The following is a 288358-nucleotide window of genomic DNA, read 5'->3' on the forward strand; positions in this document are numbered from 1 at the left end:
AAGGAGGTCAAATGACATGATTAAACCAGAGTAAAACCACAAGGCTAAATATTCTGGTATGGGGGCTTTTTAAAAAACATTCTGAAAAGAGTTGCAGTCTCCATTCCCTGCAGAACAAACAAACGTCAAAACAGTTCCTTCATACACCATGATTTCAGTACATCCACTGTCAAATCACATTGCACCAAACAAATTATTTCAGAATACAGAAAATATTCAACTGTTTCTTGAAACTGGTGTTACATTATGTTACTACATTTCAGAATTTTTTTCTTGACGCTTTTTTTACCTGTCTGCAATATCTGACAGAAGGTAAAGGACCTCTAACTTAATTCCCATTTTATTTTTTCCAAAGATAGTCATTTTCAAAATTTCTAACAGCATTCAAAATGCTTCTTTCCAATTTATTTATTATCAAATATAAGGCCCACTTGATTGTATCTCAATACAGTAATACATATTCCACAGTACTGAAGTCATACTACTTACCCCAAAATTATACATGAAGATCCAGTGTGGTTAACAATTAGAAACATGGAGAAAACCTAACTATAACTGACTTACAATGAAAAAAACAAAGAATAAAGTGTTCTTCCTGCAGAACTTCTAATGATTCTCTATTCTTCCAGGAAAATAGAATAACGATGCATACTGTAGGATTTCTATAAAAATACTGAAGAATAACTGCAGGCTAGTTAGCATTACTATTAAAAAAAAAAAAAAAAAAAAAAAAAAAAGTTAAACCTGGAATCATTAAGTTAGTCTGGTCTGGTCTAAAACTTCGATTTTGTTTAAAATGTCCTCTTCAGGCATTACAGCTGCAAAATCTTTTCTGAAAGCAACACTAGCATAAACAGTGTAGTCAGTGTAGTAAAACCTGCTTCTGAAAGCAGAGGGTACAAGAATATACCAGTACCAATATACTCTATTGAGATGAATTAACCCATCTGTTACAGTGGTACAATCCCAATTTATCTCTGACAAATTTGTGGGTGCAAAAAAACATTGTTGTTTCCAGTTGCAGAACTCCAATGCAAAATTCACAGCAACTTCTACAATGCATTAATATTTTCTTGTCAAAAGCCTGTGGCACATTAAAATTCTGTATTTGTCCATCCAATATTATACTCTTAGACTTTTAACAGACAGCATTTATTCCCAGTTAAAATACTTCCATCTTTTTAAAGTGTATCTCAGCAATGTAGAATTAGACGTCAATGATTCAAACACGTCACAGAACTAGGATTCCTGTGGATATACAGATTTATCAGGAGAAGAAAGAATAGAGTACTGCACAACTAAGATTCCTGACAAAAATACATTAGACTGCAGGATTGTTTACCTCTAGTGCCCTAGTGCACTGACCAGTCTTGAAAATAATGAAGAGTTCACTGTTTTTTTCTAGGACAATTATTTCCACAATGACAGGAAAACAAGTTTTTCCGCCTCGCTGCTTTATGTATTTTAAACAAGTCATGTGATTCTAAAAAGCTAACTTTGATCCTCAGGAAGACTCTCTTTATCAAGGTGTGTAACACCTTGATAGGTAGGCATGAGCAAAGAACACCACAAAAACTAACAGTGCTACAAAATAAGGATAATCTTGAGAATAGGCATAGTCTAATAGTTAAAGGATAAAAAACTAGAACCACACAACAGTTAAAATATGGATAAGCCCATGCTGGCAAAAACGTTCTGGTTTGGGAGATTTTGGATTTTAACGTCACTTCTAAGGAGAAAGGCCATAAAACTCTTGCTGGAGATGAAAGAAAAGGAGTTAACTGCACTAGACATGATTTTAAGACAAGGAGAGTTTCAAATAAAATTGACTACCTAGACAGCCTACGCACACATTTCTCAAATGTTCAGATAATTGGAGCCATAATTCATGAGTTTACATAATTAACCTCAGCCTCAGCCTAGAACACCTATCCTAGGAGATAACAGAAGTCAGAGTTCAAACAACACTCAGTCTACCCAAGAATGACTGAGTTCCTATCACCTTTTATTGTTTTGTGTCTGAGCTGGTGTTTATTTTTCCTCAAGAATCTAGCACACTCTTAATAGCTGAAGAACAAAATCTAAAAATATACTGGTTTTTTGTTTGATATGTGTTTTTTCTGGATCATTTAGCAAGACAGAAAAATGCACCTATTAACAGCTGAGTGGTCAGAGACCTGAAACTCAGGTTTGTGCAGAATTATTTCTGATGTACATGAACAGAAAATAATACTTTGAGGAAAAATTATAGACAAGTAGCTGTACATACATAGTATCCCTTGCTCTTGCTGTTCATCCTGTTGCAGAAAACCAACATATATCAATTACAACAAGTATACTGTTAATATCTATTGTTTAAGAAATATTCTATCATGCCACGAGCTAACTTTATGTTCTTATCTGGAATGGGTAATAGTAATCTTTAAAATTATTTTTCTAACGTTGCGTGTTCTATGCTATTCTAAACTTTGCCAAACCATTAAAATGGAATTGCAGCTAACAAGGAAAACTGCACAGAGAACAACAGGAGAGTACTTTGACCTGTTCAGTCCATGGAAAAGCTGGCAAAATGCTCTTCCCACTCCAAGAAGCAGTAAGTGTTACTGGCAAGACAGCAAGCATACAACACAATGAACACAGTTTCTTATTGCCTAATCTTTCAGATGCTTCTTCTGTGATACTTTTACCTACAAACCCATGGGAACTAGTTCAATGAAATTCATCCCATTCAATGTATTAAAATATGTCACTAACTTATAATCAGAAAGTTAGTTATCATACATAATACAGCAAAAAGACAACTGAAATTAACATTTAAAATGGTGAGTAATGGATGACTCTATCTTCCTATACCTGGTATTCACAGGTGTCCTACAGAGCTCCCTCCAAAGTTTGGCATCTACCCTATGAAAATGCTAGCTGGTAGGAATTAAAACTAACATCATAGTACTTCCAAATCAGTCTTTCTTTGGACTGGACTACAGACAACAGGTGTTCATCTTTCATACGTATGTAATATTAGCTTCAATTATCTCTTCAGTGATAAGGCAGAAAAGGAAAAAAAAGAACAAAATGGGAGGCACCTTCCCTGAAGCAGAGAAAAAGGCACAGAAAAAAAATCCAAAGTATTCGGGAGAGGGAGAGGGATTCCACCAGTAAGTGATATTAGGAAGTCAACAGGAAGGGGAAATTGCTGAAGAAGAAATATAAAAGATAGTTTCAAGAGAGATTCATTCTCTTGACTCCTTACCTATGATGACATGACTTTACTCTGCATCTGCCAAAACTACGTACTTCCCCCTCCGCAAAACCCATTACACACATCTGCATCACAATAAAAAAAAATTATAACTTGCCTCCCAAAGAGCTAACTCTAATTTCTTTGCACAGAAAAAAACAGTTGACAGGGACAAAGATGAACACTCTTGTTATAGCTGGGTTCAGACATGAGAGTAGGACAAGAGGAATATCACAGGGACAGCTACACTACTCAAAGCCTGGAGTATCACTCCCAGAAAAATTAAAGTAATTCCCCATGAATTTTCTACTAGAAAAACACCCAGGTCTGATCCTGCATTTGTAATCCATGTGGTCAGTCTGTCAATATTTTACAGATCACTGGTGTTTACATCTGAAGTGAAACAAGCACTGCCCCTCCTGAGATCAATGACTATGTGCCAAGCTGCCCTACTCACTACAAGAACCACCAGAAGTCTTCAGGTAGGACACATTCACAACTGCAAGGGGCACTCGTGTGCACATTGCTAGATGAATCCTAGATAAGAACAGACCAGAAAGTGTCAAGTTCTGACAAAAAGAAATCATAAAATTTTATGCATAGCGCAATAACAAGCTGCATCAATTCTGTTACTTTACTCAGCAATCCTCAAAATAATCAAGCTTTGAATCTTGCAAAGAAAATATTTTTATTTATATTTATTTTTTACTAATTTCAAGACTGAAACAGCTTTAAATAGGTGTTTTGTATTGGAAATACACTTGTGTTGCAAATCCCACCCATTAGCTTCCACCACTGGAAAGGGTTTGACAGCTTTATTTCAAAAGCAAAATTACATTAAATATTGCAAATCCCAATTTTAATGCATTTCTAAATCTTATTAAGAAATAATGGGCCCAAGAGAAGCCTTACCTTAGGTGTTCTGTGGTATGTTAAATGCTATGGTCAAAATTTTTAATACTGCGTATGTACACGTGACAAGTTATAAAAATGTATAAAATTATCAAATTTTAAGCTTCTGCATTTCCTTTGTCAGATTAAAAGAGAATTAGTGTATTTAAACCCTGCATTCTGAGAAGAAAACAATGCTATGCAGTACAGATATTCAAAATTAATTTTCATGACCTCAGCAAGTTCTAAGCTACAGCAATATATAGAATCCAACTACTCACGACATGCACACAAGAAAGATGTGAATTAGCCTACACAAGAAAGATGTGAATTAGCCTACACAAGAAAGATGTGAATTAGCCTTTTCACTCCAGCCTTCCCTTGCCCACATCATTTAAATCCAACCATTCCTGACAGATGTGTACACATGCAACTTTTTACAATTCAGCTGCATAAACAGTATCTAAAACCTGCACTGTTTACTTTGCTTTTGATGGAGTACAAAATAAACCAAAAATGTCATGGTACTGTGTCCAAAGCATTTCAGGAGCGATTTCTGAATACTGAACATTTCCTTTCTCAGGTGGCTATCAGGAATTGGGCTTTAATGTGGTAACAAGATGCACGAACAGACATCCTGTACCTGTGCAGAGCCCTTTCGTACCCTTTTGATCTGCCAGCAGGATTAAAGGTTTTATGTCAGCTTTCTCCTAATACTCATTAATCAGTGTATCGTTTAATCAACTGAGAACTTCATTTGTAGAAACATTCCCTGAAATGGTACTCTTTGATTTAGAAAGTTGTTTTGAATGTTTAAGTTTGTGAAAGGAGAGTAATGAAAGTAATTAGTCTGAAATCTTCTCATACATGTGACAGCTGCATCCAAGAAAACCTTATTATCCTAAGATCATATTTTTACTATCTGCTCTGTAACAAAGAAAAACTACAGACAGTTACACAATTAAAATCCATGCTTTTAAGTAGAAAGCTTACCATTCAGGGGGCACCATACTTCCATCAACTTCCCAAAATGTATTTTTGCCGTTCATTTCGTCAGTATATATGACCCATCGGTGTCGACCTTAATTAGATAAACCAAAACATTGTATTAGCTTAAGAAAATAAAGAATATTCATATAAAAGAGTAAAATCATGAAAGTACAAGGAAAACTATTTTGACTAAAAAGATCTGCCTCTATGGGCATATATTTCAAGCTCAGTACAGCCATGACTATTGAGCAGATCAAGTTTTTATTTTTCTGATTTTCTGCATTTCTGCTGTTATTTTTATAGGGAAGAATCTATAAAGCTCTCACAAGGAGCAAATAGTAGCTGTTGTATGAGTAACTGCAGATATGAACTTACGAAACTCTTCACTTCTTATTAGGATATGCCTTTATTTTAGTTACAGCTTCCTTTCTCAAAACAGATACTGCCATTAGTAACCTAAGATTAAAATGAATTTCTGCCCTTAGCAGTTTCACATTTAAAACCATGAAGTAATGTTTACCAGCAACTCTGTTTTCTCCAGTTACCCTACAAATTCACCAACACTAAGCAGTACTTATGCTAACTAATCTGTCAATTGATTATGTCGCACGTTGTTTCAGGTGCTACCTTTTGAAACAAAGGTTCACAAACCCCACAAACTTAAGACAAGGTAAAACATTTAAACTACTTTGTGTTTCTTCGCCCTGAGGTAATCATATGAAGTCCATCCGTAAGGCAGTTCTAAAGGCAATTCTCTTCCTTCCCTCACCTGTTAAGCTACCAGCTTTTAGGATCAAATACTAAATTCAACTCTCAGCCACACTGTCATATAGACACAAACATGGAAGGCACCTGACTTGTTTAGATTTATCCCATATTTATTATGTCAGATGGAATCTGTTTGCAAATGGATTGACGGAAGCAGTAGAGAGCTAACGGATGCTGAAGCACTTCTTTTGGATCCCTAACACTTGCACAAGTCAAGTGCATGGGATTTGGGTGGCCAATAAATTCCATTTCAGTAGCAGAAACTGTTTAATCCATACAAAGTCAGGAAATGTTCACATTAGCACACATACCAAAGAAGTTTCTTTTGTCTTCATAGTATTTGTTTCCATATTTGTCAACTCCTATCAGCGTACCAGTCTTCAAATCATTGACCCTGTGAATTCACAAGACAACAGTTTCAACTGACATCATCTTAGAATGAAGCTGCAATAGCAGTTTAGTAGAGGTTGGTAAAACTAGTAATTAAAACTCTTAAACACAGGTACATAAAGCAAATGCAAGCTTAAGGATTCAAAAACACATTGTTAATTCCTGCAGCTAACTGACAGCATGTCTTTATTGCATGCCCCACTGACATGATAATGAAAGTCATACAAAAAGGCTTTTGGGGCTCTTATTTATTCAAAAGCTCTTTACAGTGGAAGATGAAGCAAATCTGTAATATACCACAATTTAATACGACAGAGCAATACTCACAACATCTTAATTACTGTGGAAGAGAGTCCCACAGAAAAGGAAATTCATTTAGTTACAGGAACAGAGTATGTTACCATCAAGTGTACAGAAGCAAATTCAGTCTTCTAAGTAACTTTCCAACTGTTTCCATGGTCCATGTCTTTAGAAATCTTACAGTTCAGAGATAGTTAAATTCTATGATAATGATTTGAGTTTTATTCTTTTCTAATCTAGCTATTAAGATTGAAAAATACAGTACCGGATCCAAATAAATACAGGTAGGCTTTAAGTATACTGAGAAAACAAAGTGGACACTTCATTAAAAAACTTACGATGCAATATCAGTGTTCAAAAGGTAGGCTGATTGCAGGACTCTGCTTTCCAAAGCAACAGTCATTAAATGAATTCATTCCTGAAATAAAGCACCACTGCTTTCCATAAAGCTCAAGAACACCTGCTGTAACTAACACTAGTTAAGGCTCTAGCAAGTGCTAAAATTAAAGCATTTGCTCTTAATGACCTTGCCAGAATTCTGACAGTCACCAACCTTCAAAAGTGTCAAATACTTCTGAAATTATCAAACCATCTGCAATTAACAAGTATCCAAGGACCCACTGCAATGCTTTTTTCCTGCCTTCTAGGGCATCTCAAGGATAGACCCTGGCCTGACAGCCACAGGTCAACAAAGAACAACAAATAAAAGTTATTTTGGATAATTTACTTCATTGAGTTCTGCACTGCTGACATTTTTTTAGGTGGTGTTTTCTATCAATTTGTATTTCATATAACTTAGGAAAGCAGATCTGAATTAGCTAAGAGATCACCATTTAGAAGACATGCTTAACCTTCAAAAAGATGATGAATATTACTACTGATTGGACTACGATGCATAACTGGAGAAGGAATTAATTAAATGTAATGAATAAATGCAATTACATTAATGAAGACTACTTATCTGAATCAAAAGTATAGGTCCAGGTAGCATTATAGGGAGCAGAGAGGGTTCTGAAGACTGCTCCCAGTATGCAGTATTAGAATTTGTATAGATCACCTACTGAGCATGCTGCTGTGATTTTAGAGAAATATGACCTTAATTTGCTTTAATGATTTTGATAAACTCCCAGTTCAGTTCCAGATGACAGAACATATCTGCTTAGGCGTACTTCCTTAGTTGGGAGTTTAACTATACAACCCACAGAACAAGCTGTTTGTTGTCTTCTCTCCCTGGGTGCTTGAAAGCAATGATCCCAGTACTCGTTTAAAACTTCTGAGGTCCTAGACAGAATTATCCTTGACACACCAGAGAGCTGTGTGAGAAGAGACGTTCAAAGATATCAGGCTGTTATTCAAGCCTGAGCCCCTAGCTTCTAGCTTCAGAAAAAAAAAATGCAGACATTTCATTGCTAATCTTGCTTCCATCTTGCTCTCCCTCTCTTGTAAAGGTTGTCATTTACTACTTTACTCCCTGAATCAAACAGTAACAGGTACTGTATTTACTGCTTTCAAAGGCAAAGAGATAAAGATGCTTTTTCAGGAGAGCACTGATGCATGTGCCTGCAGATCTGTGTGCTTTAAGAACAGACTGTCTTCAAAAGACAAAGTTTAGTGTCTTGAAAATATTCATTTACAACTACTGTTTTTTTCCCCATTGGCTTCTTAGGTGAGCCTCAGGTCACTAAACTTTCTCTCTTGCCCTCTCACCTAGCAAGGAAGGAGAACATTTGCAGGCAAACAAGTCATTAAGAATTTGATTTCTACTGTATAAAACTCATTCACATCTCCTCAGTGGGAAGCATACAGAGAAAAGCAGGGAAAGTTAGAATAAAGCCCTTGCACAGAAAGATTCTCCTGACTTGGACAAATCATTTTGTCCAGTTATTGCTAGAACCACCTCTTACATACACTGACAGATGCAAGAAAGATGTATCTTGATCACTTCTCCTGCAAGTATGGAGTCTATTTACCTTTCAAGCTTGAATGGTAAAGGTGAGGCAGCAATTATGTTTGTAGCTGGCATCGGTATCAATGCCAGCTATATTCTTCACCTGGCACACTGCTCTTCTAAATTCACTCTTCTCAAAGAAGAGCGTTGCCTCCAACCTCACCTACTCCCCTGCTCTCTGAGTAGAAGGGTGTCAACATAACCTTTGACCACAGGTTCACAAAAGCTCCATGACAAGACAGTAAACAAGATGTGTTTAGGAAGATACATCCAGGTGAAAATTAATTTGCAAATTCTCTCTTTATATTTTACTTTCCTCAGCTATATATAATAGTTACAGCCTCAGAAAGTAAACAAAACAGGGAAAACAACTGGGAAGAGACAGGGAACAATAACAATAAAACACTAATTGGGGAGATTTTGCCAGATATTGCCTCAACATATGCTGTGAAAATGTTTGAAATCTCCCTCTAAAATTTCTGTAAGAAGATCTACCTGAGCTGTTTTCAACAGCAGAGACAGGAAAAGCAAAAGTTGCCCATCACCACAGCTAGGAGTAATACAAAGACAAAGTTGAAAACTTCTGAAAGGCTGGTTGACTTTAGGAAAGCATGAGATACTGTGTCACAAAAGAAATGAGAAAATGCTAGCAAAATAGGGTAAGAACTGTATAGGGATAAATGACCTCAGAGAAAGAAAACACATTCAGCTGAAGGGGAAAATACTGAGCTGACTGAAGGTTGCTAGGTTGCATCCTCAAAGGATGCTCATGGTACTAAGCTTATTTAACATTTTACAGAGTTCCTGACCAAAGCAGAAACAAAACAAAAACACCTCCAAAAGCACAGGAGTCTGGTAGATGGTGATATTACCATACAGAGGAAGACTGCAGAGATACTCAGGGAGTGCTGTATGGTCTCGAGGGCTGGAGTAACGCAAGTGCGATGAAATGCAATGGTATGAAGTACAAGGTCTCATGCATTTGGATATGAGCAAGACTGGAAGTGCCATGTTTGTAACTATGAGGAAAACACCTGGATGTCACAGGGCAACAATAAGCTGTGCGTGTAGGGGAGAAACAAGCTGATCCTAGGATATATCACGAGGCATCTTCAGTGAACAACGCAAGCACTAAAGCCATTGCACAAAAATACTCAAGAGGCCAAATCAGAAATAGCGTGTAAAATGCGACATTTTACTGGTCAAAATTGATCGGTTTTAACTAAATAATGGAGGACAGTTGTTATGACGACAGGAAAAGTCTCAAAGAAGACTCGAGCAGCTTGGCTCGATTATCCTGACATAAGACAGGCCTTGATACATAGCGGGGAACTTCACCTTTGAGAATCCTTCCTATTCCGTACTGCCAACTATGGATAAGAAAGCGGGGGGGGGGGGGGGGGGGGAAGAAAGAAGCCGACCCCGGAGCGAGGGGAGACGAAACCACGACATCCCGCTGGGGGCGAAAAACCGCAGCGACGGGGCCGACAGGGGGGCACCAGGGCAACCTCCCCGGCCAAGGTGACCCGGCGAGACGGCAGCCGAGGCGGTCCGGCCATTGCCCCCCGCTTCCCCGCACACGCACACGCACACGCACTCCGCACGGAGCCGCGTTACCTCAGCAGCTGCCACAGGGCGCCGCGGACACCGCCGTGGCCGCCGAGATGCTTCAGCGCCCGCTTCACCAGCTGCACGTACTCCGCCATCTTGGGGCGGCGCCGCCCACCGGCCGCTTCCGGCCGCCGCCGCTTCTCGTGGTAGCGGTCAAAATGGAGGAGCTCGGCGTCGCCTGCGTGGTCTGCTCGGCACTGGGGCTCCTACGGTCGGTATAAGTCTTAACGGTATTAAGGTTTTACTTCTGTTCCCGGGAAGTTTACTGTGCTGAGCATTACTGCGTCAGGAACTCCTGCCCTCCTCGTCCTTTCCTGTGGTCCGAGTAAACGGCCAGGACTTACTAGCAGACCTCGGGCGGCGTTCTTAGCAGTTATTCCAGAGGATTTTTTTTTTTTTTTTTTTTTGAAATTTTACCACCCTTCTAACTCGTATTGGAGAAGGACTTGGGTGACACAGTGAGTGAACAGGGCGATGCTGGGACCACAAGGGAGAAGGGAATCAGTATTTAGATGCACAGAGGTCTGTATGGTAGGAATGGATAGTGAAGTTCTGTTTCTTAGGCATTATTTGGCACTTGTCCAGTCTAGACTGTTATAATGCTTTGTAATTTTCAAGAGCCTACCTGAAATTTGAACATTTAGAGAAGAGTGACAAAAATACTTCAATCACTTGGATAATATAGTGAAACACTAAGAAGTTAAATCTATTTTATTGAAGAGAAGGCTGAGAGATGACTTGATCTCCCTCTTTTGGTTCCTATATAGAGAAAAAAAATTTAATGCAATCTTTCAATTTACCAAGGCTAAAATAGATGAAACCCAAAGCAAGATAAATTGCGAGTAGAAAATGCAAATTTTAACAAGCCTTTTAACCACTTGAACAATATTCCAAGGGTTATGAACTCCATGTCATTGGAAATATAAAAATTAAAACTGTGTGATTTTCTTGTAAAAACAAGCATTGATATGGAATTTGAATAGCCTATGATCCGCATGAGGTTGGACTAAGCTACTGTAGAGATCCCTTTTGGCTTTGACTCCCTAACCTCCCGCCCCAATCTGAACACTTTAGTTGCTTTGTTTCTAATACGGAACAAGAGAATAGTAAGTAAGAACATATTTTTCAAAGGTACAGCCATCTCCTATGGCATGCAACTTCTTGATGACTTGGACAGCACAGAGCAGTCTCACTGAATCCTACAAGTTTTAGTTTTTATTTAAAGAACTTTATTCTGTGGTACAGTTGATCTTGAAACACCTATATTCGTTTATTCTCACAAAGTGCAAAAATCAGTTGAGCTACAGAGTAATTCAGTTTTATCTTTTACCTTAGAAGAAATGTTTTTATTGTGCTTTTCTATTCCACTGCTATTTCCTTCTATTCTTAGTAAAGTCACATAAATTTATGCTGCAATGATTCACAACCACAGAATTAAAGTAAGAAACAAATTCAACACATTAAAGGCAAGCAAGACCAAATTGTAAAGATTTTGAAAATTCTAGTGACAGAATTCCTGTCTCCTCCTGAAACGTGAAAGTTCTAGAGGCAAAATCCATTACACAGTTCTCCACAATTCACTATCCCCTACTTCCGGTCCAATCTCTAAATATAGTCTCTCTTAGTCTAGTCAAAGCAAGGCAAATTCTAATGCTTTCACCATCAGATTTCTAGCCAGTCCTGTAATCCACATTGTTTCCCAGAGGCACAGCAAAAAAGTCTTTGTCACTTGGGTTCAGCTACTCTAAAAGATTAAAAGGCTAATTCATAGACTGAAATTAAAGTATAATATGACTAAAGAACTTACAAATATGTGTTTTGTAATTTTCAAAACCCATTCAAATATGTGTATACTAAAGTGACAACAGTAAAACACTTAACCCAAAATGATAATTTACTGCCATTTTTTGAAAATGCATGTCACTACTTAAGGATTGTTCAGGTTATGCCACAAGCAGTAACTCTGCTTTCATATTTCACTTTGCAGTGGCCAAATTCCACTGGTTATAGTATGAAAGAAAACCTTATATCATTCCTTAGCTCTCCTCTGTTAACCAAAACGTGCAGCTATTTGGTACGCTCCTGAATAAGCTCCTAAGGAGCTTAGACACATCACTAGGCTCAGAGCGTCCTCCATGTCAGCAATGAACAGCTTCTTAGCAGCTCCTCAGGCACTGGACTCTTGGTGTGTAGAGCACTCAGAAATCTGCAGGACCAAAACCACTGAGTTAGCTCCTTACAAGTCTATTGTCAACTAAGCTGCTTGTTTGGGAAGCTAGTAGACAGCTTCAAAGCATAGCACTTTGTTTCTCTGGATGTCCAGTGAACAGTTCTGCTGTGTGAGATGTGCTGTCTTAACTCAGAAGAACCCATGGTGGAGCAGGTCAATCCAGTTTCTCTGCAATCACAGGCAACTCCACCACAGGTTAGTTAAAAGAGTCCCCAAAACATCGCACCTATGCTCTTCCTTTTTTCCACCACCACACAAAAGCTAAAAATACTCTTCTCTCCTCCAGCACCAGGACTCAGAGGACACATTCCATTTCCGTACTCAAGCTGAAATGCATAACCCTCACTTCAGAAAAACATTAATGTAGTAGAAAATTGTATTATGTATTAGTGTATGAATCAGAGCAAGGGTTGGGCTTTATGCTTGAGAATTCAGAGGGTTCAGGAGGCCTGAGGTGGCTAAATAGAGCTGTTCAGAGGCATGTATTAACACAAAAGGATGATATATGATGATGTACAGATGTTCTTTGGGGTTATTTCACAGGGAGGTCTGAAGAAGAAACAGAGAACTGGTGTTGGGAATGTTTCTTGAGTAGAAAGAGAAAAGGGGATGCTGTGGGTAAATGAAGTTTCTGTACAACTGTTTACTATTCACCAGAAGAGCACTTTTTCTATAGAGCTCTTCCCTTCAGAGGTAAACATAAGGCTACAAAAAAGAAAATGCAATGAGAAGGAGAGAGTGCTTGATTAGCAGCCTGACTAAGGGGACCAGGGCTCTGCTAAATTACTGAGAAAGGTAAGTTTTTTAAAAAGAGCCAAGAGAGTTAATTCTGGTGGAGAAGAGGGTCTAAATCCTTATTTCCAGGACTCATATTCAACTCAGTGAATTACCCAAACTTTATCTGTTGCCACTGCACCTTTTATCTTCAGTGTATTAGAGAGTAATACTATTTACTTCATGATAAATATATTTCAGAATTTAAACATGGAAAGAATGGTAGCTCACTTCTCAGTGAAGCTTCTTTGGATTGTGTTTAAGTTTACCTGCACCTTCATGCAAACACTGCATTCGTTTATAATTATAAGAGTGAAAAAAAAAAAAAAACAACCCACACTTCTTAAAATTATCATTGAAAAGTCAGATTCTGGAATGGATTGAATCCTGTGATAAGATTCACAATAATAAACATGGATAAATTGTTTGTTTGTCCAAGTAATGTTTAAAACAGAGGTGATTATAATTAAACCCTAACAGATGAAGTCCATATTTTTTTAAAAGAAAAAGTATCTGACCCTCCTCTAAACTCCAACTTTAAACTGATCAATAATGAATTGAATGACAGATTATTGCATTATATGAAGACCTGTGATCAGAGTTCAGTGTAGTACATTTCTATGTAGTGTTTTAAAAGCCAAAGTGCTGGTAAGTTAAATTTTACAATAAATTATTGAACTTTCAAATATGCAGATTCATAGGCCTGAAAGTAGTAAGCACAAAACCAAAAGGTTAATAGCAACAAAAGGTAGAAAACAGTAAAATATTGCAACTATCACAAATCCCAGAGTCTCAGTATAATTGACAACACTACATTGTGTAATAGAAGTGTGAAATATCCACAAACTCTTTGTAATCACATATACTCTTAGGTAAGTCAATTCATATAAAACACTAACAAGCAAATAGGTTATTACAATTGTTTTCTATAAAGAAAGTTACAATTTATTTTAAAAAATACAGCCAAAATAGAATTTACAATTTTAGTCAGGTTTCAAGACATCTACAGTGACTTTTATACAACAGCAAGACAATTACAGTGATATTCCGATGCTTACATTAAAGCTGATGTACTAGCAAACTGGAAGCCAAACAAAATGAACAGACCAATGACTGACTTTTCACTGACGCTGAAAATCACAGACAAGAAATGTATTGACAGGGTAAATTTGTGACTGCAGATGGTATTGCAATGAAAGTACTTTTGAAAAACTTTAAATACAACAACTGTTTTTACCAGTATGAAACAAGCAACCTCGTCACATGTATATATTTACAACATACAGTTTTAAGAAAAATGTTTCAAACTAGTGAGTTCATTATGTATAACATTGCTCCCCTCTTTAATGATAGGATTCAAAAATGTATAAATTTACTCATTTTTTTCATTCATGCAGTTTATACTAAAAATCATTTTTCTTGCTCTCAAGATTGAAAATTTTAAAGCTGTTGAAAATAAACTTGCCCTTTCATTTTTATTAGGCTAGTAAATGCCATAGTTTGGTTAAGTCCTGGGTGTGAAAACTCTAAGACTGCTGAAAATAAAAAAGCAGAAAAATAAATTAAGGGTAAAGAAAAATGTCACAAAATTATTGAAATATGCTCATGTCCATAGTGGAATGAATTTCAGTATTTATATTTTTATTAGTAGATCACCAGTGTTGCTGAACAGCATGAAAAGAGTAATATTAGCCAGCCTTTCATTCAGTAGCAAAGATTTATTCGTATGAAGAAAAGGACAGTAAGTCACAGAGGTGGTAATGTGAGATCATGTCATCAGAACAAATGGCCATTAGAAACACAAGGGGCCTGAGTTGAAGGTAATTTAGTATGGTCATTTAATTGAGCAGCAGTTATCTTAAAAACGACAGAAATTGAAACATGCATATTCATCCCTGTATTAATTTACCTGCTTTAAAGTTCCCATTCCTGAGAAAACCCACATTATGCCTTGTTCCTTATCAAAAGCATGACATTTATAGCTTAAGAACTCAAAATGATTCCTGAAGAATCTTGATGAGCAAGGTGAATAACATAAAAGCAACAGCCTGCACTATGGGATCATCATGAAGACAAGACAGATTACTTGCCAGGCAGCATAGGGCAACCCGCACCCTACCTTATGCCAATACTGACCTGAATAGTGAAAGTTTTCTTAAAATTTCCATAAGAATAATCTTTGGAAAAAAAGGTTACTTACCCGTAGCCAGAACTCTTTGAAATGTGTTGCTTACATGCACATTCGCTCTACAGATGTCCAAACAGAGGTATTCAAGACCAGAAACTGGGGGTATTTTGGCCCTCAGCTTATACTCACATCTTTTTCTTTTCTTGCACTTGACAGCAAGTATAGAGGGTGTAATATCCCGACAAATCAAGGGAGAAGGGTATACAGTTAATGTATATATGGACAACACACAAGTAACTGGAATCTCTATTCTCTAGAGAACTAGAAAGTAGGAATCTAGCTCCCTATTCTCTAGGGAACTAGGCCCATACTCTCTGAAAAAGGTGACTGTGGGAGACTTTTTCGTTCTTTGGTTGAAGATTTCTTGAATTTGTTAAATCAAGTTCACTAGATGAATGAAGCTCCAACTGTCTAGTTTGTAAAGATAAGGAATAGCTATTACTGAACAAAGTCTCAAATGCAGTCGGAGATCTATTAAGATTACTGATGGTGACTTAACTGTATTGTTTTCAAAATGTAATACTTTGTTATCTAGTCCAGAGATTTCCTGATTGATTTCTTACCTGTCAAGATAGCCAGATTCAAGGATGTCTGAAAGTCTCTATCCTGTGTAAATAAAATGACAATACTCTTTATTTTTCCCTCATGACCCAACCTTTGAATCATAGAGTCATAGAATGGTAAGGTTGGAAGAGACCTCTGGAGATCATCTAGTTTAACCCTCAGCATAGCCCATACGGGGACTGAGCCCGCAACCTTGGCATTTGCAGCACCACGGTCTAACCAGCTGAGCTAAACCTGCCCACAAAAGGGAAGTCTCAGGCCTGGAAATCAAGGATATGAACAGAAGAACATGAATGAGTTAATTCCCTGGGCAAAAATTCCAGATGAAGTCCAAGGGATTTCCAGGAAAAGAACAGAAGTGTGGGAGTGGGAAAAAAGTAGCCATTGGGGTTTGAATCTCCTGCTGTCCTACAAAGATGACAGGCATCAAAAAACCAGCAGGACTATGTTTCAGATACCTGAAATTAAACAGTGTAATGTGAAACACAAGACCAAAGTTCTTATGCTCTTCAGTTAACACAACCTAAGAAAGAGACAACTCTTCTCTTGACCCAGCAATCCATAGTGATGGTAGTACATGCATTACCGAAGAAGGCTAACTTGTCTTCCAAGAGGCTAGGGGACAAAGAGGAAGCAAGAACAGAAGTAGTCCAGAGAAAATAAAGTTCTGTGGCCTTCTTCTCCAGAACACTTCTCTGATAAAGATGGATGAGCTGATAAATTGTTCAATTAGCTCAATTTAGCTCAATTGCTAAAGATTTCCATCTGTAGAAACACTGGTATTTCCTCAACTGTTTCTGTGGCTTGAAGGTACCATGCAAAGGCCAGATCAACTGAACTTTTTGCCCGCTATAAACAAAGAACTGCATATCACATCAGCAATTTAAACGCAGGAGTCAAAAATTTCTGCAAGGACCTGTAAGGTATTTACAGAATCTACTAATTTTAGATGGAAAACAAACATTACCATCTTACTATTATCTAGGCTACATGAATCTGAACACTGGTGTAAAGAGGTCCAATAGCCTGGAAAATTCTTTCAAGAGTATATTAAATGTCTGGGGAACCAACTTCAAACTGTTCAGGAGTAAACTGTTGTCAGCTTCCTTTAAAAGTTTAATCACAGAGGACAGTAAGTGTCCTTTGCCTGTTATATCCTGAAATACAAATGGGGCCAGAAATGGGTTAGGAATATCACAGGACTAGAAAACAGTGCCAGAATTTCTAAGCAGAGCTGAACTGAAGGATGATACACCTCCCATCTGCACCTGGGTATTAGAGATAGCAAGATGGGCAGGCATACTCTTTAACCACTGGGGAGGAAACATGCACAACGTATTGGCAGAAACTATTTCATATTTTCATAAAACTTGCTTATGAGATGCATGCCTCCTGCAGCTCACATGGCGCAAGCACTGAAGAAAAGTTGTCCTCATACTGCATGAACTCCAAGGAATGTGAAGGAAGAGCTGAAATCCTGTGAGAGATGGGATGTAGGAAGGGAAGGGCTCAGCTGCCACGGCCAGCTCCAGCACCTGGGGTCGCCATCCAGGAAGTCATCAAATGCCGAGGCACACTGAGAGATGATTCAGTCCTGTCAAGGGTCCTCAGCAGCAAATGCTTTGGTCTGCAGTATTGGGTATGACTGCTCCTAAAGTACAGCCACAGAATATGGAACTTGGGCCGAGGAAGAAAGACTGAGCAGCTCACTTAGTGGGTGGAATTAAGAGAACAGAGAAATTCACTGTCAGAGGCAGTGAATTTTTGGCTGGTTAAGATTCTCAGGTGCTGAGAAAAACAACAGAACACACCCAAACCTCACCTAGTAGTCCCTCAGTGTTGCTTTGGCCTTGGAGTTGCTGTTGTAGAGTGGGCTCAGGCCTCCCTTAGAGTTGATCTTCTGGCTAAACAATTTTGGTGCAACCATGTGTTTCTTGATCAAAGGCTCTTCCCAAAGTTGCCAGAGAAACAGACAACTCAGGATGAACAGACCTGGGCCTCAATCCAACATTTTGACAATCTTAAATGCTAGTGTTACTATCACTTTTACTAGGATACTTCTCTCATTTTAGGCCACAGATATTAAATTTTGTAGGGATTTATAGCTTCCTGTTGCAACAGGAAGCAAAAAGAGCCCACATCAGTGTTATATGATAGTGAGGTACATGCCACAAGACAGAAAAAAGACCTTTAGATAGAGCCATAGAGTATGATCAGGCAAGGTATATGAAGTGTTTAGACCCATTTCTGATAAGGAAAGGAAAAGCAGGGAAGACTGTGAAAGATAGGGAGAAAGAGCAGATTCCACAAATTCAAATTTATGAAATAATCATATGAGACTCACTGGAAAGGAGAACTACATAGTCAAAGGGTAACCATAATAAACCATTCCTCAAATCTTTATGTAAGAATAAAGTGGTGAACAGATGCACAAAATTCCAGAACACCATGCTTTGTTTCTTACAGCGGTGGTTAAAAGGTGTTAGAGGCAGCTAGAATGCCTCTTTGTGCATTGAGTGTGAAGGAGGGAGGGGTAGTGCGAACAAGCTTTAACTTTTGAGACCAAAAAAAATAGGAGGCTGCTCTCTTTGAATGCTTGCAGTACACACTTTTCTATTAGTTTTCCATAGGTCTACCAACACATAGCACTAGAACACAGTATTCCTTTGCATCCACAAAACAATTAATACTGACCGTTTGCAGTTTCATTTCTAATCAACTGCACCAACATACAAAGAGAGAATTTTTAAAAAGTGAACTTTCTCTAACTTCTCTGCACTTGAAATGGTATCCACTGTTTCATTCAGTAGAAGAAATGAATCTCTCTTCAAAACAACAGAAAAACTGAGCTTGATTATAAAGGTCTTATTTCCACAGAGGCTGACCTTTTCAAGATGTCTGATCATGTATATTCCATTTAATCAGTGACAAAGAACTAGCAGCAAAACACTGAAAACACAACTCAGAGAGGAAAGTTAATTTATTTATCTAAAACATCAAACTAAGTTGTGATACCTTAGTTCAGTCAAAGCTTCTTCAGTTTCTTCACAAGTCTGGATTTCATAAACAAATATTCCAAGTTCATCTATCTACAAAAATAGGACGGACAATTCTTGATTCTCTTCAGATACCAAGTTAATTTACAAGTCCTTGAAGATCAGATGAAAAATAGGAAGTGATCTTTAAGACACTCCACCACATTTCCCAAGTGTACGGGAAAGGAGGAATTTTAGCCTTCTTTTGAAAGGTGCTTGGGAAGGCTTATTGCCATCTCTTGGAGACAGGGTATGCATTTACATCACCATGACTGCCATGGTACATAATCCTTGATTTCTACTTTTATGTGGCATGACCAATTATTTGAGAGTTGTAGTCCGCTGTCTCCATTCGCAGAATATATGGGATGATGCTGTCGATCTGAACATTTCCAATTAGTCCTGCAAAGAATAACTCTTCGGTAATAGCAGCACTCATCAGTCTAAGAGCTGGCAATCGGAGAAGAAGTCTAGACAGTCTGAAAAAAAAGTTTGGTAAAAAGTGTTATGCAATTCTGGTCGCACATTTTGATGTGATTCACAATTACGTTATCAGTAAGAGAATATAAAACAGTAAAAAGGGACAACGTCAGTTAAAATTTGATATAAAAACTTCATGAAAAGCATAGATAATTAAACCAATAGATTATATAATTTATGCCAGTCATATCTGTGACAGTACAAACAAAAAAGTGAATGTGCAAGTCAAAGTACATGGATTCTATAGTATGTTTGGACTTAGACAAATGATCAAATATCCCAGGAGGGTGCAAATCAAAATGAAAACATTTACAGTATTTCCTTTTTAAATGCGAAGTATACTCGGGCCTTGATTTTGGAAGGCAACAGTGAGTGAGTACATATATTTTATAAGTTCACTACATGTAATTTCTTAACGAAGTTTACATATTATAAGAAATATTGCACAAATCAAGATCACAGATGCTCTGAAAAGAGAATCAAATGAGATAACCGTGCAAGTTTACACACCTGTAAGTATCATCAGGATATGCTTTTGTTACGTAGTCTTGGAACTCCATGTAGGCCTTTTCCTGAAATTTTTCAATCTGTGCTACATTTTCAAGTCCAGGGTGATCTGAAAGACACTCTACATTGTTATATTTGTTCTATATAAAATGTGCTAAAATCCATACAGATTATCTAATTGTAACCATGCTCAAATTATTATCTAGTAGCTGTTTCCAACAATTTTACTAGGACACCTCTTTAGCTCCTTTTTGACATTGATGTTTTACTTTATTTTTTATGAATACAACCAGACAGTCTAATGAGTTCAAATACATGCAGTGCTTGCAGTATTTACAACAATCTTGATGATACAGTTTTGTTCTTGGTGTTGAAGTAGAACAGCATTATTCCAGTGTATTCATATCTATTGGAATATTGTATGCATAAATAGCATTTGGATCAGAGGTGAAGAATAAAATTAGGATCAATTGAGAAAGCAAAATAAAAGGCTATGAGCCATTTATTGCCTAACAACTCCAAAAGAAACGTTTTTCAGCTGTCTGGTGCAAAGTTTTCCAAGGTGCTAAATAATTTCAGCAATGACTTAAAAACTTGAAATTTAACTCTTGGTAAAAAGAAATGGTATTAATCCAAGTGCCAATTCACATTTGGAAATTACTCTCTCCAACTTCTGAACATTTTACGTGGTCTATCATTTATTATGTATCTGGTTTAATGCAAGTATATTATTGTCATAATATCCTGACAAATCACAATCACTCCTCCTCTCCAAATATTTATCTTGCCTTCACCAAACCCAGGAATTTTTGGTCTAGCTCTACAGCTATGGAAGTGTTCCAAGCAGTTTAGCAGTTACGTGATACATTCGATTCCCCATAACCCACCATTTCACAGATAAGTATCTTCTCTTGTCTAATAATTCAGTCATTCCTTATCTCCAGAAACCTGACAGAAAGCATGACTTCAAATTAATGCAGAGAACAAGAGGTTAGCAAGGTTGTAAAGAAGCAACATATTTTGAAGAGTTTCTACATACATGCAATGTATGTTGCTTCACGACATTGCTTTTGGAGCAACGTCAGAAACAACTTCCCAAAACAGTAGTTTGAAGAACACTACTGGTTTGCTCATAGCCATTTATGACGATGCAAAGCCTTCTAGGAACTCCTTTGCACTCACCGCTTTGTGTAAGGCTGTCTTATGACTATCAAACAGCTGGCTTGGCACAGCAGATTTTCATTAATCTTCCAGTATCCAGCAACAGAATACAAATCAGCAGGGACCACTAAAGCTGACATTCTTACTTTGGGACTCTGCTGCATGTGCAGCCCAGCCCCATCCCGCAGGGGAGCATTAAAATCCCCAATATTGTAATATTTGGCCTGTGAATCATTGCCAGAACATCTCTTCTGCTCAAGGTACTGGCATATGTTATCATGACTTTGAGAGATACGAAGATTTTTTAATGCACCTTACAGAATCAAAAATATTGGCTATGAGACAGTACATGAGTATTAAAGCAACTACACATACTTAGGTATGTGATCTGAGGCCACGTAAGCTGAAGAAAACTCAGCTCAGTGATGTGGCCTGATAGTCTTTCCTGAGATCTTTTTCCCTCATATCTTTTGTATTGTTAAATGTAATTGGAAGGAGACAAATTAATTTCAGACTAAACAAATAAGTAAATATTGTTTTGCAAATATAAGCTTTCTAGGAAAATGTTTTCTAACAGGACTGATTTCTTCAAATATGCCAATAGATTCTGCCACAAAACCTAGCAGACATGGTGCTAGAAGAACAGGCTTGAGGTATTCTTCCATCATTTCCTTTCTTTTCTGGAGCAGCCTTCAGAGCTCCAGGAATGGTTTGAAAGGACTGTTTTGGGATAACCAACATCTAAAGTAGAAGTCAATCTACTGAAAGCATGATTTACTACAATTAAGCATTCACTCTCTCCTCCTTCCCCCTTAAAGAAAGCCCTAGCTCTTCAAGTAATAGTGAAAGTTCAGACAAATGTGAAGTCTTTAGCAGGAAAGGACTCTAATATTGCAATTAGATCCATCCTAGCTACTGGTTATCAAAAAAAAAAAAAAAAAAAAGTTCCTGTGCTTTAGCACACTGTAAAAGCAAGCACATAAAAACATGCAAGATTCTCCCAGTCATGATGACTGAGATGAAGGATTAGGTTCTATAGCGAAAACACTCAGACTGATTTTCCTTTAGAGATCCAGAATAAGAAGGAAGTCTCTCTAGAATACCTTCTGGGAATTTCTTGTCTTTACTGTAGGGTTCTGGCATTACTTATACTGCTTCTTATTTGCAAGAAGTCCTTTCACCTCAAAAGTCTTCCATTAATGCAATATTAAAAGAGGAAATGGAAGATAGGCAAAGTTTTGCTATGCACTTAGGTGATTTCCATGGATTTCTGCTGATGCTGCCACTTTCACTGGGAGATGTGGATCCTCTTTGGAGAAAGAGAAATTACCATATATGAAAAGACTCATGTAAATATGAGGGAAATTGCAAAGCAAGAACTCCACAATTCTTATATACATATATTGTTTACATATATGTGTGTGTATGCACGTATGTAAGAAAATCTGCTTGAAATTTACATTTTGGAAGCGTCCCAGATCCAGAAGTTTTTCCTGCCTCAACTTATCTCTCTCTGAAAGAATGAGCTGCCACAGACTAGAAGAAAGTTCTTCTGAAATCTAATAAATCTAATAAAACTGACAAGAACCAAGTACCCACTTTATGCCAGATTTATGCTGAATTCTCCTGCCAGAGCCCTTTCTCTCATGGGATAGATTTTTAGAAAAACTGGTACTTTAAGAAATACTTGTTCTCTTTGAAGAACTTTTATTTAGTATTTTAGTAATCTCCATCAATTTGATGTTGCACTATGGCCAGCATGACTGCTATACCATGGAGTAGATGGAGTGCCTCTGAAGTCAAGCCATACTTTGTAACCCTTCCCTATGCACCTAGAGAAAATTTTAGTTAAAAGAATGAGCCATTACAAACCCTATGGTTTTTGAAGAAATTGTCATTTTCCAGTCTTCATAACCTATACCGATTAACGTTACATACAACAGCAGTCTTCACTGTCAATGAAAAAAACATTCAAATATCCTTATTTGGTATTCTAATTTGAAGAACCTACACTACAGACAGAAGGTAGTCACTAAGATTAAGACAGCATTTTAAAATTCACTCTGATCTTTTCTTTGGGACATCAGTGTCTAAAGAAAGTAGAGTAATGAGGAATAAGCTGTTCATGCTTTTAAAAATTTCTAATGCAAAATGGAGTGACTGAAGATTTACTTTCTAAATGTGAAAGTGAAAAATTCCTGGAGATACAAAAGTATTTTAAGTTTATATAGCTTCCTTTTATCCAAAGGTGTTTTCTTGTTCTTATTTTAAATCTAAGCTCTGAATTATGACTCTAAGACCTGGAATATATTGGAGATTTTTTAAAATTAATTTTACAGTTTTCTACAGTCTGCCCAGGCATATGTGTTATGTAATCTAACTGATCAATTATTAACTATTTTAACTAGAGGACCCTTCCTTCTCCATATTGTGGACTTCTCTCTCAGAAGGAGAAAATAATTACTTTATTGTCTAAAGTGTGCCCATAATCCTTGTTTACAGTATATTATTTAAATACTAGTCAAAAAACAGAAATAGCAATGTAAAGGAATTTTTGTAGCGTCAATCACCATATTCAGAAAGGTTTTATACACTTATTTTCATAATATCCAGGTAAAATGAGGTGATATATTACTATAATTTTACATGTGGGGAAGCAAGACTCGGAGAGATTGTGTTTCATACATTAAAAACTCAAATTCACCTCTGTGTGTGTGGGGGGGGGATATCAAAGGCAGAGGCAAGGTTAAAACTTAAAAGTTCCAAAGCAGCTTTCATCATCAAGCTCTCTCCATTAAAAGATTAACCTTCCTCTTTCTACAATCCTCTGCTTCATTCATTATACACCTTCCAGGATTCCTCAACAAGTGAAGCAGGGATCCTACAGTAATTGTAGCTGCATATAATGAAATGGGTAGAAGTTATATGGCAAAAAATAGCATACAGATAAATAATTCATGACTATCATCATACTGTTTTTGTACAGTGCTTAGCAGAGCTAGAATCTGATTCTGAAAAAACAAAGATTTTAGGTATTACAAGTGAGCTAATCTCAGTTCCCACTCAGCCTACTTATCTGATGTTACCGCCTCAATTTCAAAAAATTTGTTTTCAACTCTTCACCTTTTTGTCACCCCTTAAAAAATATTTAAAAAAATGTATTTAAAAATATGTCTTTGTGGAAAACATAGCAAATTTTCAGTAGAGAGTTTTAAACAGACTTTAAATACACCACTGAAGACTTTGTAGTCATAGTAAAAGTATAAAGTTCTTAAAATTCTTAAAGTTTTCCATTAAGAATAATTACATACCGGGACTGAAGAGGACGATTGCTTTCAAATAAGCATATTCATATCCATCCAGGCAAAGCTTAACCATACTGTTACAGAACTCTTGCAGTTTGAAGATATGCTCCATTACTAGTTTTCCTCTGTCTGTTGGCAGCTTATCTAACTCAACACACACAAAATATAGAAATCCCGAAGTCAATACATATGCAAAAATGTAGTCATGCTGGATTTTTTTAAAAAAATAAATGCGTTCATCAGTTGTATCAGATTCAAACAGCAAGAAGTCTAAGCCATGTTTAGACTCGTATAGTAGGACTGAATAATCTAGAAACTAATTGTGATTAGGAGTATCACCATTTTTTTTTAAAAAAAAACATTGCTGCTGCAGATCTGTGCGCTACATCAATGAGGAAGATCGGTGTACAGTTTCATGGGTTACTTTAGTCAAAGATTACGTTATTGCTGAAAAAGATGATGTCCCAAATGAGTTCTTTAGTTCCTTCATTATAAAAGAGGAAAAAAATATAGTTTAGTTTTTCTACCAGCCTGTTTTTGCATAGCATTGAAGACAGTGAATTTTCATACATTTAACAACTCTAAAAACCAGTTAGCCTGAAAAACTATATTTACCTTATTAAAAATGTGTTAAGCTATGAACAGATGAAGACTACATTATTTTTGACTGATTAGCTTTTAGAGTTGAGAGGCTTGTGGGCATTAACAAGCACACAAAGAATATTAAGTAGAAGACTCCATGTATTTCAGTTTGAATACCCTGCAAAGGAGTATTTCCTTCACTATACAGTAAATTAAAGAGTAGGTCAGCTGGCATCTTTCATTTGAATGAAAAACATGCAAAGGATCTGTATCTGCAGAATATACAATTAGTAAGGAAGGAAGTATGTTTAGTGTAAATCTGCCAAGAAGACTTTTATTTCCCCAATTAGCCACAGTGATGTAACACCAATTAAATAGGTGATTTTGATGAGAGATACATTTAAGAAATCAAGAATGCCTCCAAATGAAATTCCAGAGTTTTGCCCCCCCAGGAGTACAAAGATTTCTTATAGACTGCTTCTTAAAAATATTGTGTGGGAAACCAAAGGTTCAGTTACTTGTGATTAGACTAAAACATGGACATAATCTAACTGGTAATAAGCCCTCTTGATCTCAGAAGCAGACAGCAGAAATCGATACCTATGGATAGACAATGTTGAATATGTAGCCATGTGTTTTTGCTGCATGTTGGGGTAATTCTGATGATCTCTGTGAATTAAGGCATCTGACATTGGCATCTAATGTGAAAAGTACATACTCTTTCCATTTTTCTTCTATGAATGAAGCTCAAGGAACCAGACTTGGGAAGCCTTCACAATTGTAGAAGACATTATCAGTTTTTAAGAACTGGCCCTTAAAAGACAAGTCTTCTGTGTTTTAAATAGGCATGTAAATCTGAACTACAAACAGAATATCTTCAAAAATACGGGAAGAGCACAGCTTACAGGATGTTGCAGCAGAGACAGGATTGGGCAGATAAGTCAGAACAAGTTTTGAACCTCGATCAGATTCTAATAAAAGACTTTAGAAATATTTCCTTTGGCTTTAAAGTCTTTTTAAAGAAGGAGTTGAGACCTGCGGTACTGCCAAAGATAGTATAGAGCATTCCTGTCATCTACAAGCAGTAGAGGCAAATTTCAAAAGACAAACAAACCTCAAAGTCATTTTAAAAACCAAGACCATCACATGCAATGAAAGATACAATATCCATGAAATACAGATAGTAAATATCTATGAAATACAGATAGTAACGAGCAGCTAAACTTGAGCTTAGCTAACTGTAGTCTAAAACTAGTATACAGAAGTGAACAATCCCAGTTATGTAAAGAAAGTACATGAAGAAGGCAGCATTTGGTTGCTTTGTCTCACAGCTATGAACAGCAAGGAAGGGTTAAGTCAGTCTCTACTCTGCACACTTGGTACAAAGGATGCATATTCACAGTTTCATTTATGTTCTTAAAAATAATGTTGTGCTGAAATATTCCTATTTTGAGCGGAGGTACACTAAGCAGAATTCTATCAGCTACTACAAAGACGTGATTTAAAAAAGCAGTAAATATCAACTTATGTTAGGCTAGTAAACATTAGTCTAGAGTAGTTAAATATAGTTCTAGAGGAAGTATTAGCATAGCTTTCAGAAAATTGCTAAGAATTTTCATCTTGTGGACTATATTTTCTATTATTATTTTTTCTCAGTACTACTCACTAAGCTCTACAAAGAATAAATTTACAATAAATTGAAAGATAGTAATCAACTTCAGCACAGTTCAGAACGTAAAAACTATGAAGTTACTTTGCAGATCTGGGAATACAGACAATATGTACCTTACCTTGCTGTAAACTGCCATGAAGGTGATTAACAAATGCAGTTAATATAGTGGCCACATTCATCACTTGTGAACATTGTGCAAGACCAAGGGTAAAAAGTTCATTCCAGCAGGCTTTTACTAAAGATATGCTGTTATCCTGTCTATTAAAAAATACAATAATTTCACTTAATAGGACCAGCCATTTGTATTTATATAGTTTTTCTAATTTAAAGAACACTTAATGAAATATTCACCTCATTCAATCATTGCAACCAGTTCCAAAATAAAGCCCCAAACCAAAAGTATTATTTTTATGCTAGAATTAACATACTTGTTTTAAAGTAACATTTGTATAGAAAACATTTTGTTTGAATGATCTAAAAGGCAATAAATCTCTATCCCAAAAGCAAGTTAAGTTACCAAATGACAACTATCAAGGCATATTCCATCATACTAGTCTTAATGGGATTTACACTAATTTTTATATACCATTTACATGGAAGAATGAAAAAGTTTACATTCTTCCTGCATTGTTGAGTGTAGAATAACTACACAAAGGTCTATTTTTTTACTTGAAATACGGCAGGGGAACTTTTTTCTTGGTGGACTTTTTAATTAAAAATAAGAATGTACATGTGAAATGGAATACATGAGATCAAGTTCCTAAACTTCTAGACTGCTATCTTCTGTAGCCCTTCCATGTTTGGTATCAGGTTTGAAATTGGGACCTCAAGGAACAAACAGAGGTTGTGAGGATTGGTTTGTTGTATGAATTAGTCCTTAAATTAAGCTTCATGTGTAGTGAATTTTCTTTCACCAGCTGAAGCCTAAAATTAGGTATGTCAATCCATATAGTAACCTAATGTTCAGTAATGCCGAGCATCTCTAACTCATGGAGCTCAACAGGAGCTCAGTACCTGAAAAAAACTATCAGTGAGAAGTCCAATTCAGGTTCCAAGTTCCACAGTTTTAGCCAGTAAATATAAAAAAACGAAAGTTATAAGAAGCAAAGACCTATTGAAGATCAAAAGCATATTAAAGCTAGGATTTCAACTACAAAAATATGATAGAATGGATTTTTGCAAGAATGTTAGTGCAATCTTAAGTGATTTATTGTAATATTATTTATATGCCAAATGACTGATTAGAGTTTCCTACAGTGGACACAGAGAGCTCATCTAGGTCAGTATTTTTAGTGTGATACAATTCTTGTTATGCTGTGATACTACATGTGCATCTCCTATGCATATTTGTTGTGCCCCCTTTCACCTCTTGTCAAAGAGACTGTGCTGAGGTACAGTGAAAATATGGTGTACTGGCTACTCTGCTTATATGTGCTCACACAGACAACCATATCATCTAGAACTACTTTATAGGCTCATCAACCTTAGACCAGAACTAGCTGATCAAACTTACACAGCCTCAAAGCACTATGGGGCGTAACCAGCTTGATTTAGGTTTCAGTAGGGCTCCCTCTTGCCCTACACAGGTTCTTGTGCAGAAGATGAGCTAAGCAGTAACCCAATATCATTAACTAAATCAGCGTGACAAAGATAACTATCTTGCTGAGATTAAGGAATCACTGCCTGAGGAAGGAACCACTTGGATAAAATCATCTGTCTTCCTTATAAAACTATTACTGTGATTTTGCTCTGGCTCATCAACTCCTCTCAATTACTAGTACCAAGAATTTCTTTTCCTTTGAAAATTGAAATGAGTCACCCTGCTAGAAGTTAAAATTACAGTATACAATGTGCTCAAGTTTAAAAAGCTGCATTAATTCTTTTTAAAAAAAAAAAATCCACTTGAAAATATGGTTAAGATTTTAAGCTTTTCAAAACGCAAATTGTATATTCATGTTAAACGGAGTTTAAATATACTGTTGCCCATGATCTTGATTGGGGCTGGAAATGCTAGCAGAGGCAAGTATTTTAATACAGCCTTCTCCTCCAAATATCTTGGGAAGTAACGTACTCAAAAAAAAAAAAAAAAAAAAAAAAAAAAAGCAGATTTTCTAAAAGTATTTCTATTTCACTTGCTAAGAATTTTTTCTCTGAAAAGACTTACGTGCAACTTTTTTTAAAAAAAGTCATTCTTTTACACAGTTTTGTAGCATCTCTGTGTTACAAAAGTCTTTGTAAAATGAACAACGATGTAATTCACTGTGTTTGTTTGCTACGTACTTCAAAACACAGGACAACAGCTTACATTAAAAACTGAACATTATGTTTATGCTTTTACCTGACCTTTTCCCTATGTTGTTTTATTTTATAGAATTTTACTGTTTCTTTCCCCAAAACATAGGCTTCAATTACACACAATACAGTATTTCTCCTTAAACAACGTACAATCATTTCGCTTAAACATCCAAGTAAATACAAATGGTAATCTTGAGTCATCCTGACTTTGACTAGCTTTCTTGAAAAGGGGACAAACGCTTCATTTAAAAAGGAATTCTCTTTGTTACCACAGAGTCATAATCTATTTTGATACTGAATTCAAGAAAAACACTTTAGATGAGAACAGAGAAGGACAGGAAGAGATTTCTGATGAAGACTAACTGGATTTGTACTCCATTTGTGTCACAGCTGATATACTATCTTTACTGATAAGTAAAGTTTGATAAGTCTTCATAAAATGACTTCTGAAAGTAACAGAAATTACTTTTCCCTAGTCAGCAATGTACTACTACGCAGCTTAAGAATTTTAGGTGACACACTAAATTCTGCTGGGAAAAAATGGACGTTAATTGCAGACAGAATGATAAAAATTCCTTTCAGCTTACAGCGACAATTTGTTTTTGGAAATTCCCTGGCAATTAAACAATTCTGAAGGCTTACTGAACCTAGCTAACATTTTTCCCATATAGTTAAGTAAAGGCAAAATTACTACAACTAATTCACCTACAACAATAGCAATATTTGGGGCTCCAGAGAGCTGCCTGATAAGCACCTTAGTCCAGGACGTATTCACACATGACAGGAAGTCTGATTTACTGAAAAATTATTTAAAAAATTGCAGCATGCAGACATTTGATCTTTACAAATCTATCCCTTTTTTCTTCAAAACCCAATCAAAGTAACTAAATTTGGACTGAAGTTGGGAGTAATTTTGAATCAGTAGATTTACCTTCATGATGAAGATCTATAAGACATTTTAAATAAATGGTTTTATATTTTAAAATGACCCTGAAAAAGACAGTAAAAATAGCCAATTAAAAAGTGGATATTCACAATACAAGAGAATAAAAAAAACTGAACACTTACCCTAAAGCTTGGAAAGATGGAATGGAACGTGCCCAGTGCATGGACAAGAAAAGCAATCTGGAGGCAGATTCGCAGATGTAGTGAACGTTCAGATATTCAGGCATAGGAGAAGGCATGGTGAGCTGTTTTTTTTTTTTTTAAAAAAAAGGCATATATCAGTTATTTTACTTTCTTCATGTAAAAATGTAATTAGGAAAATCAGTCTTCATGTTTCTTTTAGAGGAAAAAAAGGTAAAATTGTTTTAAAAATAAACACAGGATAATCCTGAAACATAATCAAATGGCTGCCTTTGTTCCACATTAGCCACACTGTTATATCTAATGCAATTACAAAGCAATAAAGAAAGGGCAAAAATTTTGAATCTTAAATAAGCATTAATGTCTGGAACACCTGGAGATGGAAAATTCCCAGTAAATCTCAAATTTTGAGGTATTCACAAAAGACTAAAAGTTTTAGAAGAATTACTGTAATTAGAATCATTTACGAAGTTTCTTATGTTTATAAATAGATAGATAAATATATTAAAAAACATACAAATATTGAGGCACCATACCTTTTCATATCTAGCCTGAGAGTAAGTGGCCTGAAAAATTAGGGGAACTGCCACAATTACTACTTGGAGTTTTTTGGGAGCAGAGAGGGGATCCTATCTCACAAAAGACCTTTGGTTTGTAGTTTTAATTATTAGTTTACGAAGTTATGTTTTGGTATGCGAATAAAATACCTATATAGGGAGCTGCCCAAGTCCTAAAACAGTAATCAAGATGCACCAGAAATGACCCTTCTGAACTTACGTGAGTAAAATCAGTGTTTTTTCCTGCACATGCTTTCTTCATCCATATAGAGAAACCAGTATTTGACCTCAAATTGCTAATTACGGTGCTGTAGTTTTATTCTCAGAAGTTAATTCTTCGTAACATAATGGTTCAGCGAAGATTATTAATAAAACCTGTCATTTCGTTCTAAAATTAACATTAGAGGTATGTTTGTTTGAGGGATCAAAACATGCACTGATGAGAGGGGCAAAGCTGAACGCGGTGGCTGATGCTGAAGAAACTTGTGGCTAAGTGAGCTTTTCGATTTGTCCATGAGTAACAGGAAGATGAAAAAAAGATGAAAGAATTTCTGCAGGCTTATGAAATGAGAAAAAGTTAGAAAATATTTGTTTTGCTAATAAAGAAACCAGATTTTCCCTAATGACTTAAGTCTATTAATGCCATACTAATATAGAATATATACACAAAGGAGAAACTGCAACAAATGCATTTAGGAACCTCAATATCCAGTTACAGAACACATTACATTCGTCTGTTAATGAGTAAGAATGTGGATGCTGATTCTGCTTTGCAAGACACTTGTCCATTTAAATCCCTTTGCAATGATTGCTATTGTTTTTAAGGTGCAAGACTACAGAATAAACACTGTAGCTAAAGCTCTGAAGAAGGCTGTTAATTTTCTCAAACAACTAGCTAATCATTGAACAAAAGCAATGCATTCATCAGAACTCCATGCCAATACTTTAAAGAAATGTCTTCAAAGAAATTTTAAAAAAAGACTTAATCAAATCATGAATTATTTTGTATCACTAACTTAAAATGGTCATAAATAATATATAATAATTCAAAAGTATCAAGTACCCTGAATGCCACGTGTGCATCACTGAGTAGTGGCCCCTCTATTTCAACGATATTCATGCTTGTTTCTCCACCAATCAGCTGTACACTGGCTTCAATACTTTCAGAGTTTTGGCATGCTGCACTCTCTCCTGGATTTAATGCTTTTGCAAGAGTATCAAATGCCCTGTAAGATTTAAAAAAAAAGGGGGGGGGGGAGGGAGGGAGGAAGAGGGAGCAAAGTCATTTTAGAGAATGTTTCAATTTAGAAGGAACCTTCACATCTGCAAGCAGTATTCAGATGTCTGTTTCAAACAACCAGAAATGGAAAATAAGATACAATAACATACTTTTCCTACATTCTACCTCATAGAATCCTGAAGAACACCAATTACAATGTCTCCAAAAACAAACTGGCAGCAGTTCCTGTTCACACTAGTTGCCAACAAATTCACAGTTTTGACATATTGACTGAGCTGGTGAATCACAGTTTGCCTTTCAGGATCTCTTTAGTGGTGTTTACTGAGAATGTTGGCATGACTGTTTTGAGCTCACGATCATCAGACTGTTGTTAAAGCAACTTAATGCACATGTAAATTGTACAGATTTTTGCCACTATGAAGCACAAACAGGAAGAGTAATTTTTTTCTGGCTTTTTCATATCATGAACTGTTGTTATGTTATTCAACTTAATTTGAAAAAATTGCTTCTAAATATATAGGAGAAAGTACTTTCATACTTTCAATACCACCCTTAGTATCCTCTAATCCAGGGCACTGACTCCTGCAAAGACATGCACAAACATTACTCGTGAGACTCCAGGATAAGCAGAGATATGTTACCCATCATTTTGCTGCCTGATAATAATAAATAAAAAGGAACACCTGTATATATATCATCATTTCATTGTTCTTCTATGTGCAAACACACCTGAGAAACAAAACCAACATATCCACTCATCACAGATAGACGGTCAATCAGTGCCTGCAGACAGATGATTTATCCTGAGAGTAGTATCACTTGCATACAAAGTATCATACAAAGTATGAAAAAAATCATGCACAGACATTTACAAACTTTATGAAAGCTGATTATCAGCCTGTATGTAGAGCTGATTCTCAATTTGTGCAGATACATTTATTACCACAGAATCTAAAATCACTTTCTACTACCTAATTTACCCTTAAAGTAAGTAGCTGAACTCTGCCCACCTCCTCTTCCTCCACATTCTCTTGCCACCTGAATGTACTAATGTGCTAAAAACCTAAATAGTTACTATTTTTACCATAATTGTTTACAATCAAAAGAAACAACACAATAAACCAGCTGCTGACAATGCTTCAGGCTTGAGGTGGCAAATGAACTGAAATAGGTTTTGGTCCTACACTTGCCTGTACACCTTTATTTTACCGCATGAAGGTGACTGCGGCATGCACAAGTGGATTAAGTGGATATAGCCGGGAAATCTTGTCTCAGCTATATGGAAAGCAGGCATAAAGGGAAGGCACTCATGTACAAGCATTAAAAGTTACACTGTCTGTCTTCTGCTAAGGAATCTCAGTTTAAGGTCCTGTGACTCACACTTGGCAGCATCATGTAGAGCGGGCAAAATCAGCAGCTCAGTGGCAGCTGCTCAGGAAAGACAGAGTATCTTCAGAGCTCCTTGCACTTAGCAGGATAATTTTATATTTCTTTCATAGCAGGGACAGAAATGTAAGATAGGAAAAAGATTTCTCTTTTCCCCCAAAAAACTGCTTCCCTGAGTCTGCTGCTGCCAGAGTGACTATTGGTAGAATAAGCCAAAGCAGCCACCACAAATGTCACCGCCAATCCTTTATTTGTTCTAGTTTAAGCTAAAGTATTTTTTTTTTTTAAGTACTCTGGACAGGTACAGCTATTAACCTGGTATGTTCACCATACTCTGTTTCCAATTTATTCTTTGAATGGTTGCTTTTAAGGAAATTTACTCCTTTCTATATCATAATTTTGCAGCAATAAGCCCGTTGTTTTTATTAGTCACTGTTTCCTGAGAGCTCACCTTTCGGGTTATAATTAACTTTAAAACACATAGTATTAATATTTTTTGTTAGAAACAAGTTTGATTCCCTTTTCATCCACCTCATTCACTAACGGATATAAAGGACTATTGATAAGCTGTAAAAAATAAACACAGATAATGAAGCAATTAGAGGACAAAGGCATATAACATTACAACATAAAAGCAGCTGAATGCTAGCAACGAAGTTGTAGACTAAATTTTTCACAGCAAAGTGAAAGCTTTGCTATTGTAGCTGCAAGCAATGGAATATAATAAAATACATGAAAAACAATGATAAAATCTGCTTCTTGAATCCCCTCATTTTCTTCAGCAAACACCTGTGTATGTTAGATGAAACTGAGGTAATCCAGGCAAGGAAATCAATGATTTGGACCAAAATTTTAGCTTCTCTTTGGGTAACAATTTTGCTTCCACAGGAGCATTTGACTTGAAACTCCCTATTGGAAATGTATTAGTTAACCTATTAGAAATGTGTAGGCATTATGCTGTGTCAGAGCTCTTTTGAGCTCTCTGGCTGAGAGAACTTTATAGCTTTTCACAGACAAATTTTTAAAACTGAACAGGAAAATGGAAGCTGGCAAAAGCAAGTGCCTGGAAGTGCCTGGAGATAAAGACATGAAAGATTACTGTGCAACCTAGTATTTGCGTCTTCCTGAACACCCGTAACATTAAAGTTTATCAGCGTATACTACGATATTCCTTACACAGCACGTTCTTTACCTAGGAGAACACAGCAAAGGTCCAATCAGTAACTTGCACTGACTTTCTAAGCAGCATATAAACAAAAAGGAGCAGAACAAATGTATTCTACTTGCCATACAGAGTACTAGAGCCTACAGTGGGAAACCATGTGCCTCAGTCAGAACAAGCTACTCCACTATAATACCAGTATTTTTCCCTTGACTGCACAGGCATGTTTTCAACTAAGAATGCATAATACGGATGTTATGCACAAATTAATATTGTTGGAACAGTTGTCAGGATCCTGCACAAGACGACAGCCAAGGAAGAACGTGGCTGTAATTGGAAGGATAACTGAATAAGCAGTATGCACAGTATCTTACATACACACTCACCAAAATGGCTCAGTCTAAGAAACAAATTCATAAGATATACAGTGAATGCACTTGTATTGACAGTGGGCATTAATTTGAGTTCTTCTGTACAGAAAGAAAATAGTTTGCAAACTTTTAAGGGGACTAACACTTACAGTATTAAACTAATTATACAGACAACACCTCTAAGAAACATTTTTCCAGGATGATACAAAGTACTAACAGGGCTGCACAAGATCTAATAAGACCCATTAATAAGGACAATCAAAAGGTAAGATTTACATTAAAATTAAATCCAATTAACAACTAGAAGTATTTATTCTCAAACTTAACTTCTTCATGATTTTACTGTGAAGAATTTTCACAGAATCACAGAATGATTGAGGTTGGAAGGGACCTCTGGAGATCATCTAGTCCAACCCCCCGATCAAGCAGGGTGACCTACAGCATGGTAGACAGGGCTGCATCCAGGCAGGCCTTGAATGTCTCCAGAGAAGGAGACTGCCTCTCTGGGCAACCTGCTCCAGTGCTCTGTCACTCTCACAGTGAAGAAGTTCTTCCTTATATTCAGGTGGAGCTTCCTATGTTTCAGTTTGTGCCCGCTGCCTCTTGTCCTGTCACTTGGCAGCACTGAAAAGAGTTTGTCCCCGTCCCCTTGACACCCTCCCTTAAGGTGTTTATAGACATTGGTAACATCCTCTCCGTGTCTTCTCTTCTCCAGGCTAAACAGGCTAATTAATCTGCAACACAAGTTCAGTCTGCTGTTGCTACTATTTTGATGTAGACAAATGATTCGATGATTTAATTAATGATCTTAACTGACAGAGAAATTCTCAAAAAGAGTAGTATTTTCAAGGGTAACATGCCTTACCTTGTAACGTCACTACTAACTTGCTCTTCTTGCTGGAGTTCAGATAATGATGCATCTCCGTTACTTAAACTCTCAATCATAGACAGCTCAGTACTGCTTTGAGACATGTCTTTGGATTTACTTAGATTTGCTAATGATGTCACCACATTTGCCAGTGTGCTTAAATCTCCTTGACATGCTTCAACCTGAGAGAAAGGTACAGTGGTTTACATACTGGCAACAGTTAACTTGCATTAGAAGAATCTAACTTTCACACTAAGTAGTGAAGAACTGAGCTTGTGAATAGACCTCTAAGAAAACTGTTGTTTCCAATAAATGGGTAATCATACTGCAGCAATTAGACACTGTACTGTTTCTAAATGCGAAAGACACATATATTTACTTTTAGAAGTAACGGATACCATATCTTTCAGAAAGAATGCTACAGAAAACAAGCAACTGTAGAGACATTTCAGCATCTCCACTCCTTAGTTAAGTACTCAACTGGACTATAAGACTACCCTAGGCTATATATTTTGCTTCTTCTTTCCATTCTGTCCATTGTGCAGGGCATAAAACAGACTGTAGTAAAGGAGTGCAAGAATGTTTGAAAATAATGAATGGATAAAAAGTCACCTTTAGGCAAGCAGGGCAGGAAAAGAATTCTACTGTAGCTTTTTTGATTCTTATGCCTTTACTTAATTGCAAGGGAAGAGTGATTCATTAATGACCAGTAACTCAGATAGGCAGCAAGTCATGTTCTCCTCACTCTCTCAATTACTTTAATAAAGATGGTGCACAAGTACATGCTGCTGCTAATATCAACATGCTATGTGTCATTTAGCTTCATACTCCACAGATAGAATTGGAAAAATTAAACAGAAGAGACAAGTTTTGATGGTGCCCCTTGCAGACAGAACAAGCAGGGCAAAATACAGGAAAACAGCACAGGATAGATTAATATCAACTGCAAAAATACAAAAGCTTGTGTGCACACAAGCTGTGTCTGTGTGTGTGCACATGTGTGTGTGTTTGTGCACGCTTCCATGTAAGAAAGTTATTACATGGTTTTAGTGGACTACCGAGTGTAGCAAAATGGAAGAAAAAGGAAAACCTGCTCAGAAATACATTATAAATAAAAATGATGCCGAGAAAGCTCATATAAGCTCTGCAAAAGATTAGCGATTCAGGGAAAAAAAAAAAAGTTAACGACATTTATGAAATGCACTGTGATAATGCCCTATCTGCAAAGGGTAAGGAATCTTAGGTCACACAATCTTAGTTATATTTTTACAGTTAGAGCAATACAGGTAAGCCTAGATGAATAGCCACTCGTGAATGTCTTTTGAGTAAGAGTCTGAATGAAGCAATTCAAGTCCAGTTGGAATTTGGATAGCCTATGCCCATCAATGCAGTGAAAAAGAAGCTTCCTGCTCTCCGAGTATAATGTGAAAGCCAGGCAGTGATTTTTAAATGAAAAGGAACTGTGCTTTTATGTCATGGCTTTAAAAAAAAACAACCAACCAAACAAGTATTACAAACAACTGAAGATCAGGTTTTTAAATCCTTAAGAAAAAGCTTCTTAAACCTGAAATTTTATTCATATCTGTATACTTGCACAGAAATTATTCCTTTTTCCTTGACTGAAAAGCTGTCCCTATACAAACCTAGCTATATCCTCCCACTAATTATTTGATTTATTCTGCAGTCTCTGCAGTGAAATTGAAAGGCAAAAGACATTTTTTTCAATTCATTTTTCCACTCAAAACCTGTATTTTAACCCTCTTTTCAACAAACTGTGAATAGGTCTTCACATTCTAATAAACTCAAGATTTTAATTCTACAAAACACATCCATCACTCTTTTCTACATGTGGGCCATTGCAACCTCACTGTTTTGATACAAAAAAAATCCCCCAAACAAAAAAAGGTTCAAGTGTCAAGATTGCCAAATAAAAACAAAAATAAGGTGGCCTTTAAAGCTCTCTCTAAAAAAGGGAAAGAAGGCACCTTTGGAGAAGACTCCTTTTCATGGATTTTTTAGCATTTTTACTACACAGGGCTAAAAGCAGTCTTCTGAAGAGAAGGCATCTGCAATACTGGGTAATCTTGTCAAGGAATGTCAGTGTTTCAAAAATTAATTTTATCAAAACAGAAACACAACAAAACAAAACAACCTTCCTTCCCTGTATGCACAATTATAGCAGTCAACTCTAATATATTAGTCATGTCATCATATACCTTATCTGGAGTCATCAGCACAGTAGGCTCACTTTTTATTCCAGACTGATGAATATTAACAAACATTCCTGATTCCAGCAGACCTGTTGATCTGACACAAACAGCACATAGTTTAATTTTCTGGGGATTTCAGAAAACAGAGGTACCTCCTTCTGATTAGAATTCACACACCTTGCTGTTTCATTGTCCGTTACAAAAGTTGGAGTAGCAGCTAATGGACTGCGAAGATCTTTCCGAATGTAGATCTTTTCTGTAGAAGCTGCACAGTTTGAAGATTTTTCTCTTGACACTTCAATAGGTTTCCTCTCACACTGGACAGCTAACAGAACAGTATGCAATTAAGTCACACTACAAATTAGTCTAAGAAATAATACTTGTTTTTTCTCTTTACTTATTCTGCAATTTTAATGATTCTGAGAATTTCCAGAGAAGCTGAAACTTAAAAAATAACCCCAAACTACCCAATAAGCTAACAATTTGGGCAAAAAAACCAATTTGTGTGTCCCCCCCCCAGCTTGATTTGTTCTTTATGGAATGACACAACAGTCAAAGTCTGAGGCCAAACACATAAACTTAATAATTTTTCAAGTTACAATTAAGTGAGAAACTCCTTTATACCTGATTTCAAATTTGGATCCTTAACAGATGGCTTACTGCTTCCCTCTCTCAATTTCAGTAGCTCACACAGTTCATTTATAAAGGACTCTCAGTACCCTCTCCCATACATTTTGGGTCTGGTTTATAACTTTATGCACTTCATGAGATTGCTGAGAAAGAGTCAAGATTCCTTCAAGGGAACAATCACCCCACTGAGGAAGCTACATTACAAGACAGTGCTGAGATTGCTTTCCTCTCCCCACTCCTCTGAGGTACAAGATTTCTTACCTCAAACAATGCTTTCCTCCACTCACTCTTCCAGCATGGCCCAGAGATCTTCCTCCCCCATTTGCCCCCCTCCCACCTCCAGCAATTTTACTCTACTTGAATGGTCTTCTGTGGAGCGGCAAAGCATTGCCAGGGGAACTAAGAGGAGGAGGAGAGAACCACTTTCACCCCCTCAGCTTTTCCTCCTTTAAATGCATTTGTTTCCTCTGCGCTGGAAAACCATTCTTGTTTCCTCTGTAAGGACTGTAAGGAGGAGCATGTCTACAGAGGCTAAAAGGGGGCAGCAAAACAGAGCAGGAGAGCACAGAGAAGAGCTGAAAATTAAGTGGGAATGCAGCAACTACATGGCAGTATCAGAATTCTGAAGAATTCTTGTATTGTTTGGCTTTCTGCATATTTAGTATATACAGAATGGTGTGTATATATATACTAATCTATAGTATGTAGGAGTTGATACTACTGTGGTATTAAAATAACACTACATCCAATATATGGAATTTTAAAAAGGAACTTTAAGTCTCTAGCAATCTGTAAGGATTCCACTCTAGATCACTGTGGATGTCTGCCTTGTGAGTAACTGTCTCTGCTCAGCTTTGCCAAGAGCGAACAGGAACTGTGAGCAACCTCAGCTGTAGAAAAAAAATGATGAGAAGATCGACGGATTCAAAAATTTCAGTAGCTTGATTTACACACAGAAAATTTGAACTGCATATATAAAAACAGAAAATGGAGTCATGCTTGACACTTGCTGCCTAGGAACAACAGTTCCTATTTATCTCTTTTACCCCATGCAATGTGCTTATTAAGTTTGCATTGTATGTATGACTGAAAGCATTCCAGACTTTTGATTTAAAAGGTTATAACCAATATAACTGTGTGTGTATATATATATCTATATATATACACATATAACAATATAACAAATTCTTTTAACATAAAGCATATCTTTTGTAGCACATACTTTAACATAGCTGCTAGCAAAAATGATTTCCTTGTACCAAATTTACACTTCTTATTCAGACTTACAGTCTTGTTTCATTCCAAACGCGATGCATCTCTGCAGCCTACAGTACTGACATCGATTCCGGTGGTGTTTGTTAATGACACAGTCTTTTGTTCCTCGACATGAGTAAACTAAATTCTTCCGTATACTCCTTTTAAAGAATCCTTTGCATCCCTCACAAGTTACTGCTCCATAGTGACGCCCTTGTTATAGAACAACATAAATCAAGGTATTAGTTTTACACTACTACTATCTTTTCTTTCCTTTCCTTGTTTTCAGTTTATATTTATTCAAAATAATGCATTTATGATTTTAGCCAGAAAAGGAACAATCTTATTTTTCAACCAGTCACAAATTTTAAAATATATCTTGTGGCTATAAAACTACATAAAAGAATAAGCAAGTCATGTTTCTAGTTTAAAATACTTACACAGGATAAATTTTACAAAAAGGTAAATAACCAAGCTGCTTATTAATTTCTTGCTGGATTTGTTGACAGTAATGTTAAAAAAGCTCATGAAACAGGTACTTAAGACATAGGAGAAACTCTTAATGTATACATCTTTAGCAATTTTTAGAATTTTTTCAGAATATCCCTACAGTCAAGTCTGATTATTGCTCATTACAAATTTAGCTGTAGAAATATACCCATTGAATACAATGTAAACATGGAACTGCATACCTAGCATTTGATAGCAGTAGGCAATCACTTCAAAGCTCTACTTTTGCCTTTCATTTTCCTAATGGGATAATGGTGCATCCTTAACTCTTTTAGTAAAACTTCTCATTGAGACAAGTAAACCAAACAGCTAGATTATTTTTTTTTCCAAAAATCAGTTCTTCTGTGAATTTTCTGGTATATAATATGACCATACAAAAAGTACCACAGAAAAAAAGTTAAGTTTAAACACTACTTTTCATTAGTAAATTATTCTGATCCTGCTATACTGCAAAATACACAAGTATTACTTAAAAACACCAGTTTTAAGACATACTTGACAATTCCAACAGTTTTAATCCTCTGAACTTAAAAGTCTAAAAAGAAAAATCACTGATAAACATTCAAAATACATACTGAAGAGGCATCAAGGCTTGTCTTTGAACTAAGTAGGGCATACTGCAGAAATAAATCTGAAATATGAACCAATTTAAGGAAAAACTTATTTATAGATTCTTTCCTCACAAACTTCCTTATAAGATACCTCAATCACATCTGCTATAATTTTCAAGAGATTGTAACAGGTTTCCCAGATTCCTGTATCACATATATGCATACAAACTGTTATATAAATTAAAGACCCTTAAACTGCTTTTATGTTGTTGCACCACTAAAAAAAATAAAATAAAAAGAAAAAAGAAAAGTGAATACCTGATGCCTTATCTCCACATACAACACACAGATCAAACACTTTATTTAGGGCCTGTTCTGTGGAAGAGTTGTCTGTTAGGATCTGAAAAAAAAGTACAGAATGATTTCATTTTTCTTTGTCTTGACATCAAGAAAGATTAAAATAAATTTAATGCTTATGGTTTGCTTCTAAGATAAGGGTGCAGATCTACAAAGTATGAGGTTTTCTCAACTACATTTTACAGTCTTCATAGAAACAAAGGAGCTATGTGCCACTGTGTTCCTATTCAGGATGGAATCAAAGTTTTATGTGTAATACTTTTCAAGATTTCTTCTATCTAAATGCTACTTCTGCAGAACAGACTGATATTTTGAAATACATTTAGTATATGCATATTCTTACCTTTTGTTCAGTTTTGTGTTTAGAGAAAATTCATATATCCTAAAGACCTGGTCATAGTAAAAACGAGACTGAAGCACTAAATAAAACAAAAGAATCCTTTGTGGAAGACATTATTTCTACATTCAGATTTGTTAACTCATCATAACATACAAATAGTGGACCGATAGAAAATACATTCTGAAAACAGTATCATTAACTATCAGCAGTACATAGTTTGCATATTTAGGTGCCCAGTAACTGCTTGATGTTATTACAGTATTCTTGTCTTTCCTTATTAATTAATCTCTTGTACCTGTAAGCTTTGTTAGCACATCACCTTTGATCCACAGCACCTCAGGGTAGGCGCAATAGCCTTCTCTTTGACCTAAAAAATTCTATCAGGCCAAGACATAAATAAAGCACAGCTAAAACTAAATTTAAAAAAGGAGCACACACACAATCAAGTAAGTCAAACGTCATCCCGACAATAATGTACAACAGAAGACAGCAAATTTTCGATTAAGAAGTGATATAAATATATAGTTTTAAGAGTTTCTAATGTCTACTGTGTCTTAATGGGAAGGCTGACTCTTTCATTCCTGTTTTGCATATTCAAAGTAGGATCTCTGATAAAAAGAAAGGTATCTCTGACTGAATATACACATATCCTCTGTAGAGAAAATTTAAAATTATCTTTTTTGGAACATTTTAAAAATCATACAGACTATACATATAGAAATGTTTAACAAACCTATTTCTGGTTAACCTTTATTAACAAGACTATCTCACAAATTCATATTTTTTTTCAATATTAACATCTTTTTAAAAATATATTTGATGAGTTAATAGAAAATTAAGCTTTCATTCCTTCCTAATTTGCATTACTGCTGATATGTATGTTCAAGACACTATGTAAAATAAACACATTTCTAAGTCCTTCCATAGATCAAACCTGTGCTGAAACTGGAAGTTTCACGTAAGTAAGGACTACAGAATGTGGCCCATGAGGAGATGATACTCTCAGACTCAGAGAACTCAACAGCTGACTTGAATACGTAGAATAAGAATTGCTGATAAAGATGATGAAGAGCCACTGGAGGTGAAAAAGACAATGGGAGGAAGGGCCTTGCAAAATAAGTGAATGAAAGATAGGATGCAATGAAAGAGAAGTTTTCTGCATAGCAAATGGAAGGGATTTTCAAGTGAAGGCTACAGAATTAAAAAATGCAAAACTGAAGATGAGAAGATTATTCAGGACAGAAAAATATGAAAAAGCCCAAGGGGCATGCAGTTGAATACAAACATTACGCTATTTCACCAACATTAAGTGGAAAAAAAATCCCTACCAATATATCTGAATTGACAAAAGAACAAACTACCTTAGTAACCGAATACTCTGATTGCATCTCATGCTATCCTATTTTGCCCACATTGTACAACTAGAACTGGAGCTTTGAACTGATCAACCAGATTTTCCCTACATCAAAATCTTACTTTTTTAAATCAGTGTGATACACTTCTCATCTCTCATCTTTTAGGGTGCCTTTGAAAATAATTTTCTACAAGGATTACTAGAAACTACATCCCACTGCTTTATGCTTTTGTTGAGGTTTGCATAAGATACAAATGTATGACACTACAACGCATGCTGAAATTCCTCTCAATCAGATTGACTTTTGCTACCTCTTCCATAGTAACAGCAATCAGAAATTCAGATCAGAGTTCTTTGGAGCAAAGATCTTGTATATCCATTTGCAAAGATTTATTAGTTTCAAAAAATATGTAATACACAATACAAAATTATGCTTCAAGCTTGCACATATGGGTAGTTAATCAGAAATGTGGACTAGCTCCCAGACAAGTACAAACTAAAACGATCAGGAGAGTTCAGTTTTGAAAAAGATTACTTGACACAGGATAAAAGAGAGATTTACAAGAACAGCAGAATCCTTTATTGTTTTTTCTCACAGTGCAAGAGACACCTAATGAAATATTTCTCAGAAGATAAGTACTCTTTGCATAACACACAATTATACCATAGAATTTATGGCGACAGGATATTGTGCAGACCAAAGCATAAATGGTCTATATAAATAACAAAAAAAGTTATTAAACTAATTAATGGAGAGTTAGCTCCAGAGTTAGCTATCAAATGTGACAGTCTCACTATAAACTCCAAATCAGGAGCTCTCTGGAAGCCACTGACTACTGCAAGCGAAAGAATATGCTCAGAAAGACTACTATTCACTTGTCTCATTTTTAATACCTTTCCCTATGCACATGTTTGATAACGGACTAAATGGACTGTTAGTTTAACAGTCCTTATGGTGTCTGGCCTACCACACTGATCTATTTAACAGCAGCATAAATGTACATGGATAAATCAGTATGCAATAATGCTACGCTTCAGCTGATGTGCAGTCGTGTCCTACTTTATTCAAAAGGAGCTCACATCTCCCAAGCCTTCTGTGCATGCTTTCACACTCTTCAAATCACGGCCACCGTGTGCTCTTTAGGGGAGGATGTGGGCCAGAAAATTCAAAAGTCAGAGGGTGAGGGCTAAGGAAGCAGCGCACACAATTTGTGTTGGACTAAAGAGCACCAGGGGCCTGTCTAGGCAGCTTCAACCCTGACAATCCCACATCAATAACCCCAGAATCTTTAATATTGCTTTCCCACCCTCACTGTGTAATGTACTTGCCTACTGTACAGTCTCCCTCAGAACCTACTTTTGGAAAACAATTCACACAGTTCAATAGTAGTTTCAACAGTATGTGAAAAGGAAAACAAAAACAAAAAAATGTTAAGTGATAAAGACAAAGGAGAAGAGAGCAAGTTTTCAATGGTATTCAAAAATAGATGGAGATTCAATGAAGCAGAAATAAGAAGGACTGTCAGTATGGCAGGAGCTGGAAATGACAAAAATAACAACGGTCTTTCTAACCTCATGAGCCAGAGTATAAATTTAAAAAGCAACAGATTTACAAAAACCAAATTGTTTTCTTCATAATTTCTAAGTATTTGTGCCATGTCCTAATGCAAGGAAAAGCATACAGTTGAAAAAACAAAACTCAAAAAAGGAGAACTCAGACAGACATATTTGGAAATAAAACATCTCCTCTTATCCCATTTGAACCAATATTATGAAATAAAGTGCATTATCTACCTGGATATGTTGTGCAGATATATCAGGGGATGCAAAAAACAGTTGGTTGACACCTGCGGCATCTGGAGTTGCTAGGAAAACTTTTCCTGGAGAGGAATCTTGTCTGGCAAGGATCACCTTGCTTGGGGTAGAGCCATCATGATTTGTTAGGATGAACTGCTTGCCTGCTGAGCTCTGATCAAGTGCTGTAACAATCTGAATCTTCTGGCCCGTCTGCTGATCTGTGACAATCTAACAATACATTTATCTCAAATTGTTATGGTAATTTAAGTTCAGTCTTAGGACCCAATCTGGGCACTGAAGATAATGGGATTTTTGCCCTTGGCGTTTGTGAAGCAGGATCGTTTCCCCCTCTGTCACACAAGAGTCACATAAACTCAGGCAAAACCATGGATTTTCACTTTATTTTAAACACGCTTCAGTCAAGGGTGTCTGAAGTCAAAACCCGAATTCAGGTTAGTTTTACATGGCCCATGCTTCTACAACACTGCTGAGACCTCTGCCAAGTTGTCTGCAACGCAGCCCTAGAACCTGCAAAGTTCTGAGAAACCTGAACTTCCCCCAGATTCACGGTGTACCGCAAGAGGTGCTCGGCACCTCCCACATTTGGATGCTTAACAAGGAACTTTCTAACATCACAACTCTACATCTACTTCCAAGTGAAAAAAAAAGAAGCATTAAACAACAAGAAAAGCAATAATCTTCTTTCACCTGTATACAGATTTTAGGCTTTAGATTTTTTTTTAATAAAATAATTCAAACGGTAGCGCTCTCTCTGCCATTTTCTCTTCTATTAATGGAAAACTTAATTATGAAATGAAACATTAAGAAATTAAGAACAGGTCTACATTATCTTTTTCATTTCATCTCTATTTTCAAGTACAAATATAGCTGATTTTTATTAAACTTTTGCCCTCTGCCCTTCATTGAACTCTGTTTTTTGCTAACTTTGTCAGAAGTTCATAATGCTCAAAGACAATAGTTAAGATTACACCTCTCTTGCATTACAAATCTCACTTTTAATCACTTCCTGTCTTTCTCCATACAGAAGTCTGTACCAAAAACTGCCTGGCTGATTTTGAGGACTAAGGAGAACCATTCTACAAACACTATTTTCTGCCAATTATTTTTGAATTACAAATCAGTAAAACAAGTCCAATTTAAAAGTTTTAATAACCAAACATTAATACACATCCACCCATCCTTAACACACACATGGTCCTTATCACTGATGAAATCATTTATAATGTCTTCATTAACTTCACTTAAGTAGGGCAGCAATATTATATATATTTGCTAGGTGGAAAATGAGGGCACGCAGAAATTCAGTGAGGTATAATTTCACACAAGTCTTGATTTTTATCAGCATTGCTACTGCACCTTCACAATTAGCACATTAGTTTCTCCAAATGTTCAATGTTTTCAATTTGTTTAATTCAATGTATTTGTTTCTCCAAATGTTCAATGTTCTCCAAATGATCAATGTATGTTTCCAAAACTTTGCTTAGCTTACATTTGAAAAAGATACGCAGCAAGAGAAGTATTAATTATTGAGTATCTAATTTCAGCAGAGATAAATCAATACCACCAAATTTCAAATAGTCAGCAATTATAAGAGTCAAAATATACAAAAGGAATGTATTTCTTCCTAGTGGCCTTTTGTTATTTGTATTTTTAGGGAACATATTTCCAAATATTTCTTTGCAAAAAACAGAATTAAAACCTTACTTAGCCTAGAAGTACAGGTAAGATTATAAAACTCCAGAGGCTAAAGATGTAAGGGATGTTAACTACTCCGAGACTTGGAGAGTAGGGTGAGAAGATGGAACAAAACCCCCATATCAGTTACCAACCTCATTAATATGGGGTTTTTCATTCTGTTTTCTGAGCTAGCCACACGTCCAGCACTGTGAATGACTGTGGCAGTCCACTGTTTCTCCTTCCATTTCCTTTCTGTTGGTCTACACTCTTTAGAAGGGAAGCATTTTAATTCTCCTTTTAATTTTCTCCTCTCATTCCATTTTTCTTCATTTTACAAACTTCATTTCTTGTGTCATTTCTAACTATTTCTAAGTAGCTCCCCTTCCCCCTTCCTTACAAACACCTCTACTTTATTGGGATTAGGAGAAATCTGCTGCATAACATCTTTAAATAGGTGCATACAGGTACAAAAGCAGAACACAGAATATTGTGCTGTTTCTTGAATTTCCACACCTGTTCTTTAAAAGATAAATTTACCTAAAGTCAGCCTCACTACTAAAATTTGAAACTGCAATTGTATACATAAAAACATTTAAAAAATATACCATATTCTTTATCTGGGTAGTTTTATATTATACCTAACTCAAAAAAAATCTATGTCGAAAATAACCAACACACAAATTTCAGCTAAAGGTGAAGGTATTTTTTGACAATATATAATGTTAAATTCTGAACACAGCTGAACATTTATACCATCTCTGAACTAATATGCTTTCCTATAGTAATCCAGTTCCATATTTCACTTGTGGATAAATACAACAGGATGGTAGGCAGAAAAATTATTGCTAATTCATAAAATTCATTTCATAAAGAATGTCCCAATTCTTCAAGTGGCTTCCTGGCAATCTAGGGGGCTGCCCAAGCAGATCTTGATGCGTAAGATAGAAATCTAGCGAACAGTGTTACTTTAAGTATTATTTTGTTATTTTATCCATACAAAGGTATCTAATCTACACAAACGCCTTCTGCTAGCTCTAAAACATTTGGCAGCTGACAGAGGCACAACAGAAAGCAGTTTAAGCAATTAAGAGCAGTCTGTCTGCAGCTGGCCTCTTACAGTCATATACCGGCACAAATTCCACTGAAATCACAAAGAGAGTAGCTGTTCATCTAAGTATAACAACTTGCAAGACCTAAATGTTCAATAATCAGAGGAAAAAAAAAACCACTCATCTTCTCAAGGGAATCCACTGGGGTTTGGTGACAAGGTGACAACACATTATGTTTCCTAATAATCTGAAACTTAATGTTGCCATAGGGATCATGTTACAAAACAAAAATTTAGTAATTCAGGATTGCCTTCTTAAAAATACATTTTCCCCACATCTTTCATTTAAGCATCTTGATGGTAGTAGGACAGTTTGTTTTCTTTTACAGCTTTTTAAGTCTTTTTTTTAAACAAGTCTTGACTTCTATTTGAACATCATTTCAATAAATTAATTACCTAAATAAGTCAGAATTCATGTTTTAGAAAAAAAAAGTCTGTAAACATATGTAGAATACACTAGTTTGTAACAGAGCTGGTTTCGAACAGAAATGTCCATTTAGGATCAAATGACCGTTAACTTCTATCCTCAAGAGCAGAATGTTAACATTCTCTAAAAAGGAGACTAGTAAAACATATTTTGAAGAACATTTTACTACGCATTTTATATTTCAAGATGCCAGATAAAGCAAAAAAAAATTAATTGAAATATACACTTAAAATGAACCAATTCAACATATTCCTTTTGACTATCTTACTGAACTATATATATTTCTCCTACAAGCAGTTTATTTTTGATTACAAATTCTTTCTGCAAAATTTTCGTTACTAAATTCTACCTCTTACCTAATTTATTAGCATTTATAGTGTTGCCATGTTTGTAGAGCCTGTTGCAGGAAGCATCCCATTCTACTAAGTGTTGTTCCACACATAGCAAGAGACAATTCCTGTCCCAAAGAGCTCACTGTCCATTTTGGAGCAAGTAAGTGTAGTGAAAAACGACAGAGGACAAAGTAGCTGTGAAACACAGGATCTTCCAGCTACCTGAGATGATGAAAAACTATACAAAGGCCCCTGAAAAATAACAACCTTTAGAAACACAATTCTTCCACGTTCATCCGATCTGCAGTAGCTGCAGTCCCTACCCAAAAGCAGTCCTCTCTTCTCCCCCTCAGTGGCTGACACACAAGGGTTTAGAAGTCTGCAACTGGCTTTGAACGGACAGAGCTGTCTTGCTGTTCAAAAATAAAGGCTCACGGTTTTAGACACTGTCCCACATTCAGACCCTGATGCTGAGATTACATTAAATGGCTTACATTACAAATTACAAGGGGCATTATAGCACACACAGGTTTTGATGGGAAAACAGAAAAAGAGACAGCAACTGATTAACATAAACTAGTCATTGAAAGGTACAGCTATATCCAAAGTAAAGGCTAACATAGAAAAGTCATAGAGATACCTGAAAGAATAAAGATCTGCTGAATAGGTAAGACTGGCATCATGAATAAGAGTACAGGCAGAGAGGTGATAAAACAAAAGATCATGGGTGGGGCAGGGGCAGCTGTGAAGAGTCTTGGAAGGTAGGAAAAAGCTTGAATGCAATGCACTGAAACAGGAAATACCAGTGAAAAATACTGAAGAGTGAAGCAGCAAAAGAAAAAGCAGCCAACATTATGCTAGCAGCTAGCTCACCTGGTGTGTCTCTCTGTGCAACAACATGTATCTGACAACAATCTAAAATTTGTTCTGCAGTTGTATTTTTCTCTAAGAGGAAATTTAAAAACAATGTGCTTGCAGGGACTCACATTGACTTTTAACGGATGAAAAGTAAAAATCTATTCCCCAAATTCTCCTCATCTCCATATACATACACATCTGTGCTGATTATGGTTTCACTACCCACCGTGCCAAAAAACTTCCAACCTTCAACTAAATGCAGGAGATTATTACCTCACTAGTCTACAAAGTAGTATAGTGGGATGCATAACATTGGCTGAGACAGCCAACTACCAACATCCTTTAAAGCACTCTCAGCCTTTAGCTTGCCAGTACTTCTTATGACTTGTATCAATAATACCAAAAATATAGCTTACTATGATCCCTGCAGCATTCCCTCCCCTGCAAAGTATAGAAATGTTCCAAGAACTCAGCTGAATTACCAAATCTAAAAGCTATTCAGCTTTTAAAGAGCAATGGTATTGGAAAAAGTCCTTTTCTGTTCCATGTTTCTAATTTTTGTAAATCTTAAAATTCTTAAGACAGGAAAGTAGGAAAAGTCTTTCATTAGCTGGTTTTGGACCCAATTAACATAATTTTTAACTAATGTAGGCAACAGATCCCAAACAGGAGGGAATTCTCCAGATCTGAAAAGTAGAAACAGTGTCGGAATGTTTTCTAGACCTTTCACTCCTGTTTATATAGAAAAGATCTCTGCCATCCAGGACTGAATAGTTACATCTCAGTAAATAACATGAAGCAAATAAAAAAGAATCATACATAAAAACTAGCAGAAAAAAAAATACTTCAGCACTGCTTGTAAAATATACTGGACAAAGCATACCTGTATGCGCTGTGGTAAAGAGAGGCCTGAATCTGCAGGGACAATCTGTATTCGTTGTGCTGTCCCATCCATTAGTGTCTGTGTAACAGCTCCTTGGGAATGGGTAATCTAAAAAGAAGAAACAAATACAGTGGATTGACAAGGGATGTACTGCAGTACTACCATATGGTTTCACCACTTCTGATTGCTCTGCAGAAGGCTTGAGGAGTGTGACATTTTTACTGTAAAAGGAATCTAATTAATAGCTTAATTCTGCAGGTCAGAAAATTCTACTATTTTCAATGTTTTAAAGACATTTTATAACACCTTCCAACACAAAATATAGAAGCATTTCTGGTAAAGCTATTAATTGCTGACAAATCCGCATAATCAGACTGACTATTTTCTGAGTTATAACTGCTGATATGTATGGGAGACATACCTAACAGGATACCTTTTATCATAGCTGTGCCACATTTTGCCACATATGTTTGAGTGCACTAACATATTTTTACCTCAATGCTTTACCGAAAGTGATAAAAGAATTTTTGGTGTGGAAACACAGCAGTTGTCCTTTCCTGTTCTGCTAAGCTTTGAACCAGTAAAAACAGAGTAACAGCATTCTATACTGGAGAACTGTCAAGAAAGTCAGAGTAAATTAATGAAATGTGTGAGGTCAGTAAGCAAAGCATCTTAAAACAAACTTAAACTTCCATGTGAATGCTCTGAGACAGTTTGTGGAAGTGCTTTAACTATTATGAATATTTTTTATTTCTTAACATGCCATAATGCAAAGGTATGCAGTGGAAAGTGTTACCCATTACATTATCTGTCAATAAATACTAAGAAGTCCAACTGCTATTTACACAGGCTTCAGTAAAGCTGGACTCACTGTAGTACAAATGAGGTATTTGTCTTCACAGGGTATTCATATACCTTCAGACTGGCATTTTTGACTTAACTTAAAATCCCTAGCAACTCACTCAAACTCTTTGCACCAGAACTAGTTACACAGTTCAAAAATTCTGTAACATCCTGCAATTCTGTATTAATAATATTTCCCAACATTTACACTATTACAAAAACATTCCTATTCCACTGTACTTTTTTTTTCTGGGATTAATGTAAAGAATATATATCTGTATCTGCAGTAAGGGTACAATTTAGTGGCTGGTTGAAAGCTTTGTTGTTCCTGCTGGATTAGTTTCCTGATTTTGCTGACCAAACTGCCACGTACGTGCATAGTACCAGCATAAGGAAGGAGGCAAGAATGCAGCCGGAGGCGAGCATGAGAAGGGGAAGGGGTGGTGCGTAAGCCTTCCCCTTACGGCAGAACTGCCATCAGCCTAAGCTAGTTTCAAAACGCCAACCAAAAAGGCATTACTTTCGGTACTCGTCTCAGCTCCTGTGAGTTATCTGCTGCTAACCCTTTAGCTTGGTACGTAAAACAGGTTGTTTAGTCAGTCAGTGCTCTGGACTAGGACACTGCAGGGTCAAAAACTACTCAGCAAGAGACAGACAGACAGAGGCTATTCTTAACCCAGATCAAACCTTCAATTCAGGTGTCCACAATGCTGAGATGCATCCAAACCAGTGCATGGGTGGAATGAAGCTGCTGAGGGAGTACTTAAACTGCCAGCAGAATCAAAAGAAATCCTTGTTAAACTACTGCCCGAGCAGTTTTTGAACACTGCTTTTGAAAAATATAGTATTTTTCATAACTACAAATACTGTCAGTATTCAAACACTTCATCCAACTCTCTGCTTAAATAAAGGACAAAGAAGAGTCCATTATATAGCAAAATTTAGAGCTTGCAAGAGATACACACAAGCACAAAAATTTTGCATCAGCCTTTCATGTACATGTACATGTGGTGATTTAAAGGCAGCCGGGGTATTATGTGAATTTGTCTTTGCTGTACAAAATTAGCTACATATTCCAGGACTGGTTTACACTTGGTCTTTTAAAGTACCATCATCTATGTGCTGCAGAAGGTAAAACTGGTTATCATTCACACAAACTGTCAGTTTGCATTTTTACTTCTATAAGGAATAAAAGTTTTTATTGCAGTTAAAAAAAAATACTATTGACCAGAAAAATTACAGTATTTGTTAAAAAAATGTTAAAAAATGTATTTTGCATGTATGTGACAGATTCTGTTTAGACAAATATGCAACTTTCTTCTGTTACTCTAACCTGGTAGGACTGCAGAAACAAATGGCCACACACAGTGTACAGAACCACAGATTAAAGAAGGATGATTTGGAGGAGCTTTTGATAGACAGCCTCCCAACTTGAATTAAGGAATGTGATCTTGATGTAGACATACTAATTATCAAACACTCAATGAAATACGATTAATAGTTGGCAGATTCATGGCCAGGCTATAAATTATGTCTTTTTTTTTTTTTTTTTTTTTTGCATAAAAGCAAGATTTATTAAAAAGAAAAAGGGGAAAAAAAGAAAAAAAAGTCTGACAAAAGAACACCATTGTGAACATCATCATAAAAATATTCACAATAATTTTATATTTTAAAATGCTTCATGAACAAGAACTAACATTATAAAGAAATCAGAACTACATTATAGAACACTTCTGATGATTATTTTAATGAGACACAGGAGCATCTCCCATTTTTTTAAGAATGGGAAAAACTTTTTTCCTTCATATTCCACTTACATAAATTCTACGTAAGATACTCTGTGAAGGCCCCTGTTAAGATCACTTCCCTTGCTGGCTCCCCCTTTCAGGCAGTGCACTCAGGAGCACTCCGTTAACAGCAGTTTTGGCTTGGCGAGTGCTGCCTTGCACTGCCCTCTTTTCAGTCCTAACTGTGTCTGCTTTGTGCCAGGACGGGCTCCACTTTGTCTCAGATAAGGGAACTGATCCAGCTGGAAGGGAAATGAGCTTCCTCTGCTATCCTGTGTTTTTCTTTTCCGTTCTGTCCACCACACAGTGATGCAGAAAGCTAAACCACTGCATTGTGAGCACTGGCACAGTGTGAAAGTAAGTGGCTAAGCAAGGACTGGGGAATGCTTGAGCTGCAGCCCTGCCAAAAAAGAAAGACCAGTCTTGGGCATGGCAGGACCTTCTTAAAGGACAAATCCTAATCTATGCTGCTGACAGAATGATTTCCATGCAAACTGTAAGGCTGCAGTGCCAGAATGATCAGAGACAATCCTGCAACTCCCTACCTACAAACACATCAAACTGCTCCCCTGCTCCTTGGTCTTCTTCTCCCCTGCTTCCCTTCTCTGGGCTGCAGTGGAAAACCTTCCACTTGTTTTGCCTGGGCTAGTTTTCTGCTGGCGTCGGAAACTGAATCAGCTCCCAGAACAATTTAACAACTACCGGCACAAGGCAAGTAACAAGAAGAGGACCTTCCCTTCGCAGCGGCACTGAAACACTGCATCAGCTCACTGGCTCATGGAATCGCATTTATAATTGGAAAAACAACTCTCATAGAGACTAAAAAGCATCATAAAACTCACCATCCTTTTTTGCAAGTGAAACGTATACTTCAACTAGCTTTGGCTAATGTGTTCTTCTGCACAAAACAGAACATGAAATACAGTCATACACTGACCTCCCCAAAGAATTATGTTACTAAAATAAAACCACACTAGACACCCTGCTGTCCTATAAAGAGGATGAAGTAGACAATAAATGTACCACATGTGACATACAACAGTTATGTCCTTTGAGGTAGCTGCAGCAACTCAGATGCTACAATAATGAAAGGCATAAGAATTTATATAAAGGAGGATTAACATCCCTCTACATCTTTCTATTTGAAATCAAGAATGAAAGGAAGCAAAATTACTTGAAAAATAACTCTATGTACTACACCAGACAGGAAACTAAGAGTGGATATTTCAAGCCAATAAATACCATTTTTCTAGTTCTACCTAATGTAAAGCAGTACTAATTTTAAATAGACTACACTACGATTAAATTTTCTAAAGAGGTATTTATATACTTATCCAGACTTCCAATCTAATTGTGCACCCCTAGATGTACTCAGACTGCAGTACATATATTCTGTACACAGGTTACAGAAAATAAAAACATAAGCTGGCAAAAACAAGAACTGAATCTTCCCCCTGACTTATAACATCACCAAATACTTTACAATGAGGACCACTGCAAAGTTTTACTTTTGAGAACAACAACAACAACAAAAAAAGACAATTGAAGTGATTGCTCAACTGGAAAGCTGAAAGTACATACAAATTCGTAACTAAGAGCGAGCAAAGCAATCATTATACAACTGAAGCACTCTCTAGAGACTACCACAGGCCTCAAAAGCATAGCTGGAGAACTAGCCACTTAACTAGAAACACTGCTAGATTTTCTTTAGCTTCATTTCTGTGGATAAACTTTGGCAAGAAAGAATTTGCAGCATAACTTTAAAATGGGCATAAGAAGTTCTTCTAATCTTCCATGGGAGGGTCTTCTGCAGCTTCAGGTATACTTGTGGCTTTGTTTATCAGCCTGTACATTTTATTACTCAAAGTCTTTTAGATAGGACTCAAAGTTTATGTACCTCTCCCATTTGCTGTTCAATAATTTGATGGGCCAGTTCCTCTATGGTTGCCATGATCTTTAATCACCAGAATTTCCTGTCAAAGAAAGGAAAGAAGATGCTTAACATCTATAGCCTCAACAGTAAAAATATCTTGGGAAAAATATAGTTCACCTAAGTAAAGAATCTTCACAGTTATTTGAAGGTGACATTCCTGTAGAATTTAAAGTTCAATTAATCATTTAGTTTCTATTCGCAAACTTATCATTTTACACAGCTAACTCATATGGAGATTTCCTGTTCTTCCCGAAGAGCAACAATATAATAAACTCCAATTTGATAGCAGATGGGTATTACTGGCCAGGACATCAGCAGGGTGTAATTAACATCTTAAAAATTGGAACCTTGCCAACAGTTCTGTTGCTACGTATCAAGAAAAAAAATCCAACTTTTCCTGAACTCGCACTGATTTTATAGGCTTAACAGGAGTGCTTAAAGGTCAAATTTGTAATTATTATAAGGCACTACTGGAAGGCAAAACCCAGATGTGTTAACAAAAGAAACAAATAAAAAAACAAAGTTGACTGTTCTACCATCAACACTGTAGCTATAGCCTAAAGTGTCCAAATTTTCCCAAGAATTTTGCAGGATTTAACAGACACTTATATAATGCAATATTAGGTATTCAGATCTAAGCCTTGTTTGTTTGGATATCTATCTACAAATATACTTTAGGTAGTATATAAAAGGAACAGAAATTAAGCTGTGAAGCACCATAAATACTTAATTTTCTGTTAAAACTGTATTAAAAACACTGTAATATCTATTTTTTATATGAGCCAAATATTAAAAGATTTGTCTATATACTAAATTTACTTTGCTTCAAATACAGTATACTTAGGCTATACAGGCTTCTCATCGCAGACAAAGTCATAAAGATGTTTAATCCTGACATACATATTCCTGTTTGAACCTAACAATAAACAGTGTCAGTCTAAAAGATTTTTTTACATAGCATGACAGCTTTTTAAATTATTTACAGGCATCACGTAACCATATGAAGAGTCAGAATATTAATGAATGGAGCTACATATGCAAAAAAGCAGTTAGCTGTGCAACAAATGCATCGAGTTGCTTTTTCACGCTTTAATTTGGCCGGACTTTCTGTGAACTGTCTCCTACCGCAGTGATAACTAAACTTGCACAATCAATTGTGCGAATAGTGAAGTAGCTCATTGGAAGCCCACTCTGCTCTTAGAAAGAGAAATCTCGTTTGACTAAGCCGAGAACTGCAGCCTTTGAGGTGTGCCTAAACTCTGAGTGATGTGCAAAGAAAGACTACAGATACTGCAGATGTGCATATAAAACATGAGACTGAGGCTTGGATTTAAAACCATTTACTCCTTGGAAGACCTAATAAACGTCAGCAAACTTGCAGAAGCACTTAATTAGTTCACGGCTGCATACAGTGAGGTGGGACACAACCACTACTCACAGATTACTTAAAACATGTCATCTATCCCGAAAATCTCTCTCGTTTTAAATAAAATACTAGCAACAAAATAACACATAGTCTGTACACCCAGTGCCAGAAATCTGTACTAGTTCATTCACAAAAAAGCTCAACTCCCTAAGCGAATTAGAGAACTATTCAGTAATAAAGACACACTCTTAGGTAAGACCAACTTCAGCACTGACAGACATGCACTTCTTGCAAAAAGTTGTTTTACAAGAAGATGTTACTGCTTTGTGACATTTTGCTATAGCAGAAATATTGCACATACAACAGTACTTTACCAAAAACGAAGAGTATAAAACTAAAATTCTGAAAATGGGGTCTGATCTCATAGGATGGCCTTACCTCTGACTCTACTTTGAGAAGGCATTTGGACTAGAGACCCTCTGAGGTCTCTTCCGACCTGAAATGCTCTGTGATTCTTACTTTTTTCAGTTAGGGGAATGCCATGAGTTCCTTGAAATTACAAAAATAACAGTATTTTTAAAGCAGTTTGATTTGCAAATTATTCTTCTTTAAATAGCTGAAGAATCCTTTCAATGCTTCGACATAGACCTACTGTGTTGATATTTTCAAGAATACAATAAAAGATTATCTCATTTCAAACACAATTTTTGCTTCACTAAGGGTCTAGTTTGAATGGCTATGCACAAGAATATGCATTTTGGATAGCTTAATCTGATTTTATCCAGCAATAATGATTACAAGCTCAGTACAAGGGAAGAATACATTTTTCCCTACGTCAGCCTGGTCAGATACTACATTCTGAAATCCTTTCTCCATTCTATAATCACTATCTCTAGCATCTTCTGTTTTCCAGAAAAAAAAAATCATCAATACCATTATTTTTCCATCAGAAAAGCCATATCTATAACCTTTCCCATAACAAAGTATGATTTATGGCAGTCATTCCAGTCCCTGTCTTCCTTGGTGGAGCACCCTGCTCCATTTGCTTCATGACATCTTAAAGCTTTTAGGAAGAAAAACATTTTCTCCTGAAGCTACAACCACAGTATCCTTCTCTTTCCAAATTCTCTGAAATAACTGATGATGCTACATTTACTGTGTACTCACTTTCACAGAGCTATTTGAATTTAATCGGTTTCTTGCCTTGCCCTGCTTGTTACGCTTCAGTTGCAGCTGCTTCCTTCATTGGCTTCCCCCACAGCCCAGCTCTTCCCTACGGTGCTGATGAAACAGTTGGTCTCCCAGCTCGGGTCTGATAGGCAAGCGAGCAAGGTTTCTTTGATGGTATTTTCCTCAGCCTTTCCTCAGGCAGAATTCTGGTCCCTGTCTTCCATTAGCTAAATAACAATAATGAGCTATTTATGTTAACTGTAAATCTTCCAAGACAGAGAACTCTCAGTCCATTTATTTGCGAAGTGCAGTGTTATACAAAACATTTAACGATATACCAAAACTGGATTACAGCTATAACCCACACTTCTGCAGATACAGGTCTGTAAGGAACATTTAATATGCCTTCTTCAGCCAGATACTGCTTCATTAAATTGCTAAAAATATAATAAAAAAACCCTCTCCCTATACACTTTGTGCACTACATACACAAGTTGCACATGCAACACCATTAATATCCCAGTAAGTTAGAAAACAACCATTCAAAATTTATAGCAATTACATTTTGGAGGTGTGCAAAACAAAACAAAACAACTCCCCCAAACACTAAGATTCAACAAAAACTTTGAAAATGACAGTACTTTTAAGAAAATCTAAACAACTGAACATTCACCTGGATTGATCACAATTCAAATTTATCATAAGTCAGAATGCTGATTTGAAACCACATGGATTTTCACTGCCTACACGAAAGTTCAAGAACTAAACAGTTCACAAAATTATGCAAATTCTATGTTTTTTCTCCATTTTTCCCTGCCAAACAGAACCAAACTACACTTAGCAACACAAACGTAAAGAAGATACACTACTCTAAATTGTCATTATCCTCCAAGTCTTGCATTCCACGACTTTTTTTTTGCGAACATGGCATACAGGCACATCCAGTTTGCAATCTTGGCCACGTCTATTTGCTAAGGTCAAGCCTGTGGGCCTCACCTACTTCAGATAATAAAAGGGCAGAAAAAACAAAGAAACGTTTTATTTTGTCAACAGAGATGCCAGGTTTTATAAGTGTCTGTGCTACTAGGAAAGTACGATGGTCATGCAATATATGTTGATACTGTAACCCTGAGAACGACAACTACAGTAAGGTAATTTTAAGTGCTTGTTGAGATACAGGTTCCACTTACAGTCACTACTTCAAGCAACTAAGGCATTAGAAAGTATTTAAATCTCCTTAAATGCTCCCTGTAAGACATCTTTAATAGATAGCATTTACTAGAATAAAACAACACATTTCAACATCCAAATCTTCAATCCTTCTAAAAGAAGCTTCTAAATCTTCTAAATCCATTGGAGTAGGTTTTTAAAATGGTTGGCATAATGAGCTACTTGATAGTAATATTTAATACAGTTTAAAGGGGAAAGGGGGCAAATTTAATCCTCTCTGCAAGCTCTATGAATAAACTAGAAGAATGCCCTACAAATCCCAGCCTCAGTTAGAATGACAGTGAACGCCGAAGTTGTACTGTCTGGTGGCTTCTCCCAAGACGCACTGCAATGGAGAAGCCATGTTACTTTGCCTAGAGGACAGACACTTTGGATCAGAACTGGAACATTTACTAGATCCAAAAAACAAAACAGGTTTGTTCAAGCTGGATAGACAGATCTTTCTGGCCATATTCTCTCTGAATTTTCTGATGATTCCTAGAGTCAGTAAAATCAATGGATCTGTCCATGACCCCTGGGGACTTGACTCCTAGCAAGATCTGTGCTTTCACAGCCAGATGATGCTCCATGCACTATCAGACAAATCAACCTGCATGCTCTGAAAATAAGTTTTACTTACAGGGCTATATATCCACAGCATGGTACATATTCATAAGGCAAACTCTTACCTGTGTTTTAGGATGCATTTAAGCTTGTGTTGTTGATTATGCCCTGAAAAAGACACGTCTTTGCTGTAGCAAACTCTTTTGTGGGTGGTGAGAGTTCACACCAACTTCTCTTTGTTGACCAAGTCTCAAGGAAGTGAGCAGTTGAAGAACAAAGATGGAAATTTCTTGTGGATCTCTGTTTAATGAGATAGTGTTTCAGATAACATAAAACTTGGACTCTCTTCTCAACTATTTTGCCATATTTGCCAAATACTCACCAAAAGCATAGTGAGAATTTGTACTGGTAATGGCAGAATTCTGTACTGGTACTAAAACCTGTGTGTAACAAGAAATACCTCTGGTCAGCAAGACACACAGCTGTAAGAAAGCAGGTACTTTTACACTATTAATTCAGAGGATAAGAAAGAAACAGTGTTACCAACCAAAACTAAAAAAATAAACAAACAAAAAAACAAAACAAAACTTAAAATATTCAGCACTCTCAAATCCAGAATTGGCCATAACCTTCCTATTGTTAGGAGCAATATTAGTATATTCTCTTTTAGTCTTAAAGAGAGCAGCAGAAGAGCTCTCTAAGAGAGACTTCATGCCCTGATACATGATTTTTGAGTTTGGAACAGAAAAAAAGTGTTGCGCAGTTACAACCTCCAACACATACTGAAGTCTAGCAGTACAGTCTAAATGCCATGAAACTAGAGGAAATTTTAAACTGAATGGGCACTGAGGAGCCAATCTATTATCAACTGCTTTAAAATCAAAATGCTTCAAAGGTGATGATTCCTAATGGAATTACAACGGACTTTGAAAACCCAACTAGATCAATATTCCTTCAACAAAATAATGCTCCTATTTTCCCCGAACAGAATAATTTTATTGGTCAGAAAAGATTTTGAGATGTGAATCTCAGGATCAAGAAAAAGTCTGTGTTTGCAAGAGTTCTCAAGCTCAGTTACTTCAGGACTTGAAGAATTCCCCATTCAAAGCACATTTAAGGAGGTTTTTCTCAACTGCTATTATCTTTAGAGAATGAGCTGCAAATGGTATAGCTCTGAGAAACAATGCCTTAGTAAAGCATGGCAGTCGCTTAACATCATCATCATTAAGAACCTCAACTGTCACATAAAGTCACCTTTAAGAATGTTATTTTCAACAAAACTGCTTGACCCTACCCCTGATAATGCATCTTAGGAAAATAAAACAAAACAAAAATAAAATAAAACAAAAATAAAATAAAATAAAATAATTTATTTTCTTTAGCTTCTTACAAGCAGTTAATTCTAAACACTGCAAAAATAAGCAGGACACTCATCCTGAAACTTAAATTCTCGATCATAGTTAGTCACGGATTCACCAGCTATGAGCTTGTAGTACAAATTTACGTATGTTCCAGACTTGTTGAGACAGAGAAGCCTCAAACCAGAATGTAAAGCTTTCCAACCGATTATCTTGTCATTCTGTGTTACTAGTTAAATCATTGTGCAGTTCAGATGCACACTTCTGCAGCATTGTCTTGGAAGAAAATGAAGTGTGATCTTGGGAATCAAGTGGTGTGTGTTTTAAGAAAACACTTCACACCCACTGGCTAGTATCCCTAAACTGGATGCTACTGCCTTCTCAGCTAAGAAGTATTAATAAAACAAGCTAGCTTAAATAAATGCTGGAAGTTGTTTAAACTATCACATTTTACTTTACAATAAAGCAGTGAAGGACTATAAATAGAGCAAACCATGATGTTCCAGCCATGGAAGTAACTTTCAGATAGAGAGGCAAAACCAAGCAATTAGAAGTGATAAATTCTGAAACTTTATCCAAAAGAGCCATCTGCCTCCCATCTGCAGTAAATTTGCTTGAATAGAGTACTTCAAGCATACAAACAAGACTGAACTCTCAAAATTAAAAGGAGTCTGGAGAATAGGTTGTGGCTGTCCTACCTCTTCATATGGGCTGGAATAAGCACAAGGAAACTTACTTAGCCCATGGGTGCAGAACCAGCTGTGGAAGCAAGGCAAACTGCCTGGCCGCAAGCATGTGGCACATACATACCATGGAAGAGGAAAAGAGGAAAAAAAAAATCACCTGAGTGAATCTGCAGGTACTACAGGCAAGATTACACTAAACAGTTGCCATGGTAAGTTGACAGAGTATTTTTAAAAGTTTGCAAGGACTATTAACTAGCTGTTCCTTACCTGAGCCTACTAAAATAAAAATGCTAACTGTCAGTGCCCTTGCTGTTACAACTGTATTATTACTAGCAATGGAAAATTTCTAGAAAGCAATCTAGTATCTGATACAGATACAGCTAGACCAACTCTTGATTACCTCGAGTAAAAGACAGCCATGAAAATCATGTTGGTACTCAACAGAAAATATTAAGCAAACCAGCTTTAACATGCAGCTATTATAACCAATACACAGAAATCAGATGCCTCAACAAATATTGTAACTAAATACATTACAGCTAAACCTGCAGTAGCATAGAGCATGTGTGTGTGAGTATATATACACCTCTAAGAAGGTACCAAGCTTGTGACTACAAAGTTTTTGAAATTATACAGCAGAGCTGTAAAGTGCTTCATTTATAAATGCTGATAAACCTTTTATGGAAAAAGCTGTGAAATTTAAATCAGTTTGACTTGAGAACTGTTAAATTCATAAGCTCTAAGTTAGAATTAGTTCTCTTCTACGCACAGAACATGGTACTGCATTTACACTACTGCAACATTGCATCTTAAAGCTTCTGTGCAGAAAAAAGCCTGCACACAAAACTAAACTAAGGTCATTTAAAATTGATATATGCCAATATATCCCCCTGGAGATTATTTAACGCACATGGTTTTTAAGACTGATGTACATCACGCCTGATTTATGAAGTTATACTGATTATAAGGATATGATCTTATTCTAGCTTCACTCCAGCAGGTGAAATTTCTTTGTGCATGCAAGAACAACCTGCAGATTTATCGTACTCAGGTATCTCAGTCACAGAGCAATACTTAGAAGCAAGTGATTGGTTTGAAACTCTTAAATTAATACCTCTTATAAGCAGAAATGACATAGCTTGGAAGATCCTACTGAATCAATCCTTTATCTAGTCTTCTCACTGCTAGTATATATGTGGGTGAAGCTACTTCTGAATTAATTCCTGAATCACCAGATTAGTGTATCATTCTGAAATTGTATTTAAATGTCATGCAGTAAACAGTAATACTCAGCAACTAGCTCAACAGCAACTCAGATACCTGCGTACTACAGGTGAGAAGACAGTTAGGACTGCAGGAGTTGTGCAGATGTCTTTGATTATGCACTAGAGCTCTTAAAAAAAGTAGACCATAGGCTGAATTTTGGGCTAAAGACATGGAATTTCCATGCACTTCAATTCTGACACTTGCAACTTCAAGATGCATAAACATGAGAGTAGTAGTTATTTTCTTTTCTTTTTTTTTTTTTTAGCTTTGTGATCCCTAAACACAAGGGCACTAATTGACCAACTCAGTGCTCATAACAACGATATTCTACTCTGAAATGTGTTATGTTAAAATACAGTGCACTGGGAGACCTTGCTCTGAAGAATATCATCTATACTGGTGAAAAAAAAAACCAAACTTCAGTGCTTAATTTACAGACTTTGAAGCACCATTTAATGTCACAAGTAAACTGATGAAATGGCTAGCTGAAACGGGCATTCCTATTCCATTGCCCCATTTTTGCCTTATTTCTTAATCTTGTCCTTGTGCTGGCATTGGTATACACCTAACCCCCCTAGGAGTCAGTTCAAGAAACTGAACTGGCAGAAACTTCTTCCAGATTTGTAGAGTGAGGATATGGTTTCAAAGGCAGCTTGAGCAGAATTACAATTCAGCCATAGCGAGGAGGTCCTGCTTGTCTTGAGCAAGCTCCCATGTTCCTCTGATCATACAGTGAGCCGTTCAACTCGCTAATAAGACAAAAATCGACCTAGCAGAAAAGCACCAAACATTTGCCAAGTAAGCATGTTGAATCATTTTGCTTTGCAATCAAGTTAATTCTAGAGTGGCCAAAAGAAAGAACACGTGGTTAGATGTCAGGGGAAGGAGTCAAAAGGAAAATGAGAAAGGAGCTAAAACTCCTTTTTCATTCTTAATGATAGAGAGTTGTTAGTTCAGTTCATCTGCACTGTGAAGCTGTAACCTTTATTTTCAGCCTGTTTAGCTGCCTGAGGCAGCTCACTGCAAAGTCACAAAGCACCACATCCAGTTCTGCAAAGCAGCAAGACTGCCTCTTTGAACAGTTATGACCTGTTAGACTGTCCATCTTGACATTAGAGAGATGGGAGTTAAGATAGGTCAGCTAGAACTAGCTGCAGACAAGTTCTTAAGAAACTCTGGGTCAGCTGTAAGTTTAATAGTTCACTTTCAGCTTACCTAAGGTATCTAATTATACTTCACATCAGGTATGCATAATCACTCTTTAGAGATCCCTGCAATGAATTAAAAAGAAAAATAAAATTTAGCTTTCTTTTCTCACATGTAAACTTATATATTTAGCACCAGATACTTTCATGCTTTAAAAGCTTGTTTTCCTGAATCTCTCTAGCCAAAATTCCAAAATACTGAATTGCTTCATGTAAGTCTTATGATTAACACACTCTAAACTTGGAGCAACCTGGGCGATGTTCTCTAGGTACTTTAGAACAAACTTTAAATTCCCCAGTGAACAAAAGGATTTAGATTAACTCTATCCATTGTCTGCGCTTGGAGCTTCAGTAACTGCGAGTAAACTTCAAGGTGTCCAACTAAAGTGATTTCAGAAATGCTTTTTTATTCTAGACTTGTCCAAATCATGCCACATTTCCAAAGCATCCATCAGGTGTAACCATCAGCCATAAATGTTGGTTTTTACTACTAACATAGAAAACAAGAAGATTGATTCAAATAATTGCTGTTTTCTTGACTCAGACTGTTCTGCTTTCCTTTCAAGGGAAAAAAACTAGTCAAGATAAACCAAACTTTATCCACACGCTGAAGATTTTTGATTATGTTTATAGTTCTTTTCTAATCCTATCTACAAAAATAAAGCAATAAGATCTGAAATTCCAAAAGAGTCTGGAAAGCACAACATGAAACAAAGTACACATACTTTTATGATCCTCTTTAAAATATCCCATAACTAAATATATGAAAAAGTATGAACTGCAAACCATATTATTATTATTCCAAGAGGAGGGAGGAGCCAAAACTCCTGCCAGGATACCAACCACTTAAGAAAAGTTGTTACCAAAGCTTGACTAATCGACTTTTACCTGATTCATATCCTACTCTGAACACTCTTGCAAATTATTTTCCTCACTCTCTGATTTTACCATGACATCTCTTTCATTCAGCTGCTCTACTGATTTCCCTTTCTCACATCAGATATAAAGTTCCTTGTCTGTATTTCTCAGAAACTTCACAGTGAAAGTGAAGTGATAAAGAAATGCTTTGCCCTGTGACCATTTAGTCAGTGATACCACTCTCTGCTTAAACTCCCAAAGGACTTACTTCTATAACTTCTTGCACAGTGGCCATTAAGACTGTAAAGGCTCTTTCTAAAACTACATAAAACTAATATGTGATCCCCCTTCAGTTCTTCTTAAAGGAGACGTGTTGTTTGTAGAAAACTGACAATATTTTGACTACCAACACGGTTAGATCATCGCCTCCCCAACTGTCCAATATTTTCTCTTTTTGCAGCTGGGTATTCCATCAGTCTGTGGTGAGCTGTTTGTACTTTTTGTCAGCAATAGTTAATTCCTGGGGTCAGGCAAAATTGCTTTCTTGGAAAATTTCCAACACAGTGAGAGTGTAAAAGTAAAGCCCTTCTTCTATTACTTGAGGTAAAGACTAACACAAACATTAGCACCTGTATTTATACTGTATATATTTACACCTACTTTACCAAGTATAATCACTGCATGTGTTTCTGAAGTTATTTCTTGAGTGCTTGGCAATATTACATCCCATATAATCAAATCAAAAAAAAAGCAGCTCTTTCAAGCATCTATGAAACAGAAACTAATGGAGGAAGAATTATATATCCATCTATTTTCTTTTGAACCAGTCCCATTTATTGGAAGCAGCATCTAAAAGCAGGCGTTTTGATTAAAGACAGGCACTGGATCTTTTCTGCATTACTTAAAAGGCTTTTATCATATCTCTCCTTAATCTTCAGACTCAAATGAAATGTAATTTTAATCTCTTTCTGTGTATAGATACTCTGCAAATATTGTCTGTTTATGCCCCCATTAAATGAGTTAGTGAGGCTTTCTGGCAGGCAAAGTCAATTATTATTTTTAAATACATCACTGTCATTAGCCCAAACTTGTTGATGCTGAACCTGGCATCCTTGCCAACGGTGCTCCATCGCTACTTTCTGTAAGCTGCTGTGTTGGCGGAAGAGATTCATTAGCTTGCATTAACTATTCAACCACCTTCTCTGCCTCTTACTCAGTTTGTATATATCAGCATTATTCTTAATGTTTTAGTCAAAGTTAGCAAAGAACTACTATTCAAATTGTTTCCATTTAGCTTACTTCAGCTTAAACGGGTTAAGAAGCACTCCTAAGAGAGCATGCAGCAGAGGTGAGGGCCAGTAATCAGGAACACTAACCTGTCCACTGGTAGAGCTATATCCAAAAGACATCAACATTTAATTCATGCCCTTGTCCAAAGGCAAAAGTTGTACAACTTTAATGATCACAGTATGAAGTTCCTGCTAAGGGGATACAAAAACTACCATAATGGGAAGAAAGACAGGAAAAAAATCCCTCCTAGAAGAAATTGTCTTAGCCTATTTCTAAAGTCATACTACTTCAGTACTAAATGATTTCAACAGACCTCAGAAAATTAACTAAGGATTTGCTATTCCAGCTCAGGTCATCACACTGGGCTTAAATCTGCTCTGTATCTTAAAATGGAAGCTATCCTTCATTTTCATTCCCAGATGTCACCTTGTCCTAATTAAGAATTTAGCATAAACTACACAAAATTTGTTTAATGAATGTAAAATGAAAAGCATTTAAAAAATCACTCTATGTTTAGACGTCACAGGGATTTCTGTTACTTGTTTTAAACACCAAGGCTATTTAAAATTACAAACAGTATTCTGCAGTGCTTTATAAATAATAAATCAAGCCAAGGAATCAAAACACATTTGTGAAATAAATGATGATGTTCTGCTCAATGTTGCATACAAGAAAAGCCCAGTGAACACAGGAACCTAAACCAGCTATTCTTGGATTATCACTCTGTAAGCCATATTGCTCAAGATGGTAGAACAGCTGGCAGACTTAAAGGAGTAACATTCTCTCCTTCAATGAACTAAGGAATATTTATGCAATTCTTGACACACAGTCAGATACTGTTTATTTGCATTACAGTAAGTTTTAGAGAATACACATATTGTAAGACAGAAAAAAACCCTGAAGTAGCTAGAATTACAGGCAAGCAAGAGAAGATTGGACACTTGTGAAAGCATGAGGAAATAAGTAAAAGGCATATAGCAAAAAAGATGCATTTGTAAGCATGGCTGTACAATTCATTTTAAGTCACTGTTCTCACTGCTTTAAAACTGCTGTGTTTATTTTTTCATGTAAGCAAGCACTACAGGAGGAGAAAAGGATTGCTAGGATGAACTTTTAGGAAACCACCGAGTTATTCTTACAATCCAGACCACCAAGGGGGACAGCCTCCCTTTCAGCCGTGCGCCGGCTACTTTTATTATACCATCTCTGGAACTTGACTTAACACCTACAGAGTTGATTCAACTCACCAGCCCTGCAAGAAACTGGGGGCAGATAGGGTGGGGGGAAGAGGGTTGTTTGCAAGCTGAACCAGTTCACACAAGCACTAGATAAGCACTGGAACTTGGTAAGGACAGAGCTATTTAATTAGGTCTAACTGTGTTTTATAACTTCAGGCATAGACTGCATCTCTGTTTGAAGCTGACAAAATCCAGCATGGTTACACAAAAAAAGTAACTGGTTCCCTGTACCAAGGCCAAAGCTGCACAGCAAACCAGATCAGGAAATTCATCTGGCTGAAGACTCCACATCCTGCCCCCGCCCCGCTGGATTAGTTTCAGCCAGGTCACTTGTCTCTGGCTCCTGCGAAGCCACGCACAGACTGTGCTAACACAACAGAACAAGCGCAAATATACCTTTCAGAGGACACTCTGGCATCATATCCACCACGGCACCATTACACCCTTTCATGCAAAGGGCTGGCCGCATGCCTAGCTATGGTTTTTCTCCCTCTTTGTATTCGATCTAGGGGCTGTACAGCTGCAAGGTAAGCTGATGCTCTGAATCTATTCATCCCCGCTCTATTCATCCATCACAGAACACAACAATTGTGTGTGACGCAAGGAAAGCAGGTGGAAGCAGGAATAAGACCATTTCTTTTGGAATAAGCCTCCACCGTTACACCATCTCATGTTCAACACCAAATTGCACTCATAGGCCTGATGTGACATGACTGCTTGGGGCATTCACTGAACTACAGCCACAGGCAAGGTAGTCAATAAATGAAGCTATTCTATGAAAAGGACTTTCAAATCTAGAACTTAAACAGTATTACTTTTACCTCTCCCCTGCACATGTTCCTATATTCCACAGAAATTTACTTCAGGGAAAAATATGGAGTTTCACAGATATCTTTCCTTTAAACTAGTGTTGACACAATTTCAAAAGAAACTCTATAAACACTGTCTTCATCCTCTTCTTCCCAGGCTTTTCACTTTATCAACTCCAGAAGGTAATTTGTGTTAAAGAGCAAGCTCCCTCCTGCCCCTACTTCCTACAAACAGTGCTACGTATTGCAACGCCTAAAACATACTGCAGCAACTGTGAAGGGTACAGTACTGGTCCCAAAGACTTCCAGCATCATCATCTTCAAGAATGACCTTCTGCTTCTCAGATTACTCAAAGTTTAATTAAGTGTCCATAACTCCAAGAGATATTTTTCCCCATGGTTTCACAGTAAGGTTATTTAACATCCTCCTCCTGGCATATGTTATCAAAGTTTTTGTTAGAAAGCATTTCAAAAACTCACGCTGTCTCTATAAATCAGAAAACTCTCATTTAACATGCAAACTGGAAATTCATTATATCATAATTTAAAGTAGCTTTTTATTTGAACCTGAAAATAAGCGGCTTACAGAGTAGCTCATGAAGATTTTGCATTAAGCTGCGCACTGAAACATCATTTATTATGCCAAATCTTTTACATCAAGAATACAGAACTATATTAGGAAAAAAAAAGTCAGAAAAGTTTTAGTAGTTAGATACAGGATAATCAAGGATGGCAAGCAAAGCACTCCATAAAAAATATTCAGATTAAGACAGTAAAGAGTGAAAGCATTAGTCATGTTGACACTTACACTGTCCTGCTAATACTTCAAAAGAAACCTATTACCAAAATAAATGGGGCAGTTTTCACAGCACAGTTATTCTCAGGCTATAAACAGAAACCTCAACTTATTTGAGGTAATATAACAGTGAATTATAGCTAATATGCTAATACTAGTAGGGTTTTTTTTTTTTTTGGGGGGGGGGGGGGAGTAGAGGGAGGGGTAAGTTACTGGTTTAACTTCCTAAGAAGACAAAATGCGTAGCTTAGGCTAGAGTACATTTTTACCTAATTGAATAGAACTAGCGCAAGTAATGGCTTCTCAGACTTTCAGGATTTCCCTCAGACAAAAGTTCCCCAGGAAAGTCAGACTGCAAGGAGCAAGCTGTGGGCTAATTGCTGTTTGATTAGGATACCTCCTATCATAACTGGCTACTGTGGATTACAAAAAGTCTTTTCTAACTTAAGAATAACTCTGTAATGCTGTTATAGAAAATGCCATTCAAAATTACTAAATGTTGCAGAAAAAAAAGAGTCAACCAGAATTGGGCCTGGCCCAAAGTAACAAAACTAAGTATTGGTGCAGAATGGCAGTTCTTATACCACAATTTTCCGAAAGGAATGCACTTCCGTACATGATCTACAGCACTACGGGACTCTCATAACTCAAAACTCTTCACTTCCAATTCTCTGAAGTTGTGGGATAGGTTTTGCTTCTTCAAAAGAGAAATCCTTTGTTGCTCTGTTACTTTGGGAGTTTGGTTGGTACTGTTTAACACAATGACTTCTGGAATCAAAGGCTGATGACTTCAAGATAAGGATATGGACAGAACTATATTTATAATATATACATAATGAGAATTTGGTTAACTGCACCTTTGCAGTTTTATCTGCCATGCTCACTTCATGAAACACTCTTTGAGACAGTTTACCTCATACCACTAATGCACATGCAAGTTTGTATTGTTAAAGGCAGGCTGACACCACTGAGTAGTTCACTCATCTAACCAAATTGGTTTAAAGGTCTAATTTGAACTTTCTGTATCATCAGAATCTTACTTAAACAGTTTAGTTTTCTCGGATGCCTTAAAAACTACAGATATGTATTTCATTCCTAAATTTCAGGCTGCAGACTGACTGTGACTGAAAAGAACATGCAGACTGGGTCTGGCTGTGTCAGTCAGAGACCCCCCACACCTGCCGTCAACTGCTAACCATCTGCCCTATGCTAGATGTTAGTATCTTCATAGGTCTGTGCAAGCAGCTAATCACATGAGAGCTCTCTAACCTCTTTCAATCAAAACTCAGGGTAGCAATCAGTTAGTAACTCAGGTTACTTTTTACACTGCTTAAGCCAGGATGGCTGCTGAAGCAGGAAAGGGATACCTGTCCTCCTGTCCTCTGCAGTCCTCCCACAGGCTGCAGCAATGACAGTTGAAATCCATAGTTCTTTTATCAGTAGAATAAATGTGTACAAGTTAGACTCTACATCATTATATTCCTTGTGCACAGATGAGCTCCCTATATTAAAGTTGTTGGGTTTTTTCTTCCCCCCCTTCCTTTATTTTTTTTTTCTCCTGATCTTGCCATTAGACATGGCTTGCCTTCTTTAGGGAAACTGCTTTCCTTCACAAACTGTACAGAAATTGCAGCAACCTCACTGGCAGTATACTTTTTAATTGTATAATATTATAAGCACACAATAAAACAAAATGAAAACTAAGTATCAGCAGAGAGAAAAGCAGGCTGATCTTACAAGACTAAGTATTTAGATTCCGTACTATGAATGAAAGCCAGTTTTCTCTGGACTAGCATATTAGCTTTAAGCATTTTGTAATTATATTTTGCACTTGAACTGTTTAACAGCCTGCTACAGTATCAGTGCTCATTTCTTTCAACACATCTTTAATCAGAGAATATAATCATGAAATAATTCACACTGAAAGCTACTTCTGAAGGTCATCTAGTCCAAATACACCCCACCCTTCACCTGAGTCAACTTCACAGTTACATTGCCTTGCTTTGGGCTTTGTCTTCAGAGGCTATGAAACCTGACAAGTAAAACAGGGTAAACTTAAAATCCCACCCCTTCCCCACACACACCGAGCCTCAGCTATTGCTGTTCTTAAGAGATCAGAACTCCCACCAATTTAATTCCCTTCAGAACAACTTTTCACATGAAAATGTAACTAGCAAGAAAAACAAAAATGTTCCTAAGTGCCCCAAGTGAAGAGCAGAAAAAGTTAGAGCTAGACAATAGACCTATTATTAGTTGTTTTCTTATGAGAAGTATCACCTTGATCTGTCATTGCAGCATTTAGTAGACTTAGCAAGCGGTGTCTAATTATCCAGATGGGTCAGGCTACACATACTACAACAGCAGTTGAGGACAATACACTCCACTTTCTGCCCATCAGATGATCTCAATGTCCTGCACATATCCTTGTACACTATCACATGACAACATTTGCTCATACAATAAGAGAGGGACAGCACTGTCTCCGAAGACCTTGAGATAGGAGCGAATGGCTTTTCAGACTTTCAGGATTTCCCTCAGACAAAAGTTCCCCAGGAAAGTCAGACTGCAAGGAGCAAGCTGTGGGCTAATTGCTGTTTGATTAGGATACCTCCTATCATAACTGGCTACTGTGGATTACAAAAAGTCTTTTCTAACTTAAGAATAACTCTGTAATGCTGTTATAGAAAATGCCATTCAAAATTACTAAATGTTGCAGAAAAAAAAGAGTCAACCAGAAGCTTTTATTTCTGCTTCCACAATACTGACTCTGAAAACAGGGAGCTGTCCTACAGATAACCTTTCCCTCCTCCCATCTTATTTTTTTCTGCAATAGATGGGGATATATAGCTCTTTCTACTACACCACGTTTCCCAAGTCTACCTTTAACACTATTTGTTAGCAGCCTCAGATCAGAGAAAGCCCCACTCAGTTTTTCAAATATCAGGGCCATACTCATCTTGTAGTAAAACCAGTTTATTTGTAGAACGTATATCATCTCTTTTCCCTCCATAATTTGTAAATTTGAGAAAAAGAATGAGATACAGGGCTGTGCTTTTGTTCTTCAACAACTCAGAGCAGTACTGCCTGAAAAAATAAAAACCCGCAAACAACCCACGTAATGTAAAGGGGGAAAAAATATAATCCCACCCATCGACTCAAAATAAGAAGCGGCAACGGGGTCGTCTGCCCCAACGCAAGCAACAGACGGAGTCACTCAGGATCAAGCCAGAGCCACACAACTGCCGAAGGGCCCCGAGGCAGGGGCCACTCGCCCCACGCGGCCCCTGCCAGGGGACCGTGCCGCAGGGCAAGGAGAGAGGCCGGGCATCACACTTCGGCCCGGGCCCGGCCTGTCACCGGCCCTCCGCCGGGGACGGGATTGGGGTCGCAGCGGCGCAGGGAAAGGGGAGAAGGCCGCCGCCACCGAGTGGCGCCCCGCACAAAATGGCGGGGGGGGAAGGGCCCAACACGAGGGGACTCGCGGCCACCGCCACCGCCCCCCCCCCAGCCCCCGCCGGGAGGAGGCCGCGGAGCGCCACCGCGGCCCCGGGACGCGGCAGCCGGCGCATCCCGGATGCGGGGCGGCGGGAGCCGCAAGCGGTTCCTGTAGGTGAAAGGTCGAGGGGCGCCGAGCCGCCGCCGCCGCCGGGAGCCGCCCAGCGGGACCGGCAGCGGCATGAGGCGAGGCGGGCCCGGGCCGAGCAGCGCTCCGAGGCAAGAGCGGCGGAGGCTGAAGCCGTTAGCCGGCGGGAGCACGCGGGCGAGCGGGCGGCGGGAGTCGCTCACCTGGCGGGCCCAGCTCCCAGCGGCCTCTCCGGCGGGCTTATTTGTCGGTGGCGGCTGCGGCTGCGGGAGGTCAGAGTTCGCGACCCCGCCCCCTCGGCGCCGCCCCGCCGCCGCCGCGCCTGCGCCCAGCGACCCTGCGGTGCGCGCGGAGGAGCGATCCGCGCAATGGCGGGGGCGGGGCCTCGCTGCCCGGCGCGCTCGCGCCCCCTCAGGGGGTGCCCCGCGCCGGCGATCGTTAGCGGTAGGGCGCGGAGCCGGTTGTGCGCGCGGGAGGGCAACGGCGGCAACGGCTCCGCCCTCCGCGCCGTAAGACGGCGAAGCGTTGCGGAGCGTTGGTGTTTAGTAGTGCGAGCTCAGGTTTCGGCTGGGAGTAGCAAATACTGAGGCAAATACCCCGGTTACAATTTTGCAGATACAGTTCAAAATGTCTGCAGTACGGTGAGCACCTAAGTCACTGATGGTGCGACTTACATCCACAGCCGGCAAAGACATAAGTTACCTCATCACTGCATGAGTTACCCTAGAAGTTATTCTGGAAGTTCAACCAACCCTCTGTGAAAGAGCTACGCTCAGTCAGTGGTGGCCACGAAAAAAAAAATGCCAGTTAAAGGTCAACACAGCTCTGAAAAGCATTTGAAAAGGTAGCAAGGAAGCTGACTTTGCTCATCAGACTGAACTCATGTGGTGCCTTACCTCCTTGAGGAAAGCTTTCCAAAAGGCACCAAACCTGGAATGCCCAAAAGGCACTGCTGTTCCGCTTCTTTACACCTCTGTGTTCTTCTTGAGCAAAGCTAAGTTACCAATATGTATGCTAATTAGTGACCTTGTTTTAAGTAGTAGTGACTATTTTTAAAATGTGCACCTGTTTTTCTTCCTTTTCCATCTGTTCAGCAAAGATTGTAGGCTGTGGTTAGAGATCAGCAGGAGTCATGGAGCCCACCATGGCTATGTACACAATTACATTGATTTTTTAAAAAACATTCAGACTACTTTATATAATTTATACTGAACCAGATAACATCAGCACTAATATCTGAAAAGCAGAGATATGAACTACCCTGAAGAATATAAACAATTTATATGTTAGCATTAATAAAATTATTCACATTCTTATCTTGCCAATTCCTTTGCTGCTTTTCCTTCCACGCACCTGAAGACCCACAGCTGCAGTTGTAACTAGCCTATTCTGTTCAAGATCACTAGTTCAGTCAGTACTGGTAAGCTTCATATTTTGTGTTCTGACTGAACACATTCTTTAAAGCTAAATGCAAATGATCATTATGGAAGAAATCTAACTCAGAGCATTTGAATTCCTAGTCATTTCCTGAATGTGTAGGCTGTTGTAGCATTTTCAATTTACCTCACTTACCACTTCTGAAAGTAGCCTGAGCTGCACGTGAGCTTTCTAAATGAAAGATTATTGCAATTTAATTTAACAAATAGCAAGGAACTAGCACTAAAGCTAATTTCATACAAGCATTTTGATATCCTCAATAGAGCAGAAATGACACTGCAACCAATAAAGTGTTTAAATTTTTTTAAGTGACCCACTTCATAACTGGTCTGTATTACAAGGACACAATCCATGTAGCGGTGTCAGCCGGAATTACAAGAAAGAGATACATCCCTACCAAAAACATTCATGGAAGCAAAATCCTTTATGTTGTTATTGCAATGTTATCAAAAAAGTGCTTTCCAACATCTGTTGGCGAAGCACAAGGAGGCAGGATAATTAAGCTGACAGAAAAATCTCTTCCATGCAGGCTCCACTAAAATACTTACGCCAACAGAAACTATGTGATACGGACACACTTTGACCCAACAGAAACGAATTCAGTAAAAGCATTTATTAATGTAACATCCTTCATTCAACCTTGCCATAAATAACTTCAGTTCTTTAGAATGATTATTTCTTAGGCTGTTCTCTTTGCCACAGGTGTGTGCTAAAGAATTAATTTAAACAAATTAGCTTGCCTATCAGATGCAGTAATCACTGGGAGTTGGATGATCAGATTACTTTATTTTTAAAAAGAAAAATATGACCACAGCACTAGGATGGGTAAATTTACTTATCTGTGGCTGAAGAGGGAGAGGGAAGTAAAATCCTATGTCCTCACAAATATCAGGGACAAAAATACTTTCCGAGCAATTTTAACCAGGAGACTTGAGGTAGCAGCCCTTCTACTCTGTTTCTTGTGTTCCGAAACTGTCTTACCTACACTGATAAATATTCAAGAACACTGCATTAATTAAGTGCTTTCTCTTTGGATTAGTTTATCCTACTCAGCTGTTACTGCAGCTATAATTTCAGCTCATATACCTCTAAATCACACTGCATTATAGCGCATAGGCACAGGGAGCCTAACTCAGTCTCAGGCATCAGTGTTGTCCAGGTGACCCTACTGAGAAGGGCTGTTTTTCCCCATAGCTCAGGGGCAGTTTCAGGAGTAAACTGGATTGCACTTGTCATCACTTCTGCCCAAAACACAGGCTCCTCACCCTGTTGAGAAAAAGGCTCTGTAGAAAATTGAAACATCATGAACTTGTGAAGACATAGTCTTTCAGTTTTCGAGGGAACAGAAGTGAAGTACTTGACAGCAAGATGCAACTATAGGAAAAAGACAACAAGGCAGGAAGATGAAAATAGTTTTCATGGCAAGGATGCCAGTTTTTGCAAGAAGAGTGTGTATAGTGTCTCGGTTAACACGAGCAAGACAATTCACTTAAAACGTGTTTCAGGTTGCAGTAAACTCAGCAGCAATATGCCACCCCATGCATATAACCTGTTCAAAGTTTTTAATGTTTGTAATGACCAAACCTAATACGGACTTTTAATTAAAACAGACGTGTGATAACAACAACAAATTATGTCATTTGGAAATCAATTAATAAATTAATTGCCTAACACATAAAAGACTTGAAAATATTTCCCAAAAAAGAGAGATTCAATTAATGTGAATTTATTTATACAAAAATGATACATATCCACAAGAATATTTACAACAACTTTTGGCACTTTTCATTTACAAAATAAAGATTCTACTCTTCCATTTAGACAGAACAATTTAGGACTGTTCCAAATAAAAGTCTATTTGGATGGTAAATTCACTCAACAGGAGCTAGGACAAACAAATGCATTGAATATGTCTCTCCAACCAACTCTTTACCTTGTGATGTCATTTAAATAATTTGGTAGTCCACTTTCCATACACAAAAAACCCTAGTAAAGTATGTTCCATATTTGTTCATCCATTCATTTAAGTACTGCAGGGACAATAAGAAGTTTTAAGTCAATGATTTAGGATCCTAAAAACCTTTCATTTATCCAAGATTAAGGATGCTAGAACTACTCTTCAATGCTAATGTTTGTCTCATACTCTACTAACCAACCTTAAATAACTATAGATCTTTATAAGAGGTAGCCAGGTGTTTAAAAACTATTGGTCTTGTTTCATAAATCTGCTGATGTAAGAGTCAAATGTAGAAGTGACTACTTAAATCTTCAATGGTAATGAATAAAAGGGCAGAAGGGAGAAATCGGGTAACAATTTGAAAAGCAGTCATCTGAAAACATTATGAAAATACCTATGTTGGAGGTCCTGGAAATTTTTTTTCATATGATACAAACCACTAGTGCTTGAGAAAGCAAAAAAATATTTATATGTTTATACTACAAAATTTCACCTATTTCATACATAATTAGACTGTAGCATGTCTACTAATGTTTTTAAGGCTCTATTCAAATATATTTGTGTCTCAAGATTTTTGGCTGATCAACTGCTTCTGGAAGAAGTTCTCTGACTTCTATAGAACACTAAAATATTTTCCTATTCTGCACCAAACCATTTAGAGGTAGTTTCATGCCATACATGAAGCAGAATTTGGCACTTCACTGTGTTTTGACTTTTATTGCTCTGTTTCAATTTTGCACTGAAGAAATCAATATCAAACCAGAAATTTAAAACAAAATTAGCTTGCTTCTAGCCATGAACATATTTTTTATTTAGAAGCTCAAGGCTCTCCATCTTTGCTGGTGTGTAGTTCATATAAAAATATTAAGAAGTTCTTCCGTTTGATAACATCAATTGAAAGAACCACATGACATCTATGTTATATTAGTATCAGCTTTACTTTGGACACAGTAAAAGCATGTCAGAAATCACCTGACGAGACATGCTAATAGCTTACTTGGCTTCAGTCAGCAGCTGTTTCTGAAAAATTACATAAAAGCCCTTTAAATATGTAACCAAAAAAGAATATTTATCACATTAAAAAAATGTGTAAATAAAGGCTTTGATCTAATTCTCATTGATTTTCAAACACTATCTGGTCAAATCTCCAGTGTTGAAGTCAGATGCCAGATCAACAGCCTTAAGGCCCTGGTTCAGAAAGGTCCTCAGGACTTCTGAAATGCTTGAAGTCAATAAAATTAGTTAAAGCATTAGGCTTCCAAACTCCCTGATTAACTGAGCAGGTGCTCTGGAAGGCAAGCTTCCTCAGAGCTGTTAATATCTTAAACATGGTCCTGAGGTATTACTTTGAAGGAACAACAATATTTTGGTTTGCATTTTCATTCCAAGTCTTTCTGTGATAACTGCTAACTACTAATTCTATCACCTGTTTTCTGGTGTCATCTACACATTGTGAAGCCGCATCCAGCACCGAGCTGCAGTAGACCGGGCTTTGGTAAGTTCCATAGAGTTCACAATCATTCTAATCAAATATGGTTAAATCCCCCATTTGTCACTACTTATGAATGTCCCTCCTGTCCCATCAAATAATTAACCCCAGATCCTTCAATGTAAACGAATCGCAAATACTCTGTTGAACCAGGACATGAGTCAATATATCAGTAAAAATAGGTGCTCCCTGGTTTTTGTCTATATTAGGACTTCCATCAACACAGGTAATTGGGGATAACTCACAGGAAATCCCTAACCCAAATTCTCTCCCAGTTCTACTTTGTCCAACCACAGAACAACTGTCAACATGGATTTAAACCAGCAATTGCTCTTAATCCTGTTACTGAAATTAACTTGATCCAGATGATCACTGAAAAATGTAACACACAGTAAAATTAACTGGCAGGCTACATATGCATTGCATTTGACTTCCTTTCACGTGTTTTTCATAGTTCTAGTTCCATTTATGCTATTACAGTGTTAACAGTTTTTCAAAATTTAAATAGAATAAATGCACCAGAATTATCAGTAAGTATTTCCTAATGAGGTATACTGACAGTTTTCTAAAGTTAAAAAAAAAAGTGTTTTAAAGTGTCAAAAAGAACAAATCATAGTGTAAACAAAAAGGTATTCAAAGAATGGTATGCATCTTCAGTAAAAAGTTGTGTTTTCTTGCTATGGCAATTCCAGTTTAAACATAATATTTATGCATATCATTTTTAAGATTTTGGGGGAAGCGCATATATTTAATTTTTTTTGAGCAGTACTTTATACAGTGTTTCATACTGTGTACAGAACTCATTAAATATGAAGAATTTTGAGATGTGTAATCTTTCTCTGTATGCAAAAAAATTAATTTTGACTCTAATTTAATTTACTACTGGAACATAAAAGAAAATATATATCCTGCAATTTTTTTTAAAAAGATAATTAATTTAGTCTCTTTGGTTTCTGTAATATTGTAAAAGCTCTAGTGCATTATCTTGGAAATTGCAAAGTCTGCTTTAAAATATTTTTCCCTTTCCTCTTTTTTAACAATTGAGTTGTACTTTGCAAGAGCTTCTGTGATACAGAATTTGTTGTACTGCTTTACTGTACTGGTATACAGGACTTCAGCTGCCATTAGAGGAGAAAAGCAGCATTATTATACAGCTTCTCATAAAGGAGTTTTATATAACTAACAAAAGTCTAAAATCTCTTTCAAAATTCCTATTCTGATCTGTTCTTGCTAAGTTGCAGAGTGAGTATCAGCAATTCAAGATCTATAAAAATCATGAGGAAATACACAACTGCAATAAAGTTTGTGCTTTAAAAAAAGATCTAAAAATATTTTGACCAACCACCTACCATTCTGAAGACAAGGGCATTTTGGAATTCAATGCAGACTTTACAAATAATTATGACCATTAAAGTAAACACTGGAATTTAATAAATAACACATTTTGTATCAACACAGAAATACACACAATTCTTTAAAAAAAATTACCTCGCATTAAAAAAGCAACAATTCCTAATTCTGACAAATATACAATTTTGTGTAGGTTGACATGGCAGGATTCCATTTCTTTGAACAATGTTGCTGTACGGTGTATGTTCTAGCATCGTCTCCAGACATTTTGCTTTAGATTTTCAGACACGGTGCTGACACCACTATAATATGGTGCCTTCTTGAAAAGCTTCTATCCACCTATTAAAAAATTAATAGGTATTAGGAAGCTGCTGGTAAAAGTTCAAATCATACTGCCCACTTGCTGAAGAACCACACACAGAGTAACATCATACATCCACTACCAGTTGCTCTGTTAACTCAAATACCAAAAGTTCGTCCAAGAGTCCAAATATTCAAAGCTTGCTAATGACCTGTTAAATATCAGTACAAGGCCAGATGATAGAAACTATTTTTCTCATTCTTCTTCCCTCCTGAAATTACACACACATAGCTTTTCAAGAAGTTGGGAGTAAAGGGAATAAAGTTCCTACTTTATTATAGGGGTGATAAACATCCTCACATTCAAAGATGCTATAAAAATTGTTTCTCAAGTACTTTGATGCTGCATTGACAACCACAGTAAGAGAAGATTGCTGTTTTCAGAGTGAGGGCTGAACCGTGTGCATTTAAAGTCAAGGGGTCCACATACTGAAGAATAAGCAAACACTGATTTGATGTTGACTGAAAATCTTCCAAGAATTGAATAAGATGACGACTAATATGATTGTGATCATGGAAATTCAAAGCAAATACAAGGTGCATTAGTCACATCCTTCCTTGCCTCAAGTTTGTAGTTTTTTAACTGTGTCAGTCATCTTTGAATTCAAGCTTTTGGCAAGAACATATTAAGCATGTGTATACCCCATGCACATCTTCTGAAAACAGTTCAAACTTCTGTGCCCTACTTTTTAAGGTTTACTCTATTTTCCACTGCCATATATTCATTAAAAATGATTAAAATGCTCAAAGGACTGATTATGCTCAAAGCACTAAATATAACACATTTATTAACACCTTAAGCATTGAACATAGTACTATATTCACAAATTTCAAAGCTCATTAAAAAGTAAGCATCTGTTTACTGCACTTAAACAAATACATCCAATATTTCTTTGGCCCTAAGAGGGAAAAAGAGTGCCTATAGAGGAAGACAAGCCAACAAGGGGTGGTGGTGGTGTGTGCATGCATGTGTGCATGGGGTAGAGGTAGATAGTTTTTTTTCCTTTTAATGCTATCAAAGCAGCATTTATTCTGTAAGTTCAGCATAAATATCCCTAGGATATTAAATACTTGAGAAACATTGCAATTTAAGGTACATAATTTTATTCATAGCCTAGGTAAAACAGACTACATTGAATTACAAGTTTTCCTATGGGTTACAAAAGCCATTGACTGAATAGGAAAACAAATCTATTGAAAGCCTTGGACTGGGTTAATTTTATTTCATATAGTACAAATGAGGGCACACTGAAACATGAAAATACTGCCTTAAGTAACAATAAAATGTTCGTGCGCATCTGGAGACAAAAAAAGACAAATAAAAGCTTCCAGGTTTTGAAAGCATTATTAAGGTACTTTGTTTTTTTGAATGTTGGTATTTGCACAAACTATAGCTACAAACTTTTTAATGACAAACTTTTTAATGTTTAAGTATTAATAACGGACTATTTAGCCCATTAAATCTATTTTTTAAATGTAAAATTCATTTGGAAAAATTGCAGTGAAATCAGTCAGATAACCTAGGTACATAGGCAAGATATGTAAATGCATTGCTTGCGTGCTCACTTCTAATTTATTCCATGACTTAACAGGAAATATTTTCACCTAATTAATGATGAAGTTTCTAGATTATTTTGTATATAAACAGATAAATGGTTTTACAAATTCAAACAAACCTGAAGGAGTTATATAGCTTGAAATGGTAAAACAAAACAGACTGGTTAACTCTTAAAACATGCTTTTTGGTTTTCGGCAAAACTAACATTCAATTTTCATTTGAACAGATCAAGGATAGAGACAAAAGAATGGTTTATCAATTAAACAGATTTAATATTTTATCTTACACTTTTCCATTCTCTTATATTTATTCTTCTGCAGAGGAAAATCTGCTTCTTCATTTAAAGCAAAAATGAGAAGGTTTTGCCTGATTTTGCTTGGTTTTGACCTCTGTCTCAGAAGTCCTAATGAAACCAGTATCCTCTGTTTAAACAGTTTTATTTTTAAAAAATATTTATTGACATATTATGCATTTTTCATACATACACTTAGTCCATGAATATTAACATTCATGACTTCTGAAACATTTTCCCTAGAAAAAAAAGTAACAGGAATGAATTCAAATAGTTTCTTACTTTTGAGCTGAATGAGGATCATCTGCTTTGAATATGTAAAATAAAGTGTTTTTGTGCAGTAAATGGAACACTCTGGACTCTGAGTTTTCGTCTTTTACTTCACTGACTGTGAATCCCAGTAAAGGCTGGCTCTCTAACGCTGCCACATCCTATTTCAGAAAAAAAACAAAAAACAACACAAGACAGAAATAGAGCTCATAAGATATACTGAGCAATTCTTTTAGACTATATTCATGCACCATACCATTGCAACAGATCAAACAAGTTATTACAAACAGTCATGCACAAAATGCTTTTATAGCCTCCATGCATGAATCGGTGAATAGGAAATAACAAAACCTTATAGACTTCAGCTGTCCCTCATCCTCTGCTGATAACAGAAGTCTTCTCCCTCACCACCTAGTCTCCTCATTCTGCCCAATAAGAATTTATTGTGTATCAAAAGACCTGCCACCACATGGCTTCAGACCAAAGGTCCATCTAGCCCAGTACCATCTCCAGCAATCTTGGTAAGTTTTCATGTCTGAAAAATGCTGCAATGGAGAGACTAAATGACATTATAAGGTGTTCTCTGATAATATTCAGGGCATCACAAAACCCAGTGTTTGTAAGCTGGCTCACTGTGGCACGTAAAAAGTCTTTCTGGGCTTATCAGTGAAGAGAGCTGTGAAGTGGTGAAAGTATTCCTGGAGAAACTGATCCAGGATGCTATTGCCTCCACTGAGTACGCTAACAGAAATAGCTATAGATGTAGACTATGTTTTCAGTCACTACAGTTGTACTCCAAATTGTTTCGATGCCTAAACTTACTTTGCTTTTTGTTGCTGAAAATTAACAAGGTGAAAAAAAAAAGTGAGTATTGAGAAGTCGTTGGCTAGGAAAGAGCAACAACACAGCAAACATGTATGATGCTTCCCCTCCCTATACACGTCTGGGTTTTCTTCATTTAATTTCAAAACCTGGCCTTTTCCTTCTGCATTCATCCCAATTACTCCCCTTTATGATATTCTTATCTTTTAGTTTATAAAGATACTGTACAGCATTTTTGGAAAAAAGTATTTTCATCCTGGGCAAATTCCATAATACTGTTGTGCAACTAGACCAGATTGTGCAATGCTTATGGATAGAGAATACAAAGACCGTACGTAAATGCTGACACATCAGGTGAAGACTTGGACAATGGCTTCTAGATCAAAACAAAAGTCTCCTACGAATGCAGGATTTCTTGATTTTGGAAGACAGACAAATCAAGTAGAGCAATCTGATTTAGTATTTTAGGTCTTCATGCCACTAATCAGAGTAGAAGCTTTGTCATTTTGAAATACAGCCAATAAGCTTCTGAATCAAAGGCAACAATCTTAAGTGGGGGTTCACTAATAAGGCAACTAATATAAAAGGCTTATGTGGGGGTTTCTGGCTAAAGCTGCATTGGACTAGTCATTACAACCTTTCCTTGAAAGTCTCCAAGCAATCTGGTGCAACAGCTCCTCAAGACAAAAACTAAGGACCTATTTCTTAGTGTAAAGAAAACAGGAAAAAAATAATTTTGTGATCATAAGCTGCGAACTGCAGCTACTCTGGGAGGCTTCTATCTCAGAGGAAGCCAAGCAAAAGAAAATTGAAGGTGACTGCCAGAGACTAACATGCTTTTCTTCATGGTTGCCAAAATCTCCCTCACAACTGACAGGAGAGAGATAGTGCTCTAAAATATTTTTCAAATCTCTGCAAAGATTTTTATTTTTTTTTTTTTTTTGTGCACATAATTATCAAAGATCTTTTTAGAACTACTTGATTATTTGCTATTGCCCATTCTGTAGTTGCAGTAACATTACAGGTTCTGGACATAATTCAGAAGTGCTAAATTAACAAAGTTTACATTAGAACACTGCAACCTAGCAATAAAACTGAGCACAATTCCCCATAAAACAAGGAAATAGCTAAGGGTGGAAACTGGGATGAAGTGGTGGTAAAGAAGGGCTATTCTTTACATGCTCAGGATGGTTGAGCCTTACCATTTCTAAAGAAAATGAGGGATAGCACTCTCCTAAACAGATGCTTTGCGTATTTTGCTTTTGAAAGCTATAAGCAAGCTATAATATGTAATACAAAAGAATCTAAAATTCAAACTTTAACTCTAGAATACATCCATATATGTTGCAAAATGTTATAGATATGAGAAAAATACAATATCCTTAGTATGTGCAGATCTTTATATACTGGTTAGAGAATACTCCATACCACAATAGGACTAAATATTCTAAATAAAAAAGCCATTAGACAAGATGCATTTCTTATTTTCTACTGCAGCAGTGTTTATTAAATGTTAATTCTAGGCTGAAAGAGACAGTTTGAAGAGAAGTTGAGAGATTTAGTTTGCTCATTTTCCAAGCATACAAAATACCTCATGGAACTGCAAAACGAGATACTTCAAGATGCTGCTGGTTTTGTCACTATTGCAATATGATGCATCTAAACAGACTCCCCGTGTATTCGACTGACTCAGAACATACCTACAACTGTGCAATGGTGTGCAGTGCAGAGGTACTCAAGCTAGGTCTGGAATCAGAAACAGCATAGCTATATCAGCATATTACTGTACCAAGCTCACTGGGCCTTCTCAAAGTATCATATTGCAATCAGATCAATTGCTGTAAGGTGATCTAGTTTTATAGCTTGTTTCTAGATCATAAAAATGAACAATCTTGTTATAAATAAAATATTATCATTGGATGTTTATTTGATTTCTAGTATGTTGTCTCTTACCTCACTAGCAGCATACGTGTAAAGCACCTTATTTTTTATAACAAACCATAGGTGTTTCCATGGTTTCTTACTGCCCTTAGATCTGTGTAAGTATCCGCTCATTGTAGAGTCTTCGGTATTTGCTGAAACCTGAAATGAAACAACACCAGAAGCATGTGCACATCCATCTGCATTTTGCAGAACAACTGTTTAATTTTCACAGACTGTACACAGATTATTCTGAAGGACAAGATACAATGAAAATTAGTGCAACATAACAAGCCAACTCAAATAAATTAGAGTCCTAATTACATTCCTTGCATTCAAGACATCAGATCAAAAGTCACTGTTACAGTTGTTCAAATGCAGGTCATGTTCTGGTAGTACAGGAGAATAACAGCAACATGTAGCCCTCCGTAGGTGACAGCAGTTACTTTGGAAAGGGAGTATTCCATCCTGAACTGCAAAGCAACCTGAGGGCGGCTGCAGGTGCGACAGAGACCAGCCAAACACCTTCAGAAAACGAAAGCTAAAGAAGAATCCTTATCCTTCTGATTCGACTATTGCTGTCACAATTGCTGGTTGCAAGCAGTGTCAAGCCCGTAGACATGACCGAGTCAAACTTTCCTTCACTCAGAACCGCAGCCAGTCGACAGCCTCTGGTATCAACAAGTAACTGCTGTAGCCAACTGAAGACTCACTGACGTGACATAAAGAAAACCATTTAGGTAATCTTTTCTTCTGCCTACCAGCTTTCAAATGAAATGATTTACGGAACAATTCTTACCACGTGGTGTCAGTCTGATTTATTTTGTTTTCTCTCATTAGTAGAGGGATATCTTCACCTCTTTCACTTTTCTTAAAATTTCAACATGTGGCTGGTGGTGAGAACTGTGTGTCAGCTAGACGAATGCAACTTGCATGAGAGTCAATGTAAGGTTAAATAGCCTTTAATTAAAAATATCTTTCATTGTGCACGCTGGAAGTTGTATACTTCATTCACTGAGTGTATTTTTTACTGAAATATTTGTCTGCTATTTAAGACATAACATGCAGTGTCATACTGATTTATCCAGCAACAGCTCAGGTTGCCCTGTTTCAGGTAATTGCCTCTTCTTGCAGTTACAGGTGAGGAAACAGCTATCTTAATGGCTTTAAGAAGAACTATAATCTAAACACTGATCTTTACCTTCAATATAACTGAATCCTTACTATTTGCTGGAAATATATCATTTGGCATGGAGATTCCTAATGTCCTATTACTTTGGGGACTTATAACTAAACAAGACTGCCTTTTAAAATTAGATAATGTCATAGAGAACTAAGAAATTTATTCTATACTTTGATATTAAGTATTTTTTTCATTTGATCTGATTTTATGCGTTGTACTTTATGATACCAGAATGTGGATTAAGAAAACAAACAAAGAACCTCTATGCCAGAGTACGCCACCAGCTAGGCCTCAGTCATTACAAGCCGAGGTTAACATTAGGAGAGTAGAAGGAATCACAGGATTTCTGAGCAGAGGCCCCTTTCCCCTGTGTGTGTGTGTGTGTGTGTGTGTGTGTGAAAGCCGTCACAGGGCTATCGTTACAGGTGTGACTAGCGCTCAGGCACAAACACACATGTAGCGTCCCCCTGGTCAGCCCTGCTGATGCCTGGCAAAGACTCTGCAAGTGGAACTGCATCAATTTATACCACCATAGAGATTCGTCCACTGTGTTTTTCAACATTCTTATCAAACTCTAATTTCCTATCAAATTGCAACAATTCTAACTTGCCAGATGTACTTAGATAATTGCAAGCAGTTTCCAATACCAATAATGTAGATCTCAACATTCTGCGACATCTTTACAGGAGAAAGTTTAAAAATGACTTTCAAAGCAGAAACATAGTTGCATCTTGAACAATTCCTTTCAAATAAGAAAAGTTTTAAAGATAAAAATATTCAAGTAGTACTTTTTCTTCAAGCAACATGTCCATACTGTAATACAAAAACACATTCTGATGCTAGGAAGTCATACTGCTTTTAGCCTTGAGATTAATTTGTCAATTGATGCCAGCAGCTGAAATTATAATTACATTTAATCCAAATTATTTTTCTAATAATCATGGTTTTCACTAGAATTATCCACCAAAGTATCTAGAGAACTTATAAAATTGCTAATGCCTGACAGAAAGTTTCAGCAACATATTTCCCAGAACATAAAAACGGCCATAATAAAACTTAGCAGGTGTTAAGGAAGACTAATTGCCTGAGCTGCATCTTACCTAGAGTATTGATACAGCACTGCCAAAGCTGACACACTGAAAGTTGTGTTAAGAATCTCTCACAGGTTGCATACAAAGAAATATAGCAGAACCTCAGAGAAGTCTAATGTATCATATACCAGAAAAATGCATAGACATTTTAAATGATTATAAAATAGATAAATTGCAGTATATGTTACAGCAGGTAAGCTTCTTTCTGTTCTTGCAATAGCAGCTTTATTCATAAGGATAATGTCTATTATGTATTTTCATTGCCTTTTCAAGAATAGGGAAAAATCCAGCTTGGTCATGACTTTTTTTTATCTTGATAGGTATCACAATATTAAAAACATGAGTAGACACCAACATCTAATGACAATGCAAAGGAAATGCAAGAGCTGTACCACAATCGTGGGCCACTATTCAAAAACTCTACTATCTTTTCCTTGTTTTTAAAAGGGGGCTCTCTTGCCAGATACATTTCAATTGATCTAATATTAGTAGCTTTCAGGTAATTATCTGTTCTCCCTCACTGAGTAGAAGTCTAGCATTATGGAGATGTCTGATCTTTAGAAGACAGAATAATTACATGTTGGGTATCTCTCAAATAGGGTTACGGTACAGAACGTGAAGCACTACAGTAAACTAGAGGCCCTGATCTTAGGCACCAATGAACATATTTTATATTTGTGTTTCTTAAAGCTCTGTTGGAAAACAGAATGTTAATAATACTCCCAAAGCAAGCTGTCTTAGGAAGTTAACAGCTTGGTAAGAAAACTGACTCGGATTTCCACTTGTCCAGCAAGTTAATAGCTGAGAATCTACCAAGCCTCTTTCAGCTTTGCTAACATACCACATTATCTAGGTGGGGATCAACTATCCAAAACATCTTGAAAAGGACAACTTTGAAAGCTAAATCCCCTCTACTGGGGTCTGAAAGTTGGTTTCCACATGTAGGGCTTTCTGCTGCTACCTACAGGGATTTCTTTTTCTCTTTCTTTTTTTTTTTTAAAAAAAGAAATCAGCTCTGCTTTTGTGTTGATGTTACTGTGTGAAGAACTTACATAGTGTCTGTAGTCATTACTGAAATGAAGTTTTGTTCTGGCACTTTCCACCAGAGTTCAAATGGCTAAGAAATCACAAAGTCAATATCAGTAACTAAATTAAAAGGTTTATTTAACTGCGTAAAATTTTAACAGCTGTAGCATAACTAAACCATCAACCATGTAGCTCGTAAACAGTTAGTACATCACTTCTATCATAACTTGTGCGTTTTTTTCCCTTTAAAATAAACATTGAGAGTCAAAGACTCAAATTCTAACCTGATCTCAAGTTATTGTTGCTGATTAACCCAGATGCATGAGTCATAAATGGCTGGAGAAAAATTTTGTCTGCCTCTATCTGCTCTGAAAGACAGGTTGCTGGAGCCACTGAGAGTTGGGACTTAAACTGGATAGAGGAGGACAAGAGAGGACTGAAACACCTAGGACCATATACATCTGGAGGACCCACATTAGAAGAATTCCTTCCTCCCATTCCCAAGCCCTCCAGTGTAGGTGGGCAGAGTTTAGCTCTATCTTTTCTCATCAAAAGCTAACTGCTGAGCTGGTATGGGAGTCTGATTTACTACTGATGCAGAAGTAAATGACAGTTCCTTGAAACATGGGAAACAAGAAATTATTATTCCAGGCTACATCTTTGAATCACAGACTCAAAGAAGTTTATGCAATTTATGTACTACTTCATAGGTCAGGATCCTGCCTAGGTAAAACTGAGGCCCAAATCAATATTGCAAATGAATTTTAACTCTTCATTGTAGAAAACACAGCTAAAATATCAATTAACTTTTCCATCATCAACACTGATGATGTAATACCAACAAAGCATTATTTTTGACTAATAAAGCACTTACTTCTTTGAGAGCTGCAGGAATTTTCTTCTGTTTTCTTCCAGATGGAATACTATGTAACACTGTAGACAAGGCACTGGATGGAGATTTATGGTTGACTGGAGATCCACTCTTGGGAGTGCACTGGTTATCTAAAATGCATAGGATGAATATATTGCTTTCACGTCACAGACGACTAAACACAGGAAATGATCCTTGAACATTTTTCTCAAAAGCAGATTATATTTTTATTCAGCCTGCAGTGTTTCAAACGTAAGCTGTTCATCTCTTGCCAATCTGCCTGTAACAATGTAATTCCTAACTACATTAAATTTAGTGTTGAATTAACTTCTCAGTATTATCACTAACAGAATGAGTCAGAACCCTCCAACTCATGATAAAGCCATAAAAAACACAAGATGTTTAAAACTAAACAGATTGGTCTTGCTTGGTTTCAAAGCCTATTTTCTTGCTGTTGAACTGTTTTTACCATCATATTCATGATAAAAAAAAATCAAGTGTTAAAAACAATTTAAATTTTTAAAGCTATCCATTTCAATTCAGTCTCTGCTTCAACTCAATTCCCCAACTCTGTCCTTCAGTTCATTACCCTTTTCTTTGCTTTTCTCAGTACAGCTGCAGTAGGGCTCCTCTTTCAGCATCATGCCATGACACACCTCCAATTCATTCCTATCTCCAGGGCATGCCCTGTCTTTCTGCATTGCCCTAGGCAGGTCCTGTATCTCCCTCAGAAGACTTCTGCAATACTACAGCCCCCTTTTCTAGCAACACCCACCACTACTTTCTAGTCCAGACTGGAAGGAGGAGAGCTGTTCTAAGCTTCATTAATTCTCTCTCTCTCTCTTTTTTTTTTTTTTTTTTTTTTTTTTTTTTTTTTTTTAGTTGTGCTTGAAGGTGCTGTTAATAATGAGGAAAGCAGGAGAATCACTGGATTCCCAGCTGTACTGCACCTGCTCTGCGGCTCTTCGTATAGCTCTGAGTGCTAAAAAGGACCTGCAATTGCCTGCAGCACAGCAGCCTCTAGTGTCCAAGGGAGACCTGCAGGTGGCCCAGGCAATCCCCCCCTTTCCCATCTTCATAGGCTCCCACCACCCCAAGGGCTATTGATGCTGTCTTCTGCATCCAGCTAATAAGGTGCCACTCCTAGCATGCTGGAGGCCATGGCCTGATTATTTCATCAAGGCATCAGAGGTTTCCTCCAGGACCCTAGACAGCTTGTATCAAACTGGAGCCCCTTCCCCCAGAGGGAAGGGCCCACACGTTTTCAGCCCTTGCTTATGAATGTGTGCTTTACGCTAGAGTTTTTGGACACAATTCAGAGCAAGTCTTGTGAAGCGGGACTGAGTCTCACCTTCCTGGGTGGAGTACCCCTATTGATTTTATATTTATTCCTACATAATGACCTGAAGCTTATTCCAAAGACATGGAATTGTATCCTCTCAGCTTGAGAAGCAAACTGACCCTGGACCTCCTCTCTGAGGAAGTGTTATCATCACAAGGCTATCCAAACTTTGCTTGCTGGCAGGCATTAATAGTACCACATTACCAGAAAATGTTTCACTGAAAATGCCTCTAGCTATGGTGCTTTATATGGAAATCCCTGTTGTTAGTGTTCAGTAAACATGCTTTGGGGACAACATTTAGATCATGCCCTCAGAACTGAGGTGCAGATATGCCTACTTTTCAAGTCCTAGATAAGCTGAAGCTTGAGAAAGACATTAAGAGATTCAGCTTCATTAAGATGAAGGCCTATGTCTTTAGCACTGCCCCAGAACTCTAGCTATCAGAGGAGCTTTGCTGGGAAAATTTAAGTGAATGGGCATATAAACATGTTATAAAAGGACAAAATTACATGTGAACACACTGTGATGTCACTGGTAAGTTACAAGGAATTTAATGCCTACTTGTACCCTATGGTAAATGAAAAGTAATTTAACACAGGTTAACCAAAGAAGAAAGCAAGCAAAAGCTTCGTGTCATTTACCACAGGGTACATGCATGCATGTGGACTGTAACCAAGGAAGGGCCAGTGAATGGCAAATTCACTTCATAGCTTGCTCCACAGTAAGCTGTTTGGGCTCTTATAACTTCAGATACTATAGGTTCTCAGGCAATTAAACAGAATTAGACACTTGAACACGTAATTCACAAAAAAAGGTATAGGTATCACTTTATGTTCCCAGATCTCTGCATCTTAATTCCTTGATAGCACTTCTCTATTTCAAAGGGGTGTTGCAAAAAAAACACAGTAAAGATGAAGCACACACTTTGGGAATAAGGGCTACAGAAATGAGAGACTAGTTGGGCAGATTTTCTTTACCTTGTTTCTGTAGTTCTCTGAAGCAATGATCGCACACTCTTGCTGGTTGGTTTTTCATGTAGTCTAAGCCGTGTTTATTTGATGAACAAGCTTGACAGACAATCTGTACACAAATAAAAGCATTATTGTGCATGATATGTATCTGTAAATCACCAAATACCTCAAAGATGTACACTTCAGTACCGTTAGGGCCATAACTGAACTTCAAATAGACTTTTATTTTATACTGAAAAACATCTTGGCTTTTCCTTATGCATTTGACATTCTGCTCTTTTTCCATGAGTGATCTCAGCTGACCAACAATTTTGTAAATGATAAAAATTTAAATAGAAAAATAACTGAATTACACATCTCAATAAGCCAATGTTAACAATTCATGAAAAGTAGAGTGAGTCTGTGTTACTGAAAACTATTGAATTGAGAAGGTTTTTATGAAATAGCTCTAAGTCATTATTCTCTTGACATTTCTCTGCAATGCAGATGTCTCAATACAGTGAATTCTGTATTCTGAGAAAAATAAAGACTTATTATCTAATTGTATATTTCCTAACAGTTAAATATTGAATAAGTTTGGTCCTAATGTAAAACCAGAATCATTTATGAAAATTAGTGAGGAAGGTATTTTGAATACTTCAGCTAACATCCTTGGTTTGTGTTATACAGTTGAAGGAGTAGGAGACAACCATAAATAGTATTTCAAAACACAAAATATGGAATAGGTTAGAAGTTGAACATTGGTCTGTCATATACGTTTTACTCTAAATAACTGCTGTTTTTAACCCACACTTCTGTGTCATACTACAGTGTCCCCTTAAAACAGTTATTGTGCAGTCAGGCTCTATCTGTATTTGTCACACAAGAAAACTGAAAGACTAACGGAAAAAGATGATTACAAATTAGCCTACCTTTCCACATGCCCTGCAGTGATGCCTTCTCCATGTCAGTGTGAATTCACTAGTACAGACCATACACATAGTGGCTCTAGTATCAGGAATCCAGATAGGAGCCTTTGATCCTAGCGGGCTATCTTCTTCCTGTTTCTCTGGATCTGCCTAAGAAAACACCGGTAGAATACCATAAATTGAGTAATAAAAAATACGTTAATATTTACCAGTGATTATAGATTAACTCTAACAATGCTGGAAAGCCTTCTCTAATATATAGTCATCATCTTAAATAACACTTATCTGCTGTTTTACCAGTAGCCATTATAATACAAGCCTAAAGACAAAGCTGCATGTAATTGGCTCATAAAGGCTTTGTGACTACCAAGCTTTACCAGCTTATCTCTATTAGTAGCCACTACAGATTAAAATCTCCTCATTTCATCTTTCTCTTCTCAAGATTAATGAGAGAATTGAGAAGGCTGGTTTGGGTTTTTTAGAAGTAAAAAGTTTAAATTTCTGAAATAAATAATTCTATGAAATATTATTCTGCTCTATCATCATCTAGTCTCATAATTTACTATTCCGTTTTATTATTCATCATAAAATGCCTTTTGTTTCTCTAAACATCTCCTAAGAATCTTTACATTTAAAGGGAAATAAAATAACATATGGTGTGGTATACCTCTTCAAGACTTCTACTAGGATTAAATGTGATTCTCTTTTTTGTATATTCTTCAATTGACCTGGAAATGGCTTCTAACCACTCATCTCTTTCTGTAGCAGAACTGTTGGAGTTAAAAAAAAAAAAAAAAAAAAAAAAAAAAAAAAAAAGCGAGTGTTAATTAGGATGCCATTATCTTTATTACATGTGGATTTTAACACTCTCATGCAATTTAAATTTTACAGACTGTCTCCTGTTCCTACTCAAGCTGATTTTGCAGCATTGCTTTTTCTTAACTGTCTGCATGATGTCAGTGCTTGTGTTGACAAATAGAAAAGAACTGTCTGTTGTTTTAGCGCAGATTCCCTCCCTCCTTTCCACCTTCCAAAATACCCTGTGATTGTTCCAAGGCTTGTATGTAATTACTTCCTCCTCCTCCTCAGCGGACCCTTGAGTAGCTTGAGTAACACTGTCACTGGTGTAAATGATGCTCCTAGAACAGTCATCGGCCCTCTCTGTTAACAGGGGCTCTGAAACTTCCCTAAACTTTTCTCCCCTTCCTTCTGTCTCAAGGTGCAGTTTGTTATACCCAATCCTGTGAAACTCTTCCAAAAATAAAAATAAAAATAAAGGGGGGGGGGGCCTGCTCTCTTCCCCAGTCTTGTGCTCCTGACTTTTCCCTCCTACCAAGTCACATAATTAGGCAGCTTCAGAATAAATTGGTTATTGCAATTTTTCCACTGGATCAGCTAACCCAAAGAAAAGGACAGTTTTCCATCAGATCAACTTACTTTATCTCTTCACCCAGCAACTAATGGATCATTAAGTGTGATGGAAGGAAAGCATTAGGATCATGTGGTGTGGCATGGGAAGCAAGGAGAACAAGGACTGCTTTGTACAGCAGGAGCTTGCAGCTATACTGGATTAAGTGCAATGTTGAAGTGTTTCCTGAGGCCATGGGCAGACTCTCACTTTTATATTATATATTTCTGTGCTGCTGTGGTATAGACAGCCTATGAAACCTCCCTTTCAACCACTAGGTCTTATCACCTGCCAGAACAGACACTTACATGGCCACGCAGAGGGCTGTATACGTAGCAAACTGGCCTGGAAAACAAATTCAGGTTAAAACTAACCCTGCAAGAAGTCAACCAGGCAGTCCTCTATATATCAATTTCCTGACTGGGTTCATCATGCAGGTGAATTATTGCTTGCACCAGCACAAAGGATGGACCTGGATGCTACAGAAGAGGAGGTGGATTGCTTGTTTAAGATGCAATACCAGCTTATAAAGGGGGTCTGAAATTTCAGCCAGAAGTTGCAGCCAAGAGCATTTTTTCCCCTATGTAAATAGTGTCAAATAAATTGTTTTTTAAAAGCAAAAAATAAAGCATGAGAACTATATAAAGAGAAAAATTAGGAAAGCAATGATTTACACAAATGTGGGACACAACACTTAAGGCGCACAACAACAATTATTTTTGATGGCTATTGTTTTATGCTAGACTAATTTGGAAGCTTTGATGATTTTTGAGCCTTTAAGAAAAGCATTTTGAGCAGGAAATGTGAACTGAATGAAACTGGATACTATGTAGAATCAGAGAGGACAAATCTGGTAAGGTAAACAAAGGGGAAACCTAGGAGGCAAAAGGAGAAAAAAGATCTCCTGCACACAGGGCGAGAATCAGGACAAAAGAATAGGAAACAAGATAGAAACAAGGGTAAAGCAGCAGTGCATTATTGTCTGTCCCAATATCTCACTCTCCGAGTGGAACATTTTGTTCAGTTTATTTACCTTTGCCTCCTTATCTGGTAAAAACAATCTGCTTTAGCTACATAACATTCATAGCCCCAGATTTGGCTTTTTCAATATCCAGTCACATTTAATTAGGTTCCCAAAACTATTTAAAGGTTGGTGCAGTCTTGGAGATTCAGCATCCGTGGATCGTGCTGATTACAGGGGGATTGCTCACACAATGAGCTGCATGGCTAAGGCCCTAATATTTTCCTGCAAAGCTCACTGTTGGCAGTTCTGCTAATATAAGCTGTTAGTGCTGTTACCAACCCTTCACAAGTTAAGAGCGGAGGCTGTTCCATTAGCAGCTGAATTGAAAGAATGGCTTGCTGCAGCAAAAAAGGCAGTGCTGCTTCTGCTGTCCTGCCCAGCCCTGCCCGCACAGCCCTGCCACAGGCCCAGCGTTTGCTGCATCCTTCCAAAAGCTGTTTTACTTTATTAAAATTGTAGGCTTTTTTTTTTTTTTTTTTTTTTTGAGGTTTTAGCTAATGGTGCAGCAGAAGACTTAAGCGGGCTGAACAGAGTCGCAGCAGTCGCTGCTCCCGGCGAGCGTGTGCGCTGGGAGCACGGGGCGCAGCTGTTCGCTGGCGCTGAGCAGTCAGTCGGGCTCCCCCAGGCATGCCGAGCTGCACCCGGGGTTGCCAGGACCAGAGCCGCAGGGCACCTCTCACAGCTGAGCTCCTCTTGACGAGCTACCCTCATGTCAGGGGAGGCAACGCAGCTACGCTTGCCAGGATAGCTCGTAATTACCATCACTGGGAGAGACGGGGCCAGCTGGCCTCAGACCGCGCCAGGCGTCTGGATCATTTGCAGGACCGAAGCTTTACTTCTGTATGGCGCTTGATCATGCAGATGCACTTACTTGTCTCTCTGCCTCAGAGATCTCTAATATGATATTGCTTTGTACCACAGAAAACACATTATGCATTCCTACAGATAGCTCAATAAAACTGAAGCCTAAGCGCAGCCTAGATAAAACACAATACTAACATAGTCATTAGCAGTAAACCTGAAATGAGAAGATTTCTGCCTAGGTATTAATCTATACTTCTGTTATTATCTGAGTTACATTTTACTGCTTTTAATTTTTTGCCAGCTTGATCTCCTCTCTTCCCCAAACCCTGTCCCCAGAATAATTTCAGAATCTCCTTGGTATACATTCAATATAATGCTTATTGATGATAATTTGAAAAAACAAACAAACAAAACAAAAGTGAAGTTTGTCCCTGATCTATGGGATTAATTTGAACAGTTTTGTAATTTTTGCCAAATAGAAGCCAAGAAGCCATTAGCACGTGATATCATCACAAAGAAGATGCAAAAGGAAGATGCATTTACAAGATATCATCTTCATATCCATGCCAATAAGAACTGCATCATTCACTAAAAAAAAATATGCAAGTATCTATTTCCAGTAGTTTCTTACTTGTTTCCCCCTCTTATACCACATCAAATCCAGGCCTTGCTTACAAATGGATAACAACAGTCCTTAACTGCACCTGCAGCCCCCCACCACCTCCTTCAACTCAAGCAAATGCAGTCTGTTACCTGTTACTGTTCGGTAAATAAGAGCTGCTGCACACACATAGCCCCTGGTAAGTATAAAAATACTAATAATAGAGATGAATATTCTCTAAAGATGCAGGATCAACAACACTAAAAAAAGAGCAGGTCAGAGAAGTTTTAGGTGGTAATATGCGGCTCATCTTCTAGCTGTTAAGCTTCTAGTAATGCTAAACTCAACACAGAAGCATGTCAGAAGCAGCAGCCAACATGGTGAGAATTTTCTGCGTTTTCCCCATTGGACATATTTCACAGAAGTTGCTTTTAATCAACCATTTAATCAACTCTTCAAAAGGAGACATCTATCACATTTTGTAGAATATAAGCACGTTGTATTTTGAGATGCTAATCTTTTCACAGGTTCCAGTGAATCTTTTTATTTCATTTTTTTTTAATGTCTGAAGTAAAAATGAAGTATTTTAAATCATGGAGAGAGATGAATCTGGATTTCCTACTGCAAACCCATAAACGCCTTTATGTATCTATGCAATATGCAATCACTCACCAAGGCACGTAAGTACTATGGACCCAGTCATATGATAGTGGTGCAGAATTACACCTTAAACTGTCAAACGCATCTTTTTCCCAAAGTGCAGAAGAGCCATAAGAAACATTTACATAAATCTATCAAAAAATACATGCAATACTCCTTTCCAACCTGTTGTTATAAATAACTACTACTTAGACACAATTATGCTACTTCCTTTGGCTACTTTGACAAGGTTAACCTTGGTCTCCCTCTCAGCTACAGATATAGCTATCTTCATGCAGACATCCTAATGTCAGTATTTACAAGGTCACAGAAAAAGCAGCAGTCTGCCCTTGCTAGGCTTTGTTAAGTAAAAGAGAAAACATGTCTTTGTTCATTGAGATTAGCCCTGTTACAAATGACAGAACGTATAAAACTCCAAGTCAGACATCACAAAAACAACAATCCACAATAGAGGCACAATAAAGGTAAAGGCAGCTCAGTAGAGCTGCTCCAGTTAGTGGCCATGTATCCTTCTGCTGCTACCCAGAGAATTTAATTTTCTGATAAAGACAAGCACTGTTCCTGTAATTTAATGTCATTTCAATAGTTTCAGGTTCAATTCAGCACTTCACCGAGGTCTATTTCCTATTCAATCACGCTATTATCTTAGTTAGATACTCAGAATGACTTCTTATGCTTCATATCCCCTCTTATTAGTGCACTGACAGGGTGTATCAGTAACTTTGGAAGAAGAAAAGAAAAAAGTCACTGGAAAGCAAAGCCTAAAAATCACTGAAGTGAAACTTAATCTTAATTCTTGTGCTTCTCAAGAAAAGCCAGCAAAAGATATTTCAATTTACTCAATGTTTCTGAATGTGTAGGTGAGCTGAAAACGAAGAACAAGTAAGACTTTTGTTCCATCTGATAAATATTTAACCATTCTGAGGACAGCTGAATATCTACCATCTGCAGCTATTGCTCAGATTGCTCAAATATCAGCCACTTTTACTACAGATTTTGAGCTTATATCCATCACCCACAATGCAAAATCTTCCTTATTTGTCAAGGTGAACTGTATTAGACTACAAAAATCATGTAACTATGAAACTGATTGCATATGGTTAGCCTTCATTTCTGCTAGACCATTAAAAAAAAAAAAAAAAAGCTTTACCTTTTCAAAATCAGATTTTAAATATAAGCAAAAGCAATTTAGAACAAAGCCTACCTTATTTCCAGAAATTCAGTTGTCAGTTCTCTATTCTCCTATAGTTACTTAGCACACGAGTAACTTTTGGTTATGTAAGTCCAAAATAAGCCATACAATGATAATCGGCCTATATGGACAATAACAGCCTATTTGAAACCACATGCTTTTTAAATAATTATGCACTTATAAGACTTACCTTGCTGAAAGAATGAAAGATCTCTCTACACTTTCTATGTTCAGTTCATTCTGATACGCTTCCTGGGTTGGCTTTTTAACCTATAGTGAAGAAAGAAAACTTCAAATTCAAACTGAAATGGTACTTCTAAGTTGCTTCAGTTTTTATTGTAAAATTCCTTATTTTCTAATTGCATTGCTGCTACAGGACAAGACACTGCTGCTACAGGACAAGATTGCAGCCCACAGATGAGCCTCAGAATGGGCATCTTGCCCATACCACCAAGGGCTGGACCACCCTGAACTACTAAGTTTCAAATGTAACCAAGTTCGAAGGTTAAGAGTGGTTTGGAGCCACCACAAGACACTTGTTGACAGAAAAGAGGCCACAGTTCTGCCTGTGAAAGTTCCAGAATTGAACTTCAAATGAACTTGATGCTTTTCTGCAACAGGAACAGATAATTAACTCCTGAGGTGACAGTGCCCTGTTCCCACTGTCGTTAGAGACTATGTCAATATATGATCTGAATATTCCTTTTCGTGAGCCAGAGGGGTTTAGAGCTTAACTTTGGTGCTTTTCACAAAGGCTTAGAAATCAAACTGTTTTTCCTTTGCAATTAGCGATCTCTATAGACCACACAGATCTGATCCACCAAAAACTTATCAGGCAGAGATACCTAATCTTTTGGATGTGGGCAAGAAGGAGCAGTTACAAGGCAAGAGTGAGGCAGGCTGAACAAAGCACAGGCATAAGTAAGCAAGCAGACTATTTCAAAGTAGCTCAGTACTGGATGAGAAGGCAGGTATAGATGATCCTGTGACAATAAAGTTGATTAGGGAAACCTAGATAGCAGCCCCACAGACCATATTATGCAAACATTAAGTCTGTAGCACTGGTCTGTAACATTAGCAAATTTAATAACCCTTTCCAATAAAAAAACATAGATGCCTTTTGAAAATCTGAAGACCTGAGTTTAAATAAATTTGGAGAAAGTCTTATTTTAACAGACATTAGTGACTCACCTTCATTCCAGCCAATGAGAGCATGTTGTTGAGTTTATACATCCCTGACTGAACTGGAGTAGTATACAACAGGGCATCATTAAACTGTAATACAGAGGTAATACTTTTCAATGACTAAGGATTGTTTAAAGACAGATCATTTCACATGCATTTTACTGAAAATATTAAAATTTGTACGGCATTGAAATCAACTGTCCAGGAGGGTATCTTCTGCATCCTACTATTTTGCTTAGAACCCAAGAAACATTTTCATGTATGAATTTAGATAACAATAGGTCTCTATTGTAAATACAAATTTGGCACATGAGTAAACATTGCATGGATGTCAAAGACCAGGCTGTAAAACAGGACAAAAGAATGTTTCTCATGTACACAGCTATATTGTATAACAAACTACTTTAAAAGAACATTAGAACTAACCCTTCACATAAAGTAAAATATCCCCAAATCTAGGAAATGTTAGAATTAAGATTAGCAGTTTACAATTATTTGGACAAACTTATCCATATGAATTTTACTTGTTTAAATGTTCATCTATTGTTTATTTCCTTTTCTACCAGACTTGTCCTCAAACGATGCACTTACTGAACGGCAATTAAGGTGTTTTATCTTCTGTGCTGTTCAACATATGGATTCAAGCTTCATTTACTGAACATAAACATAGACCAGAGGACTGAACCATCCCATGGTATTTGCTACAGAATTCTTTACAAAATAATCAGATGTTTCACAGGCTTTATTAACTCTTCACAATATACAATGAAGGTCATTGCTTATTAAGTGCCTAAAGGTATAGACAAGTATGCCAAATCTTTGACATCTAAAAAAAACCCAAACAAACAAAAAATCCGAGCTAGGGAGTTTTAAATTAGAAACATCTACTTTGGGAAGTCCAGTTTGAAATAGTGCCAGATTTTTCAGAGTACTACCTCGGTTGATATCATTTGCAATTATAGTAGTGCTCTATATGCTACAAGCGAGTCTCCAGAGCATAAGATAAGCCCTTCAAAACTTAGCACGTGCACTTCATGACTGCCTAGGAAAATATTTATGTATATAGTAACCGAAAAACAAATTTCAGACAAGACTGTGAGCCTATAATGCCACAAACCACACACAGCAAGCCACATTACTGTCTAAACAGGAGAGAGAAGAGGTTCAAGTGGAAACAGAAACTTCAGAGAAATTCAAAAGTTTCAAAACAGTAGTAAAGACAGGAAGAGAATCCAGAACTTAACTTCCAGACCAGCGCTCCATCAGGACGCATGCTGACTTCGGGGGCTGGGGAGAAGAAGAGAATACAATAGCAGCAGCAGGGTTCTAGGTTTTAAGATCTAGTAGAACCACACAGGTTGGAGTAACTGTTTTAGTTTTCCAACTACCTCAGATAATATCTTCTCAGAAGTTCCTCAAACTTTAAATTGAATTGTTCAAAATAGTAAATTTTGTTGAGAAATTGTTTTCTATTAAAATGTTACTGCATATAAAACAAATGATCTCTCTAAATTAGACCGAGAAAGTGAATTTGCAACAGTCTTTTTTGTACCCTCATAGTCAGCTGAAGTTAACAGTTTTTTACGTGATGCAACTGTTTGAGTCACTAAAAATTACACCAATAGCAGACCCACAAACATACACAGCACCTTACCAGAAAAAACATACGTGGCTGCATGACCTTCCGAGACAGCTTCATCAACGTTCCCTCTTTCAGAAATACCTGGTGAATTAAAACAAACAATTCAAAACCCAGTTTTTGAGGACACAAGCCACAACAAATAAACTACTACTTTTCTTGAAATTGTTACACCTGCAATGTTACCAAGGTTTGAAGATTCAAGGTGTTTTTGTTTTTATGCAGACAGTAAGTAACAAACCTTCAAGCACAGAGGATTAGGAAGAAAAAAGAATCTGGTTCTGAAAGATACATGAAGTTAAATTTGTAATAAGAAAATTTTCCTGTATAGGCAGGAAACAACAAAAGTTATATTAGGGCCTGTACTTATTGCAGAGAGTACCACCTTCTTCTATTACTAAAGGGAACGTGTGCATGCATGTGTATAGATACACATACTTTTAGTATTCTGTACGATGATGATTGTTAACTGCCAAATAGTAGGGAATATCTGGAAGACAGCAATTTCATACTATTTAGATCTGAGAAATAACTAGGTAACAAAGCTGGGTTACACAGGTCTTAATTCTATCGTCACCCAAATGAGTAGTAAGATTCATGAGAAGTTTCAGCAAAATCAGTGCAGCTATTCACGAAATTGTGACTCACAAGAATTATATTTCCACATGTAGCCTTCATTAGTAAACTCACTTGTCTCCACCATGAATCAGGTTTCAACAAAATTAATCCCCTCCTTCCATAAAGCTATTGAATGTAACAAAGAGGCTGGGGGACACGGAGCTTAATGTGGAATGCTGCTCATCCTTATGTTTCATTAAAATGTAGAGGGACTGTGTGCTTGTATTCCAGTTTTCTATATTGCATTTGAAACCACGACAGATCAAATGTGAAGCTTGAGGGGGAAAAAAAATGCTTGTAAGATTTGGCAGGGAATCACATTCTAAAAAAATTTAAAGTTTTCATCAAATAAATATTTTCTTTGAAAAAATTACACATGGAGAAACAGTATTTATTTGACATCAGCACCAAATAATTAAGTGCTGGATCATTTTTCTCCTCAATATATGTCACCTCCAGTAATGTCTGAGCCGCACTTTGATTGAAATCTCCTGAATGCCATTTGGAGGACCTACCCTTCCCGGCTGCACAATCTCATGGTGTCCATTTAAACTGTACTGAATCTGCATGAGTTTCTGAAAGTTATCCTATTGGGAGAAAAAGCAAAGAGACAAGTAATAGCCCTTGCATTCATGATTTCATTTTCTTTAAAAAGAGGAGAGCTTTAAACAACGAGCTTCCAGAATCAAAATACTTACCCCCTGCTTCATGATATCATTGGCATGGTTTGCAACTTCTATGACAACAGCTAGAGCATCTGAAGTTTGAAGAAGTAATGTTTTAATTATACAGATCAGTTAGTACTGGTATTAAAGAACACACAGGTATAATATTCCCCTTCACATTCTGCCAAGATTCAAGGATGTGATCTAACATTCATTGCATTCAAAAAGCACTTCCCACAGATTCCACGGGCTTTGGATCATAGTTTAATAGCTGTGCTCTAGCAATTCATTCCTTCAGCCAATAGTCATGCTATCATTCATTTCTTAGAGCTAACTAAAACAATCACTAACAAAATTAAGTTTTAGCTTATCTCTCACAAATAATCTCTTTAACTTCAATGTTTCTAGGTACAGTAGAAATGTTAACAAGACTTCAACTGAGAGTATGCAGAGATTAATTAAGCTTTTTCCAATTTCTACAATTGTCACCAATGCTAGTTATGGACTTCAGAGACTAGAAAAATTATCCAAGTATTTATGTTTTTTTTTTCTGTCTTTACTTATTTTGTATTTCAGGATAACAGTATAAAGTTTAAGATTCTAGATTTCAAGCATTTTATGATAGTAGGAAAAAAACAAAACAAAACAAAAAAAAACACTCTGAAAGGGAAGAGTTACCAAAGACACTAATAGGGATTTTATTAAGTTCAGGTATTTAATAAGTAGCAATTCAATAGAAAAACATGCTTAGGTGTAACTGCAAGAAGGAGCTATATAAAAAGTTACTGAGGAGTGAGTCTGCATATTATACAGCACCCATCTGAGGATTTTATCCAAAAACCTGTAATTCATTTAAGTAGAAAAAAGGCTCACTTAATTGAAAGCTAGCACAATTACTCTGATAAAATGATGTCTCTACAGCATTTAGCAATTTTTGAAGAATTCAAGTGTAATCAAGCACTCCAAATAAAGGAACTACATTCGCTTAAAAGTAAGCAGAAAATCCCACCAAGCCAAAATGTATAGATTTATGAATTCTAAGGTTCAGAATGCCATGAGGTCATGCAAGAAACCAAACAGAGGCATGAACAGGGATCTACTAAGTAATTCTAAGGAGAACTTTTCATTCACTACTTTCATGAAATAAGGTAAAACAAGTACAGTAGTCACAGTTAAAAGGCAGAGAACCTATCAAACATATGAGCAAAACCTAAGTTCAGATATAGATGTCGTGCTGTCAACTGAACCTGCTGAAATTTATCTGGTGGTCTTCTGACTAGGATATGCTGGAGCTGCTTCAGTCAAAACACTCTCCAGCTTCCATCAGCTCAAAAAATATGAAATTAGTGAATTTAGCTAAATTTCCCTTAAGGCAGGAATGAGTGCCTGAATATTGCTGTACTTTTTCATTTATAAGTTCTTCTCTCTATGAAAAAAAAATTACTCATTGACTTCAAGAAAGATTGAAGAAAGTTGCAGGAAATTTGCTGGTTCTTGCAGAGAAAGTTCAAAGATCACAGGCTTACTTATAGAGCCAGGACTCTAATCCAAATCTAAACAACAATATAAATAATTCATAGAGTCAAAAGTTCATAAACAAACTGATTTTTGGAAAGGAAAAGCATTCCACTTCTCACACCACTTAGTTGGAATAATATGTTTAAATTAAGGTCCCCAGGAAGATGATTTTTTTTTAATTCTGATCATATAACCAAGCCTAGCCCTTTTTTCCCCATGCAATTAAATGACAAAGCAAAAAAAGTCAGAAGGAAGCTAAACTTAATTATTACATAAAAATCTTGGTGAGTAAAAATTAGATTTTCTTTTCTTGCTCAGTTTCAAAGATTGAATATGAGAGACGTCAAATGTATAAAATTATCATTCTTACTGTTACAATTAACTTTCTGCTTTTATCTTCAATACAGGAAGGGAGAGAAAACATACTGTGAATTATGAAAAGGCACCACTGCAAAAAAAAACAGAAGCTGGAGAGCTCAAGAGCATGTAAAGTAAAATATAGTTTTAAATTCCTTATTTTTCAAGTGCTAGATTATTTAATGGGCAGTATGACTATTAGTTTATTCACGGCCATAATCAGTGCAAGAGAAACTTTTCTACCTCCAAAAAAAAGTCAACACTGAAAACATTTTGTGCTTATACTTTCAATATAATATACTCAAAGAAATAAATATGCCTAAATATCTTAGGATGGAAATTTCTTATAGATTTGATAGTACTGTGTCAGCAGGCATAGGTACAAGAAAGCAAAGTTGGTTTAGCGCATTGAACTGCACTTAATGCCAGTGTTCAATCAGCTACATCTGTGCAGCCCTCCTGAAGATGAGGGGCTTCCACTGAACTAAATGAGACAGGTTTATGCAAACGAAATGGAAACACCAGCTGGGAGCATTTCTAGTGCGATGAGGCACACACAAAGAAGCAGCAGTACTGTGAGCACAGCAAACCAACCTAATCCGTAACTACCCTGAAACGCATAGTCCTGCCCAACTCCTCTTCCATCACCAGCCATGCCTTCTCATTTCCTCTTAACACCTTTCCCTCACACACAGGCAAAAGTGTTTGTGTAGCTTCGTGGCAAACCGAACTGGGGAACGCCTCGGGTTAAATACAGCCCAGAGCAGCTCCTCGCTCTTGCTCACGGCAGCCATGCGAACACGTGTCCTGCAGAGAGGGGGAGCAAAGGCCCCAGGTCTACAGGATCGGGGGAACAGCGAAAGGACCAGGCTGCCCATCACAGAGGTGGGTGGAAGACAGGACAGCCTCTTTCAGCAGCAGTATGCAGAATATCTGCCTAAGGGGAACTTCAGTCTTACCACTCGGGCCCAGCTCAAGGGTGCGCTGATACCACTTTAAGCTCCAAACATTTTTTGAAACACAAGTTTGGAATCTTTCAGTGTCGCTGCTTGAGAAGCTCAGAACTAAACAGAAAACATTCCTGCTTATTGGCTTAATATTTTGCAAGCATTTACAATTTAGAAGCATTTTTCATATTTAGGATGCATTTTTTAAATCTAAAGGGACATTTACCTTGAGTATCTCTATAGTCTGCGGACTCTTCTAAAAGATTCTTTAAATAATCTGTTTAAAGAAAAAAAAACATATTTTTGTAAAAGAGCTAAACAGCACCAAAGCAGTAAAAAGCATTTTTCCTGGAAATTTGCTTTTCAGACAGGCATATGCAGCAAAGGTCTACTATTTAATCTTTCAAATCTGTCAAAGCAATAACATAAGAAAAACTGGAGTTTTCACAATAAAAGTATGTAACGCTATCTTGCTGAGAAAAAATAAGGCTATAGAAGCAGTGACCTTTTCCAAAGGCAAATTGCGTGTATTATTTCAGAACAAAACAAGCTGGTGAAAGAGGACAAGTACATGCACACAATCTTTTACATTTAAGCTGATGCAAAAAACCTGAATAATACTACCCAGATTTGTCTTAGCACCTAATTCGTGTACAAAAGCTGAGAAAAAATTAGTCCAACCCTGAAGATCACTGTGATTAATATTTTTCAATTTAAAAAGTATTATAAATCCCCTTTCCTCCAAAATGATCAAACTGGAATTTTTGGTTTTCAATTATAAATCCAGCCCTCAACCACCAGATGGCACCATCTATTCATTAAAATTGTCCTTGCTAGTTTTAAAATCTATCTTACTTGACCAAAATTCACCCCAAAAAACTGACTATCAAGAAAACATTCTCCTGAAGATTCCTTTTCTTGGTTCACTATCTAGTTCACCAAAAAGTATAATGTCCTATCAAAGATATATACATACATATATAAATATCCATATGGATATATGGATATATCCATCCTGATTAACAAGTCAGCCAGGTATTCTCCACAGCCCACAGCTTTGAACAGGTTAAATTTCATGGAAACCCAATCAGAAACTTCCACAGAAATATATGCTAGAGTGATATCAACAAATATCAAATTGCAATTACCTTTTAAGTGAGTGAAAATATTCAAATTCTGACAGATCTACTGAAAATTAATCATATAGGGTCTGTGATCTGGCAAACATTCAGTATTAGCTTAGCAGTTGTACAAGTTTTGTGTAGGAGTAAAATAATTCACCTCCCATATGCCTGCCCTACCCAGATTCATCCTTTCACTGAAGGAGGATCTGGAGCCAATCGTTCCTGCCTTCCTAGGACATCTTGCTTCATGCGTGCCCCTCCGCGATCACTCAGTGTACTGTAATGCTTTCCTTATGCACAAAAGAATTATGAAATGTGTTATTGCAGTAAAAGTACTGTAAAGGGCCAGAAGTCTTGTCAGGTAATGAAAGTTTGGAGGAAAAAAGAACCACAAAAAGAAAGATATTTGGCACTCTTTTTTTTTTTTTTTTTTTTTTAATGTTTTGGCAAAGACGTAAGATAAGATCCAGCAGATAAAAGCATAAAGAGCAGGTTATGGTGAAGGGAACAGGACTTGGTGCGGTGCTGGAGGAGGCAGTGAGGAGCAATTGGGCTATCTGGGTCACAAGAATAGCCATGATTTTCTGCTGTATTTGCAGTTCTGTCTGATCATGATCAAGCACTGGCCAATGTGTAATCTTTTAGTAAAACTCTGATACGGCACCAAAGCCTTTCCAACTTAATAAATATTTAATCGCTCACATCTTTCAAAATTTTCTGCTGTAGTAGCTACCAGACATTTAAGTACAATACTTACATGGAAATACTCTCCATTACAAACTCTACTTTGAATCACCTTAGGTTACGCTGGTAAGAAATTCATTTAAGAGAAAAATCAACAGGAAGCATTTTACAAAGAATGGAGTTCACACTGTTTTTAACTTCAGCTGAAACCCCTCGCTTTGATTCAACCTGGAGGAACCTATTTCACAAAGACACTTTAAGACTATTAGACAAAAGCTGCCCTCTCTTACCCTGCCTACTGAGCTCTTGCAAGCAGCAACTATGCCTTACTACCCAGGCAAAGCATACTTGGGACTCCACCATAAAGCAAACAAGTTAAAACAGTTGCAACTTGATCTTCATCTTGGCCAGCACAGAGGACTGAATTGGGGACCTCCCAACATAAAAATGTCTTTCCAGCTTACACAGAAAAGCCAGAGCTTCTTAAGGCTACCAACTATAGACTCACTTCTCTACAGACTGGGAACAAGAAGTAAGGGGATATAACTAACTAATCTCCAAATGTACTGCTGGAACTCTACGAAACTGTCCCTGGTAAATGGAGACATCCAATTTACTATCCAAAGTAATTGCACTGAAAGCTTAAAATCAGAGACCCAATGCCGGATTGTTTCTTGGTGTATTCATGTTTTATGACATGTACCCCAAAAGAATAACACTTTACAATGTGTGTGTGTGTTTTTTTTTTCCTGGTAGGTATATTCTAGCATTCTAAATCATCACTGAATAAAGGAGGGAAAATTAGAGAGAGATTTTAATCTAACTGCATTCACTTAAAATTCTATAGTTAAAAAGGAAGGCAGTTCTTACCCTTCAAGTCTGAAGCATCCAAATAAACTTGCAACTGTAAAATCCCCAAAGGGATAAATATTTACATAATTTTGATCTTAATTATCTTTATGTACGTCTGGTAAGCGGACATCAGTTCATACCTAAAACAACTTTAGAGAAGCATCAGGACAGATTTTTTAGTCTCTTCTGTGAATACACATTGAAAATTCTGGAGGCACTAGCTTAAAAACCTACATGGACAAGAAGATTTCACAGACAAGGATAACACCACAATGCCATTTTAGTAAAATTATTCCCAGATAAACTTAGCACAAAAGTCAAATATCAGGGTGAAACAGTATCTGCTTTCTTTGCCAAATTTATTTGTCCTCTAAAATGCAGTTTAATTATTCAGACTTTTTTATTCAAAGACCACCAAGTAACTTCCTGATGAGCTACTGGGTTCTCAAAGGAAAAAAACCCACTGACCAGAGAAGAAATTCTGCTTAAACATTTTAAATGTAGAACAGAGACAGAAAACCTTATTTTTTTTCTCCTCTTTCTCTATTGCCTAATCTTAGGCTATCAAAAGGGGAGAAAAAAAAAAAAAAAACAAACCCACAACAAAATCTAAACATATACCAACAGCTTTCCACAAACACAGACTAAAATAAGAAAAATAACACAAAAACAATAAAGCTGTCATACTGTTAGCACTGAGTTTTCCTTCTGTTGATTTAAATCTAAATCAGATCAACAGTATGTCTAGGACAAATCTGAGAGCAAGCTACACTTGAGTCTGAAGGAACGGATGTGCTTTACTATAACACAGACACAAAGGACGATCCTTAAATACTGATCAGTACAACTGATGTAACACTACAACTGAAGGTGAGATGGAGCAGGAAACTAAGAGAGAAAGAGATTTTAAAAAATAAAGACAACATGGAAAAAACAGTCGCTGCATTGTAGCTAGCACAAGCGTCTACTACCTGGAGCAAGGCAAGGTTTGTGTGGAGCAAGCAACAGCAACTTCCCAACTCTATGAGAATCAAAGAAGTTTCTCACGTATCACAGTACAACAAACAGAAATAGGTCATTCCGGAATAACAAATACTAATCTTATCAGCTCATCTCCATAATCATAGAAAAACCATCAAAACTTCCTGGACAGCCAATACAGTTTGTGCAGTGCAATAATTGACTTCATGTAAGCAAGATGCGTGAAGCCAAACAATTGCTAAATACCAGCACTAACTCACTCAAAACCACTTCAAGAGGGATAAAAGCATCACATTACCAGAAGGAGACTTTTTTCCATAAAACAGTCAAATTCCTGTCTGACCTCTTGCTCCTTATCTTCAACACATACTTTAAATATACTTTCAAAAAGGCAGATGTAGGTATTAAAATTCATAGCTCTGCTGGATATCCAAAAACACAACAAAAAAATGAGCCCACAAGCACACAACCACAATGAAAACCCCAAAATGAAAAACAAAATTTTCTTATGTCCTGCTCCTACCTCACAGACAGCAGCCAGTGATTCTCTTCCTGCTTGCAGTGGGCCAGCAACTATCACTTCTTCTCTTGCTAAAAATTCCCTTCTGCTTCGTTAACTAGTTTGTCTCAAATTGTCTAATTTAATTAGGTTAAACTCAAAGCAATTGCGCTCAACACCTAAGTAATTAGCCTGCAGCCTGACAATTTGCCTTCTGACCTGAAAAAGAGCAGGGCTGCCCATCTCCCAACCTGCCCCCAGCCTCCCCTCACTACACCTAGGGTAAGGACAATGCAAGATGCCATCGCTCTCTGCAAACCTCATGGTGAGAAAAAGAGGTGAAAGGCTTATCACAGCACAACGGAGAGCCTGCTAATACCAGGCACTCTTAAGTCTTCTAGCCAAATGAGAGGTTTTCCGGGGAAAAGAATAACCTCTCCCTGATTTCCTTCTTTTAGAAAACAGAGGCCTCTAACGAGGCTCCCCAACAACCCATCTGACGTTCGCTGTGTAGGGATCGGAGGGCAGGGTGTGGAGAAGCAGGAGCTCACTCGACCGAATGGAGAACCTGTGCAGCTAAACAGAAACACCGCAGAGCTTTGCCTCCGCTTGGCTGATTTATGAGCCCACCTGTTCCTGCTCTCGCTCCCCCAGAAGTAACAACACTTCAAAGCACAGTAACAACCTTGTGATGTGGTGGTGCAGCAGCAGGTTTGGACAAGTACAAAGCTGTCCCACTGACACAGAACATCTAAATAGGAAGGATCCCCTGCTGACTCCAGCCTAGCAGCTTTGTTTCCGGGACGGCTTTCGCTCTTCTGCTCCGTCCCCCTCTCCCTCCCACTGCCAGCTTCCCATCATTGGACTGGGGCTGCTGCTGCATCACTGCAAGTCATGCCCATTCCTGTTTTGCTTTTTTCTTGCTGTCTCACCCACTCCAACGACCGATCCAAACATTTGGCATCTGATCTAAAGACTCTGCAACACAAGCACATATGAAGACTACGCGAAACTGCGCAGAAGTGCTGGAAGGTAGCAAAGCAGTCACGTCATCCACACAGATACAGAAGAGCAGGAATAGCAAGGAAAATATAAGACCGAAATAAATGGCAGGCTAGACTGAACACTCTGAAAATGAAGCAGACACAAACATTCCAGTATAATTAAATTCTTAGTCTGATCTCTTTTATTCCTCCCACGGAACAACAAAAACTTCTGCTTCCAAATCAGCACCCAGCACTGCAATATAAATCTCGTTGGTGACCATTTCTATTTGCACAGTGGCTTAAAGCTGGGCAGTCACAGTATGGTCTGCAGGACTGGAGTCTCCTACATTAACCCTTATCTCCACAAAATGAGGTGTTCACTTGTACGGTCACCTGCTCAAAACACAGTCCCAGCCATACTTGCAGGCAATGCCAACATGGAATTAGCCTTTAGCTTCACAGTTGTTTTAGTGCCACTCATCTCTGACATCTCTCACTTTTCTGTATAACTATATACATATATATACTTCTTTGTGTGTGTGTGTGTATATATATATATGTATATATATATATATATTTACATATATTTATGTGTGCGTGTGTGTGTGTGTGTGTACATGCACATGTGCATATATATCTATATATCAAGAAAGGTATTTACTCCCATCCTGTTCAACCCTTTTCATTGAAACCTCTGAAAATCTCCAAAGCTCCTTTGCCAACTTCGGAATGAATAACAGGCCTATACCATACCCTTTTAAAGCGAAACAAGCCCCAAATGTCTTTTTACGGGTTTTCTTTATCAATTAAGAGACACTAAGATTTTTTTCCTACAAAAAAGTGGCCCATTTAATAAGGGCTTTTCACCCTTTTTCCCCATCTGTGATTTTAATGAAATGATTAAAGTGAAAATATTCAACTTTAATAAGTAATTAACTTCTATGTACCACTTAAGTCTGCATCTGCCACAGCATCACTAATGTAAACACTTGCTGGGGAAATGCCAGCAAGCTGCTACAGAGCCAAAGAAAGGTCAGAGAGCATTTTATTTTGTAGTTACTGCATAAACAGATCCTATTTTTAAATCGTTCATCAAGAAGCAACGGCTTTCAAAAATAGTCTTAAGTATTTCCAGTTCCTTACAGGATCCATCCTCTTCTTACAACAAACGCATCTCAAAAACCTTCACAAAGGAGGCCTGTATCATTGCCCTCCTTTTATGGAGGGGAAAACACTGCATCATGGAAATGGCTTGCTCAAAGTCATCCAAATACACCAATGCTGGAGCAGGGAAGGGAACCCAGCTTTCCTAGGCCCAAGTCAGCTCTTCAGCCTAAGACAGGTTGTAACCCCTGCAACAAGCATTAAGCACTTACTGGTAATTTATGCTGGAAAAGAATGTTTTGCTTTTAAAAGAGAAGAGATTTGAGACAAAACACTTGGGTGGGGAGGAATGGGGAAGGGGTAGAGAAGATACTTTTAATAAAAGCTCAAAAGGTGTATGCGTATCTTTCATTTCTTTCTTCCAGTTCCAGCTTTTCATGCTGCTTTTTTACTTCTTAAACAAAACACAAAAACAAAATATGAAAGCGGAGTTTTCCAATCCTCTAACTAAATTACTGGCTTCTGTTACCACAAAAACAAAACAAAATAAAAATCAGCACAGGTCTCATGTTTGCAAAGCACAGCTGAACACACCAGCAGAGAGCACACCACTGTGCACACCCTCTGCATATCTTACTGCAATCAACATTAAAAAAGAAAGCCTTTAAATTCATGACATACTTTTTAAAAAGTTTCACATAAATGAAGTCAGATAAATATGCTTTATGGATGGGTATGACTACCTGAAAAGGAGTTTCCTGGACATGTGAAAATTGGCTTCTTAAACCTGTAGAAGAACTTGACTGTACCTGTCAAAAGCAGCCTGTATTGGGGAATCCTCTGAACAGGCTTGAGCAAATAGTGCTTGAGTGCCAGACTAGCACAGCGGGGACTCATCTGAAAAAAAACATACAAAAAAATAAGTAACAGGTCTGTGGTAGTCAAGGGTTTCAGCAAAAGAAAACATACCTTTAAACAGCTACCAATGACATCAAGTAAGCTTTATCCTAAAAAGACATAACTACCAGTAGTTATGCACTGCACCACAGAGCAAGCATTTCCCTATGTAGAAGACATGCAAAATTAAATTATGAGTTAAAAATAAATAAATAAAATTCAGTAAACTTACAAAATCTCTATAGATTCAAAATACTTTTTTAAATGAGGAGGAGAGGTGAATCTTCCTGGAAATAAACAAGACACCAGTGGCAAAGGCAAAATACTCCTTTGTAATTACTGAATGTTCATTACACAGAATGGCAGAGCAGACAATATTGTTCTCTGAAGAAGTTTTAAATCAATCCAAACTGCCAAAGGCAACACAGAAAAGATTCACGCTCCAAAATTTTTAACCAAGTTTGCATTCAATATAATGTGCATCAGAAACACCAAGTGTTTGAAAAAGCCTCTTTTCCTCTTCCTATTTTTCCTGACTCTGTACTTCAACCTCTTCCTTTGCTTACTGTAAATAGCCTTTCTAACCATTTGTAAACAAACAGAGTAGGCACTACCCAAGGGGAAGCCAGTGTGGTGTGATATGAGGTCAGTTCATTTTGTCAGCTATCATCTACTTCATTTTTCATGGTTAAATGACTGTGTCTTTGCTAGAAATAAAGTTATTAGTGTTGATTTGAGCAGTTTGTGTCATTTTCAATTCCTTTAATGACAATCTAATCTCCTCCAGGGGATGGGAAAGTCTCACAAATGACAAACATCTGTGTGGACCGTGTTTAGGAAGCTTGTACCTCTTCTCTCACTTGTGTTAAGGGAATTAAGTAAAAATTTGGCAATGTTCTTAATGACATAAATCAGCATTCATCTCATTGTTGCATATGCTGGCTTTGAAGACTTGTGGAAGTTTTCAGATCAGAAAACTACACTTCTATGTTTCCAATTGAAAAGAAACGAGAGTCATAAGAGTTAGCTACTGCCTTCTGATGTGGTGGTGAAGTTAATCTGGTCCAAATAAAATAGTTAATTGGTACATAGAATGATCAAAAGACAAAACTAAAAAAGCAGCTAGTGATTTTATCAATTTATCTTTGTCATATTTTGTGATAAATGTTGAATTTTCTGAAAATTGAGATTAAGACATCTCTCAGTGTTACCTCTCTCACAGTGTTATCTCTCACTAGTTATTTTAGAAAGTCTGAATTTACTTCATTCCACTTGTACCCTTCTAGGTTTCAAACCAAGACTTTACAGCAAAAATGAATAAATAAATTGGAGGATGGTCTCTAAAGCCTTCTGTTGGCCTTAAATGGCCTCTTAAAGCACTTATGCTCAGAAGTTCTGAAAACCCACAAGATAGTGTATCTTACAAAAGTCTACAGTACCTCGAAGTCTTTAACTACTGAAGCAAAACCTGCATTCTTCTTACACTGTTCATCTAACAGTGCAACATTTTTATCGAATTCTTTGATGTAAGTCGAATACATCTTTAAGTAGGGACCTTTTTTCACAAATATATCAGCAATTCTTTGATGTTCAAGCCTAGAAACAAGAATAGAGCAATTAAAAAGACCACAAAATACTGTATATGTTAGTCTTTGAGCAAAACATTAACATGTTCCAACTCTGAACATTTCTGAACAAAACCTCCCAGTCTAACAGACAAGCATTTAGCTTAGTAACTACTCCAAAAAATCTTACTAGGCACACAGCCACTCCTCCACACCCTAGTTTAGTTAGATCATAACAACTTTGAACACGGTCTACTTTATATTCAAAGTCATTTTAAGAGAACATTAATACAAGTTGGCCTCCTCAGGAGATGGATCTTTAAACTTCAAGCTCTAGTCCTTGCTCCTTAACAGGAAGCATCTCATTAGTCTCTAATTCTTTTCAGTGCCTCTACTAGTATACTTTGAGAGCTGAATTCAATCTACCTACTCCTGTAACTGAGAATGGACTTTAACAGGATCACATCTGTCAAACGATGCTGTGTTTGGTTAGCAGATCTCAACTATGTTTAAAACAGAAACCGATCTTCACAGCTCCGTACTCCTCTAATAAAAATCAATCCACTTATTACGCCCAACCACACATGTAAGCACCAGAAATTCAGACTGAAACTGAAATTTTTAGATAAAAAATGTAATTGCTCAAAACATGTTTACATGCCTTCTGGATCCTTTTGGATGCACCTAAATGCTAAATAAATAATCTAAATTGAAGTTTGTCTCTATATCCTAAAATTAAATTTTATCATTAAAAAAGGCATGTGGAAAACAAATAAGGGTAGAACCATGGTCATGCAGAGTCCCTAAGTCCCTCAGATAATTTTTAACAACATCAAAGGAACTGTATTCCTCATTGATAGTCACCAGTGAGACAGTCGCTCTTCCAGCTCCCTCAGGAGGTCCCGATTAAGCTCGTACAGCTGAGGTAGGTAGTACAGGATCTGATTCAGGATTCTGTCCTCAATCACTGGTTTTCCAAGCTGCCTGGAGGCATGTGCCACAGCGTCCCGGAAATCCTGTTGGAGCACAAAGAGGACAGAAACCCCCCTGAGAGAACAGCCTTCAAAGCACCAGGGCAGACAGCAGTGCTTTCTCTGCAGACAGTCCACGCGCTGTTCCCTGTTACTGAAGGCAAGGAGGGACCATCTGTGCTATGTTTCTGTGCAGCTTTAACGTACTCTCTGGGGACAGCCTTAATCCCTTTGGTTTCACACTGGACCTTTACTTTTGTGCTCCTACGTGCACTCTATGGAAGCTGTTGATTATTTCTATAACACACTCTTAAAAATGTACTGATACTACACAGGAAGAAACTGCAGGAAAAAAAAGTATTTAATATCTGCAGAGCTGTTGAGGACCTTGAGTATCTTCATGTTAAGAGTTGGACCAAGCAACAATGTTACTTCAGCTGATATAGTCATAATACATTTTAAAATCATACTGGTTTTTATAAATCATCTACAGTATCACTTAGTATCACCAAGAGCTATACTTAGCAGCTCTTCCATACACAGGAAAATTAATAGCTAACAGAAGGATACTGTAACAATATATAGGAATCATGAGATTTTAAATATTAATGATAATCCTAAAACCCTGGCACATTCAAAATATTTACAGGGAGGAGGAAGTCCTGTTCACTTGCCCTCGAAGGAGCTTATTACAGTATTTTTATGTTATAATCAGCTCCTACTAGGACAGAGATCAGGCTTAATGGTCCTCATTAATCTACCTAGAAATAAAATCTTGGCCCCGTATAAGTCAGTGTGACTGAGACTGTATCCATAATGAAAGTCTGTATTTACTAGGAGAGGTATTCTTCCTGATCACATGTAAACAAAATTTTCAAAAAAGGTTAACAACTCAGTATTTCACTTGAAAAAATAATCAAGTATATAACATGGTCTAAACTGACAAAAAGGAATACAGAAGATAGCATGTAACGGCTGTATTGATGTCTCTCACTTGAATTTGAGAGACAGTGGGAAAAAAAAGAGTAACAGCTGTTTTTTTGTTTGTGGTCTACCGAAGCATGACAGCCTGTGGACAATCTCTAGGTGGTCTGAAAAAGGTGACCAAATGGCACACGTTCCCAAGTGCTACTCTTACTGAAAGTTATTTACAACACTATGATAAGTTACATTTTTAAACATGCATGGATTCCGCCTTTGCCTTTGAAAATCTGTAGGGTCCTCAGGTAATTAAAGCTCAAGCAAACAAACAAAAAACCCCTAAGCTCCACCATTCCCACTGCACAGGTCTCCCACAAGTCCTAGCAGATATCTCAGTAGTGCAGCATCTGGTACTATTTCGGATCTGTCAGACTTAAGTCTTAACTTTCTCCTGTCTTCTTCCCTCATCACATCAGCCCTCAGCAGTCAGGAGCTCCAGACAACCTTGTTTTGTGACTCTCCAGATCACATATGCTGTGGCTGGGCAGAGCTATGACAAGAAATTGAAAGCAGATACTGGGCAATGAGTGTGATGGGGCGAAGGCTTGGAATGAAGTGCAATGGAGTTAAAAACCAGATGGCGTTATTCATATGGAAATGTTCTGTTCTACGTCCTCTGTGCAGACTAGTGACACGTAGGTTAACTACCAGCTGCATCTTATGCATTTTCCTGACCCTAGGGCATTGCTTAACACTCAAATGATGCAGGAACTACAATGGCTAAAGCTCAGATGAGGCTTTCTATAAAGCCTCATGCAAAATGCATCTTCCTGTTATCACAACTTTCCCCCCAGTTCTCAAAATCACAGTCGCATATAATATACTGTACGTACTTTGCCATGGGATGAAACAAGAATTTTAATTGAATGTTATAAGGCTGCTTGCAGAATGGAAAGAAAAGCAGTTTGGTCTATGGCATAATGAAATTAGGTTTTCCCCTGGCCAAACAACAAAAGGAGAGCAGGGAGTCAGGTTTAAGCGCCAGTAGATAAGACAGGAATGTCATCTGCGGTTAAGAGTGTTTAACTAACTTGTAGATACCGCACCCACAGAGCTTGCAGCAGGTTTCCAAATACATGGAATTTGGTTTCTCTATTGGCTTGATCCAAAGTGCATCAACTTCATGAGGCTCTGGATCATGCCACGCAAGATTTGGTTTTTAAAACAACCAAATCTCTGCTTCGTCACCCCCTCTGCGCACTCCCACAACAGAGTCAACAGAAGGAGCCCTGCAGAGAGGAAACACAGGACAGAAAGATAACGCCCAAGTTCCAAATGATGCAGACCAGACTGCTGAACAACAAAGGGGAGAAACTTCAACCTTTTTTTTTTCTTTTTTTTTGAGGAGTGTTATCAGGTCTTCACTACAGCAGCAATACAATGCCGTTGCCATTGTAATCATATTGAGACGTATTTATAACCTGGCAGTGGCTGCAAACTAACTATCATGCCAGGTTTAACTTGAGATAAACTGAAGAGCTAAAGGCACAGATCATATGCTAGGAACGGGGGTGGTGGGAAAAGTTAAATCCGTTTTATAACCTTATTTTTAAGGTTATGGCAAGAGTGATTGCACTTGAAAGCACTGGCCTTCTGAGAAACTGATTTCATATGTAAAAGGATCAAAACCTAGAGTGGATTATTTTTATTATTAAATGGGAAATACAATAATTTAAAAAGGAAAATCTGAAATTTCACTCTAAAGAGCGGAAGCTATTTAAGATGAGGACAACTTTTGATAAGAGTAGGTAGTGACTTAGAAATTATAGTAATGGGAATTTAATGCTCCAGCACCTAATTCCTTCTAAAACTGAATCTGTTCACTGCTAAATATAAACATAGAACCACTGTTACAAATATGTATGTTGCATAGGAGATGATAAATAATGATAGCCTCCAATATCTATATATACGGGCAAGAAGTGATCCACATTACAAACATTTTTAGTGTATAGTACTACATAGCATTGCTGAAACACAACACTTTCATTAATCTGTTCAAAAGGTAGTCATCTGAGTTGTCCTGGAAATTATTCTGTTTGAAACACTGTAGCAATCATTTAAAGTGAACTTTTATGACACAGATTTTATAATCAAAAAATGAGCTTCTTCAATATTACAATATTCCTTTTTTTTTCTTTAATTTTGCCACTTTTGTTCACACAGCTACCTGAAGAGGACAGGACTCATCACCGTCCCTAGAATGTACATTCTTTGCGATCCAGAATCATCCTTTTCTACTGCACACTAACACAGGACAGCATCCCATGGGTACCTGTTGTCTATAATAAAATCTGGTTTAGGCAGTTTTAAGTTCTTTTGAGTACATGTTGTAGAACTACTGCCCGACAAAGCTTTCTCAACTTAAAAATCTTAGAGGTTATTTTATGTTATTAGCATACACTCTTGCTAGAGATGTTTGATTTGTAACAATAGTTGAATAGGATACCACCATCCTACTTTCTCCCTTCCCATCAATGCAGTTTCCTTGAGCAAATAAATGGCTGAGATATCTGAAATAATTCTGACCCTATTATGAATCATTTGTGATCAACCCACGCACTTCCCCCTTTACAAAGGCCCTGAGTCACACTTTCTTTCAGTTCTTTCCACTGAAGGGTTCCTTGTACAACTCAATGCAACCCGACCCTGTTAGTCTAAGTGGCAAAGGAACAAGTCTGGTTGTAAACCAAGATACATATTAACGTGACTAAACTCTCACTCAGCCCGTTAAGTGCTCCTTCAGGTATCTGAAGTTGAATTAAGACAACTTTAAATGGCTGAAATTAAACCTTATTATGAATTTAAATGGAATAGGAAGTGCTACATAATCTAAATGGGATCACGTATTTTACTCCTAAGGCTTCACCCATATTGATCTTGGATTTGTTCTCCTGGATCATACCATCAGTAAAGAAAAAAATAATAAAAAAAAATCATAATCCCCTCTGCTGAAGTATAACTCCACCTAATGCACCTCCAAATAGCTTAAATATCAGCTTAATTTAAGAAAAAATGTTTACACTTGGATCTTTTTCAAGGAACACACATCCTATGTGGGAAGGGAAAAAAAAAGAGAGTTTCACATTCTAAGAAACAGCCAAGCAGCTGTACTATGATAAATGGTAAGCAAGGCTCCTAGGAATAGCTACAGAAGATTTTACAAATACATCATTTAAAACAAAATAGAAATAGACAGACTTAATTATAGTTAATAAAGATGGATAAATATGGACTGCGGTATTGTTCAAGCATATGAGATTGGTTCTGGAAAGGTCATAAGTAACTCCACATCTCTTTCTCAGGAAGTTTATTATGCTCACTTATAAGCATTTAACAACATAATATAGTTAATTTTCATAATGATCAATTATTTGACTGTGGCATATTCTTAGAATGTTATTTCAAGGAATAGATTAGGTGGTATAGCAACACTTCCTTCCAAACCAAAACTCTTTTATTAGTCTTTTGAAATAAGATATTTACAGCTGCAGTTCACTGTCAAATGCCTCAACAGTTACCAATGGTAAAGCACTTAACAGACGTAAAATTTTACTGACATCTTCACTTCCAACTGTTCAAATATTGAAGCTTTACAGTTAGAGAACAGGAGCTGCAGATTGAGAGACTTTCTTTCAGGTCACACTGTAGATCGGTGGTAAGCCAGGACCAGAAGTCTGGAGTTCTTTGCTCCAAAACCCAGTTTCCAAAAATGTGCGCTGCATTCTTTTTTCAAATTTGCTATGATCAATTCTTCACAATATTTGGCCACAACTTAAACATACAAAGTAAATTCTAATCTCTTTTTTTGACCTATAACTTTAAATGTCTTCTGGAAACAGAAACAAATTAAATCAGAGTTTCCCCACACTCTTCCAGAGTGTGTCTGACACAACAGAGAAGGGAAAGTTGTCTGAACTCTGATCTGCTCTTATCCAATATGCGGGTGATCTTGTGGCTGCAGAGAAGCTTCAGATGCCTCCTGACAACCTCCTACTTTCTCTCAGAGCAAATCCCACCAAGGACAGAATTGAGGTTTAAGAAGTAGAAGTGAAAATTTAAAGGCTGAGGCTAAGCTTTTTAAAGATTTATTTTTCTCCCTTCCTTTCCCTACTTCCATAGCAAAAAGTCAGACATCAAGCCCTGCAGCAGAAATACCCATCCCAAATAGTGCATGTTCCCTTGCTGGACTAGAAACCTCACTGCCCATAGCAGAAGGGGGAAAAAATCAAAAAGGAAAGGAAAATAAGAAGAGTGGTAGATGTTGGCAAAATAATAAAATTGGGACCAAAAAAAAAAAATGGACAAAAGAAGTCAGATAGCTTACCCCCACAGCAACAAGGTGCTGCTGACGAGTTGCCTTCACTTGTCTGAAGCAAACTATTTCCAAAAAATTCCCATAGTAAAGCAAGTAAAAAAACCGCAGTGAACCTGCCATACTTGTGTTCAGGAACATGCTGGTGTTTTAGAGCACAAAACACTTTGCACAGTAGTGCTTGTTTCTCCTATGTCCCTTAGATTTTACATCTATTTTGCAGCTGTTTTTTCCTGCAGGCCTTAGGGAAGAAATAAGATTTCTTGCATCTTCACATCCCATGTAGATCTTCTGGAAACCACACATGAGCCATCTCAGGAAAGTATATACAGATATGCTGGTTTGATTTATGTGCTTTGTCTTCTGCAGTTTCTAAGAGCACTTTACTGGAATATTGTCCTTTAAGAGAGCATTCTGTATTACTACCAGAAATACAGAGAATTCAAGATTATATCTAATTGTTGATTCCTCCCTGAAGCAACTCCATTCACATGTTTGAGAGAGTATCATTGCGCAAAGCCAGTGACGTCTGTTTGCTCTATCACGTCTAGCTCATTTCATGACGTAACAGAAACTTCCCTAAGTATTTATCATTTTCTAGAGAACTTTTGTAATCTGTCTTAAACATAAGAAGCCAGACATACCTAAAAAGTGCAGTGTCCAAAGAGGCTCGAAGCATTGCACTTCTAGCCTGACTTCCTTAACATAAAAGGAGGAAATGTTAATAAAAATTCAGTGGTAATTGTTATGAGTTTGCAACCACGTTCCCACATTCTCAGCTGCTTTAGGGTTCTCTTCAAATGTTCTGAATAGTAGCATCTTAAAAACATCTCTTTCTCAAATCAACCTATTTGTTACCTGGCTGTGCTAATACCTATATTAACTAGCATCAGTAAGGCAGACTGAGCAGAATATTATCAGTTTTAGTGCACTGCTAATGGAATTGGTCACTAAATTTCAAGTTTTTACTCTTTGAAAAAACACTACTAGAGGGTTCAAAAAAGTGTAATGAAGGCTCATCTAACATGCCAAATCGTTACTAAGGGTGAAGCAGCCCAGTGTGGGGAGAACTTATTTTTTACTTTTAGAAATCTGTCAGAAGTTGGTATACTGGCTTTAGCGTCAGCATTACTAACTGCCAGTTAAACAAGGTAGTTCAGTAGAGGTGGAATCAAAATGGTAGTTTTATCAATATTTACCTATTATCCATAATAATATGAGTAACTAAACATATTTAATTTCTGTGGTGAACATTCAAAATCTTCAAATCTACCACTGTGTAAAGCGATGTGTTTCTATAACTTTTCCCAACTATAGCAGATGTGTTTAATGAAGAACATGCACACACATGTCCCTCGTAAGTAAAGCCCACTCTGACAAAAGCACTTATCAAGGTTCACACTGTGGACCAAAGGCAAAGTGAGAACAGCGCATTTCCTTGCCATCCTCCCTAGGCTGAATACATATCGATTGTTACTGCTAGCCAACAAGAACATTTCTAACATGTTTGTACTCGGCAGCTAGAAACTAACATACTGTCATGGGCAGAGTTGCGAGTTATCCTTTAAAACAAAGAAGAACACATTCTACAGCGCTGCAGATTTACATATGTGCAGACCATCTTAAGTTTATACTAGAAACTCCCTTAATTCCCTACACTATCTTCCCTCTCCCACGCTCTTCCTCATTTGTCTGCTTCTTTCTCTCCAACAGCCTTTGTTTCTAGTACTGTACATGTTATCTGAAGATATATTTTCAAGAACTGACACACTGAAAAGCAAAGACACTTTTTAAGGCATAAGCTACATGCATGAAAAATATAATTAAAATCACATAACTTAAAACTTATCAATACTCATCAGACCAAATCTCTGCCTTTAACCAGCATTTAAACTTCAGTTCTGTAGCTGAAACTATGCTGACTATAAATTATATATTGGCCACAACCATTTGACCCAGTATTTTAAAATCAAGCCCCAACAGAAAGGAAAATCAATTACTAAGATGGAAGGTAAGAGAGAAATCAGCAAATGGTGTGGTAATTTTGTTCTTGCTTGGAAGATCTCCTTTTTACAAGATTATACACATCCATACATAGGAGTCTTTGTTCCCTGTTTCACAGACCACGTTTCTCAAGAGACTCAAATGCATCTGTTTGCAATATAACTGTGTCTGTCACCCAAGGAAAAATTACTATGCTTGCACTTAATAGAGTGATAAAATAGTACAGACATACAAGGTTTTCAGAAATCACATCAAATGGTGCTGAAGAAAGCTAAATTCTTCATTAGTTTACTATTTTATTATCTCCTACACAGCATGTTTAACAGATCATTGGTCTGGAGGAGCAAGGATTAAATACCCAGCCCTTGCTGTGAATATCATTATTGTGTGCACTGCAATCACAGCTGTTATCAGGAAGTAAAATACTCCAGCCTAAAAAAAAGAAATAATGCCATGGTGATAAACACAAGAACAGCTAATTAGCAATATTACCTAAAGAACGTGTATTTTTATGTATCGTTTCAAAACACAAATTAGTTCAAAACCCCAATAATTTAAAAGTTTTTCTAAACTAAGTTTTATGAAAGCAAGATTTGGTTTTTGTTGCTATGGTATAAGCAGTTTATAAATTAGGTACCTATTAACATAAATGGACGTACATTCCATTTCCAATATTCAAGCAGCAGAATACCGCATATATTACAAATGAGGAGGGAAAAGAGGAAAAAAAACACCAAAATATTCACCCATTATAAAAAAAATCTGGAACTTTAAATTTCTGCTTAGTTAGATTAATTTTTATGTTTTGAATACATAAACACTATAGAAAAAAAATCACACTCACTGTAATAAAAACTAAACGTTGAACTTTAGCAGCTGAAACAAGTGGAAGAGGAAACAGAAATTGTATAGATACTTACAATGTGTAAGAGCTTTAGCACATCCACAAACCTATCAAAAGCAAGAGAAAGCAAATAGTTACATTTGAAACACATAATCAAAATAAACTGAGTAGGTGTTAGAACTGACACTTACACTTTCTCTGAGCTCATGATCTCCTTGGCAATATGGTAAACTTTTGTTTTCTTCCCAGCTGCCTTATTCTGCAAATAAAATTACAAGTTATACTATGAAAACCTACTAAAACTGTAGTAAAGATCATTTCATCCTAGCAATTTCTCAGATCCAATGTAGATATTCACCAGTTATTTTCAATAAAAGGTATTTTATACTGCTTTGAAATCTCCTGACTTTCCAGGTGAAATTCCAGGTGAAATTCAATTTCACTTGTAGCTGGAATTACAATATTAGCTAAAAATTAGTTTTTATGTAACTATTAGCCTTCCTGTTTAATTATTACAGGAAGCACTGAAGCACATAATGAACAAAGCCCTAAAACATGATAGCTATCGGTTACTGAAAGTAGTGAAGTATGGATAATGTTTACTTATTTACTGTTATTATAGTAGTATTTGCAGAAAACTCAAATGGCTTTCAGGAACATCTTAAAATAAGTACAGATTTTCCGTAGAAGATGAAAGGAGAAAAATATCACACAGAAGAAAAAAGTCAACTTTTGACAGTTTACTGAAAAAAGTTGCTGGATTCAGGTTCACCTACTTAGCAACCATACTGCAAAACTGTAGAATTTTGACCCTAGTAGCCTGAGGGTTCACGTACACATTGCTGACTTTTGTGCACATATACATACAACCCTCACAAATCAACGCTACTATTCATCAGATAGAAGGAACAGGTATAGCAAAGTAAAAGGGGTAGATGTCAGGATGCAGGTATGCTTTTACACTAGCGTAATTCCATATATAATTTCCCTCAGATAAATAAAACATTTCTCTATAACATCACTTACGGTTAGTCGTATGCTTCTCTGCTGCCAGCTGGCAGTATCTCTATTATATATAGGCTTTCATTTCAATGGGCTTCATAGATGAGGAGGACTAAGACATCATAAGTACACCACACAAATGCAGTGGAATATAGTGAGGCTGTACTGAATATGGTAGTGTAGGGTAGACATTGAACAGTGTATCTTCAAAAGCAGGTATCAGTGACATTGCATATAGACTTTTGTTTCATAAACAGAATTCTACAAGATTCTTCTGGAGTTTTAGTTCTTGTCCAAACTTACAAATAATTCCCAAGTGCTAGAAGTCAAACTGTGAAACTTATGACATCATATGATGGTTTTAACAATGCTGTTACATTAAATAAATCTAAATTAAAAATAAATTAATTTAGTATTTCAGCATTGCATCAAATATATGCAAAATACATTCTAGATTTTATATACTATACACACAGCTACACACAAAGAGCTGGAATTTTATTTCTAAAACATTCATCATCATGCCTTGATGTCTTTTTACAAAGCACAGCTGATTTACCACATGACTAAATTTACAAATAATCCAGTTACACAGTGCAAGATATCTGCCATTCACTGTAGAACTGACAATTGCAAAACGGCTGAAAACTAGCATTTCATGAATAAGATGCTAATGTTAAACAATTACAAAATGAACTATTGCTATCTGTTTTCAACCTCATTTGAGAGGCTTTTACATACCAGCTGGCACTGAAAAGGCCACTTTGTATTTGTTCAATCAAAAGATATTCTGGGCCTAAAACAGTCTAATCTGAAAACCGAAAGGATATAAATAAACTGGCTGTCTCAAGACACTGTATAGGAAGGAACATTATAACACCTTTAATGGACAAAAAGCATCAAAACAGCCAGATACTGGTGGTAAGACAGAACAAAAACAGCTGATCACCAATGCAGAGATTGTTTCATTTTCTTCTGCAGCTGCAGAAACTGTTAAGAAGTTTTAAGCAAGGAGTGGATCATTGCTGATCTCCTGTCGCCAGCTCCACAAGCCATAGACCAGGTGAAGCAAGCTGAGGAACAGATGCTTCACAGTAAGTTCTGAATTACTTGGTGGCCAATGCACGTTCCAGGAAATTTGAGAAGCTTCCTAACAGAGACATCTTCCTGTAAAACTCTGCCATGAAAGATTGAGAATAATTCTAGAGGCGCACAAGGCAATGTTAGTTCACTTCCAGATACTGTTCTAGTTCATTTCATAGAAACAAGCTCATCTCCTGGATCTCTTTTCTTTCCCCAATTTATTCCTCTTGGAAGATTTGATTAAATGAAATACTGTTTCAGCACACTATCAAAAATTAAGATCTGATACAGCATCATCAAGTCTTCTCTTCCATCTTTGGAAAGTCTCATTGCCACTTTTAAAGAAATAAATAAACGAAACAAAGGAGGCAAATATATATAAGGTAATACTCTATCATCAAGGGAAACTGTACTTCATCTGGGATGAGATAATATGCCTTCAGAGCTGCTAGAACTGTTACTGAGGAGAGGAAAAGACTTTACAGGCACATAAATTTCAGGGCTTCCAGGACTATAAACCCTTAGGATTTAAGAAAGTCAGTAATTTTGAGGAGCTGGATCGAACACCTAGTGTTAACTATTTAGAACTAAGCGAAGTTCTATCTCCCTGCTCCCAGTATGAAAAAAAAATAGTAGTGAAACAAGATTAACACTGGGCATATCACTCCAATCCAGCACTCTCAGAAATTAGCAGGTCAGATCTTGGCCATAACAGTTAATTCTGTCCTTCATAGGTGGCCCTACAACCTTCAGGCCTCACACACACATTAATTGCGTCTCCTCAATATCAACACAGTGAATAAGGAACTGAAATGCTGAAAAACAGGATGAGCCCTCTGTGTATTCAGGCCATTTGAAAAGGGAAAACTAAAGTGGTTAACAGTCATCTGTATCCTCTGTCAAACAGTGATTTGGCAGGTTTCTAAGAAGAATGTTTGAATGCAAGAAAGTTGTCTGCACAGATGGAATTAGTTATTGGAACACAACCTTCACTTCATAGAGCCCAAATCCTCCTGAAATAGGACCGTATGAACAGAACTACAACTACCAAGAGATTTTTCAGAAAGACCTCTTTGGACCTTGCAACACGCCTCTAGCCCCTTTGCTTGGGCTTCACCAATGCTGACAAATCAAACAGCTGATTTCAAGTGTTCAATGCACAAGAGATATTGTGCACTCTGGGATCTGAGAGGAGGAGACAGCCTCATTAAACAGTATTAACAAGTTTGTTTCAAACCAAAAGCTCTAAATATATATCTGTAGATGTAACCTTGCATGAGAAGGGCATGGTGGGTAGGGTCTACAACTCCACAACTTGATGAAAGTTTAAGAACAAATATGCCAGGCAACACATGCTTTCTAATGGCATATTTCTAAACTTAGTCTCTTGATATCAGGCTAGTATACATATATTAAATTAAAATTTTAGAAAAAATGAAACTAACAATGGAAGAAAGAGAGTTATTTGATTCAATGCCTCTTATTCAAAACCATTCCAACTGTTTTTTTTCCAAAACAACAAAAGATTAAGCAACAGTTTCAAAAAATGACAAGATACCTGTTTATCTTCTTGAGGATCAAGCTCCCCTTTGCTGGAGTCAGAATTTGTGTCATCATCTTCATCAGAACTATTCACGATATCTTCTTCATCTGACTGAAGATCTCCCATTACCACACCAGGATGATCATGGTGCTCTTCTGATGTCCTATAAAGGAAACGTAGTTGATAAAAACACTATACTTTATTTAAGTACAAAGAGCTTTCTATTTTATACCACAATAACTGGTCTACTTGTTATCAGAAGCACTAGAGACCAGAGGAGGAAGACAGTGGTAGGATTTTACACAGTTGAACTGTATAATGTTTCATCTACACAAGATTTACACAATGCTTTCTGATGCTGTGGCCAAAAGACAAGGGACCTTTGGAGAATTTACATTATCCTTGTCCTTCAGAGTTTACCTGCATCCCATTGAGAACGTAATTTGGTTACTCTGTTCCTTTATTGCTTTGTGCACATATCGTGCAACATCTATAGCACATGCTGTAAAGATTTTTAGAAAAAGATCACAGACAACTTGCTCTCTCTCTTTCATAACATCAGGACTTGTTCCAGACATGGAACACAAACTAGAGTTTTTTGACTGAAATTTTAGATTCTTGTGTATACAGACATATACAGACACACACAAGCTTGTTTATCAAAGCAAAAGCTAGCTAAGCAATGGCATCAGGGATGGCAATGTTAGATTTGTTCTGCCCAACTCATTCTCAGCTCTAAAAATGTGGAACATTTGTGATTAAAAGCCCCCATCCCTCAGGCTAGACACCTTCCAAATAGCCATCAAAACTATAAAAGTAATCTTGTGCTCTTGCTGTAGCTTAATTATAGTGTTCTTTCATTAGCTTAAGATACATTTGCAACACTGAAATTTCATGAGACAAGCACACAACCTTCTTTCTCTAACTAGCCTTGACACCTTTAGTAGAGATTTAAGAAATACATTTCTAGAAGAAAATAAAGGAGATGAGGGGGCAGGTAGGGAGAGAGAAAGACAGAAAAAAAAGAGTAGAGGAAACAGTTTTGATAAACTTTTGATAAAGTCATATAGAAACATCACACATCCCTGGACTCCTACCTTCAATTGCTGCGAACACGAACATCTGATAATTCCAAGTTACAATAAAGCACTGTCTAAATCCATAAAATAGATGTGCCAAAGCCTACAAAGAATCCAAGATGCCACAGGCATGTTGTGATATACAAAACAAAAGGGATTAGTCACTCTGCAAAAAAAAAAAAAAAAAAAAAAAAACAGAAACCCACCCCTGTAGTCAGCACAAAGCTCACTGTGCTGATCAAAACCTAATTTTGTGCAGCAGCTAAAATCTGTCAGGACAATGTATTTCTTCACACAGATAACCCGTGCCTCCCAATGTAAGGGATGTTTATGATTTATCTTGCATTTTATCAGCTTTAAATCACAAGAAAGCAAACGGGGCAATTCTTGAGATTCACTACCTCTAAAAGCCACTGATACAGGAAAGAAAACACGTCCATGTGGACACCAGGGAAAGTGACTGCCAGGAACCTTTTCCCAAACAGAAGAACACCAGTCATGTGAGGATGCTCGGGCAGCCATCGCGAGGCGTCAATTATTCAATGCCCAGTGCAGAGTTAAAACAACACAAAAACCCAGCCACACACAAAACACACACACAATCCCTCCTCACACCAGCGAACAAATGCTGATCACAAGGGAAAATGCATTTAGAGATGAAGACGAGAAAAGCCGGCCTGTGGTCAGACCTTTGGCAGTCGTGAAGACAGGGAAATGTTAAAATAGGCTGGTTCTATTAAAATGACACAGGAAAACCTAGGGAAACACCCAGTTACTGTCACCCCAAACTGAACTTTTATTCTGAATTCAAGCGAGGAGCCGGCCACGGCGCCCCGGGATCACAGTCTGGAATCAGCCAGCTTCATAGGCAGCGCAGCAGCCGGCAGAGAGGTCCCCGCTGAGGATCGCAATCAGTGACGTATTCCAGGGACAACCTCCGCTGCAGATGCTCTAGGAGCTTCAGGAAGGCGAAAAAGAAAGGGCGTGGGGGCAGATTTTCACTGGAACTTCTCATGGAAGTGCGTTAGTGGCCTCTGAAGGTTCCTCAGCTTTTAAGAGTTCAAAAAACTCCTTGACTTGCCTATCCAACTTACAGTCAATTGGCTGTAAGAGCACCTGCTGGTCTATATAATAATAGAAAATAATAGAGAACTTCTGGATCAGCTGACAACACTTTTGCCTGTCCAAAAGGATGAGGATCAACTTAGTTGGCCTGTGGTGGAGGAAGAATTTTTTTCAATGGAGGAATCATCAACTTATTTAATGGAAATTTTTAGTATAAACCACTCAAAAATGATTAATTAATAGCTAATTAATCAAGATGTTTAGTAAATGTTGTCAGAGTAGAGTCATTCAGAAAATACTTTTTTTTTTCCTTCCTGTGAAACACAAAAAATGTTTAAGGAGTAAGCTACTCCTCTTGTATTTTGTTGTCTACACACACACACACACACGTGACTCCATATGCCATCTATTATACCTCTAAAGAAAACTATGAGAGCCAAGAGAACTGATCTACCAGGTCTTTCTCACAATATCTGTCCTGGCAGCCAAAGCACCTCACAGCAATTCCTGTCAATCTTTATAGTGTATTCACTAGATTACTGCCAGGCCAGGGGCGCACAGCCCAACACAGCCCTCAAGTTCTTCCACCGGATACAGTCAGTCATTTCTGCCTCCCCTTCCCCATTAAAACAAAACAAATCAAAAACCACAGTGGATTAGATGATTCATGGTTAAAAGTCAGTTCACACCTAGAAATTTCCCAGGATCAAATAATCCGGCTGTTCAGGAACCAGATGCAATATTACAGGCATGGGTAGATCTATCCCCGTTGGTGCCTGTGGCTTTCTTTGGGACTCCAAAGAAGACCTGGACATTGTCAGCTTCTTCATCAGTTTTTACCAACCATGTGTTGGAGAAAGATGCCTGCACCTTTCATCTTACTCTTTTGTCACAAATGTTATGGCTTTTCTGTCCTAAACATAAGCAGCTTTGCAATTACCTATTACTCTTTCTGTGCTTTACTACTTAATTCGCCTATATCATAAATGCACATAACTTCCCTAAAAGTTATTTCTAGACTAAGTGAAATTCCTTGCATCCTTCAAACTAGTTTGGAAATAGCAGTAAGTCTTTAAATAAAGGCTCTTCTATCACATATCAATTCCCCTTTTCCAAAGTATCCCAGGCATGCAGTAGGGGTTATTTTTTAAGCAGCTCAAAACACCTATTTCTATCTTGTTCCCTTTTCATCACGTATTTTGTCCTAGTCACAGCACAAGTGAGAGAAACTTCTGCATTATCAGTCATGTGAAACATCATCATTGCCAACTCACCATACTGTCCACTGAGTAAGAATCTTGTCATATCATGTGAGCAAGTTACCTAAATATAGAAGTGGGGCTTTTTTATTTGACACAAAAATTAAGAGAGTGTTAATTTGCCTCATAATGGAACAGTTTATGGGATGCACATTTATATTATCCTGCATTTTCCTAGTGCTGTAGTAAGATATTAATGAAACAAAACATGCATGTCCTAGTCAGACACATGGCAAGATAAATTATCAAAATTTATAAAGAACTGCCATGAAACTGTTCCATCACGGAAAAAAAAATCCTACCCAAATCAGTAACAAAATATTATTGCTTTCAAAGGATGACCAAATAACTTACTTGGTTCCTGATGCATTTAGAGTGCAATTAGTATTTCAAGCCTGACTGAGATGATTCAAAGACAGTGTCTGCTACATAATACCTCAACATTAAGTATCTCACAGTACATTAGAATTACATCACATGTTAGCATCAATACATCTACCAAAGCAAGTTTCCTTAGTTCCAAAGCATTTAACAGGTTCCTCCATACTACTACCACTCCTCTATACACATTTCCTCATGATTTTCATTATTTTTAGAGTTTTTTTCCTACTTCTGGTAAGTACTCAGAATTCTGTAAGGGTATTAAATGAATAGTCCTTGAACACAAAATTCTGCTACATTCATAAAATTTATCACTTTAGCTATTTTGAAAAAGGTATCCATGCTCTTCATAGGAACGTCTCTCAGCATCTTTATCGTACTTCCATCTCTTCCTCCACTTTTCATCAAATACGTTTAGAAAGCCTTTAACACACAGGCAAAAAGAAAAACAACAAAAAACTCCCACACAATCTGAAATTCACAATCAACTAAAAATATACACAAACACTGGAGAGCCTGTAAGCACACTCAAGTATGATATTTCATCTCAAAACTTTTTTTCTACAATTATATTTCACAACAATCCTTTCACAGTTACTTGTATCTCACTTTTCTCCAGAGAAGTAACAATTTCTATTGTTTTTCATCCACTTTAAGTTTTTTATATTTTCAGGTTATGCAATCAATTTCAATAAATAAGGAATGTCTGACTGTTTTTATGACCCAAAAGCAACTGACTCTCTGCAGAGGAAATAAATGATAAGGCTGTTATATTTTTCATAGTCGCTCATACCTGTAATACCTGTAGGTAACGCAGTAGACTCACTGACTGATTCTCTCAATGGATCTTAGATATATGCTTCTGAGAAACCCAAAGGATAAAAGATTTAAAAGACTAGATTAAAAAAAATAAATAAAAAAGTTATGTGGACTCTGTGTTAGCTTGAAAATCTCTCTTTTAAAGTAGAAAGAATTTCTAAGTTAAGAAACAATTATCTAATATAAGTGCTCGAGACAACAGAAGATGTTCTGGGAATGTCCTCACAGTGTGCCACAAAAGTGAAATGATTGCTTGATTAATAATTCTGTTTGATTTCATTTAGTAAACTTCATTTTGCTTTAACTTAATACTTCTGATTTTATTTGAGATACTTTAATGTCTTTATCTAATACTTACTAGGTTCTTGTTTTTCCAAGAAACAGTAAAAATCCATTCTAGGAAGTAAGCATACTTGGTAAAACATTTATATAATGAATAATAGCCAAGATCATGGAAGAGCTCATGTGAAACTCTTAAGAAAGCATATAACGGGATTAGTGATCATCTCAAGATTAACAAAATGAAAGGCATCAATTAACATATTTTTCTAAAGGGTTACATTTTACAGCAACACCTTGAGTCCACAACTATCCTAAGCCAAGGAAACATCAGCAAATATTTCCTTGTGCAAACCAGTCTGGAAAACAAACTTCACATCACTCCAGATGCACCTGGACTCTAACCCATCATATTCAGCTCATAATTTAAATTTTGCATTTTCTGAATGATGCTAACTGCCTGCCATCTTAGCTCTTACAGAAATCCCCTCCCTTGTTGCTCTCTTCATGCCTTTCAGCTCTCCTTCAGGCATACCTGACCATTAAGAAGTAAATGAAGATGAAATGCAGCCTGAATCAGGTGGCTTACTTATCTTGGTTTTTCTACAGGATCAGTCACCTCTTTCCTTTAGTGATAGGTGCACAGATGGAAAGAGCTTGTGCTGAGACCCATCCAGGTGCAGTGGACAGTGTCAGAAACTGTAGTGGATAGTGCTGCAGCTCTCGCAGCGCTCGCTTAGCTGCCAACACTAGGGACTGGATGCCTTACTGCAGACAAGCTACTGGGCTTCAACTTCTCTGCCAAAAAAGGTGCTTTTTCACAGTGAGAGAGTGAGACAGAAGAATGTCCTCTCAAATAGGATCTGTAAGAAGATAGTTTTAAAGTTATAGCACTAGCAGTGACAACTCACTGATTTCAACAAGCTCTTGTATTATTAGGACTAGTAACACAACAACAAAAAAAAAAGACAACAGACCAAGATTTTTTAACTCTTAATGTTCCCTGGCATCACAGCAATAATCTTATTTTTTTTCTTCCCTTTAAAAGAAAAATTTTAAAGTCCCCTGAATAGATCATACTTCTAAGTTTCATTGCTTGCTTTTGTGAGCTATCCTTCCATAGCTGATACTGCTAAAGAACAAAAGAACCTTAATTAAAGTCTTTAAAAAAAATTAAAAAAACCCCACAAAACAACAAGTAAACAAAGTAGACCAAGGAATTAATGATTATTTGCATCACCTATACTTGTTCTAGGTATACTCTCTCTTGGCTCGTTAGGGAACTATAAGGAAACTATTAAATTACAAAGTATGTATATATATATATATATATATATATATATATATATATATATACTCCTCAAGAATCCTATCTAGAAAACAGAAATAACCTGCATCCAGCTGAGTAACTGGCTTGGACAGTGTTTTTCCAAAGTTAGGGTAGTTTCTATAACTACTTTTCTAAAACTTTAAGAACTTAAACTATTGCTTTAAACATTTTATAAATACTGTGTGCATGCATGAGCACCTATATATCCTATAGGAAGTCAAGAACCTTGACCATCATGTTTCACTGTGAAGACAGAAGCGTGAGATATTCTATGTAAAATGGATTTTGGTTAAGAGCAGCTTTCACTTTGAGAGCTGCCTGCTGCCTCCCAGGCAAATGACTGGTTTCAGAGTGAGCTCTGCAGACACTGCCTGGAATTTGCTCCTGCTGCAAATGCATCCAAGAACCAGCTGCTTCCTCCTGCTTTTTACCTCATGGCCCTCTCTGCTCACACCTGGATTTTCCAGGCAGCAGTGGGATCACAAACAGTCTGGAAAGAGCTACTGCCACATTTAGCCTCTTATATCACGCCACCGGCATCTGGTTCCATACTTGGTTGAGCATGTTGCAAGCTGCAACACCTGACTTGTTGAGACTAAGCTCTCCTAGTGTTTTCAGCTGGCAGCATTTATTTTGGGGCTTGTTATCCTCAGGTCTTGCTTATTTCTTTCCTTAACAACAACAAGAAAATCTGACTTCCATTCTTAGTAAAAAGCAGCAAGACATTTGCTCCTATGTTTCACAGTTAATCAATTTTGTACCTTATAAAATAAAATATTAAAAAAAAATTTTTTTTACCCTCAGGTGTATTATGATCAGTACAGTTGGTTTAAAAAGAAAAGGTGTAAACTCTTAAATTACCTCTATATTCAGCTCAGAGTTGAGATCACAAGCTCCTGCTGCCAGAGGTACATAAAGACTGCTCTCATTGCAGACAGCCTCCTGTACTCACAAGAGTGTTTTTCAGTTTCAGTTCTGTTAGACCATTTGTTGACAATTCCTCTGTTCCTTGGAAAGTTCAACATAAACATGCATGCATGCTTCAGATGTTTCCATGTTTTCCGTACAAAAACATTAAATGCATATTAATTTTAATATTGAATTGCCATGTTAAGAAAAAGGATTTAAAAGGTCTTACTAGTGAAAACTTTTCTGACATGACTTATTTTTAAGATGTCTCTCAATCAAGTCATTATATTTAAGGTCTGTAACATCATCCAAATATAATCTCAAACATACTGCAGATCTCTCATAACACGTAAGTTCAATTTCTAAGCACCAGGACAGAGGTACAATCACAGAAAGCAGAACAGGCACATTACACTGGCTCCACTGGAACTGCCAAAACATACTGTCATGCGGCCAAATAGATTATGCAAATTTAACAGAATATGATCTAAGATGATACAGTCGGACAGTCTTGAGCATTAGTACCAGATGAAACACAATGTCAAAAACATTTAAACCCTTGCCTTGAGACTTACATAGAAAAATGATTCACTGTATCAGTTCTTCCTCTCACCACCCAAAAATCTGAGGGATTAGCTAGCTCCAATGGCACATTAAGGAATGTCTAAGAAACACACACACAAAGAGAATTGCCGTGAGATAGGCAGAGTTGGGGGAATCCTTCATGTTGCCATTCTTTCACTATGATTATTTGCTAGGTGGATTGGGTAAAACACATAGCGAAGTCTTTGTGGAAATTTCATCTTTTGGCTTTCCCTTCTTACCACTAACTCTAGCTTTTAACCCTATGCCATAGGGAAGGCTGCAATCAACAATACTGAATGACCAAGATCACACCTATGGAAGAATACCTGAACAAAGACTACAAGGACCTGCTACTCTACCTCTCCTAATCCACACACAAAAAACAAACTCTAGGCAGAAATGTTTATTGGTAGGGGAGAGCAGGAACAGAAAAATCAAAATAACACTTTACTTGCTAAGCACATCAAAATAAAACCTATCACACATCTCCAATACCACTGAGCAAAATTCTAAAAAACTGTAATAAAAATGTGATGAAATCCATCCATTGGATTTCAAACCAAACATATCAAACAGGAGGCTCTGTTCTTACTTTGATCTAGTTTCTCCTTTCTTATTAATACCCATCTCAAACAAAATAGACTTTACCTTGTCAGAGCTACCATGAAATCCCAGGGTTTAACTACTTCTCATTCACTAAAATCAAAGTTAATTCAAGCTCCCTAAAGTCTTCTGTATCGACCAATCATTATTTTTGTGCTTTATTTGGTGAATTAATCCCTGAAATCAGGACTGGAATATATTTCTTCAAAAAGCCATGCATTCAGTTTAGAAATAACGTGCAACCCGTTGCGCTCCAACCTTTATATGTCAGACACCTAGAAGATAACAGAACAAAGCTAAATTACAGAGTACTCAAAAGATAAAGTTACTTAGTTCTAAAATAAACACAGACTGACTTAACTTTTAAACACAGTACTGCCTGCATGCACATCAGCTGACACAGCTTCCTGAAGAGGATGCTGAAAAATACAGGCTGAAACAATTTGGCTGGAGCCTACACACGCTAGCTATAAAATGTAACCGAGCTGCTTCTAAGATTGGGTGAAAAGCGAGCACAAGCCCAATCTTTTGCATCGACTGGAGAAAGAAAGGAATTTAGACACATCTAAACTTTTCGGAGTTTTCAGCTCCTTTCAAAATCAATAGGGAACGCTGACCAACAGGAAAACCACTGGGAAATAAGTAAACCAATCAACAAACTCTGTACAGTTAAAACCACTAAACTAAATCAGGCTCAGGCGGTAGCTACTGAAACAGAAAATTTGATAAAATTCCTTTTATTTACTCACTTTAAAGAATTTTTTTTAGTCCATTTTATTTCTGCTTGATGGAATAGAACAATTTTCCATAAGCACAAAGATACCATTTCAAGTAAAATTAAAACTTGTGTAAAGTCAGTATTTTTAAAAAGAAACTGATATAATTCTTGTGGATATAGCCTCCTTAATGTAAACCTTGCCTGTTGCCTTAAGACAAAGTAACCACTTATGATTTTGTAAGTCTATACAATAAGACATGTTTTATCAGAGCAAATGTAAATGTCGGGAAATGCTGGCATATATATTAATATCACTGTTTGCATTTAAACAAAAACAAGAGCTAGTATCTTGGCTGCTTTTTTTCTCTATGTTGATTTTATGTCCCCCCCAATCTAATTTACATATACGCTTTCATTAGACCTGTTGCAGTTAAAATTTCATCACACAAAGCAGTATTAAAGAGCTTCACAAACACATTTCCTGAGCCAATGCTGAAAATAGCTCACAGGAAAAGGCTGTTGTTGAGCATATAAATGGGTCTTTCACCAATTCTCATTTCATATTTGACTTTCCATTCCACATTTAAGATACTCTCTGAAGTTACATTTTCTTAGTCTGTTATTTATACCATTGTTGTCAACTGGAAACCAGAAGAGCCATGTTAAGAGGTGAATGAAGACCAACATTAAGTGTCAAATATGTAACAAAAAGTTAACTTCCCTCATCTTAAGGAAAAGGAAATATGCAGAAACAATGCTGAAATTAGGAAAGAGCAAACGTGGAGTAAAAGAATAAAGAAAAAAAAAGAGGTTAATTTATGAAAGAGATGTGACACCCGAGTTCCTGATAGCCATAAATACAGGAGTTAGGGAACAAGCTGAAGGACGCGGGTTTTTATTTATTCTTTGCTTAGTTCAGGCTCCTCCTGACGTCACGCTACGCTGCCCTCTGGCCTGAGGACAGCCAGCACGATAGGTGAGAGCCAGTGCTCCGAGCTGACACAACGTCACCAGGAGGAAGGATGGGGACATCCTTGTATTGTACTGGCAGGATCATTGCAATAGCACTGGTAGGACATTTCTGCCATCTGCAGCGAGCACTTCTTTGGTGGAAAATGAAGGACAACAGTTAACCACTTAGTTCATAACAAATCCTGCATTGATGCTCAAAAGGGCTGTTTTCAGTGCATATGGACTACCTGTCACATGCCACAGTTTTTGACTGCACAAGATAGTGACAAGATGTAACCACGCAAACCCTTTCTAAAGCAGCAGAGAGACTGGCCTAGCAGTCAGCTTCTGCATTTCATCAGGATCAATCTAATTTTATCACCATTGCTGGTTTGCGCTTTCTCATACACAAATACAGACAGTCCCCAAAAGATAACGTCAAGAACTTAAATAACATCTATTTTTATGTAATGCTTGCAATGCCCTCTGATAAATTAGAAATATTGCATTATTGCTTTTCCAGTTCTGTCAGAAGTCTCTCTGTGCATTGGGTCTATGTCAACCTGCCTTCTCCATTTCTTTCATCAAGATCAACATCAACATGGAGCCCTTGAAAAGGGCATGAAAGAAATATCAAAGCCACAAAGAATACAAATAGTCTCTTTCATGACAGGCTTTGAGATCTTCACAATTGTTTTTATTTCACAAAACTTTCCACATACTTAAAGATTGTATTGTGTACTAGAATAATGGATTTGGTATAGGAAAAACTCAGTTTTCTGATTTATTTCTCTCTCCTTTTCTCTCCCCCTCTTGCAGCGAGAAAGCATTGGACCTCAAAATTTTTCCCCAATGTCAAAACTACTGAAATCAGAGTATCTCAAGCATACTTAAACAGTTTGCCAAGATTCTTTTAAACAAAAAGGGTCTTTTTTTTTATTCTGATTAAAAATGATTGGTGCACTTTTTCCTTCCAAAGTGCTTTAGAAGTTTTATGTATTTTCCCAGACTGCATAAGAGTACCAAAAGGACATGCATTTTATTTCAAGTTGTGTAATAGACTAAATTATAGACCTGAACTACTGAAAGTCACCCCAACACTAAGAAAAACAATTCCTCTCATTAGGAAAACAAACCATGGAGACAAATACCTGCATCAAAGCTTCTTCAAGAAAAGAAAAAGACAAACTCATATGTGTTCCTGAGCAAAAGGTCCACTCTAAGTTTTCCAGGTAGTTTTGCTGGCTACCCTAGGACTGTAAAAAAATTCACTAAACAATACAAAAAATCAACGAAATCATTCCAGACCCAAGGACTGTGCCATGACTACTCAATTTGAAAGAGAAGTCCAAGAGTGGGGTACATCCCCAGGATGACAGTTCCAGCATTTATATGTCCATTTTCTTCTTAAAGTCGTGGTGCCACAACATTTAACACTCTCAAGCAACAATATTACTGGCAGGACAAGCTTCTCGGTGGTTAGGATGCTGATTAGACACCCCTAACTTCTTTATGTAATTAATTGCTTCATAGTTTATAAAATAACAGAACGTGTAAAGTCAGAAAGAGGGCATATTCCTTATGTGCAGCAGCAAAGGATTGCATTGACTCCAGTTTTCAGCCAGGGCCTGGCAGAGCCCCGGAGGTGGGAGCGCTGAGCACCTCGGCACAGCCGGACCCGCAAGGGCCTGACTCACTCCTTGCCGACGGTCCCTCTGAGCAGGCAGGGCTGTGCTAGCCGCGTCACGCATACGTGAAACAGCACGGTAGAAGGGGGAGAAGAAAAAAGCATGCACAAGGAAGCAGAAGAGAAAAAAGAAGCCTGGTGATAAGACATGACTAAAGAGAAGGAAGACTTATTGGAAATGTAAGTAATGCATTGACTCAGTTACTCCATTAAAACCAGAGGTGTGACTGCAAAGTAAGAATTTAATGTACAACTAGGAGTGGCAGAACCTGGCTGGGACCACAGGGGGAAGACCAGATGGACAAGACTGTAGGGCTCATGGAGGAAAATGAACAGATATTCTTCTCGCCAGACACTAGTCCATTGTATTTAATTTTTAAGAAGTAGATGAAATCCATAATCACATACCTGGCCTTTAGTCATCAAGAAACTATATTCTCTTTGTATGTAGTCTTATTAAAGGTTATGAAAATGTTTTTGTACATATAAATACCAAATATAGCACTTTCAATATGCAGAAAGTATTTTAAGCATTCAAATTTTAGAAAGTATAAGTGTTAGAGAAATGTTTAGAATTTCTATTTTAGATACTGCAGTAGTTTATCAATTAAGTACTTCTCTTAAAAGTCTTCTGAATAGAAATATGTTTGTAGCAAAAGCCTCCCTAACATAGCTAACCACCAAGTGACATCACATTTATCTGGTGTAATACTGCTCAAAAGTAGTACGCCTTAACCCCAATAAAATGCAGCGCACGTTAGAGGGTTGGGTATCAAGGAAAAGTGCTTAACTGCACAGACAAATTTCAATACAAAAATCAGTATTACAGAAAGGCTTTCAGGGAGACATAATCGACCTCTGAGGACTCAGTCACTCAGATAGAACATAGCCTTCACAACTGAACTTCTATTTTGCACCAAGGCATTCATTTCTGGAAATCCAATTGCCTACTCTAAAACAGCAAGGGTAGGAGAAAATGGGAACTCATATTTAACTAAATCAATTTGAGGTCTCAAAATATTATTCTCCATGTGACATCCTCCCCCTCTTCCAAAAGAAAAATCCTAGCAGGAAATAGGTTCCAAGACAACATGCAGTGGAAAATGATCATGACACAGACAGCTCTAACTTTTGTCAAAATGAATTAGCAGTCATTTGCAAGATCTTGAAGGAACACTGTCAAAAGTTGCCAGTAAATATAGTATGTTGTTTCCCTTGAGGGCTGAAGGAGCAGACTTACTGAACCTGAAATACTTGAAGTCTCTTGCCTAGAACATCAGCATAACAAATACAGAAAGGAAGCCCACAAGATCTAGAGAAGTTTAAGTTTTTGCTTTCTGCAGCATGTGTGCTATGTCCTGTTGACTTTGCATTTTTAGGTTATTGGACAAGCATACATTCAACCTGACATTTGATTTTAAAGAAGATTTTGCTGTCTTCTTCAGAAAAGTATTTCAGTTACTCAAAAGAGAGAAAACATGCATAAACTTTCCTCATTAATTAGTTTTTAAAATGGTATTACTTCAAAGCAGGACAGTTCCAACTACTGGTTGAAATATTGTCCCTGATAATATTAGAAAGAATTGCTGTGCCGCTGTCAGGAGCACTGACTTTTCACCCCACTCTTCAGGACTGTACCATTCACTTAGCAGAAAAACAGAGAGATGCTTTTCCTGCTATCTGCAGCTAAAAAATACTTTTGAAACTTCTTTTATGTTTAACTGTACTACCTCATAGCATGTCTTCTTCACTCACTCTGTTCAGTGTCCAGAAAATAATGTGTTTACTTTGATTACCCACTTTAAACAGTAGTCCAAGATTAAGACAAAATAAGCATGCCTTAAAAATTGTTTCAAGAGATTTCTTTTTACTATAGTATAAAAAACCCACATGGATCATGTGCTGCCAAGGTATTGTCATTACTTTCTTTTCTCAGAATAGTTACCCAAACTAAAACAAAAAAACCCCTCAAGTCTCCCATCAGCAGCTTCTGTTCCAACACAGTAGTTCACACACTGCATTAGGACACTAGTCTTCTTCCTTTTAAAGCCATGTCCAGCTTTAGTAGATGTGAGGCTGACATGATGTAACTCAAAAAAAAAACCCACCTGAGAATGCTTTATCAAGTGGATAACTCAGGACAACTGATACCTGTACTCTTAATTACCCAGTTCTGCCACTGCACATTTAAATTCCCATGGGAAGGCCAAAGCAAACAAAACATGTCCAAGCTCAGTAAGATATATGAATTTAGCATAAGAGTGTCAGAAACTATCAACATTTTCAATTTAAGCATATGGGTTTCACCAGATGGGATAAGGAGGAAATTTCATAGTAACAATAGAAGCACTGGGTACCTTATGGGATTTAATTTCTTCCTCTAGAAAGTTATATAACATGGGCTAAATACACTACTGAGCTCTTCTAGTAATGAGAAATCTTGTGTTCTGAACTGTTACACTGCATAAATGCTACCATTATTGCTAGAAATACAGGCAATCACTCTGTGAAGTTCTCAGAATAATCCCATTTGTACTTTGGCTTTAATTATAAAATAAATTTGCATTTGAGATCCCATTAGCAGTGCATTATAGAAATTTTATGCACTGTGGTTTATCAAAAAGAGATAAGCATATGTTTTAACAGGCTGGGGGAAATATCAGTAATAATTATTACAATAATACCAGCACTGTTCTTCTACCTTCTTTTATAATATCACCTGGCATAGGAAAAAGCAAAAGGTTCTTAAAAATACTATGCAGGAGAAGTAAGACAATGACATTGATAGAACAACTTCAAAAGGAGTAAAGATAACAAAGGATGGAAAAATTGGAGAAGCTACCTGCTTGGCTCCATCTGGGCTAGACTCTTGGGCCTTCCACACCAGAGCACAAAGACATACCTGGATGTGCTCTTCCAGCCACAGCTATCTAATTAGGAGATCACTGCCCCTCTGTATTCCCTTTTTCTCTCAGGGATTTCTTTGCGCCTTGAAATCTGCTGGAGTAACTTCACACATAAATTATTCCCTGAGGCAGTTTCTGACCATGTGATTTAGTTTAAAATAACCACTCAATTAAAGTCTGGATGATGTTTCTCTATGTGTGGGTTTTATTTTTTTTATTTTTATTTTTTTGAAGAAAAATACAACACACTGAACCAGTTATGTCAAGAAGATCCAACTTATGAGAGCAGCAACAGCTGCAGAATGTGCCAGGATGCAAAAATCACTTAGATCACCAATAGTACTGGGGAAGGTTTATGTGGAGAGGAAGTGACTATAAATCTCATGCACTCATTCAGGTAAGAAAAGTATGGATTTTCACAAGGAACAACTGAGGTCTTGCTGTACTGAAGCGCAATAGGAATAAAACATGCTTTTTCTTTCCACAAAGCAAAGATAAACATTCACCTGATCCAAACCACAACACACAAAACTATACCACAAAACACATAAAACATGCCCTGCCTGGTCTTTTCCTCCTTAGGCAGATAAAAACCAAAGGACTATCTAAAGAATGGGGTCGAAATCCCTAAAAGATACCCAAAGCTTCAGTTGAATCAAAAACCATACATGCAATCAGGGAACTAGTAGCACTTAAAGTTTGCCAAAAGAAAAAAAGTAAAACAAGAGGCACCCTACTGTCAACAACAAAAAAATTCAACAAGCATATAAACACATATGTAACACATAATGCAAACCAATGCCAAACCCATAACTGGTAATACTACTTCTCACAATAAAGCTTCACGCTTTCTATCAAACGTTCCAACATTGAGAACATTATTACTACAAACCAGTATTAATGAAGGATGCCACTTAAAATTATGTCTTCTCCTATAAAATAAAACATATTCCCCCAAAGAATACCAAGTTCTTAAATTTTTTAGATCACAAATATGCTTCACACACAGAGAATGAAGTGAAGCTTATGAACTCAGTGAAAGATCATGGTAAACATGACTATGTATAAGCTAGCTCTTTTCTTCTTGCCAATATGCATACATTCTCAACAGCGTAAAGCAGCATAAAGAAGTTTGGCGGGTACTACACTATATACAGCCTGTATATTTCTTTCAAGTCTGTAATGCTAGCTTGAACCAAATCTCAAGAATCTGTAAGATCAACGGATTCACTGAACTTGAGAACTTATGTAATGATATATTGGGTCAGAACAATGCCTCAACTAGTACACACCGACAGGCACAGAGAAAGATGCTATTTAGGGAGAACATACAAGCCTGGCCGCTTTCTGTGGTCCATCCCTTTTCCTAGCATCCATAACTACAATATTACAGTTATTAAGAGGTCTGTTTCTGCCTATTCCATTTAGCATCTGTTTTGGACACGTTATTTGTGAATCAATCCAATTGCTTTTTGAATCTACTGATACTATCTGTCTTTACCACCAAAGACAACAAAACCCAGAAGTTCACTACCCGCTCTGCGATAAGCGCTTCCTTTACCTGCAGATTCACAAAAACCTGTCTTTCAGTAATACTCTGTATGAATCACACAGAAAGCTTCTCATTTACTGCTGCTAACTTTATTGCACCCGTGAACACAGAAGATTTGAAAGACTCAATGCATTCAGAGAAGATAATACCTTTTGTTAAACCAGAACAGCTTTCAAAACCTGATGAAGAAATTGCATACCCAAAAAGGTTGTCTTTTTCCCAGTTGTATCAGCCAATCTAAAAACAAATGCATTCCCTCACAAACCTAGTAACTATGTATTACATAAACATGTAATCTAGTTCACCTTGAGACTCAGGTAAGGTTCATTTGTAACCATTTAAGTATTCTTGAACACAAATACACGATAATATACAATTGCTTTAATTAAAACTGGAAAAGCACACGCATAAGTAACCAAATTTTGATCAGGTATGTAGAAAACTAGCTTGTTTTTCCTCCTCTCTTCAACAACTGATGTTTTTGAAGTTAAAAACAAATGTTTTTAAAACTGCAAACATATATGGAAAGATATCAAGCAATATGACTGTTCTGTTGACATTTAATGAAAGGGATATAGACTCCCCAGTCATCACCTAAACAATAAAGACACGTTTACAACCGATAGAGCTGCAATTGAGCAGTTTAACTTCCCTTTTCTCTTTATTTTACCTGCCATGTCTCAAACGCCTGCTTGTAGCTTCATAAGGCTCATCAGCCTCATATATGCCAGGGCTCTGGTCTTCCATACTGCTGGAACTCTGCCATTCAAAACACAGATTTTTACCAGCACCCATAGCAAAAGGCAAGTTCTCATACTCTGGTATTTCCTCATAGTGACGCACATTCTCATATTCTGGAGCACAATTACTTGTTAAAGAATTGAAATGCTTTTGTGACAAACGCTCTCCTGAAAGCATCTGCCCATCTAAAGGCTCTATCCTTTGATTATTTCGCATCTCAGGTTGACTTCTGTTTCTCTGCCTCTTCTTCTGTAATGCTGGACTACTTATTTCCATGGAATGTGCCTTGGCAGATTTAGCTTTCCTTTCAATACTTATGGATGCTATATTCCGGTTGTTACCATTTCCATACCCTTCTCCAGTGGAAAGGCTAGCAATAGCACTATCCATTGACTGGCTGCCTTTAGACAGAAATTTATGGAAGTCACTTTTCATTAAGCAAACTGACAGTTTCATATTGAGAAACTTTTTCAAACTGTTTTTCTTCTGAGGGTCTTTGCAAGGCTTGTCTGTCCTTTCCATGTCCACAGAAGAGAGAGATTTGGCTCTAGGCTTGGTCATAACAGTTGTATGGTTGAAGCTTGTAGCAACATTAGCAGTTTTGAATGATTCAGAATTTCCTGAAAAGGGAAGAATAGGATGAGGTAACTTCCAGATGGGTTTTTCAGAAGAACGTTTGGGTATATCACAGGAAGACAGTACTCCTTGCTCTTTGGCTGGCGTGTGCATGAAGCGAGTTCCTTCCAGAATGCTGTTTGATTTCTTATCTTCACTGGAGGCATAAGAACTTTTTTCAACAAGCTCTGCTGATGCAGCTTTTTTCAGCAGTCCAGCAGCTGGTAGGCTGTGCCTCTGTGGTTTCTTAGGAATGATTTTTGGAGAACTTTCATCCTTTATTTTAACTTCTTTATCTTCCATTTTTGGTGGGGAAACATGGAGGCTACTGGAAGCAGGTGAATGCTGACTGCCAGTTAATTTGAGCTGCTTTGGCAAACTCATGGACAAAGTATCACATCTGATAAAGCTAGTCCTTTCGTCCACAGCATCTAGCATACTAGCATCATCTGTCATTTTATCCATGGAGTTAACTAAGTTAAGGTCTTTCTCTAAAGAGCATTCAACAGTTTCTACCACAGTAGAAATTCTATGCGATATCTGAGGCAAAAGATTTTGTGATGTTGACTCTTCAGTATCAGTAGGTTCCCTCACCTGATGCATTTTCTCTGCAACATTTTGAGTTATCTCAGATTTTTCAGGATGAAGCACTTCTGTATTGTTGTTATAAGAAACACTCTGACCAAGGATGTTAATTTTTGCTGGCTTTTTAAAGCTTTGATCAGAAGGCCCAGAGGAATCACTGTCTGAATTAGATGGTTCCTTTGTTCCCTCCCCTGCAGTGTCCATGCCATCCTGACGGACTAAACGTGCAGTACGTGGCTTTCTTGGCTTAGGAACTGGAAGCATTTTTGAGCTTGCGGCTGAACATGTTTCAGAAGAAAGTGAAGTCTTCTCTGTATCTGCTTTCATACACATTTCAACTGAAAACGTAACACTGCTACTTAAATTTTCGTTTTCCAGAATTTCCTGGTCTAATGAACAAGAGCAACTGTGGTTATTTTCGCTCAAACTAGGGCGAGTTTCAGACATTTCAAACTCATCAGCAGTGAGCTTATTGTCAGTATTTTGTTGCTTCCCTTTAGCTTCCTCAAAAGAAGATGAAGACTGCACAAGCTCCATAAACTCTATTTTAACATTGTTCTTGGAACTGGTGCTATTCCATCTGTCAAGTTTGTCTGCATACTTGTGTCTCACAGGAGTGCTGTTAGGGAATACACTCTGAGCTAGAACATCTTTAAGCTTCTCTTCCAGAATGCTGGCTTTCAAAACTACCTGATTCCTATTTGCCAGTTTTTCATTGTGACCATCTCCCAGAGCTAGTGCAGTTTGTTCACCTACTTCGATGCTCTCCAAGTTTTCAAAATGTTCAAAAATTATCTGAGTTTTACAGGTGTTCTCCCCATTTCCAAGCTTACGTAGGCATTCAAATTTGCAAGACGACATTGGCAGAATATATGCTGTGTTATCAGTACTCTCTTCTGAGGACTCATTTTTACAGTTCAAGTGATCCAGTGTTTGAGAAGAATCCCCTCTGTGTTCCTCTAAGCTTTTTGTGCTTTTTCTCATAGATGATGGAGGTTTAACTTCTGCAGCAGACGAGCTCTTGAGAACCTTTGGTTTTGGTGCAATTGCTGGCTTAGTCTTCCTCGTTGCTTGTATAACACCAGGAAGTACATCAGGCTTTGGTGCAACAGGTGGAGGTGTTGCCTTCTGTCCCACAGCAAATTTTGGTTTAGGGGCCACCGGTGGCTTCTTAATTTCTAAGGATGGGAAAAAAAAAAGTTTTTAGCCACCCATACAACAACTTTACCTGCCACCACAGTATTTGTAACATTTAAATCACATGACTTGCCTAGAGGATACTGGCATTTGTATGCATATATTTTTCCTCTGAAAGTATTTCTCCCTTCCTCACATTTTTCTTTCTTTCTTTTTTCTTTCTTTCTTTCTTTTTTTTTTTTTTTTAACTAGCAGCCTTTCCTCCTTTTAATAGGCACAATCAACGAGTAGAGCGAAACATTTTAAAGGATAACTTGCTTCTTAAAAACTCTAACTTTACGAAAGTGTGTGTCCTTGCTCAGATACTGAACCATGATGCTAATGAATACAGAAGCAGATGAGGTTGGTTTTGCTGTTTGAACTATTCTAACACTTTTTAAAATGGTGAAAATTATGTTAAATGCCTACTATATAATCAGCCACAAAGATAATAGACAGCTAAGGTAATTATTAGTTTAGTCCATTCCCTACCACCTTCAGAAATGTTTAACGTAAAAATACTCTCTCCTTTTATTTTCAAACAATATTTACAGGGATTGCTGTACCATCTGTAAAACTAGAGTCTGGGACTAGTTCTTTTTCTTTTTTAAGAAATCTAGATGATAAAAAAAAAAAAAAAAAATAAAGGCACATGCACTCAGATACAACCATTTCCCAAACACTAATCCACTCCTCTAAGGAGGCTGCCAGAAACAATGTCTTTACTATAGAAACAGGAAAATCATGTTTTTCTAGGACATGAATCATTAAATCGTATCCAGACTGACTCTACTTAGCTTTAGAACAGCTGTCCTTGATGCAACTATTTTAGCAAAGAGGTAAACCTGATGGAAGAGGTAATTTCTGAGGCATTTCGTAAGAGCGAATGCAGTATTTCTCTCAAAAGGTTAGCCCCACATCATCAAAATGACAGCCAACAGTGGCACAGCTATCAGTTACTGCAAAGGATGCACCACTTTCTGTTTCCTGTCCAAAGACAGATATTTCCCCTACTATGAACTGCAAGTCAATAGTTTGCTGGAGAAAAATAATTAACCATTTGGATGGGTATGCACTCACCCTGAATAGCAGAAGACGGACAGATTTCTTGTATACTCAGACTCATGCAATGCAACTGACTTTTCAATTGGACAATGAAGTGATTGCAAAAGAGGTTGAGCTTGTTTTCTATAGTAAAAACAGAAAAGAGAATGACCATTTGGTCATGGAACACTACACTGGTAGATCTGGGCCATGTTCAATCATTTTTATTAAGTTATTAAAGGTCCCTGAACACAGGAGGAGAGATACAGTTTGCTTGGGAATCCTTCCTGATCCCCAAATGAGATAAACTGCAGAAGATTTAGGACATAAAAATTTGGCTAGGTAAATGATATCCTGTGGAATATTTGTCCTACTCTGCAAAAAGAAGTCTCTGTAGCTCAGAAGCATCTCTAGAGTAGAGCCATCTAACGTTTTGGACACAAGTCAAACTAGATTAGCCTGCAGGGCTTTCAACTAGCATTCATTAGAGAGAATTTGAGAAAGCACGATACAATACCATTACCTGAATATAAAACTGAAAACTAAAGCATGAAAGTATTAATGAATACAAAGAAAACAAATCAGTCCTTTATATACCGATACTGAAAACCTGGGTAATGAAAAAAATTAGAAAAAATCCCTTCCAACAATATGTGACTCAGTAAGTTTTCTGAAGCCTCATGGAATTTTCAAATAACTTCAATGCTAAAAGGCATTCGAACAGAGAGAAAAGACAGGTAAGTTGCATGGTATATTAATAATTCCATTATCTATTTTAAAGTTATTACCAACTTTATCTAGTTTGAATAAGGGCCAATGTATTAACAGACACATTGCAAGTCTCCATATCAATACAGATCTGCAAGAGATAATCTAAGTAGAAATAAATATAAGGAGCTGCCCTTTCAAAATATATTTATGATGCAAGAGTAAAAAATCCAGGAGAAAGGAATGCATAACGATATTTTTCCTCAACAAAACATTTCTAAGTTTCTGAAAATACAAGTGATGAGCCTAATAATAATCATAATCAAAACAGCAGTTAAGCAAGAGTAAATTAATCTTAGATTTTGATTGGAAATTGCTAATTCAAGTTCAGTTGATCGTGACCTAATTTAATTCACCATGTGCAAATCCAAAGCAGTTATAATACCCTACTTTAGAAAGGGCAATTTCCTATACTGAAAAGAAAGAAAGAAAAAGAAAAGGCAGGCAGGCAGCTGCTACATATAAAGGTATAAACAATGACTGGAAGTCATATGAGAATGACTTTTTAATTAAATGAAAAGTGGAAACAAGTTTATTTTGTGAAAAACAATAAATAAAATCAAGGACGCACACCACAACTGCATGGTGCAGTGAGTTCTCTGGGCAATAGGTTTTTTCCTGGTGCCAAATGGAACTGTACACCTGAGAACAGATTGTGGGTTACACTTAGAAAGAGAATAGAAACTCATAGATAATTATATGAACTCTACTCAGATGTGCAGCTAAGGTAGTAAAGAGTCTTACAATTTACAAGGAGATAAATATAAAAAGAGGTAAGGAGTTGAAAATATTTATGTACACAGCAGCTGGCAGACTTTACAGCAACCGTCCATGTGTATTCTCTAACATCACTGCACAGCATATATGGTAGCTTATTCCTTTTCTCCTAAGAGGTGTTCTCTTTTACCTACACCATGAAAAGAAAGGAGTTGGGTTTAAAACACTGTTACCGCATGGCACCCTGCCTACTGTAAAGTCACATATTACTTTACTCACACTAGCTTGACTAAACATGCATATCCTATTCTTAGAGAGTGAGGAAATAAATACTATGCCTCTTCTAAGCCTACCTACTAAGCAACATACTCTTTTCATATATAGCCTATCTCTATGGAGGTATCCACAGAGCGATCACTCTGCTACTCTTCCTTACATAGCACAGGAACTCACTCCAATAGCAGATTTACTGTTCCTGGGATTACTCTCAGTATAAAATACTCCAACTCAGAGAAGCAGCAAAGAAGTAACACACCAATCAGACTTTGAAAGAGCGTGTAGGCAGAGAGATAATTATTGCTATATGTTTGGAATGCGTATTCAGAGATTGTTGTGATGGTAGTTAATACACTGCACAGAGAAACAGATTCCACAGTATTTTAAAATTCAAGTTCTCTAGCAGCTTAAGTTTTAATGACTCAAGACAAGACATTCCAGTTCAAATAGTTACTTTATGTTTTCAGTTATAGAAGGAGAATTTCATTAGATAAACTCCTGAAAAAAAGTATTCTGAGCTCATTAATTTATTTCCTGTGAATGGGTTTTTGCCTTTGCCTTTGTTTTATCATCATGCAGAGGCTCTAATATTTTTCAGGTGTCACAATGCTAAAAAGTAAACAAACAAAAAAAGAAGAATGAATCATGACATCCCGGAAGACAACACACAAAGTTTTTAAAGTACAAGGGAAAATGATGGTTTCCAAGTCACTAGGTTTTTAGAAAACATCCTAAACAAATTGCAAAAGGAAAAGATTAATTTCAAAATCTCATGTTGTTCAATGACTTGTTGCAATAAAACAGGAAAGTTGGGAATAACTTTAGTGCAAATGCAAGAGATGAACAAACAACCTTTTAAGATCATATGTAGAGATAAAGCTGGGTAGCTATAATGAGACTTGACATATCAGAGGGTTAAGGGGACACTAAACCCTGTAGGCCTCTTTTTTCAGACCTTAAAAGTAATGAAGTATGATAGGGAAAGTCATGTTGATTCTCTTTATTCTGTTCCTGTTATGATATTTTTTCTTTTGAGTTACATTTTTGACATTAAAATACACTACATAATTTTCATTGTTGCTGTCAAACCAAATTTCAAATTTGAGCTATATATTCCATCCACCATTAAATCAGTCCGTATATATTCACATATAAGGGCTGTTTCTTCAGCAACAAATAATAGATGTCAAACTCGTAACTCTGAGCTTTCTGTTTTTCCCTTTTTAAGGCAAAGCACATACTCAAAGACAGTATAATAGTTCCAGGCATAAAATGTGTAGAATGTGCATTCATCAGCATCATATATGCAGAATATGCATCACAAAAAAAGTAAAAGAATAGCTATAAACCAAAGTTGAAACCAGCATAAAGGTTGACCACTACAGTAAGATCGCTTTTAGTTTAAAACTATTTTAAAATAAATGCTATAGTTCCTTAATTCTAAACAAGTTCAAGATTTGCATAAACATTTTTATACCTATGAATATAAGTATCAGCTATGAAGGACCTGCTTCACCTATCATTGAATTACAGCCAGTTCTAAACTGAGAATTAACAGAAACAATTTTGTAGAGGAACTAGAAAATAATTATGGCAACAAACTGAAAGCACACTGGATTATTCAGAAAAGCAAAAGGCAAGCTGGAGTGGAGCTGAAGTTGGGTTGTTAACAATGGACCTTTTGCAGCTTTTGTCAGTGGACAGAAACTGTTCGGTATCTGTCCGCAGCACAGTCCCCTCTGGTAGCACAGTATCTCATACAGTGAGCAGAGAAACTTGCACATCAAACTATAGCCTTTAATTTCTGTAAATCCTAATTACAAATATTAAACCAGCATTTATGACTGTCTACCAAACACACTTGTCTACCAAGTGTGTCTACCAAACACACTTTGTTCTAAAGGTGCATAAAAACCACACATGAGCGAGACACTCAAGTCCTTCAAGTTAAATTGAATGAAGAGCAAAAGGAAATCCAGGCATTTCAAGTTCCATCTTTAGTCTTCATATCTGATGATGTTTTTACTAAAAAGCTATGTTACCAACCAGATGTCAAAAAGCTTATCATTTTAAATAGCACAAGCCAGAATAACTACTAAATTCACAATCTGAATAATTTCAATATTTAGAAGATCATATGAATAAAATTTAAAATACAGGGCTAAGAGTATTTATTAGAACAGTAGCTTTATATAGCATTAGCATGTATATATTTCAGGATATAGATTTTGTAGTAATAGAAAGAGGCAGAATTTAAGCTTCTAAAACCTTAGGTCTGTCTTCTTGCAGTTCTTAGCCTCTTCAATCATACACTGCTTATGAGCTCCTTAACTAAACTGTCAAAGCTGCCATGACCCTGTCAACAAGATCATGAATCTCTCATCCTGCTTCACCCCTTCCCCATTTATTTTCTCATCCTCGCATGAATATATTCTTTACTCCCACTCCAAAAGCCTTCACACTATCTTTCTGCTTCCCTCCTCCTGCCCACCACTACTCTCCTTCAAATCCCTCTCCAAATTTCACATTTTCCATGAGGCTTTCCCACTTTCTTCTTACCAATATTTCTCGGCATCCCTTTCTCTTTTGCCTTTTAAGTGACTTTCCGCAGCAGAATCCCTTCCTCTTCCCCTTCCCCACAAACACCATCACAAGGAAACCAACTAAAATACTGATTAGAGACTCAGCCCTGGCATCCGATTCCGGGCAGGCACAGAGCCTAATCTCTGAAGTCCTGGAATAACTGCTTACTGCTGGAAATCCATCCAACTTTCTGAAACTTAGTACCGTGTCAAATTTAATTTTAACGGTCCAGCTCTGAGCCTTAATACATATCTTTTATTTGCACAGCTGTTTAACTCTTACAGAAGCAGCAGTGGATTGTACTACCAGTAGCATTACTAAATACTTCAAACACACAATGCAGCTGTTAAATAGAGAAGATCCATAGACCTAAACGAAGTCAGAAAAGTATCTAATAGAAGTGGGACTATATTAAATGGAGCACTAAATTGCTTCCTATTTTCCAGCGGTCTGTGGTTAGCTAAGGGACCTCCGGATAACTGAAAGTAACTCTAGGCTTGATCGCAAGTTGCCTATCGCTTGAGGGGGGAAACCGCCGAAAAGGAGGTCGGTGCTGGAAGCCCGTGCATTTCTCCTCCTTCGGGAGAGCCCCCTCCCCCCAAGGCATTTTTGTTGCTTAGGGCTGACACTGCATTTGCCTGTTTCCACCCAGCACCCCGCCGCTCACACGCCACGGAGCAGCCACGACCGGGGGCGCTCCGCTGGGCGCTCCAACCAACCGAGCCGAAGCGTGTGCCGGGGCGGGGGGAATCTCAGCAGCTCCCTTAGCCGCGGGAAGCTCTTACCGCAAACCGAGAACTCGCCTCGCAGCTCCCTGAGCCATAAAGCCGACAACACGCGAGAAAAGCAAAGGGGGAAAGGGGAGAGAGGTGATGCAGGGCAGCGCGGAGCAGAAGCCGGGACGAGACGCGGGCGCTTCCCGGCGCTACGCCGCTGAAGCCAGGCTGCAGCCTCCGTCGCGTCCCCCCGCGGCCGCGGCTCCCTGCCCCGCCGCCCCGGGCACTCACCGGCGGAGCTCATGGCGCCTCCCGCTCGTCCCGTCCTGCCCGGCCCCGCTCCGGCCTCAAGCCCCGGCCCCTCTCAGGGCCGCGGAGCAGGAGCCCATTGTCCCCCCGCGCCGCCGCCCAGCAGCGCCCCCGGCCCCGCGCCCCGCTCCTGCATAACGTCCCGCCGCCGCTGCCGCTGCCGCTGCCGCCGCCGACTGAGCCCGGCAGCGCCCGGCGTCCGCCCGCCCGCGCCGCGGCGCCCCCTGCCGGCCCGGGGCAGCGCCGCGGCCGCCCGGCCCCGCCCGCCCGCCCGCCCGCTCCGCGCCGCCGCACCGGAAGCGGGCGCTCGCGGCGCCTTCTGGGAGCTGTAGTCCTCCCGCGCGCCCGACGCTGGGCCGGGCGGGGAGGGGAGGGGACGTGTCGCCGCCGCCGCCGCCGCCGCCGGCGCGGTGAACTCCGTTTCCCAGAGTGCCCGCAGGGGGTGGCATGGCGGAGAAGGATGACACCGGAGTTTGACGAAGAAGTGGTGTTTGAGGTGGGCGCGGGGGTGACCCGGGGCGGGTCGGGCCCGTGCCTCTCTCCGCCCCTCGCCGGGGCGTTGCGCCGCGGCCCCCGGGGGTCGGCGTGCGCGGCGGCGGCGGTTGGGCGCGCGGCGGGGGGCGACTGTTAAGGGCGCGCGGCGGGCGCGGCCGTTGGGCGGGAGGGGGCGCGCGGGGCCCGGCCGGGTGCTGGCTGCTGAGGCGGCGGCGCCCCACCCGGGCGGCGGGCAGAGGAGCGGGAGCCGGCGGGCCCGGAGCTCGGGGCGGCTCGTAGGGGCCGGCGGTGGCGGAGCGGGGCCTTTCTGGGGGAGGGGGGCGTGGGGAGCCGGGGCGGCGTGGAGCTGGGGACCCCCGAGGGAGGGCGAGAAGGGGCGATCCTTTGTGAGGCCGCCTCTGGAGGCTGTGCAGCTCGGCGGCCGCGGGGCTGTGCAACGCCGCTGGCGTTGTACTTCTCTGCCCGCTTAATGTGCCTCCAAATTGTGGTTGTCGCTCTAAAAACGAAAGATGCTTTAACTCAAGGCCTTGTGTCTGCTGCTTGATGTTCTGTCAGGCCAATCTATGAATGTTTTGGGAAGTCCTTCGAAGTTCAGGAAAGTAGTATATGTACAGTTATCACATTTGAATAGTTGTTTCAGTGAAAAATCCTTGAACAATACTTGTATGTTAAACAAAGCACATGTATTAGAGTTTTTACACTGGCCTGCACTAACTGCTGAATTGTGGGGTCTGGGACAAAGATAGTAAATCCCTTGCACAGCTAATAAATCTAGTTTCTAAATCAATGTAATTCTTCTAAGTAGTATACTTGAGCCTGCATCCATCTATGTACCAAGTGTTGAAACTACCTTATCTTTCTGATGTTTATATTACTTACAGAATTTGCATAAAATCTTTAAAGTTATGCTGCATGTCCTGTTGGGTATTGAGGCTACAATATTATGTGGGCCTTCTTTAAGACAATGGCTAAATGTATCTGATGCTGTAGTTCAGTGACAAAATCAGATTGGTTTGCAGTAGGTGAATGTTGCTGCATCTTCATGGAGGTCATATCTGTTTTTTTTTCGGGTGTTACGGGAAAGTGGTTACAGAGAAAGATTGCCTTTAAAATGATGAATTATCATAATCCTAAGACTTCTGGTTTTACTAGGATAGAAAAAGCTCCTTGTGTAAGGAATTCTTTTCCTCAGATGAAAGTACTGTCCATTCATGGCATTGGTCTGCACCACAAAGTTTTGGGGAAAACTTAACTTATAGTATTGCGTTCTTCAGTATAATGGTACTCTGCTTATAATTGCATGGTTCTTTTCTTCATGCAACAGTAAGCATTTTGAATTATTTTTTTTCTGCATAGGAACTAGAATAGATCCCTGCATGTGTGTGTACTTTTCTATATGTTTTGGGAATCCATCACCTTCACTAGTAAAGGTGCTCTGCTACATTACTGTGTCCGTCAAAGTGTACCGAGTAGCATAGTAACGTATTTTTGATAAATTAATGCACAACTATAGTACCAGATAAGCAACAGTCAGAAAAGCTTGGACTTTGGTTGGTTTTTGTTGGAGGTGATCCCTGATGTGTGTAGCTGGATGACATACCTACTTATGGTAACAGATACCTTCCAATACCTGAATGAAATATCTTCAGCACTGTTGCTGCTGTGTAAGATGAAGGCCTCACACAGAATTATGAACCTTCTTTACACACATGAGCCGGAAATGGAGATTAGGAAGGAGAAGAAAAGCATCTCAGGTAGTCAGTTTTAAAACTTATTTCTTTAGTTATTATTTCGATTTTTTTTTTCTTGGGCCTAAACTCTCCCCCTCTATGATGCTTGGTTTTTGGGAAGCAGCTGCATTGTTTCTGTGCCTCAGTAGGGCACGCACTTCCTATCTCATTCTTCAACACAGAGACCTAGGTTACTGCAAGCAGCACTTTTCCAAGAGTTTTTGTGCTCTTGTGAACAAGATATTAGTCAATATTATGGGCAGTAGTGACAAATTTAGTCATGTTTATTAGCTATACATTCAATTCAGAGGTAATGCCCACTCATTCTTCCAGACTTGCATATACCTTCAAACCACAAAAAAGCATCTTCTGATAATCATCCTATTACAAGAAGCTGAACTCTATTCATATTTCTGTGAACATCTGGGGAAGTTTTAGGGTATTTTCTTATCCTTTCTTGTTTGCTTTAAGTCTAATCACGTCTTTCTTATCAGTGGCTTTGGCTAGAGTTTCCTTAAAAAGCATTCTTACACCAGGTGACAACACGGGGATTAGAATAAAGAAGGAAATGGACAAATAAGGGGGTACATCTTTGGTTTCAAGAACTCCTACTTTGAGCCTTCTGTTGTGAGAGTAGAGATGCTCATGACACAGGAAAAGCACTGAAGATGTGTATGAAGTATGCTAACACGACAGGCAACTCTTGAGATAGGGAGTAATCTCTACAAAGCCACTATGAAGAAAATACATAAAAGCTTGTGCTCTAACAGCTGGTGCGCTTCTACTTTAGTATTAGACCCTTGATATTCTTTTCCTCCTCATCTTTCTTCTCCCCCAGGATATCAGGAGAACATAACCACTGTCCCTCTGGTCAATCATACTAGAAGACAAGGTTGCTGTTTCACCGTGGCTTGCATAGGAGCAGCCAGCACCTTGCACTTGTTCTGCGTGATTGCAAAGAGTTTGGAGTGTGTGTGTTTCTCTGTTACTACTCAGTAAAGTCTTGCACTGGGAAAAATGATTGCTTATCTCTTTTGTCTCACTAAAATCACTAGAAGGACATAGTGTAAGTATTTTTCTTTAAAAAAAATGTGAATACAGTATTACTTTGTGGTAGATCAGATATAATGAGTAGCTGCCACAGCTTTAGGATTAGTAGGTTTGCTGGTATGTGTTGGAGGCAGGAAGCTTTTGGGTGTTCCACATGATATGTATGGGGAAAGTGCCATTGATACTGTATTCATCTACCAAAACTGGAGTTGTCTTTTCAGATACAATGTTTTCTAATCTTTTGACAAGCATATATTTGCACAAGTTGATGTGAAGAAGCAAATTAACCTTTCCCACACATCCTTCAGCCATACAGCACTTCTTTGTTTTTCATAATGTCTTTGCTATCTGCCTCCTTGAAGCTGCTAATCTTCATGCTTTCCCATTCCACTTGCTTTTGCTATTTTTCTTTACAACTTTAAAAAAAAGCATGCAGCAACAACAATAAGAAAACTCAGCTTACTAGGATCTCACATATTTATGAGGCATTTCTGAGATGTCCTTTAAGCTTGTCCAGAGCACACTGAAAGCCAGTTTCTGCCTGCTCAGTAGATAGTTAAATCTTTCCCTGATGCTGTGTGGCCAAAGTACTGGTCTCATGATTCAGAGTGGCTAGAAGTAGCATAAGTCCTTGGGAATTTCTCTTAGCTTTACAGCATCACCTAATATGATACCAGACCAGTCTGGAGAAAAGGTTCTTTGTTGCTGCTTTAAAAAATTCTGTGCTCATAAAAATGGATATTATGCACCTTTCCCAATATCTGTGTTCTTACATCTTACAGTCTTACATTTCCATTGGTGGGCTGACAAAAGCATAAGCAGGAAAGAAGTGATCCAAAGTATTTTTCATGACTAAAAAAATGGGTAGGAGATCTGTTCCATACCACAGTTATGTCAGTGTTATTTTCTGCACGTTGTTCAGGTTACAGCCCTGTCCAGCAGGCCCTGAATACATAAGTGTATTTTGTCTGTATATATATTGTCTGTAGTGTCAAATAGAGATGGCCTATTGATTCATGAGTTTTCAGAGACCAATCATTTTTCTGACTATCAAAGCATCTTTCATATTAATGTGTGTGTGAAGGAAAGTAAACACAAACACAGTGCTGCTGCCCTAGGATAGCAGTATTCCCTACACAGAAGTTCAAGAGCCATTGCAGATCATCATGATTGAATAATAATGAATGGTGGTCATTTAACCAGCCCAGAAGTTCTGTCATACTCTGGTTGATAAATGAATTCCTACAGCACCCAGTGAATTTCATTCACTGACTCCATAGTCCTTAGCACTTCAGTTCTTTCATTTGTTCTACTTTGCAACCAGTTGCTATTGTAATTAAAATGCTAAAAAATACTCTGGAGGAGGGAAGATACAGAAGCCAGCAGACACCAGGATGCCCCTGATATGCTTGGCATCTGTTCATCTGCTAGCAGAGTATCAAATTAAAAACTGTTACGGTATACAGCAGATTATGGAAAAAATGGAGGCACAGTGAAATTCTTTATTCGTGTCTTTCTTATGGTATTAAAGAAGATCATGGGATAGGGCAGGAGAAATAGTAAGATCCTTGAGATGAGTTTTTAAACGGACTAGAAGAGAGAATGCTGTAGTGCGAGGTAGTGTGTGCTGCACTATAATACTTTCTCATTAGATGAATGTATAGCTCAATTTTTCTCTGGAAATTTACAATGTTTTTTATATTTTGACGTGATTCTTGAAGTGCATTAGTCTGTTTTTTTTTTTTTATTTGGACCATGGTATCTGGTTTTTTTTGATTGTGTGTTCATTTTTTAAACAGATGTTCCTTCTTGCAACCAGCTAGCTTCCTGCATCATTTTTTCTGGTAGGAAGGCTGTTTCAGAACTTCATTGTTCTGATGACTAAAACGGCTATCAAATTTATGACTGGAAATTTATTCATGGCCACTTAATACCTACTTGCACCTCTGCTAATATTACCCATTAACATTTATGGTTGCTTATTTCCCTAGAATTTGCCTCTCCTGATGTATTTGCAGAGAGCAATCTTATCATGGCTAAGTATTTTGCTAAGTTGAATCATCCAATATATTTTAGTCTCCTTTTACAAAACAAGTTTCCATATTCTTCTTATTCATATTTGTTCTTTGTCTGCATCTACTTCAGTTCGAGTTCATCTTTCTTTATATAAACCAGCAGCATAGTACTCAGTGTTCTTGCTGGGATCCTGTACAAATATCTTCACTTGTTTCTGCTAGGAATACTTTGATTCTTGCATCTTAGGGCTACAAACATTTTTTTCAGGACTTCATACTGGTGACTCAGTTGTAGCATGACAGGCTAACCACTCACTTCTGTCTGCATTTTTTTTCCAACAGCTTCCAAGTTATTGAAGAATTTGCTTTTATTAGTCCCTATGTGCTTTAGTCCCTGTGTGTCTTTATTAGTCACTATGTCTTGCTGTTGTTTGCTGTTAAATTACATGGCATTATTGGCACCCACTCAAAGTCATCCAGTTCTTTGTGTATGAGATTTTCCTGAATAAATAGTGTTATCAGGAAGTTTCACTAGCATGCTCTTTTGGTGTAAGGGTGAGTAAGGAAAATCAAAGACTCTACCAAGAACTGATTCCTGAAGGAACTCTATAAGTAAATTTCTGCTCTGATAGTCTTCCATTCAGCACAGCTCACTATTATATCAGCTATGTACATATTTGATTCCTTTCCCATCTTTTTCCTCTTAACTGTGTCAAAAGTACCCATATACCGTATGGCACAGTGTCAAAAGTCCATATAAAATTCCTGTATTTTGCTCATCTAGAAAGATGAGCTGTCTCATCAAAGAAATTCAAGTGAGTTTCTCACAGTCTACCTCTGGTGAAGACATGTGATCATCTTTGATAATGTTTTCTTCTCTCTCTTTGAATTTTGCAAGAAAGAATTATTCTCACTAGCATGCTGGCTTTTGATCAGATTCATAGGCCTGACATATCCCTCACTGCTTTTTCCTCCTTGTAAATACAGATACTGTTCGCTGTTTCTTGCTTATGAGCTTATAGATTTATTAAAAATCCTTTCTGCTGGAGCTTTGATCTCATGTGCCCATTCTTTCAGAGTACTGGCATGAAGGTGATCCAAACACTGCTGCTTAAGTATGTTTTCAGCTCAGGGGTTCCACTTCCAGCTGAGTCATTTGTCCTATATATTAATGAGCCTGTGCTTTTTTTTTTTTTTTCACTTCTTTATTTGAATGATATTAAAGCTAAGCTCCTTCATTTAGGTTCGCACAGATGGTCATTAGAGCCAAATTCTAGAGAGTCTTTATGATTCTCTCTGTCTGCTCTGTGGTACCTGTGGAAGGATTTTTGCTGCTATGCCTCCTAATGCTGTATTTACAGAAGAAATTCATCAATGCAAGATTTCTCAGAAATGCTTAACAGTCACTAGCTTGCAAAAAAAAAAAAAAAAAAAACCATAGTTTTTGACACCCACAGTGTGAAATTGCGGTCACTTTAGATTTTTAAGCACTCTTTCAGATACAGTGTTTGAAATTTAAATCTTTGGTTGTAAAATTGCATAAAATATAGTATTGAATTAATTTCATTGTCAATGTCTTAAACAGTCCTCTCCAAATACTTTAATTTAAATGATGAAAAATAATTAGGAGGTGTTCCTGCTGTTCAAAATGCATAAGCAAATAAATTGCATTACAGTAGAAAAAAATATTTTGAGATTGTTCTGAAGTGTATTCATTAAGGAAAAAAAATTGTTTGCACTTGTGCTAAAGTATTTTTGACAAATAACTTTTGATTGCTTCCCAAAGGCATGCCATAATCTGTTCCTTCTCCATGAAAAAGTATGATTCAAATCTCATTTTATTTCTCCCTTCACCCCAAAGAAATATTGCAGTATTCAGTAGCTTTTAATATCCAGGTTAATCAAAGGTCTGAATAGCTGTCAAGTACAAAAGCCCCCTAGAAAATTTCCATTTTTTTCTGTTGTTTCATGACATTTTTCTGGAACACTGAAGTTTCATTACTCTGAAGATTATTGCTGAATGTGCTGATTTTATTATGCCAGAAATAGTGCTTTATGTTCTAATGTGAAAAGTAGGGGAGTCTTGTGCTTTAAAAACTGTGCAGCTCATAAAGATGTTGAGAATGGGTTGCCTTCTTGTAATCTAACCAAGGTAGAAAAGGATTTTAGGATTTTACAATAATTTATTTTTATCGTATATGAGTACTTTCTATGAAAAGTTCAGAGATATTACATACAGTATCTGGTGGACAGTCTCTCAATTTCAGGTTGTAGATTAGCTGATTTTACTCCAGTTTCACAAATCAGAGATCAGCATGCCTGAAAGCTCCCGGGTTTTGCAGGCCTTATAGGAAATTCTCCTCCCTGTAGCCATAGGGAGTACAAGAGATCTTTCGCAGTCTTGGCTGCAGTGAGAGGCAGAGAATCTGGGCTCCTTGTCTTGCTCTTCTTTGTGCTTGGCATGTTTTTGCCCAGAATACAATTTCAGTTCCCTCTCCTACTGCAGTCACTGTTCTTCAGTTTTTCTTTTTCCTGGACAATGCTCTGGTATGACTAACAGTTCCTTAGCTTATGAATTGGTTTTGACGGTAGCCCCAGTGTAGCATCTTCATTCAGTTCTGTTTGCAAAACCTTTATTATGCAGTTTTCATTATTTCCTCCATATGCCAATTTCCTTTACCTTTCTGTTGGCTGCCATGCTTTTCTGGGGGTCTCAGGTGGGTTTTTTGAAGCCCAGCATTTCTTCTTTCTGAATTGTCATCGTTCCTCTTTCCTAGGGTAAAGTTAGTAATTCTTGGAAAGCTTTTTCAGGGTAGTAGTATGTAACTGGACTGAAGTGTCATGCAAATACCTGATTGCCCACAGTCTTTGTTATTCACAGAACTATATCCTTTTTCTTGCACACAGGATCACTATATTTGCATTAAAAATGTAATTACTTTTTAGGAACAGAAAGCCTTCCTTACTGGGGACATTGTCTGTTGCAATTTATTCTTGTGGCCTTGCTAGTAACAGTTGTGTCCACATATTCTTTGGGCTGATTATTAATGTTGTTATTCACTAGCTATCTCAGTACCAGTGGAAGTGTGTATTAAGGAATAGCCCCACCAAAGGCTGCCTGGTGGTATCATGGTGGTAGCATCACTGCTGAGTCTAGCTTTATTGTAGATCTATAGGAAACAATGTGATCAGCAGTATTATACCAGACTTCTAAAAACTAGTATTTATTGTTTGTCCTTTTAGAAATCCTAAACTGAAAAATATAGTGTATGATCTTTCCCAGCATCCAGTTTATTTCTTGCAAGGGAGAGAAAAATACCAAATCTCCAAAATAGGTTTCCTTTCTTCCCTGTCTGCACCAAATCTCAGGAGTCATATTAATACGTATTTAAAAAATAAAATAAGCTGGAGATGAATGCGAAGAGAGTTAAAACCTCATGTCTGAATTCAAAATTTTATAATGTATCACACAAAGTTCTACCAAACCTAGATTAAGCATCTAGAGTTGAAATCCACAGAACTAAAACAAAGGTTTTGAATGTGTCTTGGGTGCTTCATTTCACAGCTAGCCCTTGTTCAAGCAGTCATATTCCCGTTCCTGGGGGTAAATACCACTGCACAGAAATGGAATTACCCTTTCTAGCTAGGAGGGACATGATCTGCGCTCTTTGTCTATTTGCTGAAGTGGAAGAAGTTAACATGAGAAATCAGTCCGAAAGACAATAAGAGACATGTGTTCCAAGCAGTATGCTACCCTGAGAGAAAGCACCATGGATTCAACAGAGGTGGTGTCTAATGGTAGGATAGAGTCTGTTTAGGCAGGGCACAGGAGAAAAGCTCTTTGGAAGTAATTGGCAACATCACAGAGTGTTCAAATATAATAGGTGCAAAAAGATTGCTCGCACTGCATATTTAGGCAACAAGCCAAGATGCTGCTTGGTGCTGAGTGGCCTGGAGAATGTGTACATTAACGTTCTGATATACAGATTTCTGTAAGGTTTAAGAGGGATGCCAGCAAAGGGCACTGCTGTTTCCCAGCATAAAACATCTATGTTCAAAACATCCTTTAGATGATGTGTTCTCTGCATACCTACAATAGTCAAATGTATCTAAAATATGTTATTTCCTTGCTTAAAATATTGGTGCTAAACTCCTCCATCACCAAACTGAGATGTTCAAATCCACATTTGAACCCTTTCAAACCAAAATTAACTTTTATCAAAACACTCAGTGATGTTTATTTTCATAAACATTTCATAAATGCTTTCTCCACCCAAACTGAGCTAGTCTAGAATTATTATTTTGTTTAAAAATACAAACAATTAAACAGAAAACCTAACCTCAGAAACTTTGTTGTGTTGAAAATATTATTTAACATCTATTCAAACCCCTGAATTTTAGGACTTCAAAAATTGTGATTTTGACAAGCATCAGGCTTGGAAATGTTATTGTATAAAAATTAATGTCTCAAAGGTTGTAAGTTACTAAGAAAAGCGTCTGAAATATGGTATTCATATCTATAGCATCTATGGTAGCATCTATGCTGCTCCTTCAGCTGGATTTTTCTTATCAAATATTGGGTGAAATAAAGAAATAGTGCTCTTGTATGTGTGGATGAAATAAAGTCATTTTTAAATAGTTCTGTCAAAACCATACTTTACCTATCATTTAGGTAGGCTGTGTTTGAGACTGTGTTTTGTCTGCCTTCAGTGTGGGCTGTTGCCAGAAAAGGTGTTTGCATTTCCCTTCTCCTTAGCTGCTTGTTCCCACCCTCTTCTATACTGGCAGTGGCATTTGCTGGCAGTGCTGGGTAAGCTGGCTCAGGAGACTGATTTGACTGTAAACTAACCTGGCTAAGAGAGGAAAAAAAAAAAAAAAAAAAAGGATTGATTTTTTTTTTTCCCCCTTCCAAACAAATCAGTTCCTTCTTCTGTCTCACCACTTGGCTATATAAATATTACCACTAGTGTACTAAAATGGTACAGCAGCTGCTCTTAATGTCAGATGAAATTGAGCATGTAACTGCTGCCTGGGGGTATATCTGTGCTTTGAATTGTAATGTACTGTCGAGGCTTCTGAACTAGTAGTAAATGGGCTAGTTCACATAACTCAGCAGTCTTCCATGACGTGACTGGAAGGCAGGTGATACTGTAGAGAAAATAAAGGAAACAACATGTTTAAAACTGTAAAGAACCTTCTGGTTGTCCAAACCCAAGTAAACTCATTAGACATTTTTGGATAACTTGTTATCCAAACGTATACAAAGAAACATTGTTTGGGCCATAAATATCTACTATTATGTTCGAAGATTCCACAACCCGTATTTAAAATACTGGGCAGCATCACTGTAAAGCTACAAAAATTGGCAGGAAGATGAAGAAGCAAATGTAGCACTTCAGCAATACATCAGTTTTTTATAAAAATGACTGGCTTTCCAAGCTGTCCACCTTGTAAATGCTGGCAGATAAAAATTGAGACTTTTGAAGAAAGATAGGGTTTTTGTTTTTGTTTTTGTTTTTTTCCCCAGCAGTGAAGACAGTGTAGAAAAACCTAGAAGCAATGTAATATAAACAGTTGTTCCAAGACTTCCACTCTGCTTTGGAAAGGGTCAGCAATAGCACAACTTTACCTCTTTCTCTTGAGATCACTTACACAGTTTCATCTGCACGTTGTGCAGTCCATCAGGATAGCTGACAATTGGAGCTGTAAATATTAGCAGTTTGCAGCGCACTGCTTATTGCTGAGTTAAACATTTTGGCATATAATATAGTTGTTCTTCTATAATTGTGGTGAGTTGGTTATATTTTTCATGAGTATTACTGTAGTTGATTACAGTAATAAGAGTTTGAAAACTCTGTTGAGAATCTACATTTTGGTCTTCTGCTAAAAATTCTGTTAAAATTCATTTCTGTGTGCCAGTAGTTCTTAAGTGATGTGTGAATCCATATTGCCTTTATTATTTTTAAAAAAAATTAGAAGGCAAAAGTGCATGATGATCCACAGTAAATCTTTGAAGTCTCTTGGTCCACAAGTTTTGGAATCCTCCTCTTATCAGCTGCTTTTGGTCACATTTATAAGAGATTTAGTATTGCCTTACTGTTCTTGCAAGTTCAAGTCATGAATCTACTTCCTTGAGACACCTGAATAAAATATCGCTTACTTTACTTTTTCAGTGAATTTTCATAATGTGACTGTCTCTTATTTCTTGGTTGCTTTGCAATTCAGTCAGGATATTTACTTGTAAGTTGTTATCATTAGGTGTCAGAATTAGCGTGATTTACAATAGATAGAAATGTTAGTTCCTCAGAGCTGTTGTTTTAAAGAGATTTCCAGAATCTTTTAGTAGACTTGCCATTAGTTTAGATACATTAGATACATTTTAGATACATATTAGATACATTAGATACAACTAGATACATTAATTTCATTAATTTATTTTGAATTTAAATGAAGGGTAAAATCTGAGAGTTGCTGATAATTAGTATAAAACAAACCATGTCCTTTCTGTATCAGCTGAGTGCAGTGACTTGCATGGTCAGTGACTTCCCACCCAAAGCTCCAGATACAGATTTTGTGACTGGCCAGCAGTGCCCATTACTCTGTCCTCCAGTGGACGTATGGATATTTTTACCACTTCTACACTCAGTTTTTCAGCTGTTTCTGTCAGAAAGGTCTGCTCAGCTTTTCCCTGTACTCTGCAGGCTGACTTTTGAATGGGGAAATAGTCTAAAGCTCTCATTTCCTCTAAGTTTCAGAGCTTTTTCTGGTATGTGCATGCATGATTTACAGGAACAGTAATAGATAATAGCCTCAAAGTAGTTCTCAGATTGCTTCTAAATCACATGATTCTCTAGTACTAGAGAAACCAAAATCTATGCTACCATTACAGTCGAAACGGAGTAGAAAATGCAAAGGACTCTTTCCCTGACTTGAAGCCATTGTCTAATGTCAGCTGCGCCAGCCACTGGCTGGATTGCAGTCACATCAAAGGAGGAGGTGGCTCCAGCCAGCAGAATATGACCAAGGCTTTTAAATAACGTTGCCTGGAAAGTCTTATTAATGGCTTCATGTAATATCGATGTGCAGTAATTCCTTCCAGCAGTATCTTTTTAAAAGCCTTTAGCAATCTGTCATCCTCTGCTCCCTTCCCCCAGTTATAAAACCACATTAGTCGGGAGGAGTTGCACAGTCCTGGGAAGTTTCAAGCTGCGTGCACTGATGCTGCCAGGAAAATGCTACTGTGCAGGAGCACAGGTGCAAATACAGTGACTGCTGCTTCCCTTCCTCTGCTTGGGCCATCCTGGAGGGACAAGTAGAAAGAAATGGGGAGGTGGGAGAGATGCTGTCAGGTGCGTGGGAGCAATACAGAAGAGAAAAGTGGAATACCCTGCTCCAGGAGACAAAGATTGCACTGTCTGTAAGTTTTACCTCAACTTTTAAATTTTTTAAAAATATTTTGAGAGAGAGAGAGAGGAAGTTTCGATACTGTTTATTTTATTCTGAGTTTAGCTACTTGTTAAGCTTATCTTAGCCTTTGCTGTCACTATGGTAGAAATGTTTAATTTTTAAAAAAACTGAGAATTAATAACTTTTCACTATTTTGGAAGCAGTTTAAGCACACGTGGTATTCTTGGCACAATAGCACCGGCAGTTTTAGAAAAAACATTTCAGTGTTTTAAGAAGAGATCTTTAAACCTCTTATTGTGTGCAGTGACATTAAGTACTGCTTTTAATGTTGATCTGCTAAGTTAGCTGTGGTTGGAAACTAGAACAGGGTAGTAAATTTTATGATAGTAAAGAAGGTTGGATGTGAGAAGCCCCCACCTCTAATGGAGAAATCCTGCGTCATTTACTTCATGATGCATCAGCAAAAATAATTTGGGTGTGGCTTTGCTTTTTAGCTGCTATTGTAACAAGGCTGTGAAAGCTTTGCTCTTATGTGGAGTTGCAAAGGTTTTTCTTGTAATACTCATAAAATGCCTCAAATGTTAAAGTGCAATATCTGTACTGCAACAGATTTAAATATTTGAGCAGTTATCAATCAAAAGTGAGCTGTTCTCTGAAACGAAGAAATTCTCTATTGTGCCTTTCCATCATATAGGATCATATAGGGATTGTCTTTTCCTTTTAATGTTTGGCTTGATTTTGATTTTGGTGTTTGTTTTTTTTTTTTTTTTTTTTTTTTTTTTTGATCTGTTTTAACTGTAGGCTTGGTTGGAGTTGCAAAGACAACATTTGGTCATCAGTTCAGGTGCAGGGGTTTTGTTTTGTTTTATTCTGTTTTTTTTTTTTTTGTTATTTTTTTTCTTAACCAAGTCAGTGCTGTGTGGAAACTGGCATTAAAAATAAGCTTTGGAGAGGGGATAAGGAACAAAACTAATTTCAATGGGCTGTCCTTTAATCCTAGGATTAGGAAGGAAGGAAGAGATTTTTTTTTTTTATTTGTGGAAATGGGAATTTGTATAAATTTATACCATAAATGTTTAGTTACATTTGAATGACTTTGCAGCATGACTAACAGTAGTGAATTAACATAGAAAGATGACTGCTTTTTTGTTGTTAGTCTCTGAGTCCTCAAAAAAAACTAACTACTTAAATATTCAGAAAGTAAGTTCCTAGTCAAGACATCAGACTGTTTAAAAATACTTTATGCTAATGCTTATTAATGAGATTTGCCTTGTCTAATCTGTAAGAAGTGCACAAAAGAATAATAATGTTTTATCTTTTAGTGGTCCTGAAGTTGTTTTCCAACATACAAATTTGAGAAGCTGCATAATGAAAAAAAAAATGGTTGCATTTAATGCCTGTCTCTTGAACTATCAAAAAAAAAAAAAAAAAAAAAAAAAAAAAGGAAAAAGGAATGCATGAAATTCAGGCAAGGACAATTAGGAATAAAAACGGCAGATCCTTCCTGTTTTCCCTAGCTAAGGAGCAGATTACTTAATGTTATCATGGCATTTGCAGGTAAAAACAGGTGAACCTGACAATACTGATGAATGAAAGCATGAATCAAATTGAAGGACTTTTTCTCACAGTTGGAAGTGCGTGTGTGAGAATATGTGTATGTCTGTGATCGTTTTGTGGGGGAAAAAAGGCAGTTGAGAGTGAAAAGTTTTGCTAAGGATGTAAGCTAGAAATTCAAAGCTATAATTCATGGGGCATGAAACATATTATGAGATTTAATTATTGTTTTGAAAGCTTTGTAAGCATGAAAATGTTGTGCAAGTATTAAGAATAATATTTCTCTCTCCTGTATTGAAACATAACCAGTACATCGGATAACATATTTTTAGTGAGATCACATTCTAATTGCAAAGTCACAAAATTAATACTTTTATTATTCTTTGATAATACTGCAAGTTTTGTGTGAACGCTCACAGTTAGGAAATCTACCCCTTCCCCCCCCCCCAACAATTTTGTGGCCGTTGTCTACTTCAAATATATCATGGGATAAATTTGCTATGGACTGAGAAATCTTCAGTGAGTTATACAGACCATGCAGCTTTGCAAGTGAAAGGCTTGTTAGTAACATTTAAGATTAAGCAGTATCTAGGACATACATACGTATACACACACACACACAAATATATATATATATACACACACACACAAAAATATATATATAAATAAAAAATAGAGAGTGTGTGTATATGAGCTAATGCATGCGCATTTGACCATTTTTCGTGATCAGCTTTTAAAAAATGATCTCCTTGTGAAGCATTTCCTTCTGTATCCTGCACATTCGATGGGACTTCACACAATCAGAATAAAAAGCTCTTTTTTTTTCTTTCTCCTGAGATGCAAATGGATTCCTTTGCACGCTGAAGATATGTTTCACGGTGGTTTTGGATTGGTAACCAAGACCTAGGTCATGTTTCCTTTCAGTTGGTTGGTGCTTGCTTGCACTCCCTGATCAGGTCTCAGCAGCCGTACATACCCACCTTGGAGAGTTTTAGCAGGAGGTGCCCATGGAGAGCCTGAATGATGAGCCAGCAGCTGCTTGTGGTTTCTGCAGTGAACCAAAAGGCCTAGCATTTCCATTACAATGGAGAAAGCAGACTACACAAGCCCCAAAAGCTGGGATGTGTACCCAGAGATCATTGTGGAAAAACTCCTTAGTATATCTGAGGTATTTTGCCAGCTGTCTGTATTTGTGTGTGTACCAGAAAAGACAAGACTAGTCATGTCAAATGATGGCTGGCCTTGCTTGTAATAAGTATGATCGAGATGGCACTCATAACTTGAGACAGCAAAAAAGCAGTATTTCCAGGTTACTGAGGTGAAAGAGGCTTAAAACTTTTCGTTTTTCTTTGTTCTCAGGGCTTCACAACACTGTTTCTGAGGCCCCCATCACAGCTGCTCAGAGCATGCAGGGCTGCTCAGTGAAACTGATATTCTAGTCCTATCCCTGCTAGCTATGTCAGGCAAACAGTGAGGTCTGTGTGGTGAGGCAGCAGGAGGAGCTAGGGGTTGCTGAGGGAAGCAACTAAATTCTGCAGCAAGGACCTGGGAGGGAGGTCCCGGCCCAGGGGCAGGTTTGCCCAGAACCTGAATGCAATCCCCTTAGAGTCCTGCCCGGACTGAGCCTCAGAACTATGATTTTGAAGAAAACATTCCCTTCTCACCCACTGTTTTGCATGCATGTCTTTGTCTAAGCAGGGATCATTTTGGCTGTTTCTGATTGAAACCTCTGTACAACCCTAAGTGCCCCTGCTGTGGGTTGGGTCAAGCTGTTCCAGGTTTGCTGGCACTCCACAGCCTGGTTCTGCACCAAAACCATTCTGCAAAGACAAGATTATGCATATCCATTTCTATTCTTTCTTCTTCTTCCTTTTTTTTTTTTTTTTTTCTTTTTTTTTTTTTTGCTGAAGTTATTAAGGTAATTTAAAAATACCTTAAATGAAAGAAGTATTGTATTCTAGTCCATTATGTTTTCTTTTTCATGTTAGTTAAGTAATCCTGGTAAAGTGGAATGTTGTTCTTACAGCAAAACATACCAGTCCAGAACAGCGTATTGTTTTATGAGAGTTACGTGCTCTTGAAAAAGTACCTAACTACAGAGGAAGGGTACTTGGAAAGGGCGGGGGGGGGGGGGAAGAGAGGATTTAGCTGTCACATTGGAAAAATTCTCAAAAGGAAATGAATCACTAACCTATCCTAGTGTTTTGCACAAGCATTTTCATTGTGGGTGAGGGGGATCATCTGCACCTGCGCAGGGCTTTGAGTTGGTATGAATGTTTGAGTTTCAGGTAATGAGTGGACACTGAGTCTGTTGTGAGTAAGTTGACAGCATTGAAAAGTATGCATTTGTTTGCTTTAAATAGGTAAGAGTGATTAAAATAGCACTTTGGACATGGAGTAAGAAAAACTGCCAGTAATGATTGAATTTGTTCAGCTAGAATCAATGATTGCTTTGAAGTTTTATTAGATGGCAGGAAGTCATTTAAAATTTGGCCATGTTCTTATACAACCGTGGTAGCTGTACCTTGTTTTTTGCAACTTGCACCAGTGGCGGTTACTGATAGTTAACATAACAATTCCCAGTTGTTATACCGGTGGTGAGTGTTTCTGCAGATCTCTGTATGTGAACTCTGACTTCCATAACAGTGCATTTTTTGCTGGAAAGGTATTAGTTTTTACTTACAGTATTTTTGTTTTCTCACTTGATGTTATATTGTATTTCTCAAAGTGCAGTTCTCGGTTCTTCCTATACAGTTCATTGGTGTTTGTATACTGTAATGTGAGTTGCTGAAAAAGGTTTTTTTAGAGGTCAAAATGAATTCCTGACTACCTACGCTATTAAAGACTCGTTGCTGAGAGGTTTTCTTAAAAGACAAATGTCCACAGGTCCCTGGAGCAGAACCGGAGATACTAAAAATATCTTTCCACCAGATCTGTCATAGGTGTTGTCATGTATGTAAATGTAAACAAATAAATGACAGTTAAGTAAATCTTAGATACCTGATACAGATGAAGCAAGAAGATTTGAATGTTTAAGTAGGTGAATATCTAAAAATGTAAAAACCCACTCCCTTGTGATCACAATTTCATGCTTTCTCTAGTAAATTTTCTCATAAAGTAGTAGCTTTGCCAACAACTTTAAAAAGTAATTTTTAAATAACTGTGATGCTCTTTTACCAGAAATGCTAACACCACCTCAAAAACAGCAGTAGCCATTTCCTAATTTGTTTTTTTCATTTCTGTATAGCAGTCTGTAGGTACATAATTGAAACCCCACAATTCCCCCTCTTTTATTTTCAAGCAGCCACACATCCTTCAGCATGCCCTCTATCATGCGTCGCAAGCATTGCAATAAGCAGTGAATAATCAGCATTAGAGTGCGAATAACAAGCAATATTAAAATACTGAGTTTAACAAGCTCTTTCACCTATCCTATGATTTCTAGGCCAGAGAGCCAACTATCAATACCAAACGAGCTGTGTTGTAGCTCACTCGTTAATTGTTGGAGATGCTGTACCTGCGTAAAGATGGAATGGGAGTGATCGGACAGGTTCATAGGACACATGCCCTCAAACTCATCACACCCATGTCATTGGACTAGCAATAAAAAGTTGCTTTTATCAGTATCACAAAAGTTAGGTTATCAGCACAGTCGGCTGCATAAGCCTGAGTGCTGCGCTTTTCCCGGCAATGGGCTTGGGTACTGTTTAAGATCATAGTATCAGGAATGAGACTGGTTTTTGGTCATGTAATTGCACCAAAATGTGGCATTGCGATAGAGCACAAGCGTAGCATTTACAACTTGTTTGGTGGTCTGGTTCTGGCCTGTGTAATTAAAATCGAGACAGGCATCCGCTCGCACAGTTCCCGGAATGTCCAATTCCTGTGGCTCCAAGGGGGCAGGCGGGAGATGGGCCGCCCAACCAGTTGTCAACCACCGTCTGAGAGGTTTTGAGGAGGTCACTCAATCCATCGCGGCCCGTGACCTGTGGAAACACAAGCATACACTCGGCCCCACATGATTAGTTGGTGAGGTCCCTCCCAGTCACCTGTGCGTAAGTCTTTCACCAACACTAACGCGGGCTTCGACCTAGGTACTGGTACAAATGTTGAATGCATATTATGATAGTGTTTCACTATAGGGGGCACGTCGTCATGTGCAATGGGCATTGATAAATGGTTTAATACAAATAAGGCCTTCCACAACCTGGCATGTGGTGTTTCACGGCTGTCTCCCCCTTTTTGTTTGGTCAACACAGCCTTCAATGTGCGATGTGTGCATTCAACAATTGGCTGCCCTGTAGGAGAGTAAGGAATACTGGTGTGATGGTGAATGCCCCAGGTGTGTAAAAACTGTCGCATAGACCGGCTGACATAGGCCGGACCGTTACCGGTTTTTACCTCTCTTGGAATGCCAAGGGCGGCAAAGGCGGCACGGAAGTGGCTCTGAACGTGTTTACTTGTTTCGCCTGCTGCAGCGGTGGCCCAAACAGCTTGAGAAAAGGTATCCACCGATACGTGGACGTATCGCAGCTTGCCAAATTCTGGGATGTGCGTAACATCCGTCTGCCACAGCTGCAGGGACTGCAGACCGCGTGGGTTCACTGCAGGGGAGGCCCCCGAAGCGAACGGCTGGCAGTCTGGGCAGGTTTGAACAATCAGTCTAGCGTTGGCCTGTGTGAGGCCGAACTGCTTCGCTAATACCTTGGCTGACTGATGGAAAAACGAGTGTGATAACTGTGCTTGTGCTAAGGTGTTAGGGACCGGATTGTTCAGATCATTCACTCCTAGTCGAGTACCGTTTTTATGCATTTTAGATCTACACACTCGGGCAATGTGCCCGGGCTTTCCACATCGGAGGCATACTATGTTAGAATCCCTATTTCCTCCTAGGCATAAATTTCCAGCATTATTATTTCGAGGACATCTGTCACGAAAGTGACCTCGTTGTCCACACAAAAAGCAAACCCCCAGACGCGGCCTAGGATTTTTCTGTGCTTGCAAAAGTGGCTTTAGGGCAACAGCAAGAGCAGAAGCTTGAGCTTTTGCGTGAACAGCTGCCTTATCTTGTTCTATTAATAGATCAGCGTGGCTACATGCTTCTATCATTTCAAGAAGTCCTGCTGTGCGAGGTAATGTAGCAAGTATTCGTTTACACACCGTATTAGCATTCTGAACGGCTAAATCCTTCCCTACTGCTACCTTCGCTTCTGGTGATAAATTAGGAGATTTTTCTATTGCTAATCGCAACCTGTCTAAAAATTCTGTAAAGGGTTCAGAAGAGCCCTGAATTATTTTTACGTAAGAAGGGACCACAGCTCCCATTTGCGGTACAGCTTTCAATGCATCAAGTGCCAACTGCTGAGATTGCTGCAAAATGCGACGATGCAGTCGCGCCTGCACTTGAGGGGTAGCGTATTGCCCCTGCCCGAGCAACATATCAACCGTAGCTGTACGCAACGAATCGCCATCAGCTAAGTCTATATTGCTCATTGCAGCAACTTCAGCACGTCGCTTCCAATCATCTTTAAATATCAGCTTTTGCGCAGGACTTAAAATCAACGCAGTTATACTCTCCACATCATAAGGTGTCAAAACATTTTGTGTAAACAAAACATCAACCAGATTTTGGACATAAGGATTTTGCATGCCATGCTCCATCACTGCTTTTCGTACCTCTCTTAACAGTCGCCAATCAAATGGAACCCCTTCAAGCGTTCTGTGCCCCTGAGGGTCATGCCCGGCCTGAACAAGGTGTGTGGTCAACTCAGTAGTCATAGCTTTGAGGGGCCCTAAAAATTCCCCTTCAACAATAGCATCCCGTATAATCCCCTGCCAACGTTGCCCAGAATCAATAACAGCAGATGCCTGCGCTTTATCATCCCCTTTTTCCGTTAACACTGCCTGTTTATAGTTGAGGAATAAGTCCTTCAATGTCTGTTTTTGCTGTTGCAACGCATCCTTAAAAGCTTGCAAGCTTTGTACTAAATACTGGAGTTCCTTCTGTTGACTCTTATTTTCCAGCTGCAATTGCCTCAACAGCTCAGCATCTTCATCCCCTAACTGGGGAGGCGAAGGGACATGTTCCGGCTTTACGGAAGGCATACCAGCATCCTTTTGTTCAATAGCATCATCCCCTTCAACCAAGGGAGCAGACGGGAGGGTTCCACCGAAAAAATCTTTAGCTGACGCATCAATAGGAAAGGCTGATGGCACCGGAGGGGCTGGAAATACAGCTCCTACAGCTTCCTCACCCACTGTTCCTTGCATGGCTGCTTCAGCAGCATCCATAACACGGGTCTCAGTTCTAGTATCACGCACCAGATAAGAAATTACCCGCCAAGTTTGGCTCAACGATACCGCTTCTTTATTACCTACTTTCACCGATTCCCATAGTTCTTGTTCCAAAATCTTCCACTTCTCCTTGTTAAAAGCATCTTCGGGAATAACAAAAATTTGCCGTTTCTGCCCCCATGCAAGGAGATCGGCAACATCCTTTTCTTTTATAGCAATATCATGCTTAGCTGCTAAAGTTGTTATAACAGCGAGCACAGCTCGCGCTTCTACCGATACGGCAGATCCCATATTGTAATAGCAAACCGCTCAATATATTCACTTACATTCAGTTGCGCAACATCGCTTCTTCCGAGCGCCAGGGACTCTCCAGATCCCTCGAGCGGTGCCTTCTTCGCCTTTCCGTTAAATCACGTTGGGGTCACCAATTGTTGCGAAGAAAACGAGACATCACCACGCATTCAATGTGAATGCTAGAGAGTGTCTGTCTTACAGATTAGATCCCATAGTTATGCTCCAGCTGCTCACCTGTAAACGGTGATTGCCCGCGCTTTTTGCTGCAGTCCTGCTGCGAGTGATTCGTTCAGCTGGAGTCCCTTCTGGATGCTCCTGTCAGCGCTTGTTCGACCCTATCACGTCGGGGGGTTGAACTATTGAAATGTGAAACTGTTCACATTTGAAGGGATTGATTGCACGGACTCCTGATAGGTTCTGATCAGAAGACCTTTATCCATATCAGAAGGCAAAATATATATATCGATACAGCAAGCACGAGTTGTGAACGCGACATACACAGCGCAGTGGTTGGGTACACAGCGACAAGCACGCGCTCCAGCTACTAAAGCGATTGGTTATGCTCCTTGATACAATTTTCGCACAAGCAGACGCCACAGTTATCTGCTTGGCTCATATTCTGCATTCTTGTTCTGCTTCTCACAGCACACCTGCTTCTAATCTCAGTTGAAGGACGGGTCGCCCAGCTCAGTGTCTAACGAACCGCGCACATAATCAAGTTACACTGAGGCTTTGTTTAATCAAGTTTGAGAAGTGCTCTACTTTCAAAGTTTGTTTCAGTAGAAAAAGTACAAACTATTCACATGTTTGTAAACTTCAAGAAACTAGTACCAAATACATAGTTTATTTATTGAATGCATGCAAGTTGTAAGTTAAAGAACCGGTTCCATTAGATCATCTAGAGAAAATATTACTATAGGAGAAGTTAACTGGCTGCATGCTTATTTGCCATCATATTGTCTTCTAAATTGACTCTGTTGCACCATGTTTCATTATGGTCAGGAGAAAACTGAAGAGACATATTTAAAGCAAAATTTTGGCTTCTTTGCTGTTACTGTATTGCTTTCTTGTTACTGGATAGTTCACTGATGAGTGTGTTGTTTGACTGGTTTTGCATGCTGTAGTCATATTTGTGTTTTCTGGGGAATAGGGAACATCCTTCACATTTGTTTATTTCATTTCCTTTCTTAACTCTCTTTCAGAATTCCCCACTCTACCAGTATCTGCAGGATCTGGGACACACCGATTTTGAAGTATGTTCAGCTGTGTCACAAAAGGCAGAACAATGTGCAGCAGAGGGAGGCCAAGAGGAGTGGACTTCTCATGCTGCTCAGAAAGTGAGCATTATTCTGCTACCATGCATTTATCTTCTCAAAAGATAACTGCATCATTTCACAAATAGGAAAAATCAGAGAAGATAAAGGTTAAAGTGTTACTATACAAAAAGTTAACAATAGTGGTTGCTGTATCTTGTCTGTTAATGTATTTGGAAACATGGTCTGCCAATATAGCTTGAAATATTTCTTTGCATTTATGTAAGCTGGGACAGCAAGAGACTTTGATATTGAATTTTTAAAACGTTGTAAATTATATTATTTACTAGATATTGTTATGTTATCTTAGCATGGCATTCTGTGAACAAAACCTGTAATTTTCTGGGACAAAATATTTATAGTTCCCAGCCCTTTTCAGGCATTCAGTTGCTAAATAACACTTAATTTGTGACAAAACATCCTAAAAAAAGAGGATTTCTTGGAATTATAAATAAATAACCAATCTGAATGAGGTAGTAGAACTGTGCTTAGGTTATGGCAATGTTGTAACAGTAACAGCCGGTGAGCGTCATCCACTGCTTAGTTCAGACTATTTCTCTGTCTTTTTAAATATAGGCTTGTGGATTTTTCTTTTAATGTTTTAGTATTAAAATTATGCTTGAGAATTAAGAGGCTGGAGTTTTAAAAATTATACATATATATATATACATATATACATATATATATATATACATATATATATATATATATAAAGTCCTTACAGCATTTTTTGCTTGTTTTACATGTACTTCGAACTGCACATTTTTTCTTTCCTTACTAAAAATAAATGGCAATTTACTGCTATTATCAGTGTATAGGCCATGTGAATCACATTAGGAGCTGCAGTGTGGGCCAGGAAATTTCTCTTTTGAGGTAGCTGATGTGGGAATCTCTTTGCTAATTCTAAAAATGACAAGTATGTTGAAAATTCATAGTCAATCTGTCTTCTCCTTAGCACCTAGATGGAGCATGCAAAGAGCAGTTATTTTCTGCCTACCTCTTTCTCTTCCACAGTGGAGAGTTCTGTTTTCAGTGGACATGCTCCAGCTATGTGCTAAGCCAAGAGGGAAAAAGAGGCCTTCATGCAGACTTCTCTGTCCAGGCCACTGCAAGCTGTGGGGGGGCCCAGAACCTCACAGGTAAGAACCTAAAACAAGTGTTCGTAGTTTGACTTGTTGCCTCTGACAAATTACCGTTTCTTTCTCCCCTCCTCTTAGCACCTACTGCAGCTTCCGTCTTTGTACACCTTAGGTCAGCTGATTCTTGCCCACGGTGGCTTTTAACCTTCTTCTAGAGCTCTGATTTCCTTATGTTTGTTCCTGCTTTATACCTCTTCTGCCACCATCATACCAGAGTTTTGCCACCCCTTTCCTCCCATTTATAACCACTGTGGCTTCCCTGCTCCTGTTCCACTGCCTTCTACCTTGCCAATTAGCTGCAGCGAACTGTGGAGAACATCCTATTTCTTCCAAGAATTAGGTGAGATGGTATGAATGGCCATGAGTTCTTCAGCAGGGAGACCTTCTGGATGCAGTGGGTGGGGGAACATATGGCAAATGGGGTGAACTGACTGATGCCTGCTTCTGTTAGGTTCTTAATACCATCTTGATGTATATCCACTACTTAGTCCTCAAGATGTTTCAAGGAATTAGTCTTGAAATAATCATAGGCTTTAGTGCTAATAGTCACAGTACAATTTATTTCAACAAAAAATTTTAAGTTTTGTTGAGTCCCTCTTGCTGCTCCTTTGTTTTAGATCATACAGATTTTTTTCTCAAGGATGTCTTATCTTTGAAGATGATAATCTATTGTAGGATCTTAGGTGGGACAGTGTTTGGAAATACATGAACTGATGTGGAAAATATCAGTCTTAAGTTTTTTCTCTGGTCTGAGAGAGGAATGTGTAATTCTTGAATTTTTTTTAGTAGTATACATACAAGGACCGATGAAGTGGAAATGTAGAAGTTGTAGTGTGAATTTTATTCGTCCAGCAGTATTCTGAGAAGGGTTAGTACATCACATTTTCATACAGAGCTGCCCATTTTAGCCTATTAGACTATGTGAGCTTCCTCACACATTCATTACTCCATTTGAAAAAACAGAGTAATAAAATGTGATTTTTTTTGTGGTAGTCTTTGGTCCTATTGGAGTATTTTTTCATGGGTAGATCAGTCATAGTTTGTGCTCATCTGGTGGGGCAGGTGTGTTGGGCACTTTACTTCACAGCCCTGATCCACAGTTGTCAAAACTTACTGTCCTATGGAAGTGTACTGTATCTTTCTTCTTGCCTTCACGCCCTGATTTCCTATTAAAGATGACCGTATAGATCAGATACAGACAGGGTGCATATAAATTGAGCAGGCCTGTGGGTATCACCTACGGAGCAGACAGAATCCGTGGTGCTACTATTTAAAAAGTAACCATACTGTAATAATTCCTGAATTTTATAATGGTATGTGTTGCTATTCAGCCCTGCTGTTGTTGAATTACAATTTTGCAAAAAGTTCAGCAGTCATGTAGAAAGAAAATCACAGGAGCTTCCTACAGAACTCCAGTCTCATATGCTGCAGAGTTTGTGAGGCCAAGAAACAGATTAACTCTGGGAAGAAAAGAAGTGATTCCTGCAGTGTCTTTATGCTTCATCAACTGGTTTCTCTCTTGTAAGTTTTTTTTTTTTTTTTTTTTTTTTTTTTTAACTTAGGACATAGACATAAATTGATTTCTGGTTACTGTTGATGCAAGTAGCTGTCACATTAGTAGTAATAATTACTGGCTTCTATCAGGGGTCATGAGGCAAGGCTGAATGAAATTTAGAATTTATTATGCTTTAAGTTCAAATACCTTGAAAAGGATTTCTGAAACCATTAGGTCCGCTACCTTTGCTTTTCAGAATTGTCAAGTGACACTCACCACAACCCTCAAGAAACTGGTTTAAATTATATTATAGAATCGTTAAGGTTGGAAGGGTCCTCTGGAGATCATCTAGTCCAACCTCCCTACTCAAGCAGGGTCACCTAGAGCTTGTTAAACAGGGTCGCATCCAGGCAGGCTTTGAATATCTCCAGAGAAGAAGACTCCACAACCTCTCTGGGCAACCTGGTCCAGTGCTCCGTCACTCTCACATTTCAGTGAAGAAATTCCCCCTCATGTTCAGGCAGAATTTCCTGTGGTTCAGTTCATGCCCATTGCCTCTTGTCCTGTCTCTTGGCAGCACTGAAGAGAGTTTGTCCCCGTCCCCTTGACACCCTCCCTTCAGGTGCTTGTACACATTGATAAGATCCCCCCTCAGTCTCCTCTTCCCGAGGCTGAAGAGGCCCAGCTCTCACAGCCGTTCCTCATAGGGCAGATGCTCCAGCCTTCTGATCATCTTTGTAGCCCTACGCTGGACTCTCTCCAGTAGCTCCCTGTCTCTCTTGCCCTACAGAGCCCAGAACTGGACACAGCACTCAAGAGGAGGCCTCCCCAGGGCTGAGTAGAGGGGCAGGATCACCTCCCTCGACCTGCTGGCAACACTCTTCCTAATGCACTCAAGGATGCTGTTGGCCTTCCTGGCCTCAAGGGCACATTGCTGGCTCATGGTCAACTTGTCATCCACCAGCACTCCCAGGTCCTTCTCTGCAGAGCTGCTTTCCAGCAGATCAGCCCCCAGCTTGTACTGGTGCCTAGGGTTATTTCTCCCTAGGTGCAGGACCTTGCACTTGCCCTTGTTGAACCTCATGAGGTTCCTCTCCACCCAGATCTCCAGCCTGTCCAGGTGTCTCTGAAGGGCAGCACAGCCCTTAGGTGTGTCAGCCACTCCTCCCAGCTTGGTACCATCAGCAAACTTGCTGAGGAGGCACTCTGTCCCTTCGCCCAGGTCATATTTCCCTGTTCAAGGTATTGGCAGGTTTGTGGTACATTTGTATTGAAAATAGCTATTCTGGCTTAGTGCAGGGAGACTTTAGTTAAACCACTGTTAATTGAAAAGCAAGGTGACACATTTGACTGGCTGATTATCTCTTCCTTATTATGAGGAAGTGCACAGACTTTAGCTTTTTAGCTGTACTACTTTATTTTGCATATTCACTTCTGTGGCACTCTGATACTGTGTAATATGTATATACTTTCCATGGAATTTAATACAAAATGCTGTGGACTTAAGAACCTTAAAAGAATTAAGATATACTGCTTTTTAAAGGCCTCAAGTATTTTTTTTTCACCTCCCTTCCCCTCGAGCATTTTGTTTTTAATTTTGTTGTGTTGGGAGCAAGTCCTCAGGTTTTGTATGAGCTATAGAAGTAATTCGTCATGATTTTCCATGTAACTTGAAGGCAGAGGGTGTGTGAAAATGGGTTATCCATTTCTTACAAATAGTAGGATGACATTTATGTTGTCTCACCTCAGTCTAGACAAGAATACATAGGGGAAAAAGGAAACTTGTATGTAATTTGGAGCTGAAAAAATGTCATAGATTCTTCCAGCTTTGTTCTAGTATTAGTTTGGGAACATAAGAACTTTTCTTATGTGTGCTAATGACAAAAAGTTTGTTTTTGTCTTTTGATTCCTGTTTCTATGTCCCATTCTGGTAGAGTGCCTCAAAAGGAAAGGGAATGAGGGAGAGGCAGCTGGCTGTACATTTATAGTAATAGATTTGATTAAGGAGAATATGAGGTTCTGTTGCAAGTTCTGTATGACATACAGGAAAAACAAACTTAAGTTCCTATAATTTCCTCATTTTTAGTTGAGACCATTATCACTTCCCTTCTTGTACCCTTTGCTGGCCTAATCTACTGAAATCATAAAATGTCTGGGAAACAGATGGTTTCTGAGTATGTACCTAACCACATCTCTAAAAGAATATGGTGTTGGTTGAGGTTTAGTGTAATACAAATAACATAATCACAAGGAGTGGAAAAATGATCCATGCTGAGTGATGCTTAGTATGTTTGTATTGTTTTCTTTATGTTCTGAAGAGTAATTTACAAATGCCTTAAACACTTAAGGTATTTTAATGGTAAATGCGAATAAGACCAGCAGCAGAGACAAAGGAAGTTTGAGCTTTCTAAGGTTATCGTGGTCCATTTATCACTCCAAGTTTCCTCCTAGATCCCAAGCGCTCTGGCAGGTGAAATGATACTCTTTTCTTCAAAAGGCGATTAGCTCTCTAGGGAGAACATCCTATTCTGTTTTCTTTTTCTTTTGGCATCTTACTGTGTCTGTGCTATTGTATGCAGGAATCTTTCTGACTGGAAAAAGAGACAAATATGTTCTTAAAGAGAGAGATTTCCCCCCCTCCCTCCCCCCGAAGCTGTCAGCTGACTGGTAGTAGAAAATCTGTAGTATTACTATGTCTCTTAAAAAGAGCTGAGATTGTTTCTCCACTTGTATTCAATCAAGGAGGAAGCCTGTTCAGATATAATTGTGTGAGATGCAGCAATATTTTGGCAAGGCAAGGATTTCGGAGGGACTTCAGGAATTGAGGAAGCAATTCTGGATCCTAGTGACTGATACAAACTTTGCTGCTGTGTCTTGCTAGCCTGTAAAGCAGAGGGTATGGTTCAGGTTTAATGAAATATACAGGCATATGTTGAGCTTTAAGCACATCTTTAGCATTTTTTTTTGTAATCAGAGCATGATCTTAATGAACATTGAGATGAAAAATTGTAAAAGTGCTTCAAGATTGTGTTCTGAAGGCTGATGAAATGATACTCTTCCACCCTTCCTTCTGAAGCACTATAGAAATATGATTTAGTGTGGTAATTATAGGTACAGTGTTCATGGTTATACCAGTTTCTGGAGAACGTTACAGCTTAACTTCTGATCTTACGATCATTTGATGTTCAGAAGCACTGTTTAAAAGAGTTCCTAGACCCTTTTTTTGGAATGTAACCTAATTGAGTAATTCTGCTTGATTGATAAGGGTTTTATTTCTTCCTATTTACATTTTTCCTTTTTTCACTTATTTTACTAGACTGCTGTGCATATTTGAAAGTTTTGATTGATTATAGTGTTGCACCTTATCCCACCTTGATGTGATAATATTTAATAACTAGATCAGGGCTGGTCTGCAGGCAGCTACTGAAGGTTGTTGTTGGGGCTATCCCTTAGTGGTTGTGCGGGTTACCTGATGTGGAGAGGCAGAGGGACCATTTCTTTGCCTTCGTCTAGAGCTCCTACCCTCTTAATGCTGGGCGCTATTTAATATGTAGTATTATCTTGTTTCTGAACAACACAGAGTTGAAAGGTGCCATGTGCATGGCAGGATTTTAGATACATGCAAGTTTGCTATTTCAAGTTCATTCTGTGCAATAGAGAAATATTCGTAAGTATTTTTTTTTAGATTCAAATCAATATATCTAAAATGTGCAGGTCCTGAACTGTAGGCACTTAGGCTGTTTTTTTAAAAAAAAAATATTAGGAGGTATATGCCTGTATTATTCAATTTACAGAGAGCTTATTTGCCTGACTTGTGTTCTGAAGTTGTAAAATGAATACTCCAGAAGCATCAGCAACATGACCTGACTTGTGCAGTGATGAAAGTTGTTTTACTTGTCAGTAACACTCCCAATGGGAATGCAAGCTGTGAGACACTCTTCCAAGGGTCTGAATAATTCAGCATGTTACTGCACTCTTCTGGGTCACAGCCCAAGACAGTAGGTTGTCTTCCTTTGTGTTTTCAAGCACTGGCATGCCTGTTGAGTGTTTATGCAAGCTCCGATTTTGATTTTTAAGCCAAAACATGAAATATAAACCAAAAGATTATTTACTTAGAACATTAGTCTTCCCCCCCCCCCCCCCTTCAGCAGTTCTGTGGGCTAATTTAGTTAGCTGGTAGCAGTTCAAAAACCGTTTGTGGTATAGATTTAAGTGCTTGTGAGGAAAAATCTAAGACCTTCAGATGGTTAAGAATTGGTATCTGTAATCCACTTCCAAAATATTAGGAAAAGTACTTCTGAATGAAGTGTCCTTCTGTCACTCAAATGTAGGGCAAGGACCTTTGCTTGTTTCATAGCAGTATTTCTACAAATTGTAATGGGAACATTTTATTTTGCACCGCTTCACAGGAAACTCTACCTTGGAAAATAATCTAGTGCTGTAGTTTGTGATACTTTTTTCTTCCTCTTCAGACTTATGCCAGTGCCTCTGAGCAATATCAAAATCTGTTCACACAATGGGGAGAATTTGCTTTTACCAGCACTCTGTCTTCTTCCTATCCTTACTAATAGTAATGACAGAAATAAGTACTGGAATTAGGCCTGAAATTAGGCCTTCTAATTCAGCAATACCTTGTCCAGGACTGCTCTTGAAAGTGTATTCTCTAACATATTTCAAATCCTTCCTTGGGTTTATTCCCTAGTCTTAAGAAGTATTGATTGCTGGGATAGCTTCTCTTAATAAGCCGTGATAATATCTACATATCTAGAAGAACTATCATTATGAAACCTGTAGTATTGGTTTGTCTCTCTACTGACCTAAAAATACTTCCTTTTGGCATAGATGTGGAATTCTAAGTGTACACAGAAAGATGAGGCATGTACAAAGAAAAACTTGAGTTAGGTTACCTAAATGAGTTATTTTAAAAATTGTTCTGTGAGGAAAAAAAGTTTTAGGATGACAATTTCTGATACTATTCAAAGCTGTTCTGCCCTGGCTTGCTGCATCAAACTTCTGTCCCGCTGCCTTTCAAAGAGACGTCAGACAGGTAGTTTTGGCTGTTCTACCTCCAGTCCCTGCTGTGACACTAATCACAGGGCTAAGAACAGAGCTCAATTCTGATGCTTGGTCTCATTCTTCTATTTCCAAGCTCACAGTTAGAACCATGATGGAGAACTCTGTCTTGCTCTTCCCACACAACTGCCCTAGAAGCACTTCTGTAGCTTATATTGGAAAAGGTTTGTACCTGGCATTGCAGAGTCCAAAACCTTGGCATCAGTTCCTCTGGGGAAGAGTAACTCTACAGCTGAATGTGTTAGCTTTCAGTTTTAATACTTCTCCTTCTTAAAAAAGAGAAAAAAAGGAAGAAGTTTGTTTATTGCAGACACCCTTATAGGTTAAATTATTGTAATCTGTTATATTTTGAAACAACATGTCAGAAAACGAAGTGTTCCACAACTCGGTTGTTTGGTATGCATTTCAATCAATTGTATTGCTTATGGACAGTTTGAAGATTGATAGGCCTCAGAATTCATGAAATACATGTAGGTAAATATTTTGAAAAATATTTCCTATCGACTCATTCTGAGAAAAGTAAGTATACAGTGTGTGTCAAAAATTTTGTTTTTTATCACTAGATGGCTACAGAGTAAAGCAACATCATGTATGCATTGAATTGCCATCTTTCATGCGTTGTATTTTAGGAAGATACTTGAGTGAAGTATGTGGTGACAGAGTCCCTCTCAATTAGTAGTTTTCAAAGTTATGTGTACACAGATGAAGGTCTGGATTTAGGTTGCAGTAGAAACAGCATGGAGAAAAAAGTACCTCAGAGCAAATGCTTGTGTGACAGGGAGGTTTTGAGGACAATTTCTGTTCTTGCAGTCAGTCTTCCATGCCTCTGTTGACTGATCTTTCAGAGTCTTACCTCAAGCTGTGGCAGTCTTGCGGGGAGAGGTAGTTCCTCACCTAGTCTTCTCTTTGGTCTCTGTCAGCGACTTAACTTCACTGCTTTTTTTTTTTTTTTTTTTATCATCTTCAAGGAGAGAAAGAATCTTTCATGTTTGTGCAGCAGCTGCCAAACTGAAATCAGACTAATCCTAACTGTATTTATTTTTAACTCTACAGCATAACAACTGATTACACTTTGGATAGGTGGGGTTAATGAAAGCTTTATTTCACATTGTCATGTACAGGCAAATTGACCGGAAGCAGATGTTCCCTTAGCTAGAGTTCCCTAACTCTGAAGTTAGGCCAGATAGAGTAAGAGAAACTTCCTTACAGGTACTTGTGTCTTTGAGTTAACAAGAGAAGCAAAAGCATAAATAAAGGAATTGTTTGATTTTTATTTATTCTTTGCTGTGTTTTTTAATCAGAGTAATTTTTGTTCCCTTCAGCAAGGCATCCTGTCAAAACTAGCTGAGTTCTTTAGAAGTTGGTTTCCTTTTCCACAGTATAAGAAAAATGATGAGATACTTCACCGACTGGTAAGTGTTTACTTTTATTTTCCTAATCCATAGTTCTTCCTCTCCCCAGTACCTCATCCCCAGAGTACCTCCTTGGTCCATTCTTGGTACTTTGGTTTGAAGAGGTTTACTTATTTTTCAGATAACATAATTGACTCTGGTTTTCAGAGCTACTGTACGTTTTAGAAAACAGTGTCAGACAAATTGGTCACAGAAAAAGGGAAAAAATTTGGTAGCCAGCTTAAAGATGGTCAAAGTGTGGAAGAGACTGTGAGAAAATAAATTCTTGAAAGTTGAAAAGAGTTAATGTACACTGTAACTACACTATGCAGTGGAAGGCAGTGCAGAGACCCTGAGCCATTAAGTCCATGTGTTGCAGTCCTTCCAGTGCCTTGCAGACACACCTCAAGACAGAAAGCTCTAGAGCTTCATCTGAATATTGCTTCACCATCTATTTCAGCTTGTTAACTCAGGCAGAGCGCCATGCTTGTGTAGCTGTTCTGCTCCATGAACCAGCCTGGCTTATGTGTTTCTCTGCATGGCTCTCCAAAGCACTTTTGCATTTGAGAAAGGCATTAATGAAAACCCAACTAAGACATCTCCATTATAGCACTTCAGAACAGTTATGTATTAACAGGAGATAATGTCTTTGTGATTTGGCTATTGGGAGAGGCAAGAACAGTTCTCTGTGTTAGCTAATCACTCTTTCACAGCAGTTCAGAACTAGATTTGGTCATCCGCCTGCTTTGCCAGAAGTTTTCTACTCCTAGAATCTTCAGGAACCTTTAGGGCTCAAGTCTGTCTGTGGTAGACCCAAAGGGTGATAGTTCTACCTCAGACAGTTAAAAATAGTTTCCTGCTGCCTTTACGCCTGTTCTCTACAGAGCTGCTTTCTAGCCAGATCAGATTCTAGCTTAGATTGGTCTGAGTTCTAAACTTCCACCCAGGTGCTTCTGGTTGCTACTTTTGCTTGCACTAGTTACAATGTAGAAGCATCCAGGTACGCTTGATCTTAGGCTATGTCGGATCATACATCTGGTCTAATTCCAAATCTGAATGCTCTTTCACCGAAGGGTTTCCCTGTGGGCTTGAAGCTTTGTGAGTCTTTGCAAAACTTGATAAATGGTGCACATAAATGCAAGAACCTACAGTCCATATTTATTTCTCTTGGAGACAGCATCTGGCTAGCCCAGATGTAAAAAGCAGAGATGAAATAGGTTTTGTATATCATTTTCATTTAGATACGTCATGTTAGTCAGAACATCTCAGAATCTAAAGAGCTAGAAGTTTGGCCTTTTTCTGCTGTGATGTAGGAATGATGTTTTCCAGTGTAGCTTCAAAAACAAAATGTTGAACAACATGAGACATCAGGGGTTTCCATTTCTCCAAGAGATCTGCCAAGTCTAATTGCTAATCTGTCACCCTTATCTCAAGAGGACAAAATTTCCTCTGTATCTCCTCAGTACTGAACTTTGGTTGTCTTTTTTTTCTTACTCCCTGTTCCCCTTTCAACTAAAGGTATTATCTTTATAGCTTTTTTAGCTTTGCTTTCTTGAGAGGATGAGAGAGTGAAAGAGTATGGAAAACATGTTTCTCCTGCTACCCATTACAGTAGGATACTGAAGTGACACAGGATAGGTTAGAGGAGGGCTAAGTTTCTTCTTGAACACTGTTCTGAAATAAATCTTTCTCAATAAATTCGGAATGCAAGTTATCTAGAATGACATCAATGTGTGCAATTAGATTTTGGACTAGCTGACTAACTCTTCTATAAGTAATCTTGTTCTTTCAATAACAGAACTAAAAGGATTTTGTACTGTGAAATTTCAAACTTCTGTTAACAGCTTCTATCAGAGGGAGCTGTTTTATAGAAACGTTCTCTTTTCCCTCCCATAATCTAGCTAGACACAAAGATACACGTGTTCAATGTTTGTTGGGTTGTATTATGATACTCTTCACTTAAAGCATTCTGTAATTAGTTTGGCATGATATGCAACTTAAAATTTCAGAGGGCTTCTCTAATGCATATATTTGTGTTCAGGAGCTGTGTATTTGTCTTGTAGCCACAGGTAAAAAGTAGCAAATGCTTATGGTGACATCAAGTCCATGAGCAGCTCTCTGAAGTTTGTCTTGAGTTTGCAAGTGTCAGGTCTCCAGGGTCCCATACTATTTCATGTTTGGAATCAAGTTCCCTTGGGAAAGGTCATAGAATTGTGCAGGAGAGAACTTCACTGCCCCTTGGGGAACTTGAGTCTGGCTCATCGACCCCATTGTTATTAAATAGTCTACTACTGACTTTTTGTTGGCTAATTTGTAATATCTCTCTCTATTTTTTTTAGTTTGCTAATGCAAGTGCTAAAAAGAAAAAATGATTACAGTTTTATTACAGATCTAATAGATACAGTATGTCTTCTGATGCCTATGCAGATATATCGTCATAATTTGTAGCGTGTTTCCAGAAATTGTTGTTGTCTAAGTCAGATTACAGGGTCAGTGCGATGCACCTTGCAAGACTGGACCGGTAGGTGGGACAAGGGTTTTTAAAGTTAAGCGTGTTTAGAAAAAAATGAGGTAGCTAGTTGTGATATAACTGAAATACCCCTGGAATCTTCTGGAAAGGACAGTTATCAGTGAAGTATAGAAGATCTGCATGTTTTCTTTGGTTTAATAACTTAATTTTAAGAATGTGCATATTCTCTGCTAATGCCTGTTTTTCTCTTGTCCATTTGTGTTAAGGATGTTGGATTTCGATTTGACATACTCTGTACCATCCTGCAACAGGAAGTTCTGCTACAGGAGGATGTGGAACTGATTGAGTTGCTTGACCCTGGTATCCTGTCTGCAGGGCAGTGCAAGCAACAGGAAAATGGACAGCTTCCAACTCTACGCTCCCTAGCAACTCCTAATATTTGGTATTGTACATAAAATGTGTATGACTATATTCACTGAGAAGCAAGAAAAAAGGATTGTGTTCTTAGTGTAAAGTGCAACAAGAAAATAACTATTTTTTTGTTTTGTCTAAGATCTGAGTCTTGATTTCATTTTAGTCCATTAGTCCTAAATTCTGGAGAAGTATATTTTTTCCTTGGAAATTGTAAGAAAGAGTAGGTTTTAATCTGAGGTAGCCACATGAGTATAGATGGATATTTACAAACCCTCTTACATGCTGTCTGGAAAAAGTAAAATGACTGATTTAATTTCAAAAGCTGTACAGTAGTGATTTGGAAGTGGATATTCTATTGCTGAGTTGAGAAGTGCATGACTGAATTTGTACTAAATTAGTTAATATTGTTAGAATAGAATAAATAGACTAGAAAGGTTGGTTCAAGAAAAAACAGCAGTGAGAAATGTGAATATTTGTACAAAAGAGTTTAACTTATGCAATATGAAAAAGAGAAGAGATTTCGCTTTTCTTGCTGTGGAATAGAGGAGGAGGTCTGAATGTATAAAAATAAAGGGAGTTATTTCGGGAAGCAGCCATTTTAGATTTGATTCTGAGTAATGGGGAGAAATCTCTCTTGTTATTTGCCTGTCCAGTTAACTAAGAAAATGCCAGCTATCTCAAATCACTCTTTTAAAAATACTTTATTTATGTAACTAAGAGACTGCTAAGATAATCAAATGGACTTTACTAAGGTAGCACTAATGACTTAGCACCTTTATTAAAGAAGAAGAGAGGAAGAAAATTCACGTATCAGTCTTGCTGTCTCCATGTCCTCTTAATGTCCCTGAGCAGAGCTTATTAGACTTATTTTGTTCTCTGCACAGGAATTTGGATAAAAGTGATTGCATAGGAATATGAGGAATAGAGTTCATAATACTATGTGAAGAAGAGTAAATAACAGTGATTCAAATATTTAAGTATTGAGTGTTGTCTTTGCTGTGGTCTTTATAAGGCATGTTAATGGGGCAATTAATTTTCACAGGTGTAGAATAACAGAAGAGACTAAATAGTTAAATAAGATGCAGTTAAGTTAGCAGAGGTTAGTGAAATTCACTCTAAAATGCTGAAGGATTTTGTTGCAGCACTGTCTAAACAACTACTTCCTCTATTTGAGAAGAAAGAAGGGTGAGGGGTGGTCTGATAGAGTGACTTGCTCAGGAACAGACAGGACTTAGTAAGTATGATACCTCCTAACACAGTCCAGTGCTAGGTAAATAGATAGAATTATTATAAAGCCAAAACGGGTTTAAAATGATTCAAGATACGAAGTGTCATTATTGATGCTTACTGTCAAATAGCAGAGCATTTTGATTGAATTTCTCTAGTGGTTTGTCCTGGTCCTAGAACTATTCATTGTTTCATTAACTGCTTGAAACTTAGAAAATTTGTGAATATCACTCAGTTTACAGATGACACCAAGTTTTCAAGTGTTTTAGCGGATAGAGTAGGAGTTCAGAAGGATCATGACAAACTGGAGAATTATCTTCAATTCTCCAACTTATGAGGAGGAATTTCTTCACTGTGAGAGTGACAGAGCACTGGAACAGGTTGCCGAGAGAGGTTGTGGAGTCTCCGTCTCTGGAGATATTCAAAGCCTGTCTGGATGCAACCCTGTCTAACATGCTCTAGAGTGACCCTGCTTGAGCAGGGAGGTTGAACCAGATGATCTCCAGAGGTCCCTTCCAACCTTACCAGTTCTGTGATTCTATGATTCTATGATCTTAAAATTGATAGGAAAGTCAATGAAGGCAAGCGTGTAGTGCTACACTTTGGAAGGAAGAATTAAATTAACAAAGACAAAGGGAATAATTGGGTAGACAGTACTACTTCAGAAAACCGTAGTTTATTTTCTAGCAATTACCTATTTTTTGTTGAATCTTTCTAAATGAAAATAACAGTTTTATGAAATTTTAAAATGCCCTTGAGAAATAGTTGATACGAGACGCTAGTGACTTGTTCTTTCAGGATTTAAAAAAGCTGGCAAATTATTTAAAATGGTTCTTGAAGCCGTCTTTCTTAAAATGTGTCCTAAAAGCTAGTGATATGTTGGTGTCAAAGTTAAATGAGTCAGAATCTGGAAAAAAATAAATCTATTGTTACTTGAGGATTTTGTTACCCAAAGAAACATGCCCTTTGCAACTGTTCTCTTGAACCTGGAAATACAGATATTCCACTCTTGTTTAAAATGCTGAGTAGTCACTTCTCTCTCTCTCTCTCTCTCTCTCTCTCTCATTTTTTTTTTTTAAGTCATGTGTGTAAATCTGCCAACAAGAATTGGTTTTGGTATTTACAACTCCCTTCAGAACCTGCATAAAAGCCTCATAATAAAATCTCAAGTGTTGTAATCAACTACTTCATGATTTTCCCATTTGCTTAACCTCAGGAATCTGTGGATGATGCTACTTCCTTTGCTTGCAGGGATGTCTCACTGTTGCTTGCCTTTGTAAGTGCACTGCTTATGCTTCCTTCATGGTGGAAGGAATCATCTTGGCTACTGTGGGGACTAGCTCTGCTTGTCTATGCCATCTTACGAGTGTGGAGTACATGGAAGACAGCCAAGCTGCAAATATCCCTGCAAAAATACTGCCTTCAGCTGGAAGAAACGGTGGCAAATAGCCGAGCTTTTACTAATCTTGTGAGAAAAGCTCTGCGACTCATTCAAGAGACTGAAGTCATTTCCAGAGGATTTACCCTGTGAGTCTATATTTCACTTTATTTAATACACAAATCTATTCAAGCCAGATGTCTTCTAAAATAGTCCCATTACACTGTTTGCCATAGTGAATGGAATTACCGAGAAACGTAATACTTAAAGCTTTTCACTTACACAGAATAGTATAATTATCATAGTTATGTTCATCAGCATAGAAACACAAATCATAACACAGTTGTTAAAATTGTGCATCCTGAAGGACAATTAAGTCTCCCAAAATTTTTTGAATTGGGCAACTAAGCCTTTTGAAAATTTTCTCCCACACTGTCAGAAAGTGAAATAAATAATGAAATGGACTGAACCAATTTAGTTAACCGTTTTCAGGAGATGTTTTTTTTAGTATCTTATGTTACCAATTCAGTGTAAACAAACTGACCTGCAAGTAATAATTCATATTTCAGTACACAAGATGAAAGCCATTTTTATTTAACAAATAATAGCCTGAAGTAATGAGAACACAGTAATCAGAAGAGACCATCAAAGGTTATTTCCCCCCTTAAAGTATTTTAAACACTTATTTTTCTTGCATACAGTTGCTGAGATGTTTAGAACCTTAAATTTTTTGCTGCTGAATTTGCCTCTGTCCACTTGAAGGACATGAGAGTGTTATTAGTTATTTAGCTCTTGAAACTAATTGACAACTGTTTGCTTATCTGCTGTGTAAAAGGACACTAGAATACGTTCAATGTTTGCACTGATCTTAGAGCCAACAGGCCCACTTGTGTGCGTGCTCACTGCCAGGTGTCCTCTTCCCTTTAAGCAAGCTATTGTTAGAAGAGTACCTGAGCCAGTAAGACTTAAGGTTAAAGGAGGTGAGAAATGCCAGTAACTAAAATCCGGTTGGCTTCTTTCTGAAAACAACAAAATTCCCCTGTGTGCACCAAGAGATTGTTAATGACAGGTCAACTGTTCTGCTCTCAGGCACATGTTGTTACATGCAAGCTGGAAACTGTAGGCTTCACATTTTGAATTAATTTTCTAGCTTGCGATACCTTCATTACACTTTGCTGAAGAAAAGTTTTATTCTCTCTTTGGAATGTGTAAGCATGTCTTAAGTCTGCCTAGCTGTGTTTTTTTTTTCTTTTTTGCTGAGGAAACATATAGTTAAGCAATAGTCAGTCTTATCTTTGCAAGCGGATTTTTTAAAAAAAATTGTTGTTAGGGCTTGTCCAAATTACAGAAGAGAAAAATATTTGGATTGTTTCCTAAGTTTAAGCGAATGAACTTGTGGTCAGTGTTTAAATGGCTAGTTCCTTGTTCTTTTACAACATATCTTAGATAACAGATTAACAAAAAACAGACTGTCTATAAGCTGATGCTTGATCTGATAGCCCCTTTATTTCAAACTCTGGCAAGCTTTTAAAGTGCTTTTGGACTATGGATGGAGTAGAAGTCTGACTGTGCCAGCCTCCTCATTGGAATAGTTGTCCAGTATGAAGAATTCAGTGCCCTACAGGTTTTGATCGGGTTTAGTCCTGGGGAAGTTCTAACTCCAGTGTGCCCTTTTCTACATTCATATGTGTTAGAGATGCTGCTATGCAGGGCATGTAATTCTTTGCATGAGATAACACTTCATTTGTGATCCAAAAAGGTAGCTGCTCCTTCTTTCCTTCCAGATTTTTGCTACAGTAAATCTCAGCAGAACAAAGTTTAGTATGTTCTCCAGCAGTAATGTTGTCAATGTCTTAATGGTTATTCAGAGAATGGCATGTGGCACTGGAAATGGTGGCACCTGAAAAGTTAATGAGTACCATTTTGTACCATTTTATGTCCTGGAAGAAATTTTGTGTGCATTTTCAGCCAGATAGCAGAGTGCCCTGCTCGTTGATATGTATGCTGCTGTTTTAATATGCTGTTAGCTGTGCATGATCTGGACTCTACATAAACCATGTGATGAATGGAATGATATCTGAGCTGACATTTAAATATACTGAGTCCAGAAATAGGTTAGTTGTACTCTTACTAAACTCCTTTGATAAAAAGCCCAGGTAAGCTCTGATCCAAAGTTCTCTGCCTGCATCCCACAACAGTTTTTTTTATCTCCACTGCACCATCCATTGCTACATTCTCATAGCCTAACATACATGCTTTAAAAGATTTTTGACTTTGCTTTATTCTGTCCCCTTTGCCCCTGGTTAATTGGTATTTGACAGTCTATATAAATGTTAAATTATTCTTGACAAGATTTTGGTCTGTTTTCCATTGTTAAACACATCAGAACATGATTTTGCCTTTATGTCTTCCCCTCCCACTCAGGAAAAAAAAAAAAACACAGCAGCCACTTGGAAAGGAAACTAAGAACCCTTTCTGGCCTCTTTTACATTAGTTGCTGTCAAAGGCAACTGACTATTCTGCCTTCAGATTGGCCTTCAGAACTGTTCAACGCTGCTGTTGTCATTTAGCATATGTCTGCGTGGCACTGACTGGGCCGTGCAGAGATGCCTGAGCTCTCGCCAGGGGTGTTTGGTTTGCCAAAATTGTGTAGCCAAGGTAGGACAGCACTCTGCTCAGGCGGAATGGCACAATTTCTCTCTCTGTTGCAATTAGGCAAATGAATCCCTGTCACAGGTTGCCGCCTGGAATTTCCACTGGCTAATGAAAGTGTCTCCATTGTCTTGCACATTATGAAATCAAAACTGTGGAGAGATATAATGAGAGGCTGCAGCACTAAGCAAAAAGCAGTTATTTTCTTGTCTGTCCCTGGGATAAGTGGCTTTTCTCCAAAATACTGCTGTTCTAGTATGTTTTAAAGTAGAAATCAGACTCTACAACCTTGATTGGCGTATGTAGCATCTTTGTAGAACTGCTCTCATGTTGGATTTTACTAATGTCTGACTGGACAAGTTTGTTAAAAGTGAGAGCCTATTTAAAATTTGGCTTGTGAGCCTAAGGGATAAATATGTCATAGTTGTTCACAAGTGAAATGGGTTTGGAACAATAGGAAAGAGGAAATTCATCCTTACTTTTTTTATTTCTATTTGTGCATTTTAATAAAATAGCAAGATTCCTTCTTGCTATTTTGTATATTATACACAAAGCTGGTAATATTTTGTAAGGGCAATTACAATAAATAGAAGATAAATGAACCATTAGGGAAGTAGGGATGTGATATGTCTGGCACATAGAATTCTACAGCATATTACATTAACTTAACATTACTGGAATAAAGAATTATTTTATAAATAGCACTGAAACAAACCTCCCCAGAAGCAAAATAAATTGTTTTGCTAAGTACTGGTATTACATGAGTTGCTGCATGAGTTGTGCAGTATTTGTTCTGTAAAGGAGCTGGAAATGTCTACATTGCTGTAGCAGAACATAGGTTGTTTTCTCTTTTTGATAGTAATTTTACTCTTCTTCTTCAGACCTGCTTCTGACATTCACCCAGAACCTAAGTCTACAAACTAATATGAGAGTTTATCCATAAACATTTGCAACTATTATCTTCAAAACCTAGGGAAATATTAGAGGTTGGCATGTACTATATTACATGCTGTGTTCCCAAGTGAAGCTTAAGGCATGATTAGCTCTGTTGCTAAATTCGCTATTGTTTGCTTTAGAAACTGAAATTAACACAGTTTGATTTTATATATTTTAAAATATTCTATGTTTATGAGATGTTATGTAAACTATTTTAATGCCACTTTTGTATTTTATTATGGTACTAGAATATTTTAATATAGTACGAGGATATTTTAACTTATGTATTTAGTATATTGCTGTTTGGCATAAATCTCCTTTGCGTTAAGAAAGCATGCCTAATATACTGATATAGGCCCAGCTCCCTGGGAGGCTGCATTGCTTTTCCTAGTTGACAGCTAGGAGGCCGTAAGCTGTTCTCCCTCACAGTCAACATGCAGCATGGCCAAGCTAAGTTTGTGTGGTAGGACCAACATTTCCAGCAGTGTCAGGTCTGCTGGCTTAGTCAGCTCTCGAGTCAGATGGAAGTGGGTTACTGAAAGTGTTTTTAAGGCAGCAGCCCACCCCAATCTCACCAGGTTCTCTGTAAACTTTTCCCTTTTGTGTGACTGCAGGGTGTGATGAAAGCACACCCTTACTTTGCCCCAGCAAAGGTGATGGCAGGAGCATGCTTCCACTCCCCAAACAATCCATCAGTCCTGTCGGCCACACCATGTCCATTCTTGAACTGATTCTAGCAGAAATGGTGCCAGCAAGTAGAGTGGATGAAAGATCCACCTAGGCTATTTTCAGTATCTTAGCCTTAGTTTGGAATCAGGCTGTATATGAAAAAGATAACTGGATATTAGAATTTTGTATGTATTGCCAGTGAAATTCTAGAGGGAGAAGATTGAACGAAAATAATGTTTTGCTGAAATAGCAGTATTTAGTAGCACATTCTTTTTCTGCAAAAATATTTACAGAACAAAAAGGTTAATTTGCATATAGAGATGTGTTTAAGTATCTCTGTGTTAAAATTTCAAAAGCTTACTTGGGCCTATGATAGTTTTGTATCAGAGGTAATGTAATAGCCAGCCCACTTTTACTGAATTCTTTTGAAGAATTTTGGAGAACATAGATGCCCATACAAGTTTTTCCATGGCTCAGATGAGTATAGAATCAGGTCCAATTATCAAAATTTTTGATTAAAATTATCTTTCACATGAAGGATTTTTTTTTCGCTCCTGTATTTACTGAACCATTTGAAAAAGTTTTGTAAGTAATGGAATGTGAAGACTAATGAATTGTCTTTTAAAAATACTTTAGGACATCTGTACAGTTGTATCACATTTTACTTTTCAAGTTTGCTTGACAGGGTCAGTGCTGCTTGCCCATTTAATAAAGCTGGACAGCATCCTAGCCAGCATCTTATTGGTCTCCGGAAAGCTGTTTATCGATCTGTCAGAGCCAACTTTCGAGCTTCAAGACTGGCTACTCTGTACATGCTGAAAAAATATCCTTTCTATAAAAAACTCACAAGTTCAGATGTTTGATTAATGTTACCTATCTGTAGTTGTGCTGATGCTTAGAGTTTGCTTGACTAGAAACATGCAGTATCTAATTACATCTATACAAGAAATTAGGAAAAGATGTCAGGGAGAAGCATGATAACTTTGTGCTTTGTGCATGGTTTGGAGCATTCTTAAAATTTTTGTGTTTTCTGTACTGTACGGTGTGATACAAGATTCTATATGCTGAAAACACTGTCCCAGTTACTGATGCCTGTGCCTTTGGATGCATACTGATAGGTAGTTCAGAGTCCTTTGAGGTTTTGTTTTATAATTCCTCTCAGACATCTTTTCTCCTTGCACCAAAATAGCTCTGCTCTGAGCTGTGTGTCCTTTCATTTGTCACCCCCCGTCCAAAGGTAAGTTGATTTTCTGGTTCAGACAAGCTGGATGGAGGTTTTACTATATTAATTAGGCAAAGAGCACATTTACAAGTGAATCAAACTAGAACACTTTGTTCAGATTTAGTTTCATGAAGCATCATCTGTATTTCTTCAGTGAATTGTAGACTTTCTTTTATTGCATTAGTCTTTCAAGTTGTTTTTCGGTGTTTATTATACTGCATGGGAAATAATGTCATCACTCTGTATTATGGTAAAGAAGAAAACATATCTATTCCTGATCTGAAAAACCACATGCATAGAAACAGAAGCTGGTGGTAAAACAAGCAGTGAAAATCTGTCATAACAAATGACTTGTTTTGTCTCTCTGGAACATAATATTTGATTAATATATCTTGCTGGGCAAGTAGATGGATATATTGAGTGATGGTTTAAATGGGCACACGTGCATACACATGCACACACAGAGCTATGGGTACATGTTTTTTACTTTGAAGGAAATGAGTATTTGTTTGCATTACTACAAGTAATAACTTGTAGGGATAGGAATCCCCATTCTGGGCTCAAGACTTCACTTCTAGCTGTGGTCTGCATTTGCTATGTAGAGAAAGAAAAAATGTTCTGAGAATATGTTTCAAGTAAGTATGAGAACAACTGATATCTAGGTTGGAAATAATGAAGAATGACTTTAAGAACATGGGAAGAGAACTGAAAATGGGGTCAATTAATGTGGCCTTCCCAAATATTCCTCCACCATGAAGAAAGGAAGTCCAGTAGCAGCTGTGAAAAGGTGTGTAGATTGTTGCTGTAGCTAGAGAGGTTATATGTTCAAGGAATATTGGTGTGTATTAGATTGTCATTTAATTTTGTAACAGCTGAGCTGATGGAATGGATCTTAAATTAAGGAAAAGAAGAATGTGATTTTTTTTACTTTGGGTAATTTGGCATTTATGTCTGCTTTTTAATGATTTTAAGATGGATATTCCCTTATAGCAAATTACTGTGTGGTTATCACAGTAGTAAGGGCCAGCAGAAGTAAATGGCAAAAAATATTTTGAAGCTGACAGTGTAAAAATTCTTGACAAATGGAAAGAGAAGTATTATAATTATGCGTAATGTAATGGAAAAAAATACAATGACAGCATGTGGGTTGAGATACAGGCCGGGTCTACTCGGCAGTGCATGAAAACAGAAAACAAGAAATCTAAATGTGAAGAAGATGAGTAAAGGATTCCTCATCCCCACTAGGTTAATTAAGAACAGCTTTGGGGTAGCTCCAATTTATCTTAATTTGGAGTTTTCCCTACATATCATGAATGCCTGAAAATTCAACAGATACCATGTTTATCATACGGGCACCGATGTCAAGCAGTACATTTCAAACAGATTCCACTGCCTTGTGCAATTAGATATTACTGTTATGGTGGGGAGACCAGAGATTCCTTCACGTCAAAAGCACTCCCAGCTGCCAGTTATGACAACTTTAAACTCTTGTCCATCATCAGACTGTTAGCACAAACTGGCCTACACATGGAGAAGAAGGAATTGGGGAGATTTAATAAAGAAGTAAGATGATAAATTAAAGGAAAAGAACTTTGATCAAATGTCTGGAAATGAGATCCCAATTATGAATTTAATTTACAATTACTTTTACAGTTCTTTTTGAAAAGCTCTGATTTTACAAAGTCAGAACATACTGCACTATTAATGATTTACACCAGCCATAGCAAAATAAGATTCTTTTATCAGAGGAAAAAAATATTAGACAGACATTTTAAATATTCAACATTTGGAACAATATTACAAAATGACATTGAAAAAAAGACTCTCTTTCCTGGATAGTCAAAATACGGTTTCAAGAAATGATTTTTATTATACCACATATTGTTTGTACCTTTGTAACAAACCAGTTCTATCTCTGTATTTAGACAAGTGGAAAAACTGAATTATTTCTACTTGAAACATCTTTCAATAGGAATTTAATATGTGAAATGCCAGCTAGTCTGGAGGAGAGCAAATCTTGAATCTTCACAGCTAATACACAAAATACTAAAGCTTTAGTTCCAGTTTAATTGATGACTGATCGTTCTTTTGAGTCATTTTTCTCTTTTTAAAGAATAAGAAATCAGTAATTTCTTAGGAATGCAAACATCTAAATAGGATATAAAATGTCAGAGTGAATCATGTGGGATGAGAAACAACATGTTGAAACTCTGTCAGTTGATTGGGCATAGCACTTACAGTGTGAGAATCAAAGATTATGAAATTGAACTGGATCTTTACATGATACAACTTCTCATAACTTCATTTCCTTCCACGGTGCGGTATTTGTTGACATCATTGAATGATACGATCCATGATGCTTTCTTCTGCCGTGCCAATCTTCTAATGCCATTGTCTGCTTTTCTTTTCCTGAGAGTCTGACGTTGAAATAAGATATTTCATCAAATCAGGAAAGCTTTGAGCCATGCAGTGTGCATTTCATGTAAACTTTTATATATAAGTGGGAAATAAACTCATTTGGCATTTCCTCATTTGGCAGTATTCAGTTGATGGTATTATATGAGCTAAATACTTGTCATTCACTTCAGTGGTGAGCCTTTGGCTCTAGGGATCATTTTTTTTTGTGTGATATCCTGTTATCAAAATCAAGTCTTAGTCTGTGACTAGGTCTCCTAAGTGGTACAGTAGTACAAAAGGATGATAATGTGAAATATACCCTGATACTGTGGAATGTGTCCTGAAATATGCCTTCATCTTCTTGTTTCTTATAATGAACTTTACAATTTAGAATTGAGATGTGTGATATAGTGAAGATGATTATTACGGTAAGGCTATAGTGAACAGGTCTTGAGCTGAGACATGCCTATTATTACATGTAAGAGTTAAATTAATATAAAAAATTGTATTCAATTCACTAATGCAGTAAAAGGTGTACTTACATTTAAGGTAAGATTTCATGCAGAAGGTTCTTATATATTCATAATCTCGTAAAAATATCTGTAGCTGAAATGGTTTTCAAATTTGCTATGTCAGAATATCCCTTTTTAAATTAATTTGCAGCAAGATCAGTTCACTATTTATGGCTTAATATGACATGATATTTTTTTTTCCTTGAAAGTATGTATTTATACATGCTTAACAAAGTAACTAAGCAGCCTTCTTTAGGAACTATTTTCTAAGACATCTTGAACGTGCATGAGGTTAAGTCAAAAGATGTTCATAAATAAGCAAAATCTATTTCAAAACGGCAATCTTTTACATGGGGACATGCTTTCAAAGAGCAAAGTGCTGGTGCCGATTTGTATACATGGGTGCATTAGTATTTTTGTTTTGTACAGGTAAATAAGATCAGCCTCCAGCTAGAGATTAGGTATTCACTGTACAGATATTTTATTTGGGGTTTGTAGAGGTTGTTATTAAGCAGCTTTGTCTTCTCTTGTTCCCAACTGGTAATGAATGTGAGTTAAATGGATGAATAAAGCGTTTTCACAAAGAGATAGAAAAATTTAAGTAATGTAAGTTCTACTTTCACTTAACAAATGTAAATACAAATAGAAGAGTTACAATAGAGGAGGGCAAGATAGGAGATGCAGGAGACCACTGGGAATCCCTAGCTGATACATAGCCTTGATAAGTGGCTCATTTGGCCAAACGACCCATTTAAGAGGTGCCCCACTGCCTGAGAGGTTTTATGTTGAAAATCTGGAGCTACAGTCAGTTCTTTACACAGTCTTAATGTTAATGTTCCCTGCAGTTGTTGTTTTTTAGCTTGTCTTAGAAATCCACATATATTGAAATTGCAATTTAAGATGTGCATGCTATTGGAGACTTCTTGTTGCAGGGAAGGATTAACAAGAAGAATAATTAGTCTTTTAGATAACTGGTGCTAAAGCATTTTGTCCTGACTTTTATCTCTGAAGGAGGTATAAATCATCCTCATCCCATGTGCTCCATCTGCTGGGCATTTTGTCAGGTTAACTTTGAATAGCTGCCCCAGTTGACGCCAAGTTTGTGCAAGCTAGTATTGATGGCCACAACACATTGTATTCCTGGGTCATTTGCCTAGGAGGGTTTTGTCTACACTCACGCTTCTGAAGTACACTTAATAGCCTTCTTTCTTTCTAGACTTTGAGGACAAATTACAGAGAGCTTCATTTCTTTGTTTAGAGGCCGGATATGTAGCATTGATTTTTCCTCGGCTGCAAAAATTTTATTTCATACAGAATTCTTCTGCTGAAGTGGTAAAATTCTTTTGGAGTAAATTACCATTATCTTCTCAATCCTATGAAAATTTAGCAGGTGGAAAATCTAGGAGTAAAAGGGGGTATAACTTGTAGCTTCCCCAAAAAACAGATTAGACAGAAACAAGTACTACTTTTTTTTTTTTTTTATGTGATCCCAGAGATGAGAGCATTGAGTTTGTAAAATCAAAGTATAAAGGAAAGGATCATAGTTTAAATTAAGGCCTTATTTTCATGAATGTTTTGCAAATATTTACTTTCGCAAAGCAAAGATATACTTATGACACTAGTTGCTGTTTTAAAGAAAATATGCTATTTTGTGACTAGATATTCATTCAAACCATACAGAAATCTTGAACTAGTCTTCCTTCACATTCCCCAGCATGAGGCTAGCCGAAAATTAGTGCTATTTTGAAATAATTGCTGTCTAGTGTATGATTTTTTTTTCTGTCTTCTGGTGTCTGAGTCATATGGTACTTGCTTCCTGCTTTTTAAGCATCTCACCACAGTTCTGAGGATTGGAAATGTGCATTTTAAAAACAATAAATTCTCACTTGAGTGTCATGGTTCTAGCATCTGAAGAAAATTACTAACTATTGAAAGAATTGACAGCTAAAAATTGTGAGAGAGAGCTGAGCTAGCACAGGAGGTTTTTTTCCATTTTCATAATTAAGTGTGCTGAATGATGTTGGTAGATAGAAGTTCACTGCTATTCCTGCCAAAATTATTATGGTGGTTTTAAAACTATGTAATCAATAAAATTGCAGATCCAGAGAAGTGTTAAATCTTTAAGTAGTACATGATGGAGAGGAAAAAAAAAAGGTAAGATGTTCATAATGCCGAGTGCCTTGTTGAATTAACCTGCTGTTGAGTTGATTAACCTGCTTATCTGGCAGCAGCAGGAGTTTGGAAATATTTTGTCCTACTGTGTAGTTTGTAATGTTCTTCATAGTCTTGGTAGTTCCTTGTAAATGAGCACGAGTCAGCTTTTGAGCTGGTCACTCCCTTCAGGATGTGGAATTGTGCTAAGATGTTTCTAAAGTAAGTCACAGATGACTTGCAAGTGCAAAGCATTGCTGCATAGCAATAGCTTTGATCAGTTGGAATCTCTTCCTATATGCTCAGTTTCATCATTTTTGAAAGGTTCAAATACTTACTTGACTGGTGATGTGCATTGAAGCCAGATGCACTTTTTTTATGTTATAGCTTTCATCTTCTGAACAGGAGCTTGCTGTGTTGCATTTGGTCATGCAGAGTGGGAAACACTAATTGCTATTCAGACATAGTAACCAGCTTATCCTGAAATCACTATAAAGTTCACAAAAACTGAGCTAATGATAATTAATGCTAATAGAAAGTTTACTTCAGTAATCTTTGAAACAGCCAGTCTCTAAGACCTTCATGTTTGCAAGTGTTTTCCTCATGTACTTACATTTTTTTGTGTGATCTATGGGATTATTTCAATATTCCTTCTGAGATTATTCAGAAGAACATCATTCAGTATATGAATCAGAATTTGCAGGATCAGGGCCTAAATTGTGCTGTTAACTGAGCTAGTTTGTGAATTAGGTAAAGGAGCACAGTGCATCACAGCCACATTTCCTTTGGTTTTCTTGACTAACTACTCAAGAACATGTCTATGCCACCACAGAAGAAATAGGAAAGCAGTAAGAACATTAGCACAGTTATCTTCACAAAATATGTTACAGATAGTTAAGTTTTGACTGTATGAAACCTTAGTGTATGTGATATTACATCTTTGAGAAACTTTGGTTTTGGGTTAACAGTATGACAATTAGGGAGCATCTGCTACATTTCAATACCTAGAACGTCAAAGAACATTTTCTTAAATGTCTCTGGGCAGTCCTCACTCTGCAAAACTCACAGGGAAGTCTCACAGTCCTAATCTGGGACTATTATGTAGGCTACCTTTGAAACTTAAAATTGCACAAGTGCTATTCTCCTCTTATTTCTGATTTCCTTTTTGGAGACTGACATGAGCTGCTTCTTGGGAATTTACTATTTAAGGATAAGATTATTTCCTCACTTGAAAGAAATGTAGAGACTTTTATTAATTTATTTTACTTTGTTTATTTTTAGATAGTGGTATTTAGACATAGATGTTATGTTAATGTCTAATTTTTCTTTAGGCATTTAAAACCTGTGCTATGAATCAGGATTGCAAAATGTTCCGTTAAACTAGATTTGGGTGAATTGTACGTGCTTTCATACAAACTGCTAGAAATAAGAAACTCTCTTAGGTATTTTTGCCTGTTCTGTGTGCTTATTGCAAATGTTGCTTTGTTAACCCCCTTAACTCTGACTAAACCTACCCTCTAAACTCCGAGAGCGACAATGTGACCAACTACATCTGTGTAGTCCCTTTTAAGGAGCTGGGTCTGGGGCTGAGTGAAGAGCAGGTGTCTGAAGAGGAGGCGCACAATCTCACAGATGGCTTCAGCTTGCCTGCACTCAAGGTAATCTCTCCTAGAAGGACAAATGCATCCGTGAAAGCTCATCATGAAAATCTATTTAGTTGTCATAAGGCTCTGCTGCTTCGGATAGTTGGCACCTTTTTTCCACCCTAAGATTTTGTTGTTGTTGTTGAGTTTGTTTGTTTATTTATTTGCTTCCTACGTACTGGTGTGCAGTAACAGATTGAACTGAAGGAGAGTTATAAGTGGTCTCATATCGTGTTTTTTTACATTTTCTAGCATATCGGTGATTTCTTTTTGCATGTTATTGAAGAGTAGTTAGTTGTTCAGTACAACATTAGGATCTTTTCTGTAAATCACTTAAGTTCAAATCAGTTTTTTATAATCAGCTGGATCAGTGTCCTCCCTAAATGCGATTTTCTTCTCTGACTGTTGTTCAACAATCTGTTGTTCTCTGATTTTACTTGCTCCCAGCAGAATTAACTCATCTCTTTTTAGCTAATCTCTTCACTTCAATGAAAAGGGAGACATCCAAAGATGTAAATTAGTTGTAATTGCAAGTGTAACAGCTGCATTTAGTTACACTGAAGAGTAGAAATCATAAACCTAGATTCCCTGCTGCCAGGAACCAGAGTAGTTCTTTGATCTTTGAAAAACACTTAAATGGGCAGAATGGCAATCATATGTGACCTTTTCGTCATCTTATTTAAGGATGTTAAATATTTCTAATTTGCTTGAGTACATGTTTGCTATTGAAAACAATATCTAATTTGATCAAATGCAGATCCCTTTACATTCTAGCGGTTCTCTACCTAGGCAGTTCCCTTTTAACATTTTTCTTTTTGATGGAAATTTCCATTATTATGTGACTTCTCTATTTTATGGACTCTTGTTGCATTTTATTCACTTAATTCCTAGACCTTGACCTATTTTGTTCTGGCAGTAACTGTTACTAGTAGTAGCAGTAGCTAAGCTTTGAGGCTTTAGTCAAATTAGTTGTAAGCTAGGAGCTTCATCAGATGTAACCTTTAGGGATTTTTTTCTTGCCATTAATAAACTGAAGTTCTAATTACAGCCATGCAAGCCCAGTTATTGATCTACTTCTCTTTAAACACAGGAAGCCAGTCAGTTGCCCAGGCTTGTAAACTAAGTCTTTGTTTACCTACAGTTTGCACTGCTTTAGCTGAATTTAGCTTTCGAGCTATTTTAAACTGGTTGGATTGCTTTCTGGGTGCAGTTAAACCCAGACTAGCAAATCTCAGTTTACCTGGCAGCAGTGAAGTAGGCTGGATGTGTTGTCGTTGAATCATGCTCAATTAACATAAACCAATCCTAAGCAGATCCATACTTAGATAGCAAAACTGGGTGTATTTAGATAACCTTGTGACGTGTTTGTGTCATGAGCTCTGAATTTATGCATAGTCCTCTACATTTTTTTGCATTTCTTTTTCTTTGAGAAAACTTGCTGTTATATTAAAATACAGGCAGAATACAGCCTGTAGGTTAGTATTTTAATTTTCGTTCAAGCCATATGACAGATATGTTGCATTTAGCTTGTGCATGTTGGCTAACTTGTGCTCAGATGAGACTGCTTTAAAGGGTATAAATTTTTCACTTTAAATATTAATTCAAACTGAGGAGACCTGGTTGGATGTTTTGGATGAAGTTGAATGCCAGTAAAACTTCATCAAAAGTTGTTATTGACAAAAAAAAAGCTGTTTGCATCTCTATATACATTTGCAATTCCTTTTCTCTCATCCTCATGCCTTTTTTTTTAAATAGCTTTTGGATTATTATTTTCAGCTCCTCAAAATTGTCTGCTTTTGTGTCCTACCGTTTGGGTGTCGCCACTTCTGCTTTATGTCTGGAGGGAAGGGACTGGTCTTCTTTTATGTTTATTATCATCTGAGTTCTGACTTTATTCAGAGTAGCACTCCTTCTTCAGGGATGCTTAGGTGATTGCTGCCTACTTGTTTGTGCTTTTTTTTTTCTTTACTTGTCTTACTATTTTTTTTTTAGCACCCAGCCAGATCAATCTTGCATGTTTGTCCCTGTGTTCTGTTCAGATCATATTTTTCACACTGTTTTTTTTTCTTTCTTTTGGAATGATCTGTCAGTTCATATCCAGGTAATTTTGGTTTATCCTGCGGTATATCTGACCATATCTATCTGAAAGCATTTACTTTTTATGTTACTGTTGTATTTTGCTCTTGATCATTAACAGATTGAAAAAAGTGTTACTTGTCCATAGTAGTACAAGTGCAAAGATGTAAATACCTAGTGAAAAATCATATAAATCCAAAATCTCAGAACAAGCAAATTGTTGCTACTCTTTTGTAGTTGAGGGAGAAAAAAAAAAAAGACATGGTAATTACCTGTCTTCCTTGGTCTTTAATGCTTGGGAACAGATTTCAGGCTACACCTCTTGTTTACTTAAATCTTGTCCCTTTTAATAGGGTCTGATGTTGCAGAGAAAAGTATCATAACCTTTGCTTTTCATTTTAGAGATACAAGATGTTACTACTCTGTCATGCTCTAAATAGCTAGGTCTTATGGTGTCATCAGAACAAACTTTGTTGACAGTAAGACAACCAGTCTTATTTTCATATTTCAAGTGAAGTGGAAGTTCTTGAAAATTCACAGTGGTGGCTTTCCTTGTTCCCAGACTTACTGACCTCATTTGTACCATATATAACATTGTAAAGTGATTCATTTCTTATAAGCCTTTCCCTCCTTCATGGCATTGGGGAAATTTCTCACTTTGGCTGAAAAAAAAAAGAAAGCGAGCAGCTCAGATTTCTTCAATTGTGAAGTGTTTTTGTTCAAGACTGTGTGGTGCAATGCAGTAGTTAGCAAGTAGATCATAGAAATGATAACTTGAAGTTATAAAGCAAAAAAATGCCTTCGCTGCCACTGGAATTTTGGTATCCCTTTATGAGCTATAGAGTATTTGGAGATCATAATAAATAACGAGGTTGCCTGATAAGAATATGAAATGTTAGGCCTTTGAGAACCTTTAGAGCATAATTGCATATAAGATACTTCATAGCTATACAGTCGTCTAAGGCTCATGAGATTTGAACTCGTGTGGCTATCCTTCAAAAATATTCAGCAGATTTTCTATATTTCTCGGAATTTCTGTGGTTGTTTGGGGAATGGTTTTGCTTTATACATCTGTATACATTTATTTTAGAGGTTGGCTACATTCCCAGGTGCAAGAGCTAACCTTACTGTGTTTTGTAGGTTTTGTTTCAGCTCTGGGTAGGCCAGAGCTCAGAATTCTTCAGGAGACTGGTACTACTGCTCTCTCCAGCCAATGCATCTCCTAAGCCTTTGATTTCCCCAGAACGTTTGCCTCATCATATCTTGTCTGATGTGACTCAAGGCCTACCTCATACACATGCTGCCTGCTTAGAGGATCTTAAGCGAAGCTATGAGTTTTATCGGTACTTTGAAACTCAGCATCAGTCGGGTTTTGAGCGGACAACCAGAACAAAACAGAAGTCAAAAGAGCTGAACAGTCTCCACACAGCAGTTCGCAGTTTGCAGCTTCATCTCAAGGCACTGCTGAATGAGTAAGTTTACACATGAATTAAGAGAACATGCCTTTGGGAAGAAGGGTTCAGACTGAAGCTCTTTGGGTTGTCAGTTTATATCCCAGATTAAAAACAAGAACAATGAAGATGTATAGTCATGGCAAGTACTTCATGCCTGTTCTGTTTCATAATTGATTTTAGTGAAGGTGTCTTTTTCCAAAGTATTAGCACTACTTTAAAAGATGTTATTTGGCATTAGAAGTCTCTCAACAGTTCTTAAAAGATTGTTTTTCACCATCCATGTTCTGGTACTTTTCCAATTGCTGTCTGAACTTTCAGCTATGGCAGCTAGACATATCTTCTCATAGTCTGAAGTCAAAGTGCCTTGATCCAGTGTGGAATCTAATATTATTTCTTTGTTATTCTTTAAAGATCTGGCAAAAGTTTCAACAAAGCCATGCATAAAAATCTCTCCTCTCTTTAATCAGTCCTTTGAAAAATACAAAAACATACTTATCTTTCATTGATTTTCAACATACCAAGCACTTTCTAAAAAAAGTTCAGCTCATAGTAACTACCTAGCAAATATTTTTAAAGATTTGTCAATGCCTTGGTGAAAAAGTTGAAACTATCTTACTCCTTTAATCTTAAATTTAAAGATTACTATAACGAATGTGGGTGAGTGGCATATCTCCATTTGGAAGAAGTGGTCTTATTTTAAAATTTTAGGACAGCTTTGAGGTTTTGGCTAAACTAGTTCATGAGAATTTGGAGAAAATAACAGGAAGTTAATGAAATGAAACTTGAAGAAATGGTGAAGTCAAATATTCATCGATATTTTATTTTGTTTCTCTCTTCATCGCTCAGGGTAATAATTCTTGAGGATGAACTTGAAAAACTTATTAGCACTAAGGAGACACATGATTTAACAACAGAAGCCCATCAGGTTCTGGAACAAAAATTAATGTTTATTCAGCCTCATATCCAGGCAAGCAACAGCTGCTGGGAAGAAGCCATTTCTCAGGTGGAAAAAATGAGTCGAAGAAACCCAGATAAGAAAGGTAAATATGAAAGGTTAATTTTTCAGCTAATGGAATATGCTTGGATGCTATCCATGGAGATGGAATGGTCAAACAGATCAAAGACTGTTCAGCGTAGGTATTTCAGCTGGAGAAGGTCTTATAACCATACACTTTGAAAAAATGATGTGCACATGTCAAACTCATTTCATCACGAGCACCCTGAAACTTTTGTTTCCCTAAAAAATTGTAAATGTATTAACACAATTTGTTAGACACTTGGATTCAGATTATTACATTATCAGGTATAAACCAATAGTGGCTTTTTTGTCTTTGACTGGTAGATGACGTGTGAAGGTATAGGATTTCTGTGAATCAACCCTGAGATATTTTTCTTTGCCTCTTTAGAATTTCATTTAAATGCATAAAAATTACTTGGGTAATTGAAACAACAATGACATTGTCATGCAACTTTCTTGACAATGACATTTCTTGAATTCTTTATAGAAGATATATTTAGCATGTAATACCTGTTACAGCATGAGAAAGGAAGAGGTTCTTCTGTGTGCTGAAAAGTCACACTGAGCAGCGCATCCCAAAGTTTTGCCTTGTGTCCCTCTACCCAGTGACCTGTACTGTCCATGCCGTTCTTCTGAATCACAATTACCTGAGGTAGCTGAAGTAGCTTAGGCTGCTATGGAGCTGAAAGCATAAAGCTGAACAAATAATTTCTAACTTTTCTTCTTTCCAGGAGCTTTTGTACTGCTGTAGGAAGGTGCAACCCAGAGTCTGGTTAATGCTGGTAACAGGGACTGTGCAATAGGAAAGTTTTGATATGGGGTATCAACAAGTTATATATAGAAATCCAAATTCTTAATATGCTAGGCTCCTAATGAGGGAGTGGGGAGGAGGCTCTACAGCAGATAGATTTTGCTGTAGGCAAAGAGATATCCAGGCTGACTTTGTTCATGCTTGCTTCAGATCTGGGAGCATTGGAGAATCTAATAAAAGCATTGAGCTGATTTTACAGCTCATTTTGGCATTGGTTATACAGGTCCAGGCACTGTATAACCAAGTTTGTGCGATTGTCCGGTAGTCTAGTCTTACTAATTCTCTGCCAGTCCTACATAAAAGTACCTATCAGAATATTGGTCGTAGTTCGGTAACACCTGTCTGTACTATCCTGTTACGTTTTATTGATGCTGTGTACAGCCAGCAGTGCCACTGATCTTTTATTTTTTCCTTTTCTTAAATGTTATTTCTAGGCTGCATGCCATAGTGGTTTTAGGCATTTTAGTTTTATTTTTACTTTGTATATAAATTTCACAGCAGACACTTTTCTTATAACTTACTTCCTTTTAAAATTCAATACAAAAATAGATTGGTGTATGATCTAGAGGGGAAGGATTGTGCAGGAAATAAATAATATTCCTTCTCCAATTTCAGTATTGTCTCATGACTTTGCTGGAAATGTGCTGGGTTTGTATCTCTATTTTGCAACAAGTTTACTGATTTAGTTCATAGGAGCTACTTTTAGATTATGTCAGTCACTGAAAACTGTTTTTATCTGACTATATCTGACTTTCGTGATGAATTTCTACTCAGTTCAGTTGGTGAATTGATCTTACAAAACTGTGCATCAAAACAAATTTAACTCTTCCACTGTCTTCTTACACACCTGAACAGCTGGTCTGTCAGTCATGACACTGTGAATTACTTCATTAAATGTCAGTGTTTTTTCTGAATTTTCAATGCCTCCTGAAAGTTCTTCACAAGAAGATACCTTTGTGCTGAAATAATATAAAAACTGAGTACATCTTTCTTTTTTCTTTATGCACCATTATCTAATACCAAATGAACTATCTGAAAAAAGCTGTAGTGAGAACCCTATGGTAATAGAAAACTGTGTCAAAGAGAATGCCTAGTGCTTCTTCAACAATATGTGTTTAGTTCAGCTAACTGTAGTAGGGCTGTGGGAATACCGTTTTCAACATCAGTTTTGAACAGTGTTGAAGAGGGAGCTATTTTTGGTGGTTTATATCCAGTCTTTGAGAGGAAATATTTAACTACTTAGAAGTTGAACATATTTATAAAATATTTGCAGCAGAATCTCATAGTTGTGCTCGGTATTTAAATAAAGTAAGCCTTTTTTGTTTCTTCATCTATAAATGGAAAATATATCCACTACTTAAATTTACTGTTTCCTTGGGTTTGGTTCTTACCTTTTCTATCTATTGAGCAAAAATGTAGTTATGCTTGCCGTTCTTGTCCCTACTGCTTTCAGCGTGTGAAAATTTGGTTCCATGAGAAGGAGGCAAGAGCTCACCAGCTGTAACAGCAACAGTCCCTTGTTGCTCCATGGAGTGGGGTAAATGGAGAACTTACTACTCTCTACAGAGTAGTGGAGTTGGCAACCATTAAAGACTTGTGATGAACTATGGGTTATTTTAGGTAGCTGCCTATCACTTATTTTTAAAGCAGTTTTACGTATTTTTAAGTGTTTTCTATGTAAACAGATGGATCTCCTTTAGCAAGCATTTCACACGCTAAATCATTCTGTGTCAAAGCAGGTTTTCTACAGCTACATTTAATAGTTATCCTGTCAAACTTTGTCTCATCAAAGATTTTAAATTTAATTGATTGAACAGTACTTCTCTCATACCGTTCCATCAATTTCATGGATGGTGATACTAGCATACCTTATAGTACATGGTTACTCTGATGAATATCCTTTGGCTTCTCCTCTATTTACAGGAGTTGATGCATTCCTAGAGCCAGTACTGCTAGTCACTTGTCCCATCAGATACGTAGCCGATCCTAAGAGGAAGTGATATTTTATCACCTTCAGGGAGATTCAGATCTATTTAAATGTGTTGTGTATCCATAGATTTATGGATACACATTGATCTTTATTCACTTCAAACGTGTGTTGATTCTAGACTTTCAGCCAGCTTCTCTTTACACTTTCACCTATTTTCTTTGCTGGTAAAATTGATCTACCACTTGAGGCCTCAACAATTTAAGCATATAGTAATCTGCTGCTGCTTTTACAGAAGAATACTTTATAGAAGAATACTTTTTTACAGAAGAATATTTTTATGGCTAGTTACAGTACTGTTTTAACTATCTTTTGAAATAATATTCCTCAAACTGTTTAAATTGCATCCCCTTTTCCTTTTAAATTGTCTCTACCTTTGCAGATGCATACATTTCTTTTCAATATTTATAGAAACAAGGTACTGTGTACTCTGCTGCAAACTCCTGCATGTTGCAATGATTTGATCCACCAGAGAGGAACTAAAGCAACAGCAGTTTTAGTTAAGCACTGTAAATTCATGAACTGGAAGCATATCCTTAGCAATGTTATAATCCCAGATTGATGACAAATAAAGTAGCCTGTACATATTAGAACTGCTATTTTACTCTTCTGTTTTGGGTAGGCAACTTTTCATTGGTAACTTTAATTTTATTCTTCCAAATTTATCTTTATACATTCAGGGGCTTACTATTATTATTAATTATTATCAAAATGTTTTTTATCTCAGGGCAGATTTATGCCATTTACAAGGGATTCTTATCTCATGTCAGGTTTCCACTTCAATTTTCACTACAAGCTTCACCTTTCTTTTAAACCATCAAGTTGCATATAGATACTTCTGGAATATCCAATCCTTAGCACAGCCCAAGCAACTAGAGTATTATATACTTCCTTTGTTTATGAAAGCAGGAAACTGAGCACCATTGGAGTCATTATTAATGTAAACTGACTACTTTCAAATTACCATCCCTGAAGTCTTCTGTGTATCGACTGGAAATGGAAAATATGAGTGAGATTTGGGGAGGTAATACAGTATGTGTCCCATGTGCCATTTTTGAGCAAGTGCTGTATACCTCTTCTTGGAAGCATCTCTTCAGAGATATTTTACAGCATTTTGAAGCATCTATTCCAGCCCTTTAACTATCATTACCAGCAGAAGGTTGTTTCTGATATTGAATATTAATATCTCCTACCACAATCTAAAAACATTTCTTTTGATCTTCCCACAGTGGACATTCTATTTCCTCTTTATAGCACTCTCTTTTACACTTCTGAAAATAGCTAATATATTTCTTTCTATCTTTTCTGCATAACCACATATCCCTCAAATCTTCTGTGAAAGTTACACTTTTTAAAATTCTCTGATAATTTTTACTGTTCTTCTCTGAACTCCCTCTAGTTGGTCCACAACATTATTGAATTGAGAAGCCGCAGACTGATTCCAAGGCCTTATCGGCACCAAACAGAGTGCAAATGAAATTTCATGTGTCTTACGGTCTGTGCTATTGTTTATATGTGTATTTACTTCAGCCTTTTGATCACAGCAGGATATTGTTGGCTAGGTCTCTCAGATCTTTTTCTACAGTTTTGATGTCCAGTCAGTCATCACATATTTGTGCATTCGACTGTTCCAAAGTACAGAACTTTGCAGCTGTTGTCACTGAATTGCTGTATCTAAAATCCCATTTTTCATGGACTCTCTATCTGATTTTTCCAGTATTTTTTTGCATTCTAAATCTGCCTTTTGGTATCTTTGCAGATTATCCAAATGTCAGCAGATTTAATGAGCTTAAACATTTTTCTTTCACCCATTGAGAATATTGAAGCATATCAGACTGGCGACAAATCCTCACTGAATATGTTGTTTCTGTCTGAGAGTGGTAACCATGCCCTGGTTTTCCAAGAGCATTCTGTCTAACTATTAGCAACTTCTCCTGGCCATTTTGCTTATGAGCAGGTCACGACACAGTGTCAAAAGCCATACTGAAAACAAGATGCAGGATATCTTTGGCTTCTTCCTATTCATAAGACCTGTCAGAAAAGGAAATTAGAATGGTTTGACATCTTTTATTCTCAACAAATCTACATTAGCTGTCTTTTATCTCCCTACTGTCTTCCAAATGGATATACATTTTGTTTGATTTCTTCCAGAATTTTCTAATGAATGGAAGCTGATTGATCTGTAATTTCCCATCTCTTATTTTATTTCACATTATAAACTTGGGCACCAAGTCTCTTTTCTGATTTACAGAATTTTCCTCTCCTCTTCAGGTTTCCAAAGCCTATAAAGATTTTGAGATCTGTTAGTTAAAGTATTCCAAGGTAAGTTTCATCAGATTCAACTTAAACTTAGCTATTTTGATATAAGTATTCTCTAATATGGTGTTTAAGCGTATTCTAACATGCCTTTACACCATTTTTTCATATGTGCCAATCTTGCCTGATGAAAATGTGTAGACTCTGCCTGAATGAGTCAACTATACCACAAAATCTTTCTTTCTTTTCCTTTTTTTTTTTCAATTCCTTTCTTTCTTTCTTTCCCATGAAGGCAAACTTGAAGCTTCCTGTGACAACCTACTGCATACTACAGTACCTTTAATACAGCCTACCCTACACATTGAAGACAAAGATCCAATCCCTGAAGAGCAGGTAAAAAGAAAAAGGAACACTTAATAAATGGATCTTTTTTTCTGTATCCATTTTTTTTGAGTTGCTTGTGCAGTGACCTTCTTTGTCTTGACAAAACAGATAAAGTAGGTAACCAATGCCATTTCATATGTGGACTTACGGAAAATTTTGATGTATTTTCTCTCTATTGTTCCATAGAAAGAGGTTCCTCATGGTAGAACAAAGAGCAATAGCATTTGCTTATTCACATATAACATTGGGAAAAAAATGAGAAAAAAAGAGGCAGAAACACAAGTCAAAGTAATATAGGAAAAAAATTCAATTGCTAACAGGCTGTATATAAAGTTGAGTCTATCTTGTATTTTATTAGACCAGCTGCTGCAGATTCAAAAGGGACACGTTTCTAGACAAACTAGCCTGTCTTCAGTTTGTATAATTTCTGCATTTTTAGATACCTAAAACAGACTAAACACTTTTGTGTAGTTTCCTCACTCTAAGGGAACTCTTGCAATGGTTGGCCCAGTCTTGAAGAGAGGCTGGCTTCTGCCCCAGAACCAAACAGCAGATACATCCTGAAGGCAGATTGGCCACTCTTGCTCTCTTCTGTCCCTCCCTCGCTTTCTCCTAGTGTTACCTCCCACCCCACACACATTCTCTCTCCCATTAGATTCTTTTCCATATCAGAATAATAAAGTGAATAATTTTATCAGCTGTCTGTCATAATATAAACATGACTTAGGATTTTTCATGTTTGTAAGTCAATGTAGTAAAAATTGGAGGAGGAGTTCACTATTTTCAACATATTCTTGATAAGAATTGATGTAAGTTAAATTAGCAGGATGCCTGATTGCGTAAGAATTGCTTATGGTGTGAATTAAAAAAAAAAAGAAAGAAAACCACATTGGCACTACTTATTGCTATCAGTAATTACGGAGCAAGGGACTCCCATTTCCAAGGTATATACTTTATGAAACTTGTGTATTTATATGAAAATAAATCTTGGGTGACCACAGTTATGTTAACTTAGAGTAAATGGACTTGCTCCAAAATTATACAAGCATAACTTAGAATAGTGTCAGATCCACTAGCTTTGCTCAAACAAGGGCTCAATCTCTTATGGTAGTTGGCTTGTTTTGAGATCACTTGATCACACATCAGCTTGTAGGAGAGTCTATGCTGAAGGCGAACATCAAAAACAGTTTTTATCCTTTCTTTCATTCTTTCTTTCTTTCTTTAGGAATTAGAAGCATATGTTGATGATTCAGATATGGACAATGAATACAAAAGGGAAGATTTTTACTGCTTTTCCCAGGAAGAGAGAGAGAGACAAAAACGGGAAAGAGAGGAATCCAAGAGAGTATTACAGGAATTGAAATCTGTATTGGGATTTAAAGCCTCAGAAGCAGAAAGACAGAAATGGAAACAGCTGCTATTCAGTGACCATGGTAAGCACTGCTTTGAAAAATTATTTTCTTTCTAAGGGTAGGTATCTGTTTACCATCAACTTCTGACTATTAGAATACTAATAGTACTCAGCTATAGTAGTGTCTTTGATAGAGCTTTGTGGCCCTTGTTTACTCTTCCATCTGTTTGGAATTACGTTTTAACAATCATTTGACTATATATTGAAAAGAACTCTATGAAATAGGAATTTGGCTCCAAACAAAATAGTGAGCTAAAATATTAAGTACACAAGCTATTAAGCACAGCATTCAGAGAACGGTGAGGCAATAAACTATACTAACTAAGCTGACTTTCTCTTTGCTCTGCAGTAAATATGAATTTTAATGAGAGTGCATTACTAAATTACTTTTCAGAGTTCAAAGTAATCATCAGAATTTATCCTAGATTATTAAAAATGTATAGGTTAAAGTGAACAGGTAGACTTTGAAATATTAAAGGCCCATAAAAAACTAAAAGAAGTTTTTGTTTCCATGAAAGAGTGAGTATGCAGAATATAGTTTCCAAAAAAACTGTCAAGAAGAATTCTTTGGAACTAGCTTATACTCACTCTGATGAGGACTGCTGGGTAGCTCCATCCACTTGCACTTAGAGGCAGGAATATGCGATTTTCTCTTGCCTCAACAAGGTAGTTGGTCTCAGTTCCAGCAATAACACTGGTTACAGCTTGATTGCTTTCACTGCTTGAGCTGTTTGATTTATTCCCTTTACAGTTGGGAGTAGTATATTTTTTTCATTTTTCCCCCTTTTCCCCATTTCTACCCCTATCTGTTAAAGAAGGGTTAGGAAGAGCCCTCTGAATTTTTTTCTTGTCCTGCATTAAGAAAAACAGCCCTCATCTGGGAGCATATCCAAGGATTCAACCGGGCAAGTTTTTGCCAGGAGGGATGATGGTGGATTGCATCCTTCTACAATTTAGTGGGAACACACAGTAACAAATCATATGTGTTTATGAGATTGTTTTGTTCTAAATCAAAACTACAGAATATCTGTGCTTCACATCTTTCTTTTTTATGTCCATTCAGCTACAACTGTGGTAGAAGAAATCTCTTGGCAATTGATGTTGAATTCTCTCCTAGTTGAGTTAAAAAAGCGAAGACAACAGATTGCATCAGATTGTACTCAAGCGCAGGATTTTCTTATTACCTTTCTGGTATTAGATGAGACACCACAATGCCTCACATAAATCTCTTTAAGTCTCTCTTTCCTCTCGGTTGAAGGTAGAAGGAAGAAATCCTACCTTCGGTACAAGTCTTGACGTCTTAGATGTAGTGATTGTTTCAAGAAAGAAATGTTGTCAGGAGAGCTTGCATAGAATATTTCCTTATCTAAGTTAGAAGATATCTGTCTGAATGAGTGTATCCTCAGGCCATTTCTGGCCATAGCTTTCTTGAATTAATGGACTAGCTTAACTGAACAGCTCTAACCTTGAAAAGAGTCAGCTGACTCTTCTAATATGCAGTAATCTACTGCTAACCTGGAGTCCTTCATGACTGGCATTGGTTCCTTTCCTTTTCATATTCAGATAGAACATTCCTTTCCATCTTCTACAAAAGTGGAAAATATGACTAGGGTTTGTGAAAGCAATCCATATTGTCTCCTTTTGGTTCAGGGACAGTGTGTATCTAATCTGCTATCCATATCAGTCTTTCAGACACAACATCTATTGTTTTTGAGGAATTTCTTTGTTATTTCTTCAGGAAAAAACACAAGTCAGTTAAATATGACTTAATGAACCCTGACATATTGCTACAGCAGACTTTATTTATCTGTGCATGACAATCATTCCTTTAAGAAATCTTTTAGTGAGTTGTGCTTTTCACATTTGTGGCTGGCATTATTTTGAAGATTTAAAACCAAAAGTGTTCATATTCTTGCCTGCATTGGTCCGAGCCAAAGGATAGTTGTGATATGGCATTTCTCCATTGCCCTTTACAAATGCAGATTTGTAATCCCTGGGGTCCAGACTGATTCAGAAATCTGCATATGAATTTATATTCTAGTCTCTTGCTTCCCCAAATAGAAAAATTACCTTTGTCTGGGGCTTACATAAGCAGATAAACTATTAATTTAGCATTGCTGAGCTCTCTGAAACTCCCTTCAACCACGTAGAGAAGTTTCTTAGACTTCTTCATGTTTATCTTGGCTATTACCTCAGTGAGATGTGTTCAACCTCTTACAGCAGTGCCTTGCAAAGAACATGTAACTTATTTCCAGATAATCTATGCTTCATTATGGCCCCCAAAATTCCACTTTATTCTCCAATCCAGATCAGCCTGGAAACAGTTTTTTTCTTCTTCTATTCTAAATCAGCTTTGATTTTTATATGACCTCTTCAGTCCTGCTTTTGCTGGATGACTGTATTACAGAAATCATGTGTTCTCCTAGCAAGATGTTCTGCTTTGTTAGGGATTTGGTTAATTGACTGAGGAGTTGTAGAGGGTTTCTACACAAGAGGTCACCTCCAAAAAGCTGATATGTCTAAACAAGGCAGCATGGTGTCATCTGGAGATGATAGATCGGATTCCAGAAAATAATCCACCATCTTAGCAGAGTATCAAACTGAAGGATATGTGCCCAGGCCCAGCAACATGGGAATACTGCTTATAGTGTGGGCAGTAGGTAGTTTATTGGACTGTAGGTGTGCTTGGTTTTGGTCCTTTGGCATCTTGTTGAGCCAGTAAACTGAAAGGGCTTTTGAAAAGGTTTGAAAATTTGTTGGTGGCCTGGTTTTCATTAATCAAACATTATAAAGCCACTTTTTTCTGGTGCAAAATCCCTTCTAGCCTCTCCCCTTCCCCCCCCCCCCCCCAAAAAAAAAAAAAAAAAAAAAAAAAAGTTAGTTTTGTCAGTAGTTGTACTGTTCCCAGCTGTTTCCCCCTCTCCCTTGTTGTCTATACAACAGTTCTTCTACAACCATTTCCTATTTCTTCCAGTACTGGGAAGGGTATACTCTGAGAAATGGTTAATTCCACCTTATTTATTTACTAATCATCTCAGTAAGTTGGCCAGTTACCAGTATGAAGTATCTCTCTATTTACCTTTCTAGAATTTTTGGCTTTGGAAGTGTTCTTTGGAGGAAGCAGGCAACAAAGGTGGCTCCTAAATGATAAGATAAGCCTGCATATTCCTGCCTCTTCAAGCAAATGCACAGAAATGAGCAGCAGGGGCGGGTTCAAGCTAAGAAAGAGCTGCTACGCTAACAATTGAGATAAGTCTGGTGCAGTGCTCCTTCAGTGTATGATGTTTTAAAACAAACACTGCAATACAAATCCTAAGCCACGGTTTTCAGTGTGCCAACGAAGGTAATTAGCAATGTGACAGCCATAATGATGCGCCTGCCTTCACCTAGCTAAAATAACTAATACTGAAATAGGATGCAATGGAAAAATCCTAATACCATAAAGTTTGTTTCCAGTGAAAAGTTTGTGTATTTCCCAGAGTTATTTTCATCTCTGCTTACAGGGATAAAGTCAGAATGGAATTAGAAAGGGAAATGCCACTTGGGAATCTGCTGTTGCCGCTCTCATTTATGTTCGTGCTGCTACTCTAATGGAGCTACTGCAGTTTAGGGAATCTGTTACTTGGAAATGGACCCCATATCGTTTTGTTAAAAAGAAAGACGTCTGTTCTTCAAGAAGTGATTGTACCATGTTATACTAACCCTTAACACTGGGAGGAGAGACTTCCTGGCAAGCATCCCGTTGCTGGCAATGGGACTCGCTGCTGCTACTAACTTCAAGAGAGTCTAAATTAAACCACACTTTATTTGCGAGGACACCTTACCAGACTGTATGAATACATGTTGTGTTTACATGTTGTGATGTATGAGTTCAGATATTGCATATAAGGACTTTCTCATGTACCAGTTGTCTTTATCGGATTAGGAAAACTGTTATTTAAAAGGAAGGCAGTTCAAATCTGTATTCAGTGTAGCAGTTTTACTTGTTTTTTACTTTAACGTTGAGTGCATCATCTGTGTTTGATACTATTTTGAACATCACGAATGTCATGTCCTCTTTTTACATCATAAATTTTAAGGAATAGTTCAGACAAGTAGCTGTCACCCTCCATCTTCAGCTTCCTGGTTAGAAAACACTGATTTATTTTAGGAGGTTTTTTTTTGACTGTGCTTTTTTGTTATTGTTTTATTTTTTTAATCCATTTTGACACATCTTTTACAATGCTCCATCTTTTAAGACACAAATAAATTAATTGTATATAGCAGCTTACTTTTTGTTATCATTTCATTTTTTCCCCTTTCTAAGCTGCAGTGAAATCCTTGTCACCTGTAGAACCACTGAAGCTACTAAATAATTTGGAATCACCAATGAATTCAGTTACAGCAAATCAGGACTGTAGCCAAAGTTGTGATAAATCTGAAGAAAGAGACTCTAATCTAAGAGTGAATGCTGCTGATAAAAGCAGGACAGAATATTTGTATGAAGATCCTGAGATGGAGGAAGACAAAGATAATACTACTGATGAAGGTACTTCTACAGAGGCCGAAAAAAGAATGTATTATCAGTGTGAAGGGGAAGGAGAAGAACTTGAGCCGAGTGATGTGGATGGAGTAGAGGTTTCACAGCCGGCGTTTCAGGATGCACTGCATTCAAAAATCAAGCATAGGCTGGCTCAACTCCATATATCAACAGATTTTAACTTCACATCTGGTTTGGCTGCACAAGTTGCTGCCAGATCTCTTACTTTTACTACAATACAAGAACAGACTTTTGGAGATGATGAGGATGAGGAGGAAGAAGAGAAGATTCAAGAGAATGAAAATCTTATAGAAGAACATGGGAATGAAGATACAGGCTCTGAAAGTGAAGAAAAAGTACAGGTCTGACCTGAACTTTGTTAAGCCAGCTGCAGGTGATTTTGACAGAAATAGCTAAGGTGGGAGTTTGAAGACAAAACTACTGAATGGAAAAATGGAGACCTAAATGTAATACGTCTTGTTCCCTAAGTATGATACACTAAATAGGACTTCTAAGTATATTGAGAATTTGCAGGTAAGAGGAATTTAGGTTGCATCCAAAAAATTGTTGGCTGTTGCCTCTTGAAGTCCTTAGTGGTGGTTTTGGAATTTACGTTCATGTTTTCTGCTTTATTTATTTATATTATAATGTTCTTTTTGTTCTAAAAATAAGGAAAAAAAAGTATTGAATTTCAACAGACTCTGTTTTTTGCTTTCTGACTCTGTTGTTGTGGTTTCAATGTTAGTTACAACAAAAAAAGTCAGGACATTTATTTTGGAAGGCCTGTTCCCTGTGATTTTCCGCTACCACTTTTGTTTCACTTCCTGTGTCTGCAGTGTGGTGGTTAAGCCACTGTAGGCATTTGTGATTCTGTAGCCAGTGATGCTCCCAACTAAAATGTAGAATTTTAAATAAAAACACGGAAGAGCTAGTATTTCATGTGTCCTGGGATATGGGGCTGAAATAGTACAAAGTTAGTCGTGCTTCCTGTTAAGGTTTGTTTAGAATTTTATGAAGGGTTAATAAATGATTTCAAGATGTTATAATTCATGTTAGAGAAATACGCTATGTTAGGGCTACAAACATGTCAGTAGAAAGTAGTATAGATGGCTAAAAGCTATCTGTTCGATTGTTGATGGATGAGAATTTGATAGCTATTAAAATGGCTATTAATTATTTGTTAACCTTTTGTAAATTGAACCTTAAGATATTTGATTTATATTATTTGTACAGGGCTACAGTTTGTTCATTGTACACTTATTTTTATGTCCTAAAGTAATTTTCTTAAAGCTAAGTTAATTTGTCTTACAACATGCAGTATTTTGTTTAAATAACATACTTGCTTTTCCCTAATGTTCTTTCAGTTTTCCTTAGATCACAGCTATAAACCATGTGACTAAGAGTCCATGAGAGAACAAGAATCATTTATTTTCTAAGATGTATCTTGTAACCTAGTTGACACCCAAGTCTGGATGTTTGCTATGAGATTGTGTGTTTTGTTTTTTGTTTTTTCTTTCTCTGTAGCAGTGGTATGAGGAGCAGCAAACTCTGGTATGGCAGAGGGTCACCTCACAGAGGAGCTGATCAATAGTTTTGATGCCTTTTGCCCTCTGATACCTAGTGAGGAAAAGGCTCCTCATCTCTGATGGTGAGAGAGCACCTCTGCATGGAATATTCTGCTTGGACCTGGATAAATTTCCAGCCAGAAATTGCTTCACCCATTACTTAGGTCATTGCCTCTTTGAACCCAATGATTCTTTAGAATAAAGGGTGTGGAGATGCAAGTGGTTCAGAGCAGTACCTTTCCTGGGATGCTGTTGTGGGAAGTAGGGAAGCTGACGAAGGTCAGCAGGTTGAGGTGGAAGCCTTGACCACATGTCAGAAAACAAATGCTTTCCTTCAGCTTCCCTCTTCTCTAGTAGTAGTTTCATAGGAACACTGTGAGCATAAATATATGGCTTTCTTCACAAACCCTAACTGGGTAAAGAACTTACAGAGAAGGGAACATGTGACTCATTATTATTTTCGTAATGTAATGCCTGTCTTCTCCCTCACAGACAGCTTTTGGTAAGAGAATGTTTTGACATGCTTCCAGGAATATTATATTTTGTGCCCTTAGTTACATGTGGGTGGCTGGAATCTGAATGGATGATAACTTATTTAAAAAAAACAAACAAACTTTTCACTATGTATTTAGAAGCTAAGCCACCTCTTAGTAGTAGAATCTGTTGCTTTCTTGGCCTGAAAAGGTTAGGTTAAGAAAATGAAATATTATATTGTGTTCTCTGTGACAAGCAATTTTTTTTTCAAGTCTAGAACCACTGCTTTGGATAAACTTTATGTGTTTGAAGCGTTGTCAGTCCTTCTGAAAATGAAGTCTTCCTCATCCTTGACTTGAGATCTTTGAGTTCACTAAGTGCCCAGATATTTTTCTTATTAGATAATTGTTCTCACTGCTTAATAGTATATTCCATTAATAAATATTACATGGAATATTATTCCATGACCTCGCCACCAATATCTCATGATCTGGTGTTGTGTATCCCAAAATTTCTTTCTTCTTCTTTCCTCTGGGATCCAAATCTTAGTGTACCAGGTAAACTGCTATGATAAGGACTTGCAAAATGATCAAGTTTGTACTCAACAGTTTTTGATAAAGTCTGTAGTAGCATCAGTACTTAGCAGTGCTACTAGGATAGACTTCAGATCTTTCATTCTCATCCCTCAGCTAGGTCAATACAACTTCTTTTTGGTCATGTTTATAATCCACTCCGGTTAAAAATATCACCCCCCCCTTTTTTTTTTCATCGTATTTCAATGATGCAGTTTACAGCGTGTACCCCAAATCAGCACATACTGTGATATGAGTATGGAGTAAGGCTCAGGATCTCTAACATTTATGTTAGTGGCAAAGACAGTGTACTGTGAACTTATAGCCTTGACATTAGACATTGGTACGATCAAAGTACGAATTTTTGGAGCAAGTTCTGATCCTGCTCTGAACAAATAGATTTTCTACAAGAAATTTAATTGAGTTACATGCACAAAAATGGTCTTACTTATCTCAATCTTAAATGTAACATATACGTGCATGTGGAGTCACTTGCTCTTTATTTAATATCCTCTCTTCTGAAGAATATGGCTAACAGTCTACAACATACAAAGCACGGATTCCTTTGATTTGAGAACCATCTTCTAGCTACGCTTACGTGGTCTGTTATAACCTAAATTTTCTTGTAACGATGTTCTCTGAAAGGACTGTGTGTATACGCTGCAGATTCTTTAAAGAACCTGACAGATTTCTTGGCAATCTTCATTTATTTATGCATTTAATTTATATATATATGTAAAGAAAACACACAAGAGTTTGTTTTAGAGCTAGAGAGTTTCATTAATATATTGAGCATGTCAAGGTCTGAGTGCTGTCTTGTATTCTTTGGCTTATTACTATAGAGAGGGATTTTTGTGAAAACAGAGCATTTGCTTCTTAGGACTTTGTAACTTTTTGAAATGTGTTAATCAGGAAATCCACAGTAAATGAGTTATACCAAAGGATATCAGCAGCCAAAATTCTTTGCAAAGAGCAGAGCCAACAATAAACGTATTTTCCATCATTCACTTTTAATTAGCAGCTCTGTAAAGAAAGTAGTAGTTATGTACAGTTAAATAATTGCTTCTCCTCCTGACCTACCTGCAAGGCACTCCAAAGACGATATTTGCTTTCTAGATTAGATTGCAGTCTAGCACTACATCTTTTATGTTGCTTAATTTTACAGCTATAGAGATAAGTAAAGGCTCAAATGTCAGATAGACAAAAATCTATAATAAGAACATTAATTGCTCCTTTTTTTAAACGGAACACTGGTGTAATGGGAACAGACTGTGAGAATTACAGATAATTCAAAATCTTTCAAATGGGCCAGAATGTGCTTGTGTCAACTATAAGCAAAATCATCAAACGTGAAGGCCTCTGCTATCGGCTACAGTAATATGACAGTTTCACTCCCGACAAAGGAGTACTAGTCATCACTGGGTCTTGCAGTTAATTACCTAAATAGAAGGTGAAGTCCTGGCAGAGTAGCCAGGTATACTGAGTTTCTAGATTTTGCCCTCAGCACATTTGTTTGACCAGATTGTTTGTTTACCTTGGAAGTTTTATGTGCATTTGAATAGCAGCATTTGTGACAGTTAATTTCTTTGCTAGTAAAAAAAATCATCTAAATGGTGAATTGTGGAGAGTGGTTGGCCTTCAGTGAACTTTGCAATCTTGTAATCTACCCATTTCTACAGAAAAAAAGGTCAAGTATACTTAGTGAAAGGCTGCTACTGCTCCATAAGTAGCTTTTTCCCATGTTAACTACTCTTAGAACTAAAAGCTTTTCTTAGTGTCTCATCTAAATAAGAGCAGAGAGTGTGAGAATGGTAGAATGGTGGCATTTGGTCAGAGTAAAGGGTCAGGCTGCTCTGCAGTCTTGTCTCTAGTGTGACTAATAGCAGCTGCCAAAGGGAGGGTATGAGGAAAGGAAGATCGTGTAACGCTGGTTTCCCACAGCTACTTCCCTTGTCCCCAACAACTTGTGGCTCAGGGACTTCCTGAGCCAGTGGTGACGGCTGCAAGTTTAACAGGCCTTGATGAAATTTTCTTCCACAAATTTGTGCAATCTCAAGTTTGGTCACTTACTGCCTGTATGCTTTCATCTTTATTGCAATCTTTTACCTACTATAAGACTTGTCAATAACTTTTTTAAACATTTTCTTTTTTCTAATTTTTCTTTTCTAAACTGAAGAAGCCCATGTCTATCAGTTCTTTCACAAAGGTCCTATTTTTCCACCATTTCAGATGCTTTCTTTAGAAATCTGTTTAGTTTTTGAAGTATAATGCCCAAATTGTGCTGCAGTACTCCAGCTGCAACCTCATTAGTACTGAGTATGGGGTAATAATTACCTCCTGTAAAACACTGAGCTGTTAAACTATTTTTGAGTTCATCTAAGAACAATTTTTTTTTCTTTTTTAACCCCAAAGATGACCCTACTAAGATGACAAATGAAAATATTTGGTCTGATGGAGGAGAAATATTTATTCACTGTCAGTAGAATTTGGTTCAACAATGTTTTTCTTTGCTAACAAAACAAGAACTTGTTAAATCAAAATGATCTTCCAACAGCTGCCACCTGGTCTAACATAAACTAAAGATGCCAAAAAACACTTGTTTAAATTTTAGCTTGACTTTTCAGAGCTGTTCTGATCTCTGATGAATAAGCATGTTTCACAAAATATATTATTGCACAGGAATCACGGGAGTGGATATATGGCTATCAGAGATCAAACTGAAGGCTTACTTAGCAAATTTTTAAAATGCTTGGAGGCATGCTTTATTCATATTCCTGACCTTTAATATTCTCACCTATATGTTTTTATTTTACCATCTTGATTTTTAAATTAAAAAAAAATCCTGTTTGATTTAATTGGCTTGGAAATTTATGCAGTGATCAGATAAGGGATAAAAGTACTGTGATAAGTGATAATAAGACAAGGTTTGTAGGTAGGGGTAACGTCTACCTACCTATGAACTTTGCTTTGTGAACAGATGCAGCGATATAATTAGAGCTACAGATACTCAATGCAACTGTTTTAGATATTCTGTCACATTGCCATCTCTAAGCTATAGACAGGTTGGTCAGAATAAAATTTGACCCAATGATTGAATGCTGTGTTAGCCCACTTTACACTTTCTGAATTTATTACAGGATTCTGAAGAAATGTCTATAATTTAGTAAATGAGGGGAAAAGGGTTCTCTGTTACAAAGTAGCTTCTTTTATAAGGGTTGAATGGGACCAAATCTTGAACACCTTCACTCCTATGAAAATATAAAACCTGTCAGATGAAGAGGGCACACAGGCAAGCCCTAAAAAACGTTGACGGTAGTTCCTATCAGGTGCTTATATACAGCTCATTAGGTAGCTTTAGGATACTTCTAAAAACTCCTATTTCAAGTTAAGAGATAAGATATCTTTTTGTAAATACACTTATTGATGTAAGAAGTAGCAGTTATAAGAGCCAGTTAGAATAACTGTGAAGACTGATTTAGTATTACTGTTTTCACTTTGTGATTCACAACAATGCCCCAGGTGACACTGTACAAGAGCAGGATGCAAAGTGTCCTCCCCTAGACAGTTTACTATCTAAGCGGTGGAGGCAAGGCAGTTCGTATGTTGAGAATGTTGCTTGGCATCTTGTGCCATGAACTACTGTCTTACTTTGCCCTCTTCTTCTTAGCCTGTGCATGTTCTGGGACAAAGACTGTCTTCGCTGTGGACCTGAGCCTCATTGAGCAGGTCCTGACTAGAGTTTCTGTGACACAGATGTTAAAACATTCATAAGGAGTGACAAGAGCCCACAGGAGGGCAAACCAAGGGACTAATGTGGTGGTGATGGCTGAATTGATCATGTCATTTGTTGATTTTTTTTTCCTTGTATTTATTGGGTAGAGAGAATGAAGCTTTTAAGGCTTGGTTTGGACAAGATAGTGTTAATGTAACAAACTGGGAGGGCGAGAGCTCCATTTTTGAGAACTTTGTGAAAGGTGCAGAGAAGGGAGCTCATACCTAAAGGCACAGTGAACAGTATGGCTTGAACTATTTGTGAGGAGGAGGCTAAACACTCATGGTCATGCCAATGCTGTCAGAAATGTGTTATGGTTATTTCATCCTTTATAAACATGATCAGCATATTCTGACTTTTATAGCTTCTCAGCTTTTATTCTTAATGCTTCACAGTCAGTCATCTTTAGGGGATGTAGACCAGGCATCCCCCTAGACTGGGCTGCCTGCGTCCTGGAAGTCACTGCTGTGCACTGTCAGTCCCTCCTTTAGGCTGGCTTTTGCAACTACATAGTGATTTAGGGCCCTGCTCTGATTGAAAATGCATCACTTTAGCTTTCAGCTAGGCTGGCTCCCTCAACTGACTCATCATGTTGTTGAAAGAGCACTAACACCAGCTAGGGGAGCAGGAGGGAGTACATATATAGCAATGAGGAGGAATGCTGTAGCTCAAATATAAGTCAATTTGAATTATATCATTAATGTTTAAATGCTGTGAAGAACCTCATTAGCATCCATACTGAAGCAGGATAAACTCAGCTCCATATGTCGCTTCCTTCACCTCCGTATTTTCTGTTGGTTAATGAAAATGCCCCCTATTATTTTCCTAACTCATTTTGACTCCTTACTCTTTCTTGATCTTCAGGCCTAGGCTAGGACTTACTGTGTCTTACTCTATAGGGTCACTCTAGGAGTGATTATTATACTGCCAGTAAAATCAAAATTATCAGGCAGATCTTTCTCTTCTCTGAACACTATTTTTACCTTTCTGGTCTCTGTGACATCCACAGTTCTTTGCCTATACCACTGCTCTCAGGGGTTTTAGATTTTAAAATAATACTTTTTTTTTCTTAAGTGTTTCTAATGCAACTTGATTCTTCTCTACCTTTCAGCACTTGAATGACTAGGTGTAGAAATGTATATTGAATTTCTCAGTAGACTTGATTTAGCAAACTAACTGCAAGCGACTTGTAGAAAACTGAAACAGAAGATGGAAACTACAATGGGGAGTCTTGCAGTCAAAACAGAAATAATAATGTATTGCAGCTCAAATTTATGCCACCTTTTTCTTTGTGTTGGCTTTTATAAGTAATTCTGGTTTACTGAAAAACATGGGTTGTATTTTAGAAATAATCACAATCGTAGCACAAAGTCCCAAAATGAGTATGTTATTTGTTGGCCTGACCTGTGCACAATTCTTAACATTTAAAGACTGCTTCCTAACCTTCTCCAGTTGCATAGAAGAGAATAGAGAATAATTTCAAGTTCCCAAATAGAAAGTGACCAATGCTTTCCTTTTATTTATTGCTATGAAAGAGAGAAATAAACAAAAGGAGAAAAATCAGTGCTTAAAATCATGCTTCAGTAGTCATTACTAACAGAGAATCATCCATAGATGATGGATAGAAGCACTATAAATGAGGCACTGTTTATAATGTTTGATGTTTGTGTTTCTTAAATATAATAAAAGGCTTTTTATGTGTAGTTACACAATTTTATATTTACTCTGGGATGAATGCCAGAAATCCATCAATTGCCCTCAAGATCTTTCATGCAAAGTCACAGATGGTCAAATTTAAACGAGCCCAGGCTGTTAGTTTCTGTGCTGCTCAGTATGTCATTGTACTTAGTTTGTAATGTCCTAACATAAATGTTCACAGACAGTCAGGGTGCACTTGTGAGCTCTAGGTTTGGAAAGGTTGTAGAGATCTCGCCCTCATAGATTAGTGCTGAGTGAAACTTATACAGGAGCAGGAAGCCTCAAAAGCACTCTTTGGGTTATTGATGCTGTCTTCCTCTTCTGCAGGCATCCATGTCATGCGCAATCCCACTCGTAAACGTATTCCCTCTACACCACCTTCTTTGTAAGCTATACAAACCAAACTTTTTAGTTTTCTCTCCTAGTTTACTATCTTATAATGTACCAGGTAGTGTATTTTCAGTAGAAACAAAAACATTAGTGGTCACATTGAAGAATACTGGACCTGGGCACACAAGGACACACAAGAAAGGCTCTTCTGATTTGACCATTTCTGGAAAGAATTATACTGGGTGATTGCATATGGGAGCACTGAACTAGTTTCAGTGTCTCTAAGGTATCTTTCAAACCTCCAATTTTTGCTGGGTGTACTCTTTCCTCTTCCTCTTAGGTACACACCTAAGAAAAGGTGTGCTCCTTTTCTTAGCAGTTTTCAGTTTTTCTCTATTATTCCACCTCCAGCTTGCTAGGAGGTAGGCTTCTTTTTTCCCCTTCTTTTCTGAAACTGTTGTTTAAACCTCATGAAATGGCAGATTAGAGAGAACTCGCACCCATGCACTCCTGTCTTTAAACAAAAGTATTCTTAAGGCTGGTATATTATCGGTCTTGACTTTCCTGCCAGGGAGGTTTGACCTCCTTTTCAACATCACCCTCCTATTCCTCTCTGGTGTTCAGAGGCTTCCTTTCCTCAGTGACAGCAAGGTGTTAACATCTCCCCAGCAAGCCTGATTCTTTGGCACGTGTTCCTCATTACATACACTTTACTTGTTCTTCCCAACAGGAAAGTGGCACAGTTAAGACTGAGCCTTAGTTGCCTTAAATAAGCTTGCTTCTTGCTGTGATAGGGGCTGAAAACATGCTCTGCAGCTGCTATGCCACTGCGCTTTAGCTCAACACCCGCCTAGCCTTGAGCCCTAGAAGCTTTGGGAAGCTTTGCCACCTAGCAGTTACGTTTCAACCTTCCCCACTCTCACAGAGCATGTGTTTTCAGAATATAACTGTTACTCAGTCTCCCCTGAATTAAACCCTTTCCAATTCATATTGAGCAGTAACAAGGGATTGTGTCTTAATTTTAACCCAAAGGTTTCTGTGATTTTTTTTTCTTTTTTAACTTAATTTTTATTGTAAATGCACATTGCCAGGTATCACACTGAAAACCTTGTCTGGCAAAGAGGCTGTGTTTTTTGCATATCAAACTTTCCAGTTATTTACTCAGGAGATAAATATAAACTTAATTTTTCTTAGAAAGTTACCTAATAGCAAGAGAACTGAATGCTGTTCTACCAAGCAGGCTCTACGGAGATATTTAAAATGCATACTGATTTCACATCCTTACTTAGAAAAACTATTTAACCTTGTTTTCTCTTATAAAGGCTTTGTACTAGAGCTTCTGTGAGTGCTTGTCAGCCCACCTGTCCTATCTAAAACATATAAACAAAAATATATGACCCTCAGCATTTCCCAAAACAGGGCTTTAGGGCAGTATGGATTGGCAAGGAAACTACAGTGAAAGCAATGGATCTTGATAGGCTGCTGTTTAATTGGTTAATAAATGAAAGCTAAATACACGTTTAAAAGAACAAACTACAATGAGAGACTGCTGGCAGGGCTACAGAAGGAAATCACATGTGATACACTCTGAAGTTCACAGGCACTGAGAAAGATCTACAGTTTCTCTTTGGTGTGGAGACAGGAAACACACACCAGCTTTCTTCAGCTGCTTTGAAGAAATGGGGAAAAAAAAGAAAAGAAAAAAACAAACTTGTATCTACATTTTATTTTCCACAGACTCAGTCCTGCTGTGCTGATATATCAAGCTGTATGTCAGTCTTTGTATCTCTTCCTTTAAGCTCTGCATAATGCCAGTCTCTTTCCTGCAACGGCAAATTCTCAGGGCAAATCCTCCTTCCCCAAAGCAAAATCCCTCGCATATAAATTTATCACCAGTAACCGTATGGTTTGCACCCAGCCAGTGTTGCGGACACTGTTTTAAGCACTGTGTTGATTAGACTGGCCTTGAGCAGGATCAGATCAGCAGGTGCTTAAAGTTATGAAGCCTGCAGCCTGTCCAGGTTAAGACTCCAAGTGTGGAAGTTTGGGGTCAGATATAGGTAATAGCAGGGAGACATGAACCACCTGAATTCATGGGCTTCTACTGTTTCTTTGTGGCAGCGCTTCTTGCCTGTGAGATTTTCCCAAAACCTCTTGTTTCTCTTTCTCTTATTTTTCCATTTTACTTACTTCCTTTTTCCTACGGATATGAATCAGAACCTAGTCTTTTTTAGCATGTTGACGATGTGCATCACCATGACACCATGATTATTTTTAACCCTTTTTTCTTGGGGGAGGGGGGAGGAGTTTCTCCAGTTTCAGAATTTCTCAAATTTAGTTCTAACCACTTTGAAAATCTTTTTGGTTGCTATTACTTCTTTAACGTCTGTAATAAAACTGTCTCTCACTACTGTATGTAACATTTTTTCTTATCCTGTATTCCTGACAGCTGCCTAGGTTGCCTCGATATAGTCTATCCCCTATGGTCTATCTAACCCTTCAATTAGTAATGATTGAATGGCAGAGGGGATGCTTTTACAGGGAAGCATAAATGCTATATCAGCACTTTTGTTTGATCTTTTATATAGAAGTTTATTTATAATTCCACTTTCCCCTGGAGATGCATTTCACTTTAAGCAATCTTGGCAATAGTTTGTTTCTGCAGCATATTTTGCTGACTCTTTAGTACAAGCACTTTAGTAATGAACACTGGTTACTCTTGTCCATAGAAGTGATGACTGAAGAAAGAATCTTTTTCTGTGTGGCATATGCTTTTGGCTGCATCTTCCCATAATCTTTCAGAGGCCTGGGTGCTATGCGGCCATGTGGCAGCTATTACCAAAATTGCTTTTAGCAAAATTGCTTATATGAATATCTAGTTAGGGGAGGTTTAAGGGGAGAATAATGTGTCAACTGAGGAGGCTGGTAGCGGTAGATTTTTGACCTAGGAGCTAAGCCTAGGTGCTCTACAGGAGATGTCTTCTAACTGTCTCACTCTAAGATTCCTAAGAAATAGATTTGCTCTGAACTACAAAAGCGCTAAAATAGTGGAGACGGTACAAATTTGTCTCCTTTATCTGAAGCTTTGTGGCTCCCTCATAATTCTTAGACTGCTGATGTTACGAGCTGTGACTGATACCCAATATCAGACACCTCTTCCTGTAAACTTCCCATGTCTTGATGTTAAGGTTAACAGCTGTTGATCCTTCTTCTCACATTTGACTCACGCTCACCTGTTAATTCATATCCTCAGGAAGAAAAGCTTGGAGATGTCTGAGGAAGAGGGAAAATAATTTGATCTTGAAAAGCAGGGGGAAGCTTGGTGAGGCAGGGGTATTTTGATGTATTCAGTCTTGCTGCCTGATTGGTGCATAATTTGTTGTACGCTGGAAAAGTCTTGCTTATTCTTTGCTATTTTCAGGTTTGTTTGGTTTGAGTTTTTTCATACTGAATGCTGAACAGATCCAATTGCTGCTGTTAGAAAGAGAAGCCTGTCTACCAAGAAGGGTCCGTAATGATTTTCTTCACTTCTTGGAGAGTTTTTGAATGCTAAATTGCCTGTGTGTATTCTTATGTACCATATGCAAATATTCTTCAGGAAGTGATGCTACCACTTCAGACAGTCAATATTTTCTATGTAAGAACTGTACACGTTTCCTATACTGCCAAGAATGTATATATATCAATGAAGACTTAAGATTGTATCTTTTTGAGCAATTCTCTTTCTTTAACCATCTGAAACTTTCTTCCTGTTTCTCAAGTTCTCTGCTAATTTATTAGACATTTGTGTTATATTGTGTACTTTTTTTGTATTGGCTGTATTGCTATATTTCTCCTTTCCCTCATTAAAACCTGTTCTTCTCAGCCTTTTACTGTCCTGCTTTATATAGCAAATACTTATACCATATCAGGTAACCTGGTCTAGTAAAAGCCCATCTTTCTGGTCTATTATGATACTATTCCATTGATTCCAAAACGTGAGTAATACTGCTACTCCTAGTTTACTGTTTTAAGCTTTCCTAGGGTTGCTTGGAGCATACTTCATACTTTTATAAGATAGTGAAGAAGCTATCATGTGAGGGATCATGGGGTACTCACAGTAAAAATAAATGGACAATATACAGAAAAATGTACTGAGAGATAAAATCCATAAGTCTCTTGTATGAGTGTTTCTGCAGATGTGTGCTTAGAAACCTAGGAGAGAAGCAGGTTTTGAGAGATTTGGAAGAGGAATCTAAGGCACCTTGTTTCTAGAAGTGTGGCCTTCAGCTTAGGTCATTCAGTTCTGTACGCTGTCTCCATCCTTAACTCATCTTGCATATTTAAAAACGTGTAGAAACTCCAACTTTCTCTTGGAGATGTGTTGAGAACAGAAAGAAATCTGCAAGGTATCACATTGTTTCACACCTGAAGCCAGCTGTCTGTTGTGATTAGAAATCATTTTGTGTGGAAATCCTTCCGGAAGTTAAAAACTACTTGTTCTATTAGATATGTAACTTTATTAAGGTTAGGAAAGTGCAGTTCTCAAGAAATCACTACATGAACAGATACAGAAATGATGATGCTTTCTTTTTGCTCCCTGTGAAAAGCACTGATGCTGCCATAAGAAAACTCTTCTGTTTTTTAGAAAGCATGTACGCATCCACTTGGCCTGGTACTGCATTCTAGAAGGGAATCTTTCCATTCTTCTCTGCAAACTTCATTTTATACTTCTTTATTGTTGGCAATTTCCAATCAGCTCCAAACAGGAGTTAGAGCTGACCCTCCAGTTCCCTCACAGAGAAGAACAAATGTTGTTTTATACATTTACCTTTTTTGAAGAACAAACTTTTGAAGAACAAACATTTGGCAACTTACAAATGCTTCATCAAATAGATGTGGTAGATGATCCTTTTGTCTGGAATTTCTGCCTGGGGTACTAGTAAAATCTGCTTTTATTGCGTGCTTTAATTTTAAGTGGAATGCAACTTTTTTTTTTTTTTTTTTTTTTTTTTGGTTATGACAGCCTGCTAAGGGAGGCAGTGTTTAATGCCATTGCAGTGTTTCATGCTATTTTCCAGGCATGTTGGAAGGAGTCACTAAACAAAGAGGCCTTCCTCTTTGTCTGTTATTTGCCTGCATGAACAAGTGAAGAGGTAAGAAAACTTTCCACTTTGGCTGAGGCCTTTACAGAACAAGACAGGAAACTGCATTCATGACGTAAATGGCTACTCTGAATACAATGACATACATGGGGTGTCCTTTTCTAAAACTTTATCCTTGCTCTGGAAGTAATGTTGGTTTAGCTAAGTTCTACCTAACTACACAGTTAAAGGAAATTATCACTAGGTGGCTTCCTAGGAAGTACCTCCTCTACTCTTGTGATCGCTTCTTGTCCCAGAGCTTTTCTGAACTGCACCTTTTTCTATCTCTTTGGCAAAGACAGAATAAAAATGTCAAAAGTAAGTGTACCCTTGCTAAGAACAGCTAGACTAGGCTAGTGACACAACGGCAGGGATATAGTTATGCACTTACTCCAGAACGCGTGCTGCAGCAGCTGTGCTAACAAGCATAGGAAGAGTTTCAGCCCTCTGATCTCTTTATTCCCATCAGCCCAAGAAAGCAGATATGAGGAGATGGATGGTAGTAATATCACAACTTATCTTGGAACTGCAGTCCAAACCAAATAGATCTCCCTGTCTCAGCTACTGAGGAGTTTCCTCCTTCACCTTCTTTGTTGACTAACTATGTGTGTACCGTGCTCTAACTGCTTTATATGTGCTCCTCAGGGTTCAAACCTATCTCAGATACATCTTGACTTTCTGTTTATGCATACTGGTCCTGAGCTAGAACCTGCAAAAGATGATGATTCCTTTGCAATGTATGTTACTTATTTTATGCCTGTGGGCTAAGTGTGGCTCTGATATGGTATCCATATCTGTTCCTACCCACCTGTTAGAAATGTCATCAGTACAAAACAAGCAGGGGAAAATTGTCACAAAACCTGAAACTCCATCGGCCATGTAGATGAAGAAGAAAAACCCAAGGAAGGCTAGCATGAATTGGGTAGGACCTTTCTTCCATTAGAGAAACAGCTCTTTTATGGACAAGGAAGTGCCAAGAAATCACCCCGTGAGCAGATAAAGAAAGTATTGTCATTTCTGTATCTTCCTAGTGAAAAGCAAGTTTTTCAATGTTTCACTGATGCTGATCCCCATTTAGCAATGCAGGATCTTCCTTCCCCTACAACTGTACTGTCAGGATCATCCTCTCCATAGTGTGGTATGGAGGAGGAGGAAAGAGTTCAAAGTTCACCTACAGTGGGCCCAGTGAATCAGAATAAAGAAAGAAAGTGAACAGAACATGCACCTGCACCTATGATCTGAATATCTGGCAGTTCTGAAATATGGGATATCGGCTGGCAAGACAGAAAACATCAGGAGCATTTCTGCTTGGCAAACATACTGTTCCCTCTGTAATTTGACACTTATTTAAGGATATAATTAATCATTTCATTAGCACTATCTATAAAATTACAGTTGTGTATAGGGAAATAGCCATGTCACCTAGCCTTGATCTTCTCTCAGGCTCCTCCTTATCCTCTCTGTCATTAAGGCTGCTTTTGTGCTCCCATTTGCCCATGTGTTCACAGCCCATGCATAGAAGAACCCTGTAGTCTGTCCCAGTAGTAGCGTTTCAGCATTTCTTGTCATGGTGCTGTGGTAACAAGGAGAAGAAATGCACCTGTAGAGTAACAACCCCAACTCTGACCAGATGTGAAATTTGTTAATACTTAGATTTAGGTTAGACAATATTTGGGTATAGACTGCTTCACATCCCTGTTTCTGCAACTGCATAAAGGCCTTATAAAGTTGCATTAAAGTGCCACAGTGGGAAATGTTTAGGAAAATTCTAGTGTAGATGACATACACAGGGAATTCCACAAGTTAGTGCAGCCCTTTAAGTCACTCAGAGAAGGATTTGCAAAAGCATCCAGCCTAAACCTGGATATCCTGACTCCAGTCAAGAAGGCTTGCGACTGACTTTGATGGAAACCAAGGTAAGACAACAGTTAATGCATTTGAAAACATTACTGTTAATTGCCTGCCAGGATCGCAACTCTAGACTCCAGAAAGTGGACTTTGGCCTCTTCAGAGACCTACTTGGAGGAATGCCATGGGTCAAGCCCCTAGAAGGAAGGGGAGTTCAGGAGAGCTAATATTCAAGCATTACTTTCTCCAAGCTCAAGAGCAGTGGCTCTCTTTGAGTAAGAAGTCCAGCAAAGGGGGCAGGAGACCTGCATGGATGAGCAAGCTCCTGGAGACAGAAGAAGAAAGTATACAGAATGTGGAAGAGGAGAGAGGCCACTTAAGAGATTTATAAGAATGTTGTCAGAGTATGCAGGGATGTGATAAAGAAGGCTTAGGCCCATTTGGAACTAAATCTGGCAAAGGATATCAAAGACAGCAAGAAGGGCTTCTTCAAATACATCTGCAGCAAGAGGAAGACTGGGGAAAATGTGGGCCTGCTGCTGAATGGGGCAGGGGCCCTGGTGACAAGGGAAACAGGGAAGGCAGAATTACTGAATGCCTTCTTTGCTTCAGTCTTCACTGCTAAGGGCAGCCCTCAGGAGTCCCACAGCCTGGAGATGAGAGTAAAGGTCTGGAGGAAGGAAGACTTTCCCTTGCTCGAGGAGGATTGGATTAGAGATCTTCTGGGCAAGCCTGACATTCACAAATCCATGGGCCCTGATGGGATGCACCCATGGGTACTGAAGGAGCTGGCGGATGCTGTTGCTAGGCTGCTCTTCATAATCTTTGAAAGGTCCTGGAGAACTGGAGAGGTGCCTGAGGACTGGAAGAAAGCCAACATTACTCCAGTCTTCAAAAAGGGCAAGAAGGAGGACCCAGGCATCTCTAGGCCGGTCAGCCTCACCTCCATCCCTGGAAAAGTGATGGAACAGCTCATTCTGGATGTCATCTCCAGACATATGGAGGAAAAGAAGGTGATCAGGAGCAGTCAGCATGGATTCACCAAGGGGAAATCCTGCTTAACCAATCTGATAGCCTTCTGTGATGGAATGACTGGTTGGGCAGATGAGGGGAGAGCAGTGGACGTTGTGTACCTTGACTTCAGCAAGGCTTTTGACCCATAACATCCTCCTGGGCAAGTTCAGGAAGTACAGGCTAGATGAGTGGACAGTGAAGTGGATTGAGAATTGGCTGCATGGTAGAGCTCAGAGGGTTGTCATCAGTGGCATGGAGTCTAGTTGGAGGCCTGTAACTAGTGGCGTTCCCAAGGGCTCAGTCCTGGGTCCCGTCCTATTCAACTTCTTCATCAATGACATGGATGAGGGGACACAGTGCCTCCTCAGCAAGTTTGCTGATGGTACCAAGCTGGGAGGAGTGGCTGATACACCTGAGGGCTGTGCTGCCCTTCAGAGACACCTGGACAGGCTGGAGAGCTGGGCGGAGAGGAACATCATGAGGTTCAACAAGGGCAAGTGCAAGGTCCTGCACCTAGGGAGAAATAACCCTAGGCACCAGTACAAGCTGGGGGCTGACCTGCTAGAGAGCAGCTCTGCAGAGAAGGACCTGGGAGTGCTGGTGGATGACAAGTTGACCATGAGCCAGCAATGTGCCCTTGTAGCCAAGAAGGCCAATGGTCTCCTGGGGTGCATTGGGAAGAGTGTTGCCAGCAGGTTGAGGGAGGTGATCCTGCCCCTCTCCTCAGCCCTGGGGAGGCCTCATCTCGAGTGTTGTGTCCAGTTCTGGGCTCCCCAGGGCAAGAGAAATATGGAGCTACTGGAGAGAGTCCAGCGTAGGGCTACAGGGATGATCAGAGGGCTGGAGCATCTGCCCTATGAGGAACGGCTGCGAGAGCTGGGCCTCTTCAGCCTGGGGAAGAGAAGCCTGAGGGGGGATCTTATCAATGTGTACAAGTACCCGAAGGGAGGGTGTCAAGGGGACGAGGACAAACTCTTTTCAGTGGTGCCAAGCGATAGGACAAGAGGCAACGGGCATGAACTGAACCACAGGAAGTTCCACCTGAATATAAGGAAGAACTTCTTCCCTGTGAGAGTGACGGAGCACTGGAGCAGGTTACCCAGAGGGGCTGAGGAGTCTCCTTCTCTGGAGACATCCAAAACCCGCCTGGACACGATCATGTGCAATGTGCTCTAGGTGACCCTGCTTGAGCAGGGAGGTTGGACTAGATGATCTCCAGAGGTCTCTTCCAACCTCAGCCATTCTGTGATTCTGTGATTTAATCCCTGCTTTCCTTACTAATCTAGTAATTGTTTTGTGTGCACAAATGAAGGGACAAGCTTCTTTCAGAGAAGAAAAATAACTTTAATAATGTGCTGTTTTCTGCCATTGTTTAATATAAATGCAAGGTATAGATTTGACATGCTAAAGAGAAATGTAAGAAAGGAACATACTTTCCATGACCTGTCAAAGCTGGCTAAGAGCACCTCAGCAAAAGACTGCATGTTTCATTTTGGGCTGTATCCCCATGTTCTTCTTTGCTATCACTTCTGTTGAGCTGCTTCTCAGCTGCTAGCAGCAGCTTAATAGATCATCATCATGCCCTGCAAGATGTATTGGTTAAATCAGCAGTGCAATGCAGTTCTGCATTCACATGAGGCACTCTGAAGCTCTGGTTTGACTATAGGTTTGGAGCACCACTAAATTACAAGTAATAATATGGATCCCAAAAGCTGTGTGATAAAATACATTGCAGAAGTTGCAGCCGTTTCCCCTGTCAACCTATGTCTTTGTCTCTGCGTTGGGAGTTTCTGTGGAAGAGCTAGCTGTTGCAAAGTTTACTTTAGCTCCTTGGAATGCCCCTTCCCCAGACTATACCCCAGGATGCACCTGTGAGGTATTTAACCCTCCAAAGCTATTTCTCTAAGTTATGCATCTAAAGCTTCCCTGTAGCTATTAGCTACATGAAGAAGTTAGTTGCCAGTCAGTTCCTGACTAAAGCAATTGATCTTTTAATTTGCACTTCAATCTTTACGGATAGTGCCAAAAAAATAAATAAAACAGCCTCTAAAACAACCAAGTCTTAGTCAAACCTATTACAAAGAGAAATTGGTGATCTTTGCCTGTTTTTTGTTGTTTTCTTCCTGCTCAAAATGATTCTGTTGTTCAGCAGAGTTGGGGTTAGACAGTCCTAGCTGCTGAAGGAGATGGGAAGGAATATACAAGATGGAGAACTTGTGAATGCACCATAGAGAGGATTGCTTTGCTGCTGAGACCACTATATTTGTTCTTTTGAGTGCTCTATATTTAAGAAACTGAACAAAGAAGCCAAAAGACTTATAATAAAGTGATTAAACAGCATCATGATTGAAAGTAAAATACCTGAACCTGAAATTGCTTGGAAGACAGTAACCCATGCGGTAATAACTCCTTGTTGTAGCTATTTGCTTTTGAAAGTCTTCAGTTGATTTGCTGTATCCATTGAAAATATAGTTGGCAAAGAGTAGCTTTCCTTGAATGTACATCTGTCAAAGAACAGAGAAAAAAATGCAGAAATTGGCAAGAACAACCACTTATTCTAAATGAAGATGGTAAGCTGAGAACAAACAAAAATAGTAGTTAGGTTCATGGCTTGGCTTACAACTTCATTATGGCTTGCAGCTTTCACCTTTCATGACTTTGGTAAATAAAATATTTGATTGTATTTAAGAAATTAAAAATTAAAATACTGTTATACTTTTCTATTTCCTTGTGTAAAGGTCCCTTTACACTGCCAGTAAAATAATATTTCAAACATTTAATTTCAAAACATAGCATACAGGAGTGTACAATGCAGCATTCTGCATGGTGCCTCATGGACTACCGAACACCACTGCTGTCTGCCCTGGTAGTATTTCAGTTTAGAAATGTATAATGTAACATAACATATTTGAAGATGAACACAGACAAATAAATTTGGCATAGGAAAAAGACTGTTTTTTTTTCTTTTGCACCCATTGCCTAAGCTTAATATTTTTCTTCATTTTCTTTATTAAGAAGGGATAGAAATAGGGTATCATACTTTTAAACTTAAAAATAGCAATGAACTTTCCTCTTATAAATACTATACCTCATTAGGAAACAGCTTTTTAGAGAAGAAATGTGATCAAGGTAATTTGATTAACTTAAATCTACAGGAATTAATTACATCTGGTGTTCAAAGCTGTAAGTGTTGAAAATGTGGGCAACATCTCAATCTTCAGTCATTTTCTCTCCCTGGAAAAGTAAAATAGGAGACTAAAGCTAATTCAGAGCTGTTCAGAAAAATCCAGAAACATTTTTCAAATGTATTTTCACAATTTTGAACTTGCTTTTGATTAAGAAGCACATGTCATGATGTCACATTCATGTGTTTCCTGAAGCTGGCATTTGGAGATGACTAGCTCATCATGACATCCTCAACAAAAGATAAGAGTTAAAAGCCAAATCCTATTCTGTGCTAGAACCTGCAAGTCTCAGAGAAGTCAGACTTAAGATACCTTTTGCAGTAAGATCTTCAAAACTGACAGAACAGGGCCTTCTGGATTTTCAGAATATTTCTATTGGTTTTGAATGAGTCTGCTGGTTGAGCCGTTTGTTTTTCAATATTCCCAGACTCAATATTACCAGAACAAATTCAAGAAAAGATGAATACTTTTCCCATGTTGCAAGGACTGTTCCACATGGATGTAATACATGAATGATCTCAAAATCGGGACTTGAAGAAAAGCCCGTTAAAACATTATATATAAAAAGAAAGAAAGAAAGAGCATTCTCAGCTTTTTCTCTGTCAGTAGCAAAATGGTGACTTGTTGCGCCCGATTCTCACTGACATGAAGGCCTGTGTCATTGTTCTGTCAGTGTAAAGGGAAAAACTGTTTATTGGGAGAACTGGCTTCACTGAATTTAAGGAAGAATTGGCTTCATTGAATTTAAAGCTGTAAGAATCATTTAAGCTGGTGTGCTATCCAAAGCTGCTGGTGTTGTGGGATGTTCACAGAGTTACACAATTGGAAACATCTGACTTATTTCATGGAAGCTCTCAGCATGCAGGACTCCAAGTCAAGACTTCTGAATATTTCGGGGTAATGCATATTCAAGTAACAATGGATGTATTCACTAGAAGGAAATCCAGAGGACCACTAAAATTGCCTTGATCTTACCAAGATGTATTCATCTGCAATGTGACCAGTAATGAACGTGATGTAGAATCGTGCTTTTGTTTGTGGGTAACTGAGAGAAAAACATTTTGCATCGCTCATTTTTCAGTTTTATACGCAGTACAGGTTATGATAGCACTGTTTACCCAACTGTGGTTTACCCAACTGTCTTTCAGTCTAGTAGCTTGTCTTATTATTGTAACGAACACTATTTACCTGAGTGTGCCGAAGCTCTTGTGGAGAGAGTCACTGACATGTGTACAACTGGAAGTGATAAACTGGATTTTTTCATTCATGGGTACCATGACACTGTGATACAGGTTTTCATTCCTCCTCTCCCTTGCTGAAATCATATTCTGTGAGCAGTGTCAGCATCATCAACAGGGAATCCTGTCAGCTCTCCTTGGGGTACCAGCTGGATGTATGTTGGCAGTGAAAACATGTGGCCTCAGCCACTGATTCTCTGGCTACAATATAAGCTCTTACAACTGTGTTTTCTCCTTCAGGTAAACTCTGCGTATGTTCTGGCTTTCCTTACTCTTGATGTTGCTATCCTCATTTCAGATTTTTCCTCATACTTTATTTATACATGTTTCTTTCCCTGCTTCTTACTTTTTTCATCGTAATACCTATCTTGTTTCCCATAACTGACTCTCTCAGATTGGGCTCACCCTCCTCTCTATCCAGTCATGCTTTTCACTATGGAGATGTTTCTGATATGATATCCAGTCAGTCATATCTCTCCCTCCATATCTCTATTGTCTTTCCTCATTTCTGCATATTCTTTCTTTCTTTAGGGGGGAATCAGAGAGAGCAAGAGAAGAAATTTTCAGCCACCTGTAGCTCAGCTTACTTCTTCTGCTCCATAGGCTGGGAATTTGTGTTTTGCTTTGGTCACTCTTCCCTGATCTTCTCTGGTTTTTGAGTTCCCCATACAGATACCTAGTTGCCTCCTGCTGCTTCAGGCCCTTAGGTATCGAGCTGTCCAATTTTAGTGCCTTTTGCTGCCAAATTAGTATGGAAGCAACACACAACATTCCTTTCGTATTGGCTCCATTTAACCGCTGGCACTGTCCTACTGCCAAAATGTGGTAGGAGACATAGTAGTTACGATATTTCATTTAGAGCTCTGACTTTCTTTCAGTGTGGCTCGAGATGAAAACTTCAACAAGTAAATAGGGAAGTAATCTTTGAAAATGCTTGGAATGCTTTGAAAGTTTGTAAGTAACAGTGACATTCTCTGACACGTGTGTTTTCTGTAATTGTACAAAATAAAGAGGATGATAGAAGGGATGGCTAAATTTATGTCAAAGATGATCTGATATATTACTACAGAATTCACTGAAACTTTTCTGAGATAATATAAATCAGTAAGCTGCCTCTGGCAATCACCAATGCTGTCAGAGAAATGTAGCCCTTTTCATTACAATTCACCTGGCTGGTTCTGTGACGTTATGACACAGAGGAATTTCATTCTTCCTTGCACCACAAGCAATCAATTTGTGCCTTGAAGCATAAAGTTTGAATATGCTTGTGACTTTGCTTTGCTTGCATAATGCAAAAATGTTACCAGCTGAAGTTTTCCAATGTTTTTCAAATTCCTGTCACTCTTCTGAAGGCCTTTTTTTGGAATGTGACTTCACAGGCTGGCTTTTTATGGCATTAATAAGAATTTTATTTTCTATAGGGCATCTTTCTAGCTTGGCTCACTCCTAAAACACTAGGAGTTTATAGAATAAGAATATTCATTAGAAAGCAGTTCTGAAGGCAAATTTTTCTCTGTAAGCATAAACATGTATAGCAAAACTCTTTTACCCCTACTGGGGTAAATTTAATCTAAAGCCTTACAAAACTCGAGTCTTTGCTGAAAACTAAGACGTAAATTTGGATGGCAGCATTTTGGGGGGAAATGTTCTTTCTCCTCCGAGCTAAACATAGTTCTGGCAAATGGCCTCAGACTGAAATTCTTGAGGGAGTCATAATAAGAAAACCAGAGCAAAGAGGATTATTTTCTTCTCCTTAATTCTGCCAAATAAAAAGGTGAAAAGTCAAAGATGAACCTTAATGTTAATAAAATTCTGAACTTAGAGCAGTAATATGTCAGAACATAGAAGAAAGTCAAAATAGAAAATGTTATATTACTGGCAGCAGTGGGTTGGTTTTCTAAGCATCACATATCTCAGTCCTGACTGTTTTTAACCTTTTGGAGAAGGGTGAATTTTAGATATTAAACATGGCATTAAGCAATCAGCAGGAGCAGTGTTGGGAGTTTGGCCTATACATTCTTCTTCTGCATCTTTCCAGCTGACTGAAGGAGTAATGTGGGGCTGTCTTTTGAGTCATCAGAAATTCGCTTTGCCCTGCTTTTATTTTTGACTGAGACAATTATTCTCTGGGTTAATTTCCTTCTTCCTTCTGCCTAGGAATATACACAGATTATCAAACTTCCCATGTTTATATTATAGAAACAATTCTATTAATTCAAACTACCTCTTAGAGAAGCAACTCAGCAAGGTCACATGTATATGTGCATGCGCATTTGGATGCAGAAGAAAGAACAGATTTGGCCACATTAAAGTTCTCTTAAATTTAATCTCCAGTGTTTAAATACATCTAATGGAAACTTTCTTTGGATTTTGTAATACCACCCTTCTTGGGCTGGTAGTCTGCAAACAAAATTGTTCAGCTGTTCTTTTCATGTCATAGATTCTCTATGGTGATGATGACATACAACTTTTACATCATTGCGGTATATGCAGATAATAGTTTGACCTGTGAAATATGAAGTAAGCCCAGTAGTGCTGGAGTGTCCAGATGCAGGTCAACCTGAAAGCATCTGCAGAAATGCAAGGGGAATGACCAGAACTCAAAAAATATGAACTATAAAGAAAGGTGGTATAAACTGTACTTGTTTAGTATACAGAAGTGAAGACTGAGTGTGGGATTATAGTTATGAGAGACAGAAGAGACACAAAAATCTTTACATGCTCTAGAAAGAAAGAGAACAGTCTGTTTTCCACGTCTGTGGTAAACAGAGCAAGAAGTAATGGGCTTTAACTGCAGGAAAAGAAATTAAGTAGGAAAAGCTATCAAGCAATGTGAGTATAAAGCATTAGATTAGATTTTGTGAGGAGGCTGTGGCTTCTCTATCGCTGAGAGCTTTGAGAGCATGTTAAACAGCAAGAATCTCACAGAAGAGAAACAGCATTTCCAGCACGTGATTCATTTCACCCATTTCCATTGTATGTTGGCAACAAGACGAATCACAATATGGATTGCCTGTTTCTCTTCAGGGACAGTGAGAGACTCTGGAAAGCTGGATCAGGTGTAGAGATCTATTTTGTGTATCTCTAAAACTAGGTGAGGACAATACTCTGTTGTGTCAGTAATCGCACAGACGTAGTTGATTCTATACTGGTCTATATGGCTTGTTTCTAGACTATGAAGGAAATGAAGAACTATCATTGCAGAAGGTCTGCCTAACTAAAGGGACTAATCAAACACAGAAGTTGCTATTTCAGTTAGATGGCAGTAACAAAAAGTTGGTACTGTCCGATGGCTGCTTGGTTGAATGATATGGAAGGAGATAATGAATAATGTAATTGTTAATACACAAACAAGTAAATCATCACCACACAGTGAGCAAACAGGCAAAGAAGTCAAACTTCTTTAGTCAAATAAGTAGAAGAAGCATAGATGCTGGTTATCCTGTAGATTTCTGATTACGGCCTTTCCAGAATAGCTTTTATGAAACAGAAAACAGTGCAAGCACTTTGTATATAGTTCTTGGCCTCTATGTATAAATAGAGGATTCCACATCCTGGGCTCATTTCCTAAGCATTATATTTACTGGAGAAAAACGACTTAAACAAACAAACATTGTCATCTTGATTATCTGCAGCAGAAAATGGCAGAAATAATTTTGAATGGTATTTCCAGAAGACTCCCATTCAGCTCTTGAAACTAAAGAAGTCCAAACTCACTGAATGGCCTGAAATAGAATTAATTCCTTTCATGTGGTTGATGAGCTGCCGAATCAGCTCAAAATGTTCAGCCTGTATCATAATGATTGCACTTAAGAAGTTGGCAGGGCTTTAGTCAGCTGCAGAGCAAATGCAATTATAGAATCCAATCTTCCTTTAAAAAATTTGGGATCTTGAGATCATCTGGAATGAGATGGATTGGTGTGGTTTTCCCTCACATTTTCAGGGCAGTACTCTCCTTTTCAAGGGACAAGAATCACAAAAACCTCATCTGTGAAGTTTTTCATACAGATGATTTAGCTTGACTTGCACAAGCACCTGTGTACTGCCCCTTATCATTATGCAGTCTCAGTATTTTCAATCCATAGCATCTGGGAACGGCAGTAACCAAGTCACTCGTGGATTTTGTGGAATCTGCTACTTCTGCTATCTCAGGCCCAAATCCCAGAACTCCGTCTGGGGGTGGAGGATTTTGGGAGAGGTTCAGGTCAGACTGGGGTTTCACCTGATATTTTCTGGAAGTGTTGTGCATATTCACATCCTACAGATGGAAGATGCAGGTTTTCCTGCGCTTTACTCTAGGCCTCACACCTATACATGGATGTCTATTTTTACGCAGGCATTTCACCAGTCGTGGTAAATCCAGCTGGTGCTGATAGCAGTCAGCTTTGTCCTGTTTCTGTTTTGTTTCCTCTTTATTTTTCTTCTAGTTTTCTCTCTTTCTGGGGGGACTTCTGTCCCTGTTTGATGCCTAGCAGAAGGTTACCAATGACACAAACAAGGCATAAAGCTTCTTGCTGGAGGGGCCAGTTAGATTTGTTGTTGTTCCTTGCGATAAACTGGGAATCTAGAGTAAAGGGTTGAAGTCAAAACCTGTTGCCTTGTATCTGTGACTGCATGACCATACAGGAAGCGCAAACTACAGCTAGGTAACTTTCACAGCTCTTCAATTACAGGAACATGTTGCTAGATCCCTAAATCTGTTTTTGAGCTACAGTTCCCTTCTCCTCTGCATTGTATCACATTATCAGTCTGACAAACTCCAAAAATTGGAAACTGCCTTTTAAAAACTGTGCTGCTAGAGCTCGGTTAGCCATATCCAGAGATGGTTATAAATCCAGAAATGTAACCATCACTATGCCAGCTTCTCTCAGCTAGTTGTCATGACATTTAACCATCATAGCATATATACAGCACTGATAGATAAACCAATGTACTTGTTTTTAAGTTCATTCTTAAACTGGAATATGACAGTCTTCCAGCAGCGTGTGTTTGCATGTGTGTATATATGTTTAAACACCATGCTTTGTTATTGTTAGGTTCGTAAATTTGTTGTCCTATTAAGTTCTTCATAAATAATGTATGATTATAAATTTGTAAACTAGACAGAAAAGTCATCTACCTAGGGAATAAGAGAAATGAAATCCTATGGGAAAGAAAAATCAACAGCAGGAATGTGTTCTTTTGGTTTTTTTTCCTATTCAGCACAAATAATGCTTTTGAAAAAACATTTTTTTGCAAAAAAAACAAAAAACAAACAAACAAAAAAAACCTTTGGTTCCCTTCCTCCTCTTGCCCCTGAAGCACACAGCTCCTTAACGTTTTGAAGGCTTAGGAATTCAGTTCTGGCTGAAGATCTTTAAATGGGGGGGAGTCTGGGGGGAGGGATTGTCCATATGGCAGGAAGTACATGCCACGATCAGAGAGAAGCAACTGCCCCTGGGAGCAACTGCATTATTGTAATGCTTCTGTAAAATGTTTTCCTCAAGGCATCTAAGAGACGATATAAAAAGCTGTCTAAAAGCAAATGTTTAATATCATACAACATTTCCTTCTTGCCTAATAAGTTGATTAAAAATAGAGCTTAATTGTTTTTTTTTGAAGACGTATTCTTTTTCTTAAATGCACTTGTATTTGTTTAACTGAACAATTGTCATTTCAGTAGGAAATTATGGATAGACTCTGTCCTTATAAGTTCACTAAACAAAAGTTTTTGATTCATTAGACAGTGAGCACAACTGTGTTTCTTTTGAAGATTTGTTTCATGATCATCTGAAATCCCCAAGGGTGTTGTCCCACAGGAAATTAGTTATCTGCCTTGAGAATAAAATATGTAAAATTAAGTTAATTTTCAATCCTACGTCTACACAATTTGAAAGAGACCTTCCGTTCCTGGGAACATTAATTTTGATTTACAAATTAAAATAGACACCAAATTAAAATACTATATATAGTGTTGAAGGTGGTTCTTGAGGAAGTGCTTCTCATGAACTCTGTGCATTTTTTTTCTTGCTAATCCTTTGTTAAAGTTTTATCCAAATTAAAGCAACAGCCTTGCATGTAACCGTGTTAAAAACAGCTGTACAGCATTATACCAAAGGCTTATCTAACCCACCTAGTATCCTGGCATTGTGAGAGGCTTGTAGCTGAGGTGTAGGGAGGAGAAGTGGAAGAAGCAGGACATTTATAGGACAGTCCTATTCTCTGTCACCCATACCAGTCATGAGCAGTTAACAATTCAGGGATTTCCTCAACCAAAAGCTGTGTCTTGACTATCACATTTGGTAGCTGCCAATGGCACTAGCCTTCAAGAATGTATCTAATTCTTTGGAACACTCTTATTTTTTGGCCTCCACAACATCCTGTAGCAGAGTTCCACAATTTAATGATGTGCTGTGAGAAAAAGAATTTCCATTTGTTTTAAATCTGCTATTTGATCTCTTCATTGGTTCCAAATCACTCTTGTGTTTTAAGAAACAATGAATAATCATTTCTTATTCCTTTACCGCACCATTTTTGTTCTACAAAGCTTTCTTGTGCCTCACATCATTCTCTTTAGTAAGCTACTCTATTTAGTCCTACCATTCCATATGATACCCTTTTTGAGAGTTATGTGCTGTCTGCTAGCATTGCAAGAATGCTTCCTTTTTTCTTATTTACCCTTTTACTAACATTTTGTATTATGACTGTTGCAGGGCACTGAGCAGAAGTTTTCAGAGATATGTCAACATATGAGTCCTAGGTCTCTTACTCTAGTGTTAAGAGATTTTGTGTCCATCTTTGTTTCTGCATTTGTATAAATGATTAGGATTCTTTTCCCCATATAAATTACTTGTGAATTTCATATACCAACTGATTATCTATTACTCAGCACTGCATGATCCTTCTGGAGCTCTCTGTGATCAACTTTGACGATTCCAGATAGTCAAGTGTGACCTGTGAATTCTGTCATCTCTGATGCATGACTGATTTTCAGAACTGCAAAAAAATCCTAGAGTTGTATTCCATCCTAAATGCAGTGACTTCATCCTTAACAATTATTACTTCTAAACTGCCATCAGGCTAGTCCTGGTTCTTCAGCTGAGGTAGCACTGTTCTCCAACAGAAAAGAAAAATAGCCCATTTTAGGTCCCAGAACTTCTGAGTATGATTTACTACTTTGCTGCTCTGGAAATGACCATACAAAAAATGCTGCATTTTGAGTTTGTGACTTTAGGTAGAGCTGCAGTTGAAAGCTTCTTATCTTTCTCCTGGTCTTTGCAAGTCACTAAACCCTATTTGCTACATCTGGCAGCTTTACTTAGCGCACACTGTAGAGAATGCTAGCACTCTTGCATTGTGGCTTTAGTCAAGTCTTCTTCAAAGTTAGTCCAGTGAAACTGTGCTAAATTGCTCCTTTTCTTTTTGGTAGATCAGCGTGTTCTGGCTGAGCAGGGTAACAACTGGGTGAGTCTGACTGTGGATTTCTTGAGGTTTAATACCTCCCTGGAAACATCAAAGAAGGCTCCATCTGTATAAGATGTTCATTGTCTGGTATCATTTGAAAGGTTTTAGGGTTTGTAACCAGGTGAAACAAGTTCTAATCTCTGGGACTTTTTGTTTGTTTGGACCGATTATTTGTCAGCTGAGAGACACCTATCTGTATCTGAGTAGTGACCTGAAACTGAGGCTCAAAATTGTAGCAATTAATTAAATATATACATATATGTATATATATATATACACCCCCAAACACACTATATATAATGTCTTTAAACGATTTTTAAAAGCAAATAAGTTTTTGAGCTGTTCTAAGGATTATCAGTTCATCAGCCATAAAACATTACTTGGAATCCTTATTTTTCTTTCAAATATAGTTAATCATTTCCGTATGGGAATGCAAAAAGGTAACATGGAACAGAATCAAATCACACCTCAGTATTTGGCTAACATAGTTCCTCAGAGGTAGTAATGATCATTCTCATTAACTGTGGGTCATTCATGCTACAGCATGTAGTCTTTTTTACTAGGAGAAGCTGTCAGTTCATTGTGTACTTTATTGAGTATTTTCCCACTTTGTTTCCATCAGCTTTATAAAAAGGTATTGTTTGGGAGTTGGAAGGAGCTCTATCTTTTTCTTCATTTTGTTTTTCCTGTTTCTTCATATTACTTTGTCACCAGAAAGGAAAAAAAATGTTAATAATATTACCAGGGAAAGAAAGCTGAGTGATTAAAAGTTTAATATTCTTCAGACATGTATTCTGTGGTTTTATACACAGCTAAGTAATGTCATATAGACTGCTAGTGTCACCCAGTGGACAGAGAAGCTGATCACAGATGAGCGTCCTCATGTAGGGAAGTTCTTCTCTCTGTAGGAATACTTAGTTCCTAACTGACAGAAATGGCCTTAATTTTGCAGTAGTTAAGATAAGAGGCTACCTGAAAGGTCCTCTGTTCTAATGCCATGGCCATTGCTAAACACGTACTCTGAGCAAAAACAGGAAGTGTACCTTTTCCTCATCATTATTAGGAAGAGGACAAAGAAATAACCAGAGACTTATTAGTGGAAGTGCTCTCCTACTGGGGAGAAAGTAACTAAAATAACAAAGCAAAACAGTATTTGTGCTGGTGTTTACAGAAAGATGTTAAGATTATTCAAATCTGATTGTAATGACACTCTGTGCGATACAACACAAGATTGCATTTTTTTAGCCTAATAACTGCTTATGACTGCTCAGGAGAACAAGACCTGAAGAATCCTCTTTTCTTCACAGTGTTACAACTATAATATATTACAAGACATACAATGTACACTTTGCACACATCCAAAACTTTAATAGAATAAATTGCTTGTGAAAGATGAATGTATCTCCTGCCAGAAATTCAAATACTTTCAAACCATACACTAAAACTATGTAAGTGTTTAAAACTTTCTTCAGTGTATGCTTCATCCTAGATAGCTTTCTGATTTGCAGAGACAGCTTTTCAGAATGTTGGAAAATTGAAGCTTTCTTCTTCTGTTAAAGACTGAAACACAGTGGTGTGTGATATACTTCAAAACTTTTGCCACAGATGAAGCATAGATGTTTTCAGATGCACAGAGAGCTAGATCTAACCACTGAAACGCAAAGGAAGAAATCGTGTTCCTTTACTAGCACTGTGGCAATTAGCGTGTGCTACTTGCTGTTTGCAAGGTGGAATGAGAATGGCCTGATGCACCGTTAAGTCCTGAACTGTTAACAGATAATGGAGAGTTGGGGCTGCTGTGACAATGGTCTGTAACCCTGAAGAAGGCAGACTACCGTTCTGCTCTCTGGCTGGTCCAAATAGACATGACATGTATCAATCCCAAAGTCACTCATTTGTAACCAGATCACAGTAACAGCACCAGAAGTTAATAACTGGCTATAATAGTTTTCACTTACCAAAAACATGCCAGGAGCTACATTATGTCTTTCTACCAGTAAAGAACCTTTATGATTTGTATATGCATCTGCAGAGGTGATGTCGTATTTGAGCAGGCGAAAGGAATCCAGACAACCCTGAAGCAATGAAGGAAACATAATTATATAAGTAGGTAGAAAATTGTGTCTAACCAATTAAGCTAACAACATTCCTTCTAAACAAGTCTTTATGAATGTAATTATCTTTTGCTCTCAGAGCAAGAAGCAATGGTTCTTCACACAATAAGTTTGGTGACAGAGGTTTCCAAATTTCTGGATTTCTCTTTGTGGGTGTATTTATCTCATCTCCAAAGAAACAGTTCCTCTGATTTATAAAACTAGATTTTGCAGCTATGAGAACAGTGGTGGTAGCTGGTCACTGTGCAACCTTTCTATGGGTTTCTCATAAAGCCCAGTAAAAAAAAAAAAAAAAAAAAAAAAAAAAAAAAGTCCTCCTGCCATTGGTGAAAAAGGGTCAAATACAGCAGGCTGTGAGGCAAGCAGGCGATACCTATGCTTTTTTTTCCACTGACTCCCCAAAGGGGCTTTCAAGTCAGGCTTCCAGCAGTAAAGAACAATATGAAAATTTAGATCTGAAAATACCCTCTTTTTTTCTTTCTCTTTTTGTTACATAAAATGTAGATATTTAATTCTGATTTACCCTCTGTTTCTTGGATAAAAATCTTGCTAGTACTGAAAAGCGCAAGAGTTTTCCCAAAGACTACAAGAAGGCCAAAATTTCACTTCCTCTATGTTAGCTTTTTCAAATGCAAATCAGAAATGATAGTTGCTGCAAGAACAATTTCTCAGGAAATAGATAAATACAACAGAGAAAAAGGAGTTATTTTGATTTCTTAGTGGTGGTATTGTGCCACAAAGCCAGAAAGACTTTCAAGACCAAATTCTAGGGTTTTTTAATCAAGGTTTGAGGTCCTTACTCTGCATCAAGGGATAACTTGGGGTTACTCCCTTGGCTCTTCCAGAAAACAGAGCAATGTGAGGAATTCTGTATCTTCAAAGATATGTAATCAAATACTATTATTTTTCAGAACTGTTTTGAAACATTTTGTTTTGTAGGAAACTAACATTTCCAGACTTTTTCCACTTTGGAACTTTTTTTTTTAAAATATTTAAATTTCCTGTGAAATACAATTCTTGAAATGGTGTCATTTAGACATTTACAGTGAGACCACTTTTCAGATATTTTAGCAACCAGATAAACAGAAAATTATTCCAAAAAGACTCTCTAAAAGTTTCAAGCATGTGTTGCAAAAAATGATGACACCCACCTGAGCGCAAGGCATACTTCTGTTCTTGTTTTTTCTTTCATAGAGCTGCTCTAATTTGTCTTCACTAGGCTCCCTGTTCATTTGTGAAGAAGAGACACAGACCACTATGATCTGCTCCTTGGAGAGCATCTGATTGTTAATGAGATGATCATACTCCAGGTCTGACACATGGGGAATCTTACGAGTACTACATCTGCATGTCTTCCCTTCCTCTCCCATCATAATTCTCCGTAGAACAGCAGGACAAGCAGTCTGGGATATGACCCTGTCATGAGAATGAGAAAATAAAGGGAAAAGTGTTAACAAGATAGACTGTTAAATAAACCAAGTAGAGATTGAAGCATCATTTAAAATGGTGTCTTTAAATGACAGGCCCAGGCCCAGTCTGAACTCTTGTTATCTCAGGTGTGCTGTCATTTCAGTGTATCAGGTGTTTCTCAAAGTTTACTGAAACCTTGAGTGCTGTTGAAGCTCTCAGCTTCTGCAAAACCACAGCTCTAAAATCAAGCAGAGAGGGAAAAGAGGGAAGTGTTTTAACCAAAAGAGTTGGCCAGGCAGGCTTTGAAACTGCTAAGAGCAGACTTCAAAGGCTATTCCTGAATTATCTGAAGGTCTCATGGTCACCTCTTATCTCTGACAGCTGATTGTAGTACATTAATTTTGTATTCATGTGTGTGTGCTATGTGTGTTGTGCTATTTTTGATACAGATGCAATGCATCCTATGCAATCTTGTAAAAGCATGGAGGCACAGGTGAAATGCTTAACAATGTCCAGAAATGAACTGCTAGTAAACTACTACCATTGATGTTTATACTGGAGCTATCACTGTCAAATCCCAACTCAGATTTCCTTACCCTGAATTTCTGATATTCTGTACATTCCTCCATTTACTTAAATGGAATGGGGTCGTATGTGGCTTCTCTCCTTTCATATTGCTATTTATTAAAACAGAAGTCCTGTAGAAGAGAATAACAGCAAGTCACTGAAAGGGCCCTGCATTAGCAAGAAATGCCATGGATGGGTTTCACATAATTGCTAAGGAGGACACAAACCCCTCTGCTTTAATGGATTGAATAAAAAACATTTTTCTGAGACTAGCGGAGAATCTGAAATTAAATATGGACTTTCTTGTACTTGAAAAGAAAAGGACTCTGGAAAGATGCTGAAAACAATATTCTCTCAATCAGTATTTCCTCCATTTCTCTGACTTCTCTTAAACATTTCCAAGAAGTGAAAGTAGGTTGCATAACTAAGACTCTAAGCAAACTCTTAGAAAGCAGGTCTGAAGCTGAAATTTTCTATATATTAAAATTGGCAGGTGGAAGCACTTGGAAGAACAGAGGTTTCAAATGCATACTACACAGGGTTTACATCTTCATAAATGTTTGCATAGGGAGGCATCATTCCCAAATAGTTTCTTCGATGCTGCTATCACCAATGTTACTGATTTTTTTTTTTTATTATTCTTATTTGCTGAAATACTATTTTAAGATCTATGCTGGGCTTTTTCCCAAACCCTCCTGATTGCTGATTTGTTGTTCTTGCTGCTTTTGCAATGTCATGCAGGGATATTTGAAGACTCTGAGGTACTGATAATAATAATTATGGAGAAATAATGTGCATTCTTACTGGGTGGCACAAGTAAGCAATCATAAAAGACCCATTTACTGATTTAGGGGGAAAGTAGCTTTTCCATTTCCCTCTCTCCTCCCCCTCATTTACCTGGAAGAATAACAGCATGGTTCTTGCTGCATGTTGTAAGGAGAAGCTGACTGCAATTGATCTAGGAGGAGAGGACTTTCTGACCTGGAAGCTTGGCTATTCTCTTTCCTCTTCCCTTGTGATCTCTGCACGACTGAGGTAATGGAGAGAGCATCTGCAGACTGAATTTTGCATTTCCTTAAGAGTCGCAGAGGAAGGTCAGATGTTTTCTGGATGTGTGTGGAGTCAATTCCTGAAATACAACACAACTGCTGAAGTCAGTGACAAACTCAACCCTGATTTGGAAACTGATGGTGTTCATGTGCTTATAAATGTAACTTGTCTGCTGTGTGATCCAAACTAGAAAAACAATGGTGAAAGTTAAGGCCAATTTTTTAACACATGCAGCAGATCATGGATCTGATCTTCATTCTTTTATACCCCCCCCCTTCCTGCCCTGAACCACTTCTGGATTGTTGGATTACATATAACTAATTGGCATACTGGCAGATTTTTCTAGTAGCTAAACTGCAGATCACAAGAAAAAAATCATGAATGTTAATAATGATGACGTTGACAAGACAGAAGAGGGAAACTGAATCCTCCCTAAGGAACACGGTCAAGCTCAAATCTCCTTTCCTGTAAGAGGACTCCAATATATGGAATGTATCTCTTAGTAATTAATCAGAAAAGAAATTCAGGTAATGCCAGGTTTACTGAACCAGAGAGCAAGTTCTTTTAGCTTTTGTTTGTATTATGAAGGAGACTTTATGTATCAAGTACTCACAGTGATTTCCATGATGTGCAAAGCATCAGCATGAGCTCTCTAAATCAATTACATTCCATTCAAGGCTGAAAGTAAGCTTATATTGACTTCTGCAAAGTTAGAAGTTAATACTAACTTTGCCCAGTTAGTATTAACTGAGTCCAGCTTTCAGACTATCAGGAGTTATGTGAGATTTCAGTGGGTTACATTATTAAAATGTTATAGCTAATGTATACAGAGCAATAATATTCAAAGGAAGCTTGTAGTTACTGTATACATTTTTTTCTTCTCTTTTCCTATCCTCCTTTCTTCCTCCACCTCCATGGTATAACAAAAGCAGTAGTACCATGGAAGTAGGGAATCAGGCAGGTAATGTTGTCCCCGGTAATTTCCTCAGTATAGGACTGGAGTCTGCTCTCTGTGTTCAGCCTGAATATCTCTCAAAGATCCACATGTATCTGTACTGCACAATGTACTGCAGAGCCCCCTGAGCAAGTTGATGTGCTTGGCTCAGTGCAGTATCACGCAGAGGTTTCAGCCTGGCCCTGGGAACAGTATACTGTGTTAGACTACCACTGTGTCTGCACTAGTTGGCCCATCCCTGTAGGACTGCTCAGTCCAAATGCAGTGGCATGCTGATGGAGCCGCCTGGCTGTCAGTTGTGGGGTGGGCTTGTTCAGCACTTGCCTGGCAATTTCAGCACCACACAGTGTGGAAACACTTGGTAGAGAAACATCTGCTGACTTCTGGGGAACCATTTATTCAAGTAACTGCTCCATTGGCCATTAGCTTCCTGTCTCGTTCAGTGTACGAGCCAGCAATGTCTGGATTCTCCGAAGGTCAGTCTGGGGCTGACTTTCAGAGGACTATTTAGTCTACTCAGGTACCTGCTGAGACAGAACCAAGCTCATAAAACCACATCCCCAGCTGTTGTCTGACCGTGCCGATCTAGGGCAGTTCGATAATGTTCCAGCCATTCATCCACAGTCTTCCAGATCTTCCTCTGTAGCTTCCTCAGTTCTCTGGCTACGCTGATGTTATTTGCATGGCTTATAGTCTCCTTTGGAACTTTGTATTTCTTCAACAGCTCTGTCCACTTTGGCTTTAAAAAATTACACAGAAGAACAAAATGAAGAACTTCACAATTCTATTTAGAGTCATCACTGCTAAAGCAGACTCTGAAATAACACTATCAAATGCATCAGATCTCTGGATATACAGACGCTTTCTGTGTACAAGTTATTGACAGAACAAGGTAGTTTGTTAAAAAAAAGTACTTTTTCAGCTGACTCTGCCTTGAAATGGTGAATAACTGCAAGAGTGAATGCTGCTGTCTGCCAGCCTGAGCAACCACATTGTTTTATTAAATTTGACTGAGGCAAAGCAGGCTATACATAATGAAAATCAGAGCAGATTTGTCTGTCTGCTTGGCTGAATTGATGAAAGCTCCAGTGACTCCTAATGACCAAAGAAGATAGATAGCACTTTGCACCACACAAAAAAATGCATGAAGCAGATATAACTTAGATTTGTCACAGAATCTAGAGGCATTTAAATCTTTGTTGCCTAAACAAATGTTCCACCTTTTATTTGTTCTGAACTTATATAATAACAGCTGAATGTATGTAATAACATTTTACAAACAATAAGTCACCTGCCAATGTATGTTTGAGAGAGCCTTTGATAACTACTGAAAATTATCAACCAAGAAATTTATGCCCCTCTGAAAAATATAAATGTAACATCAAATTAATATAAAATTAATTCCATGCAGAATCTCTACTTCATGCCTTTAAAAATACTCTTACATAGAAAAATAAACATTTTTAATATTGTGCCCCTTGTAATTCATTGGTTTTTTTACCCAGAAGGTAGCTGTGGCAAGACTGTTGTGATTTTGTTTTTGTTTCTCCAGTTCTTAAATTGGAGCAGGCATCAGATAATCCACTGTTCTCCAGAGCTGCAGGACCATCTCTGATTAAGTCTGAAGTGTATTTTTCATTTGATGCCAGATTTTGGTCCCATTGTTTTTTGTTTCAAGGCAGAGCTCAGAGGGTAGTTATCAGTGGTGTGGAGTCTAGTTGGAGGCCTGTAGCTAGTGGCGTTCCCAAGGGCTCAGTCCTGGGTCCCGTCCTATTCAACTTCTTCATCAATGACATGGATGAGGGGACACAGTGCCTCCTCAGCAAGTTTGCTGATGGTACCAAGCTGGGAGGAGTAACTGATACACCTGAGGGCTGTGCTGCCATTCAGAGACACCTGGACAGGCTGGAGAGCTGGGCGGAGAGGAACATCATGAGGTTCAACAAGGGCAAGTGCAAGGTCCTGCACCTAGGGAGAAATAACCCTAAGCACCAGTACAAGCTGGGGGCTGACCTGCTAGAGAGCAGCTCTGCAGAGAAGGACCTGGGAGTGCTGGTGGATGACAAGTTGACCATGAGCCAGCAATGTGCCCTTGTAGCCAAGAAGGCCAATGGTCTCTAGGGGTGCATTGGGAAGAGTGTTGCCAGCAGGTTGAGGGAGGTGATCCTGCCCCTCTCCTCAGCGCTGGGGAGGCCTCATCTCGAGTGCTGTGTCCAGTTCTGGGCTCTGTAGGGCAAGAGAAATATGGAGCTACTGGAGAGAGTCCAGCGTAGGGCTACAGGGATGATCAGAGGGCTGGAGCATCTGCCCCATGAGGAACGGCTGCAAGAGCTGGGCCTCTTCAGCCTGGGGAAGAGAAGCCTGAGGGGGGATCTTATCAATGTGTACAAGTACCCGAAGGGAGGGCGTCAAGGGGATGGGGACAAACTCTCTTCAGTGGTGCCAAGCGACAGGACAAGAGGCAACGGGCATGAACTGAACCACAGGAAGTTCCACCTGAATATAAGGAAGAACTTCTTCCCTGTGAGAGTGACGGAGCACTGGAGCAGGTTGCCCAGAGAGGTTGTGGAGTCTCCTTCTCTGGAGATCTTCAAGGCCCGCCTGGATGCAACCCTGTCTAACAAGCTTTGGTGACCCTGCTGAGCAGGGAGGTTGGACCAGATGATCTCCAGAGGTCCCTTCCAACCTTACTGATTCTATGATTTTCTGCAAAAATCAAAATCAGCCTCATATTTGCCTCTCTACTTGCAGTTGGTCAGCTTATATGCTGAAGATTAATCTAACTCTTTTAAAATTTTTAGACAAAATCTTAGTTTGCATGCCAACTTCTGGCATTCTTTAAAAACATTGCAGATTCCTGACTAATAATATTCTTTTGTAGTTCGATGAAGTCCTATTAGAGGCCACTTTCACATCAGTATACACATTCTGTGAAGCTATTTCTCCCCAGCAAGAGCTCTCCCACCCTAGACATAGTCCATGAGGAGTTAAGAGGAGCTGGACAGAAGACACATAACGCATATTCCTCCTGCTGGCTATACCTTTAGAAACCTGTTAATTGTTTCAACTCTCCCCCCTCCCTTAAAAAGCCTCACTTGAAGAAAGGCAAATATCCAATATGCCTAGCTGGCCTTAAAGAGTGTATTCATCACATCTGCCATGATGATTCAGCTTTCACTGCGTTATATTTAATATTTGCTTTATAAGATTTTACTCTGCAGTGCCTTTAATTATGGGGACTTCTGACAACTGGAAACATCAGAACTATTTTAATTGTTATAAAAGAGAAATATTTAATTTTTGGAACAGAAATAGATTAATTTTAGATATGTTTTGAGAGAGCTTCTTGCTGATTATAAGGAAGAAGCACATTTTAGTTTTAAAATTCAGAAGAGGACAATTTCATGAATGAAAAACAAAGGCAAATACTGATTTACCTCAAAGTTTAGATCTTTTTTGGTGCTATTAGTTAATCTATAATGGAAAACAGATACACATATTTAAAATGTCACTAACTGCAGCTGATATTCTGATGTAAATGAGTCTCACCACCTCACCTCTGTTTTCAACTCTGATCTTTCAAAATAACCAGTTCTTTTGGCCCAGTGGTGTTTAAAATGACATAAATCTAGCTGGAGGAGAGACAACAATAAGAAAGCAGGGGTGCCATATACATCTGGTGTATATGGCCAGGGGTATCTCTAAATGGCTCAACACAGAGACTCAGAGAGTAGAGACCCATAAGCAAATTAAACTGACCCAATAAAGGCTTCTGATCATACCTTCTTCATGTGTGAATTCATCTTTTGGTGTGGTTTATATTGACACTGCCTTGTGCCAATAGGGTAACTGAAAAAGCAGATTCTTTCTGACGCTGACCTTAGCTGTCTGCCATTTATTTTCTATACATTTCGTATATAAGTAGAAACGTCTGTGTATGAGGGGTTGGAATTTTTTGGTAATGATGGTGATGTTAGTTGTAGTAGCTTCATGGAGCATATTCTAATGTCTAACTCGATGACCTATGCATTGTGAAACATCATTAGAAAATACAATTTAATAATTGACAAATTGAATTTCTCAGAAGTTTAGGAGCTAATCTAAATATAACAGGAAGAAGGAAATAAACACTTGACAAACATTGCCTATTTTGCTTTATTTTGCTTGGATGATATATTTCTGCTGCTTTTCCAACAACTGTTCTGTTGCTATCTTTTTCCTGAGCTCCAAATCACAAAAGCAAGTTCTGTTTTACCAGCAACATATTTCAACCTGCCTACACGAGAACATTCGCCATGAAGATGCAGGATTTTGTCTAGCTAATTAACCTAGCTGGACAGCTAGCTCACTGCACAGAGTGAAGCCCAGATGATTTGGATCAGGCTTTCAGAGAAAACCTTTGCTCTTGGTGACAGAGAAAAAATAAAAAAATTTTTTTTGGGGAGGGTGGTCGTCATTCAAATACCTTTACCTCCCCACCCACAGCACAATAAATTATACCTACCTCAGAATGGGCTGAGTGCACTTGATATTGTGCCTGGTAGACCAGAGAGTTCTAGATGTATCTAGATATATTGTTAATATTTCTTTGAGCAAAAAGGAGGATTTGAACAAATTACAGGTACATCTATAGACTGGAGATGTGGTGTAAGGTGATACGATCACCAAAAGGAGTTAACACGGCAAACATTAAATAATTAATGAAATCCGCCAGAAAAAAAGGGCATAAACAGGCACTGCCAAAGTGCATAGGAAGATCTGTCCTTTTGAGACAGATCTATAGTGTCTGTATATCAGCATAAATCCACCGGACTTATTTAGGAAGCTCTTACCTGCTCTTACATAGTAGGCTTTAAAGTAAATAAACCTTGAAATGTACATTATGGGAAAACTCATTGATTCCAGAGTTTGCAGGGCAACACACATTTTTGATGTTCCTTGATAAAATGCAATACCACAGCAGTTACAACATACCAACTCTTCTAACTGTGGAAGAGCCACACCCTGCAGTGGTGACAAAGACAAGCACACGCTTTCATGCTGCCACTTGTAGATCAAGCTAATTGCAAAGCGCCCTGCAATCCTCACTGTGATGTATTCATTAACCTGGAAGAGCAAAAAAAAGGAGACTTACTAACTCCATCGAGTTCTCCTATTGTGATTGCATGGAAGAGGCAAGGTGAAGTCTCAAAGGGTTATCAAAGATAGGTAGAGGTGCGAGAATGATCAGAGTTACTGCAAGCTTAAATTTATGAACAAGTTTAAGTGCCTTGGTTCAGAAAATCTCTCGCCATTGCTTGCCCTCTAACCACTGTTGCTGGGAAAAGTAGGCATGACTTGAACAATGTTTAGGCCCCAGTAAAGAACTGTGACATACATAATGTGGGTTTTTTTAAGATTATGGTCACTAAAGCCTTCAGTATTGTCTGTGCACACACACCATGGGAATATACTGGTGACACCAAATGGCACTTGGAACTACTTTTCCTATCTTCCATTTAACCTAAGAGCTAGTTTGCACCACCTGTTTCCAGCCTCTGACACTCCTACCTATTAAAGCAAAGTAAATATTATGCTGTAGATGCTAACAGCTTTAGTAAACTCTTTTCCATTTTCATGTCACTTTTAGAGAATATTAAATTAATTTGCTACAGCATATAATTCACAATAACATTCTATAATCTGTATTTGATAGTCCAAACTTTTTCAGTAATTATCTGCTTTAATTTTTACACCTTGAAAGGCAGTCTTGAACTCTTGCAGATTTTATCAAATAAACACCTACAAAATCCAACACCTATCTCCTACAAATAAAAATATCTGCCTATATTAAGCAGTCAAGGCAGCTATAAGAAATTTATTACCATTTCTGTTTGTTCTAAACTATTCCTTCATTTTCTCTGTCAGTCTGGGAAGTGTGAGCCAAGTAAAGAAAACTTTGTATGTGTTTGGCTACCTGTCATTCTGTCAGTCTTAGGTATGCATGCTATAAAATAGTAAGTATGCTGCCAACAGCTCTGTATCAGGTAGCCAGGAAAAAAATTCTCCTGACCTAGCTGCTGTAGCTAGTGGGTGTGTTTACAAACTCTGTGCCTGAAGGCACACTTACTGACTTGGACTGCAAGTGCTTTTACTCTGATTTCTAGTATTTTTGCAGCATGCTAGGCTTGAATCCAGTAACTACAAAACAGTAGGGGGCTTTTCATTGACTGCAGTGGGCACTGGATCAGGCGTGAAGTCAGGCACAGCAACTGCCTCCTACTGAATATGCCCAAAAGAAAAATGAGGAAGCACCAAACAGCTCATTCATATTCACAGCTTCCTCCAAAATGCTTCTGATAAGGAGGATGACTCTCTGGTCTGCTGAAATCCTGAACTGCAACAGATCCAGGCTATCTGCTTTTCTTTCTTCCTCCTGAGGTGCCACACGCATAAAAACCAAGTAATGATCCCTGCCCACGTAAAGGCTCTTAGGAGGGCCATTCTTTGTCAGCTTCCCAAAGAAGAAGAAATATAAACATTATGGTCCTTGCAATTAAGACATTTTGGAGAGACCAAAAGAGGTAAAAACAGCTGGAAAAAAAATCAATAAATATTACCTGTATTATAACTGGCTTGGCAAGCTTGCCATCCCGAGGCCATTTCCATTCTGTGCACATTTCTTCATCTTTATTAGTCATTAAACCTCCTTCCTGATTAAACATCATTGTTACAGTGTTGCTGTAAATAAGCAGAAATTTGAAACCTGTTTTTCCTGATATATCTGAGTAAAACCTAAGCAATTCAAGCATCTCACTTTGATCTAAGAGTCTTTAATTAAACAATTGTTTTGCATATTCCCTCCTTCTTCACCCTGCTTTTCTCATGCTACAGGCATCTGAGACAGTACAAATTACTATCCTATAACACTGACAGATGAATATGGTTAAATGCTTGTTTTGATAATTCAAATGAAAAAGAAGCTAGTGTCTAATGGTATGATTTTAATTCCAATTCCACTTACTAGTACATTCCTAGGAGTTCTAAAATACTTCAAATTTTATTGTAAATTTAAAGGAAGAAACAAGTAAGGTAAAATGGTATGTAGATACTAGTATGAGCCATCAGTTGATGGTTTCAGAGACATTTTGATGTCTCTCAACCTATTTTATTATGAATAATATATATTCTGTTGCTTTTATCTTTTATCTACCCATGGGCAAATAACATTTGGTGATCTGCTGAGAAGATATAATTTTTTAGACATATAGAAAAGATCTTCACATCAACAGAAACAAGTTTTTAAGTTGAATCTGTGTGTTTGGTGTGGGTCCTTTCCTGCTCTCAGGGAATTTAGGAGTTTTTGGTTTTGTTTTTTAAAGTTAAAAATCCTATGGATTGCCATGGTTTGCCGGGTTTTATCACAACTGAGTAACAAGGTACTCCAATCTTTAAAAAAGACATATTTTTCTTCTTTAGAAGACATAGACATAGAAGAAGACATGGTGCTTCCATTGGGATCTGAAAAATAAATATATATATGTTAATGAAGACAAAGCTCTTACTCTGTTCTGTGTATTTTGCCTGCTTTTCTATAATGTAAAGCTGGCCAGTGTGGGTATATTTGGAGGGCTTGATTTTTTATTCTAATGGAGCATTGTTTAAAAATGTCCTTTTTAAATATTTTATCCTCCCACATATTGTTTCTAAACAAAAGCCAGCTCCTTCCACTAGCTCTAACTGAACTAAAATTGTTTTAAAGTCCCTTTTACACATCGGTTGAAAATCCATCTCAGCAGAGCCCTAATAAAACATATTCCTCCACTTCTTATAAAGTCATACAGGGTAATAAGCCAATAAATCTGATTTCTTTAAAACTGAAGGCAACTGTAAGTTGTTGTGTCCCTCATTTTTAGCCTCTGTTCCTCTCTGCAGAGCCTGAAATTTTGATCTCAGACATCTTGAGTGTTACAGTGATGTCCCTAAAAGAGTATGAAAGAGAAAATTAAGAAAAGACTGTGTTGCAACTAGGCTTCAATGGTAAACTTTGTTCACTTCATATAAAAGCACAGAAAACTACTCTGATAAATACATAATAACATTATCCAGAAGAGAACGATTGTTCAATTTACACATTCTTGTGGGCTTAAAACTTCAGAGCAAATCACCTACATGAAAGCTTTGGGGATGCTTTCCACAAGTGGATATCTGTTCTTTTCAACTGCATTTGAAATCAACACAGAGTATATTGAGAGTATCAGTGTTCATCCTGCAGCCTTTCTTAGGTTGTTATTGACAGATAGTCTATCCTTCCTGAGATACAGAGGCCAACCACAAAATGAACAAATCTGTAATGAGGTATGAGCATCCAAACAAATCCTGGCAATTTTTTTAACAAGATGGTATAACATAAACCTGGAAGAATTAATGAATCCCAGGAAAAGAAACAGACACAAGATGAAAATACTAAACCATGACAAATACTTTTCATAGAATCACAGAACGGTTGAGGTTGGAAGGAACCTCTGGATATCATCTGGTCCAACTCCCCTGCTCAAGCAGGGTCACCTAAAGCATGTTGCACAGGATCACGTCCAGGAGAGTTTTGAAGATCTCCAGAGAAGGACTCCACAACCTCTCTGGGTAACCTGCTCCAGAGCTCCGTCACTCTCATGGTGAAGAAATTCTTCCTTATATTCAGGTGGAACTTCCTGTGTTTCAGTTTGTGCCCATTGCCTCTTGTCCTTTCACATGGCACTACTGAAAAGAGTCTGACCCCATTCCCTTGACGCCCTCCCTTTAGGTATTTGTAGACATTGATAAGATCCCCCCTCAGTCTTCTGTTCTCCAGGCTAAATGGCCCAGCTCTCGCAGCCTTTCCTTGTAAGAGAGATATTGAAGAAGTGTCTTAAAACATGCATTTCATTAAGATCCAGTGAGAGAATTAGATTCCTAATTACCATCCTTATTAAAAACTGACTGCAGAACACAGAAAACAGAGTTAGAAGGGACTTTGAGAGGTTTTTCAGCCATGCTTGACTACAGCGAGGGACTAAACAATTCTGCGAATATTTGGTGGTGGGCAGGCACAAAGATCCCAGTTTTTTGTTGTGTGTAAATGATTCCAAATTAATTCAGGTTCAGCAGCTCCAATTTCTCTATAAATTATGCCAATTATTATTTGTTATCTAGAAAATAATGCTAATAAGTGAATACAGAACAAATAGCATTTGATCAGCTCTTTTTATGATCTGTATAGTGCATTGCACTGTGAGTCATGAAGAAGTGTGGGTGGGGTGGGAGAGGGTATCTGGTTTTTGTCTGCGTGGAATATCCATTCACAGCTCACATCGCACGCTTGAGGCAGCCAGAAGGCTGGCTCCCATTTGCCTGTTGTCTCCTTTTTGTGTGTGAATTTTCTAGTAAGCCAAAGTGCATCCTGTCCCCATAGTATTGATTTCACAAAGCAGGAATTCAATTTCAAAGTGGTTTCCATCTAGCTTTGCAATTTAGATGACAGAGTCCCTTTGGGCTGCTTGAACAAAAGGTGGCATTTGACTCTCATGAACGGAAGGTCAAGGTCTTTCTGCCTAAGGCGGAGGGGGCAGATTCCTTGCTTCCAGGTGACCCATGGACAAGCTGGGAGGGGAGTTTTTCCTCTTCTCACATATGTAGATAGATGCCAATCATATCCTCCAAGGCCAAATGCTCCATGGACTGTCAGTCTGAGCAAAAGTCTGTTTTTTGTTTAAATTTTTGAGCAAAGAGAGTAGATTATAAACAACCAACCAAAATAAACCCAATCCACTGTCAGACATCCAACTAAAATATAACTCTGCCCTGCAGAAAGAAACTCCTGTTGCACAATGTATCACCTTTCTCATGCCCATGGTGGTTTTGAACATTGTTCAGATGCTTGTATAGTGCCATACTCTCCGCTGTAATTTGCAGCATCAAGCAAGTGCTTATAGTGCATCTGCCTACCTGCTAGGAAGACAGATGCTGCCATGTCCAAAAGGGGTGAAAGTTCCAACTATAGAGTGATCTGGAGAGGGGCTAAATATGTTGGTGCACAAGCCCCCACCTGGGAGGCTGCAGCAGCTTTGGCAAACAGCAAGATATTCGGAAGGATAGCTATAATGAGAGTCAAGGAGTTAACTTGATCATTCTCTCTCCAGTTTTATAGCTTCTGTTGCATGCCTATGCAGAGAGCACAGGGATGAACTCTCTCTACCGGTTCTATATTCTTTAAGAGCCAGATGGGTTGGGAGAGACAGAGGATGGGAAGAGCTTAAGTACAAAATCTACCTGCCTGTCTAAGCTAACACAGGGCAATAGGAAATTCCTGCTGGTGAAGGCCAAGAGTGACCTTCCCAGGAGCAAGGATGACGTATGACTGAGAAGTATGTTTATGAAACACTGTATCTTCTGTGGTTTCCACCGTAAGAGAGTAGACTTGATCAGGACTGTTCCTAATCCAGTTTTAGGACTGAGGTCAATAAAGTTGCAATCTAGCCCTCAATCGTCCTCTTGTTAACTGCAATTTTTCTTCTTTTTCTTCTTTTTTTTCTTTTTTCTTTTTTCTTTTTTTTTTTTTGAGGCATGTCCTGACTTATTCTGGCCTTTGCTGTTAGTAATCTGACTGCCTATATATAGCGCTGATACCATATAAATATAGCCTGATAAGTAGCTGACAAAAGAATGATGTTTGTTCTTTTTCATACAGCTGAGAGTTGGAAGCTGCTCAGCTTACACATTAAATCTTAATTTTCAGCCTGCAGAAGTTCTCCCTCTGCCTGTCACACTCCTGCTGGCATTCACATGTGCTGTGTAAACTGAAAGGATACTAAATTAAAGATGAGCCATCATTCAGCTCATAATGCAGTTTTCTCTGTGCTGAGTCTGTGTTCTTGGCTGCTGGGATCTGAGTTTTGCCATACAGTAGCTCTGGTGTGACAGTCATGCCAGTCTGACCCTTCCATGTCTTGGGGAAAGTTTCTTCTCTGTGATCACCATAATGCCGGAGAATAACTGGTTTATCAAATCCTGCTTCCTTCTGCTTGGATGCTTGCTCTTTTCTGTTTACATGGTGGGGGTGGGAGGAGAGAAATTAAACCTCTGATTAGTTCTTGCTAAGCAGAATCCTCAGGTAAGACTTAACATTAGTCTAGAAGGAAGTTTGACCCGAGCAGAAAACACATTTTGACTTGTGAGTTTCCTAGCTGAGGTAGAAATGACCTAGGCTACTAATTTAGCTAGGTATTCAGGCAGCTTCAGAAAGATCAGCTGACAGCCTGTTGTATTTGTTAAATTCAGCATCAGCTGTTACATTTATTAAGGTCATTTCAGTGTTTGCCAATGCACTCAGGCCATGCCTTGCAGTGAAATGTGGTGGTATACACTTTTTACTACTCAGCATGGCCACTGTGACAGACAGATGAATGTTCCTGGTTTAAAATCTCAGCTATTCTACACTTACAAGCATCTTAGCAAGTCATTAGGTTTATATTTTCAGATACAGTATGGGTAAAATGTGCCCAAGCATTTGTTCCCCTCTTGATCTTCTCCTTTCTGCTTGATGCAAAAGGACTTGCCAATCTCCTAGTCCAAAGTGGCAGGTTTCTGTTTTCTTTCACCGCGAATCTTTCACAGGGACCTCTTAAAAACTAACAATATGATTTTGTACTGTTCTATATTGTCTTTCTGCTGAAAATCCTGAGCTTGATAGAAATTAATGAATCAAGCTTTGCATGATAAATAATATCAAGCACATTATTCATATATAGAGAAAGGTCAAATTAGTTCAACAAGATCATGTAAGTCACCTGTGGCTGAGCTGGCACTAGAATCCACCACCCAATCCTCTACACATTGATTGTGAGGGGCAAAAAAACACTCTTGTAGAAAGTCTGTTCATCTGATTTTTTTTCTTCATCTTCACCATTCCATACACTGGATTCCATACACTACTGTGCTACTCTTTGTTCCTATTTACTTCACCCCTCTTAAAAAGAACAATCTCCTTATCTGACAAGAATATTTGTATCTATTTCAGTTCCATGACTGAAGAGGAGACTGAAGCAGAGAGGCAGCATTTGAGATATAAACCTTAATTAATCCAAATCAATCTAGAAGATCCCTATTCAGTCCTGCCAGCCTTTGGCTGCTATCCTTTTCAAGAAGACCTTTGTGTGTACTGTTCTACATGTTGCTTTTTAAGCAGTTACAAAAACGTGCAGGTCATCACAGAAGTATTAGGTAAATGAAATAATTAAAGGGAAAAAAACAAGCAAAAAAGCTGATTGACTTTGAGGAAATCTAATTATCTAAAATATTAGCTAGCAGGAATCAAAGGAATGTTTTTATCTTCAAGTCAATACTTCTGTTTAAATTCTGACATAAAATGGCACTCAGTATAAACTTTTTGCTGATCAGGCTAAGCATAAACATTCAAAAACACGAAGCCAATTTCTGTGGCACTGGAAAAGGAATATGATAACAGCACTGGAATACTGCAATATGAGGAGCAGCACTTTACTTCCAAGCTGATGGGCTAACAAGGTCTACAAATCACATAATCACAGAATCACAGAATGGGTAAGGTTGGAAGGGACCTCTGGAGATCATCTAGTCCAACCTCCCTGCTCAAGCAGGGTCACCTAGAGCATGTTAGCCAGGATCACATCCAGGCGGGTTTTGAATATCTCCAGAGGAGACTCCACAACCTCTCTGGGCAACCTGTTCCAGTGCTCTGTCACTCTCACAGTGAAGAAATTCCTCCTCGTATTCAGGTGGAATGCTGCAAAGAAAACATGCTCAGGTCCTGTGGAAGGAAATGCTTTGCTTGTAGACAGACTCTCCTATGGCATAAATGTTGTCCTTATTTAAATGGTTCAGTCACCTGACTACAGAGCTTTGGGGGATAGTAATAGGGTAGATCCCAGAATAGTTGAACTATATGTAAGCATTGGTATCCTTAGTGTTTAGATGAGATCTATCCAGTGGTTGACAATTGCAGGCTGGAGCATGCTGAAATAGTGAATTCAGGGGGCAAAAAGACAAACATATTTCAGGGCGCTCTCTAAAACAGGCAATTCTAAGACTTGATATGTCTCATGGGTGGACAGGCAATAATGCTCATTTAAACGATTAGAACATTTATTTCCAGCATGAGCCTCAAATATTAAGCTTGTGTATTACTTTTATTTTTGCTTAGTTTTTCAAATAACTATTGCAGCCTGAGTTGGTCAAATGAGCAAAATCCAGTTTTTGCTCTGGCATCTAGTCTCTCTTGGAGTTTAGGGTAATCAATTCCCAAAGGAATAAAGCAGTGATAACAACCCATTTCAGGATGAATATATACGTTATTATATTGTTGACGTATACATTCTTATATGCCGAGAACTGCTAGATTTTATACAGCCAATGGCTGCTAAACTCAGTATTTTGAATGACAATTTTTCACCTGAGATACTATGCTGGTTTTATTAAATCTGAATGTTTAAAGTTATTGCCAATGTACATAAACTATCAGTTAAATAGCAGTATATATAATAGCTGAAATTCATAAACTGTGCCGTAGATACAAAGTTATACAGGCTAACCTTAATAACTGTCCTCATAAGTAATTAATGCTTATAATTAGTAATCACCAAAAATTTTTTACTTGAACCTAGTCTGGTTTATAAATTACAGCACCAATTCCACAGACAATTGATCCAGGCAGGGTAAAACTTCATTTCAGACTTCATCCGCATTCCCTTGATAGTCTCTATTTTACCACTAAAGTTGGTACTCAGGAAATTACTGATTTATTTAGAGACTACAATATATTTGAAACAATTCAGTACAAGATGTCTACAGCGAGGTAGACATGAAAATTCTAATGACCTGATTCTTAATACCTCTCAGTCCCTGATAAGGCAACAAGCTACACAGACCACAGTAGACTATGAAAATGCAGAGTAGTTTTCATTAGCCATAGTTCTGTTGCAAAAGATATTCAAATAGGTTATTACAACTGTTAGCTAGTTTATCTACAGATTAATGATAATCAGAGAGTATTAATCTTGCCTCAACATTAAACTCTGAAAATATCTCTGTTGAGATAATTTCTATCTTCCATTACAAGTAACGGAAATAAAAGAAGATGCTTCCCTTTCATGAACAGGGGAATGTTAAGCTTAGCCCTCAAAGTTTTCAGAACAATAACGCTTTCCAGATTAGTGTGTTAGTTTGGTTAAATGGTCTCCCACCATTTGTATTCTACTTCATAAAGCCATTGCCATATATTCTAACTTTGCTTATGGAAATAAAAGCTTCAGTTTGTTACATTTGTTTCTGAATTTGTTGTAGTCTCTTCAGTACCCACACGTAAGGCATCTTTTCAGGATCCTCAGAACTTGAGTCAGAAGGCTGGCAAATCCAACCTAGAGAAACAAAGTAAGAGCTCAGAATTAGACACATAAGAATGAGGTTAATGTCAGTCCTGTTCTGTAGCATCTGTCAATATAAAGCAAGGTTATGAAACACAGCGATGAAGCTTTGGGAATTTTATTCTTTAACAGATTCCTTCCCCGAAGAATATAGTGGGAGAAAGAAGGAACGTGTATTTCAGTCTCCTTCAGCTGAAAATCAGAGAACAATATCTATGAGGAGGGAGGACCTCCAGAAAACTAGATTATCAGGTATCAGATAAATTCCAGGTCAGATGTTTATCTGGACCAACTCTGACTTCCCATTGGAGTTACAGTCACTGTTTAGTAGAGATACAGCCAGATGCACCCAGAATCATTGTCAAGACAGGCTGGATGTGGTAATCTTCAAATAGTCTCGGCAGCAGTCTGCAGAAGTAGTTGGAAAATAAAGCCATGCATCACGGTGAGCAGCAGGGGTGCAGTGTTCTCTTAGCATACAGTTCTGTCAACAGCCATCTGTTGTTGCAGCGGTGCTATGGCAGGTACCTTTTACTTAGTGCACATAGCAGAGTTTGTGGATGATTTAAGAAGACCTAAGGGAATATGGTGGAAGAAGCCCCTTAACTTCTGAAGAGTCTCAGTTGTTCTGACTCTATTTTTTCAAAAAGTAGAAAACCCAAGATAAATGGTAAAAGTTTGATCTTTGTTCAGGTTGAACATCTTCTGTTGCATTGGTTATTACCAAGCAATCATCAGATTACTTAATAAGTAATAATTAAGTAATATGAAAGTCCAGGTGAAGCAGTAAAGAATGGCCATGGATACAGAGTGCCAGAGAATGGGCCCAACAATTGTAAAAATCAGTACATGGAAGCTCAGTTTCCCTAGTTTACCCATTTCACTGTGAACAATTTGAAAAATAAGTCAGTCAGAAACAAGCACTTGGTGGGTTAGAACTACAATCACAGAATAGTGTGGCCATCCCACTCCTGGACATGCCCATCATCAAGTGAGAATCAAGGCTGTGACAATCTCCAAGTAAATGGGAGTTCCCAGGAGAAAGAAAAGGGTAGGGATAAGGGTAGGCTGAGTAAGTAATCTGGCAAACCTAACAGCACAGCGATCCCCAAGGGGCATGCAACTCTGTGGTGAGGCACATTTTGGTACAACCAGAAGAAATTGCAGGACAGATTTTCAAAAAACAACAGGAGGAGATATTACTTGTTCCCTTCACTGCCTATATATTTATTTGTGGAGCTATCCCTCAGTACGAAGATGCTTGATACCTCTGCAGCTTTTTTAGCTTTCACAAACCAAGGAATTTTGGCTCTGCATAGTCCTGGCAGCGCTTGACCAACTTCATGGCCAAGGGTAGAAAGAAAGTTCACAAATGTCTACTTTTTTTTTTCCTTCCACATGGCAATGTTCTGAAAGAAATCCAGCTAGTACACAGTAAGCAATTCTTCCCTTCAGATCATCAAACTTGTCCATGTGTTTTAGGCAGAACAGATATAATGCCTTGTGATGAACAGTTCAGTTGGTGTATTAGTGTTCCCATTCATTGCAAAAGTTATTAGATCAAATGTATGTGGTCAATTTCCATCAGGAAAGGGCTTAAAATCTATACTAAAGCAGTGAGGTTGTCTGTATTCTGCTAGCAAAAAGTAGTGGACCTGCAGCTACTACTTAAAGCAGGTAGAAAACTTTGTTAACAGATTATCAGAGACAATAAGAGAGGGATGAGGCACTTAAAACTGGACTGTGGTCAAAAAACCAAAACTGCTTGACAGTTATTCCCAGTTAAACCATGCGTTAGTCCAACTCAGACATCCAGGACAGCATGTCCAGGTACCGCTGTTAAACACCAGCCATTCACCGAGGAGCTGCCTGGAACTCTCACCTCTTTCCTCACAGAATTTGGATGACAGCGAGAAGCTGATTGTGACAGGTGACTGGCTGCCATGGTTTTGCACAACAGGAACTAAACAGGAGAAGAGAAGAGCGTAGTGATTATGAATACACATACAAGTCAGCTTTTAAAAACAAATATTCTCCTTTTAAAGAAGCAAGACTGCAGCAGCACCCAGAGAGCTGGACCAGGCTTGTCCCAGATCTATGAATCTGCGTTAAGGATTACTGATGCTTGCTGAATGAAATGCTCTGAATATGGATGATCTTTATTAGTGCAGTATGTTATGACTTGAAATACACTCACCTTGAAATAGGAAACTAAAAATACTTTGATAAATGGTTTGAAACATTGCCCAGTTTCACTGGCTTTGTTCTTCCAAGTGTTTGTAGCTCTTGCTTCAGCTGCGAAGCTATTTCATGATGTCCTAAAACAGTGCTTTGCAGAGAACTGCATTGTATTAACCTATAAAGCAGAGCACGTTGGCCTACCCAGCCAATAGAGAATGCACTCTCAACAGAAGCTGCTTCTTTCCTTTGGGGCCAAACATTACAGCACAGCACACTAACTCAGTACTACGTTACCTTTATTTCCTAGAGGCACATTTGATACTGTCTCAGCATTTCTTTTTTCCCTTGCAGCACAGGCTGACAGAGCAAAGCTCCTCTTGTATTGGTCTTTTCTGTTGGCCAGGATTTCACGCTGTATACATTTGGTCTCGGGAGCACCATTCTTAGCATCCTCCAAGGCCTGACTTCTCCTGGATCTCACACTTTTGCATGCTAGTGACTTCTGACGCCATTTATTATAATCAGTCCCCTCAGTGAATTCTCTCCCATTATAGGTCAGCATATTCACAAGACTCCGAGAGAAACCAGCCTCATAACTAGCAAAGAACTGCAACTTCTCTTCTGATTCCTGTAACATGCTGGCAGCCACACACTTATTTAACATGATCAGTGGTGAGTCTTCCTCAGCCTGTTGGACTGAGGGCATTTGGGAGACCTTTAGATTTGCCTCTTCAGTGGTGGTTTTACACAGGGAATGACAAGGCATCTGATGCAAAACTGTATATTTTTCTTTTCTGGATGGATCATCATTTAAGAAACCATCTTCAAGCCTTTCTGTATGCTCCCCTGTACAGCTGGGATTCTTGCCTTTAATCAGTCTGAGGAGAAAAAAAATCTGTATTGTTAAGTAAGAGCATTAGTTAAAAGAAAATACAAGGCACAGACTTGTTAGACAATTATGTGGGCAGGCTGGCAATGCTCCCTTGGACAGTGGTTGAAATTGAGACACATTTCCTCCCAGGGAAGACATCCAAGCTCAGAAATACCTGTGCAGAGCAGGGTGTGGGAGTTTAGTACAGCTGTTACCAAACCAGGGAGTCTCTGCACTGACAGCATATGCTTTGGACTATGCCAGCTGAAGTACAGTGAGATGTAATATAACATGCCGATTGATTTCTTCTCTCCTATGTAAAATTATCTTCTCTTGCCTCAGTAAAAGAGGAAATCAAATAAATCTAAGACTTTTCTTTCTGAGATGCAATGTACAAAAAGACTTTTAGTAACAGAATTTTGACTGTCCAAAGAAGTCTTTTTCAACAGCACACACCCTCTTTTGTGTTTTTTTACTTCAGTCTATGAACTCTGATCTTCCATGGCTATGAGAGCGTATTTATTTTGAACTATAATGGTTTAATTAGAGGATTGCAAATATGGAGTATGTACTAAGAAGTTTCAGGAGTTTAAAAATCCAAGATAGGAAGATAATTTAAAAAGAAAAGCTTTAGTCTCTAGGTTCTAAACACACATAAGCTTAATTGTAACCACATGGTTACCCCCTCCAGTTGCAGTGGTAACTTTTCACATGCTCTATGTTCAGTGCACAAAAATGTGTTCATAGAATGAAACAACCTGGAGTGAACTAGTTCACTCCAGCAAGATGACAAAACAAGGTTTGAAGGCAGAGGTTGTGTCTTAATTCAGTTTTTATAACTGTAAAAAAATAGCCAAGTTTTTTTTGGCATGGAAGATATCTAATACAAGGTGTTACCTCTTCTTACAAATATGGTCCTGCTTATATTCTTAGAGCATCATGACTGTATCAAGAGTACTGTCAAAAAGTAACTTGGTTATAATTCTCCAAGTAAAATTTTCTTCCTTGTTGCTCAGCTTTTGTCGTATTAAATACCATAATTTTGCTGCATCTTCAAACTTCCTAAGCTCCTGCAGTGCAGGAAAAAAAGTGAATTTTTAATGCAAAGAATCAGATCTTCCATTCATTCTTTTACATTATTCTCCCTCTACAACCTTATAAAAGTCTATGTATAGTCTACATAAAGCAAGAGGTAAAAAAACCTTCAGCTCCTTTTGGTCTCCAACTCTTTTCACCTTGCTGTTTTTCAGCCCGTAATTGAACACAGACAGCCATAAAGCTAATAGCTGTTTCTGCAGCAGTTTTTCATGCAGTCATGAGTCATGAAGCATCATTAGGAAAAAGGGGTAAAAAATGATTATAAGACATAAAGTGACTTGTGAAGGCTAATTTAAATAATAATGCCTTGTTAGTAGGCAAACCATATTGATTTCCCAACCGCAGTTTTGGGGCCAAATTAAGAGAACTTCCTGTCTGTTATCCTTATCTTACTGTCTCCTCCTTGGCACAAAAACTCCAATTTAAAGTAAATGTGAAGAAGTCTGAAATTAAACCCAATTATCCAGAAGAGTCACACCCTAGAGGAATGCTGTGTACATGAGTTCCCAATACATTAGTCAGCAGACGTGAACTTCATAAAATCTGCAAAGCTCTGCACACAGCAATGATGTGCTGTTGTCCAGTCCCTGGCAAACTAGTTGAACAAGGTTGTTACGTGGCATTCTTTAACTAATTGTTCACGATTTGCATGTTAAATATATTAAACTTGTAAAATGTTGACAACAGAAATGAACATTAGGTACCACACCTCAAGGAATTAGGGCCTAAGTATAGGACACTTACCTTCCCAGTTGTATTCCCCCAGTTCGCACTGCATGACATGGTGACAATTCTGGATCATGTGCCTCCCCATCCTGCCTTGGCCACATCCACCTCTGGACTCCTTTTTGTGTCTTTGAAATTTTTGCTGAAAATCAAGCTGACAGAAACTGTCTTGCACTCTCACCACTACTGACATAACACTATTACCTGGGAGTAAAACTTATAGGGTGAAGATCTGTCGTGAGGAAACTGAAATACGAGGACAGTTCTTCTGGTATCTTCTTGTCCCTCTCTTTCACTCTAGTTTTCATCTAAAACAAAATGAGTATTTCTGATTTGACATGGGGGGGGGTTATGTGAAGGCAGGGAGAAGGAAGAAGAGTATACTGGAAATGAAAGGAAATACCTGGTCAAAGAAATACACAGGTCCTGCCTCCACTGCTGTAGCTGTGAGCACTGGTTCCATTACTCTCTAGAATGAAGAAAGGGTGAGCACTCCAGAGAAAAATAGTTATATCAGCAGATAGTGCAAAGGAAAGGTTGTTTTTTCACACTAAAAGTGAAGCTAAGCAATTATTTTCTCTGCGAAGCCTTGAAAATCTGAATCAAATAATATAGGAATGATCACCATACAAATGAGAATACATTCATGTTTTAGTGAGGTAAAATATATGAAGTTGACTACAAATTTAAAAATCAAAGTATCAGCTTTTGATAATTCAGATTCATTCTACTAAAGATTAGTGTTTTCATGAGATAGGGCTTATAATTATTTCTGGTGATAGGTCATGTTTCTGTTAGTTTGTTATCCAAGAAAGAAGACTGCTTTCATCTGGAGGTATGACTCAGTGACTATGTCATTAAATGTGCTTTTATTTATAAAAGGTTTTCACAGCTCTATAGTATCAGAAATGGATTTGAAAGATACCACTGTGGGGACCCCTGGCTCTGTGCAGCCTTCTACGACCTACCTACAGCTGCACATAGGCACAGAGATCTGCCTTCAGGGCAGATCCTCACTGGGTCACATCTTAACGCACATACCTGCATGCCTGTGTATGTCTAATCAAACAGCTACTTAGCTTGAGAATATAGTTTTTTTGAAGCACAGGTCCACATAATTGTTTTGTTCATGTGGATCTTGTCATTTAAAAGCATTTTTATAAAATGAGCTTCAAAGGAGGCAGTAAAGCTGACTTATTGTTTCATGGCATACATTTATTCATGCAAACTGAAGCACATTTGCATTGTTCCAGTCTGAGTGTACAAATGCCAGGCCGTGATTCTCAAGGTGACTTTCAGCAGTAAAACAGATGAAATTTGCTTCTTTGCAGAAGCACTTGTTGCTTCCTTTAAAAATCTGGCCTCCAAAGGACATTGATGTTGTGAAACAAGCTGATGCAAGCCAGGATATCTGGACTACGGCGCTGTAAGTAAACTGGAGTTGGTGAAAAAAGGAAATTGCCAAGGGATGTGAAAAGAAGACCACAGCGGATAGTATTAAATGTGAATTCTTTAGCTATTTTTTGTCACTTTTAACTTTGATTCAGCTACTTTGTCTAGGTTTTAAGCAAAATCTTAGTGTATGAGTGGTTTCAGAATTAAAGAAGCTCTTTTTTCTGCTCCTGCTAAGAAAGGTACTACCTGGTACCTACAGTAAACACTATTGAGAATAATAACCAAGGAAGTACAAGTGTTCTATGTCCTCAGCAACTAATGAGGAGGGAGTACCTTTCCCTCTAGAGTACATAGATATAGTATATATTTGATCTCCTGCAGGAAACATTTTTCTTCATCTACTCTTTGTACCTAGCCTTATATTAGACCTTTACTCATAAAAACTGTCCCATTGGCTTCAATGAATTTACACAGGTAACGAAGGACTATGAGTTTCAGCCCCAAGCTGGGAAGAGAAGTATTAAAGTGTCATAAACACATAAATAATGACATTAGCTCCAGAAGTACAAACAGAAAAATAAATATAACCTCCCTCTGTTCAAACTCTTCTTGGGACTGATGTAGACCATTCACTTCCCATCCTTCCTTCCTCCCCCTCTTTCCAGGAATAAACTGCAGCTGTCAAGAGATAGCTCCCCCACTCCATTCCATCCAATTTCTTGACACGTATCTACAGTCTGAAAAAAAAAGGAAAATATAATGTACCCCAAAAGAAGCTTTTACCTGGAGATCGTAACTTCTTTTGCTAGGAAAATGGTGCAATGGAAGCTGCCTCCTTAGAAGAAGAAGAAGAGGAGGTGAGTCTCTGTGTTGTCTTTCAGGACAGAGTTTAAAGTCCTGTTGCTTGGTTACCACATGCTTTGGACTGCTCTCAACCCTTTCCTTAACTCCCCCAGCCACTGCCTGCCTTTGTCTGGGAGGTTGTTTAGGAAAAAGGAAGGACCACCGAAAGAAAAAAAAAATCAGCATCTTTCTCCAGCTAAACTTTGTTTTTACATGTCCCTTCTGTTCTGCTACCTGTTCACCTGTTTTTCTACCATGGTGTCTAGCATAATGGTGACAGAACACTGGAACAGGTTGCCCAGAGAAGTTATGGAGTCTCCCTCTGTGGAGACATTCAACACTTGCATGGACGTGATCTTATGCAATGTGCTCTAGGTGACTCTGCTTGAGCAGGAAGGGTTGGACTAGATGGTCTCCAGAGGTCCTTTCCAATCTCAACCATTCTGTGATTCTGTGACATTGGCAGATGTAGCATTTATTAATGTAAATCATATTAAATGCCAGGAACAGTTGACTGGCGATGAAGGAAGAAGGGCTAAAATTTCTGAATTGGTAATTGCACGCTACAAGGTGCAGATCACTCTTCTTGTTTCTAAGACACCCTGTCATCTTAAAAGCAGCCAGATAGGGAATCCAGAGAAGTTATCAGGCTATTCATGTTCGTGTCTGCTGTGTTCACAAGAGTCAGTTGAGGTTCTCAGTTGAGATTCTTATTCCCACTTGGCAATTTTTTCAAAGCATTCCCATGTTTACATTTTGTTTATTCATGCTGTTAACCTATTTGTTATCTGTACACTTTTACCCAGGGGCCAGATCGTGTCCAGGCAAGTGTTGAGTATCTCCAGAGAAGGAGACTCCACACCTCTCTGGGCAATCCGTTCCTGTGCTGGACACACCTGAAGCACCACCCCTGCGCAGCATGGAGCCCAACAGTCAGCCTTCCTGTGCTCATCCTGGTCCTATGAAAGGTCTGGATATATGTTTCCACATTCAAGTGTTCTTACAAGGAAAAGCATGAGGGACAGTGCTGCTGAGCCACCTCCGCAAACCAAGATAGTCTGTTTGATGAGTACTTGTGTATTAGCTTTGCCTTTTGAAGCCTTGTGCTTGCTGAGAATTGTAGCAGGTCAGGAGTGAGGACGTGTGGATGTGACTGTGTCCTCGGTCCGAGCCAAGGGGGTAGAACAGAAACGAGGAGCTGGACTCGGAGTTTGAGGGGGAGAATTTGTGCCTCAGTAAAGCACAAAGTATTACTAGTTTTCCTAAGCAAAGACTGGCTGCAAAAGGATTGGAAACCACAGCTGTGCTGGATGAAGTACACCACTATGTACTACTGTACAAATGTATCTACAGGAGGCGTTGTTAAAATACATCAACATGGAAAAAAAAGATAATCATACTTTTAGCCAACACAGTTATAGTAGTGGAGAGCCTGTGAGAAGTGCAAGACTGGTACAATAATTTTAGGAACTAAGTTGATTTAATTAAACTAGTGAAAGATGATGATTCAGGTATTTCTCTTTGGTTTTACATCATCTTAACTTCATCTTAACATCATCTTAACATACATCACTGGAGGAAATGGGACAAGACAGTACCCTCTACTGTGTTTTCTCATAGCAGAATTATCCTTTTTTTGCTTCATGGGACTTGGAACAAGTTATTTTTTTATTATTTTCCTTCAGTACAAGCTCTTTCATATGGCTTATTTTGTTCAGTGTTCTTAAGCTGTAAAATCTTAACAGTCCTAAATGCTATAAAATATTTCCTGGCAATTGTTCCTATTTAGGATTGTTATGTTTTTAATAAAATTTTCCATTTTCTATTGTATTTCCCCAAGAACGTACTTGTTGATTCACAGAGTAACTTGCCACTGTTGGCCCTCAGCCCACGCTTCTAGAATCTTCCATTGCAACAATCAGCTTGTCCGCTCTTTCCATTGACTCTCTCCAAACTAAAATCCAATTATGTGAAAATATTTTGTTACTCAAGCAGCTTTAATTGAAATCCTGCTATATTACAACAGGACTAAAAGATAGGGCTGAACCTCATCTTTATACATCTTTTCTTCCCTGCCTATACTAGGTAACCCATTCCACTCTCAACACTGGTCTGTATGTCTCACGATCTGTAACACACCTCACAAACTTCCTCTGAAGGAAATACTGTTTCAGAGTGCTGTGGAAACACTGGTACAAACGAGCAGTCGCTGTATTACAACAACTGGGGTGCAAAGCAGCCCCGAAGTCTTGAGGAAGGACAGAACTGAAGGTGGTGGGTCCGTGCAAACAAGGAACCTTTTCTTCCTCTTATTACTTCTACAGGTGGTCAAAAACCAGTGGAAGGGACTCAAATATGTCCACTCCATTTTTCATTTCTGGGAAGCACCTCTGCAAATTAGGCTGAACTGACTTGCCAGAAAGGCACTGGCACTGTGGGATCTCAAATACAGCTGGTCAGGGAATGCAGGACGGGGCAAAAAGGGCCATTGAGCCTCACCAGCATGCTCTCCCTGCCAGAGTAACACTGACCCGTGCACAATGTCACCTTGTCGTAACTCTGCTTATGTGTGAGAACTAAAAATAGGGAGCCGGCGATGTCTGAGCACAGATCTTACGGTACAAAGATCGGCGACCAGAAAGGCACTGGCCAGCCCGGCCGCACCCCGCGCCGCAGCCGGGCGCACGCCGAAGGAGCGGGCGCTACACCGGGGTTGCCGGGCCGCGGCTACCCGAGGCACAGACTGGCAGCCGGGCGCCCGGACAGGAAGCCCCGGAACAGATAGCGGGACCGCCGCTGGGCGGCTAACGGCACCTCGACCCCCGCAGCCGGGAGCGCGCACACCACGCCGCCGCCGCCGCCGCCGCCACACGGAGCGCGACCGTTGGGCCCCGACCGTTGGGCCCCGCCCCTGGCGCGCGCACGGGGCGGGGGGGGGCGGGACAGCCTGCGGTTCCTCCCGGCGGAGTCCTCCAGCCTTCCCGGCGTGCCCCGCGCTCACCATAGAGCGAGGGCGGGCCGTGCCGCTCTGTCTCTCTCGCGTCGTGGGTCGGAGGCGGCGCGGCCGCGGCGACATGGCGGGCGCGGGGCCGGCGGGCAGCGCCGCCGCCGAGGCGGAGAAGCACCTCAACGGCGAGCTGCCGCCGGAGCCCGAGGACAAGGACGGCGCGGAGGGCGGCGGGGCGGGGCTGGGCGCGGAGGAGGGCGCCAAGAAGAAGCGCAAGAAGAAGAAGAAGGGCAAAGCGGCCCCCGGGGGTGAGGGCCGGGCCGGGGCCCTGGACGGGGGGCAGCTGTGCGGGATGAGGCCTTCTGCCGCCCCGGGGGGGACTGTGAGGGCCTGCCGTGCGCCCTGGCGGTGGGGTGATGGGCGCCGCCGAGGCCGCTGTCCCGGCGGCTGTGCGGGCTGAGGAAGCCCCCGCAGCGAGGGGGTCTCCTACACCCCCGCCATCAGGAGGCTGCTCCTGGCCTTCAGCAGCCGGCAGGTCGGCGTGAGGGATGTGCTCCCCGCTGCTGTGCGCCCCGGAGAAGCCACCCCGTCCCTCGTACCCTCCCTTGCCCTGAGGGGGAACGGGCGGAAAACTGCTGCTTGAAAAGCCGTCCCGCACGGCGGTGTCTCCGTACCCCTCCCATGCTCTCGGAGAGGTCTGGAGCAAGTCTGGGCAAATAGAGCAAAGGAGCTACGATTTGGGCTTGGGTTTGTTTTAGCAAGCGAGCAGTTAGTGATGATCGTACTATGTGTTTGTAATTATCTGCTTTACACCCTTATTATGTCGCTAGAGCAGGCTGGTGCTAAGGTGAGCAGAGTTGGTTACTGTAGCAGAAAAAAGTGATCAGAAGTGTTTGGATAATGTCACCTTTATATTCAAGTTTTAGTAATGGCACCTGTCACTTTGGGCCCTACGGTTGTGCACTTGACACACTGGACTTGCTTGGGGGAAAAAAGACATGCTCTGTTATCTGTTGGATGAGGTGAAGCACAGTATTTCTGTACAGACTTAGAGCTTATTGTATACAAACATAGAGCTATACTTCTCTATTAAGTCATGTTTTAATTTTACAAGCAGGACAGGAAACAGATAAAGAAATGGAAAATGCCCTTGATGATGTAGCAAAGCAGTTGGATAAACAAACATTGGAAGAGAAAGAAAAAGATGATGATGATGAAGGCAAGTGTAACTTTTTTTTTTCCTTTAACACTTCCACTTTCAATCTTTTTTCAGACTCCCATTTTAACATACATTGTACAGGTGTCTGAGTTTTTCTTTTTTTTTTCTTCTCCAGTGATTTTAGGGAAGATAAGATAACCATGCTATGTATATCTTTTTTTGGTAACAATTCAGCCTTTTATATGTGTATATGTGTGTGTATAATGTATGTGTATGTGCTTAAAAATGTGGTAACAGGTTTGTTAAAGACTTGTTTTCCTATGGTTTTATTGTGGAGAAATGTTTAGCTTCAGAGAAGGCAAGTTGTAAATCATTCTCACTTGCAATACCATTTGCAGTGTAAGTTTATGTTTCAAATTGAGTTCTTATTCTTGACTTTAAACAAAACATGCAGTGAAATTTGAGACAATGCATTTTAAATGATATACCATCTTAACCTTCAAAAATTACTTGAAACAAAACATTTCTCTATAATCTTGTTTTTTTTTTTTTCATTAAAACTGAAGTGTGGAGGGATTAATACATAAACAAGGCATACACCTCACATGTTGCCAATGCTACACAACTGAAATTTTAAACAATACCTTGGAAATGTCTAGTACTGAAATCCAGATTAGATGGGTCTCTTATGTAGGCATTTCAGGTAGAAATGCTGTATTGTCTTTGTTTTGAGGAGTGGTTTCTATTAAAAATTAACCTTGGCTCAGCATCCTGAAATACTTCTTTTCATTTTGTTCGGAAAACTTTTTAGCAGACTATTGCTGGGATTCATCATTCCAGGCTGTAAAAAAATTAGATGTAGAAGTAAGAAAAACCTGAAATGATTAATTATTTATAATTTTATATATGCCAACATACTTAATCTATGTATAGTACCCAGTTCTATGTAATTAGTATTTCTAGAACTATATAGTGATGGATTATTCTTATGATGTATTTCAGGTAACAGAGTTGAAAGGTCGTTAATATAATGTATGTTTTACCCTGCTTGCAACTAAGCCAGGAAGTATTGAGGAGGATAGTGAAAAATTCTTGCAGTGAAGAGCATATTTGAAAATGATTAAAATAGTTGCCGTTCCATTTCAAGAGAAGTAATTTTTCATAGATGAAGTGCTATGTTCTCATAGGCTTTTTACAGTGCAAGCATTAGCAAATATTTAAGATTTTTTTTTTTGGAAAATTTAATATCTCTGAAATAATAATCTTATTGTCCACATTTGACATGAGTATATTTTCAAAAAAGGGACAATATTTTTGCAGAAGAATTGCTCTGATATTTTTTGAAGACTACTGTGTGTTATTGCCTGCACCAGTTTTTGCTACTTGCCGTCTAATACTTTTGTGGGTTTAGAGGCATTGCTTAAGACATGGTGCTGCAGTTAGAGTAAAAACAACAAAATATCTTTTTCTTTTCCCTCTACCCAATAAAATTCCTAGCTGAGTGATCTCAGAAATAACATTGTACGCCTTTTGAAAGATGAGAGAGATTAGGAAGTGCTCTCCAGGTTTTCACCGCACCATTAAAATGTGCTGATAAGTAACATCTATGCATGAAATTAGTTACAGTTTAATTGAATATCTATACCAAAATGGTGTAACGACAGGCTTCAGTTTCACAAAGATATAAGATTGCTTTTTTGGTGCATGTTTTTTTCAATGTGAGCTAAACAGCCTGAAGACGAATGAGGTGTTAGTCAGATGCAGTAGTTACATATCTGGCATCACAGTTGGTCTGCAGCAGTCTTCAAGGATCTGAAAGCATAGGCCCAGTTAGTCTGGCTTGCTAATTGGCAGATTCACGTGCAGTGACATATGAAAAAGCCATAATAAGCAAATAGCAACAGACAAAATTTAAGAAATGTTGTTGGCATTTGTAGTTCTGGCCTAGGGTTCTAAAAATACCCATAAATCACTTGATGAATGAACTGGAGTCATGTCTAATTTATTTCTTGGTGAATGGTTGGAGCATAGTCAAGGTCAAGAGAAATGTGGTAAAGTTACTGTATTATATATTATAATGAAACACATATATGGTGTTAAGTATTAATCAACTGCCTGGTAAACGTGTTAATGGAGCCTGGTAGTCTGAACTAAATTGCAGTTACAAAACACACCTGCAAATTCTTTTTTGAAGATTTCAAAATGAGATACTTAATGCTGATAGGAATTTGAAGGGTGCACTACTGAAATTTGCCCCAGTGGCAGGATTACAGGAGTCACTACCTTATAAAATTCAGATGACATTGTCCATCATAAAAGGCTTGAAAATCTAGTGTCAGGAACAGCTGGACATTTGTTTAAAAAATAACAAATATAGGATTCTGTGTAAATGCATTCAGAACAGCAGTACTTTGCCTTGATTGATTCTAGAAGTTCTTACAATTTTACTGTTTGCTTTAAATAATTGCAGTGTTCTAAATGCAGCTGGCTAGTACATACACATTTTGAAATTGGCTCATGGTTAGCTCCAGAAGGTGTCATTAGATAGTATCCTATTAAGATAAATAAGTGTTAAAGGTAGTCAGACATAATGCCCACAGGGATATTGTCATCTCTGAAAGGTGACCGTTCTGTAGTTTGGCTGATTCTTGTTGCTTGCATACTGTGCTTTGCAGTGATACCTCCTGTAGGCACTGGTTTTGTCCAGTGCTGGTTGTGACTTTTCCTGTATTTCCAAATATAGCTCCGTTCTGAGACGACTGCTGTTATCTTTACTTTTTTTTCCTCTTCTCTTTCCAGATGAGTGTTAAAGTTACCTGTAGATAAGGCATCAGAAGATTGGCTTGAAGCATGAGTTCCTAGCTTTTAGCTGTAGTATCTAATATGGTTCTGCCTTATGTGCTCCAGCTTCTCTTTGGGTAAATTAAGAGCAGACAAATTTGAAATAGACTTACTGAAAACTTTCTCTTCAAGCTTCTCTTTTTCTGGTTGCTGATATATTTGGGGTCATTAACACTAAGGAGGCAATTGGAAAGGTGATCTAGTAGCAATACTTTAAGAAGTGTTTTCTTACGTCTGTGTTCAGTCTGGGAAGGAACCTGAAAATGCTAGTGTCTTGGTGGCAGCTTCTAGCTGTCCTTTTCCTTTCCTTTTTTTTTTTTTTTAATCCATTTCTTTTTACACGTTTGGGAGCTTACAATAAATCGGTAAATCATTGGATTTAAATCTTCCAAAGTAAAAGAAGTGTTTGATCCAGATAGTCTCAGATAGTTTTGCATCTCATTCAAAATTGTTTGATTCTTTCTGTCTGTTTTACGTTCATCTGAGCACTTTTTTTTTTCCCTGTAGATGGAGATGGTGAAGGAGATGGAGCAACAGGGAAAAAAAAGAAGAAGAAGAAAAAGAAGAAAGGACGTAGGTATCGAGCACAAAAAAAAAGAAAGACTTCTTGAGTTTTCAGTAAAATCTGTCAAAGTGCTGTTGTGGCAATTGAAACAAACTTTGGGATGCAGTTTGGGTTCTCAGGCCAAGTCTAGCTGAAATTTCTTCTTTCTGGTATCCCTGAATGCCAGCTTTCAGGGATGCCAGCTTCAAGCGTTGACAAAATGAAGTCATTTGAGGACATTGTGATGTGATGTCTCCTGGGTAAAAGCCCAAATCCTACTAAGATGATCTTAAATTGTGTTGTTTAATTTTTCTTACAGTTGAAATGAGGTGCTTAAAATTTCCAATGTACCATTTGTAAAACTTTCTTAAATTATACTCAACAGCAAAGGTCCAGACAGATCCACCTTCTATTCCAATATGTGATCTATATCCCAGCAATGTATTCCCAAAGGGTGAAGAATGTGAATATCCATCAACACAGGATGGGTAAGTATTTGAAACTTAAAAAATAAATACTGTCATCTGCAAGTGCAGAGTTGCAAACTGTTAATATACAACTAAATGGATAAACGAAGTGATTTGTAATTTTTTTTTTTTACTGGATCATCTAACAACTAAAAGTCTTTAGGCCAGAAATGTTCCTCCCTATCTACTCTTTTAATTAAAGTACAGGCTATATGAGCAGAATTGCCCTGAGACAGGGAACTTTGGGACCAACATGGCACTAAGAGATTGTAAGAAAAAAAACTTGTATGAAGGCTCAAAATTTAGCAAGATGACTGTTATACAACAGTTTTGGGTGAGATTTTCTCACATGGTCTGTCAGAGTATGGAATAGAGAGGGATTTTAATCATAAAATAGCTACATCTTTCTAGTATATCTTTTTTAAGATAGCTGAGCCATGTTTGCATCTTCAGTGACTTTTTTTTTCTTATTAAAGAAGTAAAATATACCTAGAGGGAAGATATATCGTGCAAAGAGACTTGGATGGCAACTGTAGTGTGTGGCAATTGCGGAGTGTGAATAAATCTATTGCTGATTAACTGAGAACATGGCTACATTTGTTGAAAAAATTTTTTACTAAATAATTTTCCCAACTTAGGGGGATGTGAGCCAGTAATAAATGAGGTGCCAGACCATAACCTGCCAGGAAAATAGTTTTATTGTCTTAAAATTAATGAGATAGAACAAATAAGTTTTGTTTTAATAACCTTAATCAAAACCAAAATTGATGTTCTATGTAAGTCAGTTGAACGAAATTTGTTGCTGTGACTTGAGCCAGTTAAAAGTCAAGTCTTCGCTCCTGCTTGTTAATCTTTCCTTCCCACCCCCATTATATAAATTTATGGGGCGTGTTTTGTGTTCATTTGATATAAATAAAAATGGAATATAATTGAGATGTTTCAGGTCATAATAAAGAAATAAAAGGAAGATAATAGAATATTTCTGTGTAGAAAACATCCAAACTATCTGTATCTAAACTTGTAGTTGGATGTCTGCTGAGAACTGGAAACTAATAGCTTTCCTCACTGCTTTTTTGGTAGAGGCATGTCAATCTCAGAGCCTGAGAGAAGTTAATGGAAAAAGCTTAAGTGTTATATTGTGTGCTTGGCTTCTCTTTATCTTTTGATTATATAGATAGGATCACTAAAACTGTCTTCCACAATTCATAGAGATATGTGTGAATAATGTGCTGTTTTACTGAACAAGCAACAGTTTCTAGTAGTCTACAAGAACGGAGATTGGCATCCATGTGTTTTCACAGGGTACTGTTTCATTATGTGTTTTGTTAGGAACTAGATTATACCATCCAAACTCAAGGAGTTTCTTTACATATATATATATATAAGGAGTATTATGAAAGACCACTTTTTATTGACTGGAGGGAAAAATCAGTGTGAATTGCATGAAAATCTGAATGAAAAGACTTGAGTTTGATTCTGAAGACTTCCAAGGAAGTTTTGAATCAAAACTCAGATAGCTTCAAAAAAAGTAGAAAATATTTATATTTTGGAAAGCATTGTTTATTTTTCAAGAAGTGATTTCTTCTTCAGGATCAAATGATTTTGGAACTTCTATGGGTTGTATAAAGCCAGGGCCTATTTCTGATAGTGTAAGCAACATAGTTAAGATTTCAGTACATCCTATAAAATATGTTCAGATGTTCACAGATGATGCAGTTTCGGTTTTGTGAGATTAATTTTTTTTTGTGGAACACTCCCCCCCTCCTTAATGACTCCAATTTGATCACAAGACATGTTCGTATTTATTTATAAATGACTGCCTTGTTTGATTGTACAATATTAACATGCTAATGGTAGGACTTTCACAGGGTGGTCTTGAAGGGCTGACCCAGAAAAGACTTTTTCTGTCCTTAGGAACTAAGCGTTTGCCTATACATATGTATGCCACATTCAGAATGATATGTTTTAATGAAATTGTTACAAACACATCATCCATAAATATTAATTTATTAACAGACAACATGTACAATTTTTACACCTCAGTTATGCAGCCAACTATTGAAGTTTAAATGGTTTACTCTGATTTTACTACTATTTATTTAAAATAAGCTTTTTCTAAGTGTTTTTAAGTGGGGCATCTTTTCTGTACCAAGAATATTCTATAGTTAGAGAAGAACATATTCTTCTAAGGCACTTGAAAAAGTTTATTTTTGTAATTCCTTTAAAGCAAATATATGCTTAGTTTTGTTCTTTTTAATTTAAATAATAAATTATGTACTGCTTTAGGATTTCATAGCATAAGCAGCTACTTAAGTGAGTAGTTGACATGTGTCAGAATATTTCTTATTCTGAATAATAGTTTCATTTTATATGCTTGTGAAGCATTTTTGTTTTCATCCTACACTTACATTTTTTCTCTTTTATTCTTAACCCTCACATGCTTTTAAAAGTTGCCTCTCATCAACCTAGGATTATACTTTGTGTGGGAAGTTGAAATAAAATCAATTTCATTCAGTTTTAGGGTGAAGAATAGTGAATTGGTACATATATAAACAACAGACTTAACAGCTGGGGTTTTTTTTTCATCTTCAGTTCTGTCAGATTTGCACTTTTGTTAAAGACATCTGAATTTGAAATGACTCTGCACGGACGACAAAGTCTATAAGCAATATTTCATTATATGAGTATTTTGGTATAGCTGGCTTACATTCTTGCCCCACATCGCTGGGTGTTTGTTTCTGCCCCTGTGCTGTTATGTGGGTTAAAATAATCTAAGGGAATTCTTATCTAGGATTCTTGCTTTGGATCACTAAAATCCAATTTACAGCACAATCCTGTAGAGATGTAGCAGCACAAAATGAGGACTATGAACTGGACTGTAAAGGTGGGAACAAATGGCTTGGAGCAAGAGGTGAACTTCTTACACTGGCTTGCATGGAAGCCAGCACATCAGGAAACTTGGTTCTCAGGAAGGCTTGTTATCTACTCGTGTACCTGTTTAGAGGTCTTGGTGTTTGGTGTCAGACTAGTGTCTGTTCGCTTGATTTTCGTATCTCCTGAAGTGCTTAGGCCCATTTCTTGTGACCCCTTTTCCTGAGCTTCTGGATCTCAGTGGCACAACTCCGGCAGCAAACAGCTTTGGGTCTGGTGCATTTTTTTTTTTTTAATGTAAAAGACCTCTGTTTTGCCCCCTAATTCTCTCTATAGTGGGAATATGCGCTGGGAATATAGTATGATGGAGCTAGGACAGCTCCCTGCCAACTTTCTGGAGCTTGCACTTTGGTCTCTTGACTGATGGCTGAAATTCTCCCTGCAGCTCTTGCTACTGGATACTCACAGAGTAAGGGAACTTCTCAGAAAAGTAACTGTGGAGGGTGTGTGTTTTTTTTTTTTTTTTTTTTTTTTTCCACTGCTATTTGAAAAGGAGGAATTTCAGGGGATGCAAGCAGAAGGGTCTCAAAATACTCGGATCCTGTGGTCATCCTAAGAAAAATGTTATGGAAGAGCTTGTTATCCTTTATTTTCTTAGGTCTGCTTTAGGAATGCAGGTCTCTTCACACTGTATAAATATTCAGTTCAAAATAAGTTCAAAAAACTTGCAGGGCATATTTTCTTGGCTCACTCTCGCACCTGTTCTTTGGCTGTGAAGGAAACTCTTAGAGCAGAGGGCTTACATGAAAGACGTAACTGCATTTCTGTGTTTCAGACAGTTATTCTTTAATTTATTCTGTTACTAGCTTGGAATCAGCCCACTTAAATAAATATGAAAGTTAATTTAGAAATTCAGAAACATGAGAGCAAGTTGCAGGATACTTCAGCATCTTCAGTCTATCTTGTCCATTGTCCTTTTCCTTCAGTGACCTATCTGTAGGATAGGGGTTTGCAGATTTGTACTGGTTTTAGTAGTATTTGTTTTGCAGAGCATGCACAGAGCTATTTGAATTGTCACTACATTTTTTTGTGTGTGTGTCATTACAGGGCCTCCAGCTTCACCATTCAAACTGTATACCTACTTTTTAGTTATAGGAAGGTGGGGTTTATTTTTTAAGTTAAATTCGGACAATGGATAGAGTGCTTTAAATTATGTATTTTCTTGGAACCTTACTTGCGTGTTTTTTGCATAATAAAAGAATATTCAAAAGTAATCTTGTATTTAGTCTTCTATTCAAAACTTTTTGTATTTATTCTACGATCCTATCAAAGAGCCAAAATAAGTGGTGTTCTCTTGGAACAAATGTTAACTTGCTGTCCAGCAAATACAGAGAGAATGTGAACAAAGTCATTTCCCAGCAAGTGTCATAGTTGCTATGTACTGCGTTAGGTATTGTAACGACTACTGTAGTTAAAGTTACAATAACTTTTCATAACACTATTTATTTTAAAGGCGTACTGCTGCTTGGAGAACAACTAGTGAAGAAAAAAAGGCACTAGATCAAGCCAGTGAGGAAATCTGGAATGATTTTCGGGAAGCTGCAGAGGCACACAGACAAGTGAGGAAATACGTTATGAGCTGGATAAGGCCTGGAATGACGATGATAGAAATCTGGTGAGGACACAGGGCTTCTCAAAGAACTCCTTTATAGATTTTTTTTTTTCCCTTCCTCAGAGAGAATCTCAATTTTGTGTACTTAATGGTTTGCATCAGGAGTTTTGTAGAGGTTTTTGTTCAAAGCACTCAACCAGTATCCTGAATTCATTCCTTTTAGTTTCTTCTATTAACATATTATTAGTTTATGCAGCTTTACAGGGCCTGTGATGATAATGAATTTCAAACTTGGCTTTCAGTTATGTTAAGTAGGTGTGCTTGATTTTTTTTTCTTTTTAATTGTTCTGTTCTTCTGCTACTCTTGTATGTAAGTTCTCCAGTGATGCCAAGAGAAGCAGCAATAGCAGTTGTTTAAAATAAAACAAAAAACAAAAAAACCTCAACCTTTGCCAGAATTGTCAGTGAAATACTATGTGGATTAGCAGTGCAGGTGCAGCCTGAGGCTGGAAGTTGGGGAAGAGGCATGCAGACTGCATGGGGACACGCTCAGTCCCAAGACGGGAGCTTTTTATCTATATTTCGTCCTCACTGACTGATGTTTCTGGGGAAATGCAAAAACATTTCTTCCTGTTAATCTCCAGTAGATCATAAATAACTGAACAAGTTGGTTAATATAAACATTCATTTGGTAAAAGTTTAAAGAGAATAATTAGCCTAAACCTTTATTGACTCTTTTACTTCTTTTTCCATCCTTCAGTTTAACTGGAATTAATGTCAACTGGCCAGATATGCACAGATCCAAAAATCAGCTGCTTTCTGCCTGATACAAGTAAGGACTGTGCTGACAAGAGCAGGATAGGAAGAAAGCTAATCAGAGCTGACTGAGAGTAACTGTGTGAGGGCAATGGAAGGAAATAATATGCCATCAGGGAAGGTGGAAGACAGCTGTCTTTTGTAATCATTAGACTGGCTGAAACAAATCTCTCATGTTAAATTCTACTGCTCGACTGTTTTAGTTAAAAGCTCTCAATTTTTTCTCAAAACATGACTTTTCTTCCTAGAATACTTCAGACTATGGGGACTTGTCATATAAAATAAGCTTTTATTTTTTTCAGACTACTCTGAATGAATAGCTTTCTTAAATGGAATCGGAGTATGTTGCACTGATATGAGTTGTCGTTTACACTATTTACTATAACTGTCTGTAGGACTATGCACTAGTGTTCTTATATCTGTAGCTTTCCAATGGTTAAAAGCTTGAAAGTAGAGAAAACAAAACCCAAGGACAAATGTTAGTTTCATAGATTTTTATTTTATCCTAGCTACTGCTTGAAATTAAAAAAAAAAAATTGTTTTAATTGGAAAAATTTTGGATGAATGGAAGGACTGTACATTCACATTCTTAACAGTTACTAGGCTATAACTTTTTTTTTTCTTTCCCCTAAGCTTTAATTATACAACTTCTATTTCTCTGGTAGAACGGATTAAACGTACTTTGGAAACTATGTGTACTTTACATTTAGATTAAAAGACTGAGGCTTTTTTTTTTGCCTAAGGAAAAAGTAGAAGAAGCAACACAGCTGAAGATCACTGTCTTGTACTTATTTTTTTTCCACTTTAGGGTCTCCTTCTAGTTAGTATACAAATACTTTTAGAAGTACGTTTGCTTGACTATTTTTCTGAATTTTTATTCTTGGATTAATTTATTAAAGTTATCATAAAATATACTAAGGATAACTGCTGTGGTTTTTTTTTCTTCTCCCTCCTTCCTGCCCTTAGTGAAAAACTAGAAGACTGTTCACGTAAGCTGATAAAAGAAAATGGTCTAAACGCAGGTCTAGCGTTTCCTACTGGGTGTTCTCTGAATAACTGTGCCGCCCACTACACTCCCAACGCTGGTGATCCGACAGTGCTACAGTATGACGATATTTGCAAAATAGATTTTGGGACGCACATTAGTGGTTAGTTTTTACTTACTTATGAACTAAATATTTTTTTAAACATTCTTCAGCACAGAGACTGTGAAGCTCATTAACTTCTGTTGATTTCAGGTCGTATTATTGACTGCGCTTTTACAGTCACATTCAATCCAAAATATGACAGACTATTACAAGCAGTAAAGGATGCCACTAACACTGGAATAAAGGTATGATCATTATAGAAGTTACCAAGTCTTTTAAAATAAGCTTTGCAATAATTTTTCATTTATAGTTTCACCTTATTTTCAGTGTGCTGGAATAGATGTGCGTCTCTGTGATGTTGGGGAGGCCATCCAAGAGGTTATGGAGTCTTATGAGGTTGAAATTGATGGCAAAACATATCAAGGCAAGTTTTTTTTCTTTTTAAGTGAGGATAGCTATCTTCACGTAATGTTTGTACAAATACTGATTTATTTGTATTGTATTGAAAAAACCTTTGTACAAGAAGCATGATATGAGTAACTTGGCTAAATACATGTTTCTACCCGATTTGCTGTACTCTGGGGAAATGTGCTTCTTGGCTTATCCTTGCAAATATTCTAAGTGCTGTATCTTTATCAGATAAGAGCTGAACAACTGTTTTTTAAAATACACAAATAATGTGATACTTGCTATTTGACTTTATTGATAACATTTTCTATTAGTGGAATTACTAATCTTTAATAATGAAGCTGTGATACAGTATGTGAAATTAACTTGTATCTTTTCTAAAATTGTACAGGAGGGCTGTTCAGCCCCTCTGCAGTATTGCAATATGAAGAGTCACTGTCATACTGTTAGAATGGGCTAATAGAGTAATTTGCATTGATGTATTTAACATTTGTTAGGGAATTACCTGTGTATTTTTTTTCCCCCCCCAAAAAGTGAAACCAATTCGCAATCTGAATGGACACTCAATTGGGCCATACAGGATACATGCTGGAAAAACAGTGCCCATTGTGAAAGGAGGAGAAGCAACAAGAATGGAGGTAAAAAATGTTCTTAAATCTTTGTTAAGTTTCTGTAAATGTCACTTTGAAATGTCATGAGGAAATATTTCCTCATGTATTTTCCTTGTGTACTATTTGTGATCCTGGTGAACAATAACACTAGAAGACAACCTTGCTTTACTTTGCAGTACTTCTGTGAAAGAGCAGTTGGTTTTGAGACTTTCCCATCTCAGTGGCTCAGGGTTTCTCTGTTTACCCCTACTAGTATGCCTAACACTCTGAAATTGGAGTCTTGGAAATTCACTATAAAAGCTTGAAATCTGAATTGCATTAGTGGTGCTTAAGGAAACTCTTGGATGTTCACTTTTGAATATGTAAGCATTACTTAAAGTGTTGCAATGTTACACCTAGGAACAGGAAAAAAGGACAGGAATTCAAATTTTGGGATGAACTTGAGAGCCTGGAGGTGCCACCAAAGATGTTTGGACTTGCCACTCGTTCACCTTTTTTATGTCTGTTTGTTCTGTAATTAAAAAGACAAAATAACAAGCTTCTCTTATTCAAGGTATTGTTGAGAAATACTTCTGTAGCATCGTGGCTATGACTGACATTTTGCAAATACAATTACGTATCATCTCTTCCTTGAAAAGCTTCCAGTGCAGTTTTTCTTTCCAGATGCAAAATGATTGAGCATATTTCTAGTTAGTGTGAGAAGCTAGATGAAAAATGTGATTTGAATAGTATTTTGGAGCAGAGGAAGAGAAATCACTGCATAATGAGGGAAATTGTGCCAGAGAAAGGCAGCATTAAAATACGTAACCTCAGATTTATCGATTTAAAATTTTGATGTAAGCTTGGATTCTGACAAGATAAGTTTTATTTAGAAGATCAATAATGGGGTAAGAAGCTTTAAGTCTGGTTCAGCAATGGTCATTAAGTAAGCTTATCAAAGTACACAAAACTTTCAAGAGCTGAACAGGAGCAGAAAGGGACTAGGAAAAATTTTTGTTGTTGTTTAAGTAGGCTCACTCCCATCACCCAAAACTTATAGTTGTTGATCACCTGGTTAATGATGTGAGCAAAAAGATGAAGCTGTAACTATCCTCTTATTTCTAGGAGTGTGTAGAAAGGATTACAGAGCATTAGGAAAGCAAAGTGGAAAAAGCTTGTCATGACCTTGTTTTAACTTTGTGAGTGCCTAGGTCTTGTACGTCGTCTATCATTGCTACATTATTAGTATAAAACTTTTTCTCTAAACAAATTTTAAAGATTTCAGAGCTTTGGGGACTGTTTTTAATTGATTATGCAAACACTGGGGAGAAGACTTTTTAAAAATTTCTTTAACTTCTATGAGTTACTTAGGACACAATTTTACATCATTAAAGGCTGAGTTTAGCCTATGAAGAATGTAGAGCACTGCCAACTCTTACCGTACTGCTTTAATTATAATATCGGAATACAATTTAGTGAATTTTTGTGACAGGGGAATTTTTTTTTTTTTTTTCCTGAACAAGTCAGTGGGAAGTGACTCTTTTGGTGACGGTTTAATTAAATCAGTTGAGTATTCAAGGCATCTTTAAGAACTTATCTTGAATTGGAAATCCATGTTACTGTTTTCCATATGAATTCTTATTTGGGGATTGTGGCTTTTGAAGTTGCCTGATTAACAGATAAATGCAGTTGTATTTTTCAGTTTACGTTTGATACCTTGTCCTGTTAAACTCCTTTCACAGTCCTACTGTTTGGGATATGTGAATACGCTTGGCAAAAATGAGATTATATAATGGCATTTCAATACGCTCTTGGCTAGAATTTTGATAATGCCCTTGCAGATATATATCACCTTCATTTCTTGAAGAA

General features: G+C 38.0%; 5 protein-coding genes across 19 annotated transcripts in view; 2 read left to right on the plus strand and 3 right to left on the minus strand.

Annotated features, from left to right (window-relative positions):
- NDUFA12 (NADH:ubiquinone oxidoreductase subunit A12) overlaps positions 1-10265 on the minus strand; it is a 17131-nt gene extending 6866 nt beyond the window's left edge. The window contains exons 1-3 of the mRNA XM_062568315.1: positions 10143-10265; positions 6199-6281; positions 5123-5210 (exon numbers count right to left, since the gene is read on the minus strand). Of these exons, the coding sequence (XP_062424299.1) occupies positions 5123-5210; positions 6199-6281; positions 10143-10231 (260 nt within the window). The 5' untranslated portion in view covers positions 10232-10265. The remainder of the gene's footprint in view (positions 1-5122; positions 5211-6198; positions 6282-10142) is intronic.
- An 8589-nt stretch (positions 10266-18854) lies between these two features.
- On the minus strand, positions 18855-72159 carry NR2C1 (nuclear receptor subfamily 2 group C member 1). 6 transcript variants are annotated; one of them, XM_062585366.1, is made up of 17 exons: positions 72073-72159; positions 59163-59220; positions 58906-59080; positions 54436-54511; positions 49909-50016; positions 44600-44830; positions 41073-41154; positions 39727-39906; positions 37987-38134; positions 37816-37906; positions 35597-35781; positions 31636-31798; positions 29998-30119; positions 26753-26892; positions 24387-24524; positions 19918-20023; positions 18855-19406 (listed from the first exon to the last, which is right to left on the minus strand). In XM_062585366.1, the coding sequence occupies exons 4-17, from the start codon at positions 54487-54489 to the stop codon at positions 19232-19234; spliced, it is 1923 nt and encodes a 640-aa protein (XP_062441350.1). In that variant the 5' UTR covers positions 54490-54511; positions 58906-59080; positions 59163-59220; positions 72073-72159; the 3' UTR covers positions 18855-19231. The 6 variants fall into 6 exon arrangements, with proteins under 6 accessions (XP_062441350.1, XP_062441380.1, XP_062441397.1 ...); XM_062585396.1 differs by lacking the exon at positions 54436-54511; XM_062585413.1 differs by lacking the exon at positions 44600-44830.
- Positions 72160-75016: 2857 nt separating this feature from the next.
- Positions 75017-150506, minus strand: FGD6 (FYVE, RhoGEF and PH domain containing 6). Of its 2 annotated transcripts, none has more exons than XM_062585427.1 (21): positions 150406-150506; positions 141564-144012; positions 124786-124933; positions 121334-121401; positions 121219-121249; positions 112892-113043; positions 111902-112058; positions 110375-110462; positions 103562-103612; positions 100547-100605; positions 100364-100435; positions 99246-99314; positions 97598-97681; positions 96597-96676; positions 91385-91487; positions 90721-90867; positions 89816-89918; positions 87499-87626; positions 83358-83486; positions 80595-80743; positions 75017-78441 (listed from the first exon to the last, which is right to left on the minus strand). In XM_062585427.1, exons 1-21 carry the CDS (start codon positions 150416-150418, stop codon positions 78405-78407), a joined length of 4317 nt encoding a protein of 1438 aa, XP_062441411.1. In that variant the 5' UTR covers positions 150419-150506; the 3' UTR covers positions 75017-78404. The 2 variants fall into 2 exon arrangements, with proteins under 2 accessions (XP_062441411.1, XP_062441419.1); XM_062585435.1 differs by lacking the exon at positions 75017-78441 and adding an exon at positions 83105-83150 and having other exon boundaries at positions 80657-80743.
- Positions 150507-150731: 225 nt separating this feature from the next.
- On the plus strand, positions 150732-216194 carry VEZT (vezatin, adherens junctions transmembrane protein). Of its 9 annotated transcripts, none has more exons than XM_062585447.1 (13): positions 150732-150919; positions 170363-170428; positions 172465-172599; positions 181605-181694; positions 184410-184585; positions 187036-187311; positions 192093-192242; positions 199212-199359; positions 202561-202892; positions 203721-203914; positions 209239-209339; positions 210556-210763; positions 215048-216194. In XM_062585447.1, the coding sequence occupies exons 1-13, from the start codon at positions 150884-150886 to the stop codon at positions 215626-215628; spliced, it is 2493 nt and encodes an 830-aa protein (XP_062441431.1). In that variant the 5' UTR covers positions 150732-150883; the 3' UTR covers positions 215629-216194. The 9 variants fall into 9 exon arrangements, with proteins under 9 accessions (XP_062441431.1, XP_062441440.1, XP_062441451.1 ...); XM_062585456.1 differs by having other exon boundaries at positions 215054-216194; XM_062585467.1 differs by having other exon boundaries at positions 192105-192242.
- Positions 216195-274178: 57984 nt separating this feature from the next.
- Positions 274179-288358, plus strand: part of METAP2 (methionyl aminopeptidase 2) — a 16668-nt gene continuing 2488 nt past the window's right edge. The window contains exons 1-9 of the mRNA XM_062585532.1: positions 274179-274401; positions 275211-275312; positions 278601-278666; positions 279023-279125; positions 283489-283650; positions 285370-285551; positions 285642-285736; positions 285819-285915; positions 286434-286537. Coding sequence (XP_062441516.1) covers positions 274221-274401; positions 275211-275312; positions 278601-278666; positions 279023-279125; positions 283489-283650; positions 285370-285551; positions 285642-285736; positions 285819-285915; positions 286434-286537 — 1092 coding nt within the window. The 5' untranslated portion in view covers positions 274179-274220. The remainder of the gene's footprint in view (positions 274402-275210; positions 275313-278600; positions 278667-279022; positions 279126-283488; positions 283651-285369; positions 285552-285641; positions 285737-285818; positions 285916-286433; positions 286538-288358) is intronic.

This window comes from Rhea pennata, chromosome 1, assembly GCF_028389875.1.
Source record: "Rhea pennata isolate bPtePen1 chromosome 1, bPtePen1.pri, whole genome shotgun sequence".
Taxonomy (NCBI): Eukaryota; Metazoa; Chordata; class Aves; order Rheiformes; family Rheidae; genus Rhea; species Rhea pennata.

Excerpts from the sequence above, each read along its gene's own strand:
- FGD6 (XM_062585427.1), bottom strand. Across the intron at positions 113,044-121,218 it reads TGCTAAAGCTCTTACACATT|GATTTCCGGGACGCTGTGGC; the intron begins GTAAGTATCTAT and ends GTGCTCCAACAG. Across the intron at positions 100,436-100,546 it reads ATGATATCATGAAGCAGGGG|GATAACTTTCAGAAACTCAT; the intron begins GTAAGTATTTTG and ends TTCTCCCAATAG.
- VEZT (XM_062585447.1), top strand. The coding sequence starts at position 150,884 with ATGACACCGGAGTTTGACGAAGAAGTGGTGTTTGAG. Across the intron at positions 199,360-202,560 it reads TCAGCTTGCCTGCACTCAAG|GTTTTGTTTCAGCTCTGGGT; the intron begins GTAATCTCTCCT and ends TGTGTTTTGTAG. Across the intron at positions 202,893-203,720 it reads CTCAAGGCACTGCTGAATGA|GGTAATAATTCTTGAGGATG; the intron begins GTAAGTTTACAC and ends TTCATCGCTCAG.
- NR2C1 (XM_062585366.1), bottom strand. The coding sequence starts at position 54,489 with ATGGCAACCATAGAGGAACTGGCCCATCAAATTATTGAACAGCAAATG. Across the intron at positions 39,907-41,072 it reads ATGTGGAGATAAGGCATCAG|GGCGTCACTATGGAGCAGTA; the intron begins GTATTCACTTTT and ends TTCTATAACAAG. Across the intron at positions 35,782-37,815 it reads TGCTGATGACTCCAGATAAG|GTTGAAGCATGTCAAGGAGA; the intron begins GTATATGATGAC and ends CCTTTCTCTCAG.